Source organism: Rattus rattus, chromosome 11 (genome assembly GCF_011064425.1).
Source record: "Rattus rattus isolate New Zealand chromosome 11, Rrattus_CSIRO_v1, whole genome shotgun sequence".
Taxonomy (NCBI): Eukaryota; Metazoa; Chordata; class Mammalia; order Rodentia; family Muridae; genus Rattus; species Rattus rattus.
In genome coordinates this window covers 97,938,864-98,227,221 of record NC_046164.1, presented here as the reverse complement: position 1 = coordinate 98,227,221, position 288,358 = coordinate 97,938,864, and the positions used below count along the sequence as shown (strand labels likewise).

The 288,358-nt window shown below is 39.6% G+C and overlaps 2 protein-coding genes and 2 pseudogenes across 4 annotated transcripts; 2 read left to right on the top strand and 2 right to left on the bottom strand.

The window, feature by feature from the left end:
• Positions 1-38,828: 38,828 nt before the first annotated feature.
• On the bottom strand, positions 38,829-40,178 carry LOC116912063 (annotated as a pseudogene).
• A 17,218-nt stretch (positions 40,179-57,396) lies between these two features.
• Positions 57,397-210,526, top strand: Acyp2 (acylphosphatase 2). Of its 3 annotated transcripts, XM_032917118.1 has the most exons (5): positions 57,397-57,722; positions 75,099-75,115; positions 76,449-76,558; positions 104,385-104,448; positions 209,790-210,526. In XM_032917118.1, the coding sequence occupies exons 1-5, from the start codon at positions 57,590-57,592 to the stop codon at positions 209,820-209,822; spliced, it is 357 nt and encodes a 118-aa protein (XP_032773009.1). In that variant the 5' UTR covers positions 57,397-57,589; the 3' UTR covers positions 209,823-210,526. The 3 variants fall into 3 exon arrangements, with proteins under 3 accessions (XP_032773009.1, XP_032773008.1, XP_032773010.1); XM_032917117.1 differs by lacking the exon at positions 104,385-104,448 and having other exon boundaries at positions 57,415-57,722; XM_032917119.1 differs by lacking the exons at positions 57,397-57,722; positions 104,385-104,448 and adding an exon at positions 57,742-57,772.
• Positions 160,630-161,709, bottom strand: LOC116912879 (annotated as a pseudogene).
• A 38,717-nt stretch (positions 210,527-249,243) lies between the features above and the next one.
• On the top strand, positions 249,244-265,386 carry C11H2orf73 (chromosome 11 C2orf73 homolog). Its single transcript, XM_032915925.1, has 4 exons — positions 249,244-249,250; positions 249,956-250,156; positions 264,109-264,224; positions 264,928-265,386. Exons 1-4 carry the CDS (start codon positions 249,244-249,246, stop codon positions 265,126-265,128), a joined length of 525 nt encoding a protein of 174 aa, XP_032771816.1. The 3' UTR covers positions 265,129-265,386.
• Positions 265,387-288,358: the final 22,972 nt, after the last annotated feature.

Genomic DNA, 288,358 nt, shown 5'->3' with positions numbered 1-288,358 from the left:
GCTGTATATGGCTTTTATTATGTTTAGGTATGGGCCTTGTATTCCTATTCTTTCCAGGACTTTTATCATGAAGGGGTGTTGAATTTTGTCAAATGCTTTCTCAGCATCTAATGAAATGATCATGTGGTTTTGTTCTTTCAGTTTGTTTATATAATGGATCACGTTGATGGTTTTCCGTATATTAAACCATCCCTGCATGCCTGGGATGAAGCCTACTTGATCATGGTGGATGATTGCTTTGATGTGCTCTTGGATTCGTTTGCCAGAATTTTGTTGAGTATTTTTTGCCAATGTTCATAAGGGAAATTGGTCTGAAGTTCTCTTTCTTTGTTGGGTCTTTGTGTGGTTTAGGTATAAGAGTAATTGTGGCTTCATAGAAGGAATTCGGTAGTGCTCCATCTGTTTCAATTTTGTGGAATAGTTTGGATAATATTGGTATGAGGTCTTCTATGAAGGTCTGATAGAATTCTGCACTAAACCCGTCTGGACCTGGGCTCTTTTTTGTTGGGAGGCCTTTAATGACTGCTTCTATTTCCTTAGAGTTATGGGGTTGTTTAACTGGTTTATCTGTTCCTGATTTAACTTCGGTACCTGGTATCTGTCTAGGAAATTGTCCATTTCCTGTAGATTTTCAAGTTTTGTTGAATATAGGCTTTTATAGTAAGATCTGATGATTTTTTGAATTTCCTCTGAATCTGTAGTTATGTCTCCCTTTTCATTTCTGATTTTGTTAATTTGGACACACTCTCTGTGTCCTCTCGTTAGTCTGGCTAGGGTTTATCTATCTTGTTGATTTTCTCAAAGAACCAACTTTTTGGTTCTGTTGATTCTTTCTATGGTCCTTTTGTTTCTACTTGGTTGATTTCAGCTCTGAGTTTGATTATTTCCTGCCTTCTACTCTTCCTGGGTGTATTTGCTTCTTTTTGTTCTAGAGCTTTTAGGTGTGCTGTCAAGCTGCTGACATATGCTCTTTCCTGTTTCTTTCTGCAGGCACTCAGCGCTATGAGTTTTCCTCTTAGCACAGCTTTCATTGTGTCCCATAAGTTTGGGTATGTTGTACCTTCATTTTCATTAAATTCTAAAAAGTTTTTAATTTCTTTCTTTATTTCTTCCTTGACCAGGTTATCATTGAGTAGAGCATTGTTCAGTTTCCACGTATATGTGGGCATTCTTCCCTTATTGTTATTGAAGACCAGCTTTAGGCCGTGGTGGTCCGATAGCACGCATGGGATTATTTCTATCTTTCTGTATCTGTTGAGGCCTGTTTTTTGACCAATTATATGGTCAATTTTGGAGAAAGTACCATGAGGAGCTGAGAAGAAGGTATATCCTTTTGCTTTAGGGTAGAACGTTCTATAAATATCCGTTAAGTCCATTTGGCTCATGACTTCTCTTAGTCTGTCTCTCTCTGTTTAATTTCTGTTTCCATGATCTGTCCATTGATGAGAGTGGGGTGTTGAAATCTCCTACTATTATTGTGTGAGGTGCAATGTGTTTTGAGCTTTAGTAAGGTTTCTTTTTACGTATGTAGGTGCCCTTGTATTTGGGGCATAGATATTTAGGATTGAGAGTTCATCTTGGTGGATTTTTTCCTTTGATGAATATAAAGTGTCCTTCCTTATCTTTTTTGATGACTTTTAGTTGAAATTGATTTTATTTGATATTAGAATGGCTACTCCAGCTTGCTTCTTCTGACCATTTGCTTGGAAAGTTGTTTCCCAGCCTTTCACTCTGAGGTAGTGTCTGTCTTTGTCTCTGAGGTGTGTTTCCTGTAGGCAGCAGAATGCAGGGTCCTCGTTGCATATCCAGTTTGTTAATCTATGTCTTTTTATTGGGGAGTTGAGGCCATTGATGTTGAGAGATATTAAGGAATAGTGATTATTGCTTCCTGTTATATTCATATTTGGATGTGAGGTTGTGTTTGTGTGCTTTTCTTCTCTTTGTTTTGTTGCCAGGACGATTAGATTCTTGCCTCTTCTTGGGTATAGCTTGCCTCCTTATGTTGGGCTTTACCATTTATTATCCTTTGTAGTGCTGGATTTGTAGAAAGATATTGTGTAAATTTGGTTTTGTCATGGAATATCTTGGTTTCTCCATCTATGTTAATTGAGAGTTTTGCAGGATACAGTAGCCTGGGCTGGCATTTGTGTTCTCTTAGGGTCTGTATGACATCAGTCCAGGATCTTCTGGCCTTCATAGTTTCTGGCGAGAAGTCAGGTGTGATTCTGATAGGTCTGCCTTTATATGTTACTTGACCTTTTTCTCTTACTGCTTTTAATATTCTATCTTTATTTTGAGCGTTTAGTGTTTTGACTATTATGTGACGGGAGGTGTTTCTTTTCTGGTCCAATCTATTTGGAGTTCTGTAGGCTTCTTGTATGCTTATGGGTATCTCTTTTTTTAGGTTAGGGAAGTTTTCTTCTATGATTTTGTTGAAGATATTTACTGGTCCTTTGAGCTGGGAGTCTTCACTCTCTTCTATACCTATTATCCTTAGGTTTGATCTTCTCATTGAGTCCTGTATTTCCTGTATGTTTTGGACCAGTAGCTTTTTCCGCTTTACATTATCTTTGACAGTTGAGTCAATGATTTCTATGGAATCTTCTGCTCCTGAGATTCTCTCTTCCATCTCTTGTATTCTGTTGGTGAAGCTTGTATCTACAGCTCCTTGTCTCTTCTTTTGGTTTTCTATATCCAGGGTTATTTCCATGTGTTCTTTCTTGATTGCTTCTATTTCCATTTTTAATTCCTTCAACTGTTTGTTTGTGTTTTCCTGGAATTCTTTCAGGGATTTTTGCGATTCCTCTCTGTAGGCTTCTACTTGTTCTCTAAGGGAGTTCTTCACGTCTTTCTTGAAGTCCTCCAGCATCATGATCAAATCTGATTTTGAAACTAGATCTTGCTTTTCTGGTGTGTTTGGATATTCCATGTTTGTTTTGGTGGGAGAATTGGGCTCCGATGATGCCATGTAGTCTTGGTTTCTGTTGCTTGTGTTCCTGCGGTTGCCTCTCGCCATCAGATTATCTCTAGTGTTACTTTGTTCTGCTAATTCTGACAGTGGCTAGACTGTCCTATAAGCCTGTGTGTCAGGAGTGCTGTAGACCTGTTTTACTGTTTTCTTTCAGCCAGTTATGGGGACAGAGTGTTCTGCTTTAGGTGTGTAGTTTTGTCCCTCTACAGGTCTTCAGCTGTTCCTGTGGGCCTGTCTTGAGTTCACCAGGCAGGTCACTTGCAGCAGAAAAGTTGGTCTTACCTGTGGTCCCGAGGTTTGAGTTCGTCAGGGGTGCTGCCCACGGGCTCTCCATGTGGCAGCAACCGGGAAGATCTGCCCGCCTCTTCCGGGGCCTCCGTGCACCAGGGTTCAGATGGCCTCGGTGTTTTCCTCTGGAATCAGCAATGTGTGTAGAGAGCAGTCTCTTCTGGTTTCGCAGGCGTGTCTGCCTCTCTGAAGGTTTAGCTCTCCCTCCCACGGGATTTGGGTGCAGAGAACTGTTTATCCGGTCTGTTTCCTTCAGGTTCCGGCGGTGTCTCAGGCAGGCCTCCTGCCTCACCTGGGCCCTCTCCCACGGGAGCCCAGAGGCCTTATACAGTTTCCTCTTGGGCCAGGGATGTGGGCAGGGGTGGGCAGTGTTGGTGGTCTCTTCTGCTCTGCAGCCTCAGGAGTGCCCACCTGACCAGGCGGTAAGGTATCTCTCCCACGGGTTCTGGGAGCAGAGAGCTGCTGCGGGCCGGGATCCGCGGGGTCGACTTATTGTTTGTTAATTATGACTGAACTGTTGCAGAACAGAGTCCCAAAAGTATTTTTCCTTCAAAAATACATAATTTTTTGAGTTTTAGCTTATCTTATAAATGAATTCTAAACAAATTCTTCCCAGAATAGTTCTGTTAGTGAGTAGTGTTTTTAAGCACTTAAGACTTTCTAAGTTCAATTATATCAGCCATGAATTTAGAATCACAACTGCACTGGTCTGATATCACCCCCACCAACTGCTTACCTGCACTATGTTTTAAATATGGTTTCAGTGCAATGACTGACTCCTCTTATTTGCACTATACAGCACTTTGGACAAAGAGGAATGCTTGTGAAAGTTCTTGGGAAAGTTGAAAGGTGGGGGCGAAGGCCAGCCAAAGCATGCCCACATATGACAGTATGGAATTGCACCATCTCCTAGTTTGTTTATGAAAAACAAAAACACCTCACCTTTCTACTGACTGTCCTTTGACCTCACTCCTGTCCTAGGGAAACTGTCTTGTCAAAAGCTGGCAACAGCAAACACAATTAAACAGAATCCAAAATTAAAATTAAGCTGTGGCTGGGCTTGGCATAACACATTTTCAGGATAAACAGACATCTTAACTACTGAAGTTAAGAACTTCAAGTAGGCCCTAGAAGAAGACTCAGAATAGGACTGAGAAGTTGTGAGATTCTGAGAAATTCTATTTGAACTCAGTCTCTACTTTTCTTTCTGCAGGACAATTGTCCTTTTCTGTCCTCAAGAGAAGAAAGCATTGGCAATCTTCAAATAATGCTTATCTGACTTTCTTTATTCTTCTCTCAACCTTTAGAAAGAGAAAAGACTCATTGGCTCAAATGGATCATGTGCCTACTTGAGACCAGACGTGGAAAGAAAAACTAGATCACTTCCAGATATAAATTCAAAGTTGAAATACCTAGAAACATTTTTCAGGAAGGTTATTTCAGGCTATCTCTCGAGTGGTGGCTTGTTTGTGAGAGCTCTAGGAATGAGTAGAACGCATTTATCTCCTAGTGGAAAACAGTTCATGCTAAGCATGCTTTTCCTTTAAATATATTCCCTCAGTCTCATCTTTGCATATTATCTGCTAAATTTAACCCTGGATGCTTAAGTTACATTTTTCCCATAAATGGTGTTAAGCAACGGTGTTCTAAAGAAGGAATGTACAAGGCAAGGTAGAAATAAATTCTAATTTTATTCCTGATTATCTCTCTGACCTTGGACAACTTATATCAGCTTCTTGTACTGAAAATATACAATGATTTCATATCCTTTCATAATAAAAAAATGTAATATTTGAACAGATATAAAAATTACCATCATAGTTTAAACCACTGTTCTGATGTGGGCAGTGATCTGCTTACAGGGCCACAGGTATCATTTGGGTGGACCTCTGGCCTCCTTTATTGCTCAAATTAAGTTAATAATATAATTCATATTTCTGTTTGGGGGGTAGGTAGGTAGATTTATATGTATGTGCACACACACACATATCTCCAAAATCTTCACTGTTGTCTATGCTGTATATACTAAAGTTTTCTCACATAAGAAGGTTCTAAATGTCAATGATTTGCTCAAGTGTATACAATTCATAATAAAAGCAGAAACGAGGGATGGGTGATAAGGTCTCAGTAATCCCAGTCTGGCCTCATATTTGAACATCCTGCCTCTACTTGGCTGAATGTCTGTCATTTTATTTTATTTTCATTTGTTTAATTTTAAGAGATGTTTTCATTCCATAGACCAGGCTTACCCTGGAACTGTGTAGCATAGGCTGTCCTCAAACTCACTGTGATCCTTCTACTTCTTTCAGCCTTGAAAACACTAGGATTTGAAACTCAGATTCAAATCCTTCCTTTTGACTTCAGGTCCAGCTTACTGTATTATCAAACCTCTGGTGTTTAAATAAAAAAGCTCCTAATCCAGTTCCTTATTTTAAAGATTTATTTATGTGCCTCTGTGTCTGTGTGTGTACATGTGGCCAGAAGAGAATTTCAGATCCCTTGGAACTAGAGTTACAGGTAGTTGTGTGCTAGGAACTGAACTCTGATCCTCTGGAAGAGCAGGAAACCCATTTAAAAATTAGCCCTTGGCAATCCAGTTTCATACTCTAATTTATAATATAGGACTCAAATAGAAGTCTCATTGAAGAATGAATAAGAATGAGAAAGTGAGCTGAGTGAAGTATTCACTTTTTTCCATTCATAATCGCACTGCTTCACACTGCTGCAGTCAACCTTGGGAGCCATGATAAACCATACCAATACCTTCTTAAACTGTAAGCCAAAATAAAGCCTCCCTCCCCTAAGGTGCTCTCAGGTATTGTGTTACATGGATAAGGAAAGCAACTAACATAACGGCTTAAGAGGAAGATACTCAGTTACCAGAGTGAGGTCTTAGTTATCAACAAGAGAAGTTAATCTAGATAATTTAAACAGTAAAATAATATATGGAATAAAAAAAGAGATGTCCTAGGACCAGTGAGATGGTCCAACCTCAAAGGCACTTGCTGACAGCCTGACAGCCTAAGTTCCACATCTAGAACCCACAGAGCCACATAACAGAAGAGAACACACATTTACATGTACACACGCTTAACACACTTAAACAGAAAAAAATAAATATGAGAGAAGGAGATTGCCAATATGAAGGAAGTAACTCTAACCCATTCAAAAACATAAAAAACGAATGTCTGGAGCCAGCCTGGAGAAATGGACACCACCTATGCCAACATCCTAGAAACCTTTGCTGGAGTCACTGACACACCCATCAGGAAGAAACAAGTTTCTTTTTGTTTTTCCATCTTTATTAACTTGAGTATTTCTTATTTATATTTCGATTGCTAATCCCGATGTTAATTCGATGTCAAATTCCCCTAACCCATCCCCCTCCCCTTCTGTATGGGTGTTCCCCTCCCCATCCTCCCCCCATTACCGCCCTCCCCCAACAATCACGTTCACTGGGGGTTCAGTCTTGGCAGGACCCAGGGCTTCCCCTTCCACTGGTGCTCTTACTAGGATATTCATTGCTACCTATGAGGTCAGAGTCCAGGGTCAGTCCATGTATAGTCTTTAGGTAGTGGCTTAGTCCCTGGAAGCTCTGGTTGGTTGGCATTGTTGTTCATATGGGGTCTCGAGCCCCTTCAAGCTCTTCCAGTCCCTTCTCTGAATCCTTCAACGGGGGTCCTATTCTCAGTTCAGTGGTTTGCTGCTGGCATTCGCCTCTGTATTTGCTGTATTCTGGCTGTGTCTCTCAGGAGAGATCTACATCCGGCTCCTGTCGGCCTGCACTTCTTTGCTTCATCCATCTTATCTAGTTTGGTGGCTGTATATGTATGGGCCACATGTGGGGCAGGCTCTGAATGGGTGTTCCTTCTGCCTCTGTTCTAAACTTTGCCTCCCTATTCCCTCCCAAGGGTATTCTTGTTCCCCTTTTAAAGAAGGAGTGAAGCATTTGCATTTTGGTCATCCTTCTTGAGTTTCATGTGTTCTGTGCATCTAGGGTAATTCAAGCATTTGGGCTAATAGCCACTTATCAATGAGTGCATACCATGTGTGTTTTTCTGTGATTGGGTTACCTCACTCAGGATGATATTTTCCAGTTCCATCCATTTGCCTATGAACTTCATGAAGTCATTGTTTTTGATAGCTGAGTAATATTCCACTGTGTAGATGTACCTCATTTTCTGTATCCATTCCTCTGTTGAAGGGCATCTGGGTTCTTTCCAGCTTCTGGCTATTATAAATAAGGCTGCTATGAACATACTGGAGCATGTGTCTTTGTTGTATGTTGGAGCATCTTTTGAATATATGCCCAGGAGAGATATACCTGGATCCTCAGATAGTGCAATGTCCAATTTTCTGAGGAACCTCCAGATTGATTTTGAGAGTGGTTGTACCAGCTTGTAATCCCACCAAAAATGGTGGAGTGATCCTCTTTCTCCACATTCTCGCCAGCAACTGTTGTCACCAGAGTTATTGATTTTGCCTATTCTGACTGGTGTGAGGTGGAATCTTAGGGTTGTTTTGGTTTGCACTTCCCTGATGACAAAGAATGATGAGCATTTCTTTAGGTGTTTCTCAGCCATTCAGTATTCCTCAGCTGAGAATTCTTTGTTTAGCTCTGCACCCCATTTTTTTTTTTTTTTTTTTTTTTTTTATTAACTTGAGTATTTCTTATTTACATTTCGAGTGTTATTCCCTTTCCGGTTTCGGCCAACATCCCCTAACCCTTCCCCTCCCCTCCTATATGGGTGTTCCCCTCCCCATCCTCCCCCCATTACCGCCATCCCCCCAACAATCACGTTCACTGGGGGTTCAGTCTTGTCAGGACCAAGGGCTTCCCCTTACACTGGTGCTCTTACTAGGATATTCAATGCTACCTATGAGGTCAGAGTCCAGGGTCAGTCCATGTATAGTCTTTAGGTAGTGGCTTAGTCCCTGGAAGTTCTGGTTGCTTGGCATTGTTGTTCATATGGGGTCTTTGAGCTCTTCCAGTTCTTTCTTTGATTCCTTCAATGGGGGTCCCGTTCTCAGTTCAGTGCTTTGCTGCTGGCATTCGCCTCTGTATTTGCTGTATTCTGGCTGTGTCTCTCAGGAGAGATCTACATCCGGCTCCTGTCGGCCTGCACTTCTTTGCTTCATCCATCTTGTCTAATTGGGTGGCTGTATATGCACCCCATTTTTAATAGGGTTATTTGGCTCTCTGGAGTCTAAACTCTTAAGTTCTTTGTATGTATTGGATATTAGCCCTCTATCAGATGTAGGTTGGTAAAGATCTTTTCCCAATCTGTTGGTTGCCATTTAGTCCTAATGACAGTGTCCTTTGCCTTACAGCTTTGCAGTTTTATGAGGTCCCATTTGTCGATTCCTGATCGTAGAGCATAAGCCATTGGTGTTCTGTTCAGGAAAATTTCCCCAGTGTCCATGTGATCTAAACTGTTCCCCACTTTTCCTTCTATTAGTTTAAGTGTATCTCATTTGATGTGGAGGTCCTTGATCCACTTGAACTTAAGCTTTCTTTGTACAGGGTGATAAAAATGGATCGATTTGTATTCTTCTACATGCTGACCTCCAGTTGAACCAGCACCATTTGTTGAAAATGCTATCTTTTTTCCACTGGATGTTTTTAGCTCCTTTGTCAAAGATCAAGGGACCATAGGTGTGTGGATTCATTTCTGGGTCTTCAATTCTATTCCACTGATCTACCTGCCTATCTCTGTACCAATACCATACAGTTTTTATCATTATTGCTCTGTAATACTGCTTGAGGTCAGGGGTGGTGATTTTCCCCAGAAGTTTCTTTTACTGTTGAGGATAGTTTTCCTTATCCTGGGTTTTTTGTTATTCCAGATGAATTTGCAAATTGTTCTGTCTAACTCTCTGAAGAATTGGATTGGTATTTTGATGGGGATTGCATTGAATCTGTAGATTGCTTTTGGAAAAGTGACCATTTTTACTATATTAATCCTGCCAATCCATGAGTATGGGAGGTCTTTCCATCTTCTGAGATCTTCCTCAATTTCTTTCTTCAGAGACTTGAAGGCCTTGTCATACAGATATTTTACATGCTTGGTTAAAGTCACACGGAGTTATTTTATGTTATTTGTGACTATTTTGAAGGGTGTCATTTCCCTAATTTCTTTCTCAGCCTGTTTATCCTTTGAGTAGAGGAAGGCTACTGATTTGTTTGAGTTAATTTTATACCCAGTTACTTTTCTGAAGTTGTTTATCAGGCTTAGCAGTTCTCTGGTGGAATTTTTGGGGTTACTTAAGTATACTATCATATCATCTTCAAATAGTGAATTTTTAAAACTTTTTCCTTTCCAATTTGTATCCCTTTGACCTCCTTTCATTGTCTGATTACTCTGGCTAGGATTTCAAGAACTATATTGAATAATTAGGGAGAGAGCAGGCAGTCTTGTCCTAGTCCACTAGACAAGATTTTAGTGGGATTGCTTCAATATTCTCTCTATTTAGTTTAATGTTAGCTGCTGGTTTGCTGTATATGGCTTTTACTATGTTTAGGTCTGTGCCTTGAATTCCTGATCTTTCCAGGACTTTTATCATGAAGGAGTGTTGAATTTTGTCATATGTTTTCTTAGCATCTAATGAAATGATCACGTGGTTTTTATTTTGAGTTTCTTTATATAGTGAATTACATTGATGGATTTCCATATAATGAACCATCCCTGCATCCCTAGGATGAAACTTACTTGATCATGATGGATAATCATTTTGATGTGTTCTTGGATTCAGTTTGTGAAATTTTTATTGATTACTTTTGCATCAATATTCATAAGGGAAATTGGTCTGAAGTTCTCTTTCTTTGTTGGGTCTTTATTTGATTTAGATATAAGTGTAATTGTAGCTTCATGGAAGGAATTCGGTAGTGCTCCGTCTGTTTCTATTTTGTGGAATAGTTTGGACAATATTGGTATGAGGTCTTCTATGAAAGTCTGATAGAATTCTGCACTAAACCCATCTGGTCCTGGGCTCTTTTTGGTTGGGAGACTTTTTAAAAAAATTTTATTAGATATATTTCTTTACTTACATTTCAAAGGTAAATTATTCCCAAATACCACCCTTCTTTACAAGGAGCTGTTGTAGGCTTCTGAGATGTCTCCATCCCGGCTTACTGCTAGCAGTCCCTGTCATTGTATGCTGTCCTTTCCCTATGTGAGTCCAAGAAATTAAACTCAGGTTATCAAGCTTTGCAGACAGTTCCTTTAAGGATGAATCTTTTGTTTTCTCCTGGTCTCCAACTGGTAAGATGAGTTGCACCCCTATTATCCAAATATTCTTACAGAAACATCCAGAATAATGTTTGTTCATGTGTTTGGAAGCTGTATACCAGCTAAGTTGAAAAATAAAATAATAACTACAGCAGTTACCTATTCCTTCTAGTTTCTCATTGGTCTTAGTGGCTTGATAATTCTAGGAAGTAGCATTGTTAATTTGACTGCACAGAAGCTTTAAATAAAGCTTGCTATTCACAACAAAAGTTGAACAGTATGTGTCAAACCGGCTATTAGCAGAATAAGTAATGGGATAATAAGAATAATTCCTGATAATTAATTGATATAATGTTTACTACTAGAAGATCTTTCCTTTTAATATATTGTTACGTAACTAAAGGTTTTTCAATGCTAGTAATTGTAGGTTGATGTCTATATGTAGGTGAGGGCTGGCACAAGTTGGGTCAAGTGCCTGATTGGACAATATAAAAAGTAAGATGAGGGACAAAGTTTTTGTAAGGCAAGAATCAACATGGAGATAGAGAAGGATGGCCCAGATCCAAGTTGTCTTAAATGGCCCTAGGTACTTATATATATTTCTTAAGGGATGGATTTCTATAGGTAAATTTTTCTTATCATCTTATTTGGTAGTTTATATCTTTATCATTTGGTTGTGAGTTTATTGTGTGGATGTATTGTGGATTGAGAATTTAACATATAAATCTGATTGTTAAGTTGCAGTTTATTGAGTCATGATTTCACCAGGTAGTTGGGAGTTTATACTTTGACTACCAGGGAGCCAGTTGCTGGGAGTGTGGACAGCCTGTGACAGGGAGCCACGATAGACCAGCCCCATGCTGGACTTTTAGAGCCCTGATTTTACTGAGTACCTGGAACCAGAGAGTCCATGGCTAGTAGAGAGCCACTGGGAGAGATACTAACCAGAGATAAATTATGGATAGTTCCATGTGGCCCTTTGGTGCCAGAACTAACTCTAGGGACCAGCGTGGCAAGGTGCTACGTTGGAAAGGCTCAAGTACCGCCTGGGTCTGAGAGTACTTGGGGACCCCTGAGATAAAGATACCCCACAGTTCCATGTAGTCCTACAGGTGCTGATGCTAGCACAGAATAAAAGGTTATTCCTTTTCAATATTTACTGCAACAAATCATGTTGACATTTGTCCTTTTTCATTCACATTTATATGGTATGTGTTATTTGTAGAATATTGTGAATTTTTCATGTACACTTTTTTATTTTGGTTTTAACATTTCTTTTTAAACATTCCATAGGGCTCAGAGTAAAAATATTCTATCTTAAAAAAACAGACATTTGAAAAGAAATGAAACTTTTTGTTATTTATGGGTAAACTAACTCTGGTAGAAAGCTTATATAAGAAAGTAATTCTGGGTGGAATATATCAAATGGGTCTTGCAATCATGATGGAAATCCAAAAGGGCTTCAAGCTCACACATACTCTACTTAGGTTCTCTTTGGAGAACACATACATGTATTTCGTTTGTAACTAGCAATCATACATGTTGAATTTGGCCTGATTTCCTTATTCTGCATATTGCAGAGTGCTGACTTTGACAGTTTAAGAGACTCCTGTCAGGTTATACTATACTTAGTGGTAGAGACAGGACTAAAGGCCAGACTTCCTGGTGCTCAGTCTCATGCTCTACCCAGGCAGTGACAGAGTAAAAAGGAATTTGGTTTTGTTTTGTTTTTGCCTTAATACAGGCTTTCCCTCTGTAGCCCTTTTTGGCCTGGAACTGGCTATAGAGAAAGGCTGGCTTTGAACTCACAGAGCTCTGCCTGTCTCTAAAGTATCCTAAAGTATGAAAAAGCACTAGCAGTTTCCTATACTAAGTCCTAAAATTGTGTTAGGAATTTAACCTCTGTGAGCATATAGATTAAATTATGTCCACAAACTATTTATACTTACTCTATGACTGAACCTAGGCTTTTGGGTTCTCCTAGATAAGTGTTATTTGGAAGTAAAATTACTTTTTAAAGGCATACTTGCATTTATCTAAACCAGCGTTTCAGAGGAGATTGAATATATTCAAGATGACATGGTTATAGACAGAAGGTGGACTTCCAATAATGAAGGCTGTGTGTAGGTGTGCATGTATGTACAAAACTGATACAGTATAAGAAATTCCAGCTAATTTTTAATACATTTATTTTTTCCATGTATAACTCAGGGGAGAAGGACTTGTGCGGTATATGTGAGGTCCTAGGTTTGATCTCCAGCAAGTCATAAATAACCCTCAAATTCAAAGTAATAATGTTTATATTATTTATATTATCTAACTGATACACTAAAATTTTATTTAGGAGACAAGATCTTACTATGAAGCCCTGGTTCACTTGGATTTCACTATGTACAGTAGCTGGCATCGAACTCCATCTGCTTCTGCCTCCTGAGTGCTGGAATAACTTTTAAATTTTTTTATATATTTTATATGTATGAGTGTTTTGTCTACATGTATGTCTGTGCACCGTGTAAATGCTTGGTGCCATTAGAGGCATCAAATTTCCTGGAATTGGAGTTACATACAATTGTAAGCTACTACATGGGTTCTAGGAATTGAACAAAGTTCCTTTGCAGGAATAACAAGGCCTCGTAACCACTGAGACATTTCTCTAGCCCTCTGACACAGCTTTGTGTCCTACTCTTGGAGGTAAAGATCCTTTACTATTGGTGTCCTAGTCACTATTGTATTGCTGTGAAGAGACACCATGACAAAGACACTTCTTATACAAGAAAACACTTAACTGAGGGTTTGCTCCAGTTGCAAAGGGTTAGTCCATTATTATCATAGCAGGGAGCATGGTGGCACACAGGCATGCATGGTCATGGAGAAGTAGCAAAAAACTTTATATTCAGATCAGAAGGCAACAAGGAGAGAGAGAGAGAGAGAGAGAGAGAGAGAGAGAGAGAGAGAGAGAGAGAGAGAGAGAGAGCGCACACTCATTGGGGAAATGATGGAATAGTGTAGACTTTTGAAAACTCAAAACCCACCTCGGTAATATATCTCCTCCAACGAGACCACGCCTCCTAATCCTTCCCAACAGTTCATCCATTGAGGACCAAGCATACAAATATTTCATCCTATGAGGACCATTTTTATTCAATTCATCATAGATGATGTGTGTTCTATGATAATCATTTCTTTAGTAATTCTAAATCTAAATTGTCTAAAGTTGACAATCAAGATTAAACATCTCACTAATAATACATATGAATTTTAAAGTAGAAATCAACTTTTAGTATTCCTATCTAGTGTCAGAATACTTAGTTTAGACACATGTGAGTACTTGTATAATCAACATACTTTTTATTAAACCATAATGACTTTCCCAATGATGTTTTAAGCTTGATTTTCTTGCATTTTGATACCTTTTCATGGTTTTAAATTTGTTACTTTGCAGCCTAAATCTACTGCAAATTGTCTGATACTAACAAACTTATAGTAGTTGAGTTATGAGTCTTAAAGGCAAAACTCAAGTTCATAGGTAGGATGATGAGCAATACCTAATGTGGTGGTTTGACCCTCATGGACTCATTTATTTGAATGCTTGGTCATTAGAAAATGATGTTACTCAGTGGTGGTTAGGACATGTGGCCTTGGTGGAGTAGGTATGTCACTGGGGGTGGGCTTTGGGATTTTAAATGCTCAAGCCAGGCCCAGTTTCTCTTTCCTTCTTGCTACTTGCAAATCCAGATGTAGAATTTCCAGCTCCCTCTCTAGCACCATATCTGTCTGTGTGCTTCAGATAATAAACAAACCTCTGAAACTGTAAGCACTCTCCAATTAAATGCTTTTCTTTATCACACTTGCCACGATCATGATGTCTTTTCACAGTAACAGAACACTGACTATGACACCTATCATGTAAGGTTGAACACTGACTATGACACCTATCATGTTGCATTGTCATGAGAAAAATTACTCATGTCTTCCCAGCAACAGCACTTGTTATTGTGAGAAGCATACATAAATGTTAATCTTTGTCAGCTTGTTCATAGTGTCTATGCTAATGGCTGTGCATTAAGTATTTGACAGACTACAGCCATAGCAAACCTTGTGAAGCTTACATGTTATCTGTTTTTCCCACTCTGTTAGAACTTTCAAGACCACAAACCTCTTTCTATGTTCAATTCCACCTTATTGGTGACTTAGAAAAAGTCTAATTCCCACTTTTGACCTAAACTATCAGACTGAAACAAGCCCCAGTGGTTTGGTACATTCAAGATAAATCAAGTCTTAGTTTATTGACAACAGCCATTGTTGGAGTGATTGCTGATAAGCAGAGTGATAGGAAAGAATCTAAGAGAGTATAAAAAGCTCAAACATAAAGAGAGGAGAACTCTTGACAAACATGTGACAAAAGGATGATCTACTATCAAGAAGCTGACACCAGACTTCATTATCGTAAAGTCCTGCTGGTGACTCTAGCCTGTGTCACTGCAAAGGCATAGTCTGAACATTATATCCTCCTGGCTTTCTAAATGTTAGGGACAGAAATACTTTTAAAATAGAACTTAAATTCTACCCTCTAGACAAAAAACAGACCAGATGAACAGGGTTCCCTGTTCTCAAAATACAAGAAAGGTTTATCATGCATAGACCAGAGGCTGGAGAGTGTATCCTAGTTAGGTCCATCTTCCCAAGGATTTCATGTAAATCTTAGTATCCAATCTATCACTTACTTACAAATAAGGCAGAACTGATTTTGTCTTGTGGTTCAATGAAAGTACAACTAACAATCATAATCACTGAAGATAAAAGTGTAATTGCTCACAGCCTAGGATTACTCACTAGGAAATGAATACTCTGTGTGAGTCAGACACTTTGCTGAGGCCTGCTAAGAGTGTCTGTCTGTATCTTCCTGCTGTCTATGTCCAACCACAGCAAGAAAGGACCTTGAAGACTGGATGCTTTGGGAATTTCCACACTGGGGAAATGTCAACTCCAGAGTAGATTATGCTATAGAAATTAGGTCTGAAGAAAACGTTCAGGGCTTGATTCTCTCCTATTACATGGGTTCTGGGGGACCAAACTCTGGCCATCAAGCTTGGGCAGCGAGCACTCTCTGTGGATTCCTATCTCTTTTCATTTTTGAATCTTTTGATTAGGACTTGTCACTCTCTTGAATTTATCTCTTTTAATTTCTCAATACTGGCCACCAAACCCAAGCCCTTGTATATCTCCAGCCCATTCTTATTTTAAATGATTCTAAGTAGATCCATTTTCAATTCTAGATCCTCAGTTGTGTTTTGCACCTCATCTTCATTGAAAGGCTAGTCAAAATGAGAAAGAATGAATCTGAACAAGAGAGGCAACTAGGCAGCAGGAGAATGGGGGTAAACCAAAAAGTTAAGTAGGGACATAGAATTCCACAGAATTTGGCAGCTTTATAAGATGAGGGTGTAGAGAGACTTAAGGATAATCGATATTTCACAGGTTTTTTGAAAAGTAAAGGAAGAAGAGCAGGTTTGAGGAAGAAGGAAGAGTCAGTTTAGTTTAAAAGTTAATGAACCTGAGTGCTTCATGACAATGGAATGTAGAAGCCTGCAAGAACATGAGATGTGAAGGAACAGCATCCTGTGTAGCAAGTCCCAGTCACCAGGAAAGGGTGAAGTTTCAGTTTCAGTTTCACTGAAGGGGCAGAAGAATAAGTTTGGATCCCAGTCAATTCACAAGAGTATCTCTTTCTTCTGTGCCCAATTTTGATAGCAACATAGGACAATGTAGCCAACCTAGGCTTGGTGACTAGGAGCCAGGATTCCTTGGGGATAAAGATTAGAGCTGTCTCACAAATTAAGCCACACCTACCAGCAAAATACTGAGGATAAGAGGATCTAGAGTTGGTAGAAGAGGAGTGAAATACAGCTTTTAGAACGGTTGCAAAGAACTATGATTTTTATCAATGCTATGGGTCTGTGGCCATTCAGAGATTGACCAGTCTGACCATGAATATATCTTAACAAAGAAGAGGCTTTCATTCAGGTACTGGGCCCAAGGACAGATAATAGTTTTGAGTGCTGGGGGCTATTCTTGCAATTTCCTGACATTGTTTGTGCAAGATAATGTTCATAATCCTGCTGCTTCTGTTTCTTCTAACGTATGTTTGCTTGAGATAAACAAGACATCTCTTTGCTTAACTCTGGACAATATTGTTGGGTGACGTCATGCAGCAAGGCAGGTCCAGGATAAGGTGAAGCCTGTCATTGGATAAGAAGGAAGGGTAGGTGGGGAAAAGTCTAGGAAGGAGGGAGGAGGAACAAAGGGAGGAAAATGAAGACATAGGAGGAGGAGGAGGAGGAGGGGGAGGGGGAGGAGGAGGAGGAGGAGGAGGAGGAGGAGGTGGAGGAGGAGGAGGGGGAGGAGGAGGATTCCAATCCAGGTGGCCTAGGTCAAATTTTATCTTGTCTAAGTGGGTAGTTTCTATCTTTATTAATTGGCAGTGAATTTATTCTGTGGATGTAGTGCAGAGTGAGAATTTAACACATAAATCTGATTGTTGGGTTACAGTCTGTTGAGTCCTGATGTTACCGGGTAGCTGGAACCAGAGTCCCGGCTGGCCAAGGCAATGGGAACGGAGAGACCGCTGGGGCTAGAAGATAGCTAGGTTAATGCAGTGTGGTGCCACACTGGAATCAGCCGCCAGTGAGATAAATTAATGTTAGTTCTATATGGCCCTATGGTGCCAGAACTAATGCCATGACCGCCCGGGTCCGAGAGTACCAGGGGCCAGCATGGAGCAGTGACACATGAGAACTGGTCATGATATTTTTTAATTTTTACCACAACACAATATGATTTGTTCTTCAGCTTCTGGGAGTACTAACCCCTTCAGTGTTTTTCTTCCAGGATTGTCTGCAGCCAAAGAGAGGTGACTTGTCTTTATTTATGTCCTTTGGTGAAAGGAGGGTTAAAAATACCTGTCCCATTGTCTTGACCCAGGACTGCATTGGAGGGTCCTTTCAGCTCTGTGTTTCCCACAGGACAAACCGAATCGATTGCCCTGCAGCTCAGTCCTGCCACCTTCACTACTGCATAGTTGTCGCCAAAGCCTCTAACACATAAGCCTCTGCCTCCAACATATTGACATGATCCAATTCTAAGACATGAAGACATGAACATTTCATAGAATTCATACCTTCCCCTTCATAAAAGGAAGTCAGTAGATACTATTTATAAGTGGTAAGATCAATGTTTAAATATATAAGCAATAAGCATATGTCTAGAGTGACATAGCAATCATATAAACTAAAAATAGACATGATGAAAACATGTTTTCTAAAACGTGACAGGGAATTGACTAGGAATTCTGCTTTTCCTTCTAATATTTTCTGAACTATCCAATTAATACCATATACAAATAGTAAAATTTAATTTTAACATTGAAGGGAAAAGACTCTTAGGGATGTAACTCAGGGTTTTCCTTCCTTCCTTCTATCTTTCCTTCCTTCCTTTCGTTCTTTTCTCTTTTTTAAAAAAGATTTATTTATTTTATGTATATGAGTACACTGTCACTGTCTTCATGCACACCAGAAGAGGGCATCAGATCCCATTACAGATGGTTGTGAGCCACTATGTGGTTGCTGGGATTTGAACTCAGGACCTCTAGAAGGACAGTCAGTGCTCTTAACCACTGAGCCATCTCTCCAGCCCCTCTTTTCTCTTTTTGATATAGGTTCTCACTAGGAGGTTGGCCTAGAACTCACTGTGTAGACTAGGATGGTCTCAAATTCAGAGATCCACCTATATTGGCTGGTTTTGTATGTCAACTTGATACAAACAGGAGTCATCAAAGAGGAAGGAGCCTCAGTCGAGGAAATGCCTCCATGAGGTCCACCTGTAAGACATTTTCTCAATTAGTGATTGAAAGATAACCATCCCTGCCCCCTCGGGTTGTGGTTTCTCCCTTTAAATACTTCTTCTCCCAGCCTCTCGGGGTCGAACTCCACTGCCCCTGCGTGGGATAGGAGTCTCGACCCCAGTGCACTGGTTGCTATCGATAAACCTCATGTAATTACAACAAGGACGGTCTTGTGTGAGTTCTTGGGGGTTGTGTCATCCCGAGACTTGAGGAGGGTCTCCCCACTCCGGGGTCTTTCATTTGGGGGCTCGTCCGGGATGGGTGACCACCCTCGTCTCCAAAGACCCACTTGGAGGTGAGATAGCATCTGTGTCTTTGTCTGTGTCTGTGTTTTGTGCCGGCTAAACTCTGGGTCTGTATTTGCTACTCTGGGTCTGTATTTGCTCGAGAGTTCTGGAGTTCTGGTTTCGCAGTCACTCCCATCTCGGGCTGAGAGGGAGGCTCGTTTCTCAGGAGAGAAGCGAGTGTGAGCAGTAGACGTGCCTGGGGCTCACTGATTGCACTGCCCTGGGAGACGTCCCAGGAGGTGAGGAGGGACCCCAGGGACGCCTGGGAAATTCCCATCTGGGTGCTTGTGAGGATTCAGTGATTCTCCTGGATTGGAGAAAAGACCTGCCCTCCTGGCCATCTGTATTTCCAGAGTGGCTTTTGTCTGTGTGTCTTAGGTCTTTGTTTTGTGTTCTGGTTGGGAAAGAGGAGTGATGTGGAATCCGCTCCCCTTCATCTGTTTTTGGTGAGCTCACGGAAGCTCCCATCTGAATCAGTTTGGTTTTGTGGTGATCTTGCAGTGGCCAGTTGTCTTTTGTTTTTGTGTGCACTTCTGTTTTTTTGTTTGTTAATCTTTTGATTGTCTTTCTGTGTGACTGAATGCTTTTGTCCTTTTAGGTGGACCTCTATTTTCTGGACTCTCTTCTTGTTTTCTCACCATCCCACTTGAGATGCTTGTTAATAGCTGTTACAGGAAATACAGAATCCTACTAGAGGCCAAAAAAATGTTCCAGACTCCAGACACGGATGTAAGGCCCTCACTTCTGCCTGTTGGATTCAATATGCCTGAAGGTAGGGAGTGCTCCGGGTCTGCCCCCAGGCTCCAAGGGTGGGTCTCCGAGGGGCTAGAAAATGCCCCACCAATCTGGCTAAGATAAGGAAAAGATATAAAGAGAAAGTTACAGAAATTTAAAGGATTAAAAAGTTAGAGAGCTGAAGAGAGATAAAAGACAAGAGAGGAACATATACTGGCCACAGTAGTTAGGGAACCTAAGAAGACAGTACCTGACAACAGAAGAGAATTCCTGGCTAAAGATCAGTGTGCCTAATACAAAGAAAAAGGACACTGGGTCAGGGACTGCCCCAGAAAGAACAAGAGGGGCCACTGGAGAGCCTCTTGGTCCTAGAGTGCTGGTTATGCGCAGAGATAGAAGAAAAGCCTGCCCAGTTGTTTTATGGATACAGAGACCCAACGCTCTGTGCTCCTATGCCCCAGTGGGCCAGTATCCAAATACCTTGGGTACAGGGGGCTACTGGCAACAAACAATACTTATGGACTACCCGAAGAACAGTGGACCTTGGCGTGGGCCGGGTAACCCACTAGCTCATGGTCATCCCTGACTGCCCCTATCCCTTGCTCATGAGAAATTTGCTCTCCAAAATGGCTTGTGTGGGCTGAGATGGCTGGGTAAGGCCATGTAAATGCATATCTGCAGACTGTGTATGTGGAGCTTAAGACCTGTCTCAGTGTATCAGTACCTGATGCTGGGAGATGTGTGGCTTAGTGCCATTCTGCCTGGAATACACTGTTCCTGCCAGCCGGACACTAACAATTATTACTCAATCCAGGACTTAAACTGTGGTAGAGTGGCTGATGTTTTGCCTTTGAATAAAACATCCCAAAGGATGGGACCACTGGTCAGCTGCCATGGACTAGATTCTCCACCTGTTGGGGGCAATCTGGTCACCTTGCTGCCCAATCCTGACCTGGAGCCACTACAACATGAGTGTCAAGCACTGGCAGAAGCCCATGGGTGGAGGGAAGACCTCTGCGACTGGCTGATTGACCCCTGCTGAAAGCGGAGGCTACCTTGTCCACAGACGGGAACAGTTCTCTTCATGAAGGTCAGATATAAGTGGGTGCTGCCATGGTGGACAACACAATGTCATCTGGGATGGCTGAACCTCAACCCCCCAGTACATCAGTGCCGCAGATGCCTTTGCCATCTCTTGGATGCCCTGGTGAAGCCAACAACTGTGAGTACTATTCATTGCTCAGGATATCAGGAGGGAAGAGATTCAGTGACATGGGGCAATAACAAAACAGATAAAGTGGCTCGGGAAATGGCTATGCAGGAGCCTATCCTTGTTACAGGCCTGCAAGAGACAGCCACTGAGAACTGAGATTGGACTAAGGGATGGCCTCATTTAAAATGTACAACAAAAGAAAAGGCCCAAATTGCTTAAACAAAAAATAGACGATGGCACACTTGAGGGAAAACTATATTCCTCAGAGAACAAACAAAAGACTCACTTTGCCAAATAACATATGTCAATAAGTGAATGCTTAACAAACAAACAGGACAAAGAGACCTAGAGAGTTTAATAAAAAGTCAAAGTGAACTTCACTGAGATAAAACCAAGAAAATATGATCACAAATATCTCCTAGTGCTTGTAGATACCTTTCCAGGGATAAAAGCTTTCCTCACCAAGCAAGAGATGGCCTCGGTAGTCATCAAGAAGATACTGGAAGAAATCTTCCCCAGGTCTGGAGTGCCCAAGGTAATCGAGTCAGACAACGGCCCTACTTTCGTTGCCAAGGTAAGCCAGGGTGTGGCCAAGTATTTAGAGGTCGATTAAAAATTACATTATATCTACAGACTTCAAAGTTCAAGACAGATAAAATAAATAGATAAAGCTCTGAAAGAGACCCTGACCAAATTAACCATGGAGACTGGTGCAGACTGGGTGATACTCCTTCCCTCTTGCTCTCTTCAGAGCAAGAAATCTCCCTTCTAGATTCAGCCTAACCCCCTTTGAGATCTTATATGGGGCCTCAGCTCCTCTGACTATATTAGATGATGTTACTGAACCAATATGTCATAGTAATAATGATTTGTATGCCAGGCTAAAAGACCTACAGGTGATACAGAAAAGAATCTGGTCACAGCTGACAACAGCCTATGGCCCGGGGACTCCTGAGATATCTCACCAGTTCCAGGTTGGAGACTTGGCTACATACAATGACACTGAGCCCAGACACTTGAGCCTCGCTAAAAAAGACCGTACCTGGTGCTGCTGACCACCCTGACAGCTGTCAAGTCTCAGCCTTCACCAGCCACATACTAGCTGTTGGGGCTAAGAGCTGGGACCTAGAGAGACACTCAGATCTTCAAAAAGCTCCCTAGACTTACACATCAGAGATGGTTTGAGAGCTGGTTTAATAGATCTCCTTAGATGACTACTCTGATATCTTCCCTTATGGGACCCTTCTTAATTTTGCTTCTGTTTCTGATTATAGGTCCCTGTGTGTTAAATAAGCTAGTTACCTTCATTAGAAAAAGATGAGTACTGTTCAGATTTTGATGTTACGTCAACAATATCATGTTTTACAAGGTTAAAAAAAAAACACAATATTATAAAGATACAAAACAATAGTTCTAAGATTAGAACTAGCCACGAGAAGAAGTGGGAAATGAAAGATAACCATCCCTGCCCCCTCGGGTTGTGGTTTCTCCCTTTAAATACCTCTTCTCCCAGCCTCTCGGGGTCGAACTCCACTGCCCCTGCGTGGGATAGGAGTCTCGACCCCAGTGCACTGGTTGCTATCGATAAACCTCATGTAATTACAACAAGGACGGTCTTGTGTGAGTTCTTGGGGGGTTGCGTCATCCCGAGACTTGAGTGAGGGTCTCCCCACTCCGGGGGTCTTTCAGTGATCAGTGGGGGAGAGGCCAGCCCATTGCAGGTAGCATCATCCCTGGACTGATAGTCCTGGGTTTAATAAGCAGGCTGAGCAAGCCATGTAAAGCAAGCCAGTAAGCAACACTGCTCCATGGCCTCTGCATCAGCTCCTGCCTCCAGATTCCAGCTCTGCTTGAATTACTGTCCCAACTTCCTCCGATGATGGACTCTAATCTTGAAGTGTGTAAGCTGAATAAACCCTGTCCTCCCCAACTTGCTTTTTTGGTCATAAAAGCCCTAACTAGAACAAACTGCCTCTGGATTAAAGGTGTATGGTACAATGCCTGCCCATCCTTCTCTTTTTACAATATAACTCTGGCTGGCCTGTAACTCCTAAAGATCCACTTGCCCTCTTCTGGTATGTCTGAAAACAGCTGCAGTGTACTCATAAATATAATAACAACTCTTTAAAAAAATGATGGTGGTGGAGTTACATTTTATGTACTCTCCATTCTTAGTAAAGATGGCTACCAGCCACTTGATTGCTTTCCTCCCGATGAGGTCTACATCCAAGATGTATGCATGCCACATAGTTGCCATTTAAAGACATCTTTTTCCTAACAAGAGTTTTGAATTCAAGTTACATATGCAGTAAATAGGTATATATATATATATATATATATATATATATATATATATATATGTCATATAGCTATTTAAGATTATGTATAAATAGATTTTTTACTATCAAGCCTTTTGTTACAAGTTTCAATCTAACTTTTTGTTAAAGGTTTTACAGATTTTTAACCATACACAATGAACTTACAAATCCTGCGATAGTTTATAGAATAGTCTAAGAAAAAAATTAGAGTAGAAAGCAATCGTAGAGATAAACGATTTTTAAGAGTGGAAATTGGGAAAATCTTAGAGATAAGACGCTTTTGGAAATTTAGAGTAGCAAAGATTGTAAGCAGTTATGTGAACATTTAGGCAGTAGCAGAAGTTGTTATTATATGAGAGATTTGAAATCAAGTGTGCCATCTTTGGCCATTAAGCTGTACTGAGGCCAAGCTGTTTGCAGCAAGATAGAGAGGCTTTAATGAAATCACCGAGTTAGGAGAAAACTGAGTCTGAGGAGGAAAGGAGAAAGGGTTACAGGCAGGAACTCCACTGTGGGGAGGATTCTAATAACCTCCAAGAAAGAACTGAGAGACAGGGCACCATGTAGCCATGAGGAAAGAGGATCACATTCCAATATTGTATAGGCCCAGGAGAACATAGAGAAGCAGCTGCAGGACTGCAGCCCCTAAGGGGAGGCAAGGAAGCTCAAGAAAGGAGCAGAGGAAAAAAGGGAGCAGCAGAAGTTAAGTGTTGTATTGACAAGAATTTGAATCCAGAGCATCCCCAAAAATACATTGGGAGACTTGTCAAAGAGAAACATCTCAAATCACAGAGGAGAGGCATCCCTTTTCATGTGATAGGGGGGCCCAGTAGGGCAAGAGGAATGTCCTGGCACACAGGTGTAGACAAAGAAAGCAGCTCCTGAGTGACACCTTGTAGAGGAGGAAAAACAAGTGACTAGAACAGGTAGAGGAGAAAACTGCTAGTGACAGGCATCCCAGAAGAGCAGAGCAGGCTCCAGGAACCAGAGAGACACCAACTCGGTGAGGAGAGAGGAATAGTTAGAGTGGGTGGAGAGAAGAAGCTGCTCAGTGGTTATGAACACTTGCTGCTCTTGCAAAGAATCTAGGTTTAGTTTCCAACATCCTCATAGTGGCCCATGACCACCTATAACCCCATTTCCAAGGGATCAAAGGACCTTTAGCCTCCATGGGTTCCTTTATGCATATGTTGCACAAAGAAGGAAAGAAACAGACTCTAGAATTTATGAAAATTCAAATATGGTGCATAGCCAGCAGAAACAAATAATCCACACATACCTTAGGAGAGTCAAATCACCAGCTTAGTTTGGTCAGGAGAGTGGCTGAGCCCCGCGGAAGGAGGCACATATATTCCCCTTCTGGGTACCAGACAGATGAAATGAGAATATGACAACTTAAAGGTTTGGTTGAGGAAAAGGGTTTTTTTTACTATAGATAAAAGGGAGAGTTCAGTCAGGGATACTTAAACAGTTCTGAGCAGAGAAAGTAGCAGATTGAATATGGCCAGCAGAATAGAGTGGGGCAGGATAGACAGGGTCAGAGGTTGGAGCAAGAGAGGAAAGAAAATAAGAGAGGGGCAAGAGAGGAGACCCCATAGGTAAGAGCAGAGAACCAAGAGAGCACACAACCGAAATGGCTGGTCAAATAGGAATCAGCTGGTGCTGGGGGAAGGGAAATGCAGCTCAGGGGCTGGAGAAGATTAGGGTGTGTGTAAGAGGAACAGAGAGAAACCATAGCCAGTGAGTGAGCCAAGAAGCAAGCATCTGCTTAGGCACCTAAGCCATTTGTTCCAGGTTTCTTTGGGGCCTGACAGAGACAAACAACTCAATTCAACATGAGACAGCAGCATGAGTACTTTATTGGCACAGGTTTTGCATTCTCAGAAAAACGTGAACCTGAACGGAAAATAAAATGTGAATAAAATAGTGGCCAAGTTTGATGACACAATCCTGTAATCTACAATCTACAGTGGGTCTCTCTCTCTCTCTCTCTCTCTCTCTCTCTCTCTCTCTCTCTCTCTCTCTCTCTCAGATAATACTATAGGCTAGTAGTACTCTATAGTATAGGCTGGCATCCAACTCTAGGAGATTTTCTTGAGTTGGCCGCCTGAGTGCAGAGTGCACTCAGAATGTGAGCCATCACTGTCCACCCAAACCAGTCAATTTATCTTTCTTCCTTCTTTTCTTTTTAAAGATTTATTTACTTACAAATATATAATTTATGTATTTTTTGTGTTCATTTGTGTTTTGCCTGCTGAGTCTGACATGTCCAGGTAAGGAACAGTTTGACATGGTTTCATGCTCCTGGAACAGAACTAGCAGGGCATGGTCCTCCATGAGTGTTGATGGTTGCTGTGGACATAAGGCTTATTTATATAATAGAGTACTTTCACATTCCTCCTTCAAGCAATGTTTTTCCTGTTAATGATAATGACTCTATGATAATTAGAAACAGGAATCCAGGAGTAAAGGGTGTGTCTGTCTTTAGCAAAATGGTAAATCTTGCAACTTTCAAGACAGCTTTTTTTATTAGATATTTTCTTTATCTACATTTCAAATATTATCCTCCTTCCTGATTTTCCCTCTGGAAACCCCCTATCCCATTGTCCTACCCCCTGCCTCCATGAGGGTACTCCCCGACTCACTCCCTTCTGCCTTCTCGCCCTGGCATTCCTCTATACTAGGGCATCAAGCCTTCACAGGACCAAGGGTCTCTCCTCCCATTATGCCTGACAAGGCCATCCTGTGCTATATATGTGGCTGGAGCCATGAGTCACTCCATGTGTACCCTTTGGTTGGTGGTTTAGTCCCTGGGAGCTCTGGGGGATCTGGTTGGTTGATATTGTACTTCCAATGGGGTTACAAACCCCTCGGTTACTTCAGTCCTTTCTCTACCTCCTCCAATGGTTGGCTGCAAGCATCCCCCTCTGTATTTGTTAGGTTCTGGCAAAGCCTCTTAGGAGACAGCTATATCAGGCTCCTGCCAACATGCACTTCTTGGCATCTCCAATTGTGACTGGATTTGGTGACTGCCTGTGGGATGGATCCCCATGTGTGGCAGTCTCTGGATGGCCTTTCCTTCAGTCTCTGCTCCATACTTTGTCTCCATATTTTCTCCTGTGATTATTGTGTTCCCACTTCTAAAAAGTACTGAAGCATCCACACTTTGGTCTTTCTTCTTATTGAGCTTCATGTGGTCTGTAAATTGTATGTTGGGTATTCCGAGATTTTGGGTTAATATCCATTTATCAGTGAGTGCATATCAAGTGTATTCTTTTGTGATTGGGTTACCTCACTCTGGATATTTTCTAGTTCCATCCATTTGCCTAAGAATTTCATGAAGTCTGCCCATTTTCTCCATACTTACTCAATATAGTACTTGAAGACCCTAGGGACTTTCGCCAGTCTTACACTCACCCACCATGGGTCAAAGCTAGGCCAGGTTCCATTCTCCACCCACAGTTCTCAGTAGGAGTAGGAACATTCTTGAAAAACTGCAGAATGGGGCTGGAGAGATGGCTCAGAGGATAAGAGCATTGAATGCTCTTCCAGAGGTCCTCAGTTCAATTCCCAGCAACCACATTGTGGCTCACAACCATCTGTAATGGGATCAGATGCCCTCTTCTGGTGTGTCTGAAGTCAGCAACAGTGTACTCACATACATAGAATAAATAAATGTTTTTTTAAAGAAAGAAAAACCATAGAATGTACTGACTGATAATCACCTGACCCTCTGATCCCAGATAGAGTTTGAATGCATGGCATAATCTGCCCAAGCTTGCTAGATTCAAAGTCAATATTCTTAGCCAATAAGTTTAAACTGTAACCTTGCTGATGTAACCTGTACCCATAAAAAGTATAAAATCTGCTTGTTGTAGCCATTCGGGGTCTCCTTCTTGTCACTCACCATGAGGGGCTGATTGAGGGGCAACCCCAGCACCAGAAAATAAATCTCTTGCATTTGTTTTGAACTCTGTTCTCCTGCCTCACTTGGGGAGGTCTCCCATTAGTTAAGACTCACTTTAAGTCTTATACTAGCCAGAGCAATTAGGCAACAAAAGCAGGTCAAAGGGATACAAATTGGAAAGGAAGAAGTCAAAATATCACTATTTGCAGATCATATGATAGTATACTTAAGTGACTCCAAAAATTACACCAGAGAAGTCCTAAACCTGATAAACTACTTCAGCAAAATGGCTGGATATAAAATTAACTCAAACAAATCAGTAACCTTCCTCTACTCAAAGGATAAACAGGCTAAGAAAGAAATTAAGGAAATGGCACCCTTCACAATAGTCACAAATAATATAAAATACCTTGGTGTGACTCTGACCAAGCAAGTAGATCTGTATGACAAGAACTTCTGAAAGAGCCAGAGTTGGGGTCAATCTGAGGCCAGTGAGAAAATTCCACCACAAACCTCTGAGCACAGAAAGACACCTCCCTTCCAGTAGGAGTAGAGCTAGTTTAGTTCCTGGAACAGCTGCAAGCCCAACTGTTGAACAAAGCCTGTAACTTCCTGTCCTACCCACCTCAGAAAGCTGATTTGAAAGTTGTTTTGTTCCACCAAATGTGCATAGTACCCTGCCTAGTTACCATTGTGCAAATTCTGCCCCAACTGTTTGAATTCTGCTCTAATAGTTTGCAAGGTATATAATCCCTGTTAAAATCTGCTCAGGGTCATCTCCTCTTGATGTGGGATGACCCTGATGTAAGACTCAAGAAGCTCCCCCTCCCCTTTCTGAGTCCTATGTCTGGGATATCCCACACACAGAGACACAGAGACGGAGATCGATGCAATAAGCAAGAGGTTTAATGATCCAGTGCACAGGGATGGCCCTGTAATAGAGACAGAGGTGACCCCGAAGAACAAAGGCCCACACTCTTTATACTTTTTCAGGGTATAGGTTTTAGGTTACAGCATGAGTTGATTATTTCTCATTGGCAGGGCTTACTACCTTTTGAATTCATTGCTGGCCACCTATTGTCCTTTGAATTCATTGGAGGATCTTGGTGAGGAGACATCTCTGGTACGCAGGGGGATGAGGGGTAGAGGGTCCTGCCCTTACTGTGGTTGGGACACTTTCTGAATAAGGTGTTTACTCGGCAAATTCTTGTGAAACTCCCTGGCCTCAAGCTTATCAGGAAGTCCCAGTCACCAGATGTTGTCTGCTTGGTTCCCACATTCCACACTGACAAATCAGAATGATTAAACTCCTCTTGCTTTTGCATTGATCACCGCCTCTGTGCATTCATTTCAGGAGGTAGAAGTTCAATTTGGACCTCACACTTCAAGTCTCTGAAGAAAGAAATCAAAGATCTCAGGACAGCTCTTAATGCTGTGGAAAATAATTCTAAAAACATGAGTTTGAAAATATATAATTTCTCAGCTATGTTAAATATAAAGATGCAGTATGAATTGTATAAGGAATTCTTCATAGATCTAAAGGAACAGAGGCAGCTGTGCTATAAGCCAACCTGTCAAAAAGATACTAAGGAAAAAGATAGGAGATTTGGGGAATCACAGGAGATCCCACCAAGGCTAAGTTTTTTGTTTATGCCTACAAGGGCAGGCAGATTCCTGAGTCCAGGGTCAGCCTTGGATAGAGCAAGGTTAGGCCCAGTTGTGGTAGAAATGGTAAATTTCAGGGCAGGATCCCACCCCAATAATTTATCTCTGTCCTTAACAGAGGCAGGCAGGTCTCTGAATTCTTTTGCAATGCTAAAAAATGTGCTTCTAAGAATTAAGGGGCTGGGGTCATGGGATACTGATTCATGGAATAATCTAAAGGGAACCTGGGGTAATGACTGAATTGATATGTAAATGAAAAACTGGGCTTTCAATGTGCAAGAGATGAGCTATCCAGAGAACTTTTAAAATAGCAAGAGAGAACTGTGTGGAGAATTCTATGAGCAGAACATAGAGCAGTCCGGAAAGCTGTTTCAAGCAGAACATAGGCTGCCAGCTAGGACCCACAATCTAACTTTGAGTTGTTTGTTTCACTGCTCTCAAACACCCCTTCTCTCAGAACCCCTCTCCAAGCCAAGGCAGGTCCTTGGCATTTGCCTGTATGTATGTCTGTGTAAGGGTGTCCGTCCTAGAACTAGAATTACAGACAGGTGTGAGCAGACATGTGGGTGCTGGGGATCAAGGCTGGGTTCTCTGGAAGAGCAGCCAGTGCTCTTAATCACTGAGAGATCTCTTCAGCCCTTTAAGGATTTATTTTTATTTTAAATTATGTATTTACGTGAGTGTGGGTTTGTGCATGTGTACATGATACAGTTCCCATGTAGGCCAGAAAAGAGTATTAGGTCCCTTAGAGCTGGAGTCACAGGCAGTTGTGCGTCACCTGACATGTGTGCTAGGACCAGAACTTAGATCCTCTGCAAGATAAATATGTTCTCTTAACCACTGAGCCATTTCTCCACCCCCAAATCTTTCTTTTTATACTTCTTCAATAGTGCAGAATCATGTTGAATTTTAATTTATTTTATTTTTATTATCCATGCCAGGAATGGTATCAATGATTTTAAGCTTTTGATGATATTATTTTTAAAATGTATTTGTGTGTGTGTGTGTGTGTGTGTGTGTTTCCAGGGCATGCATATAGACATTAGAGGATAACTTTCAAGAGTCATTTCTTGCCTTCTACATTTTTAAGACAAGGTTTCTTTTATTTTCCCTGCTTCACTCTATTTTTCAGGCTAGCTGGCCTGCAAGTGTAAGACTCAAAGTCAGTCTTAATTACTGGGAGAACCCCCAAGTGAAACAGAAGAACAGAGTTCGATGCAAACACAAGAGGTTTATTTTCTGGAGTGTTGGGGTTCACCCTCAATCAGCTCCTCATGGCAAGTGAGTAGAAGGCAACCCTGAATGGCTATTAAAAGCAGTTTTTATACTTTTAAGGGTACAGGTTACATCAGCAAGATTACAGTTCAAACTTAATGGCTAAGTATATTAACCTTTAAATCTATTGGCTAGTAAGCATCAGTCAGTACATTCTGAGAATTTTCTACTCGAGAATGTTCTTGTGGGTAGAGAATGGAACTTGGCCTAGCCTCGACCTGAGGCAGGTGGGTATAAGGCTGCCAAAAGCCCCTAGGGTCCTTCTGGATAAGCCTCCAGGTCTATCTTCAATATTACCATAGAACTATTGGGATTATAGATGAACAGCACCACATCTGGCTCTTTATATAGCTTTTGGTGATTAAACTCCAGTCATTAATGGTTTTACCCTCTGAACCATCTGCCCAGCCCCTGACTGTAGTTTTCCACGTACATGTGTCAAACTTCATTTCAAATTACATCGAATTGACCGATCCAAGCCTCAGCCCATTCATTGGAGGCCTTGGGAATTTGGGGAACAGTAATACACAAAAAAGCATATCTGGTATTTTGAAAAACTAATAATCCTCTATTAACAGAAAATGAGGCTAGAGGGAAGGAGAGGAGCTCTGTCCATGACAAGTCCAGGCAAAGGTGAAGTCTGACACTCCCTGCTTCAGCCCCACAATGGAAATAGGGGAGATGAAATTTGGTCTTTGTTGGTAGACTCTTCAGAATTTTTAAGGATAAATATCGGCAACATGTTATTGAGTTTAAACTTTACACAATGAGCAAATGACACTGGATGAATGACTGAAACAGTAGAAACCAGCTTGAACATAGGGTTTATTGTCCTTTGTGTCTGAGTGCTGGCCCTAGGGCTGATTTGATTCAAGATCTCCACTGATATCAGAGACTATGTGGGCTTTCCTGAAAGCACCAAGTATTCTTTTCTGAGGAGAGAGGTAGGGTTGTAGACAGGTCCATATCCTTGTTGCCAAAAAGGTCTGCGGGAGAGGAAAATCCTGTTCTTTGACTCGTCTATGTAGTCAGAGGTCATTTGAATGCCATTGATGGAAACCTAATTTAGGTTACTTTAAGGAAAATGAATGACCCTGTGAATCTGGTGACTTGTGTGATGGAAAGTTTGTGGGTTCTTTTTGGAACAGCTGGTTTAGGGGCTAAAACAGTGCCACCCAAATTAGCTTCTTTGCTTTTCTGTGGCTCTCCCTGGGTGTGGCTCTAATGTCAGGCAAGTTTTCTGGGCCTCTTGGCAAAGGATTCTGGCAGCTCTGGCTCAAATGACTCAGCGGTCTATCAAGTCTCAAAGGGAGCATTGACTTCAGTGGTTCCAGTAAGGTCTGGAGAAGACAGTGCTTGGCTTGTGTTTATCCCTGAGCCAATCATTGCATTACAGGGACAAGAATACTCTGATTACTTAGGAGTGGGCCTGACACCTCTCAACTAGTTTGAGAAAGGAATTAGCCCTAGCAAACTCAGAAGGACCAGCAGAAAAAGGGAGTTTTTTTTTTAAAGGAAAGTAAATACTGCATCAACAAAAAGAATAAACAATAAGGCCAGCAACTGTCTATAATATGTTTACAGAATGAGAGGAAGACTTTGCCATCTAAAAAAAAAAAGAAGACAAGAAGGAATAATGCTGAGATCAGAGCAGTAGAGGGCCACTAAATCCTTGCATTAGTTTGTATTAAATGTGCTACCATTTTAGGGACTCCTTAAAGAGTTACCTCGACATTATTTTTTTCTGAGAAGGGAGTAGTTTAGCGATTTACAAGATTTCTAACACACTTTTCAGTTGGCATAGTAGGCATGGTTTTCCCATCAGCTGCTTCATAACTGTATTGTTTCTGTAATATAATTTCAAATATCACACATACCATGCTTTTCTTCACTTCCACATGAAGGAAGTTTATGAATTAGTTACTCTGATTTCACTTCTGTGGTCCAGTTCTCTCATTTGTAAAATGAGCTTTAACTGTTTATCCTGTACTTTAAACATGTTTATGAAGATGAAATAAGGTCAATTCATTTCAAAATATAGACTTCAAGACAGCACTTGGAGTGATGCTCTTGAGCTCTTGTTGTCAGAGTATGTTTAGTGGTATTCCACAGCATGAGAAATCAATTTGCAGCTTAAAGTATTCTTTCTGCCAAATAGACTGGAAAGAGTCCCTCTTCCCTTGCCCCAGCAGCCAAGGCCAGCAGTAGGAAGAAAGGTCTATGGCAGAGGAGGGAACTCAGATGGCAGTTAGAGCCTTAAAGAGAGTCATATGAAACTAAAGCAAAAAGATCAAAGCTCCAAGTTGACCATAAAGCAAGAGCTTTCCTATGTGCACCTTAAGGGATAACCTTTTTCTGTTAAAAATGTAGCCCTTACAATGAACTTTGAGGAGCTGCAGAGATGGCTTGGTGGTTAAAAGTGATTGCAACACAACCAGGAGGACCTGACTTTAAATCCCAGCAGTCATGTAACAAGACAGACATAGTCTCATATCTAGCACTGTGGTAGGTAGGGCTAGGAGAATCACTGGGTCTTGCTGGCTGCCACCTCAGCTGAAAAAACAAGAGCTCCAGGCTCAGATAGAAACCATAAGAGAGTGATAGGGAGGACACTTGATGCACCTTTGACTATATATATATATATATATATATATATATATATATATATATATTATCTATCTCTATCTATCTATCTATCTATCTATCTATCTATCTATCTATCTATCTATTGATTAAGAACATTCTTGAAACAGGTGATATAGTTTAGAAAGAGAATTTGTTGAGAAATAGAAATCCCTAGATTTAATTCCCTATACTGAAACCTAACAAAACAAAATATTTCTTGCTTGTGAAATTAGGACTCTAATATAAGATGTAGCATCATATAGTCTAGTATGGATAATGTCCAGCAGCCTTTGAGAATGGAGTCAAGATGAAATAAGATAAAAATCATCCATTTGTTTATAATGAGCAAAGAATCCATAAATTCCTTTATAAATTCCCAGAACCTAGATGGTGGTTCACAACCTTCTGTAATGCAAGTCCCAGGGCATATAATACCCTCATCTGATCTCCATGGACACCAAGCACACATGTGGTACACATTCATACATACAGGCAAAGCACTCATATACATAAAAAACTTAAAAAAAGACTGTTAGTTAAAGGTATTCTGTATAGATATTTTGAAGTATTCAGTTATTTACTTTTGCAAATCTATTTTATTATCAATGAATGGAAGAATCTGGGACTAAATAGCAAATCAGGTGAATAAGTATCTTAGCCATTGTTTTTATCTTATATTAGTTGGAGTGGATGACACTTTGTGGAAATCACACTGAAGAGGGATAGAAAGATGGCTCAATGGTTATGAACACTTGCTGATCTTGACAAGAAATTAGGTTCAGTTTCAATATCCTCATGGTGGCCCACAACCACTTGTAACCCCATTTCCAAGGGATCCAAGGACCTTCAGCCTGTGGGCTCCTGTATACATATAGTGCACAAAAAAGGAGGGACACACACACACACACACACACACACACACACACACACAAAATATACATAAAACATTACTTAAAAAAAACTCCACTGAAAAAAGAGAAAGTATCAGAGAAGAATCAATTATGTTAGGTTCAATAATTCTCATCCCCTGCTATTTTGAGGGGTTTCTACCTTACAAAGGTTTTACTATACATTGGAAATTGTCAATTTTGGCACAGAATGCCTTTACCCACAGAGTCATCCTCTCTCTCTCTCTCTCTCTCTCTCTCTCTCTCTCTCTAGCTCTCTCTCTCTCTCTCTCTCTGTGTGTGTGTGTGTGTGTGTGTGTGTGTGTGTGTGTGTGTGTGTGTTTGATGCCCAAGGAGTCTATGAGAGGGATCTAGATTCCCTGAATGTAGAGAGTTGTGAGCTGCCATGTGGGTGCTGGGAACAAAATCTAGGTCCTCTGTAAGAGGAGGAAGAGTTTTTCTTGCCCCTATTTGTGTTTTTTTAATGTTGATATCTGGCACAACCCCTTATTAGTTCAGTTAGCATTTTTAAGTTAAGAAACTCTTCAAATGGCAAAAAGAGTTGTTTGAGCATTGCACAAAAGTGAACTCTGGTTAACTCTTGGAGGATAAGTGCACAGACATGTCAAATGGAAACATGATAGAATATATAAGTAGTAATTTTCAATTCTACATCATTTTTAGCATATTATTTTGCTACTTCTAGAAGAAGTTTCTTTCTTTTTCTTATTTTTGGAAATATACACATTTTTAAGTTTTTTTAAAGCTATCCTGAGTTTTATTTTCACTTTAAACTAGATATTGAGGTAATACAGATCAGCGGGGAAACTGAAAAAAGACATTTTATAAATGGAGAAACTAATTTTCATTGGGTATTTTGTACATTTTATTATTCCCCTCCCCTAAATTTGGCAATGTTAAATTTATAACATGCTCATCTCACAACTAATCACACCTAACTGGCAAACCAGGCAAACCAGTCTATACCTATAGTAACTAGTATCTAAATTCTAACTTCCCACAAAAGCTGTTGTGAGTTATCCACCTGAAAAGACAACTTGGACACAAGTTTAAGCCAATAGAAAATCTTTATTAGGCAAAATTATAAAAAATTATTTTATGTCTATACCTGAATATATGTATATATATGCATTATGTATGTATGTATGTATTTATGTATGTATACATTACATTTGTGCAATGTTCATGAAGACCAGAAGAAGGCTGATGAGTCTGGTGTGACCTCAGAAGAAATGGTTTGATACAGTTCCTGCCCCTGGAGCAAAGCCAGCAAGATTTGTTTTTCTTTTGCATTTTTTTTTTTTTTTTCGGAGCCGAGGACCGAACCCAGGACCTTGTGCTTGCTAGGCAAGCACACTACCGCTGAGCTAAATCCCCAACCCACCAGCAAGATTTGGATCTCCTTTGAGTGCTGATGGTTGTCCCGGGCTTAAAGCTTATTTGCATATTTTGCTTTATGTTCCTCCTTTGGGAAATGTTTTCCCTGTCAAGGTTAATGACTCCATGATAATCAGAAACAGCATTGATTCCAGGAAGTGAGAATGTGTCTGATGTTCCTCAGCAAAAATGATAACACTGTAACCTTCAGAACAGCTCTTGGGGCTGTTGGAAAAAACTCTGAAAAAGTGAGTTCAAGAATACATAAATCAGCATAAAAACTGTTCTTTATAGGATTTCTCAACTATGCAAAATGTAAGGATGCAATATGGTCTGTATGAGGGGCTTTATGGATCTGAAAGAACAGAAGCAGCTGCACTCACATGTTAGCTTAGTCAGGAAGATATTAAGGAAGCCAAGTATGGTGGCACATGCCTTTAATCCCATCAATCAGGAAGCAGAGCTATGCAGATCTCTGAGTTCAAGGTCTGTCTACAGAGCAAGCTCCAGGACAGCCAAGGTTAGGCAGTGAAGGAGTTAGAAAACAGAAATCTTGGGGTTGGGGATTTAGCTCAGTGGTAGAGCGCTTGCCTAGCAAGTGCAAGGCCCTGGGTTCGGTCCCTAGCTCCAAAAAAAAGAAAAGAAAAAAGAAAAAGAAAACAGAAATCTGGTGATAATGTAATAGAACCCATGTTCCAGATTCAGCAAGCAGCAGAAGTCAGCAGTGTCAGCCATGTGGCTGACATCTTTAGGATCAAGGCGTTAAGGTCATAAAATGCTGATTTGTGGGACTTAAAAAGAGGGGAAGACCTGGGGTAAATGATTAAATTGATATGCAATTCCTAAGAAAATAACTTATACAAAATAAAAAACTGAGCTTTGGTCTGCTCAGAGAACTTGAGCAGAATACTATCTCGATCAGAGTTCTATCTTGAGTGGAGAGCTATTTTGAACAGATTGTAAGAAAGCTATCTGGAACAGACTACAGATATGTCTGCTTGCACCCCATCATTGACTCCAGGTCATTTCTTCCACTGCTCCCAAACACCCCTTCCTGAGGACTTCCTCAGAGCCTGAGGCTGGTTCCCAGCAGAGGGCATTGTATCCCCTGGAACTTAGGTTATAGGTAGTAGTGTGCTACCTAAGTTGGTTGCTGGAAACTAAACTTGTGCTCTCTGGAAGAGGAACAATGCTCTTACCTACTGAGCTATCTCTTCAACCTTATTTATAAATTATTTTAAAGTGTGTGTGTGTGTGTGTGTAAGTGTGAATGCACATGCATGTACTTGTAAGTGTTCATATACTTGTAACTGGGTACCTATAAAGGCTAGAGGCATCAGATACCCCTGAAATTGGGAGTTACAGGAAGTTGTGAGTTATCTAATGTAGATACTGGGAACTAGACTGATAAACAATCTTTCCAGTTTCAACAAATACATTTTCAGTTAAGGTCAGCTTGCTTCTGAATATCTATAACCATCTGAACATAACAGGATAAGAAAGTAAAACAGAACAGGACTCCAGATGTTTGAAGGCATTAGAAATAAATCATCAGAACCCCCTTTGTGGGAATTAGAGGAGGGATCAAAAGAGCTGAAGGGGCTTGCAACCCCATAAGAACAACAATGCCAACCAACCAGAGCTTCCAGGGACTAAACCACTACCAAAAGACTGTACGTGGACTGACCTAGAGCTCCAACTGCATATGTAGCAGAGAATAGCTTTGTTGGGGCACCAGTGGAAGGGGAAGCCCTTGGTCCTGCCAAGGTTGGACCCCCAGTGCAGGGGAATGTTGGGGGGCGGTAAGGGGAGTGGATGGGGGAACACCCTTATGGGGGAGGGGGAGGGGATGTGGGCTTATGGACAGGAAACTGGGAAAGGGAATAACATTTGAAATGTAAATAAAGAAATATATCTAATAAAAAGAGAAAAAGAAATATAGATCACAAAAAATAAAAGAAGGAAGATTTGCATTAGCATGTTTTCTGTGACATGTGACAATCATTTTGTTTGCCAACTTGTTGAACAGGTAGTACTTATTTTTACTCTTAAAATTGCTGAATTTGCATTGATAAGTGGCTATTAGCCCAAATGCTTGAATTACCCTAGATGCCTAGAACACATGAAACTCAAGATGGATGATCAAATGAATGCTTCACTCCTTCTTTAAAAGGGGAATAAGAATACCCTTGGCAGGGAATAGAGAGGCAAAGATTAAAACAGAGACTGAAGGAACACCCATTCAGAGCCTGCCCCACATGTGGCCCATACATATACAGCCACCCAATTAGACAAGATGGATGAAGCAAAGAAGTGCAGGCCGACAGGAGCCGGATGTAGATCTCTCCTGAGAGACACACCCAGAATACAGCAAATACATAGGCGAATGCCAGCAGCAAACCACTGAACTGAGAACAGGACCCTGTTGAAGGAATCAGAGAAAGAACTGAAGAGCTTGAAGGGGCCTCGAGACCCCATATGAACAACAATGCCAAGCAACCAGAGCTTCCAGGGACTAAGCCACTACCTAAAGACTATACATGGACTGACCCTGGACTCTGACCTCATAGGTAGCATTGAATATCCTAGTAAGAGCACCAGTGTAAGGGGAAGCCCTGGGTCCTGCTAAGACTGAACGTGATTGTTGGGGGGAGGGCGGCAATGGGGGGAGGATGGGGAGGGGAACACCCATAAAGAAGGGGAGGGGGAGGGATTAGGGGGATGTTGGCCCGGAAACCGGGAAAGGGAATAACACTCGAAATGTAAATAAGAAATACTCAAGTTAAAAAAAATAAAAAAAAAAATTGCTGAAGTTGTCATGATGCTGTTTTCTTGATGTAATTAGCATCTTTAACCAGGTAAATTGATTGAAAGGAAACTTGACTGAAAAGAAAATGTCTGCATACCATTATTGGATGATATCAAGAACAGATAGAAGATGCAATGAAGAGGAATTTATTTAGATGTTGATTTTGAACTATCAATACAGATGCCAAGTTACTATACAAAACATTCACAGGAACTTTTTCCATTTTTTTAATTGTTCGCAAACATTTCCTACATTATTCAACATACCACCAAGAAATAGTACATCTTTTTTCTTTCATTGTGCATACAATTGAAAAAACATATATATACAAAGTTCAACTAACAAGACGCTAGCCAGGTTGACAGCTTTAAGTCTACAGGTGAGAAATTATCTAACAATAATAACCAGGACTTATTCAGCATCAGCCACTTCCATAACCAAGTGTTATTCTGGTTAATAAAGCTAATTGCCCATCAGGCTTCTGGCATATACTTCAGATGCTTACTCTTGTAGTATTGCTCCCCACTGCAGTTCTCCACGACTAACAGAAAACTGTTGAAAAGTGGTGAAACATTTGCAAAAACAAAGAAAACCCGAAGCTTATTGTAAGCATGAATATTTGATGGAAATTTATCAAGCCAAGTCTTTGCAACATTAAGAAATCAACTAAACTGAATTTGCCAATTTGTTTGTCTATATCCAAGAGGTGCATTTATATCCAACAGAGGAGCTGCTGAAAAATCAAACTTTAGTGTTTAGCTTAGGGGTGGACTGAAAAATTCAGCCACCATTTGAAATTGTCTTTAAAAAAAAAAAGACCACCAAAAATAGATTCACCAAATTATTTTAAAAAATCATAAAACTTTTTTTTTTACAAAAAATTACATTCTGCATACTGTTCTGAACAAATTCCAGGGACATGTAGACTATTACTTTCCTCCCTGTCCCATCCTCCAATGTTACAGTGACCACAAAGCAAGGTGTTCACAATAATTACACAGGGGGAATTTTTTTAAAACACCAACAATAAACAAAAAAAATAAATGTCACTCACTCTGCTGCTGTTTTAAAATTTCAATGTTAGTTTTTCAATGCTCTCCCCACAACCCTGTTTGTAAGGAACTAAAACATTATATCTGGTGAATAGCAAAGATTTCACTACACCTCAAATGCACTAACACCTATGAAGCAGAAGAGTGTTGGCTTTATTTTTTCCCTTGAAACAATTCTTCAATAAACCATTGATTTGCAAATAAATAACATAATGTTGGCCTTTGAAACAGAAGCAAATAAAAAAAAAGATGCAGGACTCCTTCAGTTCTTAACTCATATTAGAAAAAGACTTTCCAGAATAGTGCTTCACACTGTTCTGCAGCAAAATCTATGCATTTTGTATCTGGTCCTGTGTTCCTGTAATGATAACAATCCAATCTTCAGATCCTTCTAAATGTTCATCAGTTTTGATTAATGCTCCAGTTTCATGAAGAATTTGTTTAATCTGCTGACTACCTTTGCCAATAATAGATCTAGCCAAATCTTTGGGAATAGTTACTTGTGTAGTGATAATAGGTCTGCCACTATGAGCCCATGACCCACCCCCCACATAAGAATAATCATATTCAGGACTGCCCTGTGGTTCATAAGCCATTTGACATTCTGATGGGCTCCATAAATCAACCATGCCATCATAGTGGTCTCCAGGCCTTCCTCTTCTGTCGTAAGCCATTAGATCTCCCACTCTGGTTGGTAGTGGAGAAGGAAGAGGAAGATTCTAGGCTCTGCTGCCACCCAGTCCACCTTAACCAGAAGTCCTCAACAAGGACTCACATCATCATAATCTCTTCTAAAAGGAGGCATGGGAGGTCCCTGACCAGGAGGCATTCTGTCAAAACCACCTCTTCCCCACATGGGGAGTCCCCCAGGACATCCTTAGTGGTCATCAAACATCACTGTAAAACCACCATGATCATAGGTTTCATCATAAAAGTTGGGATCATAAGGTTGTGCACATCCTTTGATGGGAGACTCAGATATAAGTCAAGATGATCTTGATGCATTCTACAACCCTATCAGGTTTTCCTCCCATAAGAACAACGCTGTCAGTATAATTAGGGCAGCACTCCTGGAAAAGCTTGATTGTTGTCTGAGTGTTTTCCAGAAGTTCTTTGATTTTAGCACCTTTAACACCAATTTAATTTTTCCTGCCAGACTTTGATGAATCAGCAGTCTTGACTCTCAGTCAAAGTCAGTTCCTTTATAATGTTGGTAATTTAAGCATTCCACAGCATCAGATTTGAGCAGGAGCTGGCTGGTTGCAGTGGATGATGGCAACTGCAGGCCCTCTTCCAAGGTAGGGATGATTTTCTTCAGAATTTCTCCAATCGTCTAAATATCGGCACTGATACTCAGTATGCACTCAGGGCCACTGCTGTCTGGGACTGAAACACTGGAATTGTAGTCTGTATGGAGAGCCTTAATATTCTTGCTTCCTTTTCCAATCACTGCCCCAGCATTCTTGCTCTGAAGCAAAATGTGCAATTCAACCATCTCATCAGTATTTCTTGATTGTTTTAAAGGCTTGTTCCTCTTCCATATCTCCTGCAGGGCATTTACCAAATTCACCACTGGTTTCAGTGTTGGGGAAGTTTTCTTTTGGCTGTTTGGTCTCCATTTTCTTGAATTAAATGGATATACCAATAGACTGCAATCTAGTAGGAGACGAGTACATTGGTGCAGCAGAGAAGCAGAGGATAATGGCATCTGTAGTGCTGTCACCTGTCACTATTTTTAATAATACTCAGTTAACCTGGGCTTCTTTCTAATTCTTCCTACTAGATGAATGAAATGGGCACAGAAAAGAAACCAAAATAGATAGTTGTCTCTTGAGAAAGCGGTGAACAGTGGTGGAGAAGGTGTGTGTGTGTGTGTGTGTGTGTGTGTGTGTGTGTGTGTGTGTGTGTGTGTGTGTGACAAAGACAGAGACAGAGAGATAAAGAGACAGAGACACAGAGAGATTTTTCCAGGGTTATATGGGAAGGGTACCTGGTAGGAATGTGGGGCCTGGAGCCTGTGAACTGGGGTGGGAGCTTGTGAGTAGTGACTGAAGGAGCCTAGAAGCTAGCCTTGACCTTTACATGCGAAGAGGCACACAGTCATATGTTACCAGAAGAATTACATGTGCCCTTTGCCAGAGATAAGTAGACTGATTCCTTTTAGCAAGTAGGAACTATCTTCAAGCCTCCGGAAGGAATGTTGGCTTTCCTCTAAATGCCAGACCTTGGGAAAAGGAATTTCTTGGGATCTGACATTCCAGCCTTTTGTTGATTGTTGATGATTGGGGTGACATAGGCCCTTCTGTAACAACTTCTCAGCTGAAATTGGGGCATCAGTGTCCTGATCCAGCAAGGCTAGAATTTAGCTCAAAAGACTGAAAAGAGAGAGTCAGGGAATGGCCAGAAACATGTTTTGTGCCCACTGCCCGGGTTCTGTGAGGCTGTCTGGGGCTAGGATAGTACAAGCCACTCTGAATTAGTCTGCAATGCTGCTCCAACCCAAAAGTTCAGATGCTAGGCAATAGTAGGAGCACTGGGGAACTTCCATCAGAAGCATCTGGTTTACAAATCATTGGGTAATTTTGATAATTCTTTCCTGAAAGAACCTGAAGAGACAGGCAGTGATCATCATTACAAGGAATATGGAAATTACTGGACCAAGAAAGTATAAGATCCAAATGCCCAACAGAGATCAAAATGAGAGTTCTGCAAAGCAATTGGTCCCTGGAAGCCATAGAGACTTTTCCAGCTCATGTGTGTAATCTTTTTTCCACCTGGCTAGACTGGTTTACATAGTAGCATCATGCTTCATGGTGGAGAGATGAGTGCCTCTCCTTTCAGTAGTAAGTGAAGGAACTTTCAGTTTTGGAGGACCACCGAGGTCAGAGAAATGAGCTGGTTTGTGAATAATTGTAGAGCCCAGTTTTATTCTGGGATGTACCTGCTAGCTGGATATACACCTTCTGAAATAGATTATGACTCAAGATGCCTGAGGGAAAATTCAAAGCAGCCATGGAGGTTGCCAGATTAATTCTGACCAAAACTGGGAGGCCTATGACCCTTTAGTCACTGTGTAAGACTTGGAAGAGAATGCAGGTTTCTCCTTCTGTGTGTGTAGGGTGAGTTGGAGAAGTAACAGAATGGGGAGATATGAATCATGAGTGGGTTAGTCTATACACTACTAAAACTTGAATTGGCACCAAAAGAGAGTTCCTTCTGGGGCTGGTAAGGTTCCTGAAATTAATCTATTTGTACATAATAATTAACAGAAGGACTGAGAGTAGTTGTAGAAGGGGCAGTAACCTTGTGTTTCCAGAGAGTATAGAGGCACTGGAGGTGATGGGATGGGGGATGTACAAAATATAGAGTCGGGGTTGCATGAATGTGGGCGATAGCTGCCACCAGAGATTGTTGCAAGAGAGCACAAAGAAAGCATAAAGTTATGTTAAAAGGCCCACAGTTACTGCCATAAATGCACAGATGACTCAGGGAATAAACTAGAAAGAACCTAAAATGCTGTGTTAAGAAACATCTCAAAGCGTGGGCTGTAGAATGATTCCAGACCATTGAATAGCTAACCTTTATCATATAGAAGGGTCCCTGATGCTTCTTTAAGAGATCTAAAAATTATGACTCTCCCTCTGTGAGATGGGCTGGTCTCTGCCATGTAGATCTGTCCCAGAGTTCCTTGGACCCATTTTTATGTCCAAGGAGTCAGAATGGTGAAGGTTACCAACCTAGAATAGATCCATGGCAAAATTGTTGAGGCTGTATACTTAACCCTGGTTCAGAGAAATGGTGCTTACAGCTCCAATATGAGCACCCACTCCAGGAGGGATCATCAGTATAAGCTGGGTTTGGTCTTGGAGAAGACAAAGGTACTCAAGGTTGTCATATAGATTGAAACTGAATTTTTTCTTTCCACAGCTGCTTGGGGGTTGAAAATCTCATAGACTGGTAGCCTTAGTTATCAGATAAGCAGTCAGGAGCCTATTTGAGATGGTACAGATAGATCCAAGTTGTAACTCCTTGAAGTTTGGCAGCCATTGGTGAGGTAAGGATGACCAGATATGAACCTGACCAGTGTAGGTTAAAGGCCTATGGGCAAGAGGCTTTCAAATAAACCCAATCTCCTGGCAATATGTTTTGGGCAATAGGATAAGTGGATGTAAATTTCCTAGAAAAAAAGGACAGCTGTACATTAACTCAGAAAGGCTAAGAAAGGAGAGGCTAGGGGTGTAGCCTGAATATGAGTGGTTTCCTCAGACTCTCCCTAATGTACCTCCAATCTTTAAATGGAACATCACATTCTCCTCAACACCCACTTATGGCACACGTTCATCTTACTATGGTTTTTGCTAATAAGTGAATGAAAGACCATTGAAAGGTGAGATTTGCCTCAAAAGGTCAGGTTCTGGGTAGGATTCTGTTCCTGGTAATCTTGAACAATCCCTTGAAGGTTCTGAGACTATTTCTTTGGTTCTAAATAGTCAACATGTTTCTGTAAACTAAATTAAATGGGAGGAAACTGCTTTAAGTTTGAATGAAAATGAGGACAAGATTTTTCCAAGGTCCAGTTGTGGGTAAGGTTTTATTGTAGATGTGAAGGAGAGTATAGTTGGAGGCACCTGGAAGGATCCAGACTGAACACTGAAATGAGAGGAGTGAGAGAGAGAGAGAGAGAATAAGAGAGAAAGAGAAGAGAGAGGTCCAGTGGGGAAACCTGGTGGGGGAGCACCCTCTCAGAGAAGGGCACTGGGGAAGGACTGTGAGAGGGGACAGTGAGGGGACAGAGAGAGAGGCAGGGGGGGACCAAGAGAGAGAGAGAGGGTATACAGGTTGAAATGGCTGGATTACATGGGGAAAAGAAGCCTGGGAGAAGAGAATGAAATCCCAGCTTCTGGGTTGGAGGGGTTTAAGGTAGAAGTGAGAGGTTTTAAAACTTGGGGATAAAATTTTTTTCAGCTTCCCAGAAAAGTGAATTAGACTCATCAAAGAAAGCCACTAGCAATGGGTTGTCAATCACTGACAGCCCTAGCAGGGAGGATAAGTCTGGAGCTGAGTTGGTTCCTGGGATTCTTCAAGGCTTCACCAGAAATGGTAGAACTAACATTTGCTATGTTAGTTCTATTAAAATTGTACTAATATCACTGCTGGTAAGAAAATTCCCCTAGCCCAGCATACGCTTCTCTGGTGGTTGCCATTTTCATGAACGGTCGACCCCCTGCGTGCTGGTTGCTTCTGCGGAATAAACACTCTTTAGCTTTGCATACTATTTGAGACTGGGATCTTTCCTCAGCAATTCTTGAACCTTAACAGGGCTAGGGTGAGAAGTGCTGGGAGGAGCCACAGGTGAGACTTGTCCCAGTTTTCTTTGGGACTGGACCTGGCAAAAATCTTCATTATTGTTGCAATGTTATAGTCATTCCACTGTCAACAATTCTGAGATGGGGTTTTATAACTGAAAGGTAGATAATTATAGATGAAATTTAGCAAAACCTCCCTATGTGCTGGAGTAAACCCATATTATTCATACAACGAATGTCCTGAAACATATTGTGTTTCAAAAAGACTCACTTCAGTGAGTATAAAAGCAATATGGCTCAGCAGATAGAATCACTTGTCACCTAATGTGATGACCTGACTAGTCCCTGGAACCCACATGATAGTAGATCAATGCTCACATGTTATACAGAAACACTGAGGAATGCGAATGACTCATAAATAAATAGATGGATGGATGGATGGATAGACAGACAGATCTAATTAAAACCATCCTTAAGGGTATATTATAGAAGTCAACCAGTATTTACTAAATGGATTTCCTTAACCTGTTTTTTCTATAGCACTCATATTTAGTAATAATTCAAGGTTGACTCTTTCATATTTAAGCCACCTTTTGAGTGAAGAACCCTAACAGTACTTAAATATGCCTGCCATCGAAAGGTTTGCTATGTGTACAGGCAAATTTTGAAATTTTGAAATGAGAGGCAGTGGAGGTGCTGCAATCATTTCTATACTTGATCTTAGCCAAAAGGCTACAATGTGATGCTGCTAACATTTCTGAAGAAGTTATGGAATGCTCATAGCCTGCCCTGCCTTGGATAGTTGGTAGGTGGCAGCAAGAGACCAGAAATTATGCTTTATAACTAAGCAGCATTTTGTAAAGGTGGTTGGTTCGTTTGGATTTAGAAAGATAGGTTTCATTTAACACAAGCTGGCCTCAACTCTGTAGTGATCTTGCTGCCTCGACTCTCTCTAGTTCAGGGTTTAAGGGCGTGTACCACTGAACCCAGCCAGAAGGGTTCTGTTTAATGTTTATGTTATAAAATATCTGCAAATGAAGCAGACAATAAATATAAATAAGGAGGATGCAGCTAATTTACAGAATGCAGACTACTTAAGCCTTTGTCCTACAATATTTCAACAAAATGGTTTTCAAAATGGTTAGGTTTATTATTCTTCGCCTTCCTTTCTAATCCACACCCCTGGGGTCTGGCTACAAAACCAAGGCTGGCCTCAAACTCCCAATTCTCCTGCTTTATTCTTCAGAGTGCTGGGATTACAGGCATGTGCCACCATGCCTGGCTTTTAGATTTTTTTCATCAGTCTTTATTCTACTTTTAAGTACTGAACTTATTAATGCTTCTAAACTGACATAAGGATATGGCATATTTGAATTTCCCTTCTGTTTAATTTTTGATCTATTTCTATTGTGAAGGTTTTTGCCCCCAGGCATTGAAATGGTCAAGGTTTAAATTACAGAAAATACTTAGTTTCTTAGTTAGAGTTTTATTGCTGTGAAGAGACATCATGACCAAGGCAACTCTTTTTTTCCACTAATTAATTTATTTATTCAGTTTACATCCCAATTACAATCCTGGATCTCCCTTCACAGAGCTCCTTCCTATCTCCCCTTCTCTGAGAAGGGGAAGACCCCACCCTGCCAAATCAAGTCACTGCAGAACTAGGCACACCCTAGTTGAAGCCAGATGCAGCAGCCCAGTTAGGGGAGCAGGATCCACAGGTAGGCAAAATAGTAAGGGATAGGCCCTGTTCCAGATGTTGTGAGACCTGCATAAAGACCACACCTGCTACAATTGGGGGTTTGGGGAACCTTAGGTCCAGCCCATGTATGCTCTTTGGTTGGTGGTTTTAGTTTCTGGAAGCCCCCAAGGGTCTAGGCTATTTAACCGTCTTGGTCTGCTTATGGAGTCCCTATCCCCTCCTGGTCCCTCAACCCTTCCACCAACTCTGACAAGCTCTCCCAAGCTGCATCTAATATTTGGTCTCTGTATCTGTTTCCATCAGCTGGGCGGAGCCTCTCAGAGGATAGTTATGCTAGGTTCCCATGTGCAAGCATAACAGATTAACATTAATAGTGGCAGGGATTGATTCTTGCCCATGGAATGGGTCTCAAGTTGGGCCAGTCATTGGTTGGCCATTCCCTCAGCCTCTGCTCCATCTTTGATACTGTACTTCTTGTAGACAAGATAAACTTTGGGTTGAAGATTTTGTGGGTGAGTTGGTGTCCTCCCCTTCCACTGGGATTCCTGCCTGGCTATAAGATATGGCCACTTCAGGCACTGCTAGGAGTCTCAGCTAGAGTCACCCTCATAGACTCCTTGGAGCCTCGCCAATCCCAGGTCTCTGGCACATCCTAGAGATATATTCCTAACCCACTCCCACACGCAACAGATTTCCATTCACTCTCCAGATCTTCTCTCCCTACACCTGGTCCCTCCAATCCTGTTACCCTCTGGTCTACTCTCCCAATCACTTCCCTCACTCCATCAGCCCCTAATGACTACTTTATTTCCCCTTCTGAGTGAGATTCAAGCATCCTCCTGTGGGCCCTCCCTGTTTAGCTTCTGGGTCTGTTGATTATAAGCATGTGTATCCTGTATTTTATGACTAATATCCACTTATAAGTGAGTTACATACTATGCATGTCCTTTTGATCACTCAGGGTGATCTTTTCTAGTTTTATCCATTTGCCTGCAAATTTCATGATGTCCTTGTTTTTAATAGCTGAGTAGTATCCCATTACATAAATAAACCACAATTTACTTATCCATTCTTGATGAGGGACGTCTGGTTGTTTCCAGTTTCTGACTATTATGAATAAAGCTGCTATGAACTTAGTGGAGCATGTGTCCTTGTGGGATGGTGGAGCATCTTTTGGGTATATGCCCAGGAGTGGTATAGCTGGGTCCTGAGGTAGAACTATTCCTAGTTTTCTGAGAAACTGCCAAATTGATTCTCAGAGTGGTTGCACAAGTTTTCATTCCCTCCAGCAATGGAAGAGTGTTCCCCTTGTTCCACATCCTCACCAGAAATGTGCTGTCCCTTGAGATTTTGATCTTAGCCATTGTGATGAGGGGAATCACAGAGTGATTTTGATTTGCATTTCCCTGATGACTAAGGATATTGAACATTTCTTTAAGTGTTTGTTGGCCATTAGAGAATCCTCTGTTGCGAATTCTGTTTATCTCTTTACCTCAGTTTTAAATTGGGTTATTTGGTTTGTTGTTGTTTAGCTTCTCGAGTTCTTTATATATTTTAGATATTAGCCTTATTTCAGATGTAGAGTTGTTGAAAGTATTTTTCCTCTTCTGTACTCCTCTGTTTTGCCTTATTGGCAGTGTTCTTTGCTATAATGAAGTCCCATTTATGGGACATGATGTCAACAGTGAGTTGATCTTAGTACCTGAGCTATTGGTGTTCTGTTCAGGAAGTTGTCTCCTATACCAATTTGTTGGATTCTATTTCCCATTTTCTCTTCCATTGCATTTAGTATATCTGGTTTCATGTGGAGGTCTTTGATACATTTGGACTTGAATTTGTGCAGGGTGATAAATATGCCTCTACTAACATTCTTCTAAATACAGAGTTAAACCAGCACTATTTGTTGAAGATGCTTTCTTTTTTTCATTGTATGATTTTGGCTTCTTTGTCAAAAATCAAGTGTCCATAGGTGTGTGGGTTCGATTCAATTCCATTGATCATCCTATTTCTATGCCAGTATCATGAAGTTTTTATTACTATTTCTCTGTAATACAGGTGTATTATGCCTATAATCAAGGATGGTGATACCTCCAGAAGTTCTTTTATTGTGCAGGATTGTTTTAGCTATCCTAGGTTTGTTGCTTTTCCATATGAAGTTGAAAATTATTCTTTCAAGGTCTGTAAAGAATTGTGTTGGAATTTTGATGAGAATTGCATTGAGTCTGTAGATTGTTTTTGGGAAAAATGTCATTTTACTATATCAATTCTATGACCCATGAGCATGGAAGATCTTTCTGTCTTCTGATATGTTCTTCAATTGTTTTTTCTTCAGAGATTTGAAGTTCTTGTCATACGGGTCTTTCACTTGCTTGGGTATTTTATATCATTTATGACTATTGTGAAGGGTGTTGTTTCCCTGATTTCTCTCTCAGTACATTTGTATAAAGGAAAGCTACTGCTTTGTTGTTGTTGCTGTTGTTTGAGTAATTTTTATATCCAGCTACTTTGCCAATGGTGTTTATCAGCTGTAGGAATACTCTGGTAGAAGTTTTGGAGTCATTTATATATACTATCATATCATCTATGGTGGCTGTATATATATGGTGAGGCAGGCTCATTCATTAAGACTCTGCTCCAAACTTTGTCTCCATATATCCTCCTGTGAATATTTTTGTTACCCATTCTAAGAAGGACTTAAGCATCCACATTTTGGTCATCTTTCTTCTTGAGCTTCCTGTGGTCTGTGCATTATATCTTGGGTACTCTGAGCTTTGGGGCTAATATCCACTTATCAGTGAGTGCAAACCATGTGTGTTTTTTGTGTTTGGGTTACCTCAATCAGGACGATATTTTCTAGTTCCATCCATTCCCCTATGAATTTCTGAAGTCATTGTTTTTGATAGATGAGTAGTACTCCGTTGTGTAGATGTACCACATTTTCTGTATCCATTCTTCTGTTGAAGGACATCTGGGCTCTTTCCAGCTTGTGGCTATTACAAATAAAGCTGCTATTAACATAGTGGAACATGGTCTTTGTTGTATGTTGGAGCATCTTTTGGGTATATGCCTAGGAGTGGTATAGCTGTGTCCTCAGATAGCACAATGCCCAATTTTCTGAGGAACCTCCAGGCTGATTTTCAGAGTAGTTGTACCAGTTTGCAATCCCACCAACAATGGAGGAGTGTTTGTCTTTCTCCTCATCCTCACCAGCATCTGTTGTCACCTGAGATTTTGGTCTTAGCCATTCTGACTAGTATGAGGTGGAATCTCAGGGTTGTTTTGATTTGCATTTCTCTGATGACATTTCTTTAGGTGCTTCCAGCCATTTGATATTCCTCAGCTGTGAATTCTTTGCTTAACTCTGTACTCCATTTTTAATAGGGTCAATTGGTTCTCTGGAGTCTAACTTCTTGAGTTCTTTGTATATATTGAATATTAGCCCTCTATTGGATGTAGGATTGTTAAAGATCTTTTCCCAGTCTGTTGGTTGTCATTTTGTCCTAATGACAATGTCCTTTGCCTTACAGAAGCTTTGCAGTTTTATGAGGTCCCATTTGTTGATTCTTGATCTTAGAGCATAAGGAGTTATGGGACTGTTTAGATGGTTTATCTGATCCTGATTTAACTTTGGTACCTGGTATCTGTCTACACTCTCTGTGCCCTCTTGTTATTCTGGCTAAGGGTTTATCTATCCTCTTGATTTTCTCAAAGAACCAGCTTTTGGTTCTGTTGATTCTTTGTATAGTTCTTTTTGTTTCTACTTGGTTCATTTCAGCCCTGAATTTGATTATTTCCTGCTGTCTACTCCTCTTGGGTGTGTTTGCTTCTTTTTGTTCTAGAGCTTTTTTGTCTGCTGTCAAGCAATTTGCAAGTATTTCATTGAGTATTTTTGCACTGAAGTTCATAAGGGAAACTGGTCTGAAATTCTCTTTCTTTGTTGAGTCTCTGTGTGGTTTAGTTATCAGGGGACTATGGCTTCATAGAGTGAGTTCAACAATGTTTCTTCTGTTTCTATTTTATTGAACAGTTAATGGAGTATTGCAATTAGCTCTTTTTGAAAATGTGGTACGATTTTGCTCTAAAACCATCTGGCTTTTTAGCTTTTTGTTGTTGTTGTTGTTGTTGTTGGGAGACTGGTTTTATTTCTTTAGTGGTTATAAGACTATTTAAATTGTTTGCCCGGTCTTGGTTTAACTTTGGCAAATGGAATCTCTCCAGAAAATCATTCATCATTTCATTTAGTCCCGTTTTGTGGAGTACAGGTGTTTGAAGAAAGACCTAATGATTCTTTAGATTTGGATATTGTTATGTCCTCTTTTTCATTTCTAAAATTTTTAACTTTGATATTTTCTCTCTGCCTTTTAGTTAGTTTGGCTAGGGTTTGTTTATCTAATGATTTTCCCAAAGAACCATCTCTTGGTTTTATTGATTTTTCATATTGTTCTCTTTGTTTTTTTAGCTTATTGATCTTGGCCCTCAGTTTGATGATTTCCTGCCTTCTACTCCTCCTATGTATTTGCTTCTTTTTGTTCTAGAGCTTTCAGATATGTTGTCAAGCTGCTAGTGAATGTTCTCTCCAGTTTCTTTTTGGAGGCACTTAGTGTTAGGAATTTTCCTCTTAGCACTGCTTTCACTGTGTCCCATATGTTTAGGTATGCTGTGCCTTTGTTTTCCCTGAACACTAGAAAGTCTTTTATTCCTTTCTTTATTTCTTCCCTGACCCAGTTGTCACTGAATAGAGAATTGTTCAGTTTCCGTGAGTTTGTAGGTTTTCTGTTTCTGTTGTTGTTGAAGTCCAGCTTTAATCCATGGTGATCTGATAAGATGCAAGGGGTTATTTCAACCTTCTTGTATCTGTTGAGGCCTGCTTTGTGACAGTATATGATCAATTTTGGAGACGGTTCCATAAGATGTTGAGAAGAAAGTATATTCTTTTATGTTTTGGTAAAATGTTCTATAGATAGGTTAGGTCCATTTATTTCATAACATCTGGTAGTTTCATTATTTTCTGTTTAGTTTTTGTTTCAATGCCTCACCCATTGGTGAGAGTGGGGTGTTGAATTCTCTCACTATCAATGTGTGTGGTTTAAGCTTTAGTAATGTTTCTTTTATGAATATGGATGCCCTGTTAACATTTGCCAACCTCGGAGAGCCACACTGGTACTTCTTATTTCCAATTTTCAGGTAATATGGTATTAGAAAAAGGGGCAGAATCAACCAAGCTTTCCCTTCTCTCTAGCCTGAGCAGCACTAAGGTAGAAGAGGTAAGACAACTTCAACCTTAGCTCTCCCAGGCTTTAAAATTAAATTGGGTTGTGATAAAAATTGCCTCAAACCTGGGGTAGACTAGAGAAAAATTGCCTTCCTTATAAAATGCTTAAGCAATTTTCTGATAAATTTTAACAATAAGAAAACCTCTTTCAGAAAGCTAGCTACTTACTCAGCTGTCTGTCATTTATCTTTTATTTCATGGGCTCTCTGCCTGGTTGTATGTTATCCTCACAATACATGCACATTTTCCATCTCTGTGTATTACTCTAACTTGGTTCTACATCACAGGTATATTATATTTCCCTTCTCTGTGTATTGCCCCACCATGGTCCTACACCACAAATAAGGTGCCCTTTACACGCTACATATATCCCTTCTCAACTTCTCCCCTCCTGTCTCCTTCCCTTTCTTTTCCTTTTTGACAGGTTCCTTCAATGTCGCTCAGGCTGGCTTCTACTGACTTAACCTATTATGTCGGGTACTTTTCTCATTTCTGTAACCAAATATGTGACAAGGAACAATTTAAATGAAGCAAGGTTTGCCTTGGCTCATGGTTTGAAGGAATACCTTGCATCACGGTGGGGACAACATGGTGAGAAGCAACTGTAGCCAAGAATATGTGGCAGCTGTTCATTCACACCTCAGTGGAACAGGAGGCAGATAAAGACAAAACAGGTCTGAGCTATAAACCTCAACTTCCCCCTTGCCTCTAGCTTGGCTCCACTTTCTGAAGATTCCATAAACACACTAAACAGGTGCCTACCAGGTGTTTAAACACAGAACCTATGTGAGCTGCTTTACATTCAAACCACTAGTCTCTGAAGTGTTAGAATTACAGGGGTGTGCCACCACTCCTGACTCACAGATTCCTTTAAAAGTTTGTGTCAAGGGAATGACTCAATTAAATACTAATTTCAATATGTACTAACACAGAGTCTAATACCTATTGATTCCAAAGTTGTTGCTCAGATCATGAAATCCAAACTTTTCATATAATTTAATCCTCTCCATATGTGAAGTTCCTGGATATATTTGTTTGTATAATGAGTCAATCATAAACAGGATTAGCAGTAGTCTTGGTAGAACTCTTCTATAATACATATAACTCTGGAGCATGTATTAAGAACAATATATACAGGGTTAGAGACATGGCTCAGTGGTTAAGAGAACTTACTGTTCTTACAAAGGACCTGGGTTTGGTCTCCTGGACCCATATGGCAACACACAACCACACTTAACTCCAATTCCAAAGAATCCAGTGCTTTCTTCTTGGTCTCTACAAGCCCTAGGCATGCACACATATGTGGGGCGGTGCCCTGATTCCTGGTCGAGATAGGTCGAATCCCCAGGGACCCTAAAAGGGATGGTAGGCGCATTCCCAGTCTCCAAGATCAGGGCCTCACTAGTTGCACCCTCCCCAACTTGCCCCGACCCACGTAGAGCAATGGCCCAAGCCCCAACCCCACAGGTAAGGACATGACCACAGAAGCAACTGAAGCAGCAGCAGCACAAAGGAGAAGGAACTGGCAGTGGGGGCGTCAGAAGCTGTCCCCCCTCCCTGGCCAACCCCCACCCCCCTTGCCCGAAGCCACGCACCTAGCTGGGCCAGAGATCAATGTGAAGAGCTCCACAGCACCAGAGCCCTACATCTGGCACCCAACACGTGGTGCTCGAACAGCGACGGACACAACTGTAAGGATAAGTACTTCAGGAAGGTGAGCTCCCCTACTCTGTCTCTGGAGACAAGCAACCTATCCTTTCTGCTGTGCTTTCATTCAGCACCATTGCATGGATTTGGACAAACTGAACCGGCAACTGAAGTCTCCTGGCCAGAGCTACTCTCTGGTGTTGGATGAAGGTCCCTCTAGCCCCTGTTTAAATCCTAACAGACCGCAAGGGGCGTTGGCAAAGACTATCTAACCTCTCCTTAAAACAAAAAGAAAACCTGGTAATGCAACAGCCACTTAAAAGCCACAGGGCGGCTGCCAGTTCTTAACTCTGTAGGCTTAGTGTTTTGGACCTCTGTAGAACCCCCCAATGCCAATAGGCCAAGGTAATGTTCCCATTAGACAAAGCATTTCTCCTCTTTTCTGTAAAGAACAATTCACCACCACACAAAAAATTCCCCTAGACCATGCTTTCCCACCCCTGGAGTAGTATCCTGCGTCTTCCCACAGCCCGACACCCACCTTGCAGCAGTGTGGGGTAAGCGTGGTCAAATTTCCCACGTCTTGTGTCCCCAAGCAGCCGTGCCCTGTGGCGAAGCAGACACGGATCCCCCAATGCTTCAGAGGAGACACTAAACAAACTGCTCTTCCTGCCCACCCTCTCCCACCCAAGGGCAGGGCTCTACACCGCGCCACCCCCACCGCCCCATCTAACTAGAGAGAGATATTTTACAAACCTTAGAGGTAGTTCTTACCACCCAACCAGAAAGAGACCACATTAAGACAAGATATTACCTATTAAGAAAATAATATCCAAGGAGACCCTAAAAACCCTCCTCCAAATTACCCCCAATTCTAAGGACCACTTTTAGATTCAATACTCCCTGCCTTGATTGGCTCTCCAATGAAGCCATCTGGGTCCCACAGTGGCTTTATGGGAAAAGCTTAGAACCCTCACACAGCTGGTAGAAGAACAGGATGTGTTGTAACACATCCGTTCCTCCTGCAATCCACGGAATACCTGTGTTCGCTATAAAAAAGAGCTCAGGGGAATGAAGATTATTACAAGATTTGAGGGCAATTAACAAAACCATTCTAGTCTAGAGCTCTCCACAAAGAGGGTTACCACACATCTCAGCCATCCCTGCCAATGTCCTTCTATTAGCAATAGACAGATCTTCATTATCACGAGGTACCTAAAGGCCTAGAAGCTTAGCCAATTAGTCTTTCTTCCCAGACACTCCTCCCCTACAAAAGGTTTTAATCTCAGGCCCGCCCTGAGAAGTCTCACCGCCTTTGGGAGCTGTTGGGAAGTCCTTTGCTTACAGAGCCTCTGTCTAATCTCCCGTGGAAGGCCTCTCTGTGTTCCCAGCTGTAGCCTCTGACATTAAGCCCAAGCCTTCAGTCAACTGCTGACAATCACACCACGGAACCAGCCGGAGTTCTCCCCCTTTTATCTCGGCCCTGGGCAAATCCCACCTGAGCCCCCCTGACCCCCACTCCCCTGCGGCATCCAGCAGCACCTGGTGTCCAAGAGCCTGCGAACCAGACAGCCCGGGTCTCATTGCAGGCCCGGGGACCCATAGCCAGCTCCGGCTGAACGTCCTGTGCCTCAGACTCTGCTTCCCCACCCCTGAGCAGCGTTCATGCGGCTTCCCATAGCCCGACACCCACGGGCTGCGTGGGGTAAGAGCGGTTAAACCTCTCACATATCCATAATGCCACACTAGGCAGGCTGAGGCAGGAGGTTTGAGAATCTAAAGTCAGGTGGCTACACTGTGAGACCCGACTTCTGACTATGCCAAAGAGAAAGGAAGCAAGATATGTATTTCTTTTATAATATTTTTAATGATGGTGAAAAATGAGAAGCAGCCTGAATGTGCAATAACATGTTTTGTAGGTTAACTCATGGTTATATACACTTAACAAAATTATTAAAATATTTATTAGACTATTACATGAAAAACAGAACAAGAATTCAATTCATACTGAAAGCATGCACTTTATATTCATGTTATAGTTGAATTCATCTGTAAGGATTTAAATACATACATATATATGCACATAATATATATATACATACATACATATGAGAGACAGAAAGAAAATGTATTAAATGTGTTAAGATTATGGATGACTGATTTTATTTTCTAATTCTTTCTTATTTAAAATTTATTATTAGAAACATTTGCTTAAAATTCTAAAGTCTTAGAACCACATTTTATTAGTAATCCATGCTGAAATGGTACATAAAAAAATTCCATTTGCTAATGTTCAGCTGTTAGCAGATGGTACATAATTTAGCTAAGCAAATGTCAGCTGTTGCTACAGCACTTCTAAAGTTAAAATAGAACTACATAATGGCTGGCAGAGGCACTCCTGGGTGAATGTGGAGACAAGTTAAGGGTTAAGAAAAGGAAAATGTCTCCTTTCCAGTCAGCGATTATTAAGATACAGAACTAATGGGGAAAATGCACTGAATGAGTAGAACAAAATCTAACAAGCACTTGCAAAGGCAACTGAGCACCACAGGGAAGGTCTTGAAGCACCTGGAGGCATTCCAGAGCACCACAGGGAAAATGGGGAAATACACGGGGTAGGGGGAGAGGGGGGTGGCATTCCAGGCAATGTAGGTTTCAGAGACTTTATTGTGTTGTACTGAGAACTCTTGGCAGTGGGCCACGTTCAGGATTTGAGGAAGCACACAATAGCAGGTTAGTGGAGCCTGGAGACCTTAGCTGGAGAAAGAGGGTCACTGTGAGAGTGGGCTTTGAGGTCCTAGGCTTAGGCTTCACCCACTGTGGAAGAGACTCTTCTTCTGGCTGCCTGCCAATCAAGATATAGAACTCTTGGCTCCTCTAGCATCATGTCTACCTGCACGCCATGCTTCCCACCATGATGATAACGGACTGAAACTCTGAACTTGTAAGCCAGCCTCAATTAAATGTTTACCTTTATAAGAGTTGCTTGGTCACAGTGTCTCTTCACAGCCATGGAACCCTAACTAAAGCAATAGTCATCATGAAGTGACTTGGGAGATGAAAGGGAGAGAAGCCTCCGCAATACCAAGATCTTCATTAGGTAAATTTATTCAGGGTAGCCCTTTTAGAACACCTCTTACTTTTAAAAATGATTTAATCACCCTCTGCCCAAGTTTCAAAGTACCTCTTTATTTTGATACAGTGTCTCACCATGTAGCCTTAGCTGGCCTAGATCTCAGTATGTAAGCTAGGCTGGCCTTGTACTCACAAGAGATTAGCCTGCCTCTGCCTCTCCAATGTTGGAATTAAAGGAGTATGCCACCCTCCCTGGCCCTGATGTGTGTGTGTGTGTGTGTGTGTGTGTGTGTGTGTGTGTGTGTGTGTGTGCACGGGCACGCATGTGTTCCCAGATACACAGTCTCTAATCAAGTTGTAGTAGATTCTTCAATGTGGACAGATGCAAAGAAATATGAAGGTATTGAGGCCAACATATAAATTGAGAAACGCAAATTCTCACATGTATTTGAAATTTAGAAGGCAGATTATTGAAAATTCTATTCTGATTATCTGGAGTGATGGTTTACTATAAAAGAAGACTTCAAATAGCTCACTAGGAAATACAATTCTTTAGATATAAACTGTCTTAACAGTCCCAGGCAAATGAAATATCTCTGAACAATAATCAAGACCATGAAAACAAAACTGTATAACAACAGACAGAAAGACTGCAAGTCTTTTTCCATTAGTATTAGATAAAATTTTAAAAATTCTTATATCACACAGTATCACATCTATTTAGGATAGATATTGAGGTATAGTTAGGATTTCCATTGCTGTGAAGAGACATCATGATCAAGGCAACTCAACACAAACACAGTTGACACTAGTCAAACCACCACAAGGCACAAACCTTTCTGATTCAGTAGCCGGAATGAAAAGATCACGTTTAACTTTGGTTTAGCTCACAATCACCACAGATTTGGCAGTTGTCAGACAATTTCAGAATTAATTCATTGACTGTCTTAGGGTTTTTATTGCTGTGATGAAACACAATGACCAAAAAGCCACTTGGGGAGGAAAAGGTTTATTGGGCTTATACTTCCACAGCACTATCCATATCAGGATAGGAACTCAAACAGGGCAGGAACCTAGAGCTGATGCAAAGGCATTGGGGGGTGGGGGTGGGGTCACTGGTTACTGACTCGCTCCACATGGCTTATTCAGTCTGCTTTCTTATAGAACCCATGACCACTAGACTAGGGGTGGCACCACCCACAACTGGCTGGGTCTTCCCCCATGATAAGAAAATACCTTATGGATGGATCTTATGGAGGCATTTTCTCAATTGAGGTTCTCTCCTTTAAAATTACTCTAGCTTGTGTCAAGACTAGCCAGCACACTGACCAAATACCTTTTGTGTCACTAAGCTAAGCAGGAACTTCATTTCAAATGCCCCTCTCAAGCATAAACAAGGAGTTGGAAATGGTTATATTTTTTCAAGGGCACAAGTTTTCCTCATATGAAGTGGAAATTATCGTATTTACACAATAGGGAGTACAGCTAAGAAATTATATATATATATCATTAAATGAAATCAGATGTGAAAGTTAATTAGTTTGAATTAATCTCCTGTAAGGGATATCCATGGGTACACACAATGTATTCTTTACAGTGTACCTATATAAAAACACCTAAAACGTAAACGTTCTTTGACATTTTATCCTTGTATATAATGAATTTTGGTAATTTCATCCCTATTATCCTTCTCATCCCTACCCACTCAGGCTTTACCCTTCTGTCCTACCAACAAGCCGCCCTCCTATTTTCATCCTTATAAAAAAAAAAACTTTTTTGTGTCAAATAAATGTCAGTGGGTGGATGATTACATTAGTTGGTTTAATCCCCTCATATGCCTGCCCTTGGCACTAGCCTCGGTTTTCTTCAGAGAACAGAATCCTGGGGAGCGCAGAGAGGGAGCTCCCTGCTTGGGAGCTGGAGCGCCCGGTGTCCTGCCGTCCTCACTACGGACTGCGGACTGCGGTGTCCTGTGGTCTTGCGTGACCCGGCGCGTACCCGTCCTGCCAGGCGTCGGTCCCAGAGCCCATGAGCCTCCTTCGCCTGGCGTCTGTCGCACTCTCCGCACCACACACCCCGCTCCGGCTGCTCGCGAGAGGGCTGGCCGCCATGGCGGAGCCGCTTAAGTCTGTGGACTACGAAGTGTTCGGGACAGTGCAAGGTACGGCCTGAACCTGGGAGGCCAGGACGAGGCCATGGGAGAGAGAGGAGGTAGCTTGCGCCATCCATCTTAGGGGTGGGTCTTTCCGCTGAGGCAGCGACTTCTGGTCAGCCATGACACAGCAGCCCCGGGTAGGGAGGACGAGAGTGCGCTTGCGTGGGAGAGCTAGTGCGGGGCGGAGGGAGGTCACCCTGAGGACCCAACCCGGCCTCTGCAAGCCAAAGAGAAAACGGAAAACGCCGGAAAAACAGAGGTTGATGGTCTTAGCAAGGGTACCTGGTTGATACAGGGTGATTTACTTTGTCAGAGGTTGTACCCCCTCTCCAACTAACTAGTAATTTTTCCTTCCTGGGTTTTGAAGATTGAACCTTATATATTTATACATAGTCTTGCATTTGCACACTAGATTATTGAACGACACTCCCAGGTCATTTAAATAAAGCTTTAAAATTTTTATTTGATTATAGGCTTAAACGGATGCACAGAACATAATCTCTGACTTATTGTAAAATCTTTCTATTTGTAAATTAAAATGTTGAAACATTCTTTAAAATTTTCCTAACGCGGCTTGACATGGTGGCACATGCAGTTCTTAGGCAGAAGGAGGTGGATATTTGAGTTCTAGAACAGCTTGGTCTACACACTTGAGGAAATTATCTAACGGAGTATAAATACTGTAAAAATTTAATGTATATCATTATCCATTTAAAAGAAAAAACTTTTTGAGACTGGAAATGTAGCTCAGTAGGGTGCTTGCCTAATAGTCACCAAGCCCTGGATTAGATTCTCTGTACCAGACCAAAGGTGTGCTGGCATTTGCTATAATCTAGTCTGCACTTAGCAAGTTGAGGCCAGTTGAGGCTCCTTTTTTCAGAATAAAATAATACCCTTTTACCAGGATGTAACTTCCTGTTTGAGTCTGATTTCCATTCTATGTTCTCTACACAATTTTTTTCCATTGTTTGGTATGCATGAGAATTTCTTATAACTCCATCCCCACCCCTACCTCAGATGTGCTGTGTGTGTGTTGGGGGATACTTTTTTAAAAGATTTATTTATTTATTATATATAAATACACTGTAGCTGTACTTCAGACACACCAGAAGAGGGCATCAGATCTCATTACAGATAGATGATTGTGAGCCACCATGTAGTTGCTGGGATTTGAACTCAGGACCTCTGAAAGAGCAGTCAGTGCTATTAACCACTGAGCAATCTCTCCAGCTGGGGGTACTTTCCTTAACTTCCTTTAGCAATAAGCTTTAATGGTAGCCATTAGTAGATTTAAAATGTGAGTTTGTATTGAAAAATTATTTCTAAGCAGGAAAACTGGAATTTTTAAAAATGGATCCTCGTTTAAAGGGAGAGGGAGAATATTATCCTTTTATTTTGACATTCTGTAGATATTTTATACTTTGGGGCAATGTAAGGTTAAAGATGGATGAAAGTGTTTGTGTTTATAATGAGCCTTTGTTTCAGAGATTCGCTGGGAAAAAAGAGGTAGGAAAATCACAGCAGATAAGTGTGAGGTCAGGGTTAGGACAGACTGCACAAGGAAGCAGAAAATTTGAAAAGTGACTGTTGAGTTTGTACTTTTAGAAAGGACACCAGAAGTCGTGACCATAGTATTTATCCAGTCCTGCCTGGTCTCAGAAGCTAAGTGGTGTTGTGCCTGGTTTGTACTTTTGATACCCACATAACCTGACTATGTCAGGAATTAACTAAGCCTAAAAATGGAGAACACACCTGAGAGGGGTTTTTGCTTAATTTGAAGTGGGAAGAACCACTTCTAATCCTGACCTTTGAGATGATCAGACACATCTTTAATTCAAATCTTTTGAGGTAGAAACAGCCACCCACCTCTAATCTGGGCCATGCCTTTGGTGGGGGGTGAGGGTGGGGGGCATGAAGAAGGAAAGCTTGTTGTCTTTGCTTATTTGCCTTCGAATGTCTGCTACCAAGTCCATTCCTTCACTGGCATTAGAGTGATTCTTTGTGAACTCTGTGATTCTGGTGTCTACTGAAGACCAGCTGAGACATCGAGTCTTGTAGTCTGACAACTACTGGATTCCTGGACTTTCCATTCACAGGCAGCCACTGTTGGACTTGCTGGACCACAGCCTGTGAGTCATTCTAATAAATCCACTTTCTCTAAACATAGACTCATTCTGTAAGTTCTGTTACTCTAGAGAACCCCAATTAATAAAGATTTTGGTATCAGAACTGGTTGTTGGGCAATAGAAGTATAAGGATGAATCTTTTAAGTGTCTGGAACAGACTTTCTAATTTGCCAACACCTCCAATTACTGAAGCCTCTTCTGGAACATTGGAGATTACTGAAAACCTGTGGTATGACCCATTTTATGAACTTATGGAGGTAAATGCATTTGGTTATCCTGATTCACAAATTGTGAGCTATAAAGGATCTGGTGACTCTGTATATAAAGCTTTTGACAATTTGTGGAAAAATAAGGAAAATGGCAATGGTGGTTGTTGCTCCTAGATCTCTGGATAAATTGATAAAGGAAAGGAATGGGCTTTGTAATAAAATTAACCAACTTCTAGCATTTCCAAGTAGAGTGAAGAACAACAGTGCACTCAGTGATAAAAATTGACCAGTTCCAGTTGCACATGAACAGTCTAAAGGTCTCTAAGTGTAGCCTAGAAAAGACTTTTTTCTCCAGCAGCTACAGAGCTCAAGTTTCAGAATATCAAACCAAGGTCCTTATTATAAGGTTAGAAAAATTACAAGTCCCAGCTTTGAAGGAGTATTGGTGATTGGGAAAGAATGGGATCCTGTAGCTTGGGAAGGGAGTGTGTGAGAGGACCCCATTGAAGCTAAGAACATTGAACCTTCAGATTCTCAAGGGTTTATCTCACTTGAGAAAGTAGTGTCTCCACCCTCAACAGAAGATGTATTCACAACCCACTCCCTTCCTTTGAGTAAGGAAATTAACCCTTCATTGTCTGCTAAATCAGCAGTGAGTTTCTTTGAAGGAAATGCCAGGAGAGGCAATACTGATGTCCTCCAAGGCCCACCAATAGTTGCCTCTAGATCTATAAATAGACTTAAGTAAAGCAGGCTCCTGGAGGAGAGGTAGCAAGTATAGTTCATGAAGAGGTATAGCTATACTACGAAAGAGCTTATTTTGCTTAGCTTGCTAATTCATTCAAGCAGAGTCTGGTAATGTGTGGAAATGGCTTTTGAGGGTAAAGGATAATGGTAAAATGAACATAAATCTGAATTAAGCTGAGTTTATTGATATGGGCTCTCTGAGTGGAGATCTAGGATTAATACGGAAGCTCACACAGTTTATAAAAGAATTAACAAAAGTTGGTTTGAATGATTGGCTAAAGAATTTGTTAAAAGATGGCCTACTGAAAAGGAGTTAGACATGCCTGGTAGCCCTTGACTTAGTGTTAATGTAGGGATTTTTAGGCTCAGGGAATGGCAATGCTAGAATGGTACACTGTGTAAGACCTAATCCTCAGGGAAAGACCCAGAGACATAACAGTGATGTAGAAACAGTATTCTTGAAGAGATTTGCTATCACTCTCTTTCTTTAGGATTACAGATGTTGCTGCTAAGTTGGATGAATTAAATGTTGTAGCATTAAATAATAAAACTGGATTTTTCCATCCCATGCTGCACTGGGAACTAGCAGGGCATTCTCATCTCATCAGACTCTCTGGCCCAGAGCTCCCAAAATGTCTCCACCCAACTTGCTAAGTTCCCTTGGCAGGTTGCTGCCATGCCAGCCCCATGAAATGACCTCGCATCTGGAGGTTAACTGTCACAAACCCCTCTAACCTGGTAAAATCAAAACTCTAGAGGCTTGTAATTTATCAGTCAAATTTATATCAGTAAATTCTCACCCCCAAAAACGTCTAAACAAAGAACTCGGAGCCAATTGATATTGATATAAGCTACCCACTTAGATTGGACAAATTGTCCTGTAATATCTATCCCTTAAATGATATTCATAGCTACCTGGGGCTATTTAAAGCTACATGGATCTGGGTTGTCCTTCTCTTCCTCTATCTTCCTTTCTTCTCTCCTCTCCATACACTCTATCCTGTCTCTAAAATTCTCAGTCTGCCTTTCCTTTTCACTACCCAGTCACAGGCCCTGCCTTATCGTGTGCCTACCCTCACCTGCATATAGACATCAATCCACAAATGCAATGGGTTTAATTGGGCCCCAAGGTGGCAGGGGCCGAGTGGCAGCACTGAATTATCAAAGGCAAGGTGACTTGGTTACTGTAATGGGCAGCATAGACAAAGCAGTGTCCATAATGACCTAACCTGTAATTGCACAAGCAAAGTGGATTTTATGGGAGTATGACTCATGTGAACCTTTGGTTCTGGCAAATTAATTATGGAAGCCCCCTGGATTTCTGTTTAGTCTCTATATGTGAAAATTTTCTCAAAGAAAGAAAGGGCTACATTAGGTTGTGGCAAAAGGCAGTCAATTTCCAGATTAACCCAGAACCCTTTGAATGAAGAGAGATCCAGGTTTCTCTGAGGAAGGACCTTGATAAAACAATGAAAAGTTTTACTGTTAGCCTTTCTTCAGTCCTTCCTCAAAAGAACCTGTGGCCTTTTACAAGGGTAACTGTATACTGGGGAAAGGAAACAATCAGACTTTCTGGGGTCTCTTATGTACTGGTTCTGAATTGACATTGATTCTGGAGAAACATGTAGCCCTCCAGTTAAAGTAGGGGTTTATGAGGGCCTAATTAATGAATTAGTGATTAATGAAGTTTTGGCTGAAGTCTAACTCACACTAGGTCCAGTGGGTCCCGGAGTTCATCCAGGATCATTTCTCCAGTTCCAGAATGTATAATTGGAATAGAAATACTTAAAAGTTGGCAGAATTCTCACATTGAATTACTGATTTATGGGGTGAAGGCTATTGCTTCTGTAAAGGAAAATGGCCAATCAAAAAGCAGTATCATATCACTAGAGGGACTGCAGATATTAGTGCCACTGTCAAGGAAGGACTTGAAAGATCTAGGGGTGTGAATTCCTACTACATCTCTCTTTAGCTCTCCTATCTGGTCAGTGCAGAAGACAGATGGATTGTGGAGAATGGCAGTTGACTATTGGAAAATCAATCAAGGAGTGTCTGGGATTATAGCTGCTATGCCAGATGTGTTGTCCTTATTTGAGCAGATTAACACATCTGATACATGGTGTGCAGCTACTGATCTAGGAAATACTTTTCTTGGAACTTATCCACAAAGACCACCAAAAAAATTGCTTTCAGTTGGCAAGGCCAGCAGTATGCCTTTACAGTTTTAGCTCAAGGATATATTTTCTCTTTAGCCCTGTGCCATAAGGTATCGTGATCATCAATCTCTTCCACAAAATATAAATGTGTGCATTATATTGACGGCATTATGCTGATTGGACCAGGTGAGCAGAAGGTAGCATCCACTTTGGATTGTAATGCATATGGGCATCAGAGAATTGGAAATAAATCCAACCAAAATTCAAGGTCCTTCTACCTCGATAAGTTTCTTAGGAGTTCATTGGTGTGGGACATGCAGAGATATTCCTTCTCAAGATAAATTATTGCACCTGCCTCCTCCCACCACCAAGAAAGAAGCTCCATGTTTAGTGGGCCTATTTGGATTCTAGAAGCAGTACATTCCTCATTTGGGTGTGTTACTCTGGTCCATACTCCAAGTGACTCGGAAAGCTGCTAGCTTTGTGTGGGACCTGAACAAGAGAAAGTTCTTCATCATGTCCAAGCTGCTGTGCAGGCCGCTCTACCACTTGGAGCATATGATCAAGCAGGGTTGATGATACTTAAGTGGCAATGGCAGATAGGGGTGTTATTTGAAGCTTCTGGCAGGCCCCTATAAGTGAATCACAGAAGAGACCTTTGGGATTTTGGAGCAAAGCTCTACCTCCATCTGCAAATAACTATTCTCTCCCTTTGAAAAACAGCTGTTGGCCTGCTCTTGGGCATTAATGGAAACGGAACATTTGATAATGGATCACCAAGTTCCCATGCAATCTGAGCTGTCCATCATGAGCTGGGTGTTATCTGACTGGTCAAGTTATTAAGCAGGACATGTAAGCAGCAGACTGTTATCAAATGGAAGTAGTATTTATCAAGCCTGAGCAGGTTCTGAAAGCATGAGCAAGTTATGTGAAGAAGCTGCCCAATGCCTATGGTTTATATTCTTATTTCAATACTGTTTGCTGCCAAACATGCACCTCTAGTCTCATGGGTATGCCCTATGTTGGTTGACTGAGGAAGAGAAGATAAGGGTCTAATTTGTAATGGATCTGCATGTTATGCAGGCACCTCTTAGAAATGGACAGCTGCAACATCCCAATCCCTTTCTGAGGCAACCCTGAAAGACACTGATGAAGGGAAATCTTCCCAGTAGGCAGAACATCGGGCAGTACACATCATGCATTTTGTTTGGAATGAGAAATGGCTAGATATGTATTTTTTCACTGATTAATAGATTGTAGCTGATGGACTGGCTGGATGGTTAGGATTTGGAAAGAGCACGATTGGAATATTGGTGAGAAAGACATCTGGCAAAGAAATATATGGATAGATTTTTCCAAATGGGTGATGGATGTGAAGATACTTGTGAACAATGTAAATAATTATCAAAAAGTGACTTTTATGAGGAGTACAGTAATCAAGTAGATAGGATGAAAAAGGACAGACACTTTCACCTCTCCAGGAATGATGGCATTGGTCACTCTTCCCAAAAAGAAGCCAAGATCTTCTGAGGTATTTACTGAATATTGGGGAAATTCAGAAAGGGAAGTAGAGAAAGGTAGTTGTAAATACCAGCTGAATCCACATGACCAGTTGCAGAAACAAGGGTTTAATCGTCATGAGTATTTCTGTCATATTTTGTTAAGAATGTATTTGTACAGATATTTGTGTTTTCTTTCTTTAAGTTCTTTATCATGCGATGTAACATTAATTAAGAGACTATCAAAGATTATTATATTTAAGGTTAAGAATGTCTTAGTTAAAATTTATTGCTCTGAGGGGACAACATGACCAAGGAAACTCTTTTATTTATTTATTTTTATCCATTTTGCCTCCTGATCAGTGTCACTCTACCCAGTACCCCTCTCCAATAAGTCTTTCCCCTCCCCTTCCTCTTTTCCTTTCGAGAGTAGAGCTCCTCCCAACCCCCTCAGGTATGCTCCTCACCCTGGCACATCAAGTCTCTTCAAGGCAACTCTTAATCAGGAAAACATTTAATTGGGCCTGGCTTACAGTTTCAGAGCTTTAGTCCATAATCATCATGGCAGGAAGCATGTTAGCATGTGGGCAGACACAGTGCTAGAGAAGGTGAAAGTCTACATCTTGATCCAAAAGCAGCCAGGAGAAGACTGGATGTGTTTCTCACTGGGCATAATTTGAACATTTAAGACTACAAAGCTCTGCTTCCCCAGCGACACACTTCTTCTAATAAGACCACACCTTCTTCCATAAGGCCACACCCCAAATAGTCCCACTTCCTATGAGCTAAACATTGGAACACATGAATCTATAGTAGCCTAACCTTTTCAAATCACCACAGAGATGCTAAAAGACTGTCCCTTAAGGGATATTGCCACCTATTCTAAAATTATAATACACTTGTAATTATATGAGCAATATTTATAGCATATTAGGTATAATTATGACCTCATTAAATGTAAAATGCATTTGCAATTGTACATGGGATATTTATATGATATTTAGGCATAATTATGACCTGGTTATTCTTTTTCATTAAGTTCATCATGATGTAAGGTAATATGATTATGAGTCAAGGTGGACTTGTGATGGTTACTTTTGTTTGTCAACTTGAGTACATCTGGAACCATGATTAATACATGCCATGATAAGTCACTGAAACACAGTATATAAAATATGAGAGTGGAGGCAAAGTCCAGATGAAAGTATTCGGTTTTGAGCATTCCACGACATTCATGTAGGGGACTTTGGAAAGTTACTCACTTTTTAGAAAAGCTTTATTTTTAATCTTTAAATGATTAAAATGTGTATTTTTATTTTAAATGATATGTATGTGTGTATGTCTGTGACACATACATGAGTATGTGCATATGAGTGTGGATAACCTTAGAGGCGAAAAGGTCATTGAATCACCAGGCACTGGTGTAGGCATTCATGAGATACTGGACTTGGCTGTTCGAATCTGAACTCAGGTTTATTAGACAAACAGTACATGTTGTACATGTAACCAAAGTACCATCTCTTCAGCCCACAAATTAGTTTCTTGCTTTCTACCATGTGGGTCCTGGGGATGAAACTCAATAATCGGTCTTAAAGAGGTCTTTTCCTGTGAGCCACCTTGCTAGCCCTTATCTGATCGTTTTGACATGACAAGACTAGGTTATGGATTTGAGGACAAAAGACCTCAAAGGTAATGTCCCATTTCCATTGCGTGTGATAGGTGTCATGGAGACTCATCACAGTTCATGTTGACCTCGATCTCCAGAGATAGTGTTTGCTGGTTTCTCTACTGCAAAGTTACTTTTAACATTTTCTCCTTTGCTATCTTTCCCTTTTACAAATATCCCTCTTCCATAGAAACTCTATGGTGTTTGCTTTCATTGTAAATTTCTGTTAGTGGAAGTGGGGAAGTGGGGAGGCTTTCATGGAGACTCCTGACAGGGGACTGAGTCTTTGTTATGACTTTTGTAGCTGTGACTTGGCATGCAATGTTTCTTTGCTTTTTTAAATTGGATATTTTATGTATTTATATTTAAAATGTCATCCTGTTTCCCCTCTCTTCTATCCCCTGCCTCCCTGCCCTGCTTCTATGAGAATGCTCCCATTCCTACCTACTCACTCCCACCTCAACACTCTGGCATTCCCCTGCACTGGGAAAACCATACCTCTTAGGAGGCATACATATCAGACTTCCATCAGCAAGCACTTCTTGGCGTTAGCAATAGTGACTAGGTTTGGTGGCTGTATGTACATGGGCTGGATTCCCAGGTGGGGCAGTATCTGGATGACCTTTCCTTCAGTCTCTGCTCCAAACTTTGTCTCCATATCTCCTCCTATGAGTATTTTGTTCCCCTTTCTAAGAAGGACTGAAGCATCCACACTTTGGTCTTCCTTTTTGAGCTTCATATAGTCTGGGAATTGTTTCTTGAGTATTTCGAGATTTTGGGGCTAATATCCACTTGTTAGTGAGTGCATACCTTTTTGTGTGTGTGTGTGTGTGATTAAGTTACCTCACTCAGGATAATATTTTTTACTTCCTTCCATTTGCCAAAGAATTTCATAATGACATTGTTTTTAATATCTGAGTAGTACTCCATTGTGTAAATGCAGCACATTTTCTCATTCCTCTGTTGAAGGACATCTAGGTTCTTTCCAGCTTCTAGGTTCTTTCTGGCTATTATAAATAAGGCTACTATGAACATAGTGGAGCATGTGTCCTTGTTATATGTTGGAGCATCTTTTGGGTATATGCCCAGGAGTGGTATAGCTGGGTCCTCAGGTAGTACTATATTCAATTTTATGAGGAACCCCCACACTGATTTCCACAGTGGTTGTACCAGCTTGCAATCCTCTTTCTCCACATCCTACCACTTGAGTTTTTGATTTGCATTTCCCTATTGAGTAAGGATATTGAACATTTCTTTAGGTACTTCTCAGTCATTCAATATTCCTCAGTTGAGAATTCTTTGTTTACCTCTGTACCCCATTTTTAAATAAGGTTGTTTGATTTTCTGGAGTCTAACTTCTTGAGTTCTTTTGTATATTAGATATTAGCTGTTTATCTGATGTAGGATCCCAATCGGTTGGTTGCCATTTTGTCTTATTGACAGTGTCCTTTGCTGTTCAGAAGTTTTGCAATTTCATGTGGTCCCATTTGTCGATTCTTGATCTTAGAGCAGATCTTGGAACAGAGCCTTTGGTGTTCTGTTCAGGAAAATTTCCCCTGTGCCTATGTGTTCGAAGCTCTTCCCCATTTTCTCTTCTATTACTTTGAGTGTATCTGGTTTTATGTGGAGCTCTTTGATCCGCTTGGACTTGAGCTTTATACAAGGAAGTAAGAATGTGTCCATTTGCATTCAGTTGAACCAGCACCATTTGTTGAAAATGCTGTCTTTTTCCCATTGGATGGTTTTAACTCCTTGTCAGAGATCAAGATGTGTGGGTTCATTTCTGGGTCTTCAATTCTATTCCACTGATCTACCTGTCTGTCTCTGTACTAATGCCATACAGGTTTTTTGTTTTGGTTTGGTTTTTGGTTTTTGTTTTTGTTTTTTTAAATCATGATTGCTCTGTAATACAGCTTGAGGTCAGGGATGGTGATCACTCCAGAAGTTTTTTTTTATTGTTGAGAATAGTTTTCACTATCCTGAGTTTTTCTTTTTCTTTTTTTCTTTTTGCTGTTGTTGTTGTTTTGTTATTCTAACTGAATTTGCAAATTGCTCTTTCTAACTCTATGAAGAATTGAGTTGGAATTTGGTGGGGATTGCATTGAATCTGTAGATTGCTTCTGGCTAAATGGCCATTTTTACAATATTGATCCTGCTAATCCATGAGCATGTGAGATCTTTCCATCTTCTGAGATCCTCTTCAATTTCTTTCTTCAGAGACTTGAAGTTTTTGTCATACAGATCTTTCACTTGGTTGGTTAGCGTCACATCAAGGTATTTTATATTATTTGTGACTATTGTGAAGAGATGTTGGCCGGGGGAACCGAAAGGGAATAACATTCAAAATGTAAATAAGAAATACTCAAGTTAATAAAAAAAAAAAAAAAAAGTGCAGGCGAGAGGAACCAGATGTAGATCTCTCCTGAGAGACACAGCCAGAATACAGCAAATACATAGGCGAATGCCAGCAGCAAACCACTGAACTGAGAACGGGACCCCTGTTGAAGGAATCAGAGAAAGGACTAGAAGAGCTTGAAGGGGCTCGAGACCCCATATGAACAACAATGCCAACCAACCAGAGCTTCCAGGACTAAGCCACTACCCAAAGACTATACATGGACTGACCCTGGGCTCCAACCTCATAGGTAGCAATGAATATCCTAGTAAGAGCACCAGTGGAAGGGGAAGCCCTTGGTCCTGCCGAGACTGAACCCCCAGTGAACGTGATTGTTGGGTAGAGGGCGCTAATGGGGGGAGGATGGGGAGGGGAACACCCATATAGAAGGGGAGGGGGAGGGGTTAGGGGGATGTTGGCCTGGAAACCAGGAAGGGGAATAACAATCGGAATGTAAATAAGAAATACTTAAGTTAATAAAGATAAAAAAAAAAAGATGAAGGCATGCATTACATAGGTAAATACTTTATAAAAAATAATTCAGGCATTTAGATTTGTCATATGGTTTCTTTGAATGCCAGTGTTTCCTTGTAGATTTAAAGAATATTTCCTTTCAAATACTCACTTGTATTTTCTGTCTCTTTCCATCAAGTAAGAAACAGGCTGCTGCTGACTGAGCTTGGCCGAGCAACACATTGCACTTGGATGTCTCATGGCTGAAGGGGCCTATGTCTGTCCCAGTTTCTAGAGCAATATGTCACTTCAGCTCCTCCTTTTTTTTTTTTTTTTTTTTAATCAAGTGGAAGCAGGGTGGAGGCAAGGAGCTGTGAAAGCTCAATAGAAGCCTGTTCTCCAACAGAGGCCCTGACTGGAATGTTGTGTTCTAGACACAATTGATAAACTGCAGGAAACATGTCTGCACATTTACCTTTTGTTTCTACTTAGATGGCTTTCCACCACACAGTATACAGCAAACTAGGGGCCATCCCTTTTGGAAAGATTCTAGAAGATTCAAATGGGCTATGAAACTTTGATGATGTCTGTATGGCTCAGTGCTGAGCTGGAGATCTTGAGACTATTTGACACATTCCTTCTAAGGATTTAAAATGAAGACCCTAATAAATAATATCTGCCTTCATTCTCTGAATTATTTACGAGGGAAGAAAGAGAGCAGAGTTTGGGGGAAGTGCCAGGTACATGCATATAATGGGCTTTATAGTGATCAGCATTGCAGATTAGAAAAGCCTATACCACAGTGCTGTCTTGTCTTTGTCCTTCCATTTTTATAGGATCTTTAGAGATTGACACATTTTTATATTATGTTAAAGTGTTCTTTTAGTATTTCAAGCTGTTACTGTTATCTAGTTCCAGAATATTTCTACTACTTCCCCACACTACCTCTGTCCAAAGAACACTTCTCATTCCTGGTTCTCATTTCAATCTCTCCTTTCTCTTCTGTTTCCTGGCACATTAAAGCTCTTAGCAAGTCAGCTCCAAGGCCTCATGGTTTCAAAGTGGCTGCTGACACTCCAGTCATATATTCTTTGTCAGCCCCTGTGGGAGAGCTTTCTTAAGCCTTGACCAACAGCTTCACTTGTCTCACTGGCCACTACTATGAAGTCGTGAGAAGACTGGGAAATGCAGGTCATTTGCTGCTCATAGGTGAAAATTAGAATTCTGTTAAGAAGAAACGGAGACAGAGTTTTGAATAGGCAGCTAGCAGCAACTGTCACAAGCAATCATATAATAGATAAACATAATCAACATTTAAACATGCTACAGAACAACTATATGGGCTTAGCACCCACATATTAGATATGCCACTAAGGCAACCTCAATTTCTATTAACTACTTAATCACATATTAATAATGATCCAATTGTTCCATTCCCCCCAAATATCACTGCTTGATTAGTGACATAGGTTAAACAGTTGGTTAGGTAGTATGAAATTAGACTGAAACTATGTCTCTTTTATGGATCCTATAGTTATTTTAATATATGTATTGATCTTAAAACACACACACATGCATGCCTACTCACATATATGTGTATATATGTATACATGTGATATATATGTGTGTGTGTGTGTGTGTGTGTGTGCATGCACACAAGTGCATGTGTGTGTATGTGTGTCCCTACCATTTGTAGTTACAAATACTTTTAAATGTAAAACTTTGGGAGTTTAAATCAAATTCACATATGTGCTTGAATTTACAACAAATCAGTATTAAAGAGCCAATGGAAATTAGTAGCCCCCATATCTTGCTCAGTTCTCTACCACAGATCCTTTGTTTCTAAGACTCCCAATTTTTTGTATATATGTTGTACATATATGTATATAAATATGTATGTACAAAATCTATGTATATACCTAGTATTCTATACCTAGATAATATTAATGTAGATATTATCTAGTAACTCTCTGCTATCTTTTATGTCAAATGCACATAACCATGTTTGTGTACAGATGTATACATAATACATGTAAGTGTACATACAGATACATATTATGTATTGAGTCTCTGTTATTACTTATGTAAGGTTCTTCTAGAATCAGTGTAGAAGTCTTAAGCTTCATTCCAGAACTTCGAATGCAATAAATGTAGCATCTTATGTTGAAAGTGAACCTAAATTCTAATTGATATCAATATGGCTATATGTATATAATATTAATAATTGTTACAGAGATTCTTCAACTAGCTCTTTTTTTTTGTACCTATGTAACACCTGTGTGCAGAGCTCTGGTCTAGCAGAAAGATGTTCACCTCATGGACCTTACTATTTAATATGAAGACAGGAAAGGGGAGGGGTTAGTGAGATGTTGGCCTGGAAACCGGGAAAGGGAATAACATTTGAAATGTAAATAAGAAATACCCAATTTAATAAAGATGGAAAAAATTAAAAAAAAAAAGAATTGTTTTCTGAGAGGAGATTGCCAGTTCAAAGCCAGTGTGGGCTACATACTGAATGTGAGACCAGGCTGGGCTACATGGTGAGAACTTGTCTCAAAATAACAAAACAACAACAACAATACAACTCCTCAAACTCCCTTGCTCTAAGCTATGAGTATCTACTATCTATCTATCTATCTATCTATCTATCTATCTATCTATCTATCCATCCATCCGTCACCTATCTATCCACCATCTCTCCATTAGATAATGTATGTCTGTGTGGTATATATGAACAAATACATATAGTTATGTTCACTTGAGCATTTGTGTGTGGAGAAGTTGATGTCAGGTGTCTTCCTCTATTACCTGCTGTCTTATTTTTAAAATGGGTTTGTTTATTTATATGTGTGAATGCGTTGCACACGTGTGTTTGTGCACATGGAGAACCAACGAAAATATTTGTTTTCTTCTTTGTCACTATCTGTCCTTTGAGGCAATATTTTTTGCTAAACCCAGGGCTTGTAAGCTCTAGTGGTCCTCTTGTCTCTGTTCCTCTTGGAGCTGGGTTTGCAGGTGTGAATGGGATACCATACTTTCACATGGGTGCTGAGGAGCCAAACTCTGGACTTCTTGCTTGTCTAGCAAACATTTTAGTGACTGAGACACCTTCTCAGCCCCTGTTTGAGTTATAAGCCTTCATTTGTCCTTGTTGTTCACAAATACCAAGAGGATATTACTCTTTGATAGGGTGAGAAGTGACATGAACTCCCTTTCAGTAACTATTAAGTGTGGAGGGAACATCCTGAGCTGTCAGGTCACCTGGACAGCTTCAACACCAGGTCGTGATAGGGTACAGGAGTTTAGGGTTTGCCCTCCACTATCCAAGGCTTCTTGTGCACTCCTGATTCGCAAGCTAGTGAGGTAGACTTGACAAGTGAGCATATGATTTCTCATCCATACCAACTGAACCACCCTGATGGGAAGCAATCACTAGGGCTTCAGCCCAGGGTCTTGTTCATGATAACCAAATGCTGTACTGCTGGACTCCATATCTGTCTTATAATGTGACTCTTGACCTGAAGTGAAAACCCTGTGCAAGTCTCCCTCAAATCTGCCTTCCAGCTACTGGCTGCATGTTTTAGTGTGTAACAGTGCATTCTCTAGATTCTAGGCAGAGTTCTATAAATCTGAAGTGCTGTCTTTACAAAAACTCCCAGTGACTGGTGGTATGTAAACTCTATCTTACATAAGAAAGAGATCATGCCATTAAAATAAAAAGCAAAAAACAACAACAGCAACAATAACAACAACAACAGCAGCAACAACAACAACAAAACGTGTTTCATGATGCTGAGGTTTGAACCTGGAGCCCTGTGCATGTTAGGGCTGTGCTCTGTTCCTGACCACGCCCCAGCCCTCAAAGTCCTTTTTACTTCAGTTGCTCATGGCCTTTCCTTTCACAGTGCTCATACATGATGTTATTGAGGTTGAGCAGCTCAGAGGAATATATGTTCAATACAGCCTGGGTTGCTGTCCGGGGATGTAGTTAGTAAGCACTTACTGTATTCTGAGGCATCTGGCTTGTGCTGTGGAACTAAAGTGTGGCTTGACATCTTTCCCTTCATGGATAACATATTGCCTTCTGGTTCTTCTCATCAGCTCTTCACATGCATCATTCCTCCACACTCTACATGTATTTTATAAATATTTTTATAATCTCAGATTATAAAAACCAATTCACAATTGGTTTCTTTTGTTATGTGTGAGGTCATGGAATCATAGTTCCACTGGTGACATCACACCATCTTCATTCCCTTATTGCTCTTTTTGTCCCATTCATTTGATTCTACAATCTTCTGCCATCAGGAGACATGACAGGTTTATAAAACACCTTTTGGAATGTTCACAGGCTTCTCCCTAGGGTCTGCTTCTGTGTTGCAAGCTCCATCCTTTCACCTCCTTGGAGGTGGTTTGATCTGTTCCTGGTGACTTCCCAATCAAAATTTTCCTAATTGTTTTCCACCAAGGTCTAATTTACAATTGGTAATGTTTCTGCTTTTTTTTTTTTTTACAATCAGTTTCTTTTGTTATGTGTGAGGTCATGGAATCACTAGCACAGTTCAGAGAATAGCCCCATGACCCCAGAAAGTTCCCTTGAACCTCTTGACAGCACTCTCTTCCCTCCCAGGCAACAGACAGTCTATTTTCAGTCTTTGTCACTTTGCCTTTCCAGAATGTAATTATACATTATGTGTAAGTTTGGCTTCTTTTGCTTAGCATATGCATGTGATTCTTATACAAGTACATGGTGGTACGGGTGTTTACTGTTGAGTAGTGTTCTATTGGGTGGGCCTACTGTGGGGTGTGTGTGTGTGTGTGTGTGTGTGTGTGTGTGTTATGTTTGGTAGGATCTTTTTTACTTGTAGCTCAAGCTGGTACTTTTAAAGAATATTTACATTTACTTATTTTATGTATGCCTGTGAGTTTACATGCTATGGTACATATGTGGAGATTCTGGGATAATTGATCAATTATCTTCATATTTGCAGTTTGGGAGATCTGTTGTTTAGGGTCATCATAATTCCTAGGATAGATGTACTAGGCATTCTGTAATGGATCCAAGTCTTCAGAATATATCCTTGATAATTTGGAACTATCTGGCATCTTGTTTCATTCCAATTAAAAACCCAGTTCTCTATGTATCACTGTTTGGTTGCAGATATAAAACATGAAATACAAAGTTGCTACCATTCCTTTTGTGGATGTATGTCTGTATCTATATAGGAGTGCAACTATGTCACTGAAGATGGAGCTCAGTTCCTCAAGTGTGCTACACTAGGGCCTCGCCACTGAGCCACATCCCCAAACCCCAAATGGAACAGCTTTGTCACAGTCTAGAAAGAGGAAACAAAACTAACACGAATAATACTACACAACCATGTGATCCATAATGTAAATCACCTACAACAGAGAGCCCACAGGTATCATTTTCATTGGCATTAATTTCCATTAATGATGAGGCACTGAAAGCCCAACTATGGTCAAGCACACATCATTTCCTGATGCTGTCTGTAACTAGAAATAATTTAAGCTATTTAAACTTGATTTTAGTTCTTTTATTTAAAAAAAGAAATACTAAAACCTGGGGGAAAGTAAATTTTATATCACTCACCTTCTCTTAACCGCTCATTAATTCATTAACTAATTCAGTTTTGTGGAATTGGGGGCTGTCTAGAGCTTTATACGTGATGGGAAAATATATCATTGAGCTGCATGAATAGATGACCTCTTCTCTGTTCTTATCCTTATTATCTTGAGACAAAGTTGCCCAGGTTGGTCTTGAATTCTCTGTGTTGCCTAGACTGGACTTATAATCCTTCTGCCTCAACCTCTCAAGTAGCCAGGATTACAGGCCTGTACCACCAGATCAACTGTGTTTTTAATAAATATTTTAAAATATGATGAAAGTATAAGTCAGCATCTATTATATACTTTGGTTTCAAATATTTTTCCAAAAAGTCTTTATTTTAAAAGAAAATAATTTTTAAGAAGACCCATTGGGTATATTCAGATACTGAAGGTTTTTTCATTCATTTTGCTATTCACACTTTAATTGAGGCAAGTTATGGCAGAAAATATAGTTTGTAAGAGGCAAACAAGCTTACATTTCTTTTTGTCCTTTTATTCAGGTGTTTGCTTCAGAATGGTAAGTGAAATCTCTCTTATTTTATACCTTTTTTAAAAAAAGCTAATGATTTTAATCACAGAGCTATTTTCTACCCAGTTCTAACATACTTCTTATATCCTGTGCTTGACAACTGATGTTTTCTTGAAATTACTGATTGTGATTTCTATTAAAGGTGTCTTTAAAGTTTTATTACAGGCTTCTTGGGTTTTAGATAGTATTTTCTATGAATTTTAAAAGTATTCTGGCAAGTGGTTCTAACTAGGCATTTGTGCAAGTGTGCTAGATAAAAATTACGGGTTCTTTCCTGGGTTATAGATAGAAACCCTTTCTGAACAGGGACACATCTCTCACTGTAAAGTGAGGGGTGCTAGTGTTGAACGTGTCAGCAGTAACCCCCTCCACACACACTTTTGGTTTTATTTTTAAAATGTCTCTTCCCTTAAATTATTTACAGGTTGTATTTTCTGAGCTTGGCATCTCTATTTAGATCTCTGGTTGCTAACCCTGAGAGTGCCCTCAGGTTGCCATCAGTCAAGCCTCTCTGTATTTCAGGATAATTCTGTCCTTAACAGTCCATTGTCCCCATTTTCAGTATTTTCTTGATTTTCAGACTGGCACCTGCATTAGTTTATAGTCAACTTATCATCATAACCCTCTGACTGTGTGCTATCCCTTGGTGTTCTTCATGATTTATTATTAAAATTATTTCTGTTTTTATTGGAACTTTTTGAAATGATTCAGTGTCCATTTCTGTCTTATGTATTTTATGTTGATTACAAACTGATATTTTTTAGTCAATGATTGAGAATCTTGGGTTCACCAGACTTTGAAGCCCAGATTAGCAGTGTAATTCATGAACATGAATGGATGTGAGGAAAACACAATAGAATTTTATAGATCTGAAAAATATAAGAGGAAACAATTCTCACTGTTGGTCTATTTTCTCTAATTGTGCTAATCTTAAAAATGGTGATATCACTCTAGGTCAGCTACATAACTCCATAGGCTTATTTTATTTTATTTGTATGTATTGGTCATTTGCCTGCATGTATGTCTATGTACTGCTTGCATACTTAGTGCCCACAGAGGCCAAAAGGCATTGGATCTTCTGGAATATGAATTATAGTAATGAGCAACCCTGTGGATGCTAGGAATTGAACCCCAGTCCCATACAAGAGCAGCCAGTACTTTTAACCATGGAGCCATTTCTGCAGTCCATAGACTATATTTTAGAAATAATAAACAAACAAACAAACATTACAAGGTTAACAGTTTCTGAATATTAGAGTCATGTTATGAGTATAGATTTCTAATGATGGACTTGACCTCTCTTGTTTTTTCCTGAAACCAGTATACAGAAGGAGAAGCTAAGAAAAGAGGTCTGGTTGGCTGGGTGAAGAATACAAGCAAAGGCACAGTGACAGGTCAAGTTCAAGGCCCTGAAGAAAAGGTCAATTCCATGTGAGTAGTAAGACCAATGGGTCTACATTTATGAAACTTTTTTCATATTTTGATTTTCACTGGTATCAGTACTGATGGCCAAATTCGGTTCTCATGGATTATAAATAGGTTGAAGTATTCGTAGGCAGGCCAAAGTTAGGGTGGCACTTCTTTGTTGGGAATAGACTTTTTCCTCTTGGGCAGGGTTCAAGAAGAGCTGTTGTATTGCTCACCAATCTGTCCTCTCGAGCCTCCTCCAACATGGATCCATATTCCGGATCCAAGTATTCTGCATTTCAAATGTTAGGACTAAGCACATTGCCTTTAGATGGTTCTTGAAGTTCCTCTGTAGTCTTCAAATTAAAAAGATTGCCATCTTTTCTATATTGTGCAATATTTACCTAACTGCAGTTTCATTTTTACATAGTAGAACTGTTTAATGCTATTATTGATGTAGTACAAACCCTCAAGGCCTAAAGAAGAACAGACTTAGCAGTGGGGTTGACAGTGACCTGAGCCACACAATACCATTTTTGAAGGCTTTGACCTTTTAGCTTCATGGTTACCACTTTGCAACAAACTCTATGAGTTAGATACTAAATCCTAGTTAATATTATTTATTTACAATTTATATAAATTTATTCTACCTTTATTTTTGACTGTTTTCATATTTCAAAGTAATATTTTTTCTTACTGTAAAAAGCATGGTAGCAGGATGGAGCAATATGAAGGTAAATCTAATTAGTTACCTTTTCTTCCTGTTTCCTTCCCCTGAATGGAACCTGTCCCAGTGGCCTTCAACAGCTTCCTCTTTACTCAAAAATGTTTAAGTGTACATTAAAGTTATTTTATTATTTTATGTGTGCAGGTGTTTGGCATGAATGTATACCTGTATACCATGTGCATTCTTGGTGCTAAGGATGTCGAGGAGGGGGTTGGATCCATTAGAACTGGAGTTGTACATGGTTGTAAACCTCCAGGTGGTTCCTGGGAACCAAATCTTGGACTTCAGGAAGAATGGCCAGTCTTCCTAACCACTGAGCCATCTCTCTAGTCTCCTTAAAATATATATCTGTAATTAATATCTCATTTATTATTACTCACTGGAACTCGGTCACATTGTCAGTAGCATGTTCTCATTGGACACACATTTGACAGCCAGTAAGTTTATAATGACTAAATTCTTAGATTTCTAATTTATTTGTGTATTATGTATTTATGTATAAAACTATACTGTTCCTTATTTTAGTGTTCTATTGCTATGAATAGGCACCATGACCAAGGTAACTTATAAATGGAGAAGATTTAATTGGAGGCTTGCTTACAGTTTCAGAGATTTTTACCCTTATCATCATAATGGGAGAATGGTAGCAGGCAGGCAAGGTGATGTGGTGTTGGACAAGTAGCTGAGAGCTACATCCTGAGGTGCAAGCAGCAGGATTTAGGGGGCCACTGGGCTTGGAATGGACTTTTGAAACCTCAAAGCCCACTCCCTATGACACACTTTCTCCAACAAGGCCACACCACCCACACCCTCTAATCTTCCTTAGTTCTACAGCTGAGGAGTAAACATTCAAATACATGAGCCTCTGGGGGTCATTCTCATTCACAAACTACCATAGCCCCTAACTACCGGCTGAAAATGGTATCTAAAGTGATCTTACATACTATATGAGTTAACATTTAACCATTAATTAACAACAGGATCTTATAAAATATAGAAAATATATGAGATAAAAAGTGGTACAAAAGTGGTAGTTATAAGGATGAAAAGATATCAAATGATCATAAAGTGGTTTAAGAGAGAAGACTGAGAAGGGGGAATAGAAGCTCACACCAATCGTGTTGCATTCCTACTTCTTAGTTAAACGTGGAGTCAACATAGTTAACACAAGTAGAATCATGTAACTGCCTCCTTTCTTTTTAAAACTGCACTGTATCTTCCCCTTGAAAGTACTGAGTATTCTCTCTCTTCTCTCTCTCTCTCTCTCTCTCTCTCTATCTCTCTCTCTCTCTCTGTTTCCTTCCTTCCTTCCTTCCTTCCTTCCTTCCTTCCTTCCTTCCTTCCTTCGTCTCTGTTCCTTACAATTACACAGACAGACAGAGGGACAAAGATACAGACACACTTGGCACATATACATTAATGAATTTTACTTTTAAAAATAAAGCCACAATTTTCCAGGTCATGTTTTTATCACTGAAGATGCTTTAAAGAAAATCCTCCTGAGTCAGCTGGTGTATATTCTTAATGTCGGCTTAATAGTGCACATATAGGTATGCCAACATGGATTACCTCATTGTTTCAAGTGCTTGATTTTCTTGCTCTTTGCAGTAGGAGTTTGCTGCCTTTTATTGGTGATTTTGTTTTTGTGGGGTGGATTCCCAGGAGCGTGACTTGTTGAAGTATAAAAGTATTCATCAGACTCTGTATTAGTTTCAATTCTGTTGTGATAAAATACTGACAAGAGCAGCTTACAGGAGAAAGAGTTTATCTGGCTTAAAGCTCCAGAGGGTATGCAGACTGCCATGTTGTGGAAAGCTTGGCAGGAGGAGCCTGAGGATCCATCATTTCAGCAGTCAGAAGTAGAAAGAGAGTAGGAAATAGGCCAAGTTACACAACCTTCACAGATGTTCTGCCCCTGGTGATGTGCTTCCTCCATTAAGATTCCACCTCCTAAAAAGCCCACAACCTTTCTAAACATAGTCACTAGCTGAGGACCAGTTGTTCAAACACATGAGCCTATTGGGGACATTTTTCCATTTAAAGCACAATGGACTGCTTACAAAATTAGATGTAGAAATTGGCATTTTCTGTCCTCATTCTGTTAGCAATTGCTATTATTGCTTTATTTTTATCTAATTTAGCTATGGGATGGTTATTATTTTGCAATAATTAACACTTCTGTAATTATTAGTTAGTTCAAGCAATATCATGCCTGTGGCTACACAGTTTTGTTCTCACATTTTCCCGTTTTCCCATTGTTCTCACATTTCATTGCTGTGAAGAGACACCATGACCATGGCAAGTCTTATTAAAAAAAAAAAAACCATTTAATTGGGGATAGCTTACAATTTCAGAGGTTTAGTTCATTATCATCATGGCAGAAAGCATGACAGACTGCAAGATGGCATGGAGAAGGGCTGACAGTTCTACATCTCAATCCACAGGCAGCAGGAGACTGTGTGTTAAACTGAGAATAAGTAGCTTCAGTATACATGAGACCTTAAAGCCCATCCCCACAGTATCACACTTCTTCCTAAAAGGCCACACCCACTCCAACAAGGCCACAACTCTTAATAGCACCACTCCCTATGGGCCAAGCATTCAAAAACATGAGTCTATGGGGACCAAACCTATTCAAACCACCACACCCATCTTTCCCCCATTTCCTGTTGTGATGCCTTTCTCTTATCAATATTAAAGGGCTCTTGTATACTGCTAAAGGTTACAAGCCTTTATTAGCTATTATTAGTTATTAGGTTGGTCTTTAATCAGTTTTTGCAATGTAAAACATGTTTAAAAGCATTGTTGTTTTTAAATTTTATGATCTCAAATACTTTTTCCTGGTTAAATAACATTATTGTGCTATGCACTGGGTTTTTTACCCCATAATTTTTTATGCTTTATTTATTATACTTAAACATTTACCCCATCTGGAATTTTGGATAAGGAACCATTTTCTACAAGATGGGTAACCATTTATGCCAGCATCATTTATTAACTAATTGTGCTTTATAACATTGAGTCAAAATATAATTTTGTCATATATTTGTCAGCTAGGTTTTAGCTATGGATTCTGTTCTACCCTATTTATCTATTTATCATCATACCATGTCATTATTGATTCAGTGACAGTTATTTTGTAGTATTGTTCATTTCACTGTTAGTTTTTGAAAGGTTTTAAAAATGATTTATTTGTTTTAATTTGTGTGTGTGTGTGTGTGTGTGTGTGTGAGAGAGAGAGAGAGAGAGAGAGAGAGAGAGAGAGAGAGAGAGAGAGAGAGAGAGAGAGAGAATGAATGAGTTTTTGCCTCCATGTACGTCAGGACAATATGTGTATGCACTGACTATACAGGCCAGAAGAGGGCATGGGATTCCTTGGGAACTGGAAACTGGAGTTACAGACTGGTGAGTTGCCCTGTATATTTTGGGAACCCAGCTTGGGTCTTCTCCAATACAACCAGTATTCTGAACTCCAGTTCCCACAGGGTATTTCTGTTTGTTTGTTTGTTTTGTTTTTTTAAGCCTACTTTCTTTTTCTTCTTTCTTCCTTTCTTTTTTGATATTTATTTTCTTTTTTCTTTCAGGTTCATGAGGTACTGTTTATTAGTTGTTAATCTAGTGCCTGTCCCATTGTTGTTCTGTTCAGAAAGTCTTTTCCTGTGCCAGTAAATTCAAGGCTATTTCCTATTTTCTCTTTGTTCATTGTGTCTGTTTTTTTGCTGAGGCTTTTGACCCACTTAGAATTGAGTTTTGTGCAGGATGATAAATATGGATTTATTTGTGCTTCTCATGAGTAGATATCTAGTTTGACTAACTAGTACCATTTGTTGAAGATGCTTTCTTTTTCTCCATTTTGTATTTCTGACTTACTTATAAAAAAAGGTCAGGTGTCCATAGGTGTATGGGCTTATATCTGGATCTTCAATTTAATAACATTGATCAATGTGTTTGTTTTTATGCCAATACCATGCAGTTTTTATTACTATTTCTCTACAGTGCAGCTTAAAATCAGGGATGGTGATACCTCCAACAGTTCTTTTATTATCCAAGAGTGTTTTAGCTATCCTGAGTTTCTTGGTTTTGTGGTGGTGTTGGGTTTTCTTTTCCATATGAAATTGAGAATTGTCCTTTCAAGGTCTGTAAAGAATTGGGTTGGAGTTTGGATGGGGATTGCTTTTGGCCATTATTACCATGTTAATTTGACTGATCCATGAGCATGGGAGATCAAAAGATATCATCTAATATCTTTTTAATTTCTTTCTTCAAAGACTTGAAGTTTTTAATCACTACAAATCTTTCATTTGCTTGGTTAGAGATATTTTATATAATTTGAGGCTATTGTTTTTCTGATTTATTTTTTGCAATCGGTTTGTCATTTGTATACAGGAGGGTTGCTGAACTGTTTTAATTAAACTTGTATCCAGCCACTTTACTAAAGATGTTTATCAGTTGTAGGAGTTCCCTCGTAGAATTTTTAGGGTCACTTAGGTTTACTATTATATCATCTTTGAATAATGATACTTTGACTTCTTTTCCAGTTTGGATCCCCTTGATCTCCTTTAATTGTCTTACTGTTCTAGAACTTCAACTACTGTACTGAATAGATATGGAGGAAGTGGGCAGTGGATGATGTTTTCGGTATATTTTTGGATTTTGTTTGCAATTATTTTATTGAGTATTTTGGCATCAGTGTTCATAAGGGAGATTGTTCTTTAATTTTCTTTCTTTATTGAGCCATTATATAGTTTGGGTATTAGGGTAATTATGGCTTTATAAATGAATGAATTGGACAATGTTCCTTCTGTTTCTATTTTGTGGAATAATTTGAGGAGTATTGGTATTAACTCTTCTTTGAAAGCCTAGTAGAATTCTGTACCCAAACCATCTGGCCCTGAGGTTATTTTGGTTGGGAGAATTTTAATGACTGCTTCTATTTCTCTAGGGGCTATACGTCTATTTAAATTGTTTATCTGATCTTGATTTAACTTTGGTACATGGCATTTATTGAGGAAGTTATTGTTTTTCTTTTAGATTTTCCAATTTGGTAGAGTAGAAGTTTTTAAAGTATGATCTAATGATTCTTTAGATATCTTTAGTGTCTATTATTATATCCCCCTTTCATTCCTGATTTCATTAATTTGAATATTCTCTCTATGACTTTTAGTTAGTTTGGATAGGGTTTATCTATGTTGCTGATTTTCTCAAAGAACCAGCTCTTTGTTTCATTGATTGTTTATATTGTTCTCTTTATTTCTATTTTTATTGATTTCAGTCTTTAGTTTGATTATTTTTGATGTCTACTTCCCTTGGGTATGCTTACTTCTTTTTGTTCAAGAGTTTTCAGGTGTGTTATTAAGTTGCTAGTATGAGATCTCTTTCTCTCTTTTTTGCATAGGCACATAGTGCTATGACTTCTTAGCACCATTTTCATTGTGTTAGATAAATTTGGGTGTGTTGGTATATTCATTTTCATTAAATTCTAGAAAGTTTTGTATTTCATTCTTTACTTCCATCTTGACCCAGTTTTCATTCAGTAGAGAGTTATTTCCATGATTTCATAAGCTTTCTGTTGTTTTGTTGTTGATATCCAGCAAAGTGACTAGATACAAGTTTAACTAAAACAATTCAGCAACCCTCCTATATACAAATGACAAACCAGCTGCAAAAAAATATCATAGGGTAGCTCTAACCAAGCAATTGTGGTTTGATATGATGCAGGGGATTATTTCAATTTTCTTGCATCTAGAGACTTGCTTTGCCTGTATATGTGGTCAAATTTTGGAGAAAGTTCTGCAATGTGTTGACAAGAAGGTATATTCTTTCACGTTTGGGTGAAATGTTCTGTAAATGTTTGTTAGATTCATTTGGTTTATAATCTCAGTTAACTTCACCATTTCTCTGTTTAGTTTTTGTCTGGATGATCTGTCCATTAGTGAAAGTAGAGTATCAAGGTCTATCAGTTTGTGAGGGTTAATGTTGTAATTTAAGCTTGTTGTGGTGTTTCCTTTACAAAGATGAGTGCCCCTGGGTTTGGTGCATAGTTGTTAAAAACTGCAATGTCACCTTGGTGGATTTTTCCTTTGGTGATTGTGTAGTGTCCTTCTTTATATCTTTTAATTAATTTTGGTTTGAAGTCTATTTTGTTAGATATTAAAATGACTTGTTTCTTAGGTCTATTTGCTTAGAATATCTTTTTCCAATCCTTTACCCTAAGGTAATTGTTATCCTTGATATTGAGGTGTGTTTCTTGTATGCAGCAGAAGGCTGGGTCCTGTTTTCATATTCATTCTGTTAATCTATCATTCTATTAGGGAATTGAGTCTACTGATATTGAGAAATACAAACACTAATGATTATTAATTCCTGTTATCTTGTTATTGTTGTTGTTGTTGGTACTGGTGGCAGTAGTGTATAGACCTATGCAGACCTTCTGGACCTGGGATCTGTGGACCTGAAAGAATGCAGTGAACTACAGTCCAATGCTGTAGATAATCTTACTGCATTTTTTATGCATTTTTATACATAAATAAAACAAAGAAAGCAATGATCCAAGGAAGATTGTTTGAATTCCAAAAAATATGATCAGATAAACATGTAAATAAATGTCAGTAAGCACATACTAAATATTAGTAGAGCAGCCTTTCCCAGAATTTTCCTAGGACAGACCAATTTAAACACAATTGCCTGGCATGTACTACAGATTATATCTAGAAAAGTACAAATCAATACAGAAGGCCATATCCAGATTCAGGATACACTGACCAGAGTAGGTTCTATAGCTATGATTTGATATCCAACAAGAACAAATATGTCTTATAAATTCAATATAAATGTTTGTCACAGGAGACATAAAATCACATCCAAAAACAATGCAGGGAACAAAATGTACCTGAGGTAAAAGGCCCTATGCCTTTTTTTCTGGAGGTTCTCTCACAGTTACCTAAGGCATTGTTCACCATGCATTATATTTTGACTGTGTTCCAACAGTGGTGTGTGTTTGTGTTGTGTGTGTGTGTGTGTGTGTGTGTGTGTGAGGAGAGAGAGAGAGAGAGAGAGAGAGAGAGAGAGAGAGAGAGAGAAAGAGAGAGAGAGAGAGAGAGAGAGAGAGAGACAGACAGACAGACGACAGAGGGGGAGAGAGAGAAAATTTGTGCTTCCCTTCTTTCTTTTGGTTTGGCTGATGTGAGATTATTTATTTCCTGTGTTCTCATGGGTATAGCTAACCTCCTTTGGTTGGAGTTTTCCTTCTAGAACCTTCTGTAGGACTGATTTGTAGATAAATATTGTTTAAAGATTTTTTTTATCATAAGATATTTTATTTTCTGCATATATAGTGATTGGACATTTTGCTGGGTATTGTAATCTTGACTGGCCTCTGTGACCTCTTAGAGTCTGTAGCACATCTTTTCATGCTCTTCTGGCTTTTGAAGTTTCCATTGAGAAGTTACATGCAATTCTAATAGGTCTGCCTTTATGTTACTTGTTCTTTTTTCCTTGCAGCTTTTAATATTGTTTCTTTGTTCTATAAATTCAGTATTTTGATAATTCTCTCTCTCTCTTTCTCTCTCTTTCTCTCTTTCTTTCTTTCTTTCTTTCTTTCTTTCTTTCTTTCTTTCTTTCTTTCTTTCTTTCTTTCTTTTTTCTATTTTTTCTGAGGCTGGGTTTCTCTGTGTAACAGTCCTAGCTGTTCTGGAACTTGCTTTGTAGATCACACTGGCTTCAAACTCACAGAGATCTGCTTGCCTCTGCCTCCCAAGTGCTGTGATTAAAGTAGTACACCACCACCATCTGCCATGTATGCTTCTTGTAGCTTTGTTAAGCATCTCCTTTTTCAAGTTAGGAAAATTTTCTTCTGTGTGTTTATTGAAAATATTTTCTGGGTCTCTGAACTGGGATTCTTCTCCTACCTCTATTCTTATTATTCTTAGATTTGGTCTTTTCATAGATTTTCTGGATGTTTTATATCAGGAACCTTTTAGATTTACCATTTTTCTTTGACTGATATATCAGTTTCTTCTATCATATCTTCAATGCCTGAGATTTTCTCTTCCATTGCTTGGTGAAGCTTAACTCTGTAGTTTTTGTTTGCATTTCTACATTTTTTATTACCAGGATTCTCTCAGTTTGTGTTTTCTTTATTGCTTCTATTTTCATTTTCAGGTTTTAAGCAGTTTTATTTGTTCCCTTCAATTTTTTTAAATTAGCTTTCTTTGAGGGATTTCTTTCATCCAATTATTTGTATTTTTATAGCTTTCTTTAAGGAATTTATTTATTTATTTATTTATTTATTTATTTATTTATTTATTTCAATTATTTCTTTGTATTTTCCTGGATTTCTTTAAGGCATTTATTTATTTCCTCTTTGAGGACCTCTATCATCTTCATATAGTTAGTTTTAAGGTCTTCTTTTCTTGTGAATAATTCAACTAGGCTAGAATATTGAGGGACTGTTGTGGTAATATAGCTGGGCTCTGGGGGAGACGCATTGCCCTGGCTCTTTTTGTGTTCTTATGCTGGTGACGAGGCAGCTGGATTTTGGGTGTAATTATAGATGTAAGTGCTGATTTGGGTTTGTATGTTGTGTGTGTTTTGATTCTTGGTTTCTGTTTCCTTTCTGGATTTTTAGAGAGTGTGTTAGCTAAATATTGCCTGTTTTACTGGCCTGGTTGGCTGGTGTGTTCATGGAGAATTCTTGCTAGTGTTGGAGGCTAGAGAAAGGAAAGGCCGGGGGGGGGGTATGGTCTGAGGGGTTCACAGGAGGTTTGGACAGAGGTTGGAAAGGGGAGGCTGCCTCTAGTGTTCTGTTGCAGAGCTAAGGGCAACTGTGCGAATTAGGTCTCAGGTAATAGAGATAGGGAAGGTCTCCAGGCCGCCTATCCTGCCTCCTCAGGTGGAGCCAGAAAAACCTACTTTTATGCGTTATTAGCTTTGAAATTTAATATAATCTTATGCACTTATCTGTAATTCTGTTATCTTTACTTTTTAAAAGAATTTCTGTCTCACAGAAATATTTTGTAAACATTATTTTTAAAAGAGTTTTAGAAAAATTATGAAGATAATATAGTTTCCATACATTTTTTACCTAGTTTTCTACAAGGACTTTTCATTATATGATATAGATGTTATAGTTAGTTAATTAATATTGGCATATTTTAGGGACTGGGCATAATAGCATGTGCTTCTTATCCCAATACTTGGTAGTAGAGACAGGTGGATCCCTTGTTGGCCAGCCAACCTAGCCTACTTGAGGATGTTTGTTCTTGGTTTAAGCACATTGGGCTTTGATTTATTTCTGATCTCAAAGCTTCAACATTGTTGTTAGGAACTGTATTAGTCAGTGTTCTCTGGAGCAGCAAAGCTAACATTATGAATATATGCCAAAAGGAAATTACTGGATTGACTTACATGATTTGTTCTGGAGAATCCAACAATAGATGTCCTACCAGATAAAGCTAAGAAGCTATAGGTTCAACTAGGTAGAGCTGTTCAGTCCATGAGGCTAGGTGCCTCAGCAATTCTAATTTGTGTTTGAAAGCCTACAAGGTTCCTGGAGAACTGTTCATATTCATTTCATGTTAGAAGGCCAAATATAGGTCCCAAGTCCAGTGAGAAATGCAGGAGCAACAGCAGCAATAAGATAAATGATCTTGCAGAAAGAGTAAGGCAAAAGCTTTCTTTTCCATCCTTTCTCTGGGCTGTCACTAGAGGGAGCAGCCTACACTTAAAGAGTGGGTCTTCCCACTTCAAATCATCTGCTAAAAAAAAAAAAAAAAAAAACCAAACAAACAAAAAAAAAAAACAAAAACAAACAAAAAAAAAACTTCACAGGAATGCCAAACAGCTTGCCTTTTAGTTAATCTCAGATTCAGTTAAGTTGACAACCAAAATTGTCCATCACAGGTCCATCCCTTGCTAACTTGACACAATATAGGGTTACATAGGAAGAGAGGCTAGGTGAGGAATTATCTAGATCAATTAGCCTGTGGAGTTGTCTGGATTATCTTAATTACTTAATTGATATGGGAAAACACAGCTCACTGTGAGTGTCACTATCCCCTAGGCAAGGTATCCTGGGCTGTATAAGTGCAGAACGGAAGCTAAGCACTAGCCAGCGCTATGATGGTAGGATTATGTGGAAGGGACGGGGGTGGGTTGTGTAGAAGGGACAGGGGTGGGAGTGAGTGAATAGACCTGAGAGGTGCATCTCTGCTGAGGAAGAAACAGGAGAGGTGGTTCCCACAACATCTCTCTTGGTCTGGTGGTTTTGTAGCTCATTTCATCCAATCATTGCTAAGTGGAAATTCCTCTGGCCTTCCAAAACGTCATCAGCATATTAGATAATATCATGCTCCCCCATTTCCCAGTTTTAAATACGGTTTCTTTTTAGTATGTACTTAGATACAAAGAACAGAACAGTAAATCAAATACCCACTACCCTGTTTCAATAACAGTTCATTTCTGACATCTTGTTTCATCTCCAATATTTGCTTGTTTTTTGTTTGTTTATATAATTATATTGCTTTTTGAAATGGGTCTATATGAAGCCCTAGCTGTCCTGAAACTTGCTTTGTTGACTAGTCTGGCCTCAAACTCACAATGATTTGCCTACTTTTGCCTCCTAAGTGCTGCACTACACCCAGACCTCAAATTTTTATTATTCATATGTTAAAACGTTGTTTTTTAGTGTGTGCGTTTGAGTTTGGGAATGCTTGACATGGTGTGCACTTGGAGGTCAGAGGATGACTTCTACAGCTCAGCTTTCTCCTTTCACTATGCATCACAGGGAATAGACTTAGCCTTCAAGGTTTGTGCTGCAAGCACTTTTACACACTGAGCCGTCTCACTGACTCTTATTCTTGGCAGGGTATTTACAATAAATTTACACCTTAATATTATTTCCCTGTAAATGTTGATAATTGATGCAAAACTGGTAATATTTGGCAAATGGTTTAGTCTATAGAACAAGTTCATATTGTTCTATTTAATATTTTATTGTGGTTTCTCTAACAGACCATCAGTAAACAGTCTAAGTCTCACAGCAGATCTGCCTTCAAGTGCCAGAGTGCAGCACATGACCTATTAGTGTGAGTTCCCAGAGGCTTGTTTTCTCCAAGTCTGGGTCAAGGTTGGCCAGACAGCTGTTATTCTGCAGCTTGCCAGTGCCCTTTTAATGGAGAGCACCTTTTCTTAGTCTTGAATTTTCATCTTTTTTGTTTTGCAGAAATATAATTCTCCAAAGGAGGAAATAATTCTCCACATAAGTGACAAGAAGTTGTATTATTGTATGTGTTCCCTTGCCCCTGTGCTTGACTGACTGATAGAGTCATAATATTCTATGGCTCAGTGTACAGGCATCCGCTGCCAAGCATGATAGCCTGGGTCTGAGCTCTGGAATCCACATTGTAAACAAATAATCTACTAAGAATTTTGAAGACAACGTATCACAACTTCTAGTGTTGTCTTTTGAGGCTTGAGGTCATTTGAATTGCAAAGGGTTGAGAATCACAACCGCTTCTTCTGCTTAGAAGCTTGTTAGATGTTCGAGTTATCTCTTTCTTTCTGCATTTTCATATCATCTGCCCTTGGGTGTGTTTTCATTTTCTTTAGCCACTGGACTCTTGGAGGAAGAGAATGGTATATATTTACATATGATGTTTATACACATCTACAGGTCATGGTGTGAAATTTTAGTATATGTATATAGTGTGTTATGATTAGATTAATTATATCATAGATAAAAATTTATTGTTTCTTTGTATGTAGTAAAAACATAAAAAAATCCCTGCTATCTTGAAATGTACAACAAATTGTCAATTGCAGTTTTCTTACTCTACTCTAGAATGTTAGAAAATATTTCTTCTATCCAGCCATACTCATATACACCTTTAACCATTCTTCCTAACTATCTCTCCTCCATATGAATCTATTTTCTACTTAAAAATACATTTATGTATGTATGTATGTATGTATGTATGTATATATATGTATATATATATGTATGCATGTAGGTATTTGTATGTTTGCAAGCATGTGAACTTGCCCGTGCCATGGCATGTATGTGGCAGTCAAAAGACAACTTTTTTTTTTTTCTCTTCTTTTTTCTTTTTTCTTTTTTTCGGAGCTGGGGACCGAACCCAGGGCCTTGCACTTGCTAGGCAAGTGCTCTACCGCTGAGCTAAATCCCCAACCCCAAAAGACAACTTTTAAGAATGAGTTCTCCCCTTTCACCATGTGGGTGTCTAGTCTTGGCACCAGGCACCTTTATCCACTGAATCATTTTACTTTCATGAAATTTACATTTTAACATACATATGTATATGTTCACATGTCATTTATTTTCTTTTTTTTAACCTAACTTATTTCACTTATCATAGCTTGCAATTTCATAATGATTTTACAGTTGAGTAGAATTCCATAGTGAGTATGTAAAACATTTTCTTTAACCATCAGTCAGGTGGTGAACCCTTGCTTTCCATTTCTTGGCTATGTGAAGAATGCTGGTGCTTCAGTGAGCATGGGCATGCAGACATACACTTAACATATGATATCACATCCTTTCAATGTGTACTCAGCTGGAGATCACTAGGTTAGAGGGAAGGTCTAGCTCTGGTTGTTTGAGGATACTGCCTGGTTCATATTACCACCAACAGTGTATAAGAATGCCCCTGAAAGACTTCTTTGGCAGTACTTTCTCTGTCCCCTTGGTACTCATCTTCAGAACCTCTGGGACCTGATGTGTAATTTCCAACTTCAACTAGCATTATTTAGGTAATAGTGCTGGGCTTTGCCACCCTGTCATCGTATTGTTAGGTTTGCTTTCATTTTGTGAATTAACTGCTTCTATTTCAGGCCATGCTTTTGTTTCCATTTTTTTTTTTTAAAAAAGGGTATTGCATGTGTGGGCTTTGTTTTTCTTTTGAAAATGACTTTTGTATTGTTTCTGCTTTTCTTCAGGTTCCTGTCTCTCCTCTCCTCTCTCTCTCCTCCTCTCCCTCCCTCCTCTCCTCTCTCCTCCTCCTCCTCCTCCTCCTCCTCCTCCTCCTCCTCCTCCTCCTCCCTTCCTCCTCCTCCTCCTCCTCCTCCTCCTCCTCCTCCTCCTCCTTCCTCCTCCTCCTTCTTCTTCTTCTTCTCTCTCTCTCTCTCTCTCTCTCTCTCTCTCTTTGCTTTGTTCTACTTTGTTCTCATCATGGTCCAGGCTTTCCTTACAGTCATATTTTCAGCAACTTAATCACAAATAAAAAACAGACCAGCATAAGTAAAAAAAAGCCTTCAAGGGACACTTCTAACATATAATTGTAGATATGTGACCTCGAAGGATGCTGCCAACTGAGTGGGGAGCTGGCCTCTTATTAGGGAACATCCAATGTCAGACATCTTGGGCCTCCAAGTCCTGAGTCTTGAGTGCTATGGTGTGAAATGCCTTATTCTTCACAACTTTTGAGGACACATAGGCTGAAACATCCTTTGTTTTACTATGTAGTAACATTTCTTCCTTCTGCCTTTCTGCTAATTTATTGTGGAAATTTCTTATTAAGGTTATAATTTGCTTCAGCTAGCAGTGTTTTCAGCTGCAAGTTAATAAACTGTGCTTAAAAGAGATCGACACTACAGGAGTTTATTTATCTCAGTAGAATGAAACCTGGAGATATATGACTATTGGTCTGTGTTCAGTCACTCAGCAATGTCGAGACCAAGGTGTCTGTGACAGGCTTAGTCTTTCCCCCATGTCCTAAAAGGCAAAAGTGAATTTGCATGTTCTATCTACGTTTACAGCAGGGCAAAGGCAAAAAGGGGGGCAGGTTGTGCTTCTTTCCCTAAACTCTGTAAGGGGAGTGGTTCTGATGCTTTGATCGGGAATCTATGTTTACTGATGCTGAAGGTCATCACCCCCAGTTGGTTTTTGATCTATCAATAAAGTTGCCAGTAGGCAATGGATGAGCACAGGGGACATTGATAGTTGTGCGGGTAGGAGGCAAAGAATCAGAAGACTGGGAGAGAGGAGAAAGGGAGGCAGTGATGGAGGAGAAAAACCAATCAACAATATGAGTTTCCAGGTAAGTGGCTTCCCCGACTCGGCCTGGTGTAGCAAGGGAAAGATTAGAAATGCCCAGTCACTGAGTAGCCAAGATTTTTTTTTTTTTTTTATTAACTTGAGTATTTTTATATACATTTCAATGTTATTCCCTTTCCCTGCTTCCGGGCAAACATCCCTCCCCCCCCTTCCTTATGGTGTTCCCTCCCAACCCTCCCCCATTGCTGCCTCTCCCCAACAGTCTAGTTCACTAGGGGTTCAGTCTTAGCAGGACCCAGGGCTTCCTGCTCCACTGGTGCTCTTACTAGGATATTCATTGTTACCTATGAGGTCAGAGTCCAGGGTCAGTCCATGTATAGTCTTTGGGTAGTGGCTTAGTCCCTGGAAGCTCTGGTTGGTTGGCATTGCTGTACATATGGGGTCTCGAGCTCCTTCAAGCTCTTCCAGTTCTTTCTCTGATTCCTTCAACAGGGGTCCTGCTTCTCAGTTCAGTGGTTTCCTGCTGTCATATGCCTCTTTATTTGTTGTTTTCTTGCTGTGTCTCTTATGAGTGATCTGCACTTATATTTTGATCATCCGTCTTGAGTTTCATTTGTTCTAGGCATCTAGGGTAACTCAAGCATTTGGGCTAATAGCCACTTTATCAATGAGTACATACCATGTATGTCTTTCTGTGATTGGGTTAGCCTCACCAGGATGATAGTTTCCAGTTCCAACCATTTGCCTACTTAATTTCATAAAGTCATTGTTTTTGATAGCTGAGTAATATTCCATTGTGTAGATGTACCACATTTTCTGTATCCATTCCTCTGTTGAAGGGCATCTGGGTTCTTTCCAGCTTCTGGCTATTATAAATAAGGCTGTGATGAACATAGTGGAGCACGTGTCTTTTTATATGTTAGCATCTTTTGGGTATATGCCCAGGAGAGGTATAGCTGATCCTCAGGCAGTTCAATGTCCAATTTTCTGAGGAACCTCCAGACTGATTTCCAGAATGGTTGTAGCAGTCTGCAACCCCACCAACAATGGAGGAGTGTTCCTTTCTCCACATCCCCGCCAGCATTTGTTGTCACCTGAGTTTTGATCTAGCCATTCTCACTGGTGTGAGGTGAAATCTCAGGGTTGTTTTTGATTTGCATTTCCTGATGACTAAAGATGTTGAACATTTCTTTAGGTGTTTCTCAGCCATTCGGCATTCCTCAGCTGTGAATTTTTTGTTTAGCTCTGAACCCCATTTTTAATAGGGTTATTTGTCTCCCTTGCTGTCTAACTTTTCAGTTCTTTTGTATATTTTGGATATAAGCCCTCTATCTGTTGTAGGATTGGTAAAAGATCTTTTTCCCAATCTGTTGGTTGCCGTTTTGTCCTAACCACAGTGTCCTTTGCCTTACAGAAGCTTTGCAGTTTTAGGAGATCCCTTTGGCCATTCTTGATCTTAGAGCATAAGCCATTGGTGTTTTGTTCAGGAATTTTTTTCCAGTGCCCATGTGTTACAGATGCTTCCCTAGTTTTTCTTCTATTAGTTTGAGTGTATCTGGTTTGATGTGGAGGTCCTTGATCCACTTGGACTTAAGCTTTGTACAGGGTGATAACATGGATCGATCTGCATTCTTCTACATGTTGACCTCCAGTTGAACCAGCACCATTTGCTGAAAATGCTATCTTTTTTCCATTGGATGTATTTGGCTCCTTTGTCAAAAATCAAGTGACCATAGGTGTGTGGATTCATTTCTGGTCTTCAATTTGTTCCATTGGTCTATCTGTCTGTCTCTGTACCAATACCATGCAGTTTTTATCACTATTGCTCTGTAATACTGCTTGAGTTCAGGGATAGTGATTCCCTGAAGTCCTTTTTTTTATTGTTGAGGATAGTTTTATTATCCTGGGTTTTTTGTTATTCCAGATGAATTTGCAAATTGTTCTGTCTAACTCTTTGAAGAATTGGATTGGTATTTTGATGGGGATGAAATTGAAGAAGACCTCAGAAGGTGGAAAGATCTCCCATGCTCATGGATTGGCAGGATTAATATAGTAAAAATGGCCATTTTGCCAAGATATTTAAAAATAACTGGCGTATGTGTGTGTTTTTTATGTGCAGACCTGTAATAGTTCCTGGGCAGGTGCACACATGTGACCGACTGGGGAACACAAAGCAGTGCAGTAAAAAACTACACACTACATATGGCACCCAAAATGGGGTGAGAATCCACTAATAATTTAGGGATTTGGGGATGGAATACATGAACACACACAAATGATATAAATCTAGGAGTGGGGAGAACTGATTTCTCACTGAGCAGAACCAAGTCACAGGGTTCCAACTCACAAAACGAATGAAACACAGCCACTGGCAACAATGAGAAACAAACAATAAAGCTGCCTGCCTCCAGCCACCAGATAAATAACAGATAGAGATTTATAAATCTGATTTAATTATTTTCAAGGACATAGGGAATATACAGATTTTGCCTGAGCCATGTGGGGATTTCTTTCTGAGATTCAAAACTAACACAAAGAGCTTAAGATGAGAGGCAGAGAGCCAAATGGACATAGCAGATATTAAGCTCCACAGAAGAAAGAAGTTAGGGAAAATGAATGAATACATGATTTTAAAGATATATAAATATCTTGCCAGGACAATTTCTCAGGATATTTGAACACAAGCAACATGGGGATTCTGAGATTGTCAGCTTAATATGATAAAAATTAGAGCATATAAGTAGGTTTATACAATAAATAAAAGGGAATTTAATTAAAGTCAAATACAGAGATATGTAAATATTGAAACTTATGTAAATATTAGGTTGAAAGCAGGAGGTAGGAAGCCTAGCCTATCTCAGAAAGTAGAAACTTAGGCCTTGAGAATTATACTGAGAAAAAAGGCCATACTACAATATATACACACAGAGATATTAATCTCTATAATAGGGAAGATTCAAATTTACACAGATATATAAATAATTTAGGCCTTCGTCTCATGAAAGGCAGTGCAGGAGACAATAGAAACACTGTCTCAAGTGGTTAATGTTTGTTTAGATTGCTTTAATTACTTTAAATTGTTTTAATTATAAAAATGAATATGATTATAAGTTTGACAGTTATGTAAAAGTTCCTCTGAGAGAAAGGTCAAGCTATACCCTTTATAAATTCTGTTTACAGGATCAAGGACATGCTACTTTAGGAAAAAGGCTCTGTATTTGTATTGACAGGAAAGGACAATAAGCTCTGGACCCCTTCCAGAATGATATAGATCAAATATGACAAGAAAAGAGTACATAAGATGTCAAAAATTTTGAGAAAATCAAACAAGACAGATAAATTGATCTGGGAACAGTCCAATAACTGACTTAGTCATAAAAATGTCTCTAACCAAAACTTCAGATTTATTGAGACAATAAATCTTATTGGTTATGGGATCCCTAAGATTCCTCATGCTTGAATGAAGATTTATTACATTTGGTTATTGATAAAATTAACTCATAAAAATGACAGCTGTCTTTCACTTGCTCAAACAAGAAACAAAATTTCATCTTTAACTGATCTGTACACCCTGCATGATCCATATGAAAATCTTAATGATAGTAAAATTTGGGTTATGAGATTCATATATTAGAAAATGTACAGCTCTGACAAGATTCATCCACTGAGATGCTAAACTGACCTGCTGCTCCATCCTCCTGCTTCCTGATGCTATCCAGAGAAGAACAGCTTTAGAATTGCTACTGATTCAAGATGACCTTGCTTCATCTAACCTTTCAGACAGATCTTTAGTCAAGTCCTGAGCCTTCTAAACATACAGAGAGTAGATAACAGATGCTAACGCTATCTTTCTTAATTCTAATCAAATTTCCTAATTTTCCTACCCCTTCCCACCCCTTTAAAGAATTTTCGTCACCCCTATTCAACAGGAAAAAGTTGTGCAGAGTCATCATTCCAATCCCTTGGGTTTGGGTGTCTGGTTATGGTTATTTTATAAATTATAGATAGCTTGTCATTTTAGGAGATAATTTAGGAATAGTCATAATTTTGAACAGGAAAGAAATAGATGGGATGGATTACTAATTTTACTCTTGAACAAAACATTATATAATCATAATCTTACATTGATAGAAATCTTTATAATTGATACAAATTAAAGTTATAATTTTGTACATTGGTACCAAATTTATATTGATATAAAATTATGGTTTTCACTAATATAAATCTATATATTGATACAAAATTTAAAATTAATATTGTTACTCTTAGATAGGCATTGTACCTATACAACTCATTTAAGAATACAAGGCTTTGACCCAGTCCTTCTAACAGCTCTATTACAAACTGTTTCAGAGGATTAAGTAGCACAAATTTACTCAAATAGAAATGGCTTAGAGTAGGTAAGGTTTAATAGTTCAAATATACTTAGATAGATAGTCTTGAAAAACATTAGGAATCCATAGAATATGACATTTAATGTTATTTCATTATTAAAGATCATTTGACAATGAGACACATCTGCTCCTGACAGCTTCCTCATTCTCCTTCAAAGAATAATTCAACATCTTTACCTCTAGGCAAGGTAGCCACAGGACAGAAATTGCCTATTTCATTTACAGACAAAATACTGTCCAAAATGGACACCTATGCAGAATCATAGCCAAGCCAGAATAAACAGTCCTTCATAATCCTACTTTACAAAGGTCTGTCAGATGGCCCTAGATCAAAAAGCTGAAGACAGATGCTCCAACCTTATAAGAAATTAGGGGACTGTCCAGGCAGTCAGCTGCCTCTACAGTTTGTTTAAGTTTTAGAAGCTATGTTTGGTGTTTCCTATTTACTCAGCTAATATTTAATTCATTCTCAGATTTTTGACAGGGTTGAAGACTAATTATAGTCCCATAAGCAAACTTAAGTTGTTCAACATTAAGAATATGATATAGAAATAAAAATGTGGTTTTCTGATGATGTTACAGGTAAACTATAAACATAATTTAGGGACAGAATTGTAACTCTTTAAGTTAGGAATGATGGTAGAGTACTTTATCTAATTGACAAATATCATAGACTTGATGTTAATTATATATCATACTTTGCAATTTACATGATAGTTGTGGTTCTGTTCAATTTATGTCTGGGAGGGTTTTTTTTTTGTTTTGTTTTGTTTGTTTTTTAAATTGGACAGAAAAGGTGATGTGTAGGAGGCTGGTTCTGATCAGGAATCTATTACTGATGCTGAAGGTCCCTGCCCCCATTTGGTTTTTGTATTATCAACAAAGTTGCCAGTAGCCAATGACTGAGCACAGGACAGGACATTGAGAGTTGCGCGGGTAGGACACAGTGAGAATTTGAAGACTGGAAGAAGGGGATGGCAGTAGCAGAGGAGAAAAGTCAATCAGTAATATGAGTTTCCAGGTAGGTGGCCTCTGGAAAACTATCACGTTGTTTTTGGATACTGATGCTTTAAATAGAATTGATATCCTCTTGACCAGGACAAAGGACAAAGAAATGGGACTAAGTAGTCAGTGAATAGTATCTATTTGGTTATGTATTGCTTATATAATTCTCATGGGGTTTTAGATAAGAGAGGTAAATATGAAACATCTAAGTGCAATGTGAAAATAAAGGGAGAAAAAACCCATTATAATACTTTAGCATGACACCTGGCAAATAGCACGAAAACAACAAGCACCAGTGGATTGAATGACCAGTGGGGCTATGCTTTGCACATGCTCAGTGGCAGTTGGACTGGCTGCCCTGACATGCTACTAGCTCCTAGCTATTTGAGTTATCCTTGCAGAACTGGACTAGAGAAATAAATTTGGTTGTTGTCAGTACATAGACTTAATTAGGATTAACCAAGAAGAGTTTGTACAATGATATCCAAGCAGGAGGAAGAAGACAGTGAGGAATGCTAACTAAGCTTACTCAACATCATAAATTGTGATGTTATCACAAACGGACATAATTAGAAACAAAAGAATGAATTTGTTTCTGTGATAAGATACACTAAATTATCAGAAATTCAAAGCATAGTAAGAAATGTTCTAGAAAATCCAGGCTAAGTGTGGTTATGCTCATAGTGTCCCATTGTGTTCAAGTTATTGAACAAGGAAAAGACACTACTTTGAAGTTCTGTGGCAAGGAAGGCTAAGTCATCTTTAGTTTCTTTGGTTTCATCCCAAGATATGGAAATGTAGAACACAGCTGGGGCCATGACTTCAGAGGCCTGGCTGTAGCTCCTGCTCCCTGCTGTGTTCTCTAACAAGCCAGCAGCCTGAAGGCCACATTGCAGATGTGTGCCTGTTTTCTTCTCCTTCTTTGTTTTATTTTCTCAGAAGGAAAGACTGATGGTTTTATTTTGAAAATTGGATTATATGACTCCAATTGTAGAGGTGAGTTCTGCCAACATTTTTGATAAAAACCATTTTGAATCTATTATTAAACCTACTTTTTGGGACAAATGTTTTAAAATATTCTATTTTTACTAGTTGTTTTAAATTAATATAGAGAGTTAGAACAGTGCACACGAACTGTTTGTTGAATCCTTCTAAAATATGTTTTTTCTTAAACTCAAAATAGTAATTTTGTAAAATAAAGATCATTTATACTTGGAGACAGTGAGCCAAATTCTAGAATTAAAACTCCATCTTGATTGCTGCATATTTTTAAAGCCATGTGTCACATATCTCCCTCCCAAATTTCAACGGATTGTTATCTGTATGGTTTCATGGTCTGGAAAACTGCCTCATAATACAAGGAATACCTGACAGCATGGGGGCTGGGTAGCTGGAGAAAAAGAAGTGCTTCAGGGGATCCTGCTGACTCACTAGCAAATGTACTTCCTCTAAAGTCCTTTAATAGTAAAACTGTCTCAGAAACTAGCCTGCTAGGTAAAAGCTTTGTAGCCTCCAGCCTGGGCCTCAGATCTGCCCTTCTGCTTGTTCTGCAAGTGAAGATTTGCATAGCCGCAAACATTTATTTATGTTTATGGTTGCTTTTTCTGTGGTTTATTGGCAAAATCAAGTTGCTGCAGAAATCTAAAGGACTATGTGGCCTACAATATTTACTCTCTAGGACTTGAAATATAAAAGTTTTCAACTCCTATGTAGATACTTTGTTGTAAAAGAACTAACCTCCTGTATAGTATGTTTTGTTTGGTAGACCTCTAGTATCCTCCCCCCCTAGGAATCTGTGCTTCTATAGTTTTAACAACACATATGCCCTTACATGAGTTCGCAGTTGAAACTAAAATTACTTTGTCAATAGTCACCATTATAATTAGTCGTATGTACTTCTTCCATGGACATGTCACATTGTATAGAATGTGAAACACAAACAGTACCCTGTTTTAACTAGTATATGACATTGTTTTGAGTTTCTGTCTGCTGCAGTAGTAGACTGGAACTACTAGTTTTTGTTTTTGGTTTTTTTTTTTTTTTGAACAATTAAATGGTGTTTGATTCAGTTATTTAGTACTTAAAAAGCCTTTGCCCTGGTAGACTATTTATAGCATGAGTTTCTTTGTAACTAAGTATGATTTTTCCAGGCTTTTTCCTTTGAGAGAATCTCAAAGCACTTTGCTAACATTTTTTTCCCCTCATTCTATCAAGGGTTTTTATTTGTTTGTTTGCTTGTTTTTCATGCAAATAGGTGGGTTTTAAAGCTGTTTACGGAAACTATAGACAACTTGGCATTTTTCATGCAATCCATAGTCATAAAAGAGCTGTAAAATTTTTTATTTATTATGAAGTGTGTGCATGCATGTGTGTGTGCACATGAGTGTGAGGTGCCCTGGGAGGTTAGATCCACATTAACTAATGGGTATGGGTGCTGGGAACTGAACTCAGGTCCTTTGCAAGAACTGCATGCATACTTTCCTGATGCACCATTTCTCCAACCCTAAAAAAAGTTTGCTTGCTTTCTTGATTTCATTTTTTTTCTTTCCTATTTATTTATTTTGAGACACTTTATAGACTTTCAGTTTCCTAAAACCTGTTACTGTTCATTAGGAGTGGTGGCTCACAACTAAAATCCTTAGGGGTTGAAACAGGATTCCTATGAGCGTGAGGACAGCCTGGGATACAGATACACTGTCTCAAAAAAATCAGACCAACAAAACTTAATACTTATTATTATTTTATTTTTGTACAATTTTTGTTGTTCATGTTGTGTTTTGAAACAAGGTCTTGCTGTGTATCTTAGATTGGCCTTAAATTCCTGATTTTCCTGTTTTAGCTTTTCAAGTGCTATGTGTATCATTTTGCCCAGTCTTTTGTTTATGTGTGTGTGTGTTTAAAGTTAATTTATAGTATAATAATGGGAACATACAAAATTTAAAAGGATTTCTCTATTTTCCAAAAACTTAAAGCATATTTCAATATACTTACTACAAAATAATTATTTTTAATCTATAAAATGGTTTATGTGATTATGAAGGCAAAATGGTTTATGTGATGGAAAATGTTATATACTTCCCCCCTTATACCAATCAGGGCAAGTCAAGCATATATCCTGACATACTGTTTACCACCTCCTGCCTATGTGTGATTGAGCACATCCTGTACAGTTGGGGCAACCAACCTTGTTTACAGAAGTGAAAGCAAATGGCTTGTTATCTTATATGAAAAGCCCCAAGCATTCCAGGAACTTATATATCCTTGGGCAAGTGAAGCTTACAAGTTAGAAGCATTTTGATTACAACTCTCTTAAGCACAGTAATTAAAACTTAAATTACAACTTTAGCACTCAAAGGGGTTTTCTGTTCACTTACCTAAGGAGTTTTGATCAGTTGTGATGGATCATTCAATTGCTGTCCTCCCTTGGGAGAGTTTTGAAAAATAATCATTAGAGGTTTGTAAGCAGATGATTTGGTTACCAACTAAAACTGAGAGATTGCCCAGGAAGGTGGAAGGGGTGTGTGGGAGAGATGGAGTAAGTAAAATGAGGTGGTGGTAGGGTTGATTCTGGATGATAATGACTCAGGAATATTGTACCAAAGTGAGTTAGCAGTAGCCACAGGGAGCTACAGAGCATGGAAGGAAGGGGACAGAAGAAAATTGAATACTAATGTAAAGAATTGTGTTTGGCCTGGCCTGGGGTGAAAGGGATGAAGCTTCTTGTGGCCAGTTTCTCAACAGTTTGTAGAAGGCCCTTTTGTATATGTATCAGGAAAAAAGTGGAATAAATGGAGGTATTATATCGTGAGAGCCATATAATATAAGGTAAGAACATAAATATAAGGACAGTTAAACATAATGAAGTAATTAATCCAGGGAGAAGCCAAGAAGGAAGAGATCAGATACATGTATATTAGGATACTTTTGGTTGAAATTTTATCTGGTCTCTGTCTTTAGACTCCATTTCAAACCAGATTGAATTTGTTGGTGTGGAAGCAGCATTGTTCTTGGAGGAGAGCACAAATCCCATCCGGAATGGTAGTTAGATCTAGAGTACTGCAACAGCAAAACAAAAATGGGGAATGGGTGGGAGTGGAGTTACTTCTGAAGGATGTTAAGCTGGTTTGAGATTTAACTAAGGGTTTTTTTTTTTTTTTTTTGAGAGTTGATGAGACAGAAAGGTTAAATGATGCAAAGAAGGTGTTTTAGTTCTAAGGTGTTTTAGTTCTAAGTCCTAAAAACAGTGCCCAGAAGGGCAAGAAGAGAAGTGAATTGGATGACTCATGGCTCACTAGTTCCTCTTTCAGGGGTCACCCAAACTGCTTTCAGTGATATGGGGGCACCAATCTCACTATAACTGCTTCAAGCTGGCAAATGGGCTATGTAGAAGGGGTAACAGTACTTCAAAAGAGCATCAGCACAGGACTACAACAAAACCTAATAGACAGCTCAGAACGTAAGCTAGAAACTAATAGTTATAAAACTTTGTGAGAAATATTAAGATTCAAAGTTACTGAGAGAAATTTTTACATCATAATTAGATAAGTTAATAAAAGGTTAAATATAAAGTTAATAAGGTTAAATGCAATTGTATAACTGGCTGGGTCCTGTACCAACATTCTGAGAAGGATAAGGTAAGGATAATTCATTTATATCAGACTCTTGCAAAAGGAACAAGCACACGGAAACTTTGTAAAGGAAGTCAGTTAAATTCAGGTTCTGATTGACAGCTTAAAAGAGAAATAGAATCTTACTTGAGTCATTTTTATAGGATTGTCTAGCAAAGTTCAAAAGACAGGACTTGGATAGTCTGAGTAACTTTCCAAAGCTATGCATTGAATGATCTGGCAGCCTCTTCATCAGTGAACATGGGTGGTTCTGTTATACACCTTTGCTAAGAGGAAGAACTGAGTGCTGGTGTAAAGGGCAAGGTCAGTTGAACTAGCATGGACATCCCTTATGTGTTGGCAGCAGGCTTAGGTACAAGGGTTCCCTGTTCACAACTTCCTATATGTCAGTTCAGGAGACGCCAAGGACAACATTTCTCTGTTGTTTTTGAAATTTAAAATGTATTGCAGACTCAAGATCCTACTCTGGGCAAGAGAATCCATCCAGAGTGAGGATAGGGGACTTAGAGAAAACTTTTAGACAAATTTTCTTAGGTATAAGATGAGCAAGCCTAATCCATATCTAGAGCCAGATTCCCAATTTACTAAGACATCATGTGACAATTTCCTGATATTATCCATACCCAGAAGACATTTTAATCACTTTCTGATGCTATCCATACCTAGAAGATATTTTAATCACTTTCTGATATTTCCACATCCAGAAGACATTTTAATCCCTATAAGACTGAACTCAGTGATTGGCATATGCACAACCAGTGTCTGAAGATGGTAACAGACAGCCCGAAAGGCTTTACAAATATTTTAGAAATTATAAAGATAAAAGCATGACTCTCCAGGCTTGGATACCCAGGAGAAAAATGTCAGGCATTCTGTAGATTGCTATTTGTAAGCAGGTGAGGGTAGGTGAAAGACAAGGCTAGATAGAGCCTGTGATTGGACAGTAGAAAAGGAGGGCAGGCTGAGAGGTTTTGAAAGGCAGGAGAGATAGGAGAGAGGGGAGGAAGGAAGGAAGATGAAGGAAGAGAAAAATGATCCAGATTTTGCGTGGCTTTAAATATTCACAGGTAGCTATGAATATCTTATAAGGGATGAATAATTGCAGTACAATTTGTCTTATCTAGGTGGGCAGTTTATATCATGTCAATTGGCTCTAAGTTTATTGTGTGGATGTTTTGTGGGGTGAAAATTTACTGATATAAATCTGATTGATAAATTACAAGCCTCTAGAGTTTTGATTTTACCAGGATACTGGGATTTGTGACTATAACTATAGCACAGAATGATGCTTTCCTGCTACAGCATTCTGGCTCTAGGTGCAGTTGAAAGCTAGAGCTGAGTAGCAGAGACAAGAAAGGTTGAGTTGAGCTGAGCATTCTATGTGGGAGCAGGTGGCTCAGACAATACTACCATTCCACCTTATGAAGTTCTTTAAATCAAATTAGACATTAAAATAAAAAGTTCTGAATTTGGGCTGACAGTGGCTATTTGACCAATGCATATTGAAAACAAATTGGGGCTTAGAGCCAAACAAGGGAACCTGGTATGAGGTCTCCCAAATGGAGCTTTTTTAGATTAGACTACAGCCAAGATAAGAGTGGATGGGACAATATAGAACACATGATAGGCTCAGGACCAAAGTAATACACGGGTAAGAATCCAGCTTCTTGAAGCATCCACCAAGTTTGAATTGACCAAGCACATCTGATAATTAAGGTCAAGAGACTATAAGGGCACTGGAAAGTTTTGTCACACTGTCCAGGTGAGAGAATTCCCAGAATTCTTGGACCAAACATTCTTACAGCTCGTGGAAAGTCTTAAGTTCTTTCAACCAAGTGAGTTTCAAAATGAGACAGGGGAGCCTGTGGGCCTAAACTGTGGTGCTTCCAAGTTAGATCCCATTGGTTACCTTGTCCTGTAGTTTGGCTGTATTGCATGTGTATTGTTGGGTGGAACATGGCCTCCTGCCTAAAAGGACAGACTGTTAGAATGACAGAGGAGAGAAGGGCAGACATGGAGAGTGAAAAGAAATTGTGCCTGTAAAAGACCAGTGGCCCTGCTAGACCTACTCAATGTCCTCACTGGGTTTACACAGAACACTAATAAAGCCCCCAGAGCTACAGCCTTCATCTACATGACTTTACTCATCGAGGTAGGAGCATAAAAGCCAGAGGTCCCAGGTAGACTGGTGGCTGTTTATCTTATACAGTAAGCTTTTTGGGTGTCTGTGCTCTTGAGAGAACAGGTCTCAAGCATTAGCAAGGACAGTAAAGAAGATAAAAGGTCCCAAATGTGGGCATGAATCTGGCTACTGGGGCTCCAGATGCTCCAGATGCTTCAGAAGGCATTTGAGGGCATGTTGAGGGTACATATACCCCTAAGTTGTGGGAAGTTGACCCAACTGCCAGTAGAAAAAGATGGCTGCTACCCTTTATAATGGGTAGGGTGAGGAGAGTAAATGTTTGCTGCATGTAGCCTCCTTGTTCTTGCACAGCTTCAAGGGAAGCTGGAAAATTTAGTCTTTTAGCAGAAAGCTAACAGTAGGACCAGACATTTTTTGGAATATAACGTTCACTTGTCTGCTTTAAACTGACTCACCCTTACTGAGTGAGGGTCTGTTATTAACCAGCAGGGAGAACATAAAGATCACAGTCTTTTAAAATAGAGAGTCCAACCAATTCATACCATTATGAACTAGAGAGAAGATACTAAGGTTTCAGAGATACTTTCAGACAACAAGAGAAGTTTCATAAACGTTTGGAACCCTGCATTGACTTTTCACTATTTATTGAGCATTTGCCATTTAAAGTATTATACCACAGTGTTAGGAAATAATTATAACAAAAATGACAAAGTCCTTAATTTTTAGGAGACTAGAGTCTTCAAGTAGACAAACTGTGTCCAATCAGGTGTCCTTGACTGTGAAAGCTAATTACCAGAATTTTGACAAATGGGAACAAATGGTCATGGGAACCTCCATGGACCACATTGGAGTACTCAGTAAGAGCTTCTGAACCTGACTTGTTGCAGAGAACACAATCTACCACCGCACTCAGATGACACCATTCCTCTCATTGTTGTCTAGGTACTTTTTCAGGAATACAGAGGCTGCATTTACTGCTCCATTGCTGCCTCCATTTCTTCCTGAGGTCAGTCTAAAAATTTTTAAGTATTTTATTGTATTTTATTAGTGTAATTTTTTTAATCCTTTGAGAAATTAATACAAGTTTATATTTTGTTTATAGTACCCCTGACTCCTCCCTTTAACTCCTCTCAGACAACCCCCATTTCCCCCACCCTTCCCCACTTTGTGTACTTTTTTTATATAAACCACTGAGTCCAATTTGTGTTGCCCATAAACTCATGGGGATAGAGCCATCACTGGAGTAGAGTCAACCTATCAGAGGCCAAATGTATAAAGAAAACAAATTTTTCCTTCCCCAGAAGCCATCAAGTGTGAATAGATAAATCAGATGGGGCTCATGATCCTCTCCCCTCTTCTGGTCGTTTGAGTGAGAACGGCCCCTATAGGCTCATATATTTGAATGTTTGGCATTAGTTGGTCTGGTGTCTCTTTTTGCCTTCTGCCCATGGATCAGGATGTAAGGCTTTTAGCTATTGCTCTAGGGCCATGCCTATCCGCTTCCCACCAGGATAATAACGAACTAATCCTCTGAAACTGTAAGCAGACCCCAGTTAAGAGTTGCCTTGGTCATAGTGTTTCTTCACAGCAATAGGACAGTAACTAAGATAGCCTTCCATCCTAAAATGTCGAGCAGTTTGATATTTTGTAAGTCTTATGCAGATAGCTCCAGCTATTATGAGTTGATGAGTATATCAGCCCTGCCATGTGCAGAGGACACTTAGTCTGTGATAAGTTATTCTCAGCTGATGAAATGAGCCAATTCAAACCAGATTAGAGGATGTAAAGGCAGATTTCTTGGGAAGCATCTCTAAGGCAAGTTCAATGGTTCCAAGGAATGAGGCCAGGTGAGTTGCCATGGGAGGGGGAAGAGAAAGAAAGTGCATGCACTCACAAGGAGAGAGAAAATGCAGAGAGAGAGAGAGAGAGAGAGAGAGAGAGAGAGAGAGAGAGAGAGAGAGAGAGAGAGAGAGAGAGAGAAGAAATTGGGTTAAGGAGTTTAGGATAAAAACATTATTGGGTATACATTATATTATACATTAAGATATAGTAAGGTCAATTCCAATGACTGCTGAGTTATTTTAAAATACATTGATGTCAATCATTGCACTAAACCTAGAGACTCAAGGAAGCCAACAAAGAGACAACATAGAAGGGATGGTTACATTCTGGTGCTGTAGGGAAGCATTAGGTGGATGACTGTAGTCAGACCACCGCTATTTCTGGATGGCTGAGGATGGCAAAAGCACAATTGTTGGTATATGCTTTAACTTAAGTGATGTGACAATGGGCGGTGAAGGTGGACAGTGCTGAGATGATGAACCAGCTTCAGTTTGAAATCAAGTTCCAGCCCTTTAAATTCAGAATTTGCCATTTGGCTTTTCTACTGACAGAGCCACTTAGGAATGCTGCGGAAGGACTTTTTTATCTGCACCATTTTAGAAGATACATTTGGGAAGTGTCTTAGTCACTCTGCTGGCCCCTCCCAAGATGAAGTTGTTTAGTAAAGGCCAGCCCTATCCCCACACCATCCCATGCACCCTCACAGCTCTAGTCTGCCTTCAGCTGACCTTCTAGGGCCAGTTGACATACACAATGCCATTTGTATTAGCACGAAATAGCCAGTACCTTGTCCAGAGTGTGTCTGCCCATCTGGTTTTATCCGCTTCTATGACATCTGGAGCACTCTCATGGGAGCATTTTTTCCACACTTCCTTGACTTCCTCTTCTGCAGACATCATATCATCTGCAAATAGTGATATTTTGACTTCTTCCTTTCCAATTTGTATCCCTTTGACCTTTTGTTTTCTGATTGCTCTGGCTAGGACTTAGAGAACTATATTGAATAAGTAAAGAAAGAGTGGGCAGTCTTGTTTAGTTCCTGATTTTAGTGGGACTGCTTCAAGTTTCTCTCCATTTAGTTTAATGTTAGCTACAGGTTTGCTGTATATGGCTTTTACTATGTTTAGGTATGGGGCTTGAATTCCTGTTCTTTCCAGGACTTTTATCATTAAGGGGTGTTGAATTTTGTCAAATGCTTTCTCAGCATCTAATGAAATGATCATGTGTTTTTATTTTGAGTTTGTTTATATAGTGGATTACGTTGATGGTTTTCTGTATATTGAACAATCCCTGCATACCTGTGATGAAGCCTACTTGATCATGATGGATGATCATTTTGATGTGTTCTTGGATTAGGTTTGCAATAATTTTATAGAGGAATTTTGCATCGATATTCATAAGGGTAATTGGTCTGAAGTTCTCCTTTTTTGTTGGGTCTTTGTGTGGTTTAGGTATAAGAGTAATTGTGGATTCATAGAAGGAATTCGGTAGTGCTCCATCTGTTTCAATTTTGTGGAATAGTTTGGACAACATTGGTATGATGTCTTCTATGAAGGTCTGACAGAATTCTGCACTAAATCCATCTGATCCTGGGATCTTTTTGGTTGGTAGACTTTTAATGACTGCTTCTATTTCTTTAGGAGTTATGGGGTTGTTTGAATGGTTTATCTGTTCCTGATTTAACTTTGGTTCCTGGTATATGTTTAGAAAATTGTCCAATTCCTCCAGGTTTTCCAATTTTGTTGAATATAAGCTTTTATAGTAGGATCTGATAATTTTTTTTTAATTTCCTCAGATTCTGTTGTTATTGTCTCCCTTTTCATTTCTGATTTTGTTCATTTGGACATACTCTCTGTGTCCTCTCGTTAGTCTGGCTAAGGGTTTATCTATCTTGTTGATTTTCTCAAAGAACTAGCTTTTGGTTCTGTAGTCCTTTTTGTTTCTACTTGGTTGATTTCAGCCCTGAGTTTGATTATTTCCTGCCTTCTACTCCTCTTTGGTATATTTGCTTCTTTTTGTTCTAGAGCTTTTAGGTGTGCTGTCAAGCTGCTGATGTATGCTCTCTCCTGTTTCTTTCTGTAGGCACTCAGAGCTATGAGTTTTCCTCTTAGCACAGCTTTCAGTGTTTCCCCTAAGTATGGGTATGTTTTACCTTCATTTTCATTAAATTCTAAGAAGTGTTTAATTTCTTTCTTTCTTTCTTCCTTGACCAAGCTATCATTGAGTAGAGCATTGTTCAACTTCCATGTATGTGTGGGTGTTCTTCCCTTATTATTGTTATTGAAGACCAGCCTCAGTCTGTGGTGTTCTGATAGGACCCATGGGATTATTTCTATATTTCTGTATCTGGTGAGGCCTGTTTTGTGACAGATTATATGGTGAATTTTGGAGAAGGTACCATGAGGTTGTGAGAAGAAGGTATATCCTTTTGTTTTAGGATGAAATGTTCTATAAATATCTGTTAAGTCCATTTGTTCATAACTTCTGTTAATCTATGTCTCTGTTTAATTTCTGTTTCCATGATCCGTCTAGTGATGAGAGTGTGGTGTTGAAATCTCCTACTATTGTGTGAGGTGAAATGTGTGTTTTGAGCTTTAGTAAGGTTTCTTTTATGAATGTAGATGCCCTTGTATTTGGAGCATAGATATTTAGGATTGAGAGTTCATCTTGGTGGATTTTTCCTTTGATAAATATGAAGTGTCATTCCTTATCTTTTTTTGATGACTTTTGGTTGAAAGTCGATTTTATTTGATATTAGAATGGCTACTCCAGCTTGCTTCTTCAGACCATTTGATTGAAAAGTGGTTTTCTAGCCTTTTACTCTGAGGTAGTGTCTGTCTTTTTCTCTGAGGTGTGTTTCCTGTAGGCAGCAAAATGCTTGTTCCTCTTTATGTATCCAGTCTATTAATCTGTGCCTTTTTATTGGGGAATTGAGTATATTGATGTTGAGAGATATTAAGGAATAGTGATTATTTGTTCCTGTTATTTTTGTATTTGGAGGTAGGATTATGTTTGTGTGCTTCTCTTCTTTTGGTTTTATTACAAAAAGATTACTTTATTGTTTTTTCTAGGGTGTAGCTTGCCTCCTTGTGTTGGGCTTTGCCATTTATTATCCTTTGTAGGGCTAGATTTGTAGAAGGATATTGTGTAAATTTGGTTTTGTCATGGAATATCTTGTTTTCTCCCTCAATGTTAATTGATAGTTTTGCTGGATACAGTAGCCTGGGGTGGCATTTGTGTTCTCTTAGGGTCTGTATGACATCTGTCCAGGATCTTCTGGCTTTCATAGTCTCTGGTGAGAAGTCTGGTGTGATTCTGATAGGTCTGCCTTTATATGTCTCTTGACCTTTTTCCCTTACTGCTTTCAATATTCTTTCTTTGTTTTGTGCATTTGGTATTTTGACTATTATGTGACGGGAGTAATTTCTTTTCTGGTCCAATCTACTTGGAGTTCTGTAGGGTTCTTTTATATTTATGGGCATTTCTTTCTTTAGGTTAGGGAAGTTTTCTTCTATAATTTTGTTGAAGATATTTACTAGCCCTTTAAGTTGGGAGTCTTCACTCTCTTCTATCCCTATTATCCTTAGGTTTGATCTTCTCATTTTGTTCTGGATTTCCTGTATGTTTTGGGCTAGGAGCTTTTTCCATTTTCCATTATCTTTAACAGTTGCGTCGATGTTTTCTATGGTATCTTCTGCCCCTGAGATTCTCTTCAATCTCTTATATTCTGTTGGTGATGCTTGCATCTATGACTCCTGATTTCTTCCCTAGGTTTTTTATCTCCAGGGTTGTCTGTCTTTGTGCTTTCTTTATTGTTTCTATTTCCATTTTTAACTCCTAGATGGTTTTGTTCATTTCCTTCTCCTATTGGAAGTTTTTTCCAATAGTTCTTTAAGGATTTTTGTGTTTCCTCTTTAAGGGCTTCTAGTTGTTAACTTGTGTTGTCCTATATTTCCTTAAGGGAGTTATTTATGACCTTTCTTGAAGTCCTCCATCATTATGATAAAATGTGATTTTAAATCTAGATCTTGATTTTCTGTTGTGTTTGGATATCCAGTGTTTACTTTGTTGGGAGAATTGTGCTCTGATGATGCCAGGTAGTCTTGGTTTCTTTTGCTTGGATTCCTGTGCTTGCCTCTCGCCATCAGATTGTGCCTGGTGTTAGCTTGTCTTGCTGTTTCTGATGGTGGCTTGACCCTCCTGTGGGCCTGTGTGTCAGCACTCCTGGAGACCTGTTTTCCTGTTTTCTTTCAGCCAGTTAAGGGAACAGAGTGTTCTGCTCTCAGGCGTTGTAGTCACTCCTGGCAGCTGGCTTTCAGCTCTCTGTGTGGGCAGGAACTAGAAGGGTCCTGCCCCTACTTCTCCCAGGTCCCTGTGCACAGGGGCCACAGATGGCACAAGGCATTTTCCTCTTGAGTCAGGAATCTGGGCCGAGAGTCCTGGTTTCCCAGGACTGTCCGCCTGCTGAAGTTCTAGTTCCACCCCCTACAGTATTTGGGTGCAGGAAGTTGTTTGACAAGTTCAGTTCAGTCTGAACTGTTGTGCTACTTACTGTAGCTTTACTCCCCCTCTATTCCTGTGTTCAGAGGCACTGTGCAGTTTCCTCTTGGGCCAGGGATGTGGACAATGGTGGGCAGAATTGACAGTCTGTCTTGCCCTGCAGTCTCAGGATTGCCTGCACTTCTGGGTCTTCAGGTTTCTCTTCCCCAGGATTTAGGAGCAGGGAGCTGTGGGTTGGGATCAGAGAGGTTTGGGCCACAGCTAGAATCCAGAAATGCCTGGTCCCAGAGGACTTCTGCCTTTGTGTGTCTTGAGTCCACCAATAGCCTTGGTTTTTGCTGCTTATGTTCTTGTGCTTGCCTCTTGCCATCTGGTTATCTCTAGTGCTACCTGTCCTTGCTGTTTCTGACTAGAGCCTGTTCCTCCTGTTATCCTGGTTATGTCAGAATTCTTCACAGTCCTGCTGTCTCTGTGATCCTGTGATTCTGAGATCCTGTGATCCTGAGATCCTGGGCATATCAGAGTTTCTGGGAGTCAAATTGCCTCTCTGATCCTGAAATCCTGGTGTGACTAAACTTCTGAGATCCTGTTGTGTCAGAGCTCCTGGGAGTCAAGCTTTCTCAGAGTATTGCAGGAGTAGGTGGGGAGCTAGAGCCCTGGATTTGCTCAGGGCACAAGTGCAATTGGAAAGAACTCATGCCTCTGGCTGGGCAGGGATTTGAGTTTCCTTGGTTCCTCTTAGGGTCCCAGTTATGCTGGGTGTTCGGAAAGATGTTGTGGCCTCAATCATGATCTTGAGTGTGTCAGAGCTCCAGTGCTCCTGGTTGTGTCAGATCTCCTGGGAGTCCAGCTTCCTCTGTGATTCTGTGATCCTGGGTGGTTCAGAGAACCTGGGAGTTGAGCTCACTCTAGTTGTTGTAAGAGTGGATGCAGAGCCCGCACCCCACATCTGCTCTGGATTCGGGTGCAGACCAGAATGAACCAGTGCCACTGGATGGGTAAGGGTTTCTGCATCCCTGGATTCCGGGGATCCCATTTACTCCAGGTGTTGGGGCAGTTGTTATTGCCTCCTTACTTGTGATCCTGGGTGTGTTAGAGCACCTGGGAGTCAGGCTTCCTCTGGGCATTGTGGGACTAGGTGTGGAGCCAGTGCCCAAGGTTTTCTCAGAGCACTGGTTCAGACCAGAAGGAGAGAGCAGGGTTTTTTAAAATTATAAATAATATTTAATATCTATAAAATATATACTATAAATTATAAAATACAATGAGAAACTATGACCCATCATTCAATTTATATATTAAAAATAGTATTAGGTTTTTGCCTCCTTTTGTCTGTTATATTCTGAAGTCTATTATTTGTCATCATAGTCACATTGGCCAGATGTCATGGATCACAGTATAGTTCTGGTTGCTGAATGTGCTGTTCACCAATTTAAGTACAGCTCCTTACTCTATTTGCTCATAAATACCAGCTTCCATGAGAATAAGCATTGCAAACAAAGTTAACCATGGAATGCCCCGCCCTCTTTTAAAATTAGTGATTCTAAAAACTTTGAACTGGAAATTTTAATAATAGAGTAAGTGGATCTAAGCTTTTTTTTGGAAATTGTACTTGTCAGTTCTATTTTTGGTTTCTTAGGAAACAAGTTAAAAACAGCCTTTTAGTACTTCATGCACTCCTAATTACACTTCTTTCGCTTCTTTTGAAAGGCTTGTTTTCATTTTTAAAAGTTGCAGATTTTTTTTCTTTATACTAATTGGGATATTGGTTTTAAAAATTCATATTCCCTCCAAGCATGGCCATTAAAATCTATATATAAATGTTTTCAAAGAGCTTACACACAGAAGTCAGGTGCTCTAGGCAAAGCTCTTATCATTGAAGTTATTTAGTATGATCATGAGCATTCTGGTACACTTTTAGCAACTGAAGTGACACACTGCATTGAGATTCCTTCTCCTCAAATCATTGGCCACACTAATTGATATTGCATGAGGGAGCATGTAACCCCTTTCAGGGAATGGGTGTGGAGACAAATCCATTAGCTTAGCTTCCATACCCGGAGAAGGAACAGCCTTTAAGTGAAAAGGGGTGAGGAGTAGAGTCTGAACTTCATTAATCTCTTACTGCCTATACTATAAGTTTGTAGCTCCTGGGTCTTGCATGTTGGCAGTTTTATGTCTTATCCTAGTGGATTTCCATACAGTTACATGTTTTCTGAGGTACTTTAGTAATGAAAGTTGGGGGCGAGAGAAATGGCTAAGTTGGTTAAGTGCTTACCATACAAGCCTGAAGACTGAGATTGTATACCCAGGACTCTCATTAAAAAAATTGGATGCTGTCAGACACACCTGCAAACCCAGTACTGGGAGACAGAGAGAGGAGGATCCCTGGGCTTGATGGTCACTCAGTGTAGAGGAATCAGCAGGCTCAAGGTTCAGCAAGAGACCCTGTCTCAAAACAAAAATGAAGTGTGACCAAAGAAGACCAAGTGATCTTTGACCTTCTCATGTACACACACACACACACACACACACACACACACACACACACACACATATATATATATATATATAGATAGATAGATAGATAGATAGATAGATAGATAGATAGATAGATAGATAGATGAACATATACACACCCACACAAAGAGATGAAAACTTGGGAAAGATTTGTTATGTGATTATTGTTTCTGTCTGGAGTATGAACCAAGGTAAATCTCTCTAAGCTTTTCTTTCCTTCTGATGCTTTAGCCAAGCAGTTATTAATGGCTCTTCAATTGCTATCATCAGTTTTCAAGGCCAATTCTGATTGACCATGGTGTGGTCATGTGTGGGTTTTAAAGCATGTAAACATGTACTCTTCTGCCTTCCCTGTTTTGTGCTGCAACACTCCATGTTTGGGAAGTCCTCTTTGAGACTTCACCAGGAACATTTTCACCCATCTTCACTCAGATGCCTCTCATTCAGGTCTTAGTTCAGACTTGTTCTTCTCTAGAAAGAACCTTACTAGTGTCCCTGCCTACCTTATTTTCACTACAAGCAGTTATTGCCATCGATTCTTTTGTGCTGTAGTAACATAAAATACCCATGGTGGGTGCTGAGGCAGGAGTGATGGGCAGGTGGGGGAGCACCCTCATGGAGGCAGGGGATAGAGGGGAAACTGGGAAGGGGGATAACATTTGAAATGTAAATAAATAAAATAACCAATAAAAAATGAAAACAATACCTATGGTGGAGTCATCTGTAAAGTACTAAGTGTATTTTCTTATCATTCAGGATGCTATGAAGTGCAAGAGCAGGTTCTGACAAACTCTGGTGGGCTTGATCTTAGCTTCCAATATGGTGCCTTGTTGCTGTGTCTTCTGGAGGATGGGATCACTGTGTTCTCACAGGATAGAAGGTGTAGAGCGTGGAGCTGATAACTAAATTCTGGTTCCCTAATTGTTTCTTGATTATGTCAAAAAGATAGCAGAAGCTAATAGCTGGGTGAAGAGGAAAAGGTGAGATTTCTGGGTCCCAGGAGGAAGAGGAGGGGAGGAAAGAGGAAAATTTGGATACACTGTGGAGCAGATAGGAAACAGCAGACTTCTAGGTCTCTTGGGGCACCTATAGTATGTAGCTTCCACCACCAACAGAGGCAAAGAAGGATGGAAAAGACTACTGTTAGATTAGAATAGGAAATTCTTCACCCAGCCATTGAGTTATCTTGTCAGTTTTAAAATAAAAGTCTCTAGTGTTCTCCTTCTTTGGGGCTAAAGGAGACAGGACAAGAGAGTGGGCAGCCAACGTAGCCAGTAGCATACAAATAGCAGCTCACAGTGTTTTCAGTAAAGGTGGTTCAGAGGAATGGGCGGTGTTCTTGGGAAATGCCAGCTTGCAGCTGGCAGGGCTAAGTGAGATGGTGGCATGGTGACATGGTGGCAGCATCTGGGAGCTTGGGGAGAGCTCCCAAATTACATGGAACAAGAAGGTAAAAGCCAAGTTCATTAATGCTGCACACAGTCTCTTCTACATTGTAGGGGAGGAGTCTAATTGCTTCTCAAAGTTTCCAAACTATTGAATGTCAGTCATCTTCTTAGCCTATAAATTCTAATACCTAAATTTTGGAGGAGGAAAATTCAAACCGTAGCATTCATCTTGTATGTAAAACTCCCCAAAACCACAGCAGACACTGCAGGAGCAAGATTGTGTGGTCAGAACCTCTTTAAACATAACTGAAACCTCTGGCAGTGCAAGACTAGAAAGAGAGGTATTTGTTTCTAAAGCCTTCCTTTCCAGGCTGTAACTCAAGAGTGGCATCATACTACCAAATTCATGGCACCTGCCATGAGGTCCTCTGCCACAGTATTAGAATATTTCTTTGAGCAGTTAGTTGTCCCTGATCTTTCAGGCCCAGGAGTGATAGTAAGTCTCCATTGTTGCAAGCTGTGGGATGCTTCATCTTACCTTCCTTTATCCCTGCTCATAGTTCTGCATTGCGCCATCTATCCCAGACAGAATGTTCTGATGTGAAGATTGGTACAGAAGGCAGCCCCCATTTTGTACACATCCTCTGAGATACAATTTTATATGACCATGAATCAGAATGGTTTCAAACGTTCAATCTTCCTGCTTCAACCTCCTAAATTCTGACATTATTAGTCTGCCCCACCACATTTGGTCATACACACACACACACACACACACACACACACACACACACACAGACACACACACACACACACACACACACACACACACACACACACACACACACACACACTCGTTTTTATGTAACCCAGGCTATTTTAAAACTTGCTATATAACCACACAGGTCTTGGGCTTGAACTCTTAAGGAATGTGCCACCAAGTTTGACTTGTATATATAATTTTTGTACTAATTGTTACCCCAACATAGAAAGCACTTATTATGCACTAAAAATTCCCAATAAATACCTTCTTAAAACATGATTTATTATGGGTTGATCATGTACCTTAACTTGTTTATTCAATAGTGACAGAAGGGTTGTTTTGTTTCATCTAATTTTTTTCATTAATTTATTTATTCGTCTAATTTATTTTGTGTGCTATAATTTTTTTAAAGCAGTTGAATCATTCTATTTTGAGAGTACCACAAAATAAAGCAAGGCTGACACCCACCACACACATGCATACACACACACACACACACACACACACACACACACACACACACACACATAACCAAACACTTCCTTAAACATAGCATTTAATGTCTGGTATATATGCACTTTAAAAAAAAAACTTGAATCCAATATCTTATGTTTTCTAAGCAAGGCTTTATTTGATTGTGATTCTTTTATATTACCGTATTTTGTTATTCTAGAAAAAATAGGAAGCATTTAGTGGAAAGGCTTTGAAAGATAATGTAGTTGGATTGTCATGCACTTTCCAGAAGAACGGCACTACAATTATAAACATTGAGGAATAGGTTTCTAAGGAAACAGGAGACTAGAACAAAGCAACCATGAACTTGAAGATTTCTCTGTGGCTCTTTATAAAATCTTGTCTTATTTTGGGTAGGCAAATAGAATACACTACCACAGACTAGGTGGCTTGTAAACAACAGACATTTGTTTTTTATAATGCTGTAAGCTAAAAAATCCCAGGATCAAGGTTTCAGCAGATTCATAGTAAGGGAACTACTTCCCTTCGTGGACAACTGTGGCCTGTTCTGTGGGATACCAATTCCATTCTAAGGGCACTGTCTTCTTGTCTTAATCATATCTTTACTATCTCACCTCTACACACCTTCACACTGGGGACAAGCTTTCAATATAGAGATTTGATTGTGGAGTGAAGGTGGGAATACAACAGAGACACAGACACAGGACAGATGTTTAGACATTAACATTGTCTTTCTCAAGTCAGTATTACTTTACTATTATAAAGAGACTTGAATAGATTAATTACTTCATTCAGTAACTGCTTGAGAACTTACCATGCTCAAAGTGGCAGGATATGGCTGTAGAAAAGTAGAAAATCTCATAGCAACAAAGTATCTCAAAGGTCATGTCATGAGCCCTAAAAGAGAATAAATAGGATAAGAAAAGAGTAAATGCAGCAGGAGCTCTGGATGAGATGGAAGAGTTAGATGTTCTAGAAGGTACCATGCTCCTGTGGGCTGAAAGAGAACTAGACTTAAAGTTTAACTTCTGATTTTGTCGAAGTTCCCATGTGTCTCTGAATACTATGACAAGCTAACAAAGAGATAATGTGAATGTAATAATTAATAGTCTCTATTAATAATAGTTATAGAATTAAAGTATAGAAAAATCCTAGCATTATAAGTGTTATTTTCTGCCAGGCACCAAATAAACAGTAGCTTCCCGTTAATTGTTCTTAAAGTTATTATATAAATTTAAATCTAAATTCTGTAATAGCCATTTCCTGGTGACCTATACATCTTTGAATCAATTAATTAATCAAATATTTATTGAGCACTTACCATGTGCCAGTCTCATGCACTTATTGATCTTATTTGGTTATGACTCATAGTCATAGAACAGTACTGAGCAGTACTGACAGTTGTCCACCCCAACAATAGATGTACACAGTATATTAAATGTTTCTTAGAACTGTGAAATAAGTTGTTTTCTTTGAGACAGGGTTTTGCTCTGTAGTCCACACTGGCCTCAGACTCACTGTGTAGCCCAGACTGGCTCCAGTCTCAAAGGAACCTATTCTGCCTTAGCCTCCTTAAATGATGAGTCTGCAGGTACTCTGTGCCACCATGCCCAACTGGGCAGTCAGTTCAACATGCAAAATGCATTAAAACATTAGTCATAAACCTTAAAATCTCAACCATTCTCTGACAAAAATCTAAATGATTATTTATATGATTACTATAAGCTTTAATTAGAAATGTATTCTTTGACAACTGTATATGTGTATTTAACATCTTTTAATAATATTCATCCCCTTTGCTCACTAAACATAGAAATCATTTACTTAGAAATAACAAAAACTAAAAAACATAAGGTGAAATCTCTGGCCACTATATTTTCTCTGACAATCCCATCTCTCCTGGATTGCCTCTTGCTTAGAGAAACAAAGCAGATTTCTGGTTTTGCATTTTCTTGGATTATAATCTGTCTATGTGGCAATGCCCACGCCCAAGCTCACTAGAGCCTGAGACCTGGCTACCAGGCTTTGGAAAGACTCCATTTGGAAATTATGAGGAACGTTAACATCATAGTTAGTGATGAACTGCTGAAGGGAACACCTGTCATCATTGCCATTTAACTGGGGTTGGGGATTCAGTGTAATAAAATGCAACATAAGTAGTAAATGTTACAGTTCAGGAGGCAGTATGTCACCATTGGAATTTTATAGTATTATATATCTAAAAGGCTCACAAAAATTAACCAAAAAACCATTAAAAGCAACAAGAGTGTGATCAAGTAGCTGCTTTAGGGTCAATGTGATGAGTTTCATTTTAATTGCCATCATACTACCTGCTCCTCCAGCCTTGGCCCTAGGTCTCATGGTACCATGGTCAGTCTGATGAGAATAATGTGTGGAGAAGGACCAATAAGAAACTCCAGTAGAATGAACACAGCATCCAGGTGTGGTCACTAGGCTTGGATGTTACTGTACTCTCAATGACCACTACACCCTGACATTTTTTAGATCCTGTTGTCAATGGGGCTTCATACAGCCCAGGATCTGATATCTCCCTAGCAATTGCCGAGTCCAGGTTAATGTTAAATGTTGTCTATATTTTGTCATGGGAGAAGAGGATGACAAAAATCTTATGTAGCCTAGGCTGCCCTTGAATATTGCTAAGGATGATGTTGAATTTCTCATCCTTCCTTCTTTTCTACCTCCCAAATGCTGGGATTACTAGTGTGTACCACAATACTTGGCAAATGTTTAATTTATTAGGGTGATGTCATTATTTAAAGTTATTTATCTTTTTTTTTTTGAGACATATCTGCTCCTAACAGTTCCCCTTTAGTGGATTTAACAAAGAATTTGAACATCTCCACCTCCAGGTGACGTAATATTTTGTGGCGAGACAGCCACTAGGCAAAAATTGCCTCTATTCATCTGCAGACTAAATACTGCCCAGAAAAGGACACATTACAGAATAAGTTGACTGATAATTTCTGCTAATCCAGAGTGATCAGTGTTGGGCTCTACCTTGGTGTTTCCCTCCCCCCTCGCTGAGCCTTTTAGCCTGCTATAGCAAGAAATTGTTTACACCATTGGCAGCTGCTCTTAGCCCCCGATTTGGGGCTGGGATTTTCCATGGCACCCTTCCTCCCAACAAGCACCTTCCTGCTTGTTGTTGTTAAGAAGTTGTTTATGCCCCTGATTGGGCTGGAACTTTCACCACACAGACTTTTCTTGTTTTCCTGGTTGGGGATTTTCACCTGCTTTGTTGTTTTTCCATGGCTTTTGCCTGGGGTATATAAGGAGATCTCAGTAAAGCCTTGGTGGCACTCGCTGAAAACGGGTGACCCGTGTATGTGTTTTCTTTCAATCCCGCAGACCTACGCCCGATATTCACACACTGGCAGCGCAGGTGCCGACATCCAGCCCTTTGAAATTCTGTGTTTCAAAAGTCTGTCAGATGATGTAGGCCGGAAGTTCTGAGGACTTGCTCTCATGTGTTGCTAACATGACTGTGCTAGTGGAAATTTGTCTCTACAACCTGTCTCAGTTCTAGAAGCCATGTTATGCTTCCTATATTTATAGATATTTGGTCATTCTCAGGTTTCTGTCGGAGTTGAAGACTAATTGGTCTCATGGCTACCCAAGCTAATTAACTTTGAGAAAACATAGTCATCTAGATGACTTTCTAATGGTAACAGTTGTGCACAGCTTACATTTGATGAAAAAAAAATTTTAATTAAACAGAAAGGGTGATGTATAAGATGATGTTATTAGGTAGCAAGGCGGGTCCAGGATAAGGCATAGCCTGTCATTGGACGAGAAGGAAGAGTAGGTGGGGAAAAGTCCAGGAAGGAGGGAGGAAAATTGAAAAAAAAACATCAAGATGGAGACAACAGAGCAGGATGATCCGGATCCAGGTGGACTGGGTCGGTTTTGTCTTGTCTAGGTGGGCGGTTTAAATCTTTATTAATTGGCAGTAAATGTGTCGTATTGATGTATTATGGATTGGGAATTTAACATGCAAATCTAATTGCTAAATTACAAGTTTCTGGGAACTTGGATTTACTGGGCTAAAGAGGACAGTGTGTGAAAGAAATGGCCGAGAGGCAGTTGGAGTGTGGACCTGGTTCTGTTGCCCGAGTGGAGTGAGAATACAAGGGCCCACACACAAAGGCCAGCAGAACGAGGTGCGTGCGTGTGCGTGTGTGTGCGTGCGTGCGTGTGTGTGTGTGTGCGTGCGTGCGTGCGCGCGTGTGCGTGTGCGTGTGCGTGTGCGTGTGCGTGTATGTTTGTCAGGCATGGTAACTACTGCCTAGGGGACCTAGTGGAGAGGGTGGCTAAAAGGGAGACAGCCAGGAGAGGGTGGCTTGCTGACCGCATGGTAGAGTAGCAGCTGAAGTGAGCAGATCCAGCTCGTGGAGACTGATAGAAAATGTTCCTTTTTAATCATACCACAACAAATTTGTTTACTTATCTCTCTATTTATTACATTCATTTATTTAGCAGTATATGTGCGCAGGAGCCATGCTGTGTGTAGAGTTCAGAGGACAACATTGGGAGTTAGTCTCTCCTTCCATAAGGGATCAAATTCAGGTCAGGAATTGAAGTCAGGCTCAGTGGCAAGTGAAATATGCCTTAGATCCCTATTTTGGCAAATAAGCCTTCTACTACAACAAAAGTGGAAATATAAATAAAAAAGTTACAGTTTCTGTATGACTGTAAGCTAGGAAAGAATTATACACATTAAGGGCTTTCTACCATTTATAAATGTCATGTTTTGGTGTCTTCTTTTCTGTTCCCGTGAAGTAAATGTGTTGGCCTATTTTCATTTGGTTCTGTCTAATCCTCTATGTGATGATTCTCATCACTGCAAATCAAATTCATTTATTTGCTTCAAAATGTAATTTAGAAATGCAAACTAAGTGTTCCCCTGCATAGGATGTAGTCTGCCTTAAACACCAAATGCATGTAATAAAAGCTATAAACCATGCAAGGGACTATAATAGGCTTTCTCCATATTGCTTAATATAGGTTCTTTAAGTGATTGAAATACTGTAAATTTGAGTATAGCAATTTTCCACAAATTATAAATTTATATAATTTTAATGTAAAGATAATTTAAAATATTTTTAATTTTTTTCAATAAATATATTTTGATGATGTTTTTCTTCTACTCTAATTCCTCCCAGATCCTTCCCACTTCTCTACCCATTCAACCTTATGTTTACTTTCTCTTTCTTTTAAACAAATAAACAAAAATCCAGGACCATAGAAACATACAAAATCACCTCGCACAAAAACAGGAATAAAAATAAATAAGCAAAAGACCAATAAGACAAAATCTGTCCCAACAGAACAAAATGAAACCAAAAGTCTACAAAAATACCATTGAGTTCATTTTGTGTTGGCCAACTACTCCTAGTCATGAGGCTGCCCTCAGGCACTGTCAATGCACCTCGGTTAGGGATTGGAGCCCATGTCTGCTTACCTCTCTCAGTACTTGGATCTGATCTAGTTTGAACCTGTGTCTGCCTTGGACATGCTGTTACAGTCTCTGGATTTATATGTCTATCGGTCCTGTTGTGTCTGACATACTGTTTCCATGGAGTCATCCATTACTTATGGGTCTTAAAATCTTTCTGCCTCCTTTTCCACATATATTCCTGAGCCTTGAAGACTTTGATGAAGACATCTCATTTAGGACTAAGTGCCCCAAAGTTTCTTACTCTGCACATTGTACAGTTCTAGGTCTCTGTGCTAAGTTTCCATCTACTGTAACAAGAAGCTTCTCTGATGAGAGCTTAGGGCATTGATTTATTAATATAGCAGTATGTCATCAAGAGTCATTTTATTGCTATGTTCTTTTAGTAGAATGATAGTATTCTATTTCCCTTAGGTCAATGACCTGTCTAGTTTTAGGTTCTTGGCCACATTAGCAGCATCGTATATGGGTTTCATTTCATGGAGTGAACCTTAAATACAATTTTAGACAGTGGTTGGTCACTTTCATAACATGCGTCACTTCTGCATCAGTATATCTTGCAGGAAGATCACTGTTAATAGGTCTCAGGGTTTGTAACTGGGAGAGATTGATAATCACCTTTCTCCTCTGGTAGTGTGCAGAGTGCCTCCCAGTACCATGAAAAGTAGTCAGTAGGAGTGAAACTTATAGTTAGGTACCAGCTCAGCCTCAATGACATATATAAGTGTTGTCTTTAGCAATAGGGCCTTACCATTAAATTGTGTAGAGTAGCCAATAGCTTTGGCAGTAGTCTAGGATGCTTGGGGGTTTCCTTGGGGCTCTATATCAATATCTACATCTATATCTATATAGCTGACACTCTCTCTCTCTCTCTCTTTCCATCCATCCATCTATCATCTATTGTATTCTATCTATACAGTATATATGTGTGCAGAGAAAGATATAAATAGAGGTGTAAATATGTTGTTATTTTATTGTATATACAGTATATGTATATGTATATGTATATGTATATGTGTGTGGGTGTTCAGCTGCCAGAAGTTTATGTTAGGTGTCTTCCTTCCCCAATTGTTCCTCACATTCTCCCTCCCTTCCCTCTTTCTTCCTTCCTTCCTTGCTCTTTTGTTTATTTATTTTTTGAGACAAGGTCTTTCCCTGAACCTGGAGTTCACCAATTCAGCCAGACTGTATGCCCAGGTTTAAGTAGACACTTAAGACTGGAACTGAGCTCTCCAGGCTTGCACATAGTAAGCAATTTACTGATGACACCATATCCCCAGACCCAGACTATTGATGAATACATATAAATATATACATATATGTATACATGTATAAAGAATGACTTTAAGAAAATGACTTGTGCATTTTGCGGGGTAGGCAATGTCAAGTTTATTGGGCTGGCTACCAGAGTATAAGTTCAGAAAAGATTTATTGTTTTGTGTTAAGTCTGAAAACTCAACAATTCAAAAGTTCAAAATTTCAATGTTACATTCTAAAGACAAAATTCCTGGTCTCAAAAGACTGCCCTTGCTATTGATTTCTTCACCTATTGGATAAATTTCCTTCACACTGTGGAGACTTGTTTTCCTTGATATTAACTGATTGCAAATGTTAGTCACATACTGGAGGAGGGTGATCCCATAGGAAGTCCAGCAATCTCAACTAACCTGGACCCCTGAGATCTCTCAGACAATGAGCCACCAACCAGGCAGCATTAACTACCTGGTATGAGGTCCCACCTCCATCCCCCCTCCTCAGACACATATACAGCAGAGGACAGCTTGGTCTGGCTTCAGTGAAAGAGGAGTGGCCAAACCCTTGGGAAACTTGAGGTTCCTGGGAGTGGGGAGGCCTGGTGAGGATTGGGGATGGGGTGGGGACATCCTCTTGGAGACAGGGGAGGAGGAAGAATGGGATGAGGAATTGTCAGAGGGTGGAGCAGGAGGGGGATAATGACTGGAATGTAAAAAACAAAAAAGTAATAAAAAAGAACCCTCTAAAATAAGACCCAGCCTAGACTGTGACCAAACAATTGAGAACCTTAGTCTAGCTAAACTGACAAAATTTACCATCAACAATTAATCTTATATACATTGTTGTGAATGTAGCAGTGGCCAAATTAAAGTTCTTGGGAGCTAGAGTTTTTCTCTAACTTGGATTCAGTAGTCATGGAACACTACAGTAATGACAATGTTAAATAAGTCCTGAACACTCTGAAGTGAATGAACAGGATACAAAACACAAAGCATAAATAATAGTTCTTATCAGTTGATTTATCATTTTTTCAGTAATGGTGTGATATTTTGTTCTTTGAAACTTGGGTTTTTTTTTTTTTTTTTTTTTTTTTTTGCACACATTCTTTTTTGGCCTATATTATATACATGCAATGTGGATTAAAAGAGGAAACTAATCAGTTAGTCACCAGATTTCTGCAATGCTAAAACTGTTACAGTACAGAATGTTCCAAGACCTCACACAAATCCACTCTTATCTCATGGGGTATGTTTCTCTTATGGTTTATGTGTGCCTCCAGCCCAGGGAAACATTGTCCCCTCTTTAATCTTATCCTCAGCATCTACTTAGGGGTCTTTCAGGCATGCTTACTCTTTAGCTTTCTTTTTGTCTTCACATTACTCTCTTTGTAATTAACTCACATTTAAAAAATTTCATTTACTCATCTCCTCCTGTAGCAATAGAATGCACTCTCCATTGTCCTTTTCTTCTTTTTGTTTCCCCCTCCTGAACCACCCACGCCTTCCCCCTTCCTGGTCCTGACATTCCCCTACACTGGGGAGGGGAGGGTCTAGCCTCCGCAGGACCAAGGGCTTCTCTTCCCATTGGTGCCCAACAAGGCCATCTCTGCTACATATGCAGATGGAGCTATGGGTCTATCCATGTGTACTCTTTGGGTAGTAGTTTGGTCCCTGAGACCTCTGTTTGGTTGGTATTGTTGTTCTTATGAGGTTTCAAGCCCCTTCAGTTCCTTCAATCCTTTCTCTAACTCCTCCAATGGGGACCCCATTCTCAGTTCAATGTTTGCTGCTAGCATTTGCCTTTGTATTTGTCACACTCTGGAAGAGCCTCTCAGGAGACAGCTAGATCAGGCTCCTGTCAACATGCACTTATGGCATCAGCAGTATTGGCTGGGTTTGGTGGCTGTGTGTATATGGGCTGGATCCCCAGGTGGGGCAGGCTCTGACTGGCCATTCCTTCAGTCTCTGCTCCAAACTTTGTCTCCATATCTCCTACTATAAATATTTTTATTCCCCCTGTTAAGAAGGACTGAAGCATCCGCACTTTGGTCATCCTTCTTCTTGAGCTTCATGTGGTCTGTGGATTGTACCTTGGGTAATTTGAGCTCTTGGGATAATATCCACTTATCAGTGAGTGCATACCATGTGTGGTTTTTTGTGATTGGGTTACCCACTCAGGATAATATTTTCTAGTTCCATCCATTGGCCTATGAATTTCATGAAGTCATTGTTTTTGATAGCTGAGTAGTACTTGATTATGAAGACATATCACATTTTCTGTATCAACTCCTCTGTTGAAGGGCATCTGGGTTCTTTCCAGCTTCTGGCTATTATAAATAAGGCTGCTATGAACATAATGGAGCATATGTCCTTGTTAATGTTGGAGTATCATTTGGGTATATGCCCAGGAGTGGTATAGCTGGGTCCTAGGTAGTATTATGTCCAATTTTCTGAGGAACTTCCAGACTGATTTTCACAGTGGTTGTACCAGCTTGAAATCCCACCAACAATGGAGGAGTGTTCCTCTTTCTCCATATCCTCACCAGCATTTGTTGTCACCTGAGTTTTTGATCTTAGCCTTTCTGACAGGTGTGAGGTGGAATCTCAGGGTTGTTTTGATTTCAATTTCCCTGATAACTAAGGATGTTGAACATTTCTTTAGGTACTTCTCAGCCATTGGATATTCCTAGGTTGAGAATTCTTCATTTAGCTCTGTACCCCATTTTTAAAATTTGACTCTGTGGAGTCTAACTTCTTGAGTGCTTTGTATATATTGGATATTAGCCTTTGACCAGATGTAGGATTGGTAAAGATCTTTTCCCAATCAATTGGTTGGTGTTTTGTCCTAATGACAGTGTCCTTTGCCTTATGGAAGCTTTGCAATTTTATAAGGTCTCACTTGTCGATTCTTGATCCTAGAGCATAAGCCACTGGTTCTGTTCAGGAAATGCTCCCCTGTGCCCATGTATTCAAGGCTCTTTCTTCCCCATTTCTCTTAGATCAGTTTGAGTGTATCTGGTTTTATGTGGAGGTCCTTGATCCTCTTAGACTTGAGCTTTGAACAGCGCAATAAGAATGGATTGATTTGCACTCTTCTACATGCTGACCTCCAATTGAACCAGCACCATTTGTTGAAAATGCTATCTTTTTTCCACTGGATGGTTTTAGCTCCTTTGTCATAGATAAAGAGACCATAGGTGTGTGGGTTCATTTCTGGGTCTTCCATTCTATTCCATTGATCTACCTGCCTGTCTCCGTATCAATGCCATACAGTTTTTATCACTATTGCTCTGTAAAACAGCTTGAGGTCAGGGATGGTGATTCCTCCAGAAGTTCTTTCATTGTTGAGGATAGTTTTCGCTATCCTGGGTATTTTGTTATTCCAGATGAATTTGCAAATTGCTCTTTCTACTCTATGAAGAATTGAATTGGAATTTTGATGGGAATTATACTGAATCTGTAGATTGTTTTTGGCAAGATGGCCATTTTTACAATATTGATCCTGCCAGTTCATGAGTATGTGAGATATTTCCATCTTGAATTCTTTTCTTCAGAGACTTGAAGCTCTTATCATACACATTTTTCACTTGCTTGGTTTGAGTCGCACTGAGGTGCATTTTTACGTTATTTGTGAATATTGTGAAGGGTGTTGTTTCCCTAATTTCTGTCTCAGCCTGTTTATCCTTTTAATAGAGGGAGGCTACTGATTTGTTTGAGTTAATTTCATACCCAGCCACTTTGCTGAAGTTGTTTATCAGGTTTAAGAGTTTTCTGGTGTAATTTTTGGGGTCACTTCCATATACTATCATATCATCTGCAAATAGTGATATTTTGACTTCTTTCTCTCCAATTTGTATCCATTTGACCTCTTTATGTTGTCTAATTGCTCTGGCTAGGACTTCAAGTACTACATTGAATATGTACAGAGAGAGTGGACAGCCTGTCTTGTTCCTGATTTTAGTGTGATTGCTTCAAGTTTCTCTCCACTTGTTTGACGTTGGCTATTGGTATGCTGTATATTGCTTTCACTATATTTATGCATGGGCTTTGAATTCCTGATCTTTCCTAGACTTTTAACATAGGGTGTTGAATTTTGTCAAATGCTTTCTAATGAGATCATCCTGTGTTTTGTTTCTTTGAGTTTGTTTATATAGTGGATTATGTTGATGGATTTTCATATATTGAACCATCCCTGCATCCCTGTGATGAAGCCCTGTGATCATGATGCACGATCGTTTTGATGTGTTCTTGGATTCAGTTTGTGAGAATTTTATTGAGTATTTTTGCATCAATATTCATGAGGTAAATTGGTCTGAAGTTCTCTTTCTTTGCTGCGATTTTGAGTGATTTAGTATAAGCATAATTGTGGCTCCATAAAAAGAATTGGGTACTGTTCCTTCTCTTTCTGTTTTGTGGAATAGTTTGGACAGTATTGGTATTAGGTCTTTTATGAAAGTCTGATAGAGTTCTGCCCCAAACCCATCTGGTTCTGTGATTTCTTTGGTTGGGAGACTTTTCATAACTGCTTCTATTCATTTAGGAATAATGGGACTGTTTAGATGGTTTATCAGATACTGATTTAACTTTGGTACCTGGTACCAGTCTAGAAAATTATCCATTTCATCCAGATTTCCCAATTTTGTTAAATATAGGCATTTGTAGTAGGATCTGATGATTTTTTTAATTTCTTCAGTTTCTGTTGTTACGTCTCCCTTTTCATTTCTGATTTTATTAATTTGGATACTCTCTTTGTGCCCTCTGGTTAGTCTGGCTAAGGGTTTATTTATCTCATTGATGTTCTCAAAGAACCAGCTCCTGCTTTATGTTTGTTTGTTTGTTTTTGGTTTTTTTGATTCCTTGTATTTACTTTTTGTTTCTATGTGGGTGATTTCATCCCTGAGTTTGATTGTTTCCTGTCTTCTACTCCTCTTGGGTGGCTTTGCTTCTTTTTGTTCTAGAGCTTTCTGGAGTGCTGTCAAGCTGCTAGTGTATGCTTTCTCCAGTTTGATTTTAGAGGTACTCAGAGCTATGAGTTTTCCTCTTAGCACTGCTTTCATTGTGTCCCACAAGTTTGGGTATGTTGTGCCTTCATTTTCATTAAACTATAAAAAGTCTTTAATTTCTTTCTTTATTTCTTCCTTGACCAAGTTATCATTGAGTAAAGTTGAGAAGTTCAACTTCCATGTATATGTGGGCTTCTGTCATTTGTTGTTGTGGGTTTTTTTTATTTGTTTGTTTTTTGTTGTAGTGTTATAGAATAGCAGCCTTAGTCTATGATGATTTAAAAGTATGCATGGGATCGTTTCAATCTTCTTGTATCTTTTAAGGCTTGTTTTGTGACCAATTATATAGTCAAATTTGGAGAACATACCATGAGGTGCTGAATAGTAGGTATATTCTCTTGGTTTAGGATGAAATGTTCTATAGATATCTTTAAATCCATTTGGTTCTTAACTTGTTAGTTTCTCCATGTCTCTGTTTAGTTTCTGTTTCCATGCTCTGTCTATTGATGAGAGTGGGGTCTTGAATTCTTCCACTATAATTGTGTAAGGTGCAATATGTGCTTTGGCCTTTAGTAAGGTTTCTTTCACAAATGTAGATACCCTTGCATTTGGAGCATAGATATTCAGGATTGAGAGTTCATCTTGGTGGGTTTTTCATTTGATGAATATGAAGGGTCCTTCCTTACCTTTTTTGATAACTTTTGGGTGAAAGTTGATTTTATTCGACATTAGAATGGCTACTCCAGCTTGCTTCTTTGGACCATTTGCTTGGTAAATTGTTTTCCAGCCTTTTACTCTGAGGCACTGTTTGTCTTTGTCACGGAGGCGTGTTTTCTGTATGCAGAAAAGTTCTGAGTCCTCTTTACATATCCTGTCTGTTAGTCTATGTCTTTTTATTGGGGAATTGAGTCCATTGATGTTAAGTGATCCTAAGGAATAGTGATTGCTATTTCTTCTTATTTTTGTTAGAGGTGTTATTATCTTTGTGAGGCTCTCTTCTTTTGGGTTTGTTGCAAGATTATTTTCTTGCCTTTTCTAGGGTGTATTTTCCCTCCTGGTGTTTTAGTTTTCCATCTATTATTCTTTGTAGGGCTTAATTTGTGGAAAGATATTATGTAAATTTGGTTTTGTCATGGGATATCTTGGTTTCTCCATCTATAATAATTGAGAGTTTTGCTGGCTATAGTAGCCTGGGCTGGCATTTGTGTTCTCTTAGGGTCTGTATGACATCTGCCCAGGATCTTCTGGCTTTCATAGTCTCTGTTGAGAAGTCGGGTGTAATTCCGATAGGTCTGACTTTATCTGTTACTTAAACTTTTTCCCTTACTGCTTTTAATATTCTTTCTTTTTTTATTTGGTGTTTTGAGTATTATGTGACAGAGGGAGTTTCTCTTCTGGTCCAGTCTATTTGGAGTTCTATAGACTTCTTGTATATTCATGGGTATCTCTTTCTTTAGGTTAGGGAAGTTTTCTTCTATAATTTTGTTGAAGATATTTACTGGCTGTTTAAGTTGGAAATCCCCATTCTCTTCTATACCTATTATCCTTATGTTTGGTCTTTTCATTTTGTCCTGGATTTCCTGAGTGTTTTGGGTTAGGAATTTATTTGCCTTTTACATTTTCTTTGATTTGTTGTGTCAATGTTTTCTGTGGTATCTTCTGCCCCTGAGATTCTCTCTTCTATCTTGTATTCTGTTGGTGATGCTTGTGTCTATGACTCCTGATCTCTTCCCTAGGTTTTCTGTCTCCAAGTTTGTCTTCCTTTGTGCTTTTTTTTTATTGTTTCTATTTCCATTTTTAAATCCTAGACAGTTTCTTTTTCTATTCCTTTACCTGTTTGATTGTGTTTTCCTGTAATTCTTTAAGGGATTTTTGTGTTACCTCTTTAAGGGCTTCTACTTGTTTACTCCTGTTGTCCTGTATTTCTTTAACAGTGTTATTTATGTCTTTCTTAAAGTCCTCCATCATTATCATGAGATGTGATTTTAAATCTAAGTCTTGCTCTTTTTTGGTGTGTTTGGATAGCCAGTATTTGCTTTGGTGGGAGAACTGGGCTCTGATGATGCCAAGTAGTTTTGGTTTCTATTGCTTAGTTTCCTGCATGTGCTTCTTGCCATCAGGTTAGGGTTAGAGTTAGTTTGTCTCTAGTGTTAACTTGTCTTGCTTTCTCTGACAGTGGCTTGACACTCCTGTAAGCCTGTGTGTCAGTATTCCTTTAGACCTCTTTTCTCCCAGAGGGACTGGGTCAGCTCTGGGTGCAAACAGAAACCCGAAGGGTCCTGTTCCAGACTTCTCCTGGGTTTGTGTGTCTTGAGGGCTCCAGGCGGGAAGAGTTGGTCTTACCTCTGCTCTCAGGTGTGTCAGTGCTCTTGGTGAGTTGGATCCTCTCCTTGACTACTCCTAGGTTCCTGTGTCCAGAGACTCTAGGTGGGTTCCTCTTGGGCCAGTAATATGAGCAGAAGTAGTGGTCTCCCCTGAGCTCTCAGGATTGTCCGTACTTCTGAGAGTGCAGCTCTCTCCCCTACGGGATTTGGTTACAGAGTGCTGTGGGACTGGGTCAGCTCCAGGTGCCAGAAAACATGTCTTTTTTAAAATGCCTAAATTTGCTCAGTTATGTCCTAGCATTGATAATCATAAGCTGTTCTTCATTTATATTTCTTATTTTCATGGAAAGCCCTCATCATATTTTTCTTTTTAAAGGTTATTCTTGTTTTCTTTTTAGATCCTTAGAACTGTGAATGGTAGTTTACTGTGTTTCTTTTTAATTGCCAGAGTTTGACTTCCTTTCACTTGACATTATATGGCTTCCATGATTGGGCAGGAAATTAGATTTTTGTCCAGAATAGCAAGATACAACAGAAATGACTCTCTTAGCTCTGAAGACTTCTTACTGCGGGAAGCCTAAACTAAAGTAGTGGCCCAGAGACTGACTTATTAATTCATTAAACAGCCTGCTGATAAGAAATTATGTTTATGCTTTGGAAGAGAAGGTATTTTCTTTTTTAGGACTCAATTGGATTCCTGTTAAGAGGGAGAGCAGACAAAGCATTGTTACTTGCCCACATGTTGAGTAAGGCTCTTCACGATTCACCAGATTCATGGGGTTAGTTATTTGTGTACTTGTGTCACTATAGCTGCTCTATGGGTGAGTGTATGGATGAATACACGGTCACTGAAGCTGTTTCTCAAAACAGTCCATTGGCTCTCTCTTTGCTTTCTCTTGAAGAACATTGAGGGAATGAGACAACATTTCAAGATTTTTTTTTTTTTTTTTTTTTTTTTTTTTGGCAAGCTCAGCTTTTCAAACTGTTTTTGCAGATGTATTCCATCAGTTCTTAAGAATGAAGCAAGGAATGTTTTCTGGCTTCTAGGTTTGTACCACCCAGAAACTTAAAAAAAAATCTGTTTTCTTAAAATATGGTATTTGATGGTTGGAGGTATAGACTCTTTTCAATTTTTGCCAACTGTTAAGTTTAAAACTTTTAGGTAATACATTTTAAAAGTTTAAGTAGTATTTAAGTATTTCAAGCAAAGTAATGCTATTTCTCAGTGTGTATATTTAATTCTAGATTGTCATTTGACTCTCACTTTGTGTTGATGTGATTGTTGGTTTTTTGGTTAATAGTTTGCATGGAAAGAAGATACAAGTGGTTAATGGTTAGTTATGGAAAATTTTAATACACTGTTCATACCATTTTACAATTGTTCTTAGTCAGAGTCTCTCTAGAGCATTGATTCTTAATATTCAGTGGGACTTGTAGTCAAGTAAGTATACACAACTATACTTACTCCTTGTTCAGCATCTCTGATTCTTTGAATCAGACAAGAATGACGGGAGTGAAAAGAGCCATGGACGTTTTCTTCATTTGGCAAACATTCTTACTGAGCTTCCTCCCCACTTGTAACAAGCATGGACATTGGCCTGTCTCCTTCAAAACTGACAGTTTATTTAAGAAAACAAAAATGAAAATAGTCCAGTATCTTAACTGTTACAGAAATGGGTCCTTTACCTGACTGCGCCCTTCTAATGTCCTTGAAAGAGAGAGTATCTCTGTTACACTGAGCTTTGAAATTGGATAACAAATCAAGGACATAAATCTTCTTTGAAATTAAAAAAATAGAATTTAAACCAACATGACCCCATGCTTCTTTTCTGTTTCTCTATCTTTAAAAAAAAAGACTTATTTTATTATTGTTTCAATGTGCATGTTCCTTGTGAGGCTAGAAGATCCTCTGAAGCTGGAGTTACAGGCAGCTATAAGTCACACAATATAGGTGCTGGGAAATCAGATCCTCAGGAGGAGTAGCAAGAAAGAGCTCTTCACCCCTGAGCCACCTCTATATTTCCTGTGCTTCTTTACTCTAAAATTCTTGATAGAATTAATGTGTGCTACATAGCAGTGGTCCCTAAGTTGAGGACTGGAGGTTTACAGTCCAAATTCCTGAATAATAATTCCTGTGGACTTGTGTTATTTTTACTACTGTGTACTTTGTATGGAGGTAAAACTACATATAATCTAATGCTTATAAATCTGAACAAAATACAATTAATAAAGTTACAGATTAAATACAAATGTGACTGCAAAATCATAACAATTCAAATGTAATTCAATATTGTCATTCAGTTCAGATCAATATTAATTTACCAGGGTAGCACTTTAGTTGATGAATGCAGGGGTGTGGTTTGATAGAAAGGTGTTTCTAGCAACCTCGTTTTGTGCCTCATCTGATTCTGCATTGGAATTTTGATAATAATTAGCAGCAAATGGCAGTTTTCATAGTATGTGATTCAAAACAACATTGTACATTTAAGTTTTTGATAGGAAGTTGGGGTAATAAGGCCTATTCTAGCAGACTTCTACTGTCTTAGAGGAACATGTAGATGTGTCACATGATAACTCTCTAAAACATCATCATCTGAAGGTTAATGTTAGAGTATGTCTTATTACTGTTTCTATTACTGCTACTAAACACCATGGCCAAAAAGCAAGTTGAGTAGAAGAGGGTTTATTTGGCTTACACTTCCATATTGCTATACATTATTGAAGGATACCAGGACAGGAACTCAAACGTGGTAGGATCCTGGAGGCAGGAGCATATACCAAGCCTTAAGTTTAATCTTCAGTGTTTATGAACTAGGCATGGTGGTCCATGCCTGTGATCCTAGCACTAAAGAGGTGGAGACAACAGATAATAAGTTCAGGGTTATCCTCAAGGCCCATCATGGCTACACAAGACCCTGTCTGAGAAAAAAAAATTGCTACTTGGTTTGACCAATCAGTATTTTACAGCTACTTATGAATTTATTTGTCCACTTTGAGCTTACTGTCCAATACTCCAACATCCCATTGTCTAATGTCTATTGTCACAAGTATCAAGCTTTGTCCTTGATATTACACAAGGCTCTTCTTCCTTTAGGTGTTACATTCATATTTTGTTTCTTTCTAATGAAGAAAACAATAACTTTTCTGAAAGTCTCTAGAAACAGACTCTGCTCATCTCTTTAGTTGAGACTTAGGGTCACATGGCCATCATTATTTACCAGGGAGTTTTGGGAAAATAAGTATTTTTAGCTGGGTGCTTTCCAACTAAACAAATTTGGAATTCTTTTTATAAGAAAGAATGAAAATGAGTCCTTGGTGGATAACCTGGTAGATGTGTCACAGATATTAAGTTTATGCTTAAAGATCTTAAGACTAACTGAGAATGAACAATTCAAGATGGTCGTGTGATAAATTTCTTTGGCACAAACAGATATTAGGCAAACTACTTAAAGATGACATTCACTAGAAAATCTTCAGTTTAAAAGGTGGTTCTTGAACAGACCTTTAGAGATGGATCAACTATTAAACAGAAGCATTTGTATTATTTTTAAATGTAAAATGATAAGCTGGAGACAGATTTTTGAAGCAGATTAGTTTAACAAGAACAATGTGTTAGTATTATAGGGAATGGAAAGATCAGATGGTAAGGGCTGGAAAGATGGCACAGTGGGTAAAGCTTGCCATGCAAACATGAGGGTCTAAGTTAGAATCCCCAGCACTCACGTAGAAAAGCCAGGCATAGACCTGCATACTTATAATTCTAACACTGTAGATGCACAGGTAAGCAGATCCTAGGATAGAGAATACACAACTCTCAGTGCCCTCCACTGGCCTCTGCATAACATGCACACTTGTGTAAACAAGGTAGGATACATGTATACCCCCCACAAGATTCCCAGATGAAATAAGTTGTGATAACATGTTGGGGTGGGGGGGTTGAATGGCACCATGGAGTTTGCATCTGAAGTTTCTTATATCGGCAGATCCATCGGAGAGTTCTAGAAAGAGGGATTAAGTAAGACAATAGAATACAGATACTGTGGTTTTAAAGTCTAAAAGAATAATTTTCAGAGTCATTCATCATAATTAATACCCAAGTGAAATTAATACCCATTAGTGAAATTTGTGACATTTTTTGACCAAAGCAGTTGTTCTCAGCCTTGAAATACCTCACGTAGAAGCTTGAGACTACTTCATTGTCAGATTCCTGCAAAATTTGGATGTCAATGTTACCAAGCAATTCTTTACTTCTTTTATCATTCTGACAAATACTTTAAATATTGTCAGTCTGTTTTCTCATATTAATAGCTAAATATAATCTTAATTAAAATCATTTTTCTAAGTTTTCATTGAATAACATAAAATAATGATTGAAACACTAGTGCCATCTTGACTAAGTGTGCTCTTGTTATCTCTTCTTTAAAGTCGTGTTTATGAAGATGCCTGAACTTCAAAGCATAAATGTTATTTTAATGTTCTATTTCTTTTCTCTTTCATTCGTTTCCTCTTCCTCCTCCTTCTCTCTTTTTTAGACATGGTCTTATTATTAGTAGTCCAGACTCTGTGAAATTGTGTTTTGCCTGCCTTGGCCTCCTGAGAGTTGGGATTACAAGCATATGCCACCATATCTAACTTCATTTTTCCTTTAAAAATCAACCTTAATCTATTTTGTAGTTTATGTAAATAATTGAGGTATCATAGAGCATTCTGCAATATACTTATGAATTTTTAAAATGACAAATATGTGTTCAATTGCAAATAACATAAAGTACTTGAGGTTTGTCACATTTTACTTTAATAATGGTATCAATTGCTTTTGATGGTTTTAGTAAAGAGACAATTTGAAACCATGTAAAATTTGCTTAAAATTACTTCATAAATGAATAACTGAAGCCTGACATACATTTCTTTAACAACTAAAGTATCAGAGGCTTTCCTTTAAAAATATCAAATGTCTCTTCTTTCCAAAATCTTCTCTTCAATCACCATAGAACCTTTCTGTCAAAGTTTCGCCAATAGGAATTTAACTTCAAGTAAGAACACAGATTACATGAACATTTCCTGTGATTACTCTGTGCTAGTTAAAATGTTAGTACTCATTGTTAGGAGTTTCTGTTCAGTCCCACTGCCCCAAGGCTGGATTTGGCCAAGGGACTTTTTCTTTGTGTAGTGTTTGTGTGTGTGTGGGTGTGTGTGTGTGTGTGTGTGTGTGTGTGTGTGTGTGTGTGTGTGTGTTTAGAGTCAGCCTCCTTTATTCCAGGGTTACACTGCAGACAAAGGAACACAAGCTAGAGGCAACCTCACAGCAACACATGGGTAGCAGGTAGGTGAGTATAGTAAGGCAGGTTAGTATATTTAAGGTTTGTAGTATTTGCCATGTGGAGAAACTGTTGAAAAGCACATTTTCTCTTCTCTCGTTTCTTCCGTAAGGAAAGCACCATCTCACTCTTGCTCTCATATAACATCCCAGATGGGAGGATGATTTATGCTTATTTCCTTTCTCCTAGCTGTACAAGTATCTTTTTTTTTCTTAAAGCGGAAGCAAGTTAGGACTAAGGAGACTTAGGAAGGACTTTTTAAGGCAAAACTGGAGTCTTCAAGTTATGTGCTAAGCCAAGTTTCTGCAGTAGTGGTCAGAGGGGATGGGCAGACTGAGCTCAGCTAGGAGTTGAGGGTGCTCTAGCCAGTCTGGCCTCTTCCCTCTTCTGATAGCTATTCCTCCCCTCCATGGAAAGCATTGCCTACACATCTTGAAAGCTCCCACCTTTAACTTTCTCTAAATAGTTCCTGAGCTTCCTTGTAAGTGTAATCTTTGTTGTGGTTGTTTGTTGTTTGCTATGGTTGTTTGTGGTTTAAATGGTTTCTTTTCTGTTTGAAGTATGTAGCTATTTGGCTCTGCCACTCCCTTTACTGTGGCACCCCCTCATACTCCCCCTGTGCCTAGACAATAAGCTAATTCTAAAACCTACAAAAACGGGCAGATGTGGCAGTGGTAGTGTATGGAGTGGGGGGCATCTTGGGACAGGTAGGAGGCTGGGTTCGCTCACTGTACTTTAGTGAATTGGCGGTGAAACATGTGAGACATTCGCAAACCCAAATGAGAAAGGTTACCAGTCCCTTCCTGGGTTGAATTGGGGTGGTAGTCAGTGCAAAAGAAACACTATAATTAACTTCTTTCTTCATTGGAGAATTCTAAACTGGAAAGTGGGAAGGTTGCCTATAATATCCATATTGGGACCCTATAGGTGTAGGCAGGTTGGGGTTAAAACCTAAGGATCTCATTCCCCAATCTCCCTAGGCTCAGGGTCGGTGTGTTCAACAGTCTATATTTAGAAACAGAGGAGTAGAAAGTGGGCCTGTCTCTGCCTGCACCCCCATCTCCGGCCTAGTAATACAGGATCCAAGCATAGTCTCTCCAGAGCAGAAATTGGGGACATGCAATGCTGGCTTCTCCATGGGGTTTGATCTCGGGGGCCAGGAAAGGACCTAGTAGCTCTCTCATTAAGATTTCTGACTCATACTCATCCCAGACCCATAACATAAGAGGGTCCACTGGCACTCAGGACTTTACCTAAGGAATAGCAGGAAATGATTCTAGACCAGTCCAGCACAGAGATACAAATCCCGAATTCTGGCTTTTCATTGTCCTTTCCAGGTGGAGGCTGAGTAGCCTCTTAACTTTCCTTGCCCCGTTTCTCTTCAGATCTGACCATCTCTCCCATATCTCGTCTTCATCTTAGCTCCTGAGTGTGGGAAAACGCAGATCCTTTCTGCTTCCATACATTAAAGATATGGGGAGAGCAGAGGGCAGGGAGGAGGAGGAGAAATGTACCAGTTTCTGTTTACATAGAAATGTCTTCCCTCTGTAGTAGGGAAATTGATTCCCCTTCCACTCCAATCTGCTCATGAAGAAAAGACACTAGGTGAGTTAGACAGCCAGGCAGCCAGACCATGTGCTTGCTTGAGTGTGTGCACGCACGCGCACGCCCACACATACACACACACACACACACACACACACACACACACACACACACATACACAGAGAGAGAGAGAGAGAGAGAGAGAGAGAGAGAGAGAGAGACCTGTACTATAGTTATTATGCATCTAACCATAACCTCTCATTTAATTATAGACTGTATTAGCTGGTCTGTGGTCAGAATACAGACCTGTGACCATGAGAACAATGTTTGTTATTTTAAGTCCCTGATTTCAGTGTGTTTCATTATATAGGATTACTGTGGCAATAGCTGACCAAAAATTATCCTGAAATACATGCATATATTCTTTAAGATAATACATATCACTAACTTATCAGCTCTGCTAAGTTAATTGAAAAATAATAGTACATAACATCAGTTGAGAGTTTCTCTTGGCTGGTGGCAACTGTAAATTTTACAGAGAGTGAAATACCTGAAACGAGGTATTGTTTTTGTTGTTACTTGGCTTTGTTTGTTTGCCTTTTTTTTTTTTTTTTAATAATTCCATCCATGAGGATGAGTGCTCATAGGCGAAGTGGCTTAGAATCTGTGGCTTACCTTCCCACTTGTGAGGTAGTCAGCACACATTTACTGTTAATGTTTGCCAGGGGTTTGAATTGAGAAATAGGGTCAGGGGAGAGAAGTGACTGACTAAAATTTCATAGATAGGAAAGGACAACCTTAGGGTCTGATAGGATGTGTCTCACTAAAAAGATCACCCCATTATTATAATCGTATTCTTTATGTTCAGCCTGGTAGAACTATGGAGACACAGTTTATAAAGCAATGCTTGTAACATTTGAGAATGAGATCCCACACATTCTAGATGGCATCAAGAATTTCCTCAGCATCTACATGCACTGAGTGTAACCATTCAATCCTTGTCTAACCTTGAGAGCTTACCCTTTCCAACAATTTCCAGGCCTTATCCTCTGGCGTTCCCTTTCAATGCCCCAGGAAGTGACTCTAACTTGACATGTATTACAAGCACAGAGCCCCCACCTTGTCTGGTCTTTACTGGCCCCACCTTGAAGCATTTTATTGTGCTGAGCATCCTCTTCTGTACCATCATCCACACTTTGCCCAAGGGCTGCAGTGTTTTCATCTCCTCAAATTCCTGTTCTGTTTTCTGGAAACACTTTCATCTGAAGCCTTGGTAGCCTAGAACCCAACTGAGGATTAACATTGATACCAACTGGAGTGTCGATGTATATATGTGCGTTCTCTCATTAATAATGCAAAACCAGACTGTTGGAAAAGAGCATGAGTTGGAATTAGTCCATTAGTCTGACAGCCTCCAGTGAACTGAATTTTAATTTTAAAATTGAATTGCATAGGATTCTCAACATTGATTATCTTGTTCAATTAACCTTAAATGGTGAGAAGTGAAAGCATCTAATATAAGAAAGCACTATTTTGTTCTTGGATTAGAGATGATACTTGATTTTACATAACTAAGAAAAAGGCTTCTTTAGAATTTGATTGCTTCCCACCTCTTTTCTAAAAATGTGATTTACAAAAATTACAGTATCGGTCTGGATTCAGCACTTCCCTGACATTTCCACAACACATGCCCTGTTAGCTATTCAGAGTGAAATTCAGGAGTTTGAGAACTGGCTCTTTTTGTGAGACCAGAATTTAGACACTGACACAATTTTAAACTGTGTAGAGCACGTTGTTTTACAACTCTCAGAAATAGCTAAAGAACTGTTCTCTGCCTCTGGCAAGGCCAGGCCCACCATCTCATATCACATCGTGTGCCACTGAAATTTTAATTCTTGTCAGAATTAATTTTTTAACGAGAGAAAGCTGATTACGATTTGACCAAAAGAACTTGATTTATCTCTCATACCTACCAAAATTTTAATGTATTCATCTTTAATTTAGGGACCAGTACCTAGTAAATTGTCAGGCTTGTAATTTTGAGGAACTCGTTCTTTCTCATATTTAATGATCCTAGAGGTCTGGAATTTTTATTTGAGCAGACATTATTCCATTTATTAAACACAGCATTGCATTTGGGATTATTTGAGTATATAAGCAATAGTAAAGTAGGCAGAGAATGGCAAGGCAGATGCTGCATGTGAGGTATATTTCGAGAGCTATGTTTTGCCTTTCATGCCTTACATGTTAAATCTAAAGTATGCAGCTCTGCTTCCCTTAAAAAGTATTGGTAAGTTTGGAGCACAGACTAAAGGAATGGCCATGCAGAGCCTGCCCCACATTTGGTGTGTATGTATATATATATATATATATATATATATATATATATATATATGTATATACATACACATACAGCCACCAAAACTAGATAAGATGGATGAAGCTAAGAAGTGCATGCTGACAGGAACCAGATATAGATCTCTCCTGAGAGACTCAGCCAGAACATGTCAAATACAGAGGCGAATGCCAACAGCAAACCACTGAACTGAGAATGGGACCCCCATTGGAGGAATTAGAGAAAGGTCTGAAGGAGCTGAAGGGGCTTGCAACCCCATAAGAACAACAATGCCAACCAACCAGAGCTTCCAGGGACTAAACCACTACCCAAAGACTATACATGGACAGACCCTGGGCTCCAATTTCATATGTAGCAGTGAATAGCCTTGTTGGGGTACCAGTGGAAGGGGAAACCTTTGGTCCTGCCAAGGTTGGACCCCCAGTGTCAGGGATTGTTGGAGGGGCGGTAATTGTGGGTGGATGGGGAGGGGAACACCCATATAGAAGGGGAAGGGGAGAGGTTAGGGGGCTGATGGACAGGAAACATGGTAAGGGAATAACATTTGAAATGTAAATAAGAAATACCCAATTTAATAACAATGGAAGAAAAAAGAAATGAAATCAGATATTTCTTTTTAAAAAGTATTGGTAAGTATACTCTCATATCATCTGCAAATGGGGATATTTTGACTTCTTCCATTCCAGTTTGTATCCCTTTGACCTCCTTTTGTTGTCTAATTGCTCTGGTCAGGACTTCAAGTACTATATTGAATGAGTAGAGAGAGGGTGGGGAGCCTTGTCTAGTCTCTGATTTTACTGGGATTGCTTCAAGTTTCTCTCCATTTAGTCCCATGTTGTCTACTAGTTTGCTGTATATTGCTTTTAGTATATTTAGGTATGGGCCTTGAATTCCTGATCTTTCCAAGACTTAAATCATGAAGGGGTATTGAATTTTGTCAAATGCTTTCTCAGCATCTAATGGGATCATCATGTGGTTTTCTTTGAGTTTGTTTATGCATGATAATATACTTACATAACCCCAAAAATTCCACCAGAGAACTCCTTCAGCTGATAAACAACCTCAGCAAAGTGGCTGGATATGAAATTAACTCAAACAAATCAGTCGTCTTCCTCTACTAAAAGGATAAACTAAACAGGCTGAGAAAGAAATTAGGGAAACTACCCTTCACAATAGTCACAAATAATGTAAAATACCTTGACTCTAACCAAGCAAGTGAAAAAATATGTATGATAATAACTTCAAGTCTCTGAAGAAAGAAATTGAAGATCTCAGAAGATGGAAAGATCTCCCATGCTAATGGATTGGCAAGATTAATATAGTTAAAATGACCAGCTTGCCAAAAGCAATCTACAGATTCAATGCAATCCCCATCAAAATTTCAACTCAATTCTTCATAGAGATAGAAAGATCAATTTGCAAATTCATTTGGAATAACAAAAAACCCAGGATAGTGAAACTGTTCTCAACAATAAAAGAACTTCTGGAGGAATCACCATCCCTAACCTCAAGCTGAATTACAGAGCAGTCGTGATAAAAACTGTATGGCATTGGTACAGAGACAGGCAAATAGATCAATGGAATATAATTGAAGACCCAGAAATGAACCCACACACTCATGGTCACTGGATCTTTGACAAAGGAGCTAAAACCACCCAGTGGAAAAGAGTCAGCATTTTCATCAAATGGTGCTGGTTTAACTGGAGGTCAGCATGTAGAATAATGCAATACATTCTTATTGCCCTGCACAAAGCTCAAGTCCAAGTGGATCAAGGACCTCCACATAAAACCAGATACACTCAAACTACTAGAAGAGAAAGTGGGGAAGAGTCTTGAACACATGGGCACAGGGGAAAAATACCTTAACAGAATCCCAATGGCTTATGCTCTAAAATGAACAATAGACAAATGGGATCTCGTAAAATTGCAAAGCTACTGTAAGGCAAAGGACACTGTCATTACAACAAAACAGCAACTAACAGATTGGGAAAAAGTCTTTACCAATCCTACATCCAATTGAGGGCTAATACCAATATAGAAAAAAAAAAAAAAAAAAAAAAAAAAAAAAAACCTCAGGAACTTAGACTCCAAAGAATCAAATAACCTTATTAAAATGGAGTACAGAGCTAAACAAAGAATTCTCAACGTCGGAAACTCGAATGGCGAAGAAACACCTAAAGAATTGTTCAACATTCCTAGTTATCAGGGAAATGCAAATCAAAACAACCCTGAGATTCCACCTCATACCAGTCAGAATGGCTAAGATCAAAAACTCAGGTAACAGAACAGCAGGTGCTGGCAAGGATGTGGAGAAAGAGGAAAACTCCTCCATTGTTGGTGGGATTGCAAACTGATACAACCACTGTGGAAATCAGTCTGGAGGTTCCTCAGAAAATTGGACATAGTACTACCTAGGACCCAGCTATACCTCTCTTGGGCATACACCCAAAAGATGCTGCAACATATAAGAAGGCACATGCTCCCTTATGTTCAGAGCAGCATGATTTATAATAGTCATAATCTGGAAACAACCCATATGTCCTTAAACAGAGGAATGGATATAGAATATATGATACATTTATACAATGGAGTACTATTCAGCTATTAAAAAGAATGACTTCATGAAATTCTTAGGCAAATGGATGGAACTAGAAAATATCATCCTGAGTGAGGTAACTCAGTAACAAAAGAACACACATGGAATGCACTCACTGATAAGTGGATATTAGCCCCAAAGTTCAGAATATCCAAGATGCAATTCACAGACCACGTGAAGCTCAAGAAGAAGGAAGACCAAAGTGTGGATGCTTCAGTCCTTCTTAGAAGGGAGGACAAAATACTCACAGGAAGAAATATGGAGACATAGTGTGGAGCAGAGACTGAAGGAAAGGCCATCTAGAGACTGCCCTACCTGGGGATTCATCCCATATACAGTCACCGAACCCAGAAACTATTGCAGATGGCAAGAAGTTCATGCTGACGGGAGACTGATATAGTTGTCTCCTGAGAAGCTTTGCCAGAGCCTAACAAATACAGAGGCTGATGTTTGCAGCCATCCATTGACTGAGAACATGATCCTCCAATGGAGGAGTTAGAGAAAGGTTTGAAGGAGCTGAAAGGGTTTGCAACTCCATAGGAAGAACAACAATGTCAACCAACCAGACCCTCCAGAACTCCCTCCCAAGGACTAAACCACCAACCAAAGATTACACTCGGAGGGACCCGTGGCTCCAGCTGCATATGTAGCTGAGTATGGCCTTGTAGAGCATCAGTGGGAGGAGAGGCCCTTGGTCCTGTGAAGGTTTGATGCCCCAGTGTAGGAGAATGCCAGGGTGGGGAGGCAGGAGGGAGTGTGTGGGTGGGGGAGCACCCTCATAGAAGCAGGGAGAGGAAGTGGTATGGGGATTTCTGGAGGGAAACTGGGAAAGGAGATAACATTTGAAATGTAAATGAAGTATATCCAATAAAAGAAAAGAAAAAAGTGTTGGTAAGGGAGCAGGTAAGACGACTTAGCTGGTAAAGGCACTTGATGATCTAGGTTCCATCCCCAGGATTCACATGGAGAGAGGAGTAAACTAACTACTGCAAGTTGTCCTCAAACCTTCATACCTGTGTCACCAAAGCTACATGCATACATATGTGTACACATAGAGAGACACACACTGAATACACAAAACGTAATAAAAATAAAATAATTTAAGAAGTGTTGGTAGGGATCAGAGGAAAATGAGAACTGTGAGGAACCATGGTGAAACAAAAGGTCATTTGATAGGCACTGTTGTAGTGTGGCTGGAAGTTGACAGTCTTTGAATCATCAAGCACATCTTGTGTAGTTTGAGCAACCAACCTTGTTTACCGAAATGAAAATACATGGGGGTTGTTCTCTTAAATGACCAATACTCCCAGAACTCCAGAAAGTCCTTGTCTTTGGGCAAGTAGGCCCTACAGTTTAGAGGCATTTTTTGATTTTAGACCTCTTAAGCACTACTGTAATTAAAATATAAATAACTTTAGCCCTCACAAAGGAACTGTGTGTGTGTGTGTTATTTATCATTGAAAGACATTATTTATAAACAACCCACTTTATTTTTAAGTATTTAAGGCACAGAGATGAAAAAAAAAAGGCTATTTTAAAATGTTTGTTGCAATTTACTGCTTTTCCAGATGACCTGGGTTTGGTTCCCAGGACCCACAACTGTCTGTAACTTCAGTTCCAGGGGTTCCAGTGAATCAAATGTTGACCTCCACTGTCACTTCATACAAACAGGGCACATCTATATGCTCCAGCACACATATACATACAAAATAAATAAATATTTTTAAAATGTTTGTTGCAAACAAAATTTTATAACTTTAAAAAAATAAATGTGAGGCAGGATCCTTGTCTCTACAGTTTGTCTCATGATTTTTTTTAAATCAGATATTTATTTATTTATTTATTTATTTATTTTCATCTTTATTAACTTGGGTATTTCTTTTTTTTTTTAATTAACTTGAATATTTCTTATATACATTTCGAAGTGTTATTCCTTTTTCCGGTTTCCGGGCAAACATCCCTTCCCCCCCTTCCTTATGGTGTGTTCCCCTCCCCACCCTCCCCCATTGCCGCCCCCCCCAACAGTCTAGTTCACTGGGGGTTCAGTCTTAGCAGGACCCAGGGCTTCCCCTTCCACTGGTGCTCTTACTAGGATATTCATTGCTACCTATGAGGTCAGAGTCCAGGGTCAGTCCATGTATAGTCTTTAGGTAGTGGCTTAGTCCCTGGAAGCTCTGGTTGCTTGGCATTGTTGTACATATGGGGTCTCGAGCCCCTTCAAGCTCTTCAGTTCTTTCTCTGATTCCTTCAACGGGGGTCCGTTCTCAGTTCAGTGGTTTGCTGCTGGCATTCGCCTCTGTATTTGCTGTATTCTGGCTGTGTCTCTCAGGATTGATCTACATCTGGCTCCTGTCGGTCTGCACTTCTTTGCTTCATCCATCTTGTCTAATTGGGTGGCTGTATATGTATGGGACACATGTGGGGCAGGCTCTGAATGGGTGTCCTTCAGTCTCTGTTTTAATCTTTTGCCTCTCTCTTCCCTGCCAAGGGTATTCTTGTTCCCCTTTTAAAGAAGGAGTGAAGCATTCACATTTTGATCATCCGTCTTGAGTTTCATTTGTTCTAGGCATCTAGGGTAATTCAAGCATTTGGGCTAATAGCCACTTATCAATGAGTGCATACCATGTATGTCTTTCTGTGATTGGGTTAGCTCACTCAGGATGATATTTTCCAGTTCAACCATTTGCCTCATTTAATTTCATAAAGTCGTTGTTTTTGATAGCTGAGTAATATTCCATTGTGTAGATGTACCACATTTTCTGTATCCATTCCTCTGTTGAAGGGCATCTGGGTTCTTTCCAGCTTCTGGCTATTATAAATAAGGCTACGATGAACATAGTGGAGCACGTGTCTTTTTTATATGTTGGGGCATCTTTTGGGTATATGCCCAAGAGAGGTATAGCTGGATCCTCAGGCAGTTCAATGTCCAATTTTCTGAGGAACCTCCAGACTGATTTCCAGAATGGTTGTATCAGTCTGCAATCCCACCAACAATGGAGGAGTGTTCCTCTTTCTCTACATCCTTGACAGCATTTGCTATCACCTGAGTTTTTGATCTTAGCCATTCTCACTGGTGTGAGGTGAAATCTCAGGTTGTTTTGATTTGCATTTCCCCTGATGACTAAAGATGTTGAACATTTCTTTAGGTGTTTCTCAGCCATTCGGCATTCCTCAGCTGTGAATTCTTTGTTTAGCTCTGAACCCCATTTTTTAATAGGGTTATTTGTCTCCCCTCTTGGTCTAACTTTTTGAGTTCTTTGTATATTTTGGATATAAGGCCTCTATCTGTTGTAGGATTGGTAAAGATCTTTTCCCAATCTGTTGGTTGCCATTTTGTCCTAACCACAGTGTCCTTTGCCTTACAGAAGCTTTGTAGTTTTATGAGATCCCATTTGTCGATTCTTGATCTTAGAGCATAAGCCATTGGTGTTTTGTTCAGGAAATTTTTTCCAGTGCCCATGTGTTCCAGATGCTTCCCTAGTTTTTCTTCTATTAGTTTGAGTGTGTCTGGTTTGATGTGGAGGTCCTTGATCCACTTGGACTTAAGCTTTGTACAGGGTGATAAGCATGGATTGATCTGCATTCTTCTACATGTTGACCTCCAGTTGAACCAGCACCATTTGCTGAAAATGCTATCTTTTTCCATTGGATGGATTTGGCTCCTTTGTCAAAAATCAAGTGACCATAGGTGTGTGGGTTCATTTCTGGGTCTTCAATTCTATTCCATTGGTCTATCTGTCTGTCTCTGTACCAATACCATGCAGTTTTTATCACTATTGCTCTGTAATACTGCTTGAGTTCAGGGATAGTGATTCCCCTGAAGTCCTTTTTTTTTTATTGTTGAGGATAGTTTTAGCTATCCTGGGTTTTTTGTTATTCCAGATGAATTTGCAAATTGTTCTGTCTAACTCTTTGAAGAATTGGATTGGTATTTTGATGGGGATTGCATTGAATCTGTAGACCCTAGGTTTTTGTGCATGTTGAGCCACACCCCACGTGTTATTTGACAGATTTTTACAGGAAATAGGTAATTTAGTATTCATACTAAAAAGAGAACTTACAAACATGAACTTCTCCCAACTAATGGTAATCATTTTTGATTCTGAAATGCCTTAAGGATTGCTTCCTCACTTATTTCCTTCCTGAACAACTTTTAAAACAAGCTTTCAATTGTGTAAATGGAGTGTGTGGAATTAGGGAAGAAAACATCTCAAAAGATGTCAAGTAGAGAGAGGCACTAACCCACATCAATCTGATACTGCACTGCACTCTATCTGGTTATAGTTGCTACTTCAGTGCATACTGTCTGCTAAATATTCAGACAGCATGTTGGCCAGTGTGTTAAAAACTGAAATCTTGTATAAACATGCTGAACTTCATTGTTTTTAATTTGCTGCAGAAATCCAAGCATGGCAGGAGTATGGCCTACTATGTTACTATAAATAAATAGCATGTCTTGGCTACTTTGAGATAGTCAACCTCACATTCAGACCCAAAACTTTAAGATAAGTTTGGACCAATCTTTGAAGAGGTTGAGCACAGGGAATTTTTATGCACTTGGGAGGACTTGGATTTTCTGATAGACAGTCCCTTGTTATTTCTGGCTGCAGGCTTTAAAGGGCAGAGTTAGGAAGGACAAAGGATTTACAGTACTGAACTTTCAATAATGTGTTGATGTCAGGAAAAGAGTCAGAGCCATTTCTGATAAGAAACAAGTGTTAATTTAAGCCACTATGAATGTACTTTCTGTGATGACTCCTGCAGAGCAACACAGAGTAATTCCTGGGCTATGAGTCACAAGATTAGTTTTAGTAACCAATCCCTAAGTGAAACCAAAGAGGGAAGCAAATACAGGAGGAAGTGACAGAGGTTGGCCGTGAAACACAGAGTCCTTTACAATTCCACAGTCCTGTCCCAGGTTTAAATTGGGCAATGGCTACTTTCCCATGAGGTCCTTACAGCCCACTCCCACACTATGAGTCAACATTACCAATACTGTTGAAATCAGCATAGGTCAGAATTATTAGTAGATTGTAACTTGAAATGATATTAAAAAATCATGAATTATTCCTGGTGCCCTGCTGAACCCAGTATGTCCATTTTGATGCTTAGAGAAATGTGGTGGGAGGGGGAGGGACAGAATGGGGGCGACTCACGTATTCTGGTTTAAAATTTTTATCTACATTGCTATTGAAGGTGCACATTATCTAGAGAATACTGCAAATATCAAATGTTAACTTCAATTTGAAAATTGAGTACTTGCTTCAGGATTTTAAGTTTAATTATTGTTAGGGTATATGTGACTTTAAGTCCTATGCATTTAAAGTATCTTTTTTCAAATAATGAACAAGTTCTTTTTCTTCCAAAGAACTTAGCTGAGCAGAAGGTGTTGAGAACCTGGATCTTGTCCAGCTCTCCCATAGGAATTGGCAGAGAAGTCACTCATTTAGTCTCTCATCTGTTTTATTCCACTATCAAACATACACATTAATTGTGGCCTCCTTGCTCCCAATTGAGTCATATGTAATATTTTGTGACAAAACCTTAAAATATCAGAAGAAAATGTTATATCTAAGGCTTTATCAAGCGACAGTATTGTTTTCTGAGTGACTAATGATAGATATATTACATGGAACAAATCATGAAAATTACTATTGTTAGCATTTTATCTTCCTACATATTCATACCTTTAAAATGTATCCATTCATATTTGGTAAGTATCCTCTATGACATGCTAATGTCTATTGATGTTAGTCACAGCTTAAAAATTCCAGGATTGAGATTCAAAATGGGCATGTAGGAATGAACCAGGCCAGTACTCAAAGCTGCAACCCCATTTTTTTCTCTGATTTTATGTAACTTTCAAATCATGCATTCTGAAAATGGATCCCTTGCTGTCCTTCAAGATAAGCCAAGATGACATGGTGCCTATAAAAGTAGCATCTCCTAAATACAGAGCAGTATATTTAAATACAGGCTTAGATATTCGACGATAGCCTCTTTCTTTTTGAAAGAAAGAGAAAATAGTGCAAGCAACGAATTGCCCTCTTTGATCGGAAAATGATCCCATTAACTATACCCTCGTTACAAAGAACAGATTTGCATCTTAGAAGCAGATCTGAAAGGAACAGATACAGGGGACCAGGAGATCTTGAAGCTAAGAGACCAGAGTGAAGCCTAGGAAACAGGATCAACAAGGACCATGTAATGGCAGCAGCTGACATTTATTGAATAGTATGTTTAACCCAGCATTGTGGATTCTCTGTATAGCTGTGTATGAGGTGGAGTCTGCCATTAGCCTCATTTTGAAGAAAAAGTGTCAAGGATATAAAATGTGCACAAGGTCATACATACATGTGCTAGCTTTCAGACACAGAACGTGCAGACAGAAGCCCCTCTTAATTAGTATCCTAGGCTGACTTTAGGAATTTAAAAACTATATTCATTTAGAGGCGCTATTGGTATCAAGCCTTGAGTTCTAAGTTGTTTAGGAAGCAGCCTGAACAGTCACATAATTCTAAAATTGAAAGAATGAATAGATAAATAACAGTAAAAAGCAGAGTGGTCTATTCCAACAGGCATTGAGTACTGAGTACTGTTGTGTTTCCTATAGAGGGTTAATCCTAATACATAGTCTTAAGAGCAAACTCAGCAAGTGAAAACTGAATTACAAGGCAACAAACCCGGTCACTGAATGTTGGAGTAAAATCAGGACATGGGCAGGGCATTCATGATAATAGATTTCTATTCTCCTGCTGACTCTGGTTTAGCTCCCGTCAGATGCACAGCTGTAAATGGGGTTAATTTAATAGATTCCACTCAGGAGAAGCAAGGGCACCAGGCCATAAAGTTCAAGACTAAAGAGTCATTTAACTAATTTTACTAACCTTGTTTTTTTCCCTCATGACAGCTTCTGCAGGTCATGGTACCAAGTAGCAGTCACACTAGATGTCCAAGGGCTGTGGAGTAGAAAGATTAAGTACATATTTTGATGGGCTTGATTGACATATATGTTACGGCCCAGTTTGTTATTCCCTTTTTCTAAGACTACATGTTGCATATACTAACTGTAGATTTCACAGGCAGATATTTTTGACAGGTTTAATTTCTAAGTGTGTATGCCCTTGGTATACCCTATTCTTCCTTCTAAACCCCTCTTTTCTGAGAATTTCAAGCAAGCCCTTTAAGTTTGTTTATGATGAAGACAGCAAGCCTTTCTTAACCTTGTGCCCCACAGCATTATCTCATAAATTGCAACTGTGTTCATACCCATCAGGAATGACCCAGCAATTGCATTTAGGAAGCCCTTCAAAGACAATTGCTTTAAAATCCAGCAAAGTAGTGTCTATGGCTATTGTAAAGACAGTAAGACAATTGCAGCTCTTGTTTGAGATACCCATACCGAGCTTAAGGTGCACCTTATTCTTTCTGAGTGCTTCATTTCTTTAACTCTCCTACCTAAAGTCTATTCTAAACTTTTTTTCATAATACTGATGAGTCTTCAAGTTCTTTTATACATCAAAGCTAGGACTCCTAGGTTTGCCTGATCAAGGTCTCTAACACACTATGCCAATTCCCTTGGGCTACAGTGTAGAGCTACTTCTGTAACCTATTTATTTCACCCATATATTATTAGTAACTATATTGATTAGTTTATTATAGGTTTTCTAAGTACCTTTTGGCATTATTATAGGTTTATTACAGGTTTTCTAACTATCTTTGGTATTGATTTTTAGTCTGATTTTTTTGCAATCAAATATTTTATTTTGCATGGATTTGATAGCTGGGGAGATTCCTGAGCACTGGCTACTCTTGCAGATGACTGGGGTTTGGTTCCCAACACCTTCGTGGCATCGCACAACCAGTGGGTAATTCCAGTTCAAGGGGATTTTGTAGGGAATGGAAGTACCCCTAAGGTTTTGAGTGAATGTGTTGGTGACAAAGATATGACCCTGACAAGGACCCCAGCCTCAGACCCAGAGAAAAATGACAAAGCCCATCCTTACCCTGAGCCTAACCTGAGACTCAAAGAAATAGCTGAGCTGTCCCCCACCCCTACCCCCTAGGCTTTAGGAAATGTCAAAGCCTTCCTCTGGTCCATGTAGTATGTACAGGAAATGCCCACCATAGCTTTCTCTGCCAGACAAAAATGTTCCTGCAGAGATGAACTAACCCTGATTCCTTAATCCAGCTGCACACATGAACTTTGCCTCTTTATTTATCTGTATTCAATGACTGAACTTACTTCAGATTTTTAAATAACCTTGCCTGTTCAATATTGTAAAATAAACATGTGAGTTTCCAGGGTGCTGTAGTTTCTCCATCTTAGAGCCCAGACCATTTGTCCCCAGATTTTCTCTGTGTCTGTGTGCCATTTCTTTATCCCTTTGCCCTAGTCAGGTCTAGTTCTGAAGCCATGCTGGATACAGGATCCAATTCCCTCTTCTGGACAGGAATATACATGGTACATATACATGCAGGCAATCACTCATACACATAAAATAAAAATAAAATTTTTAAAGCTTTTATTTTATATAAATTTGATTTTTTTTATTTGTTGCCCTTTGCTTTCACATATGGTTGATTAAAAAAAACAAATAATGATCAAATAATTCAAAAGCAATTTATGCATTCTGCAACTTTGAAGTAGAGTGTGGCTATATATGACTATTGGGTCAAATCTTATTCATCCTAAAAATTATTTTGCCTGACAAACTTGAAAGATATTACATTTTTATTTCTCACTCTGAGTTTTTACTTCCATTTTGTTTTATCAATATCATTTGATATGCAACTGTAGATCACGTTATTAGGAACAATAAAGTGTAGAATTATTGTTGCCTACAGTGGAGCTCAACTCTTTTAATTTAATTTTATTCATTATTAGTGTATAGGGTTGTGTAGAAGCTCAGGTGTGTATGATATGTGCATGAATGTGGCATGCATGTGCTGCAGCACACATGTGGTCAGAGGACAACTATGAGGAGTCTATTCTCTCTTCCATTGTGGCATCTGAACTTTTCATCAGGCTTTTTTTTTTTCTACTCAGAAAAGTTTAATGAGAGAAGAAGAGTAGAAGAGAGGAAAGGCTGGCTATGGGCACATGAAGGGAGTGGGGGTATGGGGAGAGAAGGGGCAGGCAAGAGGGTAAGAGAGAAGAGAAGAAAAGAACAAAGAGCAAGAGTCATCAGGCTTTCATAGCAAATACCCTCATCTAATAAGTTTTCTTGCTGAGCCAGAGCTCAGTGTTTTTAATTTCTAAATACAACTATTTCTAATTATGTTTTTCCTTATAGTGACCTTTGTCTCCTATATATAAATGTTATATGATATTGACATATTTTCATCTTATATATACTTAAGATCTAAAATTACAGCAATTATAATAGTCACTTAAGTTCTGTTAAGTATATCCACATATGAGAAGATCAAGAAGATAGATAAACCCTTAATCAGACTAACCAGAGGGCACAGAAAGAGTATCCAAATTAACAAAATCAGAAATGAAAAGGGAGTCATAGCAACAGAATCTGAGAAAATTCCAAAAACCTTCAGAAGATTTTGATTTAAAACCACATCTCATAAGGACATTATAGGACTTTAAGAAGACATAAATAACTCCCTTAAAGAAATACAGAACACAGATAAACAGGTAGAAGGCCTGAAAGAGGAAACACAAAAATCCCTTAAAGAATTACAGGAAAATACAAACAAACAGGTGAAGGAATTGAACAAAACCATCCAGCATCTAAAAATGGAAATAGAAACAATAAAGAAATCACAAGGAAGACAACCCTGGAGATGGAAAACCTAGGAAAGAGATCAGGAGTCAGATGCAAGAATCACCAACAGAATACAAGAGATAGAAGAGAGAATTTCAGTGGCAGAAGATAACATAGAAAATATTGACACAACAGTCAAAGAAAATGCAAAATGCAAAACAGTCCTAACCCAAAACATCCAGGAAATGCAAGACCCACTGAGAAGATCAAACCTAAGGATGATGGGTATAGAAAAGAGTGAAGATTCCCAACTTAAAGTGCCAGTTAATATCTTCAACAAAATTATAGAAGAAAACTTCCCTAACCTATCAAAATAGATGCCCATAAGCATACAAGAAGCCTACAGAACTCTAAATAGTTTGGACCAGAAAAGAAATTCCTCAAAACACCAAACACACAAAACAAAGTAAGAATATTAAAAGTAGGGTGGGGAAAAGTCAAGTAACATATAAAGGCAGACCTATCAGAATTACACCAGACTTCTTGCATTTCTTTTTTTTTTTTTCTTTTTTGGTTCTTTTTTTGTTCTTTTTTTTCGGAGCTGGGGACCGAACCCAGGGCCTTGTGCTTCCTAGGCAAGCGCTCTACCACTGAGCTAAATCCCTAACCCCTACACCAGACTTCTTAACAGAGACTATGAAAGCTAAAAACTTCTGGGCTGATGTCATACAGACATCTTGTAAGAGAACACAAATGCCAGCCCAGGCTACTATATCCAGTAATACTCTCAATTACTATAGATGGAAAAACCAAGATATTCCATGACAAAACCAAATTTACATAATATCTTTCCATAAATCCAGCCCTATAAAGGATAATATAGATGGAAAACTCCAAGAAGGAAAACTACACCCTAGAAAAAGCAAGAAAGTAACATTTTAAGAAATCCAAAAGAAGAGAGCCACACAAACATAATTCCACTTCTAACAACAAAACTAATAGGAAACAACAATCATTGGTTCCTAATATCTCTCAACATCAATGAATTCAATTCCCCAATAAAAAGACATAGACTAACAGACTGGATAAACCAATGATTTGTGCTCTAAGATCTAGAATTGACAAATGGGAACTCATAAAATTGCAAAGCTTTTGTAAGGCAAAGAATACTGTCTTTAGGACAAAATGGCAACCAAGAGATTGGGAAAATATCTTTATCAATCATGCAACTGATAGAGGGATAATATCCAATATGTACAAAAAACTCAAGAAGTTAGACTCCAGAGAATCAAATAACCCTATTTTTAAAAAATGGGGTACAGAGCTAAACAACAAATTCTCAACTGAGGAATATCAAATGGCCAAGAAACATCTAAAGAGATGTTCAACACCCTCAGTCACCAAGGAAGTGCAAATCTAAACAACTCTGAGATTCTACCTTACACCACTCAGAATGGTTAAGATAAAAAGCTCAGGTGACAGCAAGGATGAGCACAAAGAGGAACACTCCTCCATTGTTGGTGTGCTGCAAACTGGTACAACCACTGTGGAAATCAGTTTGGTGGTTCCTCAGAAAATCGGACCTAGTACTACCTGAGGATCCAGTTTTACCACTCCTTGGCATACACCCAAAAGATCCTCCAACATATAACAAGGATACATGCTCTACTAGTTCATAGCAACCTTATTTATTCTAGCTAGAATCTGGAAACAACCCAGATGTCCTTCAATAGAGGAATGGATACAGAAAATATGGTACATTTACACAATGAAATACTACTCAGCTATTAAAAACAATGACTTCATGAAATTGTTAGGCAAATATATGGAACTAGAAAATATCATTCTGAGTGAGGTAACCCAATCACAAAAGAACATACATGGTACACACTCAGTGGTAAGTGGATATTAGACCAAAAGCTCGGAATAACGAAGATACAATTTACAAACCACATGAAGCTCAACAAGAAGGAAGACCAAAGTACGGATGCTTCAGACCTTCTTAGAGAGGAAAATAAAAATACTCACATGAGGAAATATGGAGACAAAGTGTGGAGCAGAGACTGAAGGAAAGGCCATCCAGAGACTGCCTCACCTTGTGGATCCATCCCATGTACAGCCACCAAACCCAGACAATATTGCTGATGCCAAGAAGTGCATGCTGACAGGATCATGATATAACTGTCTCCTAAGAAAATGTGCCACAGCCTGACAAATACAGAGGCAGATGCTCGGAGCCAACCATTGGACTGAGAATGGGATCCCCAATAGGAGTTAGAGAAAGGACCAGAGGAGCTGAATGGGTTTGCAATCCTATAAGAATAACAACAATGTCAACCAACCAGACCCACCCCCAGAACTCCCAGGAACTAAACCACCAACCAAAGAGTATACGTGGAGCAACCCATGGCTCCAGTGGCATATGTATCAGATGATAGCCTTGTAGGGCATCAGTGGGAGGGGAGGCCCTTGGTCCTGTTTGATGCCACGAGGTAGGGGAATGCCAGGGTGGGGAGGCAGGAAGGAGTATATGTGTAGGTGGGAAAGTACCCCCATAGAAGCAAGAGTATTGGGGATTGGATAGGGAGTTTCTGGGGAGAAAACCAGGAAATGGGATAACATTTAAAATGTAAATAAAAAATCCAATAGAAAAGTAAATATATATAAAAAGGGTATAAAAGCTAAAATTAGCAGCATCTGGATACTAACATTCTGGCCTATTTATTCTGTAGCTTATGGGGCTGTCTATGGGTATATATTTAGGGACTCATATGAGTCTGTTATTTTTAATGGGGAAAAGAAAACCTCTTATCTCCAAAAACATCTTTGTAAATCTCATCCCTAAATTAAAAATTTACCATAGTGCCTTTACACATGACGTACTGATGCGCTGCCACGTCCGAGGGATTTGCCATCAAAGCTTCTTGACAAACAGCCACCATGAATGTTTTGACCTCAGTGTCCCTCAGTCTTTTGCCAGATTTCCAAAGCTCAGTTGTCATGCTGATCTTCGTGGGCCACACTGCTTTTTGAGGAATGTCTCAAAGGGATCGTCTTGAAAGAAAAGAAGCCATACTGTGACATTTTGCTGCTTATAAAGAGAACAGAATGGTCTCTGTCTTGTTCTTTTATGTAACTTTAAACAAACATCCAGTTTAAAAATAGAAATGGAGCTGATGAAGTCATGAAGAGAAAGCCTCACCCACTCCACCCACATATTTTCTAGTCTAGAATGAATCTAATGATGAAGATGTTCTAGGAAGGTTGAAGAGGAAACCGTCTGCCAACATCCTACACTTCCCATTCTCTACATCTGAAATTCCATTGTTAGTGTCCGATGTGAGTTAATGGTGTGTATTCAAGGATGTACTATGCTTCCCTGTTAGAAATACCAAGCTCATAATTATTAAGAAGCTCAGGGAGTTCCCTTTATACCAGGGTTATAAAGGGCAGGGTGTCACCACAGAGGAACTAAGATTTCCTGTGATTCTTTACCACCCATGTTGACAAGGGCAGGTGGTATGGCACATAAATTCTCATGGTCAACCAAAAAGCCAAACATGCTATTTTTATAACAGAATAAAGAAGAAATGATGTATATATAGTTCTAAATGCTATGCACTTTTTAAAATTTCTTCTGAGAAATACCTTTTCCTAATTCCTAAATCTAATGTATTTAGGACAAAATTTGCATGCATTTGCATCATTTAAAATTTAGAATGGTTCCTAGAAGAGATTGTGACCTGGGTGGTCCAGGGACCTGAAGTTTTGTCATGAGAGGTAGGAATTTCTGTTCACAGTGAAGTTAACTGTGCTTTCCTCTGGGTGGTCAGTAGATGCTGGGGCTCCTGTTGTGCAGCAGGTAGGATGAGGGTGCTCAAAGACGATCCCCCACAGGACTGCATTTCTGGTCCTGATCACCTAACTGAAAAACAAAAATAGCTTATTAACTTAGAGTGGACCTCACACAGAAACCCATTCACAGTTGTAGTTAGCCATACTGTCAAGAAGACAGTAAAAATAAAATAATAAAAAAAAGTTGTCTCCTAAAAGCAACACATCAGACTCTTGTACCCTGAAGGTCTCCCTCTTTAGAACTCCTGTGCTTTATCTAAACACAGTGTACATTCTCATTTCCCAGCATTAAATTCTCTTGTTTTGACTGGTCTTTAAAGCAAATGCATCCTCTGTTTTATCATACCTAGAATGAGTTAAAATTTCTAAGCCTGTGGGCAGATAAAGTCTCCAACTGCACAAGGATACAATTGGGTAAGCAAATGGATTGGTGTTCTGAGCAACTCTCCAGCAGACAGGATAGGAACACGGTGGCACCAGAGGTAGAAAAACTGGAGCCCCTGGGACCTCTGTTACCTAGTAGTCATCATTGTCCCCCATCCTGGTCCCCAGCCATTCAACAGCTTAAACTGCAAAATAAGATCCCTTTCGTCTTTGACATGGAAGGTGCAGGAAACTTATTTTCTTTCAGAAGTTTACACAGGGGCTTAGCTGAGTGAGTAGATCTGTTCTTGTAAAGATAAAGAGCTTTGTCCATTTCTCCTTCACCTTCATTCAGAAGTCTTTATTTGTGGGGTGTTTGTTTTTTCTATTCTTCTTTTGGCTAACTGAAGAGCAAATGTTACTGACATTGTCTAAAGAATAAACTTGTGTTAGCTTTTGAGTAAGTAATACCAGAACAGCAATCGCAGCCAAGCCAGAAGATCTGAGTTCAACCCAGGAACCACTTGATGATAGGAGAGGAGAGGACGTATCCTGTTCACCTCGCAAATGCTTGTGATTGACAAGTAATGAAAAAGGCATTTTTAACTAAGCCAATTCAATTATAAATGAATTAATCTCTAATTTAAGCATATCTTGACACTCTGTAAAAACATGCCAACTGGCCCTCATCTAATTTCCGTGGAACTAACAATCTTCTAATGTAGTATGTTCTTGGATTGTTCTAAAATTACTGTCTCATTTAAGTGTGACATTGACCTTGAACAATTAATCCTCTACAAATAAAAATGTACTAAAATCTGTACTCAGATGCTCAGGAAGTACACTTGAAAATGGTATACTAAGAAAGATTAGCAATACCCTGGGCCCTCTCAAACTGTCTTAGACCACCTTGAGACCTTGTCTATTATGTTGTTCCTGTAGCATCAAATAGTGGACTGGAGTAACAATAGTTCTGTTTTCTTCTCTTTTGATTCTTTGTACTTCAGAAGTAGAATAATCATAGCTTTAAAAAATATTTACTTTAAATTATTTTAAATTATTTATTATAAATTATGTGTACATGATTATTCATGTGAGTGTAGGTGCCTATGGAGACCAGGGGTTTCAGATTCCTGAAGCTGGAATTACAGTTGGTTCTGAACCACCAAATTCAGGTCCTCTGAAAGAGCAGCACATGATTTAACCATTGACCCATCTTTCCAGCCCCATGCCCTTCTTTTGAATAATGAAATGAAGTCTTAGTTTAAAGAATAAGCTGGCAACAAATCTCACCATCAAATATGTTAAAAATTAATAGTATGAAATAATTTTACACAGGACAGAAAAGAAATGAGCTATGTACTTACCAGATGCCTAATAAATATGCATAACTATTGCACGCTTGGAAAAAGTAAGAGCAGGTTGTTGTGTTGATAACATTTTAGTTAATCTGTTCAAATCCATGCACATCATTATAAACATTGTTTTCACAGCATAGTCGTAGGCTTAGATTTTTAAAATGCTTTAACCTCCCTTCCAGCCCACCACCCACCAGAGGTAGTAGAAAGGAAAGATTAAAAGAGCAAGGTAGAATGTGGACCTGTTCAGACATATTTCTTTGGAACAAATCCAATCTGAGCATTCAGGACATCAGCAGTTCAGTTCATATGAATCAGCAGTGGCAGCTCAACCTACTCATAATCAGCATTCACAAATCAGCAATGGCAGCCCACCCAAAAGAAACCACAAGGCCCGAGTCCACAGAAGTGGCAAGAAGCTGTCAGAAACACTACAATAGCTTCTTTGGTGGCATTTCTCTCTATCAAGTCATGACAAATGATGAGCAGCAAAGAAGGTAAGGCATACCAATACTACCCAGGACTACCAACAAAGACCAGTCTTAGCAAAGCCCAACAGTGGCCAGTAAAGAATGGTAAGGCATACTAATACCATCCAGCATTGTCCACTGTCCATTGGGTTATATTTATACTCTTTCCAAACATCACTTATTCTCCCAAGCATTTATCTGCTCTAGCAAAACATCACATGCCCTTTTTCTAGGATGCCTCCAGAAAAACACCATGAGCCTGTTCTTAGCAAAACATCCTTCCATATGTGTACTTCAGCAAAAACATCCTCTCATAAGACATCTAGAAAAACATCACATGACACAACTGAATCTCCAAAGAAGCCAGGAATTTCCACTTCACATAGTAACTATGGCCCACAGAAGTTATACTTTCATTTTTGAGACAGCATTGAAAGGATACAAACCAGTGCTGGTGATGGTGCTGTAGAGGCAGGAAGATTTCTGGGTCTTGCTGGCTGCCAGTCTAACTCTAGGCTCAGTGAGAGACCCTGTTTCAAGACAGAGAGTGATAGAAATGGACACCTGACATCCTCTGCTGGCTTCCCCACAGGCATGCACAGCTGCACACATATGTGCACATAAAACAAACACACATAATACATACATACACACACAAAAAAAATAAAATGTGACAAGAATGGCTAGGCTTAGTAAGTAACTGTCCTTCCCAAGTTTAGGAATCCAAAAGACTTTCTCCAACACAGATGGTGGTTATATTCTGAACACTCCTCTACTCATTTGGCCTTCCTGTCATTGTAGTTCTTGGTTTCTTCCATTGAAATAAAAAATAAGATTATATTTGTCAGGCTGCATATAATGTAATGAGATATATACATTATATATGTCAGTAATAGTTTCTATTCTTGCACAAAAATCATGACCAAGAAGCAAGTTGGGGAGGAAAGGGTTTATTCAGCTTACACATTCACATTGCTGTTCATCACCAAAGAAAGTTAGGAACTCACACAGGACAGGAAGTAGGAACTGATGCAGAGGCCATGGAGAGATGTTACTTACTGGCTTGCTTTCTTATAGAACCTAAGACTACCAGCCACCACAATGGGCTGGGTCCTCCTCGCTTGATCACTAGTTGAGAAAATGCCTTACAGCTGGGTCTCATAGAGACATTTCTGCAACCTAGACTCCTTTTTCTGTGATAATTCCAGCTTGTGTCAAGTTGACACACAAAACTAGCCAGTTATATATATATATATATATATATATATATATATATATATATATATATATTTATATATATTATGATATAAAATTATGGTTTATACCTAGAATCTAAAGGCAGCTTCCCTCTTTGGGTTACTAATTTGCAAACCTTTAATGGCCATCTTTTTTCACTATTCTAAAAACTTGCATTGTTACATATGAGTTATGTATTAAAGTACTCCTGTGTTAGTGAGATTAGCCCCTTTGTGCTATGAGATAACAGTACTTTTCCTCAGACTGTCATTTTTATGGATTGTTTTTCTGTGCAGATTTAGATTTTTTTCACATAATTGTATTTATCTGCCTTCTCTTTGTCTCTAAAATTTAAGTAATAAATTTCCCCTCTTTGAGCTAATAAAAAGATAACCTACCTTGTTTTCATATAGCATTTTTATTATTTTCAGCTTTTAAATTTAAGTCTTTTTGCTTTGGTTAGAGTAGAGTGATGCCATACAGTATGCTTTGTAAAACATCCTTGATTTCTCAAGAGAGTTTGCTTTTGAGATTTGAGGTGCTTCCAAAGACTATAATTATTTTTAAATTATCTCTTAAAATGACAACATATCTATAACTTATAAAATAACCAAAACTAACCACCCCAATTTAAGGGATTAGGACAATGGCCTTCTTATAATTGCTTCCTGCTAAACTGGGGCAAGGAATTCCTGTTTGGGGATCAAAAGGAAATTGGAAAAAATAGTTAAGTCAAAATAAAGCTGGCTGGCACTATTTGTTGTACAGTTTTTATGTGCTGAGAAAGTTCAGGGCTTAACTGAAGTCCTGACTGGAACAGTCTGAAAGACTGGATGAACTGAGGTCATCAGGGATTAGCCTATAGCATATAGCTTTCGCTACCCTGCTTTAAACTCCAGGAATGGGCTACCCTACCAGCCCCCACCCAGAGAATATTGGACACACAGATGAGAAACACAGACACACACATTGCTCAATTTTAACCTGCCTTCTTGATTCAACTGCTGGGTGCCTCCAATTTGCAACAGGTAGCATGTCCTTCCCAGTCCTCCCAGCTTAGCATCATAAATCTGCCCTAAACTTCAGTTGCTCAGCCACCTTCAGTCCTAGCTCAACACCCCAACCTCTCACCTGGAGAAGTGGCCTATGTTCACACCAGCACAGAAATTACACGAAAAAAACTTTTTTCTTCTCTCTCCTGCATCTGCTAATTTGCCTGTGGGGTCCCAGAAGTCCCATCTATTCCACCCAGCTCATTGGCCACTAGCATCTTTATTGATAGATCAAGAACCAATTAGGGAACAGGACCTTAGCATCAACACCACCCTTACATTAGCCCTCTTCTGAAGTTGCTCTTGAAGTAAAGTCTCTGGAAACAGCATCAGTTTGAGACAGGATCAGGCAGGGAGATGGAACAGATTTCAGCATCCCTGAGGGTGAATCTTGTCAGGGCTACATTCTTGGTGTTTTATTCTGTAATATATAAACTTACAACAAATATTTAGTTCAATAAAGATACTTGTAGGGAATGTGCAAGGTACACAGATTAGTCAAGGGTGAATCTTTGTTCCTTGTTTGAGCAGGTGAAAGACAACTGTCTTTTTATGAGTTTGTTTGATCAATAACAAAACTGTAATATATTTCATGCTGTATGAAAGGATCAGCATGTAGAAGGATCAGCAAATCATGTTGCCTGTTGCCTGTCCTGTTGGTCTTCTTGGTTTTTTTTGTTTGTTTGTTTGTTGTTGTTGTTGTTGTTGTTTTTCCTTTCTGTCTGCCACCAATATCTTTATTGGGTCTTCCTCTATCAAATCTGATTCTTATTACTTTGGAAGGAGTCCAAAGCCTGTTTTTTTGTTTGTTTGTTTTGTTTGTTTGTTTGTTTGGTTGGTTGGTTGGTTGGTTGGTTTGGTTTTGGTTTTGGTTTTTGGGTTTTTTCCCCCTTCCCTGTTAACACAAATACAGAGCCTCTCTCTCAAAACATCATGGCCTCGGTTCACCAACCCAAAGTCATCAAAAGTATAGATTGATTTAATTTACCAGTCTCCTTGTTTATTTAGGTATGCTCTAGTTTGATCTCTCTCATAGATGATTTGTAATACCAAACCTATAACCACCTTCATTTTGGTAACTAAAACATTTGTTAGTATTTATTAAGATAACGTTCTCTGTAGCCTTAGCTGATCCTGTTTTGTTTATAGATTAGGTTGGTCTCAGACTCACAAGAAGCCTAAGTATCCTTGCCTTTATCTCCTAAGCATTGAGATCAAAGGCCTGAATTTATTCATTCATCCATGTATCCTTTTTTTCCCAACACTTACAAACAGTTTTATTGAGATATAGCCATGCCTGCTGGTTTATACACATAATTGTGACAGGTCACATCAGTGGTTCTCAATCTTCCTAGCGCTGTAAACTTTTAGTACAGTTCTTCATGTGATGACCCCAAACAAATTTATTTTTGTTGCCACTTTATAACTGTAATTTTGCTACTGTTCTGAACTGTAATGTAAAAATATCTGCGTTTTCTAGTGGACCCACAGGTTGAAAACTACTGGGCTAGATGGTCCACAAAGCGAAAAACTTAGTAAAAGTTAGAGTTTAAACATTGGGCAGCTACCACTCTTGGTGAAAATGTAGACAAAAACATTTTAAAATGAAATTCACTGTATTTTATAACACTTTACTAAGAAGGAACCTATGTCAGCACTGCTATGTAAACAATGACAAAGATCAAGGGAAACAAATCAGGGATCATGTAGATAGTAATATACATTGTCTTTTATATAATCATTGTATTATAGTTAAAGAAAGTTTAATTCTTATTAAGCAAACATTTTTGCACACACTGCCTTCTCTTCATCATTTGTTTGGCTTTAAGCAAGTCCACCTGGATAGCTTTATCTCCTGGGGCTATCTCCTGCACCTTCTTGAGATCAATCAATGCTTGTTCATATTCTTTTAATCCTTGCCATCCTTGCACTTTTCGGTATAGTACTTTAGTATTTGAAGGGTCTATTTTAAGAGCCTCCAAGCAACTGTCAATTGCCCTCTGCCAGTTTGACATCTTCAATTTACAAGCACCAATATTCAGCAGACAACTTAAGGCTATAGGTTGCAGTCTGGATATATCTGCTTTCTCAATAACAGCCTTTGAACTATCCACGTACCTTAAAACCTTTTCATATTTTTTAATAGGTATCTCCCAGTTCTGAGACTTGAAAAACGTATTTCCAATTTTTTTTAAGTCTTCAGATATTAATAAAATTTTATCTACATCTTTTAAGTCTATATCTGCATCCTCGGGGAAACCTGGATGACAGTCACCAGAGCCATCTTTAGGGAATATTCCCTAGTCATTTCTGTCTTTCAACTCTCCACAGTCTACAATAACACAGTGTGACAGGTTTTTCGCCATTCACTTCTACATTTTCAAGCATCCTTGCCACATCTATCCTTTTATTACTTGACCAAATACCACGAGTTTTTCATCCAAATGAGAAGTTGGAATTGTGATAAAGAACTGAGAACCATTTGTATAAGGGCCTGCATTTGCCATGCTCAGCAAACCCTCCCAAATCATGCTTATAATGAAAGTTCTCATCTTCAGATTTTTCATCATACATACATGCCTTCTCCACCTGTCCCGTTCTGATTCCCCACTCTGAATCATAAATTTCTTAACAATTCAGTGGAAAGGACATCCTTTAAAATGGAGAGGATTCCCAGTTGTGGATCCAGTGCCCTTTTCACAATGCACAAAAATTTTCTGCAGTTTTGGGAACAATATATGCAAACAGTTATAAAACAATTTGTCCAACTCACTCCCCTCTGATGTCCACATCAAACAAGACTCATAGGTTCTTAGAATTGGAGGGCTTGACTGCTGGGGATGAGTAGGACATCTTCACTGCAGACCCTGGAAAGCGGGACCCAAGTGCCTCATGCTGGAAAGGGGCTCAACTTTACTCCACCTCTCTCACCCATGTAACCTTAAAACATTGATATCAATTTCCATTTATTTATTCCTTCTTTGGAGATTAATATTTCTGTGGAAAATATATTCTTATATCCCCTTTCTCCTTATATAAATTAATTTTTCTATTTTTAACTTAATTTAAATTCCCTTCTATTTATAGACTTCTGTAAAAGCCTGTTCTCAAGCCAGCATATGCTAGGCTAAGCAGTCCCAGTATTACTATAGAGCCCATGTTGAAAGAAACCAGTTGTTTAAGGTAGTATTGACATCTTAATTTATTTTATTCTCTATAATTTTTTTATTGCAGGAGGCATGCAGCCTTGCTTTCTGCTGTCTGAGCAGTAGGACTTTGCCTGCTCCATTGCACAGCAAGGTCTTTTAGCATCTGCTACCTATTAAGCTGCACCTCCAAGGCAGCATAGAGCAGCATGTGGGAAGACCCCAGGCTGAAGTCTGAGCCTGCTGCTCAATGTGTCATTTGGTTTGCTTTGGGGGAATGCAGCTCTGTCTTAGCTTATGCTTGGAACCCCAGAATTATGCCTGCCAAATTAGCAATATGTTGCCTAGTCACGTACCCCACATGGTCTGGGGAAAAACCACAAGGCTTTGCTAAGAGATCAGTTCTCCCCACTTTCTAATCTTAAAGGGACAGCATGTTTTCCATTCAGAAATCTGACATTATTTTTACGTGAATTTTTACCAGATATTGAGGCGCCAATGTGTTGTAGAAAAATTTTAATCCCAATCTGAGGTTTCTACCCAGCTTTTGACCATTTAGTTTCTGGATAAAAGACAAACAACTTTTGTTATTTACAATAAGCCTTAAACAGCACAAGAGCTGGGCAGATATCTACCCTTATGTGATTAAAATCTATTTCCTATTGATAACTCTGAGTTATTACTTACTGTTTCATCTGCATTGCTCTTAAATCCAATTGACCAGCCATCAGGGTTATGCTTTCTTGGCTCCTAACCCATAGTGATTTTTTCTTCTTCCTGTCCTTCCTCTCCCCCTCCTGGTTCTCCTCTTTAACCCCCAGGCCCAGGAATTCTCAAACCTCTTCTTCCCAACTATTGACTGTTGGCATCTTTATTTACCAATCAGAAATAACTTCTTTGGGGCAAAGTCACATGGGTCTACATACAGACTCTCTTTTCTCTGGGACACCCAGGTCTTGGGGGCCAGCACTTAGCATTATAATACACAGCAAAAGACCAAACCTCAGCAAAGATCACCCCCATAGACTCCTCAGAATCTCCTATCCCAGATCTCCAGCTACTCCCAGAGATCCCCCCACTGCCATTGACTTTGGTTTTCACTTCCAGCCCTCCCCCACACCCCTTCTCCCCATACCTGATCCCCTTTCCCATCCCCCTCCTCACCTCTTTTCCCACTCAGTTCTCTCCTGGAGAGTCTACCTCTGATGACTCTTTTGTTTTCCCTTTTGAGAGAGATTTATGCATCCTCCCTTGGACCATCTTTATTACTTAGTTCCTTTGGGTCTGTGAATTGTAATATGATTATCCTGTACTTTATGGCTAATGCCACATATAACTGAGTACATAACATGCCTGCCTTTCTGAGAACGCACCACCTTAATTTCCAAAGTGGTTGTACCAGTTCATACTCCCACCAGCAATGGAGGACTGTTCTTCTTGCTGCACATTCTTGCTACCATGTGCAGTCACTTGAGTTTTTGACCTTAGCCATTCTCATTGGTATGAGGTAGAATCTCAGGGTCGTTTCGATTTGCATTCCCCTGATTACTAAGAATGCTGAGCATTTCTTTAAGTGCTTCTCAGCCATTCCAAATTCCTCTGTTGAGAATTCTGTTTAGCTCTGTACCCCATTGTTTAGTTGGGTTATTTGGTTTGATGGTGTCTAATTTCTTAAGTTCTTTATATATTTTGAATATTAGCCCTCTAATGGATGTAGCGTTGGAAAAGATCTTTTCCCAATTGTTAGGCTGCCATTTGGTTGTATTTATGGTGTCCTCAGCCTTACAAAAGCTTCTCAATTTCATCTGACTCCTGCCCCTTCCCCATTCTTGAGTCTTCTCACTGTGATTATAATACATATCCAGGTTATCTTAGGTAGGCCTGAGTACTTCATGAGGTCAAGTCTTTCTTAAGTAGGCCTTTCTCTTTGTACACGCCTTTGTGCCTTTCAGGATTGCTTTTGAAATAATCATAAATCTAGCACATTCTGAAGCATTATTCTCAAGTGAGTCCATTTAGTGGCTAGACTACATTGTTTATCAAACATAACATTAGAAAATTCACTGTGATAAAACACTTACTAAACAAGTATTAGGGCTTGAATTCAATCCCCAGAGCCTATGTACAAATGCTAGGTTGTAGGCTGTGGTGGCAAGAATGTGTAATCCCAGAGCTGGAAAAGTAGAGACAGGTGACTATCTGGAACTCACTGGCCAGCCAGCCTAGCCTACTTGGCAAAACGTCAGGCCAGTGAGAGGCCCTGTTGCAGCCCCACTCCAAAGATAAAGATGAATATGCCTGAGAGAAAAGACATCCAAGGTTGACCTTTGACATACTCTGCTATACACCTGCACACACAAACACTAACAGAACAATCAGTGACTTCATTGTAGCTGAAGACATCTTCTGAACTGAGACGTGATTGAAGTAGAAACTGAGAGAGAGATGAGAGAAGAGAGGAAGGGTAATGGGTCTGGTTGGAGCTACAGGGAGAGAAGGTGGGCACAGGAGAAGAGCTGATGCAATGAGGGATAAGCAAGAGAAGAGTAAGAATCTTTAGGAGTGTTTGCTATCAGTTCCCTTACTGAGGATGTATCTACATCAGGTAAGCAGAACAGACTACTGAACAGCATTGGGAGAGCCATAGGCACTCACAGGAGCTGGGTTTGTTGTCCTTTCAATCAAGGAATCTGCTTTGGGAAAGCATAATCTGTCCTCACTGCCTTTCCTCCAGTGGATGCAATGGCAGGAAGTAGTCAGTCAGAACAGGCTGCCTGTGCAGCTGTGCTCACGTTCCTGCAAGCCAGCTGTGCCAGGTGAAGGTCAGTAGGTGATCATCCAGGCCTGGTGTTTTCCAATTGAGTAATAAAACACTACTGTCTTACCTCAAAGGTCTGGCATGAGACATGGTTGCAAAGAAAGATACTGCAGAAAAACAGAGCACCATCACATTCCCTGTCTCTGCCTAAGAGAACCTGGGGCTCTATCCAAAGCAAAAACTGAACAGCACAGTTTTAAAGGGGGACTATCGGAACCAGTTGAATGGCCTTCCCTCTGCCTTTCTGCAGGCTCCAGCATGCTTGTGACCCTACTACCATTCATTCAACTGTGCCATAGACTGTATGGCACCCTGGAGTTGTCAGTGTTCTACTTGGCAGTTTAGCAGACATCATTTGGAATTCACATGAGGTCTACTTTCTTCCATTTGGAAAATAGAAACAATAGTCAGTATAAAATGCCAGAAGAAGTCTGGCTTTTGATGGAACTAGTAATTTCTCCGACCTCCCTCCAACAGACAATATGTAACTGTGACAGTGGCTGGGTCACCCTCTGGACTGCCAGGCTTTCCAGCATCTGATGGGGCCTGTGAGGTGAGGGGTGCAGGCCCATGTCCATGCCAGTTAGCTCAGATGCTTTTGGACACACTAAGCCTGGGTGTATTCTGAGCTATGGTGTATGGCAGGACTTTCAGTGTCCGTTTGGGGGGGCCTCTTTGGTGTCCATCTTTTACCCAGAAGTCTGATATAGTATCTCAGTCTGGTAAGCACTCAGGTTTGCCAGCCTTTGAAACTGCAGAGTGAAATTGGACAGTTGTGATGGACTGTCTCAGTCTTGCTGTTCTGATGAACTGTTTCAGAACCACTGTTGTCACAGACTGTTTTATTCCTTTCTTCTTTGAGTTGTTTTTGTCAGATATCATCTCACAGTAAAAAGAAAAATAGCATGGGGATTATGCACTATTGTAATAATTTTGGATTTTATTCTTAGCGTAATCAGAAATCACTACAGGATTTTGAGTAGCAGACTCAAAATCTGCTTCATGTTTTGTGTGGATCACTCTGGCTCATGGATAAAATGTGGACTGTCTGGAAGCAATCATATATCATGGGGGAGCTGATTCTAGGAGTCAGGGTGTGACATTTTTCTACCATCAGATGGTAACTATAACAGTGGATAGCAGAGACCATGTGGGGGTACAGTTGCATGAGTTTGAGATGAACTGGATAGTGGGCTATGATGTGGGGGTATAATTAGTGTGTTTGTGAGATAAACTGGAGAGTGTGCTATAAAAGACATCAAGAATGATTCCTCAACTTTTGACCAGAGCAACTAGTACAATTGCATTGGTAGAAGAAATGGAGAAGTCATGATGGAGCCAATCTTTGCAGGAAATGCCTGTGCTTTGGACATACTAAGCTGGAGGTGACTTGAGGTAATAGAGTTCTGTTGCCAGTCTGCTCTTTGAGTTAGGAGTTGAGAAGTTAGAGCTGAGGACATCCATGTTGGTATAATGGGCAGATGTGCTCATTCAAGGCCTGCAGTCTCAAGTCAAGAGGCAGAAACAACAAAACTAACCCAGTTGGAGGGGTCATCGGGGTGGTGGGATGGAAGCCAGGGCAGTGCAGTGTTGGAAAATGAAAGATTTAAGAGGACATGTTCAAACATGAGCTGCAGTTAAATCAATGAGGAGAGGCCAGAGATGTCACAACTGGATTTTAGAACAGAAGAATCATTTGCAAGAGAGTCAGTTATTTTTCAATTGCTGTGATAAGGCACCATGATTGAAGCAACCTATAGAAGAAATTATTATTATTATTTATTATGGGGCTTACAGTTTCAGAAGATGAGTCTATGACAATCCTGGTGAGGAACAACTTAAATGGCCAGTCAATATCTTCAACAAAATTATAGAAGAAAACTCCCCTATCCTAAAGAAAAGAGATGCCCATGAACATACAAGAAGCCTATGGAACTCCAAATAGACTGGACCAGAAAAGAAACTCCTTCTGTCACATAATACTCAAAACACCAAATAAACAAGGCAAAGAAAGAATATTAAAAGCAGTAAGGGAAAAAGGTCAAGTAACATATAAAGGCAGACCTATCAGAATTACCCCAGACTTCTCAACAGAGACTATGAAAGCCAGAAGATCCTGGGCAGATGTCATACAGACCCTAAGAGAACACAAGCTGAGGCTACTCGGGTGCAGAAGATACCATAGAAAACATTGACACAACAGTCAAAGGAAATGCAAAATGTGAAACAGTCCTAACCAAAAACATCCAGGAAATCCAGGACACAATGAGAAGACCAAACCTAAAAGTAATAGGTATAGAAGAGAGAGACGATTCCCAACTTAAAGGGCCAGTAAATATCTCCAACAATGGCTGCTGGGTATTGAACCCAGGTCTTCCGCAAAAGCAGTAAGTACTCTGAGCTTACTGTTACTGTTGAGCCATCTCTCCAGCCCCAGTGAATATTAGGCTTTAATCGTGATCCAGCCCACGAAAGGGAATGTGTTGAAGTCAACAAAGCTGAAAGGAGTTGGCGACCTGAAGAACACTTTGACATCAGGCATGGAGATGGCAGAGTTTGCTCTGATGGTTTTTGGTCTTGCTTTGGTCCAGTATTTCCTCACTATGTTCCCTTTCCTCCCTTTTGGAAAGACAATGTATGTCCTGTGCCATTCTATGCTGGAATAGTAATCTGCTTTTTAACTTTAATTTCAAAGGGGATTACAGTTAAGAGATTGCATGAATCTTCAGAAGAGACTTTGAAATTTGGACTTTTAAACTGGATTTAGAGTGCTATAGACTATGGGGACTTTTGAAGTTTGAATGAATGCATTTTTGCATTATGATATGATGACAACTCTATGAGGGTCAGGAGTGGAATGTAGTGGTTTGAATGAAAATGGTCTCCATAGGCCTATAAGTGGCTTTGTTGGAGGAAGTGGTAACTGGAGGTGGGCTTTGAGGTGTCTTAGCACAGCGGTAAAACCCTAAAACACATGTGTGTGTGTATGTGTGTGTGTGTATGTGTGTGTCTGTCTGTCTGTCTGTCTGTGTCTGTGTGTATGGGTGTGTGTGTGTGTGTGTATGTGTGTGTGTGCCTGTGTGTCTGTGTGTGTCTATCTGTGTGTGTGTGTGTGTGTGTGTGTGTGTGTGTGTGTGTGTGTGTGTGTGTGTGTGTGTGTGTGTGTGTGTGTGTGTGTGTGTGTGTCTGTGTGTCTGTGTATGTGTGTGTGTCTGTGTGTGTGTGTGTGTGTGTCTGTGTGTGTGTGTGTCTGTGTGTGTGTGTGTGTGTGTGTGTGTGTGTGTGTGTGTGTGTGTGTGTGTGTGGGTGTGTGTGTGTGTCTGTGTGTGTGTGTGTGTGTGTGTGTGTGTGTGTGTGTGTGTGTGTGTGTGTGTGTGTGTGTCTGTGTGTGTGTCTGTGTGTCTGTGTGTGTGTGTCTGTGTGTGTCTGTGTGTCTGTGTGTGTATGGATGTGTGTGTGTCTGTGTGTGTCTGTGTATGTGTGTGTATGGTGTGTCTGTGTGTGTGTGTATGGGTGTGTGTGTGTGTGTGTGTATGGGTGTGTGTGTATGTGTATGGGTGTGTGTGTGTGTATGTGTATGGGTGTGTGTGTGTTTGTGTAAAATCTGTTATAGATATAGCAAAAGTGTATATATAGCAAAAGCCTTTGATCTTATCTTTATCTGCTTCTGTATTGTTTGAATTGTTACAGCCCTTATTTTTGTATATTTTTAATTAAGAAAGTGTTTTACAAAGCCATATAACAATCCCTGGCTTGGAAATGCACCCTAGTAAAGTCACTGTTACTATGTTGGAAAGCTAAGTCAGAGTTTCATTTGTCTCAATGGGAAGAGCCATCAGCTCTGGAAGCTTGGATGTAAAGGAAAGATAAGATAGGTCAATAATGGACGATAACTCAGTGAAAGTCTTTTGAGTAAAAAACCTCGAACATCCCAAAATAAGGAGTGGGAAGTCATGGGAAGACAAAGGCTGGTAGGCATTACAACCAGCAAAACAAGGGCCCAATGCTGTGAGTGAAGCTGGGGGTGACAAAACTTTATTAGAAGAATTGAGTTATTTGATAGAACAGTGACTTTTAGTGATAGATAAGCCCCTTTTATAAGCTCTGCAAGCAAGTCTCACTAAGGGAACAATGTTGAGATCATTTTAGAAATAAGGGGGAGTGATTCCCCTATGGCTTTTTATGTCTACACAGTTCTAGGGAATGTGAGAATAGGTTTCTGAAGATGAACTAACAACCTATCTTTCTGCTTGTGGGATGCTCTGGTAAAAGGATCGTGGGCAAAAGCATCTCTCAACCAGCTTCGTTGGTGTAGGTCAGAGAGGCCACAAGAGAAGCTATTTCTGCTGCTGGGAAAAAGACTCAGGAGTGTCTTCCTGGAATTCATTTCAGAGTCAAAAATAGCTTTGAGATGGGCTATATGGGAATTGGGGCCTATTCATTATAAGAGCATCTGTCAGGAGCTCTTAGAAATTAGTTGAAATTCAAATAAAGTCCAAATAAAGCTTGTATCACACTCATCAATTTCAAGTTTAAAAAACACTCATAAAACCAGTTACAGCTTAAGACACAAGATGGGAAGCCGTAGCTTTCTGCTTACTGTGCTAACTTTGAACATAAGCCACAATATTAAATTCCTTTAAAAGTGTTCCTTCCTACGTACCTGAACTTTTCAAATGAGATTAATTTTCATATTTTAAAGTTTTAGTGTGCATTTCATCAAACAGTTCTAGATCTTGATTGTGTTATTCCACTGCTTTTCTTAGTTAGAATGAAGCCATTGGATCATTAAGGTCATAAAGCCCGATTGGCTGCATGAATTTTTCCCTTTCTCTTTATTCCAATTTTAGTGACATCTTCAGCTTAGATGTTGTAAGAAAGCTTCCTCTTTTGCTTCCATGTATCTCCATAAGGATCTTAAGATGCCCCTGAAAAGGTGAACCAGGGGTTTGCCTCTTTGCACTAAGGAGAAAGGGGAAGGTAACAGATGATCCTGACTCCAGACCCCAGCTCCACACACAGTGTTATCAGGAGTGCCCCAGGGTCTCGGCATGATGAGTGTAAGCAGGAGCAAGGTTCTCACCTTTGCATACTGACGCCCTCATTTCTTTTGTTTTTCTTCTGGTTCTCCCTTATGTGTTGAGATATACAATAAAATCTAGAATATATTAAATACAATAAAAATCTGTAATGTTCTGCTGCAATTTTATTTCTGAAAAAAAAATATTAATAGTGAATTTGTTTTTTTTCCTATGTGCCTAATGTACACAGTGAGTGGAGTTATTATTAAGACTCCCTTCTGTCTCTAAATAGCAACATTTTCCCACCTGGGAAATGTGGTTCTTGTAAATGTTAATGACCACATGGTGGTATGTTTAGTTCTAACTTATTGAGCAGTTTGTTAAAACTTGTTTGCTGATATACACACTCTTGAGAATGCCCTTGTGTACCTTATTTACTTGCATTTCACACGTGAATGGCATGCTTTTATCCTCAGCCTCTTTATGTCTTGGTTTTAGTATTTTTGAAAATATGATTAATACTCATTACATATGCTAAGCTTCATTATGAATATTTCTCAGTTATGTTTCTCTTATTATAATTCAGTTTTCAATATTAAGAGTATCTTTGTTGCTGGTTTTGGACAATTTATTTTTTATTTTAATTTCCATTGTTGTCACAAACTTTTGAAAGATAATTGTCCATCTAAAGGCTTCATAATTTTTTTTACCTTGGATAGAATTAAAGGAAATAGGTCACTAGGGGCTTGCTTTGGCAAGAACTAACCTAAATCACTTGTTTTTGTTGTTTTGTTTGTTTTTGTTAGATGTTAGCCAGTTATTCTAGAAATTACTGGGGTATAATTTCTTTTTTAAAAACAGAGAAATAATTTTAATTACATAGAACGGTAATCGATACATCTATAATCTTTCCATCTAAAAATTATTAATCATTAGGGACAAATTGTTGAAACAAAGCACAATTTTCCTATACTGTGACATAGTTCCAGTTACAAAAAGAATTTAATGAAAAATTTAAACATAAAATTAGAGTTCTGAGACTTCTTTTCTTTAAAAAAAAAAAAGTATATAAAAAGCCCCTAAATCGCTACAATTGTTCTCTTTCTACAAAATAACACTGGTGTTTAAATGATGTTAAAAACTTTTTCAGTTTCATGAGGTCCCATTGATCTATTCTTTTTTTATTTATTTATTTACTTTTACACTCCAGATTTAATTCCCCTCCCCATCCACCCTCCACCTGTTCCACATCCCATACCTCCTCCCTCTCCACCCCCTGCCTCCACACCCTTCCCCCAGTCTCCACAAGGATGTCCCCATCCCCCCACCCCACCAGTCCTCTAAACTTCCTGGGGCCTCCAGTCTCTTGAGAGTTAGGTGCATCTTCTCTGACTGAACCCAGACCTGGGAGTCCTCTGCTGTACATGTGTTGGGGACCACATATCAGCTGGTGTGTGCTGCCTGGTTGGTGGTCCAATGTCTGAGAGATCTCAGGGTTCCAGGATAATTGAGACTGCTGGTCCTCCTACACGGTTTCCCTCCTCCTCAGCTTCCTCCCACTTTTCTCTAATTCAACAAAGGGGTCAGCAGCGTCTGTTCACTGGTTGGGTGCACATATCTGCATCTGACTCTTTCAGCTGCTTGTTGGGTCTTTTGGACGGCAGTCAAGATAGGTCCCTTTTTGTGAGTGCCCCATAGCCTCAGTAATGGTCTGGAAATCAATTTGGAGGTTCCTCAGAAAATTGGAAATAGACCTACTTACAGATCCAGAAATACCACTCTTGGGAATATACCCAAAAGATGCCCCACCATGCCATAAGGACACATGTTCCACTATATTCATAGCGGCCTTATGTGTAATAACTAGAACCTGGAAACAACCCAGATGTCCCACGACAGAAGAATGGATACAGAAAATGTGGTTCATTTACACAATGGAATACTACTATTAAAAATGAGGACATCCTGAGTTTTGCAGGCAAATGGATGGAACTAGAAAATATCATCCTGGGTGAGTTAACTCAGACCCAAAAGGACATGCACGGTATGCTCTCACTAATTAGTGAGCATTAGCTGGAAGCAGGAGATTGCAAGGACCCTGCAGAATGTACCAGAGACCTGGAAAGTGAGAGACTCTCAGGACAATTTGAGTCCTGAGAAATGCCCCACAGTGGGGAGAGGGAACTTGTTGAGCCCACCTCCAGCAGAAAGACAGGGCATCAAGTGAGGGATGGGGTTGCTATCGGACAGTCAAAACTCTGACCTATTCTTCCTATCAGGAAGAAATGTAGGGATGGAAAAGGAGAACAGCTTGAGGAAAACAAGGTCCAGCAACAGGGCCAAAGTGGGATCCAGCTCAAGTGGAGGTCCCATGACCTAACACCAATTCTTGATCTTAGAGCCTGAGCCATTGGAGTTCTGTTTAGGAAATTTCTCCCCATGCCAATGAATTCAGAGCACTTTCCTACTTTCTCTTCTATTAGATTCCGTGTATCTGATTTTATGTTGAGGTCCTTAATCCACTTGGACTTGAGCTTTGTGCAAGGTGAAAAATATGGATCTATTTTCATTTTTCTACATACCAACTGTCAGAAAAGCACCATTTATTGAAGATGCTTTCTTTTTTCTATTGTATATTTTTGTCTTCTCTGGCAAAGATCAAATACCCATAAGTGTGTGTTCTTTTCCTTTGTCTTCAATTCTATTCCATTGATCAGCCTGTCTATCTCTGCACCAATACCATGCAGTTTTTATTACTATTGCTCTGTACTGTAGTCTGAGATCAGGGATGGCGATTCCCCCAGAAGTTCTTTTTTTGTTAACTTTTTGGCTAACCCGAATTTTTAGTTTTTCCACATGAAATTGAGAATTGTTCTTTCCATGTCTTTGAAGAATTGTGTTGGAATTTTGATGGGGATTGCTTTGAAACTGTAGATTGCTTTTGGTAGGATGTTTTTACTATGCTAATTCTACCAATCCATGAGCATAGGAGATCTCTCCATTTTCTGAGGTCTTCTTCGATTTCTTTCTTGAGAGACTTGAAGTTCTAGTCATACAGATCTTTCATTTGTTTGGTTAGAATTATCCCAAGATATTCTATATTATTTGTGACTATTGTGGAGTGTGTTGTTTATCTAATTTCTTTCTCAGCCTATTTATCATTTATATAATTTTATATACAGCCACCTTGCTGAAATTGTTTATCAACTGTAGAAGTTCTCTGGTAGAATTTTTGGGGTTCCCTTATACAAACTATCATATCATCTGCAAATGGCGATACCTTTATTTCTTCTTTTCCAATTTGTATTCCCATTATCTCCTTAAAAAGCATTACAACAGCATTTTTAAATACTTTTCTCATCTCTAAAGATGCTCCTTAAAAAGGAGATAGCATGGGCAAAAAGGTTTTAAAATTTCCAGAAGATTCAAATATTTATTTAGTTTTTCCATCATCTCCTAGATGAAGGTAACCAATGTACTTCTGGACCTGGCTTCTCACAAAGAATTAGGGGATTATACCTGTGTTTGAGTTGGGTATCCAGCATTTGGAGAGAGAGAGTAGAGAATAGTTCCCTACACTCCTTCCTTCATGTCATTAGGCAGTTTCTAAGTAAGTATTTTCCTTAATGTCATGACTATAGATCATATGCTAAATGTATTTCTTTTTTAATAATACACACACACACACACACACACACACACACACACACACACACACACATATACACTGTAGCTGTCTTCAGACACACCAGAAGAGGGCATCAGATCTCATTACAGATGGTTGTGAGCCATCATGTGGTTTCTGGGAATTGAAGTCAGGTCCTCTGGAAGAGCAGTCAGTGCTCTTAACTGCTGAGCCACCTCTCCAGCCCACTAAATGTGATTCTGGGTGTTTCGTACTGTCTCCCACCCCTCCAGGCTGGGGATTGAACACAGTTTCATGCATGCCCATGTACTTTTGGTCATCCACAGTCGTGACTTATTTAATTATTATAATAATTAGTGTACTTTATGTCAGAATTCTCATAGGTCTAAACTAACATTAAATCATAATTTTTTGTTAATGCGAACCTTTATTATTTTACAAATAATAACAGTGAAAATTGATAAACTTTGCAAATTTATTTGTATATAGCAAATAAATTTTTTCTTTTTTTAAACTTTTTATTAGATATATTTCTTTACTTACATTTCAAACGTTATTCCCCTTCCCAGTTTTCTGTTCATAAGTCCCCATTCCTTCTCCTCCCCCTCCCCCATACAGGTATTCCCCCTATACCTGTATTATTGCCCCCTATATTCCCCTGCACTGGGGGTCCAACCTTGGCAGTACCAAGGGCTTTTCTTTCCCCTGATACCCCAACAAGGCTATTCTCTGCTACATATGCAGTTGGAACCCTGGGTCAGTCCATGTATAGTCTTTTGGTAATGGTTTAGTCTCTGGAAGCTCTGGTTGGTTGGCATTGTTGTTTTTATTGGGTTGCAAGCTCCTTCAATTATTTCAATACTTCCTCTAATTCACACCAAGGGGGTCCTATTCTCAGTTCGGTGTTTTGCTCCTAGCATTGACCGCTGTATTGGACATGCTCTGGATGTATCTCTCAGGAGAGATCTATATCCGGTCCCTTTCAGCATGCATTTTCTAGCTTCATCAATCTTATCTAGTTTTGGTGGCTGTATATATATATGGGCCACATGTGGGTCAGGCTCTGAATGGCCATTCCTTGAGTCACTGCTCTAAACTTTGCTTCCATATCCCCTCCTATGGATATTTTCCCCCCTTAAGAAGGAGTGAGAGCATCGCATTTTGGTCATTCTTCTTCTTGAGCTTCCTGTGGTGTGTGGATAGCATCTTGGGTAATTCAAACTTTTTGGCTACTATCCATTTATCAATGAGCTCATACCAAGTGTGTTTTTCTGTGATTGTGTAACCTCACTCAGCATGATATTTTCTAGTTCATACCATTTGCCTACGAAATTCATGAAGTCATTGTTTTTGATAGCTGAGTAGTACTCCATTGTGTAGATGTACCACATTTTCTGTATCCATTCCTCTGTTGAAGGGCATCTTGGTTCTTTCCAGCTTCTGGCTACTATAAATAAGGCTGCTATGAACATAGTGGAGCATGTGTCTTTGTTGTATGTTGGAGCATCTTTTGGGTATATGCCCAAGAGAGGTATAGCTGGGTCCTCAGGTAGTACAATGTCCAATTTTTTCTAGAGTGGGGTTTTACCAGTTTGCAATCCCACCAACAGTGGAGGGGTGTTCCTCTTTCTCCACATCCTTGCCAGCATTTGCTGTCTCCTGAGTTTTTTTATCTTAGCCATTCTGACTAGTGTGAGCTGGAATCTCAGAGTTGTTTTGATTTGCATTTCCCTGATAACTAAGGATGTTGAACATTTCTTTAGGTGCTTTTTGGCCATTCAGTAATCCTCGGCTGAGAATATTTTGTTTAGCTCTGTACCCCATTTTTAATAGGATTATTTGGCTCCCTGGAATCTAACTTCTTGAGTTCTTTGTATATTTTGGATACTAGCCCTCTATCAGATGTAGGATTGGTAAAGATCTTTTCCCAATCTGTTGGTTGCCATTTTGTCCTAATGACAGTGTCTTTTGCTTTACAAAAACTTTGCAGTTTTATGAGGTCCCATTTGTTGATTCTTGATCTTAGAGCATGAGCCATTGGTGTTTTGTTCAGGAAATTTTCCCCAGTGCCCATGTGTTCGAGACTCTTCCCCACTTTTTCTTCTATTAGTTTGAGTGTATCTGGTTTGATGTGGAAGTCCTTGATCCACTTGGATTTAAGCTTTGTACATGGTGATAAGAATGGATCAATTTGCATTCTTCTACATGCTGACTTCTAGTTGAACCAGTACCATTTGTTGAAAATGCTATCTTTTTTCCATTGGATGGTTTTAGCTCCTTTGTCAAAGATCAAGTGACTATAGGTGTGTGGGTTCATTTCTGGGCCTTCATTTCTGTTCCACTGATCTATCTGCCTATCTCTCTACCAATACCATACAGTTTTTATGACTATTGCTCTGTAATACTGCGTGAAGTCAGGGATGATGATTACCCCAGAAGTTCTTTTATTGTTGATTATAGTTTTTGCTATCCTGAGTTTTTTGTTGTTCCAAATGAATTTGCAAATTGTTCTTTCTATCTCTATAAAGAATTGAGTGGGAATATTTATGGGGATTGCATTGAATCTGTAGATTGCTTTTGGCAAAATGGCCATCTTTATTATATTAATCCTGCCAATCCACGAGCATGGAAGATCTTCCCATCTTCTGAGATTTTCCTCAATTTCTTTCCTCAGAGACTTGAAGTTCTTGTCATACAGATCTTTGACTTGCTTGGTTAAAGTCACACCAAGGTATTTTATATTATTTGGGACTATTGTGAAGGATGTCATTTCCTTAATTTCCTTCTCAGTCTGTTTATCCTTTGAGTAGAGGAAGGCTACTGATTTGTTGGACAATTTGCTGAAGTTGTTTATCAGGTTAAGTAGTTCTCTGGTGGAACCTTTGAGGTCACTTAAGTACACTATCATATCATCTGCAAATAGTGATATTTTGATTTCTTCCCTTCCAATTTGTATCTCTTTGATCTCCTTTTACTGTCTGAGTGTTCTGGCTAGGACTTTGAATGCTATATTGAATAAGTAAAGAGAGAGTGGGCAGCCTTGTCTAGTCCCTATGTAGAGGGATTTCTTCAAGTTTCTCTCCATTTAGTTTGATGTTAGCTACTGGTTTGTTGTATATTGCTTTTAGTATGTTTAGATATTGGCCTTAAATTCCTGTTCTTTACAGGATTTTTATCATGAAGGGATGTTGAATTTTGTCAAATGCTTTCTCAGCATCTAATGAAATGATCATGTGGTTCTTATCTTTGAGTTTGTTTATATACTGGATTACATTGATGGATTTTTGTATATTAAACCATCCCTGCATCCCTGGGATGAAGCTTACTTGATCATGATGGATGATCTTTTTGATGTGTTCTTGGATTCGGTTTGCAAGAATTTTATTGAGTATTTTTGCGTCGATATTCATAAGGGAAATTGGTCTGAAGTTCTCTTTCTTTGTTGGGTCTTTGTGTGGTTTCAGTATAAGAGTAATTGTGGCTTCATAGAAGGAATTTGGTAGTGTTCCATCTGTTTCTATTTTGTAGAATAGTTTGGACAGTATTGGAATGAGGTCTTCTATGAAGGTCTGATAGAATTCTGCACTGTACCCATCTAGACCTGTGCTCTTTTTGGTTGGGAGACTTTTAATAACCACTTCTATTTCTTTAGGAGTTATGGGGTTAATTAGATGGTTCATTTGTTCCTGATTTAACTTTGGTACCTGGTATCTGGCTAGAAAATTATCCATTTCCTCCAGATTTTCCAGTTTTGGTGAATGTAGGCTTTTGTAGTAAGATCTGATGGTTTGTTTAATTTCTTCAGATTCTGTTGTTATGTCTCCTTTTTCATTTCTGATTTTGCTAATTTGGATACACTCTCTGTGCCCTCTGGTTAGTCTGGCTAAGGGTTTATCTATCTTGTTGATTTTCTCAAAGAACTAGCTTTTGGTTTTGTTGATTCTTTGTATAGTTCTTTTTGTTTCTACTTGGTTGATTTCAGCCCTGAGTTTGACTATTTCCTGCCTTCTACTCCTCTTGGGTTTCTTTATTTTTTTGGTTCTAAAGCTTTAAGGTGTGCTGGCAAGCTGCTGACATATGCTCTCTCCTGTTTCTTTTGCAGAGCTATGAATTTTCCTCTCAGTACCACTTTTATTGTGTCCCATAAGTTTGGGAATGTTGTATCTTCATTTTCATTAAGTTCTAAGAAGTGTTTAATTTCTTTCTTTATTTCTTCCTTGACCAGGTTGTCATTGAGTAGAGCATTGTTCTACTTCCATGTATATGTGGGCTTTCTCTCATTATTGTTGTTATTGAAGACCAGTCTTCGTGCATGGTGATCTGATAGGATGCATTGGATTATTTCTATCTTCCTATATCTTTTGAGGACTGTTTTGTGATGGATTATATGGTGAATTTTGGAAAAGGTTCCATGAGGTGCTAAGAAGAAGGTATATCCTTTTGTTTTAGGATGGAATGTTCTATAAATATGTTAAGTCCATCTGATTCATAACTTCTGTTAATCTCTCTATGTCTCTGTATAATTTCTGTTTCCATGATCTGTCCAGTGATGAGAGTGGTGTGTTGAAATCTCCTACTATTATCATGTGAGGTACAATGTGTGCTTTGAGCTTTAGTAAGGTTTCTTTTATGAATGTAGGTGCCCTTGCATTTGGAGCATAGATATTTAGGATTGAAAGTTCGTCTTGTTGGATTTTTCCTTTGATGAATATGAAGTGCCTTCCTTATCTTTTTTGATGTCTTTTGGTTGAAAGTAAATTTTATTTGATATTAGAATGGCAACTCCAGCATGTTTCTTCAGGTAATTTGCTTGGAAAGTTGTTTTCCAGCCATTTACTCTGAGATAGTGTCTGTCTTTGTCTCTGAGGTGTGTTTCCTGCATGCAGCAAAATGCTGGGTCCTCTTAACATATCCATTCTGTTATTCTATGTCTTTTTATTGGGGAATTGTGTCCGTGGATGTTGAGAGATATTAAGGAATAGTGATTGTTGCTTCCTGTTATTTTCATTGTTAGAGGTGGAATTATGTTTGTTTGTCTCTCTTTTGGTTTTGTTGCAAGGAAATTATATTCTTGCTTTCTGTATGGTGTAGTTTCTCTCCTTGTGTTGGAGTTTTCCATCTATTATCCTTTGTAGGGCTAGATTTGTAGAAAGATATTGTATAAGTTTTGTTTTGTCCTGGAATATCTTGATTTCTCCATCTATGTTAATTGAAAGTTTTGCTAGATACAGTAACTTGGGCTGGCATTTGTGTTCTCTTAGGGTCTGTATGACATCTGTCCAGGATCTTCTGGCTTTCATAGTCTCTGGTGAGAAGTCTGGTGTAATTCTTATAGGTCTGCCTTTGTATGTCACTTGACCTTTTTCCCTTACTACTTTTCATATTCTTTCTTTCTTTTGTGCATTTGGTGTTTTAACTATTATGAGATGGTAGGAATTTCTCTTTTGGTCCAATCTGTTTGGAGTTCTGTAGGCTTCTTGTATGTTTATGGGCATCTCTTTCTTTTGGTTAGGGAAATTTTCTTCTATAATTTTGTCAAAGATATTTACTGGCCCTTTAAGTTGGGAGTCTTCACTTTCTTCTAGACCTATTATCCTTAGGTTTAATCTTCTCATTGTGTCCTGGATTTCCTGTATGTTTTGGGCTAGGAGCTTTTTGTGTTTTACATTATCTTTGACAGTTGTGTTGGTGTTTTCTATGGTATCTTCTGTCCCTGAGATTCTCTCTTCTATCTCTTGTATTCTGTTGGTAATGCTTGTATCTACTGCTCCTTGTCTTTTCCTTTGGTTTTCTATATCCAGGGTTGTCTCCCTTTGTGGTTTCTTTATTGTTTCTATTTCCATTTTCAATTCCTTCACCTGTTTGGTTGTATTTTCCTGTAATTCTTTCGGGTTTTTTTGTGTTTCCTCTCTAAGGGCTTCTATGTGTTTACTTGTGTTTTCTGCATTTCTCTAGGGGAGTTCTTTATGTCTTTCTTAAAGTCCTCCATCATTATCAAAAAAAATGTCATTTTAAATCTAAATCTTGCTTTTCTGGTGTGTTTGGATATGCAGTATTTACTGTGGTGGGAGAACTGGGCTCTGATGATGCCAAGTAGTCTTGGTTTCTGTTGCTTAAGTTCCTGTGCTTGCCTCTAGCCATTGGGTTGTCTCTGTTGTTTGCTTGTCTTGATGTTTCTGAGAGTGACTTGACTCTGCTGTAGGCCTCTGTGTCAGCACTCCTGTAGAACTGTTTTCTTGTTTTCTTTCAGCCTTTCCTGAGAACAGGTGCTCTGAATTCAGGTGTGTTGGCACTTCTGGCAACTGTCTTCCAGCTCTAGGCGTGGGCAGGAATCAAAGGTTCCTGCCCCTGATTGCTCGTGTAGGTCCTTGCCCCCAGTGGACACAGTTGGCACTATGCAATTCTCTCTTGGGTCTAGACTGTGGGCAGAGGGTTGTCTCCTCTGACTTCTCAGGAATATCCACACTTCTGCGGGTCCAGCTCTCTCTCCCACAGGATTTGGGTGCAGGGAGCTGTCTGGCTGGTTCAGTTCGGTCCTGGGCACAGACCAGAACCACTGGTACTGGCGGCTGTCTGTTCCTATATCTCTGTGTCCAGAGGCACTGTGCAGTTTCCCCTTGGACCAGGGATGTGGGCCAAGGTGTGCAGAGGTGGCAGTCTGTCCTGTGGTCTCAGGATGTCTGCACTCCTGGGTGGTCCGCCCTCTTCCCCATTGCAAATAAATTCTTAAAGAAATATTTTATAAATGTTATATGTAGGTTATCTCCCTATTTAGGTAAATGTTTTTAATATATATATTTATATAGTGAGTGTTTAATATCCATATATATATGAGTTTTTTGCCTGCATGTACATATGTATACCACACCCATGCCTGATGCCCACAGAAGTTAGAAGAGTATGTTGAGTCCCCCGAGACAGGAATTGTGAAGGGTGGTAAGCAACCATGTTGGTGCTGCGAACCAAACCTGAGTTCTTTGCAGGAGCAACTAGTGCTCTTCACTGCTGTGCCATCTGTCCAACCCCTATTTTGCTGATTTAAAAAGAATTTGTTCTTATCCTTCTTATTGTATTATTTAGCTGGTGGTTAATATGATAAAGACCTTAATTATATTAAATTCACAATAATACAATCACTTTCACATAAGCTAATAAATTTAATAGGTGCCATAGGATTTCTAGACACAGAATACTGCAAGTAATCATATTTTAATCTCATCTTTTTATGGCTGTGGTCCTTGTTTGTGTACTGGAAAGAATACTAGGCTGGAGAGTCAGGAAGTTTGCATGCAACTGTCAGTCCCTTACCTGAGGAGGTCATCTGTGAAACATCTCTTCTTAACCTGTGAGTGAGCTGCCATCCTGGGCACTCCATATAAGCCACTGTGGTCAAGACTTATAACAAGCCTATGAAGTACATAGACATGCCCTATTTTGTTATGCTTTTGTGAACTAGAGGTTTGTCAACCCTTCCTCTACTAAACCACGACCACCGTTTCCCCAGTGACATGTTTTGTGTGCAAAGGATTTTGTATCTGAGCATCAAATGTTGAATTTGTTTTTACATTTATACTTGTATATATGTGAACGTATATGCACATGCAACAGTGCATATGTGGAGATCAGAGGACAACTTATAAGATTGGATTCTCTCTTTGAACCATGTGTGTACCTGATTCTCAGTCATCGGGGTTGATGGCAAGTGCCCTCACCCACTGAAACATCTAAACAGCCCTAGTGAAACATTGTGTTAATCCAAAAAATGCTTCAGTCTTTTAAATTATTGTTACATCTGTTATGGTGATCAGTGATCAATGATTCTTAATGTTGTTGTATTGAAATGATTAAATATCAAGGTTGGGGAAACAGATATTAACGGGTATTGCCTGCCCACGGTAAGCCTGAAGGAGCAAAAAGAAATGGGATAGTACCGTGTCTATGTGTGGCTGTGGCTCTAGACTTCTGTGACCTGGTATACTTATTATTTCCTAGAAACTAGATTGACCTTGGATTTTGCTGGAGGCTGTTGGGGACTAGGAAATGATTGAGGAGCTAGGCCAGCTCACCTGCATCCTTATTCTGGGAGCATCTGTCACGTCCTTTCTTAGTCTCAGTAAATCTAAGAGAAAACAGTCCTGAGGGCAGTCTGCTTTCTCCCTGTCCTTGCCATCAAACAGTGCTAGCTCTTTGATGTCTCGGTGGTTAAGTAATGTGTCCAAAATTATCTAAACACTGAATAGTGAACAAAGGGTTTGCCCTAGATAGCAGGTGGAGTCTACACTCTGGTTATGTCATGCCTCTGACATGGTTTACCTGGGCCACTTCACCTTCCTAATCTGCATGTACAAAAGAGTTCAATAACATAATCTAATTTTTACAGACTGATTCTGATGCTAAATGTGCATTCTAAATATCTTAAAGATTGCAAATTGCTTACAACTGCCATACTTTCTTTATCTTGACTTGTTCCTATTGCCATCTCCTGGGACCCTAGAGTGTTCTTCTGTTACACACACACACACACACACACACACACACACACACACACACACAAAGGAAGGTACACAGTGCCTAGGAGATACACACTTTACCTCAGGCATCATTACTTGATATCACTAAATCTTTACGTATGAATACTCCTGAGCATATACCAACCCTCTGTTTCATCCCTAGCCAATGGAAGCAGAGAAGGAAGAGATACAGAAGTTATTTTAGGAACTAAAATCAAGAATTTACAGCACACACAAATATTTAGTTTTATCTCTTGAGCTTTATAAAGATCAAGATCATACTGAGACCATAAAATCTTTATTCTCTAAACTACAAGGAAAGTCCAAGGGATTTAAACATTTCTTGTTGAAAATGAACTAACCTTAGGATATCATTTTTTTTCCTACTGAATTCCTGCACCAATGGATGGGCAGTGGGTAGAGCAATAACGAGTCAGTCTGTTTCATATAAGCCACTTTAGATGTGGGAAGAGACAACATGACAAAGGCCAGGAGCAGTGTCTAACGTAGACATGAAGGAGGAGGATGGCATCACAAGTCCAGTTTGTGCTTCATTGGGATGGTGCTTTCAGGGTAACGTGACAAACTGAAATACTCAGAGCAACCTGACAATGTTAAAAATAAAAGAAAAAAGGTATTGGCGTTACTCGCTAAAATTTGTTTATCACATTCTAGTGAGTTAAACACTCTTATCTAAGCACAGGAAAAGAAAAATATGTTAATTAAATCTGAGTAATAAGTTATTTATAATGTGGACCCATTTTATATTTGTAATGTTATTTTATGGTACCAAAGAAAGTACAGGTCTCAGCTTTTTTTAAAAAAAAATAACACCATGGCAACCTGAACTGAAATGGTCTAGAATTCTCTAAACCATATTAAAGGCCCCTAATATTATTTTAAAGTTCTCTGTAAGATAGGAAATGAAGAAGAAAACAAAACCTCCTGACCTAAATAACTTGATTTTACTAAGCACTTTAATCAAATGTGCTTTGACTTTGACTTTGAAATGATCCAGCTCTCCTAGATAACTTTAATGTAGCCATTCGCCCTATGTTTAATAAGGTAAGGCTTTTTGTAACTGAAGGGCTTACTTAAGAGGTGGGAGCAAGAGAATCAGAAACTTAGGTTGGCCTTACCCTGTCTCAGAATCAAGAAACAAACGATTCAGACTACTGGGTTTCATAATACAAACATGGTTTCCCCAGAACAGTGGAGACTGACATAGATAAGCCTCAGCAGCTATTAACTTTGAAAAGGGACACTGCCACTCGACTTTTCGCTTCCAATATTAAGTCAAGAGAAACATTTTTTTCAAGTTTCCCTAAAAGTATAGAATATTTTTAGAGTGGCAAATTCTGTGTTTTATTTCCACTCACTTAGGGCTGTGCTAGCAGAGAACCTGATAGCTGTCAGAGTGCGGATGGGCTCAGTGTTAAACATTGTCCTTCCTAAGAAATACCAAACACAGCAATGATGAAGCAGATTTATAGAGTCCAACGCACTAAATGATTTCCGTGTACATGAATTTGAGTGCCAGCATATACTGCTTGGTAACGAACATCCAAGCCCTGCTTGGCTTGCCTAATAGAACATTTGATAAGAGCAAGTTAGTTCTGAGAGTATACTTTTTCATTAATTAGCACTTAGTCAGCAAAATGCAAAAGTATCCTTAGGTCTACATATTACAGTAGTTTAGAAAACAATTGCTATATTGCTTATTATACATCTTATATTTACATTTATACAGCATACATCCTTTCTGTAAAAAAAAAAAAGTTGAAACTTCAATGACTTACACGATTTTCCTTCCCATCCTTGCGTAGAGATGTTCCTTTAAAGAGGTCACAAACATAACTGCTCCAGCCATACTCCTTGTTTTCAAATGTCTAATTTATCCTCTACAGGAATCCTAAGTTTTCATCCCAATATACAAGTCTGCCTACAAAACTGCCTTCCCTAAGGATGAGCCCCTGGTTGACACTCCCAAGGGAATGCATGCTTTGTCATTGTGTCACCTTGCAGCACTATAATCATTTGTTTCTCCCACCAGACTAGAGTTCACTGGGGACAGCCAGTCTTCCTGATAGCCTTGTTTGCCTAGCACACAGTACAGAATAGATATTTAATAACTGTTATTAAATAGTTTACATTTGACACATTTTTTGTGGCTGTTTTAGGATGAATTCTAACCTCAATAAGGATGATATAAAAATTGTAATTCATGGTTTTTCCTTCATTTCCTTTTTTAATGGATATTTCTTTATTTACATTTCAAATATTATTCACTTTCATAGTTCCTGTCCATAAGCCCCCTATCCCCTTCCCCTCCCCTTCTTCTTCTGGGGAAGATGTTCACCTCCCCATACACCCCCCTTCACTACCCCCCAACATTCACTTACACTGGAGGTCCAACCTTGGGAGGACCAAGGGCTTCTACTTACATTGGTGCCCAAAAAGGCCATCCTCTGCTACATATGCCGTTGAAGCCATGAGTCAGTCCATGTGTAGCCTTTGGGTAGTGGTTTAGTCCCTGGAAACTCAGTCCACTGCAGATGCTGGCAAGGAAGTGACATTGTTGGTCTTATTTAGTTGAAAGCCCCTTCAGCTCTTTCAATCCTTTCTCTAATTCCTCCAATGGGGATCCTGTTCTCAGTTCAGTGGTTTGCTGCTAGCATTGGCCTCTGTATTTCACATGATCTGGTTGTGTCTCTCAGGAGAGATCTATATCCGGTTCCTGTCAGCATGCACTTCTTAGCTTCATCAATCTTACCTAGTTTTGGTGACTGTATATATATGGACTGGATCCCTTGTTGGACAGGTTCTGAATGGCCATTCCTTCAGGCTCTGTTCTAAACTTTGCCTCTATATTCCTTCTTTGGATATTTTTGTTCCCCCTTTTAAGTAGGAGTGAAATGATGATAAGTAGGAGTGATCCACACAATGGTCATCATTCTTTTTGAGCTTCAAGTGGTCTGTTGATTGCATCTTGGATAATTTGAGCTTTTGGGCTAATATCCATTTATCAGTGAGTGCATACCTTGTGGGTTTTTCTGTGATTGGGTAACCTCACTCAGGATGATATTTTCTAGGTCAATCCATTTGCCTGAGAATTTCATGAAGTCATTGTTTTTGACAGCTAAGTAGTACTCCATTGTGTAGATGTACCACATTTTCTGTATCCATTCCTTTGTTGAAGGGCATCTGGGTTCTTTCCAGCTTCTGGCTATTATAAATAAGGCTGCTATGAACATAGTGGAGCATGTGTCTTTATTGTATGTTGGAGCATCTTTTGGGTATATGCCCAAGAGAGGTATAGCTGTGTCCTCAGGTAGTGAAATGTCCAATTTTCTGAGGAACCTCCAGACTGATACCAAAGTGGTAGTTCCAGTTTGCAATCCCACCAACAGTGGAGGAGTGTTCTTTTTTTCCCCCCCGCTTCCTTGCCAGCATCTGCAGTGGCCTGAGTTTTTTATCTTAGCCATTCTGACTGGTGTGAGGTAGAATCTCAGGGTGGTTTGGATTTGCATTTCCATGATGATTAAGGAGGTTGAACATTTCTTTAGGTACTTCTCATCCATTTGATATTCCTCAGCTGAGAATTCTTGGTTTAGCTCTGGACCCCATTTTTATAGGGTTATTTGGCTATCTGGAGTCTAACTCCTTAAGTTCTTTGTATATTTTGGATATTAGCCCTATATCAGATGTAAGATTGGTAAAGATCTTTTCCCAATCTGTTGGTTGCCATTTTGTCCTTTGTCTTATAGAAGCTTTGCAGTTTTATAAGGTCCCATTTGTCAATTCTTGATCTTAGAGCATAAGCCATTGGTGTTCTCTTCAGGAAATTTTCCCCAGTGCCCATGTATTGGAGACTCTTCCCCACTTTTTCTTCTTTTAGTTTGAGTGTATCTGGTTTGATGTTGAGGTTCTTGATCCACTTGGACTTAGGCTTGGACAGGGTGATAAGAATGGATTAGATTTGCATTCTTCTGCATGCTGATCTCCAGTTGAAACAGCACCATTTGTTGAAAAGGCTATCTTTTTTCCATTGGATGGTTTTAGTTTCTTTGTCGAAGATCAAGTGACCATACGTGTATGTGTTCACTTCTAGGTCTAAAATACTATTCCAATGATCTACCTGCCTGTCTCTGTACCAATACCATATAGTTTATATCACTATTGTTCTGTAATACAGCTTGAGATCAGGGATAGTGATTCCCCTAGAAGTTCTTTTATTTTTGATACTATTTTTCATTATCCTGGCTTTTTTGTTATTCCAAATGAATTTGCAAATTAGTCTATCTCTGTGAAGAATTGAGTTGAAATTTTGATGGGGACTTCATTGAATCTGTAGATTGCTTTTGGCAAGATGGCCACTTTTACTATATTAATTTTGCCAATCAATGAGCATGGGAGGACTTTCCATCTTCTGAGAACTTCTTCAATTTCTTTCTTCAGAGACTTGAAGTTCTTGTCATACAGATCCTTCACTTGCTTAGTTAAAGTCACAGCAAAGTATTTTATATTATTTGGGACTATTGTAAAGGGTGTCATTTTCTTAATTTCTTTCTCATTCTGTTTATCATTTGACTAGAGGAAGGCAACTGATTTATTTGAGTTAATGTTATACCAGCCACTTGGTTGAAGTTGTTTATCAGGCTTAGTAGTGCTATGGTGGAACTTTTGGGGTCACTTAAGTATACTATCATATGCAAATAGTGATATTTTGACTTCTTCCTTTCAAATTTGTATCCCTTTGACCTTTTATTTTCTGATTGCTCTGGCTAGGACTTCGAGTACTATATTGAATAAGTAGGGAAAGAGTGGGCAGCCTTGTCTAGTCCCTGATTTTAGTGGAAATGCTTCAAGTTTCTCTTCAAGTTTGATATTAGCTCCTGGTTTACTGTATATTGCTTTTGTGTATGGGCCTTGAATTTCTGATCTTTCCAGGACTTTTATCATGAAGGGGTGTTGAATTTTGTCAAATGCCTTCTCAACATCTAATGAAATGATCATGAGGTTTTTAATCTTTGAATTTGTTTATATGTCAATTACACTGATGGGTTTCCACATGTTAAACCATTCCTGCATCCCTGGGATGAAACCTACTTGATCATGATGGATGATTGTTTTGATGTGTTCTTGGATTTGGCTTGCAAGAATTTTATAGAGGAATTTTGTGTCAATATTCATAAGGGAAATTGGTCTGAAGTTCTCTTTCTTTGTTGTATCTTTGTGTGGTTCAGGTATAAGAGTAATTGTGGCTTCATAGAAGGAATTTGGTAGTGCTCTGTCTGTTTCTATTTTGTGGAATAGTTTGGGCAGTATTGGTATGAGGTCTTCTATGAAGGGCTGATAAAATTTGTCACTAAACCCTTCTTGTCCTGGGCTCTTTTTGGTTGGGAGACTTTTAATAACTGCTTCTGTTTCTTTAGGAGTTATGGGGTTCTTTAGATAGTTTATCTGTCCCTGATTTAACTTTGGTACCTGGCATTTGTCTAGAAAATTATCCATTTCCTCCAGATTTTCCAGTTTTGTTGAATATAGGCTTTTGTACTAGGATCTGATGGTTTTTTTTAATTTCCTCAGATTCTGTTGTTATGACTCCCTTTTCATTTCTGACTTTGTTAATTTGGATACACTCTCTGTGCCCTATGGTTAGTCTAGCTATCTATTTTTTTATTTTCTATTTTTTATTTTCTCAAAGAACCAGCTCCAGGTTTTGTTGATTCTTTGTATAGTCCCTTTTCTTTCTACTTGGTTGATTTCAGCCCTGAGTTTGATTATTTCCTGCCTTTGATTCCTCTTGGGTGTATTTGCTTCTTTTTTTTCTAGAGCTTTTAAGTGTGCTGTCAAGCTGCTAATGTATGCTCTCTCCTTTTTCTTTTTGCAGGAACTCAGAGCTATGAGTTTTCCTTTTAGCACTGCTTTAATTGTGTCCCATAAGTTTTGGTATGTTGTACCTTCATTTTCATTAAATTCTAAGAAGTCTTCAGATTTTTTTCTTTATTTCTTCCTTGACAAAATTATCAGAGTAGGGTGTTGTTCAACTTCCATGAATATGTGGGCATTCAACCATTTTTGTTGTTATGGAAGTCCAGCCTTAGTCTGAGGTGATCTGATAGGATGCATGGGACTATTTCTATCTTCCTGTATCTGTTGTGGCCTGTTTTGTGACCGATTACATGGTCAAATTTGGAGAGGGTACCATGAAATGCTGAGAAGAAGGTATATCCTTTTGTTTTAGGTTGGAATGTTCTATAAATATCTGTTAAATCCATTTGGTTCATAACTTCTGTTAATCTCTCTATGTCTCTGTTTAATTTCTGTTTCCATGATCTGTCCATTGATGAGAGTGGGGTGTTGAAATCTCCTACTATTATCATGTGAGGTGCAATGTGTGATTTGAGCTTTAGTAAGGTTTCTTTTATGAATGTAGGTGTCCTTGCATTTAGAACATAGATATTTAGGATTGAGAGTTCATCTTGGTGGATTTTTCCTTTGATGAATGAGAAGTGTCCTTTTCTTGATGACTTTTGGTTGAAAGTCGATTTTCCAGCTTGTTTCTTGGAACCATTTGCTTGGAAAGTTGTTTTCCAACCATTTACTCTCAGGTAGTGTCTGTCTTTGTCTCTGAGGTGTGTTTCCTCTATGCAGCAAAATGCTGGGTCCTCTTTAAGTGTCCAGTCTGTTAGTCTGTGTCTTTAGATTGGGAAATTTAATTCATTGATGTTAAGAGATATTAAGATATAGTGATTGTTTCTTCCTGTTATTTTCATATTTAGACGTGAAATTATGTTTGTGTCTCTCTATTCTTTGGTTTTGTTGCAAGGAGATTACTTTCTTGCTTTTTCTAGGGTGTAGTTTCCCTCTTTGTGTTGGAGTTTTCCATCTATTAGGGCTGTATTTGTAGGAAGATATTGCATAAAATTGGTTCTGCCATGGAATATCTTGGTTTCTCCATCTATGTTAATTGAGAGTTTTGCTGGATATCGTTAGCCTGGGCTGGCATTTGTGTTCTCTTAGGGTCTGTATGACATCTGCCCAGGATCTTCTGGCTTTCACAGTCTCTGGTGAGAAGCCTGTTGTAATTCTGATAGGTCTGCCTTTATATGTTACTTGGCTTTTTTCCCTTACTGCTTTTAATATTCTTTCTTTGTTTTGTGCATTTGATGTTTTGACTATTATGTGACAGGAGGAATTTCTCTTCTGGTCCAATCTATTTGGAGTTCTGTAGGCTCCTTGTATGTTTATGGGCCTCTCTTTCTTTAAGTTAGGTAAGTTTTCTTCTATAATTTTGTTGAAGATATTTACTGGCCCTTTAAGTTGGGAGTCTTCACTCTCTTCTATACCTATTATCCTTAGGTTGTTTTTATCATTGTGTCCTGGATTTCCTGGATGTTTTGGGCTAGGAGCTTTTTGTGTTTTACATTATCTTTGATGGTTGTGTCAAATTTATCTATGGTATCTTCTGTCTCTGAGATTCTCTCTCTTCTATCTCTTGCATTCTGTTGGTGATGCTTGCATCTATGACTCCTGATCTCTTCTCTAGGTTTTCCATCTCCTGGGTTGTCTCCCTTTGTGATTCCTTTATTGTTTCTAGTTCCATTTTTAGATCCTGGATGGTTTTGTTCAATTCCTTCACCTCTTTGTTTGTGTTTTCCTGTAATTCTTTAAGGGACTTTTGTGTTTCCTCTGTAAGGGCTTCTGCTTGTTTACTTGTGTTGTCCTGTATTTCTTTAAGGGAGTTATTTATGTCCCTCCATCATCATCATAAAATGTGATTTTAAATCTAAATCTTGCTTTTCCATTGTTTTTGGATATCCAGTATTTGTTTTGGTGGGAGAGCTGGGCTCTGATGATGCCAAGCAGTCTTGATTTCTGTTGCTTAGGTTCCTGAGCTTGCCTCTTGCCATCAGGTTGTCTTTGGTGTTAGCTGGTCTTGCTGTCTCTTGACAGTGACTTGACCCTCCTGTAGGCCTGTGTGTCTGCTCTCCTGTAGACCTGTTTTCATTCAGCAGGATCTGGGAACAGAGAGCTCTACTCTCTGGTGTGTAGGTGCTCTGGCCAACTGGCTCATCTCAGTACAGGCAGAAACCAGAAGGGTCCTGCTCCTGACTGCTCCTAAGTCCCTTTGTCTAGAGGGCATGGATGGTATTAAGTGATTTCCTCTTGGGTCAGGAATATGGGCAGAAATTAGTTGTCTCCCCTGATTTCTCAGGAATGTCCGCACTTCTGAGGGTCTAGTTCTCTCCCTCATGGGATTTGTGTGCAGGGAGTGGTTTGACTGGTTTAATTCAGTTCTGGGCACAGGCAGGAACCAGCCAGTTCCTGCCACTGACTGCTTTTATATTTCTGTGTCCAGAGGCACTGTGCAGTTTCCACTTGGACCAGGGATGTGGGCAGAAGTGGGCAGAAGTGGCGGTCTGTCCTGAGGTCTCAAGATTGTCCACACTTCTGGGAGTTCAACTCTCTCCCAGAGATTAAGTGTGTTTTTAACGTTTCGTGTAGAAATTTTAATGAAACTAATTTTTGTTTCTTTTTATGTTTATTATTTCTTTACCAAAATCACATTGCTCTAACAATGACACAGTAGCAACAGAATAAATATTTTCATTATGTATGCATTTCTTACCTGTTTGATGAGGATTATACATTTTGTGAAAAGAATTTTTAGGGAAGGAAAATCACAATGATCTTGCATGAATGACTTCCTAGCACCTTCAGGTCATCTTTGAATTATGAATAACAAAACAGTGTTGGTGAATATCAAATGACCATGGAAAGGGCTTTTGTCTAATGCTATATATAATATAATGCTATGTATTATCATTATTATTATCATCATCATCATCATCATCATCATTATATTGTGTGTGCATGTGTGTGTTGTGTGTGTGGGTGTGTGTGTATTTGTGTTCATATGTGCATGAGTATGTGTGTGGCCATGAATTTGTATGTGTATGTGTCTGTCACCAACCATCAGCCCCATTGGAGTTTCTGTAACATTCTCTGTAATTCTTTGTTGTAGATGGTGGATATTTAGCCATCAGATACAGTAAGTGCCATACATTCATTGCTTTGGCAGCAGCAAATCAGCCATCTATGGCCTTTGAAAATAAGCTTAGGCTACTGACTTTCCAGGGTCAGTGTGAAAGTGTGAAAGTGTGAAAGGACCTTGCTCTGTAATTGCTTGTAATTGCTTATATGTTCTTGATAATGTGCCTCCTTGACATTAATATTCATATTCTAAGACAGACTCTGTCTTGTTTTTAGATTCTGATGTCATTACTTGATAACAACATTGAACGAATGAGTCAATGTCTTCCTCAGGTTTATAGATCTCACGCCTGATTGGGTATTCTAGGTCCTATACCATCCACATACAGAAAGAAACCCTGAGTATGGATTCAAGTCTGATTTTTTATCACATGAAACAAAAGCTTTTAAAAATACTCTTTGAAAGCTAAAAAGAACTTTTGCCCATGGTATTCTTCTATAAAATAAAACAAGTTAATGGGCATAGCTATTCTCTCAACGGTTGCTGGAGGCCTTGGGACCTCACTAATGACCCTCATCTAAGCCTGTGAAACAAGGTGATTCATTGCAGTTGGTTCATTTATGAGGAAAACAGCTCCTCCCATTTTCCTTCATTTCTTGTGAGTGAGTTTATGCAAACCAGAAATAAACACAATGAGTAGCTTTACTTGGTGTCCAGAGAGAGTTTCATAACATGGCGAGGGGATCAAGTTCATTCTGCAGCCCAGCTACAGGCATGCTGCCATCTTCTAACAGCATGTGACTGTTAATGTGTATTTTCCTTAGTACCTCAACAGATAAGACAAACACACACTCATGTATTTATTGTATCAATTTAGGGTTTTCAAGCCTTTTACACACAAGATCTTTTTTCAATATTTTACATGAAACTTCATGCTTTATGGTACAGTATTTTTCTTTGAAACAAGAGAATGGAGTGTGTGTGTGTGTGTGTGTGTGTGTGTGTGTGTGTAGAATACCAATCTACCACAGGCTTCACTGCCCTTAGATTAAAATTCAAGCACCTCAGGAGCATTTCAAGATCTGGAAACTCAGTTTGAAAACTGACCTATTAGCCTATCATTGAGCAAAGCTACAGAGACTAGAGTCTATGGAGAAATCATACATAGAAACAGCACCAGCAACACTGCTTCCCCTGTAATTCAAGTGAGTATTGCCTGCAGAAAGTAGGAATGTGAGTTCCTAGGATGATATGAAAACTGCTATCTAACTATTATCCTTGACTGAAAAAAGGAGGCAAAATTAAAGCTCTAGAAAGCCAACATCATCAATAATTCATAGCAGTTCTATTTCCTGGGACTCAAGTGTAATTATCTTTTCAGATATCACTGCAGGACTGGTATAAAACATAACCCAAAATGAGGAAGCAGACAGTAAGAAAGAATTACAGCAAATGAATTAGAAGCTAATGTGGTGCTTGCCAACCTCAAGCTTTTAAGCTAGGATTAATAATGGAAAGGCAGTGCATGACATTTTTGCCATTCTTTCTTCTCAAACAGGTTATTTATTTAGTTATATGTGAACAAATACTTCATTATAAAAATAAATGATTAAATAGTGTTTTGATAATGTGCCTAAAAACTTGTCTGTGGATTATCCAGGAGACCCCAGATCATGCATAACTAACCTGAGAGTAGAGTCTTCATCTTTACAAAGAGGGTACCACTACTGTCATCACAAAGATCCTGGAAAGGCTGAAGAGAGTGCTTGGTTGTGAATCACCTAATGCACCGTCTAGGTCACATAGTAGGCTCTTAATAAGTGTTACTGCAGTCAAGTATCCTCTGCCTTTTCTCATTTAGGAAGCTCTGGGATCCCCAGAGTTACATACTTCTAGGGAAATTCCACTCCCAAGGCCTCCTAATCTTGGCAGAAGTGCTTCTCAGCTGTAGTGTAGAGTATCCCATCAATCAACATCTTCAAATTAGTAAGTCTGGGAAAGTATTCTAGGCATGAGCTGTGACCAGTGTTCTGAGAAACTGCCACCAGTCAAATGGCCTAGGAATGGAGAAGATTGTCATGTGGAACCATGACTACAACCTCCAGCTCTTTTGGCAAGGTGATAGATATGCCTTCACTTTTGTTTTATTCAATAGTAAGAATGTTCTAGTATAGTAGCAATAGAAGTAGACTTTGTGATCTAATGCTTGGTTGTAGGGAATTCCTAGAACTTCCCTGAAACAAACCCTACAGGGAGCAAGGGGGCTGCCATTGAATTTCACAGATCACATGGGCATAACAGCAATCTTCTACCACAACTGTTAGCTTCAGAACCATGATGTCTTAGCATTACTGCCCCTAGTACATGTAACTCAGGTCAAAGTTCAAATTTCATGTAAATATCACAGACTGTAAGAGCATAAATTATATTTGAAATCTTAAATCCAAGGCAAGTCAGGGAAATATAGCTCCTAACTTTGTTGGGTCTAAATAAAAGAACAGCAGGAGTTTGAACTGGAAATTGACCAGGTTAACATACCATGCTACTGTTGTTCAATAAAATCATATGCTATGGGATTCAGAAATAGTAGATATCTTTGTTTGTTACTAGTGTACAATTTTAGTCTTTGGTTTTGCTGTAGCCACCTCCTCATATCTGAAGGAAAACCAACACTGTTGAGTCAACAGAATAGAAACAGAAACACACAGGTAAAGGAACTTCCAAATACTACTGGGACCAAGTACAATATAAACTGAACAATGATTTGGGAAGCTTACTTAGCAAGACAACATCACTGATGTGGTTGAAGTGGAGACCGGGTTAGAACTGTTTTAGGGGTAAGGATGGAGGAAGAAATGGAGACAGCAAGAACAGATAAAGCTCTTGAGCTGTCTGACTATAGAAGAGGAGAGACTAGAGAAGAGGAGATGGAACAGCTTCACAGAGCTTCAGGATTCTACTGATGGCCAGTTCAGCCAGCCTAGATTTTGAATTCAATACCTTTGGATATTTCTGAACATCCTGTCCCAGAAGTGTACTGAGGAAGAACTGTATTAAGGACACACTGTTCAGTATGTTCTCTGTCCCAGATATGTTAAGATCTATTCCTACAGGAAGCCAAATGAAAAATGAGTTGGCCAGACACTCTTGTATTTTCACCCTTTACCCTGGCTTTTCCATTTCCCTCAAAAATGCTCTTAAGCAAATTGAAGCTAATGCCATTAGCAGATGGAGGACTATTAGCCAGTTTAGAGCCAAATGCCAGCCCACCCATAGCAGTCCTATTGTAAGCATCTTTATGGCCTTCTTCCTGGCTCTATTTTATGCTCCTCTATTATTTTCATTCTTAAGTGTTAACTCTCTTGTTAGCAGTTTAATATGTTCTTACAAATCATTTTAAAATATGTAGGGGACAAAACATGGTATAATAAATATAAAAAACTGTGGTCCTTTTCCCTTTTCTAATACTAATTCTGTAACATTCTAAATGGGAACTACAAGACAAGGGTTATCTATAGATTTGTGGTCTACAACCAACTTTGCTGGAGACCCTTTTCTACTAAAGGAAGGAACACAATGTCTTTCCACCATAAAAACATCTTGTTCATGGCCATGAATTCTTGGACTGAGATATGGTTACCTCAGATCTAGCAAGGCTGGAGACAGACTGGACTGACTCTGAGGGCTGTGCCTGTCTGCAAGCAGATGCATTCCCCTGGCAACCAATCACTTTGAAAACAGCTTGTAGATAAATGAATCAAAATAGTTCAGGTGCCTTTGTGTACAAAGCCATCTCACTGGCCCTTTACTTAGAATCTCATGTCCTAACAAATAGTTTGTATAAAATCATTATGTGCATACTTACTTTTTTATTTTCATTCATTCAGCCCCAAAGGTGCAATATATCAGGCTAAATATGTCATATTCTGCCCAAAATGTGTCATATTCAGCTCTAAATGCATATGAATGAAATAGTGAAAACACAATTTAAGCCAACATTGAGGCAAATATCTAGTTAACATATGCTTCATTTCCAGGGAAACTTGGGTCTCTGGGGTAGAAATTATAAATAAAAATATTAAAAATTCATAGCAAGATAATTTTAATGCTCTTGTAGAAGGACATAGGATATAAATCAATAAACATATAAACAAAAAACCATAAAAAGGATGTTTGCTTGCTTCTGTTACAATTTACTTATTTTTTATAAAGAAAATAATTAGCATGTAGGGAATAATTACTACTTTTTATAACTCTTGTTCAAATACATTTAATTAAATTTCTGTAGTAGGAAAATACAGAACTTGAAGCATTTTCCACAATCACGTTGATTTATCCATCAAAGCTCCTGGCTTTCTCACCAGGCATTGTGACTCTCATTCGTAAGACCACATGAAGCTCAAGAAGAAGGATGACCAAAGTGCAGATACTTCAGTCCTTCTTAGAAGAGGGAACAAAAATACTCAGAGGAGGAGATATGGAGACTAAGTTTGGAGAAGAGACTGAAAGAATGGCCAATCAGAGCCTGCCCCCACCTGGGGATCCAGTCCATATACATACAGCCTCCAAACTCAGACAATATTGCTGATACCAAGAAGTAAATGCTGACAGGAGCCTGATATAGCTGTCTCCTGAGGGGCTCTGCCAGAGCATGACAAATGCAGAGATGAATGCTAGCAGCCAACCATTGAACTGAGAATGGGATCCCCAGTGGAGGAGTTATAAAAAGGATTGAAGGAGCTGAAGGGGCTTGCAGCCCTATAAGAACAATACCAACCAACCAGAGCTCCCAGGGACTAAACCACCACCCAAGGAGTACACATGGAACAGACCCATGGTTCTAGCTGCATATGTAGCAGAGGATGGCTTTGTTGGGCACCAATGAGAGGAGAAGCCCTTGGTCCTGCCAAGGCTGGACTCCCCAGTATAGGGGAATGTCAGGGCAGGGAGGTGGGAAGGGTGGGTGGTTGGGTGGGGGAACACCCTCATAGAAGAAGGGGGAGGGGGATGGTATATGGGGTTTATGGATGGGAAACTAGGAAAGGGATAACATTTGAAATGTGAATTTAAAAAATACAATAAAAAATAATATGATCCTATATTTTCATTTTAAGCTTTATTCCAAAGTTCCAGGGTCTAGAATTGGCCCCCACATCATAAAACTGTGCACAGGCAGTTCTCCAAACCCTCCTATGAATTTTGTCACATGCTGTCTTTGCTGCTCTAGTACTAAGATAAATTTTGTCTAGCCTCCACTATCAAGTCATCTGTGCCTGTCTTGGGTATTGTACATCTCATAACCTAGTCACCCACATAGTTATATTCACATAAAACCTATGAATAATGCATCTGTAAACATGCATCTATAAAACATGCATGTACTCTATGGTGCATGTACCACCACTGATGTACTTTATATAAGCTGCTTAATTTGATAAATTGAATTCATTTAGGTAAGAAGTCTTCTGAAATCTGAAGCATAAGATTTTTTTGGGAATTGAAATTGAACCTTTCCTTTTAAGCTGCAACAACAAGGTTAATTATAACTGGACTCTGTGGTACCAATGACCCTTCTTAGTGGGAGTTCCTTTTGCTCTGCTGAGAACTTTAACTTAATCCCATCTCCATCTTTACTCTCTGAGTTAGCATGAAAACTTCAGATAGATGCATGCCCACTAAGTCCACTTGATTGTTCAGATCTCTACCACCTCTACCTACTTCCATTCCTCTGCCTACTCACATACCCTCTACTCATGTGTTCTTTTGTATCCTAAAACCAGTCAGGATGTCTGTAGTTATATGTTGCTAGCTATCTTGTATAGCCCACCAACTTAGGTTTGAATTTTATTTTCATGTCTCTCTTCTTTTTTTGTCCTTGTCACTCCCTACTTATGTCAAGCTCTTATCTGTTTGGCAGAAATACAAATTAAACTTGCTTCTGAGACATGATGCAATCTTAGCAAGTGCTATGGAAGAGGTGAGATTTGGGTCTTTCCTACCAGTGTATGCTCTGGACAGCTTATTGCTGAATCTCAGTGGGTGTAGTGGAATCTTAGAAATGAAGGAGACCCAAATCCTGTGGGGGAGAGAGCTGAACCTTCAGAAGTGTGAACACTCCTGAGAAATCAGAGGAGACTACCCTCTGCCCACATTCCTGACCCAAGAGGGAATTGCCTAGTGCCACGTGTGCCCACTGAGCACAGGGACCTAGGAGAAGTCAAGGGCAGGAGCCTCTGCTAAGAGCTGAAAGGCAGCCACCAGGAGCAGAGTAGTCTGTTCCCGGAACCTGTTGAAAGAAAACAGGAAAGCAGGTCTACAGGAGTGCTGACACGCAGGCCTACAGGAGGGTCAAGCCACTGTCAGAGACAGCAAGACAGGCTAACACCAGAGACAACCTGATGGCAAGAGGCAAGCTCAGGAACCTAAGCAACAGAAACTATCATTCTTGGCATCATCAGAGCCCAGTTCTTCCACCAAAGCAAATACTGGATATCCAAACACACTGGAAAAGCAAGATTTAGATTTTTCTTTTTTAGATCCAATGGATAAGACATAATTGCCCACTTAAACACACAAAGCCCGGTACCATCCATCCCTTAGGAACATTGATAACAACCTGTAAATACACAGAGCGAGATCTTTACATCAGCCTCCATTGTCTCTTGGTAGCGGCTTCTCCTCCACTCTCCTCTCTCACCTCTCTCTTCGTTCCAGTCTCCTCCTCTTCCTTCAAACTTTTCTCCCGCCCATCCTTCCTTCTCATCCAATGACAGGCCTCCTTCTATCTTGTACCTGCCTCACCTGTGACATCATCCCACAATTCACCCTTTTTGTCTAATTAAAAAAAAAAACTTTTCTCTCAAATATAAGCTGAGCACAACTATTATCATTTTGTAATTAAAAGCATAAAATATATCTAACACTCAGTCTAACACTATATCAGTTAAACAGAATATTTAGTTACCCATTCCAGCTTAAGAAAGGCTTAAAATCTATGTTATATCTTGCTAGCTTGTATACTATCTGATAACTATCCAATAAAATATGTATTTTCAGAGTTAAACAGCCTGATAGGCTATGAGGCTATAATCAGTCTTCAACCTCGTCAGAAATCTGAGAATGACCAAATATCTATACACATAGGAAGCCTAACACAGCTTTCAGAACTGAGATGTAGAGACAAATCTCCACTAGAACAGTCCCCTGTTAGCAACATGTGAGTGCAAGTCTTCAGCCTTCTGGCCCAAAATCAACTGACAGACTCTTGAAATGCAGATTTTGAAGGGCAGATCACCATGTCTTGGCAGAGTTTATCAGTCAACCATTCTGCATAATTTGTCCTTTTCTGGACAGTATTAGTCTGCAGATGAAACAGGCAGTTTTGTCCAGTGGCTGCCTAGTCACAAAGTATTTCCTCACCTGGAGGTAGAGATGTTCAAATTCTTCATTAAATCCACCAAAGGGGAACGGTTAGGAGCAGATATTTCTCAACAAAAGATAAATAACTTTAAATCTCAAATTTTGTGGATTTCTGACGTTTTTGAAAACTATCTACCTATATAAGACAATCTGGACTGTTGTCTTTATACCTTAATAATATCTTGAAAGTACTCTCACATAGTCAGCAATATGTTTGCTATTTGGCCCTTAACTCACATGTGTAATCAACTCAGAAGTTTGTAATGACATCAATAGAAGGACTGGATTTAAACCTTGTACTTTTAAACTTTTAACAAATAAATTCTATATCAAAGCAAAAATGTGATTTTAGCTTAGTTAACAAATGAGATTATGACTGTATAACTCAATCTACCTAATTCCTCCCTGTTAAATTACAAGCATTTCTAAATTCCTCATAAAAACAACTTTAGAATAACCACTTCCAGCCCCCCAAAAGTCCAGGGCATTGGGGCGACGACTCCTCCATAACTTCTTCAAGCTGTACATGGGCGTTGAGATATCCTTGGGGGTAAGGGGTAGGAAGAATAAAGCAAATGCTGTAGCCTATGTGTCCTGACTGGACCCAGCTGAAAGTCCTTGAGACCAGGAATCCAAGTAGGCACATTCTGCAAAATACAACTCTCAAGACAAAAGTTTAGAATCGAGATATCTTGTCTGATTCTCCTGAGTCAATTTTTTCAGGTGGTCTAACTCTATCAAATCTGATCAGTATGACTCTGTGAGGTTTCCAGAACCTAATTACACTTTTTAAAAATACAAAGACAAAATCTTTCTCCCAAAATACTGTGTTCCTTGGTCTGTATCTTGCACTCTCTCCCAGAGTAATAACCATAAAACTCAAAGTTACACCCATTATGAAGATTAAACAATTTTTTAAAAAAGGAAGCAAGCTAAACAATGAGCCTGATAGGCTTTTGTACTCTATGATATCAGGAAATGAACCCAAAATTCCCGTGGAGCCCACATTAAGAGAAATCGTGCTTCCTGTTGTGGTAAATATCAAAAGTAACCACAAACCCTTGCTAGCCGGCATCAACGAGCCATATGGCCTTTAGCAGGGTAATTCATAAAACAAACCAAATATCTTCTATCAATCCCAATATCAATAAGCAACATATCAAACCAGGACTTTTGCCCAAAATATCTCAATCTGTTAAGCTCTCTACCCAGAGCCACAGATTTTTATTTAACCTTAATAACTTCTATAATATATGTCTGCATTCACTCTCCCCGGTGTTACAGACATTTATCACAACTTTCTACTTGGAGTTAGCAACCAATTTTTCTCTATCTAAGTTCCAAACCATAGATGAAAATCCCCACGTGATTCGGGTAATCTCTTTACTCTCCTTAAAACAAACTTAAACACCTTCTATCAATTCTAAAACCAATAAGCAACTTAAAACTCAGGACTTTAGCCCAAAATATATCCATCTGTTAAGCTCTCTACCCAGAGCCACAGATTTTTATTTAACCTTAATAACTTCTATAATATATGTCTGCATTCACTCTCCCTGGTGTTACAGTCATTTATCACAACTCTCTACTTGGAGGTAGTGACTAATTTTCCCCTATCTAAGTTCTGAACCGTGGATGAAAATCCCCACCTGATTCAGGTAATCTCTTTACTTCTTCTTTCTAAAAACAAACTTAATCACCTTTTAATAATGCCTGTAATTAAGAAGTAGCTTGTCTAACTAGGATTTCAACCCAAAATTCCTGTGGAGCCATTGTTAAAAAGAATGTGAGTACCCGGAAAGACTCTGAACAACTTTCTTTAAAAAGCAGCTTTTAATCTCTAACTCTCTGAGCTGCCATTACTTATCACACAGTAGGGGACCTACAGCCTGCCAGTCCAGGTTGCTTCGCCTTTTCTTTGAATTCCCGCCCTAGAGATATCACATGACTTAACATGGCACTGGCCTCCTCTTAGAAAATAAAAGCTTTCTCTCAACTCTTAGGATTACTAGTGGATTCTTGCCCATCACAATGGTTCGCCATCTGTTGTTGTAAATATATAAAAATAAAAAAATGTATTGTTGTCTTTTACCTCGCTAGGTCTGGCACCGCAGTGCCCCAAGATATCTGCTAGATATCTTGGCAGAAACACATCCCAACTCCTTGGCGGCCCATTGTCTCCTGCTGCTGCACACGTTCCTACACTCAAACTGTCACATAAAATAACACACAACACAATAATCTTAGATCCAATTGATAAGATATAATTGCCCACTTAAACATACAAAACCTGGTACCATCCATCCCTTAGGAATATTGATAACAACCTGTAATTCACAGAGCGAGATCTTTACGTCAGCCTCCATTGTCCTGCCACAGCTTCTTTCTCTCTCTCCTCTCTCCCTCTCCAAGATTTAGATTTAAAATCACATTTTATGATGATGATGGAGAGCTATAAGAAGGACATAAGTAACTCCCTTAAAGAAATACAGGACAGCACAGGTAAACAAGCAGAAGCCCTTACAAAGGAAACACAAAAATCCCTTAAAGAATTACAGGAAAACACAAACAAAGAGGTGAAGGAATTGAACAAAACCATCCAGGATCTAAAAATGGAACTAGAAACAATAAAGGAATCACAAAGGGAGACAACCCAGGAGATGGAAAACCTAGAGAAGAGATCAGGAGTCAGAGATGCAAGTATCACCAACAGAATACAGGAGATAGAAGAGAGAGAATCTCAGAGACAGAAGATACCATAGATAAATTTGACACAACCATCAAAGATAATGTAAAACACAAAAAGCTCCTAGCCCAAAACATCCAGGAAATCCAGGACACAATGATAAAAAACAACCTAAGGATAATAGGAAGAGAAGAAAGTGAAGATGCCCAACTTAAAAGGGCAAGTAAATATCTTCAACAAAATTATAGAAGAAAACTTACCTAACTTAAAGAAAAGAGGCCCATAAACATACAAGGGCCTACAGAACTCCAAATAGATTGGACCAGAAGAGAAATTCCTCCTGTCACATAATAGTCAAAACATCAAATGCACAAAACAAAGAAAGAATATTAAAAGCAGTAAGGGAAAAAAGCCAAGTAACATATAAAGGCAGACCTATCAGAATTACAACAGGCTTCTCACCAAAGACTGTGAAAGTCAGAAGATTCTGGGCAGATGTCATACAAACCCTAAGAGAACACAAATGCCAGCCCAGGCTAACGATATCCAGCAAAATTCTCAATTAACATAGATGGAGAAACCAAGATATTCCATGACAAAACCAATTTTATGCAATATCTTCCTACAAATACAGCCCTAATAGATGGAAAACTCCAACACAAGGAAGGAAACTACACCCTAGAAAAAGCAAGAAAGTAATCTCCTTGCAACAAAACCAAAGAATAGAGAGACACAAACATAATTTCATGTCTAAATATGAAAGTAACAGGAAGAAACAATCACTATACCTTAATATCTCTTAACATCAATGAATTAAATTTCCCAATCTAAAGATACACACTAACAAACTGGACACTTAAAGAGGACCCAGCCTTTTGTTGCATAGAGGAAACACACCTCAGAGACAAAGACAGGCACTACCTGAGAGTAAATGGCTGAAACTTTCTAAGCAAATAGTCCCAAGAAACAACCTGGAGTAGCCATTCTAATATCGAATAAAACCGAGTTTCAACCAAAAGTCATCAAAAAAGATAAGGAAGGACACTTCTTGTTCATCAAAGGAAAATCCACCAAGATGAACTCTCAATCCTAAATATCTATACTCCAAATGCAAGGGCACCTACACTCATAAAAGAAACCTTACTAAAGCTCAAATCACACATTGCACCTCACACAATAGCATTAGGAGATTTCAACACCTCACTCTCATCAATGGACAGATCATGGAAACAGAAATTAAACAGAGACATAGAGAAACTAACAAGTTATGAACAAAATGGAATTAACAGATATTTATAGAACATTCCATCCTAAAAAATAAAAGGATATACCTTCTTCTCAGTACCTCATGGTACCCTCTCCAAAATTGACTATATAATTGGTCACAAAAAAGGCCTCAACAGATACAGGATGATAGAAATAATCCCATGAAACCTATCAGATCACCACAGACTAAGGCTGGTCTTCTATAACAATAAAAATGACAGAATGCCCGTATACACATGGAAATTCAACAACACTCTACTCAATGATAACTTGGTCAAGGAAGAAATAAAGAAAGAAACTAAAGTCATTTTAGAATTTAATGAAAATGAAGGTACAACATACTCAAACTTATGGGACACAATGAAAGTAGTGCTAAAAGGAAAACTCATAGCTCTGAATTCCTGCAAAAAGAAAAATGAGAGAGCATACGTTAGCAGCTTGACAGCACACCTAATAGCTCTAGAACAAAAAGAAGCAAAACACCCAAGAGGAACAGAAGGCAGGAAATAATCAAACTCAGGGCTGAAATCAACCAAGTAGAAAGAAAAGGGACTATAAAAGAATCAATAAAGCAGGAGCTGGTTCTTTGAGAAAATAAAAAAAAAAAAAATAGATAAACCCTTAGCCAGACTAACCAGAGGTCACAGAGCATGTATCCAAATTAACAAAATCAGAAATGAAAAGGGAGACATAACAACAGAATCTGAGGAAATTCAAAAAAATCATCAGATCCTACTAGAAAAGCCTATAACAAAACTGGAAAATCTGGAAGAAATGGATAATTTTCTAGACAAATGCCAGGTACCAAAGTTAAATCAGGAACAGATAAACTGTCTAAATAGCCTCATAACTCCTAAGGAAATAGAAGCAGTTATTAAAAGTCTCCCAATCAAAAAGAGCCCAGGACAAGATGGGTTTAGTGCAGAATTTTATCAGCCCTTCGTAGAAGACCTCATACCAATACTGCCCAAACTATTCCACAAAATAGAAACAGACAGAGCACTACCAAATTCCTTCTATGAATCCACAATTACTCTTATACCTAAACCACACAAAGACCCAACAAAGAAAGAAAACTTCAGACCAATTTCCCTTATGAATATTGATGTAAAAATACTCAGTAAAATTTTCACAAACCGAATCCAAGAACACATCAAAACAATCATCCACCATGATGAAGAAGGCTTCATGGCATGCAGGGATGATTCAATATATGGAAATTCCATCAATGTATCCCACTATATAAACACACTCAACAACAACAACAACATTGGATGCTGAATCATTTGACAACATTCAGCACCCCTCCATGATAAAAGTCCTGGAAAGATTAGGAATTCAAGGCCCATACATAAATGTAGTAAAAGCAATATACAGTAAACCAGTAGCTAACATTAAACTAAATGGAGAGAAACTTAAAGCAATCCTACTAACATCAGGGACTAGACAAAGCTGCCACTCTTTCCCTACTTATTCACTATAGTACTGGAAGTCCTAGACAGAAAAATCAGACAACAAAAAGAGGTCAAAGGGATACAAATTGGAAAGGGGGAAGTCAAAATATCACTATTTGCAGATGATATGATAGTATGCTTAAGTAACCCCAAGAGTTCCACCAGAGAATGTCTAAGCCTGATAAACAACATCAGCAAAGTAGCTAGGTATAACATTAACTCAAACAAATCAGTAGCCTTTCTCTACTCAAAAGATAAACAGAATCAGAAAGAAATTAGGGAAATGAAACCCTTCATAATAGTCCCAAATAATATAAAATATTTTGCTGTGACTCTAACCACGCAAGTCAAAGACTTGTATGACAAGAACTTCAAGTCTCTGAAGAAAGAAATTGAAGATCTCAGAAAATAAAAAGACCTTCCATGCTCATGGATTGGCAGGATTAATATAGTAAAACTGGCCATCTTGCCAAAAGCAATCTACAGATTCAATGTAATCCACCTCAAAATTCCAACTCAATTCATCATTGAGTTAGAAAGAGCAATTTACATATTCATTTTGAAAAACAAAAAACCCCAGGATATTGAAAACTATATTCAACAATAAATGAGCCTCAAGCTGTATTACAGAGCATTAGTGATAAAAACTGTATGGTATTGGTACAGAGACAGGCGGATATATTATTGGAATAGAATTTTAGACCTAAAAATTAACCCTCACACCTATGGTCACTTGATCTTTGACAATGAAACTAAAACCATCCAATAGAAAAAAAAGGAGAGCATTTTCAACAAATGGTGCTGGTTCAACTGGAGGTCAGCATGTAGAAGAATGGAAATCGATTCATTCTTATCACCCTGTCCAGAGCTTAAGTCCAAGTAGATCAAGGACCTCCACATCAAACCAGACACACTCAAACTAATAGAAGAAAAACTGGGGAAGAGTCTCAATCACATGGGCACTGGGGAAAATTTCCTGAACAAAACACCAATGGCTTCTGCTCTAATATCAACAATTGAGAAATGGGACCTCATAAATTGCAAAGCTTCTATAAGGCAAAGGATACTGTCATTAGGACAAATAGCAACCAACATATTGGGAAAAAAAATCTTTACCAATCCTACATCTAATAGAGGGCTAATATCTAATATATACAAAGAACTCAAGAAGTTATACTTTAGAGAACCAAATAACCCTATTAGAAATGGGGTAGACCTATTAAAAAATGGAGTTCAGAGCTAAACAAAGAATTCACAGCTGAGGAATGCCGAATGGCTGAGAAACATCTAAAGAAATGTTCAACGTCTTTAGTAATAAGGAAATGCAAATCAAAACAACCCTGAGATTTCACCTCACACCAGTGAGAATGGCTAAGATCAAAAACTCAGGTGACAGCAGATGCTGGCGAGGATGTGGAGAAAGAGGAACACTCCTCCATTGTTGGTGGGATTGCAGACTGGTACAACCATTCTGGAAATCAGTCTGGAGGTTCCTCAGAAAATTGGACATTGAACTACCTGAGGACCCAGCTATACCTCTCTTGGGCATATACCCAAAAGATGCCCCAACATATAACAAAGACACATGCTCCACTATGTTCATAGCAGCCTTATTTATAATAGCCAGAAGCTGGAAAGAACCAGATGCTCTTCAACAGAGGAATGGATACAGAAAATGTGGTACATATACACAGTGGAATATTACTCAGCTATCAAAAACAATGACTTTATGAAATTCATAGGCAAATGGAGGGAACTGGAAAATATCATCCTGAGTGAGGTAACCCAATCACAGAAAAACACACATGGTATGCACTCATTGATAAGTGGCTATTAGCCCAAATGCTTGAATTGCCCTAGATGCACAGAACACATGAAACTCAAGAGGTATGACCAAAATGTGAATGCTTCACTCCTTCTTTAAAAGGGGAACAAGAATATCCTTGGCAGGGAATAGGGAAGCAAAGTTTAAAACAAAGGCAGAAGGAACACCCATTCAGAGCCTGCCCCACATGTGGCCCATACTTATACAGCCACCCAATTAGATAAGATGGATGAAGCAAAAAGTGCAGGCTGACAGGAACCGGATGTACATCTCTCCTGAGAGACACAGCCAGAATACAGCTAATACATAGGCGAATGCCAGCAGCAAACCACTGAACTGAGAATGGGACCCCGTTGAAGGAATCAGAGAAAGGACTGGAAAGAGCTTGAAGGGGCTCGAGACCCCATATGAACAACAATGCCAAGCAACCAGAGTTTCAGGGACTAAACCACTACCCAAAGACTATACATGGCCTGACCCTGGCTCCAACCTCATAGGTAGCAATGAATATCCTAGTAAGATCACCAGTGGAAGGGGAAGCCCTTGGTCCTACCAAGACTGAACCCCCAGTGAACGTGATTGTTGGGGGGAGGGCGGTAATGGGGGGAGGATGCGGAAGAGAACACGAATATAGTAAGAGAGGGGGAGGGGTTAGGGGGAATGTTGGCCTGGAAACTGGGAAAGGGAGTAACAATCAAAATGTAAATAAGAAATACTCAAGTTAATAAAGATAAAAAAAAGAAAGAGGAAGAAGAAAAGAAAAAGAAATGGGGTAGAGAGCTAAACAAAGAATTCTCAGCCGAGGAATACCAAATGGCTGAGAAACACCTAAAGAAGTGCTCAACATCCTGTCATCAGGGAAATGCAAATCAAAACAACCCTGAGATTCCACCTCACATCAGTCAGAGTTGCTAAAATAAAAAACTCAGGCAACAGCAGATGCTGGCGAAGATGTGGAAAAAGAGGAACACTCCTCCATTGTTGGTGGAATTGCAAACTGGTACAACCACTTCAGAAATCAGTCTGGCAGTTCCTCAGAAAATGGACATTGCACTATCTGAGGACCCAGCTATTTCTCTCCTCGGCATATACCCAAAAGATGTTCATACAACATACAACACCATACAACAAAGACACATGCTCCATTATGTTCATAGCAGCCTTACTTATAACATCCAGAAGCTGGAAAGAACCCAGATGCCCTGCAACAAAGGAATGGATACAGAAAATGTGGTACATCTACACAATGGAGTACTACTCTGCTGTCAAAAACAAGGACTTCATGAAATTCCTACACAAATGTATTGAGCTAGAAAATATCATTCTAAATGAGGTAACACAGTCACAGAAAAACACACAAGGTATGCACTCACTGATAAGTAAATATTAGCCCAAAAGCTCAAATTACCCAAGGTACAATCCACAGACCACAGAAGCTCAAGAAGAATGATGACCAAACTGTGGATACTTCCACTCCTACTTAAAAGGGTGGGGACAAACATATCCATAGGAGTGGATATGGAGGCAAATTTTGGAGCAGAGACTGAAGGAACAGCCATTCATACCCTGTCCCACATGTGGCCCATATATATATACAGCCAAGAAAATTAGGTAAGATTGATGAATCTAAGATGTGCATAGCTGGCTATAGATGTGTCCTGAGAGACACAGCCAGATCATGTCAAATACAGAGACAAATGCCAGCAGCAAATCACTGAACCGAGAATGGGACCCCCGTTGGAGGAATTAGAGAAAGGATTGAAAGAGCTGAAAAGGCTTTCAACCCCATAAGAACAACAATGCCAACCAACCAGAGCTTCCAGGGACTAAACTACTACCCAAAGACTTTACATGGACTGACCCATGACTCCAGCTGCATATGTAGCAGAGGATGGCCTTGTTGGGCACCAATGGAAGGAGAATCCACTAGTCCTGCCAAGAATAATGAACTACAAAGCAGGTTGGACTTTTTGACAGAAACCCAGCCCAAAACTCAAGTGGAAACAAGAGAAATTGGAGTGGGCTGTGATCCTCTACCCAACCCAACAGGCAGAACTTGTGAATTCCTGATGCCTTCCAGGAGTTACACCCAGTACATGACAGTCCTGGAGTTGCCTTAAAGAAAATGCTGACTTAGGCCCTCAGAGACATACGCCTCTTGCAGATGCCAAAAGGCCCTTGAAGCCTGTGACTTAATAATCTAGAGGGTAGTGATTGCTTTCTCGAAGACATGGTGTAGCCAGAATGGGAATTTCAGGCAAGCAGAGGCAGCAAGTACAAGCAAGGGCTGGTACATGAGGTTGTATTTCAGACACCAAACTGACCCTGCTACTCACAGCCTTTGTTTGTTTTCCATGGATGCTCAAGTCCAGCTTTCACCGTCTATTTTCTGTTTTACTCAATTTTTGTTTGGAGGGAAAGGGGCATTAGTTAAAAATGTCATTTTTGTTACAGCGTAAAGGTTTTGTTTACCCATAAAGTATTAGCAGCAGTATTTCCCCCACATGGAGAAGCCTGTGTACAAGAAGCATGGGCACCTGGAAACACTTGAACCTGGAGGGAAAGATTCCCAGCACGCAGGGCTCCCTCCTCCAGGGAGAAGAATGCGTGTTGGGCTGTCGGAGCTGCCATGTTCAGAGATTTGTGTGTGTGCCAGGGTAGCTGCTTTCTGGTTCACTAATCCCTCATTTTAATGTGTGCCTTATGCCTTGATTGGACCAGCTGAGAACACTATGTTTATTCAAGCTGTGATTGTTTTCTTTCTCACTTAAAAAATTTGTATGTTGTGGCATTTAATCATTTCATGTTTAGCAATAATTGATATTTTTGTTAAATGGGTGAGAAGTCCATTCACACACATTCTACTTTGATATTAAAACCCACATAACATATATTTTTTTAAAAAAAAATACATCTCAGTGAAAGAAGATACATGGCTATCAAGTAACATCATTCTGTGAATAGTTTTCAAACTTACATTCTTTTTTCACTTTTATTACTTGGCTCTTGGACTTTCTAAAGAGCCTATCAAAGGGTAATGTTTCCTTCTCTCTCTCTCTTTTTTTTTTTTTTTGTTAATTTTCTTTTCTGCTTCAACATTCGCCCCTTCCCTCTATATCCAGTTACCCAGAAAGACCAAGACTAGGCACTTAAACAAGAGACCTCAAAAAGCCAAGGCAAGTCAACCCAAGATTAGCAGGCTTCCTCCAACATCCCCCAGAGTCTGGATGCTAGTGTCTCCACTCAGAGCCTTGTAGTAAAAGCTGGTGTAGAATAAGATAGTTACAGAAGCTGACCTCGGGAACCTATCCCCAGATGATGTACATCTGCCATCTGCTATGCAATCTGTAAACCTAAGGTCCAGGGGCATCTCAGAAAACAGAATGGAAAGGCTCTAAGGCCAGAGGACCAGGATACGTGTCCACAGTACTCAAATGCACAAATTAAACCATAGGTATTGCTAATAAGTTAGGAATTAACAACTTCTATGAGTAAGGAGAAAAATGTTTTCAAATCAATTAGATTAGTTCATGCAATGCAATAAATTTGCTAATGTATATAGTAAGAACAGTATTTGATAGAAAAGACAGATCATCTCATTTTATTTAATATTTTACAGGAATTGTCTTTTTCATAGTTTTCTATATATATAGTACGTGTATATATACACATACATACATACACACACTAATACACACACATGGGTCTACCATATCCTTGACAATGAAAAGAATGATGAATTTCTTTTACTACTGACCACTTTATAAAATATTTTGAAAATTAAGAGTTTGTTGTTTGGTTAGTTGGTTGATTGAGTTTTTTGTTGTTGTTATTGGGGGTCATGGAGAATAACCCTACTATGAACTAAGTTGCTTAATTATTTCCTTTCTTTTTCCATGTGTAGCTATGCACTACACTATATAGTGTTCTTAGAACAGCATATACAATGTAAGCAAATTTATTTGTTTAATTAAAATTGGTATATTGAGTAATGTATTTCACTGTGACATTTTCATTAGCATGTAAGCTAATTTATAAAACATATTTTATGCAATGTGAACTTCCTTTTGACATGTTTTAGTAACTCTGTGTTTTATTTGATGTACTATATACACTCATTTCTATTTGTTTCTGTTTATAGGAAGTCCTGGCTGAGCAAGGTTGGGAGTCCTAGTTCTCGCATCGACCGGGCCGACTTTTCTAACGAAAAAACAATCTCTAAACTGGAATACTCTAATTTTAGTATTCGATATTAATAAAAGAAAACGATCAGTTGCAATGCTTATATTATAGAAGATAAAACATATTCTTAGGTTTATAATAGTAGGAAAGTAGGATTAAAAATGGAAAGGTTTTGTTCTGGAATTATACATTACTGAAATGTCTGAAACTGAAAAACTTTACTCACCTATGTTTTAGCAAGCAGAAACTAAATATTATAAAATAAAATGTCATTATAAATTATCTAATATGAACATTCAAGTTAAATATTGTCTTATGGAGTCATTTATTTCAGAAAATATTACAGTATATGTTACTTTATATTACATTATATATGTTATTTGGCTAGACATAAAATAAAATTAACCATGTAAAATTACCTATGGATACTGTTGCCTAATTGACTTTTAAAGTCCTCTGAATAATAACTTACTATTAAGGTTGAGTGATTAGCCTTAAAAATTGTTAAAATAAATTCACGTGATGATCACCATAACCAGAAAGTACTAGCAATAGACAGTTAGTGTGTAAACTTCTCCTTAAACTCAAGCCTGGTTCAGTACAAAGTTGGACTTACTATCCTTGACTTCATTGTTCTGTAGTCTGAAGAGTGTTGTTGTAAAAATATAAAAAATAAAAGAGTATTGGTGTCTTTTACCTGCTAGGTCTGCTCCACAGTGTCCCAAGGTATCTGCTAGATATCTTGGCGGAAACACATCCCAGCCGCACACTTTCCTACACTCAAACCCTCACATAAAAGAACACACAACACAATAATCTTTGACCCAGTTGGTAATATATAATCGCCCACTCAAACATACAAAGACCGGTACCATCCACCCCTTAGGAGCATTGATAACAACCTGTAAATACACAGAGCAGAATTTTTTTTTTTAATCTTTATTAACTTGAGTATTTCTTATTTACATTTCGATTGTTATTCCCCTTCCCAGTTTCTGGGCCAACATCCCCCCTGACCCCTACCCTTCCCCTTCTATGTGGGCTTCCCCTCCCCATCCTCCCCCCATTACCACCCTCCCCCCAACAATCACATTCACTAGGTGTTCAGTCTTGGCAGGACCAAGGGCTTCCCCTTCCACTGGTGCGCTTACTAGGCTATTCATTGCTACCTATGAGGTTGGAGCCCAGGGTCAGTCCATGTATAGTCTTTGGGTAGTGCCTTAGTTTGGGTAGTGCCAAGCTCTGGTTGCTTGGCATTGTTGTTCATATGACATGAAAAAAAAAAGATTCTGCTCTGTGTATTTACAAGTTGTTATCAATGTTCCTAAGGGGTGGATGGTACCGGGCTTTGTATGTTTAAGTGGCTCGAGACCCCCTTCAAGCTCTTCCAGTCCTTTACCTGATTCCTTCAACGGGGGTCCCGTTCTCAGTTCAGTGGTTTGCTGCTGGCATTGGCCTATGTATTTGCTGTATTCTGGCTGTGCCCACAGAGCAGAATCTTAATGTCACCTGCCATGGCTTCTCACCTGCTCCTCTTCCTGTCTCTCCTTTTTCCTCTAGTCTCCTCCTCTTCCTTCAAACTTCTCTCCCGCCCATCCTTCCTTCTCCTCCAATGATAGGCCTCCTTCTATTCTGTACCTGCCGGTCACCTGTATTTTACAAATTCAATGGGGAGGTGGTTCTGGTGAGGTCACCTGAGTTCTGAGTATGTGACTAGGCAGCTGTCCTTGGGGCAGTGGAATTAGCATCAAAATACAGATAACTTCAGGGCAAACCACAACACTTCCCCCTTTTTGTCCAGTTAAGAAGCCTTTTCACTTATATATAAATTGAGTACAATTATTACCATTCTACAATTTATAAAGCATATGATATTCTCAGCACCCAGTCCATCACTATATCAGTTAAACAGAACATTTAGTTATCCATTCCAGCTTAAGAAAGGCTTACAATCTGTATTATATCTTGGCTAGCTTGTATACTATCTGATAACTATCCAATAAAATATGTATATTTAGAGTTAAACAGCCTGATAGGCTATGAGACTATAATGTATTCAACCTCGTCAGAAATCTGGGAATGACCAAATATCTATACACATAGGAAGACTAACACACCTTTCAGAATGAGAGGTTGTAGAGACAAAACTCCACTAGCACAGTCCCCTATTAGCAACATGTGAGCACAAGTCTTCAGCCTTCTGGCCCAAGATCAACTGACAGACTCTTGAAATTCAGATTTTGAAGGGCTGATCACCCAGTGTTGGCAGAGTTTAATCAGTCAACTATTCTGCATAATTTGTCCTTTTCTGGACAGTATTAGTCTGCAGATGAAACAGGCAGTTTTATCTAATGTCTGCCTAGCCACAAAGTGTTGCCTCACCTGGAGGTAGAGATGTTCAAATTCTTCGTTAAATCCACCAAAGGGGAACTGTTAGGAGCAGATATGTCTCAACAAAAGATAAATAACTTTAAATCTCAAATTTTGTGGATTTCTGACGTTTTTGAAAACCATCTATCTATATAAGACAATCTGGACTGTTGTCTTTATACCTTAATAATATCTTGAAAGTTCTCTCACAAAGTCAGTAATATGTTTGCTATTTGGCCCTTAATTCAACTGTGTAATCAACTCAGAAGTTTGTAATGACATCAATAGGACTGGATCTAAACCTTGTACTTTTAAACTTTTAACAAATTCTATATCAAAGCAAAAATGTGATTTTAGCTTAGTTAACAAATGAGATTACGACTGTATAACTCAATCTACCTAATTCCTCCCTGTTAAATTGCAACCATTTCTAAATTCCTCATAAAAACAACTTTAGAATAACTACTTTCAGCCCCCCAAAGTCCAGGGAATTGGGGCGACGACTCCTCCATAATTTCTTCAAGCTGTACATGGGCGTTGAGATATCCTTCTGGTTAGGGGGTAGGAAGAATTAAGCAAATGCTGTAGCCAATGTGTCCTGATTGGACCCAGCTGAAAGTCCTTGAGACCAGGAATCCAAGTAGGCACATTCTGCAAAATACAACTCTCAAGACAAAAGGTTAGAATCGAGATATCTTTTTATTTGATTCTCCAGAATAAATTTTTCAGGTGGTCTACCCCTATCAAATCTGATCAGTATGACTCTGTGAGGTTTCCAGAGCCTAATCACACTTTTTAAAAACACAAAGACAAAATCTTTCTCCCAAAATACTGTGTTCCTTAGTCTGAAACCAGAAAAGCTTGTATCTTGCACTCTCTCCCAGAGTAATAATATAACCATAAAACTCAAAGTCACACCCATCATGAAGACTAAACAATTTTTTAAAAAGGAAGTAAGCTAAACAATGAGCCTGATAGGCTTTTGTACTCTATGATATCAGGAAATGAACCCAAAATTTCCATGGAGCCCACATTAAGAGAATTCGAGCTTCCTGTTTTGGTAAATATCAAAAGTAACCACAAACCCTTGCTAGCCATATGGCCTTTAGCAGGGTAATTCATAAAACAAGCCAAATACCTTCTATCAATCCCAATATCAATAAGCAACATATCAAACCAGGACTTTTGCCCAAAATATCTCAATCTTAAGCTCTCTACCTGGAGCCACAGATTTTTATTTAACCTTAATAACTTCTATAATATATGTCTGCAATAGACATTCACTCACAACTCTCTACTTGGAGGTAGTGACTAATTTTTCCCTATCTAAGTTCTGAACGGAGGATGAAAATCCCCACCTGATTCAGATAATCTCTTTACTCTCTTCTTTCTAAAAACAAACTTAATCACCTTTTAATAATACCTGTAATAAAGAAGTAACTTTGTCTAACTAGGATTTCAACCCAAAATTCCTATGTTAAAAAGAATATGAGTATCCCGAAAGACTTTCTAAACAACTTTCTTTAAAAAGCAGCTTTAATCTCAGAGCTGCCACTACTTATCACACAGCAGGGGACAGGACAGCCTGCCAGCCCAGGAGGCCTCCCTGTTTCTTTGTTTGAATTCCTGCGCTTAAGATATCACATGACTTAACCATCTGTTGTTGTAAAAATATAAAAAATAAAAAAAAAAAATAAGGTTATCTTTTACCTCGCTAGGTCCGGCACCACGTTGCCCCAAGATATCTGCTAGATATCTTGGCAGAAACACATCCCAACTCCTCTTCGGCCCAGTGTCTCCTGCTGTCGCACACTTTGCTACACTCAAATCTCACATAAAAGAACACACAACACAACAATCTTTGACCCAATTGATAAGATATAATTGCTCACCTAAGCATACAAAGCCCAGTACCATCCATCGCTTAAGAACATTTGTAACAACCTGTAAAGGTACAGCATGGAATCTTAACATCATCTGCCATATTGTCCTGCCACGGCTTCTCTCTCCCTCTCTCCCTCTCTCTCTCTCTGGGAACCAATCCTATCACTGAAAGCCTTGCCTGGTTACAGAAGATGGAAGTGGTAGTGTAGAATTTGGGAAAGCGGTCGACCGATGACTAGTCCAACTTAAGGCCCCCACTAGTACAAGAGGGAACTGACACAAGTGACAGGGGAAAAAGCAGTGAAATAATCCCTAATAATATTCTGCTATACCCATAGATCTGTGCCTAGCTCAATTGTCATCAGAAGGGCTTCATCTAAAACTGATGAGAGCAGATACAGAGACCTGCAGCCAAACACTAGGCAAAGCCAGGGGAATCCCAAAGAAGAGCAGGAGGAAGGAATGTAGGAGCCAGCGAGGAAGAGGATGTCAGGAGAACACAGTCTTCAACTAAGCAGGGCTCACAGGAGCTCACAGAGACTGAAGACGCAATCATGGAGCCTGTATGGGTCTAAGCTGGGTCCTTCGCATGGGTTATGGTTGTATAGCTTGGTGTTTTCATGGGACTCTTAACAGTGAAAGTGGGAAGTGTCTCTGACTCCCTTTTTGTTCTTGGGACCCTTTTTCCCCTACTGGTTGCCTGCCTCGTCCAGTCTTGATATGAGGGTTTGTGCCTAGTCTTATGGTAACTTGTTATGCCATACTTAGTTGATGTCCCTAAGAGACATGCTCTTTTCTGAAGAGAAATGGAGAAGGACTAGATCTGGGGAAAGAGTAGGAAAATGGGGGACTGCAAGGAGTGGAGGGAGGGAAAATTGATTGGGATAAAATGTATTATAGAAGAATAAATTTAAAAAATAAAGTAAAATTTCATTTCATTTAAAAAAGAAAAAAGAAAGACAAACAGAAGGAAAACTGCCATCCTATCTGTGAAGCAGATTCCACTGCTATATATGTATGGCCCAAGGCATGACCTGTACCTACAAGTCTGTATCCAGGCCTCTCCTCTACCTGCTGCATGGTATGAATTGAGAGAAGTAAGTAGACAGAGGGTGTTTGTTAGCTTGAAAAGTTCATTTGTGGGTTATAATAACATATCACATATACATAAGACAGTGCAATGTTGGAAAATGACATTCCATATAACCTAAAAGAAAAGAAATGCATCACTATTATTTGAAACTAACATCATAAGTTAAGGGAGCATCGTATTATGACTATGGAGAAGATACATGCTGGATCTTCATTGGGTAAAAGAGAAGCAGAAATGCTGAGACCTAAGGGAGCAAAGGATTATCTCTTGGAAATGGCCAAGAAGCTGCCCTTCTCCTAACTCACAAAGACCTGTACCTTTCTCCCTGAAGCACCTCTAGGGATGGTGAACCCTCAGAGGGGATAAATGGCATGCTAGAATTAGGGACTCCCAACCCTAATGATATTCCTATCCCCAAAGTACTACCAAACATCTACAAACATGCACTCAAGACAAGAAGGTGCTTTCTCACCTTAAGGCATCATGTGTGTTCCTTCTGTGAAAAAATGCAAAACACCATGAAAAAACAAACAAACAAATTCCTAGCTCTCAGACAGCTTGAGGATCTATTTAGTTTAGAAAGTGGAAGATAGATATGTCTTCATATTCATGTTTGAAATAAAGATCTGTACTTCTTTAGGAATACTGGAATACATAGGAAGGTTTTAACATGGATACGTGATCAAATGTGACACTGATACATGACTTTTAATTTATATCCTTTAGTAGTTCTCTTATCTCTTTAAAAAATTGCACTTTGCTGAAACAATCTTACATCTGCATAAAGTAAACCATACTAATGAGTGCATTCTTCTTTTTTTTTTTTTTCTTCCGGAGCTGAGGACCGAACCCAGGGCCTTGCACTTGCTAGGCAAGCGCTCTACCACTGAGCTAAATTCCCAACCCTAATGAGTGCATTCTTGGTTGGATATCCCAGATGCATCTTTTATATTCAAAGTGCATGTTTATTTCTAATTTCCCTGATAGATTCTGAAAGTAACAACAAATACAGTCTTTCTCCCTTTTTTCCTTTGCTCATTCCCCTCATCATTCTTCACAAATGTTAGATGTTGTCTGGAGGAAGATTAGAAGATTCAGTAGATCCATTGTTTTAGAGATGGAATTTCTATTTTAGACTGTTCTAAAATGTAAGAATTACCATTATTTTACTCTGCAAGCACAAAGGCACAATTTCTACTAAATTTTTTACAGATCGATCTGGATGAAGAACATGCATACAAAGCTCTATTAAGAAATCTGCACAAAGAGTATATTGTATGCTATTTCTTTGGGAATGTAGTGTAGATATCAACGCTACAGAGGGGAAATACATGGAGCAGAAATATCTACAGGAGAGATGATTTTTCAAGGAAGTAATAGAAGAATCAGCTATTTCTTTTTTATTGGATTTTTTTATTTATATTTCAAATTTATATTTCCCCTTTCCCAGTTTCCCATTCATAAATCCCCTATCCCATCCCATCCCCCTTCTTCTATGAGGGCATTGCCCCCCAACCACCCACCCCTTCACACATTCCTGCCCTGACATTCCCCTACCCTGGGGGGGTCCAGCCTTGGCAGGACCAAGGGCTTCCCCTACCATTGGTGCCCAACAAGGCCATCCTTTGCTACATATGCAGTTGGAGCCATGGGTCTGTCCATGTTTACTCTTCAGATGGTAGTTTAGTGCCTGGGAGCTCTGGTTGGTTGGTTGGTATTGTTCATATGGGATTGCAAACCCCTTCAGCTCCTTCAATTCTTTCACTAACTTCTCCAATGGGGGCCACATTCTTAGTTTAATGGTTGCCTGTGAGCATCCACCTTTGTATTTGTCATGTTCTGGCAGGAGAAAGTTATATCAGGCTCCTGTCAGTATGCACTTCTTGGCATCAGCAATATTGTCTGGATTTGATGGTACATGTGCTGGATCCCCAGGTGGGGCAGGCTCTGAATGGCCATTCCTTCAGTCTCTGCTCCAAACTTTGTCTCCATATCTCCTCCTATGAATATTTTTGTTCCCCCTTTTTAGAAGGACTGAAGCATCCGCACTTTGGTTGTCCTTAATGTATACCATGGGAGAAATGAAAATCCAGAAAACAAGAATACCTGATGCTAACAAAGGCCTTTTTGGCTGACCATAGAAACTGCCCAGTTTCCTTGGATTCCCAAAGCCTGAGAACCTCTGGGTCCCTATTTCAAATCTGGAAAGAGGGTTACTGGACCTGAACCTGCCCAAGACTGTGTAAGCCACCTCAACCACATCCAAGATGCCATCAGGAGGTACTTTGGGGTATTGACTGCCCTTATGTCCTGCTCCCTTGGTCTGACCACCAACATCTCCATCAGTTATCCTCAGGTAGTCGTCACAGTATCAGAACAATCTATCTTTCTCTGGATACTGAGGCCACTTTTTGAGTCCTGACAGTTTTGGGGGATACACCCTTCCTTGCCCACACCTAATGTCAGGGTAGGGGACACTTTACCAGCCTTACCAGTCCCCACGACTCAGCTGTATCTTTAGGGGTATTCCCTTTACCCACTCCTTCCCAGTGGTACCAACCTGTCTGGTCCCCTTGCTGAGAAGGGACCTCACAGCCAAAGTGGGAACCTCTATTTTTTTCATTTCAAGGTGAGGCTTGACCCCAGACTCACCTGCCATTCCCATCCTCCTTCTCCTCAAAAATCACACAATCTTATTCATCTCTTCCTTACCAACTGTCCAGGTGGATCTATGGGTATGGAACACCCAAAAAACTTCTATAGTTAGACACCACACCCTTCCCACATCATTCAACAATAAAATCTTACCAATGTATCACCCAGGCTTAATACCCACTTTCTCTTCAAAGCCTCTGATCTTTGACCAACTCTAAAAAAGGTCATCTGAATCCACTTCTTCTCATTTCAACACTCCCATTCCTGAGGTTAAAATTTCCAATTGGTTCAGGTTCTCAGCCTCCCCAATTCAGTAGTGGTTCCCCTTCATCCTATAGTACCCAACCCCTGTCCTCTCCACCATACCTCAGAGACCCCCCATTTCTCTGTTCTAGATCTCAAGGATGCTTTTTTCCCATTCCACTTGGTCATCAGTCAAAAAATACCTTGGCATTTTCTTGGACTGACCTTTTAATTTCTTGTTGTTGAAGTCCAATTTTAATCCATGGTTGTCTGATAAGATACAAGACCATATGTCAGTTTTCTTGTATCTCTTGAGGCTTTGTGACCGACTATATGGTCAATTTTGGAGAAGGATTCATAAGGTGCTGAGAAGAAGGTATATTCTTTTGTGTTTGGGTGAAATAGACTATAGATATCAGTTAGGTCCACTTGATTCATAATGTCTGTTAGTTTATTTGTTTCTCTGTTTAGTTTTTGTCTGATGGCATGTTAGTGGGTGAGAGTGGGGAGTTGAAGTCTCCCACTATTAATATGTGGGGTTCAATGTGGGATTTAAGCTTTAGCAATGTTTCTTTTACAAATATGGGTGCCCTTGTGTTTGGGGCACAGATGTTTAGAATTGAGATATCATCTTAGAGATTATTCCTTTGATGAGTAGGAAGTGTCTTTCCCTGTCTCATTACTTTTGGTTGAAAGTCTGTTTTATTAAATATTAGAATGGCTATTCCAGTTTGCTTCTTGGGTCCCTTTGCATAGAAAACTTTTTCCAGCTCTTTACTGTGAAGTAATGTCTATCTGAAGTATGTTTCTTTAATGCATCAGAATGATATGTCCTGTTTTCACATCCATTCTGCATCTTTCTATTGGGTAGTTGAGTCCATTGATTTTGAGAAATATTAATAACCAGTGGTTCTTTATACCTGTTATTTTGATGGTGATGGTGGTGGTGGTGGTGTGTGTCTACTTCCCTTATTTTTGCTGGTATGGAATTACTTATTTCCTGTGTTTTCTTTAATGTAGTTATCCTTCTTGTGTTGGAATTTCTCTTCTAGTATTATCTGTAGGGTTTGTGGATATTGTTTAAATTTGGTTTTGTCTTGAAATATCTTGTTTTCTCCATCTATAGTGATTGAGAGTTTTGCTGGGTATAGCAGTCTAGGTTGACATCTGTGGATTTTTAGGGACTGCAAGATATCCCAGGCCCTTTTAGGGGTTTCTGTGTTCCTCTTTTAAATGCCTCTAACTTGTATGAGTGTATTTTCCTATATTTCTTTAAGACATTTATTCATTTCCTCTTTAAAGGCCTTTATCATCTTTTATAAGATTGAATTTAAGATCGTGTGTGTGTGTGTGTGTGTGTGTGTGTGTGTGTGTGTGTGTGTCATAGTGCACATGTAGAGGTCAAAGCACAACTTTGTGGTTCTTTTCTATCATATGAATCCTGGGCCTGAAACTGGGGTCACCAGGCTTAGTAATAAGCACCCTTATGTGCTGAGCCATCTCATTTTCCATTAGTTTCTTTATAACAATATTTTAATGGAATAAATCTAGATAGGATTATAAATAAGACATGACCTCTCATCTCAGGGGCATAATGGGTTATTCTAAAGGAAAAAAAGAAAGTAGGTCAAAGTGTTGAATCTTTCATTCATTGTCTGTATTAATTTTAGCAGAAGAGATTTTGTTTTGTGGTTTTATACCATTTAACAAATATATCACTAAACAGAAAACACAATCAGATGAATTTAAGTTGAGGCAGAGAAGTCATACAATAAATGCTCTGGGGGTTGGGGATTTAGCTGAGTGGTAGAGCGCTTGCCTAGCAAGTGCAAGGCCCTGGGTTCGGTCCTCAGCTCCGAAAAAAATAAAATAAAATAAAATAAATGCTCTGATTTGTCTATGACCTCTGTCTTACTAGCCTTCACCCATACTAATTTGTTTGAATTTAGCAACAGTAAGGAGTCTCTTCAGGGGCCGCATTAGGGCTTAGTGTTCAGCATGCACAACACATCTGAGGTATCAGCATAGTCTATTCAGGCTGTAGCTTACTCTGACTAAAGAAGGAATGCCAACACTCCATCATTCTATTGTTTTGTCAGTAGCTTAAAAGCAGGGTGCTGGGAATTTCTGCTATTCTCTGATGTCAGCAAAGCAAACCTTGGCAACATTATCTGTTCTGAGCTGTCAATCCATAGCACATCATAGGATTTAATCCAATATGGGTGTTCATGAGTATCACTGCCATCCACACATTCAGAGTCTATAAATGTAAGTTAAGTCCTGCCTTAATACCCTTTAGAACTAACAACATCACTACTTTTTGCAGCCATGTGCAAAGATAAAACTTCAGTATAAGAAATGCTATTCATATTCACATTCTGAAACATCTCTTGAAAATATGTCAAAATTGATCGTTTTGTTGCTAATTGTGTCTTTTAAAACCACAAAGGTCATTGTTTTAAAGTAGAGGACATAAATACTGGCTATCCCTGAGTAGCCCACAGTTTAGAAAATAAAATATTGACAGGCACATCTCAAGTAAAACTGTAAGGCAATGATAAATAGATGCAGCTATAGACTGCCATCAGCATGGCATGAATCTCAAATGAAGGTATTGCTGGATAAATCCGGAAGGCTTTAATGGCCTGGAGTTTTCTTCCCTCTAATTATGTTCCTGGAGGAGAAAAGGTCCCCTAACCAAACAGTACTCCTTATTAAAGGACTGCATGTACTGCTGCTCGTGCAGGCTTTGTCTCCTTTGTAGCCTCGAGAATCACTGGAACAAGCTAACCCCTATTAGAAACCTGAAGCCATTCCATCCTCTTAACACCTTTGCACAGCCTCTGGTTGTTCATCCAGCTCTTATGTACGACCCCCAAATAGTGACCTCTTCTATACCACTACTAGAGTATGTGACTATAAACTGAGCCAGTCTCATCTGCCCAGTGCCTACAAGGCATGTGTTTGACTGTCCCATAACTCCACAGTAGGAATCTTTCATTCACCAACAGGGCAACAGAGACTGTTGGAATCAGGACTTATCTCTTCACATTGTAACAAGTTTAGGGTAAAGATTCATAGCTTAAACATCTCTCATAAAGTAGGTTGGCCTGAATGGAGAACAGTATTAGGGATTTGGTTTTGCATGTAAATTCTGTCTTACTTCTAGAATTCTTTGTCAAATGATTGTATGAACTAGAAATTACAGTCAAATAGCAAACAAAGCTCTGATTTCCTTAGCTGGGCAAGAACTCAACTCAAGATGAAGAGATGAAAGGCTCTGAGTTAGGGGAGGAGTGAAATGAACGGTCAAACTTTTCTTCTGTGGCCTGCTCTCCCTGACACTAGTAGACAGAACTAAGATGGTGGGGCAGGGTAAGACATTCCTGCTGATAATCCTTTTAGAAAGTACAGGGTGAGGGTGTGTGCTGCCTCTGGGCTGGTAGTACTCTCTATTAACACAGTCCCTATCAGAGTCCAATGCTGCCAAATTTACTATCAAGTTTGTTTCCAATAGATAAAGTAGCCAGGGGCTGGGGGTGTAGCTCGCAGCTTTGTTCAGTCTCTAGCACAGCATCAAACTCTAGGTGATGGTATAGACCTATAATCTTAGAGCATGGAAGGTCGAGGCAGGAGTATGAAGGCCACATACAATAAACAATAAAAGTATAGACCTCAAACAATAAAAGTATAGGTGGTGAGGGAGTGCTAGGAAAAGGAGCCCTAATTTCCTCCCAACACAACTAAGGCTAAAGCAGGTTTCTTTCCCCCAACCAATATTGAAAGCATTCGAATCAGGTTTAATCAGATCAGCAGAGTAAAGCTGGAATGAGTACTGTTTGTGTGAAAAGAACACATCATCTAGATCGAAGATGATCTGGAGATGTGTGACCCTTTCTGGGAAGTTCAGAAGAGGCTGAACAGTGGCCAAGAGAATAGATAAAGCCTGTGGGAGGAAGCAAAAACAATTTTTTGCCTATCACCAAAAGCCTTAGGATATCTAGAAACTATAACTCCTTGAGAAAAATTCCAGAAATAGAGAGATAACCATGGGCCAGTAGAAAAAGAGAGTATTGTGTAAAACTTCATTTACTCAGGAAATAACCACTGAGACCAGTACTATTCCTGGAGCTGGGCCCAGTAAGGACAAAAGAGACCCGCTAGGCTGAAGACAGCAGCTGGTTATGAACAATGAATGACATGTACTGTTTACCAGGTAGCACACCAGGGCCTCCATGCCCGAGCTTCCAGAAAACTCTATGAAGAAAGGTCTGTAGTCAGGATCAATTGGCAGATAAGAAAATACCTAAAAGTTGTTGTTTAAAGGAACCAGTGTGTACCCACTATGATGAATGAGAAGAAAGGAGAAATATTAAAAATATAGAACAAGGTTTCTGTCTGTATCGCATTTAAACAAAACAAGCATAAATTTATTCAGAGAAAGTAAACATAAAAAGTTTGGAGAGCAGTAATCATGGATTGTAACACAAATCTCAAATTACCACATATGAACAAAAGTGATAGAAAAGTTTGTGGCAGCTGCGAATTATGCCTAAAATGAAATTATATACCCTCCATGTATTTTAAATAACCTCAAGCATTCATTAGAAAAGTAATATACTTAGAATTATTATATATCCCTACTCTGTTCTCATCCAAACTAATGAAACCCATATTGAAATTAAAACAAAAGTCTAAAATGAGCTATTTGGGCCTACCTTTTATATGGAGAGATAAATATGAGTCTGAAGTAGATTATATTGGGAGGGGACTATCTTCAGCCTAAGATTCTTGTAGAAGTGATAATTTAAAATGAGCATTAGTGACAAGTTCAGCAAATAAATAGAACCTAAAATATAAATAATAAGGAAATGCTAGTTTTGCAGGGCAAATGCCGGTCAAAGTACACATCAGTGGACACAAACATGGGGAGCCCTCACTGTGAGGTTAGAATACTAGACCAGCCTACATTCGACTGAATAAATGATATATGTTCTTCAAGCCAGTGTCTGTTCTGCAGCATTATCTTCCCAGCCAAACTGTGGGTGCAGCAGAGGCTGCTCACAAAAGATCATCCCAGCATTTCTTGCAGAAGGTCAACATTCTGTCATAGAAGGAGTGGGGAGTCGCAGATCTTGGCAGGAACATTCATATGCAGTTCTGCCCTAATTGCTCATTGTCTGGAAAAGGAGCCAGAGAACATAGGCTGGGAAGGAATAGGGAGGAGGGTTTCCTCTCTAAGGCAATGTGGGACTCATCATCCCTGCTAGGTACAGACCTTGGGGCTGCTCCAGCCTGTAACCCTCAGCCACTGCTCTGTAAATCTAATGGACTCGTTGTTCCCATCAGGGGGAAGTCTGGTGGAATCAAACCTTGGTTTGTCTGTCCTTGGAACCTTGAAGAGAGGGGTGTTACTTACATGCCCCTAGGAAAGCAGTTTTGTAGCAATTTCGCAAAGCTATTTCCCATGGAACTATTTCCTAAACTTTACCCAACAGTCAGGTTAAATGATGACACCCCAGTGGACAGTAAAGTGAGAGCCTCAGAAGGGTCAGGTTTTCCAGTGGCCTCAAGAAGAACAAACAGGGCTGAATCTTACGGCCAATTATTAAATCCTTATCTGCTGGAAGAGAAAGCAACAGAAAGAAAGAAAGAAAGAAAGAAAGAAAGAAAGAAAGAAAGAAAGAAAGAAAGAAAGAAAGAAAGAAAGAAAGAGGGAGGGAGGGAGGGAGGGAGGAAGGAAGGAGGAAGGAAGGAAGGAAGGAAGAAAGGAAGGAAAGAAACTTAAATCGGGATGCAGTTCATCTCAGGCTTATTATAAGAGAATTAAAATTGTGGCTGAGTTTCCAAATTCTGGAGAGACATATAAACTGCAGTAATTAACATCAGCCTGACACACAATATATAAAGGGGGAGAATGGGATAGAATAATGGTTTTTAAAACTGGTAGAAGCTTAGTTTGCAGTAGGAGAGTAGGTTGATATTTTTATAGGTGAGGGCTGGCACAGGATGGGTCAAGGCCCATAGTTGGACAGTAAAAAGTAAGATGGGAACAAAGTTTTTGTAAGGTGGGGAAGAAGAGAAAAGGGAAAAGAACCAAGATGGAGACAGAGAAGGACGACCCAGATCCGTGTGGCCTTAAATGGCCATGGGTTGTTATGAATATTTCTTAAGGGATGGATTTCTATAGGCCAATTTATCTTATCTAGGTGGGCGGTTTATATCTTTATCAATTGGTTGTGAGTTTATTGTGTGGACGTATTGTGGATTGATAATTTAACATATAAATCTGTTGCAGTATAATTAAAAAGGAGCATGACCAGTTCCCACACGTCACTGCTCCACACTGGGCCCCTGGTACTCTCGGACCTGGGCGAATGCTCCACTCCCATTTCTAGTCACCCTGGCCAGCCCTGGTCAGCTGGGAACTCTGGTCCCAACTACCCAGTAATATCAAGACTCAACAAACTGTAACCCAACAACCAGATTTATATGTTAAATACTCAGTGTAGAATACATCCACACAATAAACTTACAACCAATCGATAAGGATATAAACTGCCCATCTAGATAAGATAAATTTGTCTACAGAAATCCATCCCAGCAACCTTGGCAATTCAGGACCACTGGGATCTGGGTCATCCTCCTCCTTCTCTCCCCCCAACCCCACAAAATCTTTGTCCCTACCTTATTCTTTTACTGTCCAATCTTGATCGAATTTGTGCCAGCCCTCACCTGCATAATGACATTAACCTGCATAAATCTGATTGCTAACTTACGGCTTATTGAGTCTTGATTTTAACAGGTTGCTGGGAGTTCGTACCATAACCATTAGGAGGCAGATGCTAGAAATGTAAACAGAGCAGAACCAGAGAGCTGAGGGAGGTTGGCCACCGCAGGGACCAGGGGGTGGATGCTGGGAGTGTGGGTAGAGTCCATGGCAGGGAGTTGCAATAGGCCAGCTGATTTTACCATTTTACTGGGTTGCTGGAACCAGAGAGTTCCTGGCTGGCCAGCCAGGAGAGGGAGGCTAGCAATGGGGGCAGAGAAACCTCCGGGGCTAGAAGTAATGTAATGTGGTGCCACATTGGAACCAGCTGCCGCTGAGATGAAGGTACCCGCAGATGCCATGTGGCCCTACAGTGCCGGCACTAGTTCAGGATAAAAGACTCCTACATTTAATAATTACCACAACATAGGAGTTTCAGATAAACTATAGTATCAGTCAAGCAGCTCCCTTTCTTCTCAAAGCTCTCAGCTGTAATTCTTTAGGCATGCTTATCCTTCCAGCCAATTTTTTCTCAATAAAATCTTGTTATCTTTTAACTTTACTTGTGCTACAGAAGAAAAGTATCTATCCACCCATATCAAAATAGTCACTACTGTTCACAAGCGCAGTGGCAAAGTCTCAAACTGTGGCATGACATAAAGTTACCAGCTGAAGTCCTGGCCTTTGCAATTGCATACTTGTTCTTGTATTGTTCCTGCTTCTACTCAGCTCACCACAGCACCTGTCCATTCATCAGAGCTCACTGTGAACTCAGACATCCCACAAGTGGATGCAGCACGCTTAATTAACCCTTTGCAGCCATTACCAAACAGCTATCAATCTCCACTGTCACAGCCATTGGGCCTCAGGTCTCTACTCACCATCCATTTATCACACAATTTGATTTTAATTTTCTAACTTTGTGATTAAACTGATTTAAAACTGAACCTTACGACACAGTACTCCTAATCTTTCCAATCTAGGCTACATGAGAAAAGCCTGGCTCGGGAAAACATGTCCCATTGCTATTCCTAGGGTTTAGAGCAAGAGGTGGCGCATGTACATGAGAGGCCACGAGGTGTGAAAGGGAGAAAGTTGGCACAAAGCAAATGACGGCAGCTTTGCTTTCTAGATGGTCACCTTTCAGCCTAGTGATGGCAGTAAAGGTGGCAGGAAGAAATTTTATTGAGTGCTTACTTTGTTTGAGTTTGGGGTGTGGGTTTTTAAAAATACTTTATAACATTTTGTGTGGTTTTGCACATACCCAAGCTTGTGCCATGTTGTGTATGTGAAAGGCAGGGGACAATTTGTTGTCTGTATAGCACAGGCTACCCTGAAGCTCTGTAATCCACATGAGTTCAGATTCACAGTCCTCCAGCAAATGTTCTGAAAACTGCATGGCCGCTGGCCTTGAAGATGCCACCAGACAGCTTAGGCTAGACTTGAATCTTCTGCCTTCACCTCTTGATATTGGGATTAAAGGAATGCACCACTAAGTCCAGATCATTTTTTTTAATTAACGACCAAAATATTTGAAATTGAAGGCTGGAAGAATTTAAACAGCTTCTTCAAATTCACAAAACAAGGATTTCAAGACAGGTCTAATCTCAAAGTTCAATAAATAATAGTTCTCCTGCCCTGGAAATTACAGAGATGGCAAGACGCACCATCAAAGAATGGGCTCTAAGTCAATTTAATGGGTAGGTGTTAAAGACTTAAGTGTTCAGCTTAAAAGAGCATTTAATTACCGTGTTTAAAATGTGGAGATTCTCTAAGGAATACAAAACATTTTTTTCTGTGCGGCTACAAAAAAACCCTGAAAATTTAGAAGCAGTATAGATCTAACAGACTGTATAGTTTCCTATGAAGTAAATAAAATGAAAAATAACTATTTGCAAAAGAAAGGATTTTCTATGTCAATCTCATTCAAGGTTTTGTTTTGTTATTACAGAGTATATTAGTCAGGGTTCTCTAGAGTCACGGAACTTATGGAATGTCTCTTTATATTGAAGAAATTTATTTTGACGACTTAACAATCTGTAGTCCAATTAACCCAACAATGGGCAGCTGTGGATGGGAAGTCCAAGAATCTAGTACTTTCTCGGTCCTAGGACACTAGTTGATTCAGCTGATCTTCTGTAGAAGTAGGGTCCAACAGATGTGTTGGCAAGTAAATGCAAGCAGGTGAAGAGTGAATCTTCCTTCTTCCAATATCCTTAGGTCTCCAGCAGAGTGTGTGGTCCAGATTAAAAGTGTGTACCACCATAGCTGGATCTGAGACTTGCTGACCTTGAACTCAGAGATCTCTTACTTCAGTCTCCTGGGATTAAAGGCGTGTATTACCTTGTCTGGGCCTAAGCTTTGCATGACCACTATGCCTCAAGATCTCCATTCCAATTCTTGATTGTAGATCATTCTAGATATAGTCAAGTTGACAACCAGGAATAGCCATTACACAGAGACTTCATTTCTAGATCCTCAGGTCTCAGATAAATAAATAAATGTTTATTTATTCAGTCCAGAAAGAATAGGTCAGAATATAGAAGTTGCTCAGTAATTAGACAATAAGGTATTGTATCCACTGTGTGGAAGATGATCATACTTCAGGGATTCTTCAAGAATAACAGTTTAAAAAAAAAAAGCCTTAAAAAGAAACTAAGAGATATAAAATACCTTCAAAACTTCAGTGAACCCCAGCCTTTTGAGGATGGTAGGTAACATTCACAGTAGGATTCATTTACAAAATCCCCATTTAATACCTCCTCAAGAGGTCAGATATAGTCATTCTTTCAGGCAATCTGTACTACAGCACTCGATTTACCCATGACACCCAATGGCCTTTCATAGTCCTGCCCATCAGAGTCCAGCTTTTCCTTTGTCTTTGGGTTATTTATAAGATCTGTATAGGTAATTGTAGTTGGTATTATTTTTAAATGTACTTTGAGTCATGGAATCATAGAAGTAGCTAAATCCATCCAAGTTTATAAATGCAAGCTTCTTTCCTCAATATGATGAACTTCTAAACTACTCATTACTTCCTCAATGACCCGTGGATGGTAGTTTCATTTCCGGGAAGTTCACAAAAGGTTTTATTCTTTATTTACCTACATGACTATCACCATTCAAACAATGTTATGTATACGAAGAGGACTGTGTACCAGAAGTGATCTAATTTACCTAGGAAGTTCACCTTTTAAGAAATATAACGTCTTGGCCAGGCAATGGTGATACGCACCTTAAATCCCAGCACTTGGGAGGAAGAGACAGGCAAATCTGAGTTCAGAGCCAGCCTGGTCTACAGAGTGAATTCCAGGACAGCTAGTGCCAGACAGAGAAACCCTGTCTCAAAAACCCAGAGGGACAGGAAAGGAGGAAGCGAGGGAGGGAGAGAAGGAAGGAGGGAGGGCTGAAAAGAGGAAAGGAGGGAAAGGCATGGGAAGGAAAGGGAAGGAAAGGCATGGGAAGGAAAGGGAAGGGAAGGGATGGGAAGGGATGGGAAGGGAAGGGAAAGGATGGGAAGGGAAGGGAAGGTAACATCTCATGTCTCATATAGCTTTGAATTTGTTCTAGAGGAAGACTGGGGGATACTTTCCTCCCCATGGCTCACTTGAGTTAATCTAGTCTCAAAGATAAGCCAACACATCATTTATTTCCACTGCCTTAAAATTATTATGTTATAGTGCAAGTTTACTTTAGTAAACACCAGGTAGTGCATGTACTTAAAAAAAATCTATCTCACTAATCCATAAATATAGGAAGAATATTGGCAGCCAGCTTTTAATGAGTAAAATGGCCAAGTTCTATACTACATGTATATAAGACAAATAAGCTAACTGTTTTTTAAAAGTAGAATCCAGACTAGCAATTATTTGGGTCATGTGTTTGAGACCCTCCCCTCTATCATAAGCAAACTGCTGGAGAAAAGGAAGTGTGTCTCCCCCAGCTGCAGTTTTAATAAAAGGATGTGATATCACATCATTCAATATTTTTAGCCCTTTGTTGTCATTTAAAAAAATATCAACAATTTTGTTTCTCTAAAATTGTAGATGAGTGGTTGCTACCCTCCTGTGGTCCCACTCATATGCTATTAGCTCGATGTTTTTTAACTTGACACTGCTGGTAAATAGATGGCTTCGGATGATTCGTTGTTGAAAAGTATCCTGAATGAGACATCTGTCATTTAGGCTAATGGTCACTGACTTCCAGCAGACTGATTTGCATCTAAAAAAGATTGTAAGGATGGGAATCTGGCTACTCCTGTATTTATAACTGAGAATCTATAGCACAGAGAACTTGATGATTCTCTCCAAGTCATTATAAGGAAAAACTACCACTAGCAGTTCAGTGCTTTTCCTGTCAATAATTATCAAATCCATAATATGCAATGTCCTATAGAGAACACACCAAGGGTAATTACTGTTACATAGATATCACTGTGGCTTTGATATAAAATTTTTCCTGTTTGAAAGGTTTATATCCCTAAGACTGTGACTACCTTGTGGTAGGCGTGGTTTATTTATTTATTTTTCATATAGGGAGACGGTTCAGTGGGAAAGGATACTTTCTGTGTAAACGAAAGGAGTTCAAATGCTAGCCCTACATAAAAAAATAAGGCATGGCTGTATATGCCTGTAACCATAGTACTGAGGAGTGGACACTCACAGATCCTGGGAGCCTTCTGGCCAGCCAACACCCAAATCAGTGAGTTTCTTTCTGCTCAGTGAAAGACCCTGTGTCAAGGCAAGAAAGCAGGAAGGCATGGTAGAGAAAGATACATAGTGTGCTTCTCTGGTCCCTGCATGAATGTAAGACGACGCCTTCAATTTGCCCTGGTTTATATTGTATAGTGAACACACTCCCTTGGGCCTCCCCACCCTCTCCATTTTCTCACATCCTCACACTGTTGTTCTCTAGACTGTTTTATTTCTACTTTTGTATATATATATATATATATCTTGATCTTGCATCTATTTTTCTTTCAAACAACATAACCTCATTCTTCTTTATGACTGAAAAGTTCCATTGGCTTGTGACATGCAGGTCACATGGCTCAATAAAGCAGTACTAACAAATGACGAAGTATCTAGTAAGCTCTTAATATGCTGTATCTATTAAGCCATCTATACTTGACAGTAACCCTGGCTCTCTTAGGGTCTTATTGCTGCAACAAAACACCATAACCATAAAGCAAGTTGGTGGAGTAAAGGATTTATTCAGTTTACACTTCCACATCACTGTTCATCACCAATGGAAGTCAGGACAGGAACTCAAGCAGGACAGGAACCTGGAAGCAGGAGCTGATGCGGAGGTCATGGAGTGTGCTGCTTACTGGCTTATTTCACAAGACTGCTTTCTTATAGAACCCAAGACCACCAGCCCAGAAATGGCACCACCCACAATGGGCTGGGTCCTCTCCCCGCTTGATCACTAATTGAGAAATGCCTTACAGCTAGATCTCGTGGAAGCATTTCCTCAACTGAGGCTCCTTCCTGTCTAATGGCTCAAGCTTGTGGCAAGTTGACACATAAAACCGGCCAATTCACTGGTTGTTTTCGGATTTTGTGAATGAAGAACTTCGGGCTCTGAGATACTAAATGTCTCCCTTATGTACAAGCTAGCGAGAGATCAATCACAAGGCAAACAACGGTTGCTCCCAGAACCTATGTGAATGATCATTTTGGTGGTTGGGATAAAACTAGGTTCCTCTCTATGGATAGTGAGTCCAATGAATGCCTGGCTCAGTAGACATGCATGCCGCCCCCCTCCCTTCCTAGCTTTCCGATTTTCCAAGCCATTTCCCTCACATTTGGTTACCCATCACTCCCTATCCAGAGGCAGCACAGTCCACACTCAAGTAGGTAGGTTGCCCGATGTCAGATTTATCCACAATCTCTTCTCCCTGGCAGGACTTTAGGACAGAAGTACAAAGGTCAGCCTCCACCACCCCACATCTGTCCCAAGTGAATGTATATTTACAAACTGACCTTGGCTTCCCATGCTTATGCCTTATGAGCAGAGCCCAGTTCAACAGAAACATCTCGAATCCCATTTCCTTTCCTATACAGGAAAGCAGTTTTGTTATACGTGCCAAGAGCGTTTGGCTCTGGTAGTGGAAACTGGGAAGCCATGTAAAATGGAGTAAAAATTTCCATGCTTAAGGTGAAAGATGATTGTCCAGGTCTTTTCCCTGGAGCTTGAGCTTTTGGGGGAAAGAGCAGTGATTTAAGCTGGGAGTCTACCTAAGCCTGCAGTCCACTGAACCCACCCTGAACCCTTGCTCAGTCAGGGCAGATGCACAAACCACAAAGAGCCTTATTTGCAGAGGAGTGTCCCTTTGTTCTATTTTAAAGCTTGCTACCTATCTGGCGACAGAGTCTGTCAAAAAGTGAGAATCAGGACTTGCACAGCGCTTAAGAGCTCACCGAAAACAGGTTTCCCCAGGCAGCGAGGGAGGCCTGGAAGCCTTCCTTGCTCACTCCTCAAACCCAGCCGGGCTGACTCCCCGTTAGGGTTAGGGCTCTACAAGTTCAAACTCATTGTCCAACCTAAGGCTATAGTTAAAAACAAGGGACTCACGGGTTCTTTCCCTCCGGATTGAGGCCAGCGAAGCCCCGCTGCGAAAGCCCAACAGAGCACCCTCACTGCGCATGCGCACAGTTCCCAGTCGCTTGCAGTTTTTTCCTGTCGTTTCAGTTGCTTAGCAACACTGGAGTCACAGTGGCAGCGCTCTGGAGCCTCTTTCCTAGCAAGGGTAGGTCAGTGTTCTCTCTTGACACTCCTGGCTGCCACGTGCCAGGCTGGAGAGGGCCATGGAGGGAGAGGAAAAGCAGCAGTAAGTACCAGGGTTCAGCTTTCTGTTTCCCCTTCTGAAAATCATTTCCCTTCCTTGCAAAAGGTTAAGGGAGTGGCTCAGCACTAAGATCCAGGCCATATACTTCATCCAGTAGGTTTTCTCCCCTGCTTTCCAGGGTTTGAGTGTTTAGAGTACCTTTGGTTTTTTTTTTTCTTTTTTTTTTTTTCTTTTCGGAGCTGGGGACCGAACCCAGGGCCTTGCGCTTCCTAGGCAAGCGCCCTACCACTGAGCTAAATCCCCAACCCCCCTAGAGTACCTTTTTTTAAATGCAGCGTTTACTGAACATATACTGTGTGCCAGGGACTTTGTGCCTATCGACCGACTTATGATTCTTGAAGCCATCTTGAAATAATCACTCCTCATACCCCACATTTAACGCATCAGCAAATTCTGTCGACTCTAGTGTTGAAATTATCCAAACTCCACTGTTCATCTCTTCCTCTATTGTCCTCACCCGGTCTCAAGTACCGGCTTTTCGCGGATACAGTCATCACTTTGCTTCCCTAGTCTCTCTGCAGCCTTCTCAACACGCCTCTTTTCAAAAGGAAAAAAAAATTTTCCCACAGGGTACGTACAGTAAAGCCACGGCTCCTCCTATAAGAGTGCCTCCTATGCAAGCTACTTCCTCCTCCCTCCGTACCTGCTGCATCCCTCTGGCATCATTCTGGCACCTGCATTCAGCCACATGCAGTCATCTGTAGGGATCCTCAGAGTGACCCCCAGACATGTATCAGCATCACCTAAGAAGATGTAGAAACGAAAACCCTCAGGATCTCGCCACACGAAACACTGAATCAGAAACTCTGGAATCCCAACAATCTAGGGTTTGACAAGGCCCAGGTGGTTATAACGACCTTAGGTGACCTGTGAATGGAGATAGGACAGCCAGGAGGAGTGATGTGGTGCCAGGGACACTTGCTTCCATATTGGTCGTCGTCTTGTCAGAACAGTCGCTCTTATAGTAGGCCAGCTAGAGAACTGGTTGAAACAAGTTCCTAGGAACAAGCCTCAGAGCTTACTATTTGATAGGTTAAATTATACCTTCAGATTTGTTTGACCGATAATATTGGAGACCATGCTTCATGTCTAAGGACGGACACATTTCCGATAAGAGTTTTGACAGTGACAGTTGGCTCTGCTGCAATGTTCCTTCCTCAAATATCCTTAATTTGTCCCCATCCCTCCCTTTCTCTCTTCAGTCACCACCTTTACAATACCCTCCCCCAAAGGCAGCCTCTCCTCCCACATAACTGAATGCCTCTTCCTCCTTGGACATTGTCCTTACCATGTGGCACCATCTAACAGACTGTATGCCCCTTGTTTTTCTGCCTTCCCTAGAAGGTAAGCCCTGTGAAGACGAATTTTCATCTGTTTTCCTGATGTATACTCAGAGCCTCATGCAACACCTGATATGTAGAGACCCACTGAATAAATTAGCCAGCATTGCTCTTTCTCTCACATCAGTCATAATAACTATCGCTCTTTCATATAGACCAAGGAACGGAACCTCAGATATTAAGTGGCAGCGTTGGGGTTCCAATCCGAGACTGACTGTTTTTCATTTTGTTGCTATTGTTTGCATTGCTGGTACAGAGCCTAGGGTCTCAGGCACATTAGTGTTTTATCTGTACAAGGTGTTTCATTGTACAAAGATGTTTCTAGAGAATCAGGTATTTCACATTTATTTGTTCTCTATAGTAATCCACACTGTGAAATGCAGAACCAAGTAAATGCATAAATGTGTAAGCCAGCATCCACAGTCCTTTCCTTCAAGGATCTAATACAGATAGATTGTGTTGATGTCCAACCATGAGAAACAGATGGAGAAAGCAGAGACTAAGGAGTTCACAGCTGTAAATTGACCAGAAAGTTAGTTTTAAGTAAATACACAGATTTGGGAATGCAATAGAAACATCTTAGAAGATGTTTAGGCCTCTCCAGTAATCAGTTTTTCTAAATCCTTTGCAAAGTGGCAGGTTTTATTGTTACAAATCAAGGAAATGAGATCACAAAGAATGTAAATGGTGTTTTTAATGTGGAGTGGAGTGAGGGTTAAGGGTGTACAGCTAAAGCAAAGGCAGAGTGGAAAATAAGTCTAGTATATTCACCTGAAAGCATTTACCTAAGCTGATTAGAACACATTCACCTGAGTGTCAGGCAGGCAGTGATCAATGAACTAATAGTCCCCACTGCATGGAACTTACTGATCCATAAGGGTATTTCTGGTGCTTACAAAAGACAAAGAACCAGGTGCATGCAATTTGAGTTATAGTAAGAACCACAAAAGAATGTGCAAGTCTAAAGCATCATGGGGAGGGGAATCTAGGAAGTGTTTGGGGAAGTGAGGCTACCGAGCTTGGAAAGACCAGTGGTGCTGGAGAAGGATGAGCCTGAGCAGGTGCCCTGAGAAGAGAACTGAAAACAGGGAAGAGGCTTGAATGAGACTGAAGAGATTAGCTGGTTCAGTGCACACTCAATGTAATCAGGAGACTGGGTTTTACCATAAGTGTAATGGAAAGCTATTTGAGGTTTTTAACTGAGAAATTACAATAGAAGGGATGGGCTGGCTTCAATGTGAAGTAAGGTAGAGGGTATATCTTAAGAGCTGTGGATAAGGCAAAGCAGAACTACCCATTTGTCAGTATAAATCCAGAATCTTTGTTATTATTGTTCTAACCATGTCTTTATTTTTTTTTGAGGATACCATACAATGCATTTAGATCATCTTCCTGCCAGACCCACCCTTTCCTTCCTATCTACTAGCTTCGTGTGCTCTCACTTATTTCCTTCCTTCTCTTTTTTAACCCATTGAGTCCAATCTGTGTCACCCAAATACACATGGGTGAGGGGCCTGCCCTGGAGCATTAAACAAAGCCAAACAAAGCAAACAAACAACAAAAACAAAACCTGACTCTTTGAGCCTAGCGACTACCATTTACCAATAACCTCTTAGGTAGGAGTGGGACTTTGTATCCATTATAGCCCCTTCCATCCTGGGATTTATCTGGCTTGAGTGTGCACGGGTCTTGTGAATGCTGTCAGACTCACTGAATTCATATGTGTAACTCTTCAGGTGTGTTTGAGCAACAGTTTCCTTGTAGTCACCCAACACTGCTGGTTGTTGAGAGTCTTTCAAATCCCTGAGCCTTGAGTAGATGTCCCATTTAGGGTTGAGTATTCTGAAGTCTCTTCATCACTGCACATTGACCAATTGAGCCTCTATTAATTGCCTGCTATTGCAAGAGGTAGCTTCTCTGATGAGAGATGCACAGATCTGTGGGTATAACAATTAGTCATCAGGACTCATTTTAATATTATGTCCACTTAATGGACATAATATAATTTTTATTAAATTCGTATATGTATATATTTTTGGGTGATTCCACAATGGTAGTGTGCTGGTTGGTTTTGCCAACTTAACATAAGTAGCCCAGGCTGAGGGGAAAGAAGAGAGTTGGGGTGGGGGGAGGTTGGCTTTACTATGGTAGGCTACAGGCTTGGTAGTGGTGGCTGGGAACGCAGGGAAGCCCCTTCGGGAGATTAGATAGCAGCTCTATAGGCAAAAACCTTCTCTGTGACTCCCCACACAAGCGTTTATTGTCATGGCGGAAAGTGATGAGTAAAACCATACCCCACCTCTCAGGGTGTGCCTGAGATTAAATACCTTTTGCAGGGAGGACTGTCTCATAAGAAAAGGTTATTGGCTAAGCCTCCAGGCCTTTGGATACCTCATTATAATGGAGATCTGTCTTGAGCCTAGGTGACCTGTGGTTAAGTCCTCTACCTTTGGAGGGGGATTGGGGCATTGCCCTTACATGACTGATGGCCACAAATCTATGGAGGGCTGTGAGCTAATGACCAGCCTGGTTTCCTAGGAGTCAGGTGAAATGCCTACCATCCCTTTTAGGCTGACTGAGGTTTCAAACCTCCTCAACGGAGAGCCAGGGTGCCTTTCATGGTCCCACAAGCCTTCATTGAGGAAATGTCTCCCTGAGTTCCAGCTCTAGAGCATTTTCTCAGTAGTCACCAGTGGAGGAGGGCCCAGCCCATTGTCAGTGATGCCATCTCTGGACTTGTGGCCCTGGATTCTATAAGAAAGCAGGCCAAGCAAGCCATATGAAGCAAGCCAGTAAGCAGCACTGCTCCATGGCCTCTGTGTCAGCTCCTGCCTCCAAGTTCAGTCCTGTGTGAGTTCTTCCAGTGATGAAAGTTCATTGTCCCCCTTTCTCTACATCTACAAACAGCTCTTTTGTCCTATGCTGTTTGACCTTAGCCACTCTGACTGCAATGAGAGAATATCTCAATGTACTCTTAACTCACTAAGGATGTTGGACTGTTTTTGGGAATGTTTCTCACCACTTGTATTTAAATCTTTTGAGAACTGTTTAATTGGACTGTTTATTTTCTTCATGTTTAGCTTTTAATTCTTTGTATCTTCTAGATAAAAATCCTCTGTCACATGTGTAGCTAGTAAAGATTTTTTCCCCTTCTGTAAGCTGCCTCTTCATGTAATTAATGTGGTGTTTCATGTTCTATTTATCAATTGTTGATTTTAATGTCTGTTGCTATCTCAGTCCTGTTCAGAAAGTTGTTTCTGTACCAGTAAGTTCAAACCTATTCCCCAGTTTCTCCTCTGTCAAACTCAGGCACCAGTGTCTGCCTCAGCACAGGTTTGGTTTGGATTCGTTTTGTTCTATTTTGTTTTGTTTTGTTTTGTTTTGTTTTGTTTTGTTTTGTTTTGATGGTGCTATCTTTTCTTTAGGGTATAGTTTTGACCTCTTTGTAAGAAGACACAGCTTACAGAATGGGAAAAAAAATCTTTACCAGCTACACATCACATGCCTATAGGTGTGTGGACTTTCATTGGGGTCCTCAATTCTCTTCCATCAAATATGTTTGTTTTTTAACAATGCTATACAGTTTTTATTATTATAGCTTTGAGTATAGTTTAAAATTGGGGGTGCTCCAGTCGTTTTTATTATTATTATTATTCAGAATTGTTTTCACCATTCTGGTTTGTATGTGTGTTTCTATATAAGTTTTAAGATTATTTTTCAATTTCAATAAAGAATCGGGTTGGAATTTTGATGGAGATTGCATTTAATCTGTAAATTGTTTTTGTTAAGGTGGCCTTAACAAAATTCTGCCAATCTCCAGCCATGGCAGATCTTTCTGTCTTCTTGTATTTTCAGTCTTTCACTTCTTTAGTTGAGTTTATTCATATATATTATTCTACATACACACAGTGGGTGAAACTATTGCTTTCCCGATTTCCTTCTTGGTAGGTTTTCTGATTTGTGTGTGTGTGTGTGTGTGTGTGTGTGTGTGTGTGTGTGTGTGTGTGTGTGTGTTAAGTTTAAATGTGTTCATTGGTGGAGTCTTTAGGGTCTTTCACATATAGAATCATATCTGCAAATAAGGAAACACTGACTTCTTTCTTTCATATCATCTTCTTCACTTGCATTATTGCTATAGCTTAGACTTACATTCATCATAGATGGAGAAAGTAGTTATCCTTGTTTTTGATACTGGAAAGGCTTGTTATATATGACCTTTAATACGTTGAGATATGTCCCTCTATCCCTAGATTCTCCAAAAGTTTTGTCATGAGTTTTGAATTTTTTCAAAGTCCTTTCATGAATCCAATGAGATAATTGTGTATTTTTTGTACTCGAGTCTTTTTATGTGGTGTGGTATATTTATTCATTTATGTCTCTACTATCCTTTCTACTGTATAGTTCTGGTTGGCCTGGAACTCTTCATGATGACTAGACTGGGCTCAAACTCACGGATGTAGCCACCTTCGTCTTCCCTAAAGTCGTGCCCCCCCTTGGCTGGCTCAGATTACATCCAGTGATTTCTGTGCGTGGAATCATTCCTGCCTCTCTCTGGAATGAAGCTAACTTGATCATGGTAGATGATCTTTTTATGTGCTTTTGGATTTTGTTTTGCAAGTGTTTTATTGAGATTTTTATTTTTGTGCCTATATTCATCAGATTGGCCTATACTTATTTTTGTTATTTTATTTTTTCATTTCTTCTTTTTTCTTTCTTTTTCTTTGTTAAATCTTTGACTGTTTTTTGTCTCTTTATGCAAGAGCAATGCTGGATTTTAAAAAAATAATTTACAATTGTTCCTTTTCTATTTTACAGAGTAATTTTGGGGGAGATGTTGGTGTCAATTCTTTTTTGATGCTCTAGTGGATTTTTGAACTATATCAAGATGTTTGTTACTGGGTTTTTTTTTTTCAATTGGGAGATCTTGAGTTACTATATCTATCTCAGTGGTTGTTACGTTTCTACTTAAATTATTTATTTTATTTTATTTAACTTTGGTAGCTCGTATATGTCTAGAATGTTTCTTTTATATTTTCTAGTTTAGTTTAGGAGTATATATTTTTATTTTATTTTTTTATTAATTATTTTATTTATTTACATCCCAAATGTTGGTCCCCCCTCCTGGTACCCCACCTCAGAGTTATTTGCCCCCCTCCCTCCCCTTTGCCTCTGAGAGGGCCTCTTCCCTGCATCCTCCTTCTGTTGGGCATCAAGCCTCTCCAGTGTATTCACTCTCCAGGTTACTTGACACTGTTGGTCTTCCTATGGGGTTGCCATCCTCTTGAGTTCCTTCAGTCTTTCCCCTCTTTCATAGGGGTCCTCTACCACAGCACAATGCTTGACTGTAAGTATCTGCATCTGTCTTAATCAGCTACTGGTAGAGCCTCTCAGAGGACAGCCATGCTGGGCCCCATCTGCAAGTACAACATGGCATCAGTAATAATAACAGGGTTTGGTGTCTAGTCATGGGATGGATCCCAAGTTGGGCAGGTCACTGGTTAGCCTTTCCTTCAGTTTCTGCTCCATTTTTTGTTGCTGCATTTCTTTTGGACAGGAACAATTTTTTGATCAAAAATTTGAAGGTGGTTGGTATCCCCATCCCTTCACTAGGGGCCCTATCTATCTACTGTAGGTGGTCTCTTTAGGTTCCATCTCCCCACTATAAGGAATTTTTGTTATGGTCACCCACACTGAGTCCTGGGAGCTTCCCACCTCCCAGATATCTGGGATTTTCTAGAAGTCCCCCCTCATTTCCCACCTCCAACAGCTGCATGTTTCCATTCATTCTCCTGGCCCTCTGGGCTTCTCTCCGGTCTCCCCCCATACCTGATCCTTCCCCCATCTCTTTTCTTAAATTTAGTAAATTTTTTATGATTTTGTTGAAATGTTTTATGTTCCTGTTCTGGGTTTCTTCTCATTCTTTGTATCCAGCAGTTCTCAACCCTGGGGCATGACTCCTTTGGGAGTTGAACAACCCTTTCACAGAGGTCTTCCAAGACCATCAGAAAATACAGATATTTACATTATGATTCGTAACAGTAGCAAAATTAAAGTTATAAAGTAGCAATGGAAATAGTTTTATGGTTAGGGGTCACCACAACATGAGGAACTGTACTAAATGGTCACAGCATTAGGCTGAGAACCACTGTTCTATACCTATTATTCATAAATTTGTCTTTATATAGTGACCCAAAGTCCCTGCCTTGTCTACAAGACCAGATACTCTCTTTTCCACATGGTCCATGTGGTGATACTTTCCTCGGAGCCTTTTGCTTGGATTCCTGAGTTTTTAAGCTTTATTTCAGTTGATCCTTCTTCAAAGATTCTATCTTCTATTCATTTTTCTTTTCATATCTTCAGTTGTTTTCATGATTTCTTCTGCTATTTGTTTCTTAGGTCTCCAGGCATGTCTTCTTTTCAAGTTCTTTGAACATATTTATAATTGCCATTTTGAAATCACTTTCTTGTGTATCAGCTAAGTTAATTTTCTCTGGGGTTATTTTAATGGTTCTAATTTCTAAAAAAAGACATATCATCCTGGTTATTCATGTTATTTGTGTGTTTGCTGTAGCATTTAAGTATATGTAATTTGGTGGTTTCTTGTGGATATGTGGTCATTCTTGAGTGGGTATTTGGATCTTTGTTTGTTGTTACCTCAGCTTGTCAGGTTGTTGACCCACTCAATGTTTCTTAGTTTTCCTTGGGGCCTTGGGAGTCACTTCGTATTGATGTACAAACTAAATTTCAAACATAGCCTCACTTCAGTTAGGTGTAGGCACACCTTCTCTGCCTAGGAGCAAATCTTCTGTAGGTTTAAAAGATTCTTGCTGCTGATCTTCAGATGTCTATAGAGGGCTCACTAGGTTCTTCTAGTGGCTTCTGAATGGCAAAAGATGGGTCACAATGAAAGTAGAGGTGCTCCTTGGGGACAGGGCACAGGATGACACACCATCCTCAGATAAAGGACAGTGTGACTTCCTTTTCCTCTTATTCATTCCCCACTCCTAGCAGCTCCCAAGATTTAAGCTTGTCTCCCCCTCCCCCTTATTTTTATTTCAGACTCTAATGGTCCTTGAGGTTATGAAAAGTTTTTTCCTGTGGTTTATGAAATATTTTAAGCATGTCTTTAATTTTCTTTTGTAATTTCTTTTTTTGGTGCCTGAATTTCTTTTTTTCTGGCCTGAATCTTGCTCTATCAACCAGGCTAGCCTTGAACTCACAGGGATCCACCTGCCCCTGCCTGCACTAGACTAACAGGTATATGCCACTTCATCTTCCAATTTTATTTTTATAGCATAACTATTAGAAGCAAAGAATATTGAGATTGAAATGATTGTTTAACCTATGCAGTGGTCTTTTCTCAAAATTATAAAGATAGTGAACATTTGATTATGTTTTCCAAGTCAACTTTTAAAATTAAGTCATTAGACTTGTTCAGAAGCTTGAGTTATCTAGGCATACAGTGCGAAAAGTGGATCTTAGCAAAAAAAAAAATCTCTCCCTGACCCTGGAGCTAGGCTGGCTGTCGGCAATCCCCAGTGAGCCTCCTGTCTTTACCTCCCACAGCTCTAAGGCTGCAGACAATTGCAGCCATACCCAGCTTTTTACACGGGTGCTGAAATTTGAACTCAGGTACATTTCTTACCTGTTCTTGTGTATTGATCCATCACCTCAGCCCAGTAATAAAATTTTTTAAAAAGATATATTCAGATTAGCATTATCAATGTGCATAAATACGTCATAATTTATAAGCACAATCAAGTCACTACTCTTTACTTCAAAAAATGATAGTCTGCTCAGTATACTAGTATGTCGTGATAATAATCACTATTAACACAGATTTCTTTAATTCCTGCAGGATTTAGAGTGAGAAGATATCCCAATTTCAAATTTTAATAGCATAAGTCTACCAAATGCTTGAAATATATTTAGATCTTATCTCATTTAATTATAATTACTGAGATGCTTATTGGGATAAATGATTTACCACTTATGTTTTTCAGACAGCATAAAATAGAAGATGCTGATATAGCATGTGTAACTGAAAAAAAAGAAGAAATCAAAACTGAAAAAAGTCCTGAGGAAAGCACACAACAGCCAAAACCGTGTGTGGACAGAAGACGTGTAAATTATGCTAAATTCATATACACAAATGCAAGAACATACAATGATCCAGTTCCCTACATTGATAATAAAGGGCCAGAAAAGCAGGTTGGACAGATGTTTGCTATATATAAATATAGAATTAGACTCGGAAGCTGTTTTGTAGGACAATTTGATCACAGTCTATTTAAAGGCCATGACACATCTCAGAGTCATGCTGTTGTAACCAGTAGTTAAAGCAGTAACCTGAGGCTTAGCAGAGAACAACAGCCTCTAAGCCCTATGAGGGTGGGTAGGGAGATAGTAGGAAGAATCCAGCTAATGTTTCTAGAGCATCAGTCTGTAGTGGGTAAGTGCTGCTCGAGAATTGCTAAACAGCATCCTCTGTAGGGTTGTGTTTGTGTCATGTGCTAACATAGCACTTCCCATGATATTCAGAAATTCTGACTCCCTACAAAAGACTAGGGAGTCACTTATTTAATGCACATAAACTGCTAAGTTAAATTTATGTAAATAAATTTATTTATAAGTTAAATTTTATGTAAATTATATTCTTTAATCTTTACAATCTATATAAAGTGTTATTTAAAATATTGTATAGCTAATACTCCTAGGAGGTTACATAGTAAACAGATAGTATAGTCTTTCTGGCCAAGCTTAGCCAAACTCCTCTCACTCTATCTAGCATACTAAATATAGTACATTATTTATTGAGTCAGATTTGTTGAAGGATAGTTGTATTCATCTCCTATTGCTGCTGTTATCAATTACAAGCTTCAGTAACTTCAGAAACACAGGACTACTCTCTGGCTGTGCTGAAGCTTGGAAATTCCAAGTCAGTCTCACTGGTTTCCTACCAGAGTCCTAAGGGAGAACCTGTTTCTTGCCTTTCCCAGCATGAAGAAGCTACCCCTAGACCTTGGCTCAAGGCATCTTCCTCTTCAGAGTCGGCAGCAGCAGCATACCTTTGCCTCTTTCCTCTGGACAGTTATCCTGCCCTTCTCATAGAAGGACCCTTGAGATTACTGTAGGCCTATCCCTTACTCCAGGAAAATCACCCCATCTCAAAATTCCTGCCTACAAGGCCCCTTTGCAGTGTGACAACTGTTCACAAGCTCAGAGATTAAGACATAAGTGCATTTGGCTGGTCAGAGGAACATGTTTCTGACTATGCTGTCTACATTATAAATTTCACTAATTTCAGTGTGTATTCCTATCCATTCGCTAAAAGTATAGTCATGTCACCCACACAAAGCCAGCTGCGGAATGCTGCCTTCATCCTGAAAACTTCCCCTGAGCTTTGTACACAGCTTTTTTCTCCCGCTACAGAATGACAGTAAAAAAAATCGACTGTTTTCTATAGCTTTATCCGTTTCTAGGGAGCAATAGAAATTAATTTAGACAGTTTGTGGCTTTAAAAAAAAAATCCTCTCAGAAAAAAAAATGCATTCACAGTTTGGTCTCTGCAGCATTCTTGATTTTCCACCACTTCTCTGCTGCTGTATATTTTCCATATGACTCTGGGCAAATAAGCTTTGGTTTCCTTGTTTATAGAGTGAGGATAGTTTATTGTGAGGATTCATTGTGTGGCAAAATGTTTCCTTTGGAGATGCAGCACACACATCTACTCATCCCAGATAGGGATCTCATAACAAACCACAGTATGGATACCATGAAAGACCAACCTAGTGCATCGATGAGTTCTATTGGGCTTACTTACAGGAAAGACTTAGAGACAGCTTCATCACCAAGGTCCATCCTGAAAATGCTAGGAAACCTGGAGCACACTGCACAGCCTGCAGGCATCTCAACTGGTTGGAGAGTGTCTTTCCCAAGTGACTAGGTTGGTCTAAACCTCTTCAGGCAACAAGGCTGATTTCTGCTTCTTTCAGGCAGCTGGTCTGATCTCAGAAGTTGGAGTTTTATTTGTTGTCCTGTGGTCTGTATTTTATGTTGTTTGTTTTGTTTTGTTTTGTTTTGCAGCTCAGCTTCCTTCTTTTTGAAAAGGACTCTCCCCAGTCTTCATTCCTTACATTGGCAGGGAAGAGCCTAGTGAATCTCATAAATTTCAGGGACTTCCTGAAGCGATTTTGAGTTATATACCTTCCTGCCTGAGGAGTTTCTTGTAGGATGGAATGTTTTAATCTTTGAGAAAACTGTTATGCAACAGGCTTAAAATAGATACTTTTGGTCAAGTCCTTTTCTAGATGTTAGAGATTCAGCAGTGAGCCAGAGCAGGGAAGGGTTCTGACCTTAAGCTGCTCATATTCTAATGGAGGATTGAGCAACAGAAGTAAACTAATTAGGATGCTAAATGGCATGGGCTTGCATGGAGAGCAGGGAGGATTGCTGGCGCTAGAGTTGCAACCTTATTTTTCTTTTAATTTTGTGTGTGTGTGTGTGTGTGTGTGTGTGTGTGTGTTACAAGAACAAATTCTCTTCCATGTGTCAGTGCTGTGGGACGCAAACTCGGGTCATCGGACTTACTGGCAAGTAGATGTACCTTCTGAGCCATCTTGCAGACCCAGAGTTGTAGTTTTAAATGGGTGATAGGAGAAAGCTACATGAATAAGGTTCTAAGTAAGCAAGTGACTACCATGTAGAACATTCTTGGTAGACAAAGGAGGCATATTATAAGCAATTGTTATTAGTGGCACAGTCTGCTGATCTGCAGAGCTGGGGCTGAGGAGCCCACTGTATCCTGCTTACAGCTGGATTCTGAAGTAGGAGACCTAACACAGTGTTGAGTCTAGAAATTGAACAACATAATCTGCCACTGCAGAGAAGATTGAAGTTTTTCACATGTGTTTTCCAGCACAATGTTTGTGGAAGGAGAGGTGTGTCATGTGAATGGTCTCAGACACCTCACCCTGTTCCATTTCCTTCCCATTGCTGATTAGGTGGAGTTCTGCTTTCACGTCATATTTAAATGGAGATTGTCTGGGGGACCCTTCATACTAACACTATCTACCATTCCTCTGTTAACAGTGACCAAGTGCTAGTTCAGATCTGTATCTAGATCATCTCTCTCCGCAGTGGAGACACCAAGAGAATGAAAACAATTCAGAAAATACAAAGGTAGAAGCTTGAAAACTTAATCCCAAATAATTTACTCTAGTTTAAAATATTGTGAAAAACAACAAAAATTAGCAATTGCCATCTGCAAGGCTGGCTGACAATTGTACCACACTCACTAGACCACTAAGAGCCAGGCAAAGTAAGTCTGAAACCGAGTAGAGCAGGGATGAGCGAGAGGGATTGGCGCATACAGTGAAGGGAATATTCATCCAAAAACAAAAGGAAACCAACGATGAACTTGCAAATGCTTTCATTCCCAGGAACCTGAAAGACGCACGTTTTTATTTCACATGTGAAACTTTCTCCTTTTATTCAAGATGAAATTTCTTTTTAAAAGTTAGCTTAATTAAAATATAGTAATGTTGGCTTTAAAATAAAATTAAGCTGCCTAAATATTTTAACTTCTGTCTACTAGTAAGATTGTACACTGAGACCTCAAGATATGCGGTCAGAGATTTCTTTGGTTGGTTGGTTGGTCTGGTAGGACCCCTACGTAAGGTAGTATCTCCCTATATAGGTAGCCCAAGCCTTGAACCTGAAATCTTTCTTCCTCAGACTCCTGAGAGCTGGAATCACAAGTGTGTGTTACCATACCTGGCATTTAGTTTTATTGGTTTACAAGATTTTTTTTAATGAAATGATCATATATACATTTCTACCTAATGACATAAAATTGTAGGCACTAGAAAAAGTAAACCTAGTTTTCTGCTGCTGCTGTTTGTTTAGTTTTTTTTTAAAAAAGTATGTCTAATAGGAAGAAATGATAGAAAAACTATCAGCCCTGGAGCTCAAAGACCAAGCTCTAAGCACAAAGTAGATTCATTTGCCCCAGCAGAATAGAGATCAGGGAATAAGAGTCAAAGACAGGAGATAGAGGATGAGGGAGAAGAGGAAGGGAACAAGGAAGAGGGAGGAAGGGTACTTGTCCCAAGGGACAAAGGACTGCCTCTGGATAAAGAGGAGACAGATGTGGCCCATAGGCAAATAGCGGTTTATAAAGGTACAAGGGTAACTGTCATAGGAGACTTTAACAGTTGCTTTTAAAAAGTAAATTCCACATCCCCTGTATCATTGAGATACCAGCTTGAGAACATTGCAACTCACATGACCTTGGTTGCCTAGTTGTGATAAAACTTCCATTTTTTTTAAACCATGGAGCTCTACAAATAAAATTCCATGGTCTGTGTAAAGTTTCAGCAGAAACAGGTGTCCTTGGGAATCCCCATAACATGGTGGTGGTGGTGGGTGGTGGTGGTGGTGGTGGTAGTGGTGGTGTAGGTGGTGGTGGTGGTGGTAGTGGTGGTGGTAGGTGGTGGTGGTGGTGGTGGTGGTGGTGGTGGTGGTGGTGGTGGTGGTAGTGGTGGTGGTGGTGGTGGTGGTGGTGGTGGTGGTGGTGGTGGTGGTGGGGGTGGTGGTGGTGGTGGTGGTGGTGGTGGTGGTGGTGGTTGTGGTGGTGGTGGTGGTGTTGGGGGTGGTGGTGGTGGTGGTGGTGGTGGTGGTGGTGGTGGTGGTGGTGGTGGTGGTGATGGTGGTGGTGGTGGTGGTGGTGGTGGTGGTGGTGGTGGAGAGATGGTGGTGGAAGAGGAGATGGTGGTGTAGTTGTTGGGTGGTTGGTGGTGGTGGTGGTGGTGGTGGTGGTGGTGGTGGTGGTGGTGGTGGTGGTGGTGGTGGTGGTTGGTGGTGGTGGTGGTGGTGGTGGTGGTGGTGGTGGTGGTGGTGGTGGTGGTGGTGGTGGTGGTGGTGGTGGTGGTAGTGGTGGTGGTGGTGGTGATGGCTGTGGTGGAGGTGTTGGTGGTGGTGGAAGTGGTGGTAGTGGAGGTAGTGGTGATGGTTTTAGACAGGAAATTGCTGTGTATCTCTGGCGGGCTAGCTAGCCTTGAACTCACAGAGACCTGTCTGGTTCTGACTCTTGAGAGCTGAGATTAAAGGCCTGAACTGCAAGAACCTACCACAATGTGATTTATATCCTAATTAATAGATTAATAGGAGTATACCATAGTCCTTTCCTTAGATTGACTTCTAAATGTGACCAGTGGACCCATACAAAAACAGTCAAGGAGCTCTTCAGGGTCTGAGAGTTAGGGAGATTTTTGACTTCAAGAATATCTAGACATTTCCCTTAAATGGAGCCCCAGAGAATAGTGTCCTGGGGCATAATAGGAGATAGGCCTCAGAATACGAGGGAGAACTTTTAGAGCTCAAAGCTTCAAATAGTTTAAATTTTCTTTACGTAGTGTCCCCTTTACAATCTGCAAAATGGAGCCCACCCTCCAAAGCTCAGACAAAGCCATCACACTCTGCAACTTTTTCCACTGTTTCATTGATGTCATAGTGTCTCATAAGAAAACACCCAGATCAGAAGGCCTGAACCCCTGCATAGGTGCATACATGTTCTCAGGAGCACACTTTGCACATATGAAGAAGAGTGTCCAAAAGAGAAAATAACAAGGAAGAAGATGCATCCAATGTTCATGAAGCACTCCAACTACAGAGGCCTAATTCAATCATACTTATGAAATTAAAGAATTTTTCTTAAAAGTAAACTCAAGATCTCTGCTTGCATTATACTCTAGGGGAAAACATGAAGGCCCCAGACACTCTCTAATGGCTCCCTTGTCCAAAGTCACTTTTCTAGTTACTTGAGTTATTAGCAAAATAAGTTTCTGCTCACCAAAGAGTAGATGGTATAAGTATATGCCTTTTAACCTTTATATAGGAAAATTTCCTCAAAGCAGTTACAGTTATGGTTTCAAAGTTTGTTTCCTCTAAAATGTATATTGAAATTTAAAAGTCATTGTCTGAGTTGAGAGATGAGACCTAGGCCTTGAAGGCATTGCCTCATCATAGGATCAATTCTGGCCTAAAAGGGCAAGACTGGCATTATCAGGAGTCTATTTCACCTCCCCCACCACCACCACCTTGAGGAGTGGGGGCTCTTGTTGAATTAGAGTTGCCAAGCCTGCCAGAGCCTGGCTGTCTGCTTATTACATTTCCTAGGCTCCGGAATTGAAAGCCAATCAACTTACATACATTATGAATTACCCAATGCACGAAGGTCCACATACACAGAATAGATTAAGACACTTAGCATTTTAAGATAATGTGATTAAACCTGTGTTTATCTGCCCTTAGCCAATAACAACAGAACACAGAATTTGGGGCATGTATAGGTAGGTAGGTGCTGGTGACTGCCAGCCAACACTGTACCTGAAGGTATTCCTTAATCTCTGTACTATTCTCATCTGTAAAGGGATGTGCCCACCTCAGAATTGTTCTAAAAGGAAGTAAAAGAAAGTATATACATTGTAGTTTGCCATAATAAGCATTGTCATAACTATGGGATGGAAGAGAGTTGTGAAAACGCAGGCAGTCCAAGAACAGTAGCAAATGACTATTTTTAGCCAGATAGTGAGAAGACGCCATCTGTTTAGTAATCTGTTTTAGATTTTTCTTAAAACCTACAGCAAGTAGTCCACTTAAAAATCCATGTTATATCTCATTCTGGAAATATAAGACATTAGTCAATTTAGTCTTGTCCTGAATTTTCTAGTTGCTCAATTTCTGTGAAATGTGTCTATAATTTCCCATTGTTTTATTATTCTTGGCTGCATGTTGTTGGCCTAAAACCGATGCTGCTTCCCTTGTGTACTGTTCAGTTCTTGATCCTCTGGTTTATGTGCATCCCATCTTGTCCAGTCTAAGAATATCTCTTACAACCCACCAGGATTAGTAGCTGTGCCTTCAGCCCAGAACAGTGTTTGCCGTCCATATTTTTATCCTTTCTTGATTTCTTGCTTCCCATCCCCACAAAATATTCTTGATGTCTTTGGCACTTTCATGAATTTACTCTATTTCTAAGCTATTCAACAGTCTGTATTGATGAAGTTGACCCCATTAGACACATTCATATGGCACACAGTTCTTTGTCACATGCTTGTCTTTTGGTAAACTAAGCTCCTTTAAGAGCCCTGTGCAGCTCTGTGGAGTGACCCCAGCAATGCCTCTCCCTTTGTGTATCAGTGGAGTCTCAATTGTCAGAATTTATTATTGTAATGTACATGTCCATTCCTCTTAAATCATATTACAGACATCCTTTCTATAGACTCAGAACTGACTTCTTTTTTAAAAAAACATTTACTTTATTATTTGTATGTGTGAGCAGGTTAAAGAGCTACAATACAGTATGGCGGTCAGAGGACTATTTCAGGAGAGAGTTCTACCCGCCCACTGTGGGTTCTGTACAGTAACTCAGATTTCTTGGCTTGCTTGCTTCATAGGTACTTTTCTGTTGCTGTGACAAAACACCACAACTAAAAACAACATATGAAAGAGTTTATTTGGGCTTAAGTTTCCAAAGATATGAGTCTACTGTAGGCAGAGAAGTGGGGGCATCAAGTGGCAGCCATGGTGGCAAGAATAAGGAGTTGAGAAGCTTCAATGGCACCTCAACACAGAGGGTGCAAACACAACAACTCCTGCAAGGCCATGCCTCCTCAATCTTCCCAAACAGCACCACCAACTGGGACCAAGTGTTCAAACTCCTGAGCCTGGGGGACTTTTCTCCTAAACTGCCCCACACAGGGAGCAGTATTCCCTGCTATACTCATCTCTCCAGTCCAACATTTACTTCCTTATACCCAAGATAATATTGATAATATTGATCCCTAATCAGATCCCAAACTTCCAGGTGTGGAGTAACATTTGATCACTTTTACTACTTTGATCAGAGTTGAGTAACAATTCTGAGAACCCATCAAGTGTCTCTCTCTTCTACAGTGATTAGTACTGACATTTCGGTAAGATTGGAGATGGTTCCCCTTAGGGCAGTTTTTATGTCAAAAAGTATAGGTTTATAAATTACAAATCAGTATGAGTTGTGCTCAGAATCATGAATGAAACAGAGGTAAAAGCAGTAAACTAGAACATCTGAGTACCCTGCAATAGTCACAACAAAGAGTTCATGCCAGGTGTGCCTCACTTTTATATATGCATACACTATACTGTATAAGATGTAAGGTGTATTCCACGATGTGGGGTGAGTGATGGACTAAGAACTTTGCAAAATATCATTGTAGATAATGCATCATTTGTTTTGCTATAATAAAAAGAATAAAAAATAATTTTAGATTAAAATAATTTTAGATTAAATCATGTTTAGCGTGTGTGGTCTACAAATAAAATAATAAAAATATATAGAAATACAGCTACTATATTAATTTTATGGCTCTGTTACTAGAAGGTAGTGTAAAAGTTGAGCAGATATATTTTAGCTAAAATATATTATTATTTTTAGATATCATTTATAAGCTAATGTCCTTGTGTAAACATTTACTACTATATTTAAGAATCCCAGGGGACAGTCTCAGTCACGTGCGTGTTACCATGAGAACCCGAGCTTGGATCCCCAAGATGGAAATGCCTATAATACCAGTGCTGGGGGACCAGGGTGGACAGGGATGAGAGGAGGAAGCAGAGATAGGCAGATCCCTGGAGCTCACTAGACAGCCAGGAGGACAGGATTGGTTAGCTTCAGGTTCAGTGGTAGACCCTGTTGCAATAAACAAAATGGAAGGGTAACTGAGGAAGATACCCTATGTCAGGTCCTCCACATGAGTATTACATGCACATATACATGATATGAACAAACCATACACTAAGTAAATAATATATTAATTCTAGACTAATATCCTGTTCCATTAAATCCCTAAATATTCATAGACTTTAAGCATCAGATGAAAAGTTTTATCATTATTTGACAGAGCATTTCTATTTTTTTCTTCTGTGAAGAGAAAATGGTGGTTCCATGATGAAGCACCAACATATGTCTCTCAACCATCTTATGACACCAACAGCATCCAGCGGAGTGACTTCCAGAAGCCGGCATGCCCACTGGTTTTGCCAGTCAAACACAGCAAGATGCAAAAGCCTTCTTATGGGATAGGTAAGGTCACTCATGGGAAACTTTTACTCTTTCCTGCCATTGACTTAAGATGTATTCAGTGTGTGTGCACCTCCTGAGAAAATGACGTTTCTACGGAAGTTGAAAATACATACAAAACAGACAGCCTTCTGAAACCCTGAAACCATGGAGAGGAAGTATCTCCAGTCCAGTATCTCCAGATACTGTACAGATCAGTGATTACACCAGCTTCAAGGTCAGAAACTTAGGAGCCGTCTGCTCGGCTTTCCCAGACTAAAAACTGTTGTTATTAAAATAGCATCTGGCCCTACCTCAGAGTATATTTCAAAGTATACTCTGAGGGACACTGATGGCTGTGTCTGTGGAATGTCCCTTAAAAGCCTGTTGTTGAACACTAGAGTCCATTGCACACTCCCCTACTCTTAGGATAGCCCAACCCCTCTTTTTGTTCTTTTTCTGCCCACTGTCTAGATTCAAACATTTGCCAGCATGCTTTCCCTGCCAAGATGGGCTCCATTCCTCTGGGACTGTAAACAAAAAAGGATTCTTTTTTCTCTTATATTGGAGTTTTTTTGTCATACAATAGAAAAGGAAACTAAGATGCTAATCGTTAATGATCATTTTAGACAGTGCTTTTTTTTTAATTGGATATTTTGATTTACATTTCCCTTTCCCAGTTTCCCATCCATAAACTCACTATCATATCCACCCTCCTGCTTCTTCTATGAGGGTGTTCCCCTTCCCCAATCCCCCCCTTTCCCACCTGACATTCCCATTCACTGGGGATAGGGGTTCAGCCTTAGCAGGACCAAGTGCTTCTCCTCCTATTGGTGCCCAACAAGGCCATCTTCTGCTACATATGCAGCTGAAGCCATGGGTCTGTACATGTGTACACTTGGGTAGTGGTTTACTCCCTGGGAGCTCTGATTGGTTAGTACTGTTGTTCTTTGGGGTTGCAAACCTCTTCAGCTCTTTCAATCCTTTCCCTAATTCCTCCAACAGAGACTGCATTCTCAGGTCAATGGGTGGCTGCTAGCATTCACCTCTGTATTTGTCATGCTCTGGCAGAGCCTCTCAGGAGACAACTATATCAGGCTCCTGTGAGCATGCACTTCTTGGCTTCATCAATATTGTCTAGGTTCTGTGGTCTCCTGGATTCCCAGGCTATGATGCAGCATATGGGATAGGGCAGACTCTGAATGGCTATTCCTACAGCCTCTGCTCCAAACTGTGTCTCCATATCCCCTCCTATGAATATTTTTGTTCCCCCTTTTAAGGAGGACTGAAGCATCCCTACTTTGGTCATTTTTTTTCTTGAGCTTCATTTGGTCTATGGATTGTATCTTGGGTAATTCAAGCTTTTTGGCTAATATCCACTTATCAGTGAGTATATACCATGGGTGTTCTTTTGTGATTGGGTTACCTCGCTCAGGATGACATTTTCTAGTTCCATCTATTTGCCTATGAATTTCATGAAGTCATTGTTTTTGATAGCTGAGTAGTACTCCATTGTATAAATGTAGCACATTTTCTGTATCCATTCCTCTGTTGAAGGGCATCTGGGTTCTTTCCAGCTTCTGGCTATTATAAATAAGGCTTCTATGAACATAGTAGAGCATGTGTCCTTGTTATATTTTAGACCATCTTTTGGATACATGCCCAAGAAGAAGGGTATAGCTGGGTCCTCAGGTAGTACTATGTCCAATTTTCAGAGGAACGGCCAGATTAATTTCCATAGTGGTTCTACCAGCAGTGACTTGACCCTCCTCTAAGCCTGTGTCAGCACTCCTGTAGACCTGTTTTCTTACAGCCAGATCTGGGTACAGAGAACTGTGGGACCAGTTCAGCACCAGGCACAGGCAGAAACCAGAAGAGTCCTTTCCTATACTGGTCCTGAGTTTGTGTGTCCTGAAGCCTCCACGAGGGTCACTTAGAGCAGAAGAATTGGTCTTACCTCTGCTCTCAGGTGTGTCAGCACCTCCGGTAACTGGCTTTTAGCTCTGGGTGCAGGCAGAAACTGGAAGGATCCTACCCCTGATTGTCCCTAGCTTCCTGTGTCTAGAGGGCACTAGGCGGGTTCCTCTTGCACCAAGATGTGAGCAGAAGTGGAGGTCTCCCCTGATTTCTCAGGAATGTCCACACCTCTGAGAGCCCAGCTCTCTCTCCCGTGGGATTTTGGTACAGAGAGCTGTGGGAGGTAGTACTCTTCAAAAGAAAAAATAGTCAAGTAAGTTTAATGCAACATGAATTTAAAAGTTAAATACAACAGTTGATCTGTAGAATACCCTAATTCTAAGAATAAGCATGATTTCCAAAACATATCTTCTCTATTTTTATCATCTCACTCTTATTTTCATATTGTTTCTCATAATTGCTGTCTTAAAATACATAACTTGAGAAATACATTACACAAATTGTTAAATACTTTCAGATCTATAATGATTTTACCTTGTAATGGCATTCTAGTAAACTGAGTTATATTTTCTTATAACCACAGTGCAAATAAGAGTCAACAATAGATTCCATTTAGAAATCATTAATGCTTTGACCTCTGTGATTTGGCCAGTCTAGTTGACAATACATAAGTCATCTAGACTGAAGATCACAGCATTAGAAAAAAAGAAAATGATCGTAGGCAGAATGATTCCTACCTCGAGGGTAAGTTCATAAAAAGGCTAACAAGCCTTCTTTGACCACGGCCTCTCCTTTAGAAAGAAATTTTGTCCTTATGATTGATGATGTAGACAGCTACATTTTCTGCCTCCTAAGACTCTACAATTTAGTCTATGGAATAGTAGCAGAGAAATAAGCTGTAACAAGATGAAAACAATGGAAGCAATTTTTTTTTTCTGGAGCATGTAGGAGAAACCCTGATGATAGGCAACGAGAAGAAAAAATGTCTAGAAAGAAACATAACAAAGACAAGCTGACCTTTGTAATAGACCCTCAGGCGTGTCAGCAGACACAGGAAAGGACAAGAATGAAGAGAACAGGACAACACTGCTCCACGTCCGGCTTTCATTGACAGCAGTTTCTACCCTGTCTTAATATTACATGATGGCAATGGCACATTCCTTTAATCCCAACACTCAGAAGCTAGAGGAAGGTGGATCTCTAATTAGATGCCAGTTTGGTCAACACAGGAAGTTCCTGGTCAACTAGAACCATGTAGTGAGACTCCATCTCAAAATTAATAAAGGAAGGGAGGAAGGGAATGAGGGAGCAAGAGGGAGGGAGGAAAGGAAAGAGGGAGGAAGAAATGGACAAACGGACTACGAAGAGCTGGAGAGATGGTGTGGGGGCTAAGGAGCACTTGCTCCTCTTGTAGAAGACCCTAGTTTCACTCCCAGAACCCACCTGGCATTTCACAACCACTTATAAAATCCACCTTCAGAAGATATGACACTATCTCTGGCCTGTCAGCTCATATAAACTCATATAAGCACACACATAACTAATAGATGATTCTTTTTTTTAAATGAAGAATGTTACAGCCTAGATTTGTAGCCAAATGATAACTACCACACTGATTATTTTGGAAAATCATTCTGGTCTTTATACTATTTTTAATCATGAATGGACAGCCAAAAAGTAGAATTATACCAGGTAATGTCCTTGAAGAAGGGCCAGGAAGCATTATGACCTTAAAATAAAACAAAAACCTTGAAAGTTTGAAAGAAAACCAGGTACAGAAGCCTTTGGGAGGTTTAATCTCTCTAGAACTCTTTTCTGAGAGGTATAAAATGAAGATGAGATAGTGACTAAAACATAGCATTTATTTCAAACATACTGTTTGCCAGGCAATTCATAAAACTTTCCAAATATAAACTCATTTTATTCTTAAATTAACTATATAGCAGTGGTTCTCAACCTGTGGCTCATGACCCCTTAGGGGGTTGAGTGACCCTTTCACAGTATTCACATATCAAATATCCTCAATATTTATGGTTGGGGTCACCACAACATGAGGACCTATGTTAAAGGGTCGCAGCATTTCGAAGGCTAAGAACCACTGCTATATAGTATAGTGATGCAGTAATACAATTGACATTCCCAGTTTTCAGGTAAAAAATTTACCTTGCCATTTTAGGGTGTTTCACTGGGCCTAAGAATGTAATTAACATGAAGATCAACAAGAGGAAAACATACATATTTTTTAAAGCACTTTTTGTGGGACTTTAGAGTTTCATAAGATGATAATCCAGGGATGTATAACATCCCCAGTGTTCTGAGTTGGAAAGAGCTGTAAACCATGAAGACAAGAAAAGGCAAAGGATCTTAGCCCAACTCAGTTGACTGGGTGGAGAAGCTAATAACAGGTAGGAAAGGGGTAGGGTAATGAGACTGCTCTGTACTGATACCCTTTGGGCCCCATTTCCAAGAGTGAAAATGAGAATTAGACTTTGCACCTGGTTGAGGGGTGACCTCTTTTACATTGTAACTTCATCTCATGCTACGTCCAATCATTTTCTATCTTTTAATGCCGTGACCTTCAGTCTGGCTGATATCTGTCTTCAACTAGACTGACCAAATCACAGAGGTTGGAGCACCAGTGACTTCTAAAAGAAATCTTTTGTTGACTCTTACTAGAACTGTGGTTTTGATAAAAAAAAAAAATGTGACTCAGTTTACTAGAATGGCATTGTCAGATAAAATCATTTTAGATCTGAAATTTTTAATAATTCATGTTAGGAAGCTCAGAATGCTTTTCTTGCATCCTTCATTCAATATGGAGAGGCTCATTATGTCACTTTGTTCTGATTAATCTCTTTCATTTCTCTCCCTCCCCCTGTACTCCCTTTAGCTAATTTTCCTTCTCCCAAATAGTCCCACCCTTCTGCTTTGAACCAATCCATTCTCTTCTCCACTCGCTCCCTCAGGATCTCTTCTTTCATGATCCCTTTTCTCACTTTATGATCTACATATACACACGTTTCCTGACTCATGCAAATAAAAATTTAAATTTGTGTTACTCATGTAAAGAAAGCACATAGTATTTGTCTTTCTGAGTTTGGGTTGTTTCACTTAATGATTTTTATACCATTCGTTTTCCTGCAAATGTCATGGTTTCGTTTGTATGGTCTATAATATTCCTTTGTGTATATGAACCACACAATCATGCATTCATCTGTAGATAGCTAAACAGATTGGATGATTCCCTGGTTATTGTGAACATGCAGCAATAAATATGAGCATGCAAGTGTCTCTGTGCTATGCTGATTTGGAGAACTTAGGGTAAATGTCCAAGTGTGGTACAACTGAGTCATATGACAGTTCTGTTTTTAATTTTCCTGGCCCCTCCATAATGATTTGCATACTATCTACTGTTTTTCAGGTTCTATTAAATAATAATATACTAGGACGGTGTTTTTCAGGATGGCACCTTCACCTAGCACAGGATTTAAATAACTTGTTAAAGGACACAGAGCAGATGACTGACATTTGAACCCAGAGAGCTGGCTCTAGTGTCCATGCTCATAAGTAACCCTCTGTTCAGCCTCTAAAATGGTAAAAAAAAAAAAAACTCCCTAAAAGGCTTTGAAAGGAGCCACTGAGTGTATCCAGATATGAAGGAGAAGACACATACCTGCATTTCATTGACAGTAAAAGAGAAGATCCTCAAATGAATGAACACTTTCTCTAGGAGCAGTGGACATTGAACTTACTAAGAAGGAAATGAAGTTATTTGGCTCATAAGTGAACAAAAACCTTATAATTAGATAATATTGTAGGATTTCACTAGAACTAAATAAAACATTTAAAGTTCTCCCACACTCTTTATATACAGTAATAATAAATGGATTATTTGAATTATTGACCATTGCATTTCACTGTTAGACTCTGGGTTAGAATTTGGTTTTTAAAACCTGTCATAAAAATCTCTGTCTCTGTCTTCTCTCTCCCTCCCTGCTCCCATGTCTTTTTCTCTCTCTCTCCTCCTCTCTCTTCTATCAGTATTTCCCATTACTAACTTCGTTATTATAACCTAGGATCTCGTATAACAACCAAACTCAATAAAGAACTTGAATAACCAAATAAATATAAATTTGCCATCTCAAATGTTAAACTACAAACTATACCTCTGTGGATGAGCACTAAGAACTACTCAATAAGTGCAATTCAAACTCATAATGTAATTTAAACTAACAAAGAAAAAGCCCTAACATTGGTCTGAAATAATTCCTATAGTTTTGATATTTAATTAATTTTTTAAAAATATTTTACTGTAAGATTTTAGGCTGTGTAAAATTCAGCTATGTGCCAGCCTTTTATAGCATACAAACTATGCCAGCATGTATCAAGGCCAATTAAAAGTCACCTCCCATCATTGTTCCATGAGCCCACTCAATTACATCTCATCTTTGGCATTTCAACAATTTTATCTTCTGCTAACAATGAAAGTGCCCTTTATGTCTCATACCACCACACAGTTTCCTGGCTGCCACACTTAGGTTCCAATTTATATCATAAGAATTTGTAATTTGGAAAGGTTTATTTAATTGATGAAGGATGGCGTTTTAAGTGTAAAGGAAACCTTGGCTGCTAATTTACTGTGTTCTGTATTTTAGTGTTTCTTTAGAGTTCCAGATTCAGATCCAGTGGTAACAATTACTTTTCTAAGATGGATTTTTCATTTGTTGTTTCTTTTGTACCAAGGGGTATCCTTTTTTGTAGCATTTATTTATCTATTCATTCATTCATTTATGTATTTATTTATTCATATTTGACACGGAGTATTTTAGTTACTTCTCTATTTCTGTGAAGAAAAATCATGATCAAGGCAACTTATCTCTGTGGGGAGCACAGCAACAGGCAAGCAGGCCTAGGGCTGGGGCAGTAGCTGAGTGTTTATGTGTTAAAACATCTACCACAAAGCTGCAAGAGGCTAACAGGAAATGCCTTGGGCTTTTGAAAACACAAAGCTAGTCCCCAGTGACATACCTCTTCCAACAAGGTCATACCCACTAATTCTTCCCAAACAGTTCCATCAACTGGTCACCAAGTATTCAAATATATGAGCCTATTGGGGGTAATTTCATTCAAACTACTACATGTAGCTGGAGAGATGGCTCTACAGTTAAAATACTTACCGCCCTTACAGAGGACCTGAGCTGAGCTTCTGCCATCCAAATCCTGCACTCACAGCCACCTGCAACTTCAGCACCCATGGAATCTGAAACCCTTCTAGCCTCCATAGGCACCTGCACACATATCCCCTCCACCCTCTACACACACACGCACGCACACACACACACACTCTCAACATATACACACACACACTGACACACATATACAAACATCCATACACTCCGACACACACAAACGTACAAATACACATATATACATACGCTCACAAATTAAAATTAAAACATTCAAAATATATTATGAGAGCTACAGTTTTTATATAAGACTCAAGTCAATTCTACTGAGAAAAGTAAAATTTCTAAGAGGGAAACATTTGTTGATGTTTTCTATGTATCCATAAAGAGTTAAAAATGTTCTCAAAACTGCTAACTTCACACCAATGTAAGGAACAAATTACATACTTGAGTATGTAATTCATATTTTGTTGGTGAAAATATCAATGGCTAGATACCAACTTGTTTAGAAAATTCTTATTCTAATTAAGTTTCTAGGAGTGGATTTCAAACACTTTAACAGGTTTGTAGTTCTCATTTAATAAGGCTTCACTCAAGCAATTAGCTGAATCCAATTTAACTTATTATTTTTAATTACATGTAGGTGTGATTTCCTGCTTGTGGGTATGTAAGTACAAGTACCCACAGAGGCCCCTGTCCTCACATATGCCAGAGTTGAAGTTATAGAGGATTATGAACCTCTTGACTTGGGTACTGGGAGCCAAAAACAGAATCACTGGGAGAGCACTGAGTGACCTTAACCACTGAGCCATCTCTCCAGCCCTCTTGCACTCTTATTTTAAAAGTGTGTTCTATTTATGTTATGAATGTTTGCTTATGTGAGTTTAGGTGCACCATCATGAGTTCATATATCCCCTGGGCTGGAGTTACAGATACTTGTAACTTACCTTGTGGATGCTGGGAACTAAACTCAGGTCCTCTGCAAGAGTAGTAAGTGCTCTTAACATCTATGTCATCTCCCCAGCCCTCAATTTGCACTCTTATACCACTCAACTGCCAAGAACTTGAAAGCCTTTATTCATTTTTTCATACTTAAGTAGTGCCCACTGTGTGAATTTTTAGAAACTCTCATGTTCACACAGTTGAGACTGATAATTATGCATAATTTTAATAAGTATAATGTTTGGGAAGTAGATGTCCTTCTACAATAGATAAAATGATATTCCTTTATTGGCCCCTGTGAAGAAAAGGATCCTTTATAAAGTCACTATTTTGTAGGTGTGAAACACTCTAGACCACTGCTTACAAGGTGGCTGTGTTAATTTTTTGTCACCTCAACACAAGCTAGGGTTATGTGAGACAAGGGAACCTCAACAGAGAAACTGCCTCTACTACGTTGGCCTGTAGGCAAGCCTATGGACATTTTCCTGATCATCAATTGGTGTGAGTGGGCCCATCACAGTCCACTTTGTGCAGTAGAAGAAAATAGTCTGAACAAGTTATGGAAAACAAAGTCAGTATATTCCTCCATGGTCTCTGCTTCATTTCCTCCCCAGCTTGATTTCCTGCCTTGTCTTCCCTTCATGATGGACTCTGATCAGGACATATGAGCCAAATAAACCCTTTCTTCCCCGAGTTGCTTTCGGTAACCATAACAATAAGAAGCAAAGTAGGACACAAGGTGATTCATTTTAATTCAATTTGCTTTCTTCTGATGTATTTCTATTTCAGTATTTCATAACAAGCTACCTTAAATTTAGTTGCTTAAAAGAACACTCATCTTACTTGCTCAGTGCTCGCAATCTGGACCTGGGTTGTGTGGTAGAATTCAGTTGGCAGAAATAGGCTCGAGGCTCACACTCAGCTGTCAACCTGGGATGGCTGGCCCACTCCTCCTGGGTCTCTTCATGTAGTTTGTTCACCAAGCTGTCTGGACTTCCTACTTGGCACTTCAAGTTTCCCAGAATGCAAAGAGCAAAAACCGCAAAGCTTCCTTGAGGTTTACACTGGGAGTTTGCATCATGTCCCTTTTGCAGCATTGTATTGGTCATAGTTAATCACTATTGATAATATGTCCTGTCTTTTCATAGAGATAATATCTGCTTTTCCATTCTTTAGATCTTGTCTCTTTGGGGATAGATGGATACATACTACATACATACATACATACATACATACATACATACATACATAACTCTTAGACTTTTTCCTTGATTTATTTCTAGTTATATTTGAATGCTTCCTTGAAGAAACAATCTGTTCTATAGGAAAATATTTTCAGATTTTCCTTGTTTCCCAAAAATTTTTTTAATTTGAATTCATAATTTATTGAAAGTTTTAGCAACTATGAAACTTTAATGCTTAATTCCTCTTTCTTTTTAATATTTTTAAAGTATTACTCAGCTGTCTGTGTCCAGTGTTGCTCTTGAAACATTTGATGTTGCTCTACTACATTTGAGGATAACATGTCTCTTCATCTTGGGAAGTCTTAGATTTCTCTGAAGAGATGCTAGCTTTCCTTTCTATACCTCCTAGGACTGGGTGGAAAGCGAAGAATGACAGAAACAAGAAGCATAGGGTGAAATTTAAGGAGGTTTTTTTTTTCCCCTATGCCATTCAGTTACCACATTAAATCTTGCCTGGTCTATGCCTGCCAAGCCTCTTTTCATGCATTCCTACTGTCTTAATCACTGTTCTATAGCTGTGAAGAAACACCACAACGGAGGCAGCAGCTTGTAAAGAAACGAATTTCATTGGAAGCTTTGTTACAGTTTCAGAGAATTAGTACATGATCATCATGGCAGGGAGAGTGGTGGCAGGCAGGGAGGCGTGGCACTCTTTATACCAGTTTTTCAGAGTAAGGAAATCAGATTCATACCCTTCTCCTACCTATGGTTTTTCCACCAAACTTTGATTCCAGAATCTTATAAAAGTATAAACATTGCCCATTGTCCCCATAATTCTGAAAGCAAATTCTGATTTTTGTTTTTTAATTGTCAATGTGGAACAATCTAGAATCACCTGAAACGTTAAGTCTCAGTGAAGGTCTGTCTAAGTCAAGTTAAACCATGGTATATGTATCTATATGAGATTATCTTGGTTATGCTAGCCAATATGGGGAGACTCAACCTATAGTGGGTAGCACCATTCCCTGGGCTTGTGGTCATGGACTGTGTAAGAGGCAAGAAAGTGAGCTAAATGCTAGAATCTACTGTGGACTAAGCTCTTTCTTAGTAGATGAGATGTGATTAGCAGTTTGTTTGTTTGTTATTTGCATTTTAAATATTATCTCCTTTCCCGGTTTCCTATCCATAAGTCTCCTATTTCCTTCCCCTCTCCTTCCCCCATAAGGGTGTTCCTCCCATTCACCTCCCCTTACCACCCTCCCCTTAACATTCCCCTGCACTGGGGGTTCAATCTTGGAAGGACCAAGGGCTTCCCCTTTCACTGGTGCTCCAACAAGGCCATCCTCTGCTACATATGCAGTTGGAACCCAGAGTCAGTCCATGTATAGTCTTTTGGTAGTGGTTTCGTCCCTGGAAGCTCTAGTTGGTTGGCATTGTTGTTCTTATGGGGTTGCAAGCTCCTTCAGCTCTTTCAGTCCTTTCTCTAATTTCCCCAAAGGAGGTCCTGTTCCAAGTTCAGTGGTTTGATACTAGCATTCACCTCTGTATTTGACATGTTCTGGTAATGTCTCTCAGGAGAGATCTACATCCGGTTCCTGTCTGCATGCACTTCTTAGCTTCATCCATCTTATCTAGTTCGATGGATGTATATATATGGGGCAGGCTCTGAATGACCATTCCTTCAGTCTCTGCTCTAAACTTTGCTTCCATAACCCCTCCTATGGATATTTTTGTTCCCCGTTAGGAGGGGATATGGTGATTAGCGATTTTAAGTCCCAGTCCCCTTGACTTCTTTGAAACAGTGGGCTGTGACCCAGGATTGTAAACTAAACAAGCTCTAAAGTTCCTTTTGTTTGAGGTATTTTTAGCAAAGTAACAGGATTAAAGCTAGAACACAAACCATGTACATTTTAGAAAGGAGAAATTTTAACCTCAATAAAATTAAATGACTTCCACCCAAGTCACACATGTCCAGAACACGGTAGAGCCTGAATTTGAAAATGTGTCTGTCTGTCCTCCACAGCTCATGCTTTGGCTTCTTCACTAACTCATCTGGTTAATTCTAAAATGTAGAGGTGGTTCATTTTATCTAAGAAGTTATTTATTTATCAATGTTCTGATAGTGAAAATATGATCTTCATAAAAAGATAGGTTTTTTTCTTAATTTGTAAGAAAACATAAATTATGGGATTTTTCTCAGTCCTGCGGTTACTGTGCCACTGGCACCTGCTCTCCTTGGTGTGCTCACAAGTCCTACAAGAAAATATAAGGAGAAATGGGTGCTGACCTCAGTTAGAAATCAAGAAATTTTTATCACTTTACATTCTGGTCTGCTAAGTGGGGAACTAAATCATCTACTCTAAGCACTTGAATACTCATCCCTGCTAGAAAAAATTATATCAATATACAAAATCGAATTCATGAATGATTAACAAGTATCTATTTATAATGTGTTTTCTATTCTTACTTATCCCCTAATTTACATCACGTTTACTTATTTACTTGTTTCACACAGGGTCTCTTTATGTCATCTTTGCTGGCCTGGACCTTGTCATGAAGACCAGGCTAGCCTCATACTCACAAGCTGCATCTGCCTCTGCCTCCTGAGTGCTTAGAGTAAAGGTGTGTGCTACCTCATTAGGCAAGAATATGTCACACTGGGAAAAAACGTGTGACTTTATTTTGTTCTGTTCTGTTTGAGAAAATATATCACTATATATCCCAGGCTGGCCTTAAATTCATCACATAGCACAGGCTGGCCTTAAACTTATGTCAGTCCTCCTGTCTGAGTGCTGGGATTAAGGCATATACCCACCACTTCCAGCATAAAGGTGTGACTTGTAAAAATAATGTTTTGTTACATTTTAATAGTATATATATATATATAATTTGAATGCTATAAAATATATGATGAAAATTTAATCCACCTCTTTCCTCACAATTTCCATACAATTCTCTCCCCACAAGAAACACCAGAATCAATTTCTTACATATTATTCCAGAGATATGCCAAGGATATGCAAATTCTTGTCTGCATGTATATTTGTACAAGGGAGAATCAAAAGTATTTTCTTTGACAGAATTCAAAGTGGGTGAACATTGCTCTTTTTCTTTAGCTGCTGTTGATAGTAAGGCCAGTAACGTTCTAGTTAACCTAAACCCACATGCAACAAAAAGACCCTCACAGTGAACACTACATACCCATCATCCAGACTGGAAGATTAGCTTGGAGTTAGAAGGTTTAATGCTCTTGCAAATGGGGGGAGCCTCTGTTACTTAGGCTGAAGTGTAAAGAATCTGTGTTCATCACTGCCAGCCATCCTAGATGTTCCAGTGACTTCAGCACGGAATCACTCAGCCATGACCAGACATTCAGAAGAAACTTTTTCACACCCTTCCAGTTGTCAAAGATAGTTTGACAAACAACTTCTGTTTTCACCAAGACGAATTGCTATCTGTTTAACAAGCATATCTAATAGAAGCCGAAGGAATGACTTAGTGCTTAACAACACTGCCTAGAAAGTTTAGAGCAGAGACTGAAGGAACGGCCATTCAGAGCCTGCCCCACATGTGGCCCATACATATACAGCCATCAAAACTAGATAAGGTGGATGAAGCCAAGAAGTGCATGCTGACCAGAACCAGATATAGATCTTTCCTGAGAGACACAGCCAGAACATGTCAAATACAGAGGGGAATGCTAGCAGCAAACCACTGAACTGAGAACAGGACCCCCATGGAGAAATTAGTGAATGGACTGAAAAAGCTGAAGGGACTTGCAACCCCATAAGAACAACAATGCTAAACAACCAGAGCTCCCAGGGACCAAACCACTACCCAAAGACTGTACTTGGACAGACCCTGGGCTCCAACTGCATAGGCAGCAGTGAATAGCCTTGTTGGGGCACCAGTGGAAGGGGAAGCCCCTGGTTCTGCCAAGGATGGACCCCCAGTGTAGGGGATTGTCGAGGGGGTGAATGGGGAGGGGAACACCCTTTAGATTGGGAGGGGGAGGGGTTAGGGGACTGATGGACAGGAAACCAGGAAAGGGAATAACATTTGAAATGTAAATAAGAAATACCCAATTTTTTTTTTTTTCGGAGCTGGGGACCGAACCCAGGGCCTTGCGCTTCCTAGGCAAGCGCTCTACCACTGAGCTAAATCCCCAACCCGAAATACCCAATTTTTAAAAAACGGAAAAACATAAAGAACACTGCCTAGGTTTTATTCTCAGCACCACACAGCGGCTCACAACCTTCTGTAACTCCAGTCCTAGGGGATCTGATACCCTTCCTTGTCCAGCCTTTGAAAGGATCAGACACGTATGCGCATACACATACATGCAGATAAAATTCTCAGACATACAGAATTTAAAAATATTTTTAAAGTACCAAATGCACATATGGAACTAATTTGAGTTGTTTTGATTTAGATCTTTTCGTGCAGAATAAATGCTGAATCCAAATTTATAATATACACTTATGGGAAGATAACTTCAGAAATTGCTGTTGACTTTTTTCCTTTGAGAAAGGGGCTCACCTTGCAGGTCTGGAGCTTACTATGTAGAGCAGATCGTCCACAAACTCACAGAGACCTTTGCCTCCTGAACTCTGGGACAGAAAGGGTCTACTACCGTGCCTGACATGTTGGTGGTTTCATAAAGCATAAATATTACAATATTTTTTATTTCCATATACAAATCTAGTAATTGGGGTGATTTTACTGAACTATCTCTTGTTTTTCTTAGTTCCACTTACCTCTCTGGATGTATCAGAAGAACACGAGGACAATTTTGTAGAATATATCTCTTTTATACATCAATATGATTCCAGGAGAACTCCCAATGAGCCCATCCGGGGAAAGGTAAGGCATTGTTCCAAACTAATTATTCAATGCTGTGGGGCTGAGTAGATTTATGCGAGAACTTTGAGCCTTTTAAGTCATGCTCATCTTTCTAAAAGTTTATCTAAACAAATATAGTCATTAGTGGACTAAACTCAGCTACATGTCATAAAAACCAAGGACCACAGGGGTTTTGATTTATTTCCTGGAAAGCATTTACTGAAGTAATATTGATAAACTTTTAGATGTTCTTAATGTATGTGTGCCAGGAAGGCATAGATAAGGTTTAAAGGCTGAACAGAATTGAACCAGAATTGCTGGAGTGCTTCCTCCCATCCAGATGCTTGGTCTCATAGCTCATTGTGAGTAATCCTTTTGGACATTGAACACAATCATCAATTCTATGAATTGTAGATTCATTTGCAGTCATAGCAACCTACAAAGCAAAAAAATAATAATAAAACTTAGTACAGCCAGTTGTGTGCACTCTAGCAATGGAAAAGCACAGGCACATCTTTGATTGCTTTACTTCCCTGCTTTCAGTTATATTCACCCCATTTACAGGCTTGCCAGACATTCTGGTGCTGTCCTCAGTTTGGGACAGAGGGGATAGTCGATGGAGAGGCAGAGAAGCAAGTTTCATCACCAGAACTTGAACAAACCCACATACTCAGCTACAGTTCCTTCTTCCCCTAGCTTATGTCATCGTTGTTTTCCTTTCCAGAGACACGGAACCTTCGTACAGAGAAAGATAAAGCCAGAGACTATGCCAATAGCTCCTAAGGGACCAGAGGTATTATTGAACACTCCAGGGTCAGGTTCATCAGAACAGCCCCAAAAAACAGACAAAGGAAATTCATCAGGAGACAACGTGACCTCACCACGCCTGTGCCAAAAGAATTCTCAAGAACTGCTGGAGACTTAGAACAGCTTATCAGAACCAGAAGGCAGCCCAGCCCAGCAGACCCAGAAGCCTGGCTATGAGAGATGACTGGAAGAGTGTTGTTCTCAACTGTAGGACAAGCTCCTCTCACCAGGCACTGGCCTTTAAACCCACTAATAAAAAAGTCAGGGTAAATGCGGTTAAGCTTTGGTATCAAAAGTGTAATCTCAGGAATGTAGGCAGATTTCCTCAGTGTCTGGTAGACACTTGGCACTGGATTCATCCATCATTGGAGTTGTTGTTGTTTTTGTCGTCGTCGTCAGTAGCTTTAGAACACAGAATTTACATAAACAGGGGAAAGGCGGAAAAGGGTTAAATAATGCATCAAAATTTTAAGTGGCTCAGTGAGTGATAAATTATAAAACACTGTCTTTATTTATAAATAGAACAACTTACAGGAAAAACAAGGTCTTAAAAAGAGGCTCAGCTTACATGATCATTAATTGCAGCCCTGAAATCAAACCCACTGATAAGAATGTTGACTTATACTTAATGAAAGTTATGTGGCCTTGGGTCAGTTACTTAACCTCTATAGATTTCATAAAATTATTCAGCATGAGATTGAACACATTGATCAATAAATTATTGTAATCCCATCATTACTACTCCTACACTTAAATTTTAAGTATAATTTTCTATAACTTTTAAGTCCTCTTTCTTATTCTAAAAGTTAGACTCTATACACAGCTGAGAGTGTGAAAATGAAAAGCATCACCAGTACAGATGCACACGTGTGCACGCACACACACATGCACACACGTGTACACACAGAGTTGCAAACACGCAAACACATACACACACGAAGGACTCACAAGTACTTAGGAGATGAAATATCTGCTATAGCTTTAGCCACATCATTCATCATACTAGCTCAGTTTCCCTTTCAGATGATTTGGTGAAAACTGCTCCTATGGCTCTTGTGATTTGTCATGTTTCGTGTGCCATGATGTACACATGCAGTTTTGTATACACATAGACTCAGGTGGGAGCATTTGTACTGTGTACAAGCTGAAGCAGATGAAATTTTACTCTGATGAATACTAGTTATACCTTTATTCCTCTAACCCATATGAGGCATTTTAATAAACTACAGAAAGTAAGCATCATTTTTGTGTGTTGTGATTTCTGACTCTTGTGTCATGGTGGATGAATGCTGATGGTGAACTGTACTGCTGTCAAAATTCAGGAGAAAGTAAACAACCAAATATAGACAATAATAAAAGGGATAACTTTCATATTCCAAAGTAGGAAATGTGCCTGTTTCTGCATCCGATGATACTGTCAACACATACACATTGCCTCATCATTTTAAAAGCACTAGACTCAGGGTAAAGCTGACTACATATACAGTACCCATTAGTCAAATCATCCTCAGATCCTACCTGTGTATCTCAACCCCTTCCAAAGCTAGCTGTAGTTCTGAAACAGATCATACTGATGATGGTCTGTCAATCTCATAATCGAAGAAGCACATGCAATTGAGAATGTGTAGCATCTCACTCAACAAACACTGTATTGAATCAGGTCAGTAAAAACGCCAATAAAGAGGGAAAAAGGAGGCAGATTTGAAAAGAAACCCAAAGACTTGACTTTGTATCCACATTTGAGCAGATATGTAACTTTATGGTCTCCAAAGCAAAGAGGTGGAATTGAAATCTTGAAGCCAGACTCAAGCGGCTTGCTGCCAATTCAAGGCAAACTCTATTCCATTCATAATGAAGAAGACATCAAGAAAGTTTGCTTCTGTCTAAACCACAGATAGTTAGCACTCCAGTGAGCACATTGCAGTCTGTAATAAGAGTATATGTGGAGGGCTTCTCATAGTTCACAAAGCTAACACTGTGAACATAAGTCCACTACCAATGCTTCTGAGATGCCCAATAAAAGCCAATGCAACCCTCACCCCAATATATCTCCATGATCCACAGGGGAAAAAAGGATTTAAATCACAAACAAAAATCATACATCTAAGCCAGAAATGGTGTCTCAAGTCTCTGATCCTAGCATTCAGTAAGATGAGTCAGGAGGATTACAAGTTTGAGGCAAGCCTAGGGTGTATAAGGAGACCTGTCCAAAGAACAACTCTCAAATAAAAATACAAATCATACCAAAAAAGAAGAGCAAAAGTCTGCTACAAAAATGATGAAAGCTTCAAAACTGAAGATAATGGAGTTAAAGCACCTTAAAGATCTGTGTGTGTATGCATGTGTGTGTATGCATGTGCATGTGTATGTGTGTTTGCAAGTGTGTGTGCATTTGTGCATAAAATGCACATGTATGCATGTGTGTGCATGTGTATATTTGCAAGTGTGTGTATGTGTGTGCATTTGTGTGTGCATGTATGCCTGTGTGTACATGTATGTGCATGTGCACATGCCCACACATTAGTAAGTGTGCATCTGTATGCTCATGTATGCATGTGTGTTCATGTGTGTGCAAATGTGATGTGTGTACACGTGTGTTTGCATGTATGCATGTGCATATGTGCATGCTATGCACATATGTGTATAAATATGTACGTGTATACATTAGAAAATTTCACTATATTTTTGTTACTTCTATCTCTTCTGTTTCCTCTCTTCTCTTTTGAAACAGCTACTAATTGAAAGTTGCAACAATTTGGGACTGTCATCTGTGCCCCCTAACTTTCCCCTCGTTCTCTTTCTCATGGTACTTACCACAAAGTAATGTATGAATTCCTTTACAGTAACTTTCTTCTACTGTGATTTTCAGCCATATTCACTGTTATGTCAGATGAACAATTTAAACATAAAACACTAAATTTAAACATATCACTAAACCAAGTGCATATTTCAATACCTATACATGTGACTTAATACATGTGACTATACTACAGATATAACAGCACCCAGACTATTGTATTTGGGCTTTATGTCTTATATTTGCTTCCTTAAATATAGTGATTTTTCTTTGTTAAATGAGATGTCTCACATTTTTGGTTGCATATTCTTCAATTCAGTGATCTCTAGAACATCATTAGTATATCTTTTTTAGTTTACTGCTGACTAGCTTAGGAACAGGGATGACATACAGACAAACCGAATCTGAAGATGATTTAAGTAATGAATGCTCCAACTCCAGTGGGAAACAGTAGCTTCTTAAGCATTGCTCTGCCTCTCCAATCCTACTGCATGACTTAGTTTCTGCCCTAGCTTCCTATTACTCATCCCAAGTCTGAGAATGGGGAAGGATGACAGATTTGCTCTTCTGTGTAAAATTCCCTAACTCTTCAAACTGAGACATGCCCCAAAGTAACACATACCTATCTTGCCCATTAATCCTAGGCTAATATTCCATCAGATCAGTGGTTCTTAATCTGTGGGTCATGCCCCCTTTGGGTGTTGAACAACCTTTTCATAGAGGTCACCTAAGACCATGGGAAAAGATAGATATTTACTTTATGATTTGTAATAGTAGCAAAGTACAGTTAAAAGTAGCAATGAAAATAATCTTTTTTTTAGATCCAATTGATAAGATATAATTGCCCATTTAAACGTACAAAGCCCCGTACCATCCATCCCTTAAGGACATTGATAACAACCTGTAAATACACAGAGTGAGGTCTTTACGTAAGCCTCCATTGTCCTGCCACAGTCTCTCTCTCTCCCTCCTGTCTCTTCCATTCCAGTCTCCTACTCTTCCTTCACATTTCTCCTGCCCATCCTTCCTTCTCATCCAATAATAGGCCTCCTTCTATCTTGTACCTGCCTCACCTGTGATATCATCCCACATTTCACCCTTTTTGTCTAATTAAAAAAAAGTTTCTCTCAAATATAAGCTGAGCATAACTATTGTCATTTTGTAATTAAAAGCATAAAATATATCTAAGACCCAGTTCATCACTATATCAGTTAAACAGAACATTTAGTTATCCATTCCAGCTTAAGAAAGGCTTAAAATCTATATTATATCTTGGCTAGCTTGTATACTATCTGATAACTATCCAATAAATATGTATTTCCAGAGTTAAACGGCCTGATAGGCTATGAAACTATAATCAGTCTTCAACCCCATCAGAAATCTGGGAATGACCAAATATCTATACACACAGGAAGCCTAACATGGCTTTCAGAACTGAGAGGTTGTAGAGACAAATCTCCACTAGCACAGTCCCCTGTTAGCGCAAGCCTTCAGCCTTCTGGCCCAAAATCAACTGACAGACTTGAAATGCAGAGTTTGAAGGGCTGATCACCCTGTCTTGACAGAGTTTATCAGTCAACTATTCTGCATAATTTGTCCTTTTCTGGACAGTATTAGTCTGCAGATGAAACAGGCAGTTTTGTCCAGTGGCTGCCTAGTCACAAAGTATTGCCTCACCTGGAGGTAGAGATGTTCAAATCCTTCGTTAAATCCACCAAAGGGGAACTGTTAGGAGCAGATATTTCTCAATGAAAGATAAATGACTTTAAATCTCAATTTTTGTGGATTTCTGACGTTTTTGAAAACTATCTACCTATATAAGACAATCTGTACTGTTGTCTTTATGTCTTAATAATATCTTGAAAGTACTCTCACAGAGTCAGAGCCGTGAATTTGCTAGTTGGCCCTTAACTCACAGGTGTAATCAACTCAGAAGTTTGTAATGATACCATTAGAAGGACTGGCTCTGAACAGTGTACTTTTAAACTCTTTTAACAAATAAATTCTATATCAAAGCAAAGATATTATTTTAGCTAAGTTACCAAATGAGATTATGACTGTACAACTCAATCTAGCTAATTCCTCCCTGTAAATTACAACCAACTTTAAATTCCTCATAAAAACAACTTTAGAATAACCACTTCCAGCCCCCCAAAAGTCCATGGAATTGAGGCGACAACTCCTCCATAAATTCTTCAAGCTATACATGGACATTGAGATATCCTTGGGGTAAGGGGGTAGGAAGAATAAAGCAAATGCTGTAACCTATGTGCCCTGACTGGACCCAGTTGAAAGTTCTTGAGACCAGGAATCCAAGTAGGCACATTCTGCAAAATACAACTCTCAAGACAAAAGTTTAGAATTGAGATATCTTGTTTGATTCTCCTGAATCAATTTTTTCAGGCAGTCCACCTCTATCAAATCTGATCAGTTTGACTCTGTGAGATTTCCAGCACCTAATCACACTTTTTTAAAACACAAATACAAAATCTTTCTCCCAAAATATTGTGTTCCTTAGTCTTGTAACCAGATAATCTTGTATCTTGCACTCTCTCCCAGAGTAATAATATAACCATAAAACTCAAAGTCACCCCCATTATGAAGATTAAACAAATTTTTAAAAAAGGAAGCAAGCTAAACAATGAGCTTGATAGGCTTTTGTACTCTATGATATCAGGAAATGAACCCAAAATTCCTGTGGAGCCCACATTAAAGAATCTGGAGCTTCCTGTTGTGGTAAATATCTGTAAAAGTAACCACAAGCCCTAGAATTAGCCGGCATCAACGACCATATGGCCTTTAGTCAGGGGTAAATTCATAAAACAAACTAAACACCTTTTATCTATTCTAATATCAAAAAGCAATGTATTAAACCAAGACTTTAGCCCAAAATATCTCAATCTGTCAAGTTCTCTACCCAGAGCCACAGATTTTTCTTTAACCTTAACAACCTAAATATATATCCATCTAATAAGCTCTCTACCTGGAGCCACAGACTTTTACTTAACCTTAATAACTTTTAAATATCACAATACTCTACTTGGAGTTAGTGACTAATTTTTCCCTAAGTTCCGAACCATAGATGAAAATCACCACGTGATTCGGGTAATTTCTTTACTCTCCTTAAAACAAACTTAAACACCGTCTATCAATTTTAATACCAATAAGCAACTTAAAACTCAGGACTTTAACCCAAAATATATCCATCTGTTAAGCTCTCTACCCAGAACCACAGATTTTTCTTTAACCTTAATAACTTCTACAATATATGTCTGCATTCACTCTCCCTGGTGTTGCAGACATTCATCACAACTCTCTACTTGGAGGTAGTGACTAATTTTCACTACCTAAGTTCTGAACCGTGGATGAAAATCCCCACCTGATTCAGGTAATCTCTTTACTCTCTTCTTTCTAAAAACAAACTCAATCACCTTTTAATAATACCTGTAATTAAGAAGTAGCTCGTCTAACTAGGATTTCAACCCAAAATTCCCATGGAGCCCATGTTAAAAAGAATATGAGTATCCTGAAAGACTTTTTTTTTTTTTTTCTTTTTCTTTTTATTAACTTGAGTATTTCTTATATACATTTCGAGTGTTATTCCCTTTCCCAGTTTCCGGGCATACATCCCCCTCCCCCCTCCCCTTCCTTATGGGTGTTCCCCTCCCCACCCTCCCCCCATTGCCACCCTCCCCCCAACAATCACGTTCACTGGGGGTTCAGTCTTAGCAGGACCCAGGGCTTCCCCTTCCACTGGTGCTCTTACTGGGATATTCATTGCTACCTATGAGGTCAGAGTCCAGGGTCAGTCCATGTATAGTCTTTAGGTAGTGGCTTAGTCCCTGAAGCTCTGGTTTGCTTGGCATTGTTGTACATATGGGGTCTCAAGCCCCTTCAAGCTCTTCAGTCCTTTCTCTGATTCCTTCAACAGGGGTCCTATTCTCAGTTCAGTGGTTTGCTGCTGGCATTGCCTCTGAAAGACTTTCTAAACAACTTTCTTTAAAAAGCAGCTTTTAATCTCTAACTCTCTGAGCTGCCATTACTTATCACACAGTAGGGGACCTACAGCCTGCCAGCCCAGGCTGCTTCCCAGTTTCTTTGTTTGAATTCCCATCCTTGAGATATCACATGACTTAACATGGCGCTGGCCTCCTCTTAGAAAATAAAAACTTTCTCTCAACTCTTAGGATTACTAGTGGATTCTTGCCCAACACATTGGTTCACCATCTGTTGTTGTAAAAATACAAAAATACAAAAAAAGAAAAAAGTAAAGTTATCTTTTACCCCGCTAGGTCCGGCACCACGGTGCCCCAAGATATGTTGCTAGATATCTTGGCGGAAACACATCCCAACTTTGCGGTGGCCCAGTGTCTCCAGCGGCCACACACTTTCCTACACTCAAACCGTCACATAAAAGGACACACAACACAATAATCTTTGACCCAATTGATAAGATATAATTGCCCACCTGAACACAGCCCAGTACCATCCATTCCTGAGGAACATTACTAACAACCTGTAAATATACAGAGCAGAATCTTAATGTCAGCCTCCATCGTCCTGTCATGGCTTCTCTCTCTCCCTCCCTCTCAATGAAAATAATCTTATGGTTGGGGTCACCACAACATGAGGAATTCTATTAAGTGTTGCATCTTTAGAAAGATTGAGAATCATGGCATCAGGTCTACCACTTTTCATTTATACCCACATGGCAGGCTTTTGTTTCCTGTAGTTTTATGCTTCCCAACATTTGTTCTTCAACAATATCTTTCAAAATTGGTTAAAAATGTATTGTTAAATGTAGTACATCTATACAATGGAGTACTACTCAGCTATCAAAAACAATGACATTGTGAAATTCATAGGCAACTGGGATGAACTAGAAAATATCATCCTGAGTGAGGTTACTCAATCACAGAAAAACACACTTGGTATGCACTCATTGATAAGTGGATATTAGCCCAAAAGCTCGAATTACCCAAGATGCAATTCACAGACCACAGGAAGCTCAAGAAGAAGGATGACCAAAATGCAGATGCTCCCACTCCTTCTTAAAAGGAGGGAAAATATCCACAGGAGGGGATATGGAAGCAAAGTTTAGAGCAGTGACTTAAGGAATGGCCATTCAGAGCCTGACCCACATGTTGCCCATATATATACAGCTACCAAAACTAGGTAAGATTGATGAAGCTAAAAAATGCATGCTGAAAGGGACCGGATATAGATCTCTCCTGAGAGACACATCCAGAGCATGTCCAATACAGAGGTCAATGCTAGCAGCAAATCATTGAACTGAGAATAGAACCCCCTTAGGGGGAATTAGAGGAAGTATTGAAAGAGTTGAAGGAGCTTGCAACCCCATCAAAACAACAATGCCAACCAACCAGAGCTTCCAGGGACTAAACCACTCTTGAAAGATTATACATGGACTGACCCAGGGCTCCAATTGCATATATAGCAGAGAATAGCCTTGTTGGGGCACCAGGGGAAGGGGAAGCCCTTGGTCCTGCCCAGGTTAGACACCCCCAGTGCAGGGTAATTTGGGGGGGCAATAAAGGGGATGTATAGGGGGAATACCCACATTATGGCGGAGGGAGGGGGGAATGGGGGCTTAGGGACAGGAAACCAAGAAGGGGAACAACCTTTGAAATGTAAGTAAAGAAGTATATCTAATAAAAAAATAAAAAATGAATTTTTAAATTATTTATTTATTATGTATATGTCATACAGCTTTCTGCCTGCATGTATGCCTGCAAGCCAGAAGAGGGCTTCAGATCTCAATACAGATGGTTGTGAGACACCATGTGGGTGCTGGGAATTGAACTCAGGACCTCCTCTGTAAGAGCAGACAGTGCTCTTAATTCTATGCCATCTCTCCAGCCTCTAAAAATGTATTTTTATTACTATATTATTCCATGTTTTTTAAATTCTCTTAAAATAGATATTATTTACATTTATCTATATGTACTTTTATGAACTAGAGGGGACAATAAGCATCAGGTGTACATAATCAGTCTGCCACCTTGAATCAATCTCAAATTCTCTTTTAAGTAAAGTATTTGCAAACAGCACATTACCCATTAGTAAATAACATGTTCTCTGCAATAGACCACATGGTTAACTGAAAAACATCACTGAGGCTTTTAAAAGGTGAGAGTTTGGAGCAAATAGCCCAATAGTGGGGTACTACTATCATAGGATAGATTGGTTCTTTTTTTTTTTTTTTATCTACATTTTGAATGTTATCCCTTTTCATGGTTTCCCCTCCAGAAACCCACTATCTCATCCCTGCTCCCCTGCTTCTATGAGGGTCCTCCCCTACCCACCCACCCAACCTCTCCTACCTCCCTGCCCTGAAATTCCCCTACCCTGGGGCTTGGAGCCTTGACAGGACCCATCCCACTGATGCCCATCAAGGCCATCCTCTGCAACTGGAGCTACAGGTTCATCACTCTGTACTCTCTGGATGTTGATTTATTCCCTGGGAGCTCTCAGTGTGGGGTGGGGGGGAGTCTGGTTGGTTGATATTGTTCTTCTTAAGGGATTGAAAACCCCATTCAGTTCCTTCAGTTCATTCTGTAACTCCTCCATTGGGGACCCTGTTCTCAGTTCAATGGTTGGCTGCAAGCATCCCCCTCTGAATTGGTCAGGCTCTGGCAGAGTCTCTCAGGAAAAAGCTGTATGAGACTCCTGTCGCCATGCAGTTCTTGGCATCAGCAATAATGTCTGGGTTTGGTGGCTGTATATGGGCTGCATCCCCAGATGGGGCAGTCTCTGAATGGCCATTCCTTCAGTCTCGGCTCAAAACTTTGTCTCCATATTTCCTCCTATGAATATTTTTGTTTCCCCTTCTAAGAAGGACTGAGATATCCACAGTTTGTTCTTCAATCTTCTTGAGCTTCATGTGGTCTATGAATTGTACCTTGGGTATTCCCAACTATTATTCTTAGGTTTCACCTTCTCATGGTGTCCTGGATTTCCTGGATGTTTGGGGTTAGGAGCTTTTTGCATTTTTTTTCATCTTTATTAACTTGAGTATTTCTTCTTTACATTTCAATTGTTATTCCCTTCCCGGTTTCCTGGCCAACATTCCCCTAATCACTCCCCCTCCCCTTCTCTATGGGTGTTCCCCTCCCCATTCTCCCCCCATTGCCGCCCTCCCCCCAACAATCACGTTCACTGGGGTTCAGTCTTGGCAGGACGAAGGGCTTCCCCTTCCACTGGTGCTCTTACTAGGATATTCATTGCTACCTATGATGCTGGAGCCCAGGGTCAGTCCATGTATAGTCTGTGGGTAGTGGCTTAGTCCCTGGAAGCTCTGGTTGGTTGGCATTGTTGTTCATATAGGGTCCCAAGCCCCTTCAAGCTTTTACAGTCCTTTCTCTGAATTCTTCAACGGGGGTCCCATTCTCAGTTCTGTAGTTTGCTGCTGGCATTCGCCTATGTATTTGCTATATTCTGGCAGTGTCTCTCAGGAGAGATCTACATCCGGTTCCTGTCAGCCTGCACTCTGTTGCTTCATCCATCTTATCTAGTTTGGTGGCTGTATATGTATGGGTCACATGTGGGGCAGGCTCTGAATGGGTGTTCCTCCAGCCTCTGTTCTAAATGTTGCCTCCTTATTCCCTCCCAAGGGTATTCTTGTTCCCCTTTTAAAGAAGGAATGAAGCATTTGCATTTTGGTCATCCTTCTTGAGTTTCATGTGTTCTGTGCATCTAGGGTAATTCAAGCATTTGGGCTAATAGCCACTTATCAATGAGTGCACACCATGTGTGGTTTTCTGTGATTGGGTTACCTCACTCAGGATAATATTTTTCAGTTCCATCCATTTGCCTATGAATTTCATAAAGTCATTTTGATAGCTGAGTAGTATTCCACTGTGTAGATGTACCACATTTTCTGTATCCTCTGTTGAAGGGCATCTGGGTTCTTTCCAGCTTCTGGCTATTATAAATAAGGCTGCTATGAACATAGTGGAGCATGTGTCTTTGTTATATGTTGGGGCATCTTTTGGGTATATGCCCAAGAGAGGTATAGCTGAGTCCTCAGGTAGTTCAATGTCCAATTTTCTGAGGAACCTCCAGACTGATTTCCAGAATAGTTGTACCAGTCTGCAGGATAGATTGTTTCTTAATCTTTTCAAAGATGAGGACCTCTTTTTCCATTAAAAATAAAAAATCATGCTTCCTCACAAAAGTAGTCATTAACCTTTCAGTCTCAACCATTTGGAAAATGAATGATTACAAAAAGCAATGATGATTCCAGGTTCAATAATATGTTTGAACTTTAAAAGATATATCCAACCAAAATGAAGTCTGAAATCTATTAAAGTCATAATTGTTTCTTAGTACAAATGGTATATTGACATTTCACAAGAGTATTTGATTTTTTTTATTTAATATCCTTACTAGATACTTTGATGGATTGAAAACCTTTATCACGATATAGATCTTTTTAATTACCCAAACACATGATGTTTCTTATAATTTAACATTTTCAAATGCTGTAAGGATTGTTTTCAACTCTAAGATTGCTATTAGCACTGACATAAATTTTTATGTTAAGACATTTTTATTAATTCATTTATTAGCATATATTCATGTAATATAGTAATCTTATCTAGCTATATGGAAAGGAAAACAGTTTAATTTCATAGCTAATAAGAAGCTCAGAAGGCACAAGAGATTTCTCCATCTGAATTGTTAACCATAATCAATTTCTTGACAAGGTATGCATTAATGTGCAGAGGTCAACCCATAGGGCACTGATGACTTACTACAAGTAAACACCTGGGTTCATATCCACTTATCAGTGAGTGCATACCATGTGTGTTCTTTTGTGATTGGGTTACCTCACCCAGGATGATATTTTCTAGTTCCATCCAGTTGCCTAAGAATTTCAGGTAGTCATTGTTTTTAATAGCTGAGTAGTATTCCATTGTGTAGATGTACCATATTTACTGTATCCATTCCTCTGTTGAAGGACATCTGGGTTCTGGCTATTATAAATAAGGCTGTTATGAACATGTGTCTTTGTTATATGTTAGATCATCTTTTGGTTATATGCCCAGGAGTGATAAAGGTGGGTCCTCAGGTAGTACTACGTCCAATTTTCTGAGGAACCTCCAGACTGATTTCCACAGTGGTTATACCTGCTTGCAATCTCCACATACTCGTCAGCATCTGTTGTCACCTGAGTTTTTGATCATAGCCATTCTGACTGGTGTGAGGTGGAATCTCAGGGTTGTTTTGATTTGCTTTTACCTGATGACTAAGGATGTTGAACATTTCTTTAGGCACTTCTTTGTCATTCGAGATTCCTCAGTTGAAAATTCTTTGTTTAGCTCAGTACCCCATTTTTTTTTTTATTAACTTAAGTATTTCTTATATACATTTCGAGTGTTATTCCCTTTCCCAGTTTCCGGGCAAACATCCCCCTTCCCCCTCCCCTTCCTTATGGGTGTTCCCCTCCCAACCCTCCCCCCATTGCCGCCCACCCCCCCACAGTCTAGTTCAGTACCCCATTTTTTAATAGGATTATTTGATTTTCTGGAGTCTAACTTCTTGAATTCTTTGTATATATTGGATATTAGCCCTCTATTGAATATAGGATTGGTAAAGATCTTTTCCCATTCTGTTGGTTGCCATTTTGTCCCATTGACAGTGTCCTTTGCCTTGCAGAAGCTTTTCAATTTTATAAGGTCCCATTTGTCTACTGTTGATTTCAGGGCATAATCCATTGGTGTTCTGTTCAGGAAATTTTCCTCTGTGCCTATGTGTTCAAGGCTCTTCCCCACTTTCTCTTCTATTAATTTCAGTGTATCTGGTTTTATATGGAGGTCCCTGATCTACTTGGACTTGAGCTTTGAAGGGATCAATTTGCATTCTTCTACATGCTGACCTCCAGTTGAACTAGCACCATTTGTTGAAAATGCTATCTTTTTTCCACTGGATGGTTTTGGCTTTTTTGTAAAAGATCAAGTGACCATAGATGTGTGGGTTCATTTTTGCGTTTTCAATTCTATTCCATTGATCTACCTGCCTGTCTCTGTACCTGTAAAACCCTGCAGTTTTTATCACTATTGTTCTGAGGTTAGAAATGGTGATTCCCCCCAGAAGTTCTTTTATTGTTGAGAATAGTTTTTGCTATCCTGGGTTTTCAGTTATTCCAAACAATGTGCAAATTGCTCTTTCTAACTCGAAGAATGAGTTGGAATTTTGATAGGGATTGCATTGAATCTGCAGATTGCTTTTGGCAAGATGGCCAGTTTTACTATATTAATCCTGCCAATCCATAAACATGGGAGATCTTTCCATCTTCTGAGCTCTTCAATTTCTTTCTTCGAAGACTCGAAGTTCTTGTCATACAGATCTTTCACTTGCTTGGTTAGAGTCACACCAAGGTATTTTATATTATTTGTGACTATTGTGAAGGGTAACAGTTCCCTAATTTCTTTCTCAGCCTGTTTATCCTTAAGTAAAGGAAGGCTACTGATTTGTTTGAGATAATTTTATATCCAACCACTTTGCTGAAGTTGCTTATCAGGTTTAGGAGTTCTCTGGTGGAATTTTTGGGGTCACTTAAGTATATTATCATATTGTCTGCAAATAGTGACATTTTGATTTCTTCCTTTCCAATTTGTATCCCTTTGACCTCCATGGATGTTAGCCCAAAAGCTCAGAATACCAAAGATACAATTTACAGACGGCATGAAGCTCAAGAAGAAGAAGAAGACCAAAGTGTGGATGCTTCAGTCCTTCTTAGGAGGAGGAACAAAATACTAACAGGAGGAAATACAGAGACAAAGTATGGAATAAAGACTGAAGGAAAGGCCATCCAGAGACTGTCCCACCTGGGGGATCCATCCCATATACAGTCATCAAACCCAGACAGTTGTGCAGATGCCAAGAAATGTATTCTGACAGGAGCCTGATATAGCTGTCTCCTGAGAGGCTCTGCCAGAGTCTGACAAATACAGAAGCAGATGCTCGTAGCTAGCCATTGGACTGAGGACGTGATTCCCAATGAAGGAGTTAAGAGAAAGGACTGAAGTAGCTGAAGGGGTTTTCCCTATAGGAAAAACAATAATATCAACCAACCAGATTCCCCCAGAACTCCCAGGGACTAAATCATCATCCATAGAGTATACATGAGGGGGACCCATGGCTCCATCGGTATATGTATCAGAGAATGGCATTGTCTGGCATCAATAGGAGGAGAAACCCTTGGTCCTGTGAAGGTTAGGATGCCCCAGTGTATGGGACTGCCAGGGCGGAGAGGAGTGGGTAGGTGGGTGGGGGAGTACCCTCATAGAAGGAGGGGGAGAGGGGATGGGCTAGGGGGTTTCTGGAGGGAAATTGGGAAAGGGGATAACATTTGAAATGTAAATAAAGAAAATATCCAATAAAAACAAATAAACGAACAAACAAAGAAACCCAAATGAACATCTGATGGCAGCATATAAAGTACCAAAGCAGCTAATTACACGTGAGAGACGGGTTTTTACTGCTCTGAGAATTTAGAATCCTCTTAGACTTCTCATCACTGTGTTGGGCTAAACTTCAGTGGGAGTATTTTCATCAATATTCTATTGCTATGAAGAGACACCTTGACCAAGGTGACTCTTATCAAAGAAAGCACTGAGTTGGAGGCTTGTTAACAGTTTGGGAAGGTTAGTCTATTATCATGGTGGAACGCAGACAAGCATGGCACTGGAGCAAGTAGTTGAGAGCTTTATGTCCTGATTTGGAGGCTGCAGTAGAAAGAGAAAGGCTCAGCCTGCTAGCATCTGCTTTTGAAACCTCAAATTCACACCAGTGACACAGTTCCTTCAATAACGACACACCTCCTAATCCTTCCAAACAATTCAAAGGGAGCATGGCGGGGAAACTAAGCAAACAAATATACATGAGCCTATGGGGGTTATTCAAACTACCAGATGAGGAACTCATCATTTCTAACACACATAGATGCTAGGGAAAAATACAATATAAATGCATTTGAAATATGTAAATAAGGACTAGAATAAGATACACAAGTAATACTGAAAGCACAGAACATCAAATATAAAGAACAATCCTCCCAAAATTCACACCTGTAAAGAAAGGATCACAGTTGTTGTTGTTGTTTTAATTATTTAAATGATTCTTTCCTGCAAGTACTTGGTAAGTGAGTGGAAAAGAATACAATTGTCTTCAAAAGCCAACACCATCCAGACATCAAAAAGGCCAATGAAAGGAGACTCTGGATGAAGACTTCATCCTCAGTGTGCAATGCTGAGTGTCCTCACAAGATAATAATTCAGAGGCATAATGGGACAGGGTGACAAAATCACTGTAGAAAATGATGTCTCAGAAAAACCAAGCTGACTGTGAGTGGATTTCCACTAATGTCTGATACAGCCAGAACCCCTGTGTGGCTTTATCGAATGAATTCACTCCTGTTTCTAAACAGGCAGGAGTAGAGGAGGAAAACACAAGAGGCCAAGGCACTCCCTTCAGAGCTCCACTGTACAGGCTGTAAATTCAGTGCTTTTCAGCCCCTCTATTTAGATGCTCCTGGGGGCTCATAAAAACACACTGGATCGATGGCTCACGTGCTTTCTTGCAGTCTATGATAAAGAAAGACACTGATCCCAGTGTTGGGAGTGATGGAAAACACTGATCCCAGTGTTGGGAGTGATGGAAAGAAGTTCAAATTTGTCCATTGTTGCTGGCAATGAGCATCTGAGGTCACGCAGAAAATAACCAAAGAGGATTCTCCCATAAGCTCCACAGCAATAGATACAAAATAATGGAATAATGTTAACAATGATGAAGACAATGGTCAACACCAAAGTACACACATGAATGAGGGCAAAGTGTTACTATCTGAAGTCCCACCAAGCACATCTCTGAAACAATGGAACAAAGAGCTGCTAAACTACTTTGCCTATTTTATCTTACTAATCCCTCAAAAACCCTGTGAATTATATACTGCCCATAGCATAGTCTTAGGGAGGATGAAACAAATGCATCAAGAAGTGACTTGGCCAATGTCACACAGCTAGCATGTTGCAATTTGGGATTCAGGCCCAAGTGGAATACTATAAAGTTATTTACTATGCTACACCACCTCCATGACCAAAAATAGAACTGTCTACAAGTCTCCACTGAGGCAAATACGCTAGGATGGCATTTAAAAGACTGAGATTAGGGCCAGGCATGGTGGTGCACACCTTTAAGCCCAGCATTTGGGAGGCAGATGCAATTGTGAGTTTGAGGCCAGCCTGGTCTAAAAATTTAGTTCCAGGACAGCCATCAGACCAAACCTGTTCTCAAAAACCAAAGGGGTAGGGGAAAAATATTAAAATTAAATCTAAACAAAAATAGGATACAAGAGAAAAATAAGAGTAATCAGGAAATCATATTTGTTAACTTGTATGTTATCTATGAAAATATTCTTTTATGAAACAATTCTTGTAATATATTCTAAGTTTCCTCCCACTTGCAATGTATTTTTGAACAGAGTTAATAATTCTGTTTGACCCATCAAAATATTTTTTTCTTTTTCTTTTTTTTTTTTCGGAGCTGGGTACTGAACCCAGGGCCTTGCGCTTCCTAGGCAAGCGCTCTACCACTGAGCTAAATCCCCAGCCCCCCATCAAAATATTTGACAATCATTCTGTATAGACGTCTCCAGAAATCTGGAAGTTATTGGACCTATTATATAATAAAGGTCTCTAAAAGTAGATTTGCAAGATAAATTAATAAAGCATTATACAAAATAAGCATTTTTGGTAATAGGACATGTTGTTGAGATTTGTATTCATGATCTAGAGAGACAAGCTGCATGTAGCCATTGGAGAGCTGTGCTTGGGCCCTGCAAAGGAATGCTGTGATTCAGAATGTAGGAAAGGAGAATGAGAAACATCACAGCACAGAAATCAACTGCCAACTCATTTAAAATTTATGGATAAAATGCTTTGAGATTGATAAAATATAAAAGATATATAATGATTTATAATATCTCATCCAGGAAAAAAGTCCAGTACTGCTGAGTCCACGAAAAAGATGGATTTCACACGAGAAAAATATACTGCACTGTATTTTACGTGGAATAATTTCTTTTTAAAAAAAACTTTTTATTAATTCTTTGTGAATTTCAAATTATGCACCCCAGCACCACTCATCTCCTCATCTTTCCAAATCCACCCTCTACCCTTGCAACCTCCTCACCAGAAGAAAAATAATCTTGCCATAGAATCTGCAGTGTGTCACAGTATGTCACACAATATACCCTTTTGCCCAAACATTTTTACTTGCAAATGTTCATTACAATGAGTTCAGAGAATCTGGTCTCTACTACACTTTCAATACTGGGTTCTTGCTTGAACTCCTCTCAAATATTCTGTTGTTGCCCTGTTCATGGCAATCCTGCAGCTTTGGATCTGCAGGACTGGTCCCCTCATGTGCTGCAGCAGTTCATGGGTGGAGGAGATGTTGGGGTGGGGTGGGCCAACTCAAAGCCTTGGATCTGGACCGGTATCATCATCAGCTCCCCCATTTTGGCCAGGTGAAGAGCAGGGCCAGCTCTCCTGAGATCCTCTTCCATCTACTCGATGGAAACCCCTAATGCAAACATCCCCTGATACCCACCAGGGGTGGTCCTTGGATTCCCACAGACATCTACATTATGCCTTTTTGAAAATGGTAGTGTTTGAACACACCCTATGCACACCATCCATGTGTTTTGGTCATCTTTAAGCTTCTAATTGCACCTAACACATAGTTGTCATGCTGTGTTGTTTAAGAGCTAACAAGAAGACAGTCTGTATGTGTTCAGAACAGGTAAAAAATTTTAAAGTATTTTTGACTCATTCACAGAGAGAGCCCACAAAGTAGAGAGGGCAACTGTATTTTAAGTAAGTAATTGTACATATCAACCCTGCACTAGAGACACACCAAAAATGGGCCTCAGAAATCCTGAGTTCATTTCACAATCTTAAACAAAGGAAATCTGTAGCTGAACACAGTGTCCTTGGATAGAATATTAATTGTAGTAATAAAGTGACTTGAATTTTCACTCTTGTTTCTTTGCTAAACCAACTTAATTTGAGGTACATTGTTTGCTTGTGGTTTAGTTTTTTTTTTTTTTTTTTTGGAGCTGGGGACTGAACCCAAGGCCTTGTGGTTGCTAAGCAAGCGCTCTACCACTGAGCTAAATCCCCAACCCCTTGGTTTTGTTTCTTAATAGGCAAGAAATAGCAGCAGTTTGCGTTTTATGATGTAGGAACTGGAGATGTTTTAAAGGTATTTTTAAGAGGCTGTCATAATTCTATTAAGGATCCTTTACCTTGCCCATACTGTACAGTATGTAGGTGTGCGTGTGTGTGTGTGTGTGTGTGTGTGTGTGTGTGTGTGTGTGTGTGTGTGTGTGTGTGTATTATGTAACATGAGTTGCATGCATTTGGAGACATTTGACATCTATCATTTAAGTGTAACCCCTCCTCAAGAAGCTGAAAAACTTCCTGAGAATCACTGGGGAGGCAGTTCAAACCTAGTACAACCAAGTGCTAAAAAGTACCCTGCCTACTTAAACACTGGTTTCTAATTCACAAAGCAAGAGCAATATAGTAGCTATGCTGATAAGAATAATAAGAATTATGACTGATAAGTTCTAAGAAAATAAAAGGCAGTAGATTTGAAATGCTGTAAGAGTCCCAAGCCCGAAGACATGGAATTTAATTATTCCATCTTTACAGTCAGGATCCTATCATTAATGTTTGGATCTGTGAGCCCTAACTTGTCACAGCACATGTCAGAGGATAGTTTGTGACGTGGGCTCTGTGATTCCAGAGACTGAACTCGGTGTCAGTTGCACAGTAAGCACTTTCTGTACAGAGATGCATGGACAGCTCCTTCGTGCAAATTTAAGAGGCAAATTAAAATAGCTATTTAAATTACAGTTATGACTTTCTGGTTCTGGAGAAACACTGTCTTGAAGAAAAGGAAAGGCATACATACCCCTGAAATGCATTTCAAATATATGGTATTTGCCTTCCCAGACCCCTGGGTAGTTTGTGCATCAACGTCGTGCTGATGTTTCTCATGGTGCCAAACAGAAAATGATGCTGAGTCCTTGACAGTCATGGAGAGTGATTCACATGCAGAATGATGAGTGACTTGTTCTTTCCCCTTGCTTCCAACACAGTTGTGATTTCGCCACAGCGCAGAAAAGTAGTTCCATACATCTTTATCCCACAATGTGTATCCATATTGCCAGCTACAGTTTTATTAAGCTGAAATTACATTTTCATAGGAAGACAGAGTGTTGTGGAAATTATGCATTGTTAATTGGAAAAATGCTTTGAAATTTTCTTTTAAGTTGTATTATGGATATTACTCATTTTTGGTGATTAAAATGTTCAAAAACTAGTACATTGAGAATGCAGACCAATGGTAGCACAGTTAATAGGATGGATTTGGTTTTACTGTCCAAGGCTCCTATCTTTCCCTTTCTATACTGGGCAGGAGCGAAGTAAACTTGTTGAGAACTCCATTCTGTGAGTGGTTCTGCCCACATTTTACATGGCAGGGTGAAGAGGCCCCACTGGGCTCTTTTTAGGACAAATTTCTGTTGTGGTGTAGTTGCAAATGAATCCTGGGGTTGGGGTGATCTCCCAAGCCAGGACAGAGTTCCTGCTGATCTCAGAAACTTCCTGCAAGTCTTGAGACACAGACCCCAAGGGACAGTGTGCTTAGATTTGTCTGGCTGCACCCAGGGCTGCCTGCCAACTCCACTGTTGTCATTGTTAGCAAATGTCACTCCACCCAAGGCAGGATTTTCAAAGATTCCTCAGATGAATGGGAATTTCTGGCTGCCCCTTGCTTTCTGAAGTATGTTATGACAGGAATTTGATCTCTTCCTTCTTCAGGATTCAGGAAAAAATTCTTCAGAGCTTAGGGTGGGGGTGACCTTTAATGGGGAGCAGCAAACTTGCTAGTCCTTTCTGGGCATTTGCAGTGTCCAATGGGTCAATAGATGATTATTCTGATTGATCAGTGTTGTGGGCTCTTCGGGAAGCAAGAATATCAATGTTTGAATATTTCCTTGTCAGTTTTGAACCCCTCTACCCAGAACAGAAAATTGAGGCAGGCCGAGATGGAACTCCCAGGAAGTGAGTAGAGCTTTGTTGGTCACAGGAAAGTCAGACCTGTCCTTCTTCAAGATTCCTAGCAGCTATCCTGGCCAGGCACAGCTCGGCCTGCTATATTCTCTTGCATAGTTTCTAGAGAAAAGCTATACTTTGATGTGTCTGTCTTGTATGTTGTTCTTAGCCATGGAGAAAAGGTCATACCCAGTCCTCTGTTTCAGAACAAAAGGAGCAGTCTCTATATCTCCCGCATGGCGGCTGGGTGCCTGCAGGCATACACCTGCTGTCACAGTTGTTCACGTCGGCTAATACATTTCAGACATACCCAGGGTGGGCAAGGGTGGAGGCAGCTTCATTGGCATCTCCTGGGAGAACAACAGAAATGCCAACAATACAGTGGCTTTTTCCAGGAGGCTGGTCCCACAGCACGGGTGGGCACAGGAGTGGTCTCGAGGCATGCTCCTATTTGGGAAGCAGCTGCACAGCCGTGGGAAGGATTGACTCTGAGAGTTGAAAAACAAGTTCCCAAGCCTCCACTATCACTATCACTAGCCACAGTCCCCGGCTGTGTAATGTTCAAAATGTTACCTGACCTCTCAGGGTCACAGTTCTTCATCTGTTTATACAATGGTAATTTGAACAGCTGCAACAGATGTGAAAAATAAATGAGCTAATGTGTGTGCAAGTGAGTTGTAAACAAAAGTTGCTCAAGTGTATTCAGTGGGGCAATGTCTGGTGCTGTAGCAGAAGCCTTACATCTTAACAAACTTCCTCATCGACCTGTGAAGTGGCTTACTGTTGTACTTGTTAAGAAACAGCAGTGTGTAAGAGGGGCAGAGAAGTCTTATATTTTTGGTTGTGAGCCTAGCCTTTTAACGGCTGAGCCATATCTGGAACACATGGGCACTGGAAAAAATTTCCTGAACAAAACACCAATGGCTTATGCTCTACGATCAAGAATCGACAAATGGGATCTCATAAAACTGCAAAGCTTCTGTAAGGCAAAGGACACTGTGGTTAGGACAAAACGGCAACCAACAGATTGGGAAAAGATCTTTACCAATCCTACAACAGATAGAGGCCTTATATCCAAAATATACAAAGAACTCAAAAAGTTAGACCGCAGGGAGACAAATAACCCTATTAAAAAATGGGGTTCAGAGCTAAACAAAGAATTCACAGCTGAGGAATGCCGAATGGCTGAGAAACACCTAAAGAAATGTTCAACATCTTTAGTCATCAGGGAAATGCAAATCAAAACAACCCTGAGATTTCACCTCACACCAGTGAGAATGGCTAAGATCAAAAACTCAGGTGACAGCAAATGCTGGCGAGGATCGGAGAAAGAGAACACTCCTCCATTGTTGGTGGGGTTGCAGACTGGTACAACCATTCTGGAAATCAGTCTGAGGTTCCTCAGAAAATTGGACATTGAACTGCCTGAGGATCCAGCTATACCTCTCTTGGGCATATACCCAAAGATGCCCCAACATATAAAAAGACACGTGCTCCACTATGTTCATCGCAGCCTTATTTATAATAGCCAGAAGCTGGAAAGAACCCAGATGCCTTTCAACAGAGGAATGGATACAGAAAATGTGGTACATCTACACAATGGAATATTACTCAGCTATCAAAAACAACGACTTTATGAAATTCGTAGGCAAATGGTTGGAACTGGAAAATATCATCCTGAGTGAGCTAACCCAATCACAGAAAGACATACATGGTATGCACTCACTGATAAGTGGCTATTAGCCCAAATGCTTGAATTACCCTAGATGCCTAGAACAAATGAAACTCAAGACGGATGATCAAAATGTGAATGCTTCACTCCTTCTTTAAAAGGGGAACAAGAATACCCTTGGCAGGGAAGAGAGAGGCAAAGATTAAAACAGAGACTGAAGGAACACCCATTCAGAGCCTGCCCCACATGTGGCCCATACATATACAGCCACCCAATTAGACAAGATGGATGAAGCAAAGAAGTGCAGACCGACAGGAGCCGGATGTAGATCGATCTTGAGAGACACAGCCAGAATACAGCAAATACAGAGGCGAATGCCAGCAGCAAACCACTGAACTGAGAACGGGACCCCCGTTGAAGGAATCAGAGGAAGAACTGGAAGAGCTTGAAGGGGCTTGAGACCCCATATGTACAACAATGCCAAGCAACCAGAGCTTCCAGGGACTAAGCCACTACCTAAAGACTATACATGGACTGACCCTGGACTCTGACCTCATAGGTAGCAATGAATATCCTAGTAAGAGCACCAGGGGAAGGGGAAGCCCTGGGTCCGGACAAGACGGACCCGCCAGGAAACAGGACGGTGGGGGGGGGGGGCAAGGAGGGGAGGGGGGGGAGGGGAACACCAATCAGGAAGGGGAGGGGGAAGGGGATGTTTGCCCGGAAACCGGGAAAGGGAATAACACTTGAAATGTACATAAGAAATACTCAAGTTAATAAAAAAAAAAAAAAAAAAAAAAAAAAGAGGGCAGAGAAGTCAGCTATCACACCAGCAATATAATGTGTCCTAATCAACCTCAGGCTCCCTCCTCCTTAGCCCAGTGCTGACTTCTGACACCTGTGGAGTCTGTTTGGATCTCCTAGCTGTCCTTCTTTTCTTATTCCCACATACTGTGGCAGTTTGAAAGCATTGAACCTTCTGATACTTCTACTGAATGATGGAAGCTTTGGGCCTCCTTTATAGTCTTGCAAGCTTTGTGACTGCTTAGAACAACAGAGTCCGTCAGAAATGATCATTGAGACTTCTAAGGACAGATCACATGTTCTTACAGACTGTGGGAAGTTTACTCCCCTGAGGCTGCTGAGGTGGAAAGGCCACATGTGTGTATCTCACCCAGCAGTGCTGGTCCGGTTCAGCCCTCTCATCTTGCCCACCCAAGTGCTAAGCACACAGTGACTCTTGTAGCCCACTGTCCACCTCTGACTAGCTGGCCATCCCTCATTTTTACACTGAAGGCCTCAATAGGATCAGACACAACATACTCATTGGGTATTAAATTTAGAGTTATTTGTCCTCGTATTTAGGATAATTTATTTTCCTGTGATAGGTACCCGATATACTTATAATATCCAAAGCCAGAATCTTCTCTACCTACCCTGTCTGCTTGTCTGTGTCCTTGTACCATGTTTCTCTCTGTCCTGTGTTCAGGGCTTGTCAGGCAGCCTGTAAGTTCTGCTAAAATTCCTACTGCTGCTATGCTAATCCAGTGATTCCTACACTAACAAAATGACTTTTAGAATACAGTCACCGAAACAGTGATTCTCAATCTTCCTAAGGCTGCTTTAATACAGTTCCTTATGTTGTGACCCCCAGCCATAAAATTATTTTCATTGCTATTATAAGTGAAAATTTTCTACTGTTATAAATCATAATGGAAATATTTTTGGA

Excerpts from the sequence above, each read along its gene's own strand:
- Acyp2 (XM_032917117.1), top strand. The coding sequence starts at position 57,590 with ATGAGCCTCCTTCGCCTGGCGTCTGTCGCACTCTCCGCACCACACACC. Across the intron at positions 76,559-209,789 it reads GAAGAAAAGGTCAATTCCAT|GAAGTCCTGGCTGAGCAAGG; the intron begins GTGAGTAGTAAG and ends TTCTGTTTATAG.
- C11H2orf73 (XM_032915925.1), top strand. Across the intron at positions 250,157-264,108 it reads AAAGCCTTCTTATGGGATAG|TTCCACTTACCTCTCTGGAT; the intron begins GTAAGGTCACTC and ends TGTTTTTCTTAG. Across the intron at positions 264,225-264,927 it reads ATGAGCCCATCCGGGGAAAG|AGACACGGAACCTTCGTACA; the intron begins GTAAGGCATTGT and ends TTTCCTTTCCAG.